The 239,212-nt window shown below is 35.7% G+C and overlaps 1 protein-coding gene across 15 annotated transcripts; it reads left to right on the forward strand.

Annotated features, from left to right (window-relative positions):
- The first annotated feature begins 23,199 nt into the window (after positions 1-23,199).
- BLTP1 (bridge-like lipid transfer protein family member 1) lies at positions 23,200-218,848 on the forward strand. Of its 15 annotated transcripts, none has more exons than XR_011501876.1 (88): positions 23,200-23,490; positions 24,982-25,070; positions 48,688-48,817; positions 51,646-51,762; positions 52,769-52,847; positions 53,956-54,020; positions 60,724-60,910; positions 63,685-63,766; positions 64,142-64,335; positions 66,342-66,421; positions 68,270-68,420; positions 72,244-72,400; positions 72,820-72,898; positions 75,008-75,099; positions 77,392-77,509; positions 83,454-83,609; positions 83,878-83,975; positions 85,542-85,720; positions 85,891-85,997; positions 86,952-87,160; positions 92,757-92,984; positions 93,797-93,934; positions 98,647-98,826; positions 100,730-100,858; positions 102,911-103,030; positions 103,765-104,045; positions 109,238-109,488; positions 112,157-112,415; positions 113,609-114,446; positions 116,650-116,720; positions 117,243-117,416; positions 117,913-118,033; positions 119,271-119,417; positions 119,806-119,933; positions 120,279-120,478; positions 122,704-122,901; positions 123,589-123,800; positions 126,790-126,941; positions 127,407-127,557; positions 127,722-127,874; positions 129,799-130,039; positions 131,144-131,286; positions 133,873-134,092; positions 134,548-134,706; positions 136,195-136,370; positions 139,059-139,234; positions 143,786-144,492; positions 144,926-145,171; positions 145,638-145,731; positions 147,660-147,710; positions 150,839-151,045; positions 152,684-152,922; positions 157,178-157,422; positions 159,915-160,020; positions 165,426-165,523; positions 166,253-166,438; positions 167,675-167,843; positions 169,370-169,581; positions 170,956-171,154; positions 174,482-174,541; positions 176,872-177,098; positions 177,854-178,054; positions 178,244-178,374; positions 179,663-179,786; positions 181,873-181,982; positions 182,647-182,737; positions 183,289-183,351; positions 185,680-185,933; positions 188,881-189,096; positions 190,575-190,755; positions 191,264-191,465; positions 193,092-193,253; positions 193,781-193,920; positions 194,845-195,046; positions 198,990-199,190; positions 199,967-200,146; positions 202,619-202,756; positions 203,488-203,745; positions 204,604-204,754; positions 205,161-205,318; positions 205,435-205,627; positions 205,843-206,060; positions 208,759-209,010; positions 209,974-210,177; positions 211,825-212,019; positions 212,429-212,579; positions 215,150-215,315; positions 218,112-218,848. XR_011501876.1 is itself a non-coding variant. In XM_070504705.1 (88 exons), exons 3-88 carry the CDS (start codon positions 48,721-48,723, stop codon positions 218,326-218,328), a joined length of 15,282 nt encoding a protein of 5,093 aa, XP_070360806.1. In that variant the 5' UTR covers positions 23,200-23,490; positions 24,982-25,070; positions 48,688-48,720; the 3' UTR covers positions 218,329-218,848. The 15 variants fall into 15 exon arrangements, 13 of the variants coding, with proteins under 13 accessions (XP_070360806.1, XP_070360811.1, XP_070360808.1 ...); XR_011501877.1 differs by having other exon boundaries at positions 191,264-191,360; XM_070504705.1 differs by having other exon boundaries at positions 212,445-212,579.
- The last annotated feature ends 20,364 nt before the right edge of the window (positions 218,849-239,212 follow it).

The following is a 239,212-nucleotide window of genomic DNA, read 5'->3' on the forward strand; positions in this document are numbered from 1 at the left end:
TATTAGTGTATAGAAATGCAACTGATTTTTGTAACTTGATTTTGTGCCCTGCAACTTTGCTGTGGTTGATTATTTCTAATAGTTTTCTGGCGGATTCTTTAGAGTTTTCTATATATAGAATCATGTTGTCTGTATACAGTGAGTTTCATTTCTTCCTTTCCAATTTGGATACATTTTATTTCTTTTTCTTGCCTAATTGTTCTGGCCAAAATCTCTAATACTATGTGGAATAGAAGTGGCAAGAGTAGGCACCCTTGTTTTGTTCCTGTTCACAGATGGATGCCTTTTAGTTTTTCACTGTTAAGTATTATGTTGGCTGTGGTTTTGTCATATATGGCCTTTATTATGTTTTTCCTTCAAAACTCATTTTATTGAGAGTTTTTATCATAAATGGAAGTTGGATCTTGTCAAAGGCTTTCTTTGCATCTATTGAGATGATCATGTGGTTTTTATTCCTCATTTTGTTAATGTGGTGTATCACATTGATTGATTTGTGAATGTTGAACCATCCCTGCATCCCTGGTATAAATCCCACTTCATCATGGTGTATGACCCTTTTAAGGTATTCCTATATTAGATTTACCAATATTTTGTTGAGGATTTCTGCATCTACGTTCATCAGCAATATTGGCCTGTAATTTTCCTTCTTTGTGTTGTCCTTGTCTGGTTTTGGTATCAGGGTAATGCAGTCTCATAGAATAAGTTAGGAAGCATTCCATCTTCTTCAATTTTTTGGAATAGTTTGAGAAGGTTAGGTATTAAATCATCTTTGAATGTTTGGCAGAATTCTCCAGAGAAGCCATCTGGTTGTGGATATTTGGTTTTTGGGAGGTTTTTTTTTTTATTACTGTTTCAATATCTTTACTTGTGATTGGTCTATTCAGATTCTCTATTTCTTCTTGATTCAGTTTGGGGAGGTTGTATGAGTCTAAGAATTTATCCATTTCTTCTAGGTTAGCCAATTTGTTGGCAGATAGTTTTTCATAGTATTCTCTTATAATCCTTTGTATTTCTGTGGTATCCGTTGTAATTTCTCCTCTTTCATTTTTAATTTTACTTATTTGAGCCTTCTCTCTTTTTTCTTAATGAGTCTGGCTAAGTGTTTGTCAATTTTGTTTGTCTTCTCAAAGAACCAACGCTTAGTTTTATTGATCCTTTCTACTGTTTTTTTCCACCTCTCTCTCATTTATTTTCTGCTCTAATTTTTATTAGTTCCATCCTTCAGCTTACTTTGGGTTTTCTTTGTTCTTCTTTTTCTAGTTCTATTCGGTGTAATTTAAGATTACTTATTTGAGATTTTTGTTTGTTCACGTGGGCCAGTATTGCTATAAATTTCACTCTTACATCTGCTTTTGCTGCATCCCATAAGAGTTGGTATGATGTATTTTCATTGTCGTTTGTCTCCAGGTATTTTTTTATTTCTCCTTTCGTTTCTTCATTGATCTAATGGCTGTTTAGTAGCATGTTGTTTAGACTCCACATATTTGTGTCTTTCCAAGCTTTTTTCTTGTAGTTGATTTCTAGTTTCATAGCTTTGAGGTTAGAAAAGATGCTTGATGCGATTTCAATCTTCTTAAATTTATTGAGGCTTGCCTTGTTTCTCAGCATATGGTCTGTCTTTGAGAATGTTCCATGTGCACTTGAGAAGAATGTGTGTTCTGCTGTTTTTGGATGGAATGGCCTATATATGTCTGTTAAGCCCATCTTGTCTAGTGTTTCATTTAAGGCCACTATTTCCTTGTTGACTTTCTGCCTGGATGATCTACCTACTGATGTAAGTGGGGTGTAGAGATCACTTGCTATTATTGTGTTGCTATCAATTTCTCCCTTAGGTATGTTAACAGTTGCTTTATATACTTTGGTGCTCCTGTGTAAGGTGCATATATATTCCTAAGTGTTATTTCCTCTTGATGGAATGTCTCTTTTATCATTATATACTGCCCTTCTTTGTGTCTATTTTCTTCGTTATCTTGAAGTCTGCTTTGTCTGATGTAAGTATGGCAACACCTGCTTTCTTTTGCTTGCCATTTGCTCAGAGTATTGTCTTCCATCCTTTCACTCTAAGCCTATGTTTGTCTTGAGAGCTGAGATGTCTTTCTTGGAGGCAGCATACTCTTGTGTCTTGTTTTTTAATTCACTCAGCCACTCTGTGTCTTCTGATTGGAGAATTCAATCCATTTACATTTAGAGTGATTATTGATATATGAGTACTTAATATTATCCTTTTATCTCATGTTTTCCAGTTAGTCTATGTTTCCATTGTTTCTTTTCCCTTGTATTTCAGTCTGTCATTTCAGTTTGGTGGTTTTCTATGATGGTTTTTTCAGTTTTCTCTTTATTTACAATCTGTGGCTCTGCTCTGATTTTTTTGTTTAGTGGTTACCATGAGGTTTGTATAAAAGATCTCATAGGTGAGATAGTCCATTTTCTGATACCCTCTTATCTCCATCAGTCTAAGTAGGTTCCCACCCTTTCCTCTTCCCCCTCTGAGTTATGGTTGTCACAAATTCTTTTATGTGTTGTGAGTTTTTGACTAAATTGAAGTACTTATAGTTATTTTTGATGCTTTCCTTCCCTTTATCTTTTACGTTATAATTAAGTGTTTGCTAACCAGTTCTGATAGACAGCTGCAATTTTCTGCTTTTGTCTGTCTATTTATCTCCTCGCTCAAAGCTTTGTAAACTTTTGCCTTTTTGTTTCAGGTATGAAAGTTTCTTTCATCATTTCTTGTAAGTGAGGTCTAGTGGTGATGAACTCCCTCAGCTTTTTTTAATCTGGGAAAGCTTTTATTTCTCTGTTGTATCTCCAGGATAGTTTCACTGGATAGAGTATTCTTGGCTGAAAGTTTTTATCTTTCAGTATTTTGAATATATCATTCCAGTCTCTCCTAGCCTGTAAGATTTCTGCTGAGAAATTCACTGAAAGCCTGGTAGGCGTTCCTTTGTAGGTTACTGTCTCCTGCCTTGCTGCCCTTAATATTTTTGCTTTGTCATTGACTTCTGCCAGTTTTAATATTATATGCCTTGGAGAAGGTCTTTTTGCACTGATTAATTAGGAGTTCTATTGAACTTATGTACTTGTAAGTCCAGTTTTTTACCCAGGTTTGGGGAGTTCTCAGCTATTATTTCTTTGAAGAAAGTCTCTGTTCTTTTCGCCCTCCCTTCTTCAGGAATACCTGTAATCCTTATGTTGCTTTTCCTAATTGAGTCAGATATTTCTTGAAGAATTTCTTCATTTTTTAAAATCTTACTTCTCTCTCCTCCTCTACCTGAAGCATTTTTATATTTCTGTCTTCTAATTCACTAATTCTGTCCTCCATTATCAGCTCTATTTTTCTTGGTTTCTAGACTATTTTTTTTCTCATTAATTGTGTTCTTCATCTCTAGAATTTCTGTTTGGTTTTTTATTAGAGTTTCAATATCTTTGGTAGAGTATTCCTTCTGCTCATTAGTTGTATTCCTGACCTCATTGAACTGTCTCTCTGAGTTTTCTTGTAACTCACTGATTTTCTTTATGACAACTATTTTGAATTCTCTGTCATTTAGATTGTTAATTTCTGTGACTTCAGGATTGGTTTCTGGAGATTTGTCATATTCCTTCTTCTCTGAAGTGTTACTGTAGTTCTTCATGTTGTTTGATGAATTGATCTTTTGCTGGCACATTTTTGGTAGTATCAGGTCACAGATTCCACCTGCTTCTGCTGGTGGGAGGAGTAGGAGCTGTGTTTTCTGATCACACCCTATCTACTGGAAGTTGTGTAGGTAGGGCTACTTTGTGTTTGCCTAGGCTGGCTGCAGCTGCTCTGCAGGTTTCACTTATGTGGGCAGTGCCTCTGTGTTGGATGAGAGGGTCAGGCACCATAGACGGGATCTCTATGCTTGTCAGGGAACTGTCTAAGCTGCTGCACACTAATTGGGAGGGACCCCTATGCTGGGGCTGAGCTGCTACTCAATGGGTCTCATGGGCTGCTGTGCTCTGCAGGCAGGATGCCTTCTGAGTATGCAGGGCACCTTCTCACCTGCACTGTGCTTAGTGGGCAGGTGCCTTCATGGGGGCAGAGCTGCCACCACTCACTTTACAGCATTCCCACTGGCAGGACTGCCATGGCATGGTGGGTGCTCCTGGGGACCAGGCTACAACTCTGAAAGCATTCGTGCAGGCTGGGCTTTCCCTGCCTCCTTTTACGGTTATGCCAGCCACTGTGTGAGGATCCAAGGCCTGACTTGCTGCCACCAGGGAGTGGGAAGTGCTCACCTAGTTCCACTGCCTCATGGGGATCCCATCTACCTACCTGCAGATGTATAACTGCATGGATCTCCCAGATGTCCTGTTGTACTGTGCAGGGAGTCCTCTGCTGGTAATGAATGTCCATTTAGTTGTAAATGAATGGGGGTTGACTAAGGAAACAACTCACTCTGCCATGATGCTGCCATAACTCTCCTTGAGTTATTCTTTTTAAATTTATTTTTCTCAGTGTAGCATATAACAATACCATGCAGGCTGAAACTCAGAGGAGCAAAAGCTAGAACATAGGATGTTAGAGTTACAATGAGCCCTGGAGACCAGAGAAATGCTTATCTGATTCATGAAACCTGTACACAATATCCTCAACTGGGTAAGAACTGGGTTTAAAATCCACCCAATAAAGATGGTACTAGAGCTACTTGTTTTTCAGAAGTCTTGAGCAGAAACTTTCAATTCTGTTTTGAAAACCATGAAACTGAGTCTGAGAAGAATCACCTAGGGTGATATTTACAAAAATAGTGCTAGAAGCCAAATTTCTTTTTTAAAACAATTTTCTTGTTTGGTTATTGTAACAGGTCTGCCAGACCTCACAAAAAAGCCTGAAAGTATTTTTATTAGATGAGTAATGCCACTCTTATGTATAAGAATGCAATATTCCTATGTCTACTTTTGCATTTTTAGTATTTATTTATTTTTCAAGTGCCTAGGGGGCAGAGAGTTGAGCTAATCTTACGCTTAAGTTCTTAGCACATTATCAGTATCTGTCCATATCCTTACTCATATTCTTCTTTTACCTTAGGCCCCAATTCCAATTAAAGACAAACACAAGGATAAATGTTCTTCACTGTAAATTCATCCTTGTAAAGTCTGTGGTACTAGATGCAGTGCTATGCATTGTGCTTAAATCTCATTCTTTCCTTAACTCTTTTTATTATTTTTGATACCTATCAAGTTGCTATACATAAATATAACTTCTATCTGACGTGTATTAGTCCATGTTATGCATCTACCACATTTTACATACCCATTCCTCTATCCTCCAGCTCCCTGCTATCACTAGGAATGCCACTATGAATATCCTCAAAAATAGCCCATCAGGGACTTGTAAAAAGATTTCTTTGGTATACACACCAGGATGGGATCACTTGTCACAGGGTGTACCCTAACCTAATTACTTTAAGCATGATCATATAGTTTCCAGAATAGGACTCCCACCAGCAGTGCACCATTACTCACCAAACTTTGGATTCATTCATCTTTATAATTTAAATAACATGATAGGTTAACATGGCATGCCATTAAAAATTTCCATTTCTCTGGTTACTAGTGAGTTTAGGAATCTATTAGTATGCTTGTTGGACATTGGGCTTCCTCTTCTGTGAATGCTTATTCATGTCCTGTGCCCATTTTTCAGTTATACTCCCACTTCAATGATACCTTCACTTTGTTTTCACATTCCTTTGTTTTGTTGTTGATATTGATGATTCATTGGTTTTAAATACTGCAAATATCTTTTTGTAGTCAGTCACATGTCTACTAGTCTTTCCTGTGGTATCTTACAGTGAACAGAAATCATTAATTTTTTAAAAATTTTGATGTAGTCAATATCTATTTTTCATCTTATTGTTTGCTGTTAGAGTCTTCTTTAGGAAGCTTGTCCCCAACCATATATCACAAATATACTCTCCTATATTTTCTTCTCCTATTGTTTACCTGTAGTCTACCTATTTATATGGATAAGGTAGGGGTGTAGTTGTATATTTCTTCATACAATGAACCAGTTATTCCAACACCCCTGGCAATAGGTGCTTTCATTTCTATATTGTTTTGGGGTGTGAATTTCACATATCAATTTCCATATGTACACAAACACACTATCTATTCCATTTCACTGGCTTATTTATTTGTTCCTGCTCCAGTATCCTATGTTTTTATTAATGAAGCCTAGATTTAGTCTTAACATCTAATAAGACATGCCCCTGCTCTTTCATCTTGTTATTAAAATTGATTTAGGCATTTGTATGCTTCTATTCATCAATATAAAATTTATAATGTTCCTCATACTGTCAGCTGCATTTATTGGAGGGATTGCATTGAATTTACAAATAAATATAATTCATACTATGCCAAACTTAAACATTATAAGCATAGCTATCTCTCCATTTACTCAGATCTTTTACATCCTTTAAAATTTTGCTCATAAAGGCTTATACATTTTTTGGTTGATTCCTAGTTTTTATTGGTTTTGTTAATGGAGTCCTATTTTCTGTTATATTTCTAGTTGAAATTGGTTAGTGAATGTATATTATAGTATTTATAAACTGTAAAAAACCAATATTGCTGCTTTTGAAAGGAACTAATTTTTATAGTAGATTCATGTTTGTAAAATGAAGACACTTTAAAACCACTATGTGTGTGTCTGTTTTCTTTCATGGGAAGTCCCATACCCAATTCTATTTTTCATTTCCTCTCTGTCAGGATTACCATTCCAGCTTTCTTTTCCCCAGTATTAAAAACATGCCCTTTAAAGAAATTAAAATGATATGAAGTCTTATACAACCTCCATATTTGCTTTTAAAATTTTTCTTTCATTCAGATTCTTCTCAAGTCTGACTCATTTCTTAACTCAAAAGAGAGGGATTTTCAAGGTATTTTTGGACATGAAAGCACACAACCTGATTTCAGTATCTACCAACATTTATGTCAACTTTGAAAGAGACGATTGGTTTATATAAACTGAGATGAATCATGTTATAATTTGCTTCTTTTTGTAAGAATTACCACTATAGTTTAGGGAAAAAGTGGCAGTGGACTGCTTATGATAGCTGTATAAATGGGGCAATATTTCAATTATATGTTATTGAAGTGGGAATTTATGGAAGACAGAATATGATTAGAGTATAATAAAAGTGTACATTAAAGAATTATATCTTTGATGCATGGTAACAAGTAAACAAAATTTTGTTCTAATGAAAATGCTGACACTTTGATTTGTGACCTTGACATTATTTAGTATGTGCCATAAAAATTACCAGTGAGAATTGTATCTATTTCCCAGAAATTTTAGTAGTGTGGAATAATATTTCAATGGTAGAATGTCCAACATTTAAACTTGATTGGAACAGAGAAAAAATTTTAATTCCAAGGGCCAGCCCCATGGCCTAGTAGTTATGTTTGTGCGCTCTGCTTCAGTGGCCCAGGGTTTCACTGGTTCGGATCCTGGGCACAGACATGGTACCGCTCATCAGGCCATGCTGAGGTGTCATCCCACATACAACAATCAGAAGGACCTGCAACTAGAATATACAACTATGTACTGGGGGGCCTTGGGGAGAAGAAGAGAAAAAAAAGATAGAGAGAACATTGGCAAGAGATGTTAGCTCAGGTGCCAATCTTAAAAAAAAAAATTAATTCCAGAATAATAAAATTAGATATATGTGCACTAACTGAAATATATTTTTCCTGTGTCATTTAAGTGAAGAAGGCTGGGCACGTTTTGCTCTTATTTATAATTTTGATTCTGGCTTTTTAAACTATCTCAATTGTTCTTTTCTGTTTGTAATTTCAAAATTTCACAAAGTGTACAAAGAATTTCATAAATTTGTTTTCAATGAACTGCTCTTTTTGCCATGGTAGATCATTAAACACAGCACTTACTCTTATAAATGAAAATTTCTGATCATCTAAAACATTGACTCATTTCAATTTGCAGTATCTTTTTTTGACTGACTATATTAATGTTCCTCTGAGTGGTATTGATAAATGGCTCAGAGAAGAAACTCAATGAAACAAAAGAGCAAGATTTAAAAAACATTTTCGATTCTCCTAAGGAGAAATAACAGGAAACTTTAGCCAAATTTAGAGGATTCATAATTTTAGTTTGCATTTATTAACTCATCAAAAATAGAATGAATTTTATAGGTGTTCTGTCTAGACAAGCTCTCTCCTAAGGTCTCTGTCTCTAAAATGTCTATCTTCCCAAAAACTTACACTTTCCTGCCAATAAATCATACTCATATTCCCCCCACCTCATTTTGTTACAGATCAAAAAGTTCATCTTTCAGTTGCCATGGCATTTTTTCACTCTATGGAATATATCTCCATTTTACAACATTAATCTCTCTTGGCTTCCTTTCCATCATCCTTTTGTGGTTTCCTTCCCACCTGCTTAGCCACTTTGTCCCATTTTGGCCAACTCTTCTTTTTCTATTCCAATGCCAGAGGGTGGGACACCTCAATCCCGAGCTACCCTTTTATCTCATGCCTCACTTCCTTCCTTCGTGATCTAATGTACTTTCTTGTCTTGAGTTGCTAATTATGTGCATATGACTACCAAACGTATATCCCTGGTTAGGTGTAGAAGGCCCCCCTAAAAACGGAAACACATCAAATAAACTAAAAAGTCATATTTTTATTTAAAGACACAAAGAAGTATGAATGAACTAAATTCAGAGAGGGACAAGCCCTTATGAGTGAGCAGAAACCCCAGGCTGCTTGCGTCCCGAGAGATGTTCGTGAGTCCTAAGGTGCAGGAGGGCAGAGCAGATTGCCATAGCCAGAACTTTGTTGAGACAGAGAGAAACCAGTCAATTCTTCATTTTATTTTTTTTAAAACTGCTTTACTGAGATATAATACACACCACTTGCCCAATCAAAATGTACAATGCATTGTTTTTTAGTGTACTCAGAAGGTTGTCACATTCTAATTTGGGGACAAACATGTTCTAAAATGTGACAACCCTCAAAAGAAACCCCATACACATCAGCAGTGACTCCCCATCCCCCGTCTCTAGCCTAAGCAGTCACAAATATACTTTCTATAGCTGTGAATTTACCTATTCTAGATATTTCACATAAAAGGAATTAGACCATATATGGCTTTTTGTGACTGGCTTCTTTCACTCAGCATAATTTTTCAAGGTGAATCCATGCCATAGCAAGTATCAGTACTTTGTCCCTTTTTACTGCTGAATAATATTCCATTGCATCGATATAGTACATTTTGTTTATCCATCCATCCAGTTGATGACATTTGCATTTCCCTTTTTGGCTACTATGAATAATGCTGCTATGAACATCCGTGTATAAGTTTGTATGTGAACGTATGTTTTCAAATTTCTTAGATATATACCGAGGAAGGAAATTACTGAGTCATATGGTAACTCTATGTTTAACTTTTTTGAGGAATTACCAAACTGTTTTCCAAAGTGGCTGTATCATTTTGCATTCCTACCAGAGATGTATGAGGGTTCCAGTTTTTCCAGATCCTCTTTAATACATTGCCTGTTGTTTTGATTATAGCCATTCTAGTGGTATCTTCTCATTGTGGTTTTTCTTCTTCTTTTTTTTTTTTTTGAGGAAGATTAGCCCTGAGCTAACATCTGCTGCCAATTCACCTCTTTTTGCTGAGGAAGACTGGCCCTGAGCTAACGACCATGCACGTCTTCCTCTATTTTATGTGGGACGCCTTCCACAGCATGGCTTGACAAGTGGTGTGTATGTCCGCACCCGGGTTCCAAACCAGGGAACCCCGGGCCACCGAAACGGAGCATGGGATCTTAACCGCTGCATCACTGGGCCAGCCCTCTCATTGTGGTTTTGACTTACGTTTTCCTAATGACTAATGACGTTGAGCATCTAATGTTTTTATTAGCTATTTGTATGTCCTTTTGGAGAAATATATGTTCAAATGGTTTGTCCATTTTTAAATTGAGATATTTGTATTTTTATTGTTGAGTAGAAATAATTCTTTTTAAATTCTGGATACAAATTCCTTATCAGATACATGATTGCAAAAATTTTCTCCCATCTGTAGGTTATCTTTTCACTTCTTGATGGTATCATTTGTAAAATAGAAGTTTTTAATTTCGATGCAATTTATCTATATTTTCTTTTGTTGCTTATGCTTTTGATGTCATATCTAAGAAACCATTGCCTAACTCAAGGTTATGAAGATTTACTCCTGTGTTTTCTTCCAGAAGTTTTATAGATTTGCATTTTACATTCTATATAAATTTGCATTCTCCATTGAATTGCCTTTGCATCATTGTCAAAGATCAGTTTCCTACTTTTGTAGAGTCTATTTTTGGGCTCTCTTTTTTGTTTTATTGATTTATGTGTCTATTCTTTCACTAATACCACACTGTCTTGATTACGGTAGCTTTATGGTAAATCTTGAAATTGGGTAGTATGGGTCTTTCAACTTCGTTCTTCTTCAATGTTGTGTTGGCTGTTCCAGATCTCTTGACTTTTCATATAAACTTTAGAATAAGTTTGTTTATATCTGCAAAATAGCTTTCTAAGATTGCATCGACAATCTATAGATGAAGTTGGGAAGAATTGACAACTTAACTATGTGGAGTTTTCCAATCCATAAATAAAGAATATCTCAGTTTATGTAGATCTTTGATTTCTTTCATCAGTGTTTTATAGTTTTCTGAGTATAGATCTCATACATATTTTGTTAGATTTATACCTAAGTATTTGATTTTTTGGGTGCTACTGCAAATGGCATTTTTTAAAATTACAAATTGCAATTATTTGGTATTAGCATATAGAAAATGCAATTGATTTTTGTATATTATTCTTGTATTCTGTTTCCCTCTATTCCTAGTTTTCTGAGAATTTTTATCATGAATGGATACTGGATTTTGGAGAATGATTTCAAGTCAGCCCTGTGTCTTGCTCTGATTGCTCCTGAGCAGGTGCAGCCTAGCATACATACACACCTTCCTGACCCCAGAGTTGTCTGTGGTCTCAAGAAGGGTCTTGTCTGCTTCTCTCCCTGGCTCTTTCCGTTAAACTTCTGGCTGCTGTGCTATTTTGCTAGTATGAGAATGACCAGCCTTCTCTTAATTGTCCTCCACCAAGATCTCAGCTGTTTTCACTCACAGCCTTAGGCATGGACTTCTCCACTTTCTAGTTCAAAGTCAGTCAGTCCCTTCAGGCAGAACTGCAGAGCTCTTTGTGGCCTGCCTTTCCCCCTGCACCACTGCAGCAAAGTTCTGGGCTTTTAATTTTTTTTTCTTTCTCCCCTAAAGCCCCGCAGTACATAGTTGTACACTCTAGTTGTAGGTCCTTCTAGTAGTGGCATGTGGGACGCCGCCTCAGCATGGCTTGATGAGTGGTGCTGGGTCTGTGCCCAGGATCGGAACCGGCGAAACCCTGGGTGGGTGAAGCAGAGTACGCTGGGCCATGGGTCCAGCCCCCAGTAGGTGCTCTTAAGCCTCCGCCTTTGGTTCTACTTTCTGGGGGACACAGGATAAAACATATGCTTTTTTTTTTTAATCATATTCCCTGCTTTACAAATAATATAGTTGTGGCTAACCATTGCCTTGCATTATTATAAGTTAAATAATGAAAACTTGCATAACATTTATTCTTTTGCTTATAGTTTATTATGAAAATGAAAAAAATTATGTTAGGTGACATGATTTTAATCGTGATTAAATAACCTTATAGCTTATTTTTCAGTGGTGTTATCCCTCAAACTGCGTATAAACACATTCACTTGAATTAAAAATTAATGTCAGACTTTTAATTTTTTTAATAGAAAGTCAATCTGGTTTGGCTAACTGGGGTAAGAATGAAACCTGACTTTGCTAATTAGGTTCAAAGTAGACACTTTCTACAAACAAGCTTAATCTGCAGCTCTAACCTTTTGAAAAACGTATTTAAAGCACGTGACATGATAAAATATTCTATCAAACATATTGTATACAAAGTTGCTCTATGTGAAAAAAAGTAGATATAGTTAATATCATTTGAGAAGTTTTGGTAAATTCTTTTTGGAATAAACAAACAAATAGGTAAGAAATCATTTTGCAACTCAAAGTTTCGAATTGGTTCCTAATTCTTAGTATTATACAGACTTAAAGAAATAGCTTCTGATAATAGACCATAATGTGATTTTTGGCACAGAATTCTGAGGGAGTTCAAAGTATTAAGTGATATTGATGTAATAAACCTCATTTCATCCCTATCTCCTAGTTTATGTGAACAAGTTTTTCAGAGCCTACAGCAATACATCTGAAAACATAGGAGTAATCAGGTCTTCTTCAAGCGATCAGTAGGCTTCGTCCACAGACACATCAACTAATTGGGAAAAAAACACATTTTTCACTATGTGAGATACATTTCCAGTACATTTTAACTTCTTGTGTAATAATTTTTATTGAAGTTTATAAAATAATTATTGTGGTTAATTGACTTTTGTTAAAAATGGTAATTACAATTCAACCTGGGGGGAAATTTAACTATGCTTTATGGTCACATGAAATTTTAGAAATTAAATTTATATTTATTTGCATGTTTTGTTGCAGATAAGAAAGACAAGTACTCAATAAAAGACCTTTAAGCATTAAATATATGTTATATTAGGTAACATTCTGTGGGGGAAGTATGATAAAAATTACAAGTTCAGCAAAAAAAGGAAATGATGAGAAATTTGCAACTATTAAAGAAAAATTTACCCCTTATTATTTTTCAGTGAATGATAGTGGGTATAAATGACTATAGTATTTAGATCCCATTGAATATATTTAAAAGAGTGATATTAAAATTTTATTTTAAACTTTCAGTGTTTATAATAGCCTGGAAAATTGTATTCTTTGCAATGAGTTAAGTTTCTGATGAATAATTTAAGATGTTAATGCGTGAAGGGATATATTGCTTCCGAAATCTTTTAGTAACACAAGAGCAAGAGAATTGGAAGACCACTGACCGGACCTAGTTCACCACCTGGAGCTGAACCCCAAAGAGAATGCATAGAAAAGTCCCAGTACCTGGAAGGTGAGCTGGAACCTTGAAACAGATGTCCTTTTCAATTTAGCATAAGTTCCAAACTCCTTCCCACAGACCATAACCTCGATACTCAAGTCTGGTGCATGGGACAGCAGCAGCAACATCACCCGGGAGTTCATTGAAAATGCAGAATCTCAGGCCCCACTCCAGACCTTGAATCAGAGTCTGTATTTTAAAAAGATCATCAGGTGATTTGTATGTATATTAATGTATGAGGGGCACTGGTATGCACGATCATAAATGAATAATTTTGACAATATAGTGATAGTCAAGGTATTTATTGTAGCTTAGAAAAAGCCACCATACGCTAGATTTGAGGCTTAAAATGAAAGAGCAAAATCCAGCCAGTACAAATTCATCAGAAACAACCAAGTGCTTTTCCGACCTCATCAACCTTATCCTACTGTCCCAAGCTCTCCCTTGGTTGCTGTGCCCCCAGCCAAATGAGTCTTCTATCAATTCCTTTCGCATGCCAACTTTTTCCTGTCTTAGGGCCTCCACACATGCTGTGGGAATTCTGCTTCGTGTGCTGCTTCTCTCCTGCGCACAACAGATTTATTCTCATCTGTCTAATCTCTGCCCAGAAGTCACCTCCACAGAGCTACCTTTCCTGATTACCCTCCATAAAGTCTCCAATTCTCTCACTGTCCCATCCTCCCTTCCTTCATAGGCTTTAGCACAATGTGTAAGTTACTTATTAATTTTAAACTTTTTATATTGAAATAATTTGACTCACAAGAAGTTGCAAAGAGAGATCCTTGTACCTCTTACCCAGCTTTCTCCACTGACAACATCTTACATGATCACATTACATTACTAAAACCAGGAAGTTGACATTGGTACAATAACCAGAGAGTTTTTGTTTGCTTACTTATTCTCTCTGATGCCCACATTTAAAGTTAAACCCAGTCATTCTCTACCACATTGCCTTTTTTTATTTCCTCCTTTGTACTCATATCTTCTACTCACTATCCAAAACTACCTAATTTATTTGTTTACTTGGATGTTGTCTATCTGCATTCCTAGGATATAAGTTCCCTGAAGGAAAGCAATTTGTTCAGCATTGTATAACCAGCACCTCCTACAGTACTATAATTGATAAGCAGAAACACAGCAATTGCTTAATAAATATTGATTCAATAATTGAATGGATGTAAGCAGAGATCCAATTCCAAATATCACAGTTGATTTGTATATTAGTAGTCAAGGAACATGTTACAGCGATTCATTGTATGCAACTAGCAGTTAAATAGGTTCTGGAGATCTAATGCACAGCATGGTGATTAAAGTCAACAATACTGTATTATATACTTCCAAATTGCTAAAATACTAGATCTTAAATGTTCTCACTGTTACTGAACCTCTTAATCTCAAGTTCTTGTGCCCGATGTGCAATAAGCCAACCACTGAGACACTTGGAAATGGAGAAAGGTTTATTTGATTTGGACAAAACAGAAAGACGGAGGACAGGTTCTCTCAACTCCACCTTAACAAGAGAAGAAAGCAGGGCGTCTTTTAGAGCTAAGGGGCTTGGGAAGTGGAGTTTCAGAAAAACAAAGGGGAAGTCTGAGTTTCTCTCACTCCAGGCAAGCTCTTGGGCAACCAGCCTGTTTGGCCAGCAGCATCTGGGGCTGGCTATCTGCTGATTGTAACTTCCTTAAAGGCATTTTTTTTCTTCTACAAATCAAGCTTATAAACCCTTGTGACCCTGAGTCACCCCTCAGGTTAAACAAGAAAACAGCAAATTAACAAGATTAACTTCTTTTCATCTGTGTCTATGTTGGGAACAAGGTTGAAGGGTAATCATGTTCTTATTGAATATTTACAGTAACCCTCAGGTACCTGGCTTCATCACCACAAAAAAATAAATAGCTATATGATATGATAGAGGAGTTAGCTCATGCTATGGTGGTAATAATGTTGTGATATATAAAAGTATCAAATCAACAAGTTGTCCACCTTAAACTTACAGAATGTTATATGTCAATTGATGATACCAAAAAAAAATTAATTCTAGATTTCAGTGCTTCAGATGGCCACATTTTATTGCTGTCATGTGTTAAGTAGTGGGAAGGAAACATATAACATCAGTTCCCTTGTCTACAAGAAGATATTCAGGAAATGCAGTAATTCAGACTTCGGAAGCTCTTTCCTCAAGTCCATAGCATGATCCTTTGTTGGCCTATTTGATTAAATATGTGCAAAATGTCTTAAGGATGAGGATAGCATATACCATACTTCTGTAAGATAATTTTTTGGGGGCAGATAATTTTCAGTTCTGTTTCTTTTTAATTGGACACAGGTAGTTACTTTTTTGAAACTATATCAGAAATTTGCTTTGTTTAGACAAGAAGGAAATGACACTGGTAGGGAATAAAAAGCATTTCAAGAAACGTAAGTGTGGTAATTAGGTTCATTTGCAGTGAAAATAGTGTCTCCTACTGGCTTTGAGTTTTATTGCTACCAGAAGATGCCATTGTCTCTGCAAAGATGGATATTTTTGCTTCCATCTTTATTTTCATAAATCTTTTTTTTAGCAGCTTTTTTAAAATTGAAGTATGGCTGTCATACAATAGTTTCAAGTGTATAACATAGAGATTTGACATTTATACACCTTATGAAGTGAACACCACGACAAGTCTAGTAACCATCTGTCACCATACAAAATTATTACAACATTATTGACTATATTCCCTATGCTGTACATTACCTCCCTGTGACTTATTTATTTTATGACTGAAAGTTTGTACCTCTTAATCCCTTTCACCTATTTTGCCTATTCTCCCAGGCTGCTCCCCTCTGGCAACTACCAGTTTGTTCTTTGTATCTCTGAGTCTGTTTCTGGTTTGTTTTGTTTGTTTGTTTGTTTTGTTTTTTTAGATTCCACATATAAGTGCAGTCATATTGTATTGTCTTTCTCTGACTTATTTCACTTAGTATAATACCTTCTAGGTCCACCTATGTTGTCACAAAAGGCATGGTTTCATTCCTTTTTTATGGCTGAATAATATTCCATTGTATATATGTACCACATCTTCTTTATCCATTCATCTATGGATGGACATTTAGGTTGCTTCCATATCTTAGCTGTTGTGAATAATGCTGCAATGAATATAGAGGTGCATATATCTTTTCAAATTACTGTCTTCATTTTCTTCAGATAAGTAACCAGAAGTGGAATTACTGGATCATATGGTAGTTCTATTTTTAATTTCTTGAGGAAACTCTATCCTGTTTCCCATAGTGGCTGCACCAATGTACATTCCCACCAACAGTGTACGTGTTCCCTTTTCTCCACATCTTCGCCAAAACTTGTCTTTCGTTTTCTTTTTGATAATAGCCTTTCTGACAGGTATGAGATGATCTCTCATTGTGGCTTTGATTTGCATTTCCCTGATGATTAGTGATGTTGAGCATCTTTTCATGTCTCTGTTGATCGTCTATATGGCTTCTTTGGAAAAATGTCTGTTCAGGTCCTCTGCCCAGTTTTTAATCTGATTGTTTGTTTTGCTATTGAGTTGTACGAATTCTGTACACATTTTGGATGTTAATCCCTTATCAGATAAATCATTTGCAAATACCTTCTCCCATTCAATAGATTGCCTTTTTGTGTTGATAGTTTCCTTTACTGGGCAAAGGCTTTTTAATTTGGTGTAGTACCATTTGTTTATTTTTGCTTTTGTTGCCTTTGCCTAAGGAGATAGATTAAAAAAAATGTTGTTAAGACTGATGTCAAAGAGCTCACTGTCTGTGCTTTCTTCCAGGAAATTTACGGTTTCAGGTCTTACATTTAAGTCTTTAATCCACTGGAGTTTATTTTTGCATGTGATGTAAAAAAGCAGTCCAGTTTCATTCTTTTGCGTGTAGCTGTCCAGTTTTCCCAACACCATTTATTGAAGAGACTGTCATTTCCCTGTTGTATATTCTTGCCTCCTTTGTTGTAGATTAATTTACCATATAAGTGTGGGTTTATTTCTGGGCTCTCTATTGATCTGTGTCTGTTTTTGTGCCAGTACCATACAGTTTTGATTACAATAGCTTTGTCATATAGTTTGAAATCAGGGAGCGTGATACCTTCACCTTCAGCTTTGTTCTTTCTTAAGATGGCTTTGGCTATTTTCATAAATTTTTCTTGATACAATGTCTGCACTTTGGATTTCATAATAATTTGACTGTACCACTGTAACATTTTCTACTTAAGCCTTCATTTGTAAACCCCTTGTTCAACAGCTAAATATCAAGGCATATTTATATATTTGTTTTGCACTGCTTTTTATATTCTATCTTTCTAGATTAGGAGAGATTTAATCTGAACCAGACGAATTAATATATATTAAAATGAAACACTGGCTCCTAGTCACATGTTTGTTTGAAAGACATCTGCTTTCAACTCTATGCTATCCTGATTTTACAGTGCCATATCTTCTTATGAGAAGCAAATGAATTGATATGTATAAAATTCTTGGGGAAAATATATTGGCACACACTAAATGCTCAATATGTATTAACTATAAAAATTTTTATGATAATATCACCTGAAAATTTGAATATGTAGTGTTAGCAGAAAGTCTAAGGTCCTTAAACACAAGAGGTGTTGAATTATTGTATCATATTTCAAATTGAGAAGTATAGTCAATAAGCAAAAGCACTAGACAGTGGTAACTTTATTTTTAAAGTATTGTTCAGTAAATGGAAATTCTGATATAAAGTATGTGGTGTTTCACGTTCAAATGAAGAGTGTGACATTTATTGATTTTTAAATACTGTTTGACATGTTTGTTTTTACACAGATTTTCTGTTTCTGAAACTAATTATTCCTTCCTTTATTTATTTAATAACATTTATTGAATGTTTACCTTATGGCAGATACATGCTAGGCCTGAATACAAAACTCTATAAGATAGTTCCTTCCCTAGAGAATTTTAAATCTAGTAGTATTTAGAAACAGAAAAATTGGAAAACATTGTGATATGTCTTTATTGATAAACTGATGGTAGGACAAAGTTGGGACTAGCTGATTCTGGGTTGTGGAGTGCATGACCAAGGCCTACACTAGTCAACATTACTGCAGTCCCCATTGCTATTATGGATGAGTATGGGACCCAAGAACAGTCAATGAGACACAAGGAGACTTTGGCTGTGAAAAGACTCTTCCTCTTTCTTGCCAAATCAAAAAATGGGGAGGGTGTAGGACCTGGAGCTCTGCCATTGTCTTGTTCCCATGGGAAACATGAGCTGGAAGCCAACGAAGTGAACGGCTTTGCCAAGAGACATAGCCAAGCCTGGTCCTGAAGATATAGATATGGCTTAGAGCCTGTTAAAGAACAAAGCTTCAACGGAATAAATTTAAAGATATAATTGGCTTCATTCAGCAATTCGTGAATGGGGCAGCATCCCATCTAGCAAACAGATAGGAGCTCTAAGGAGCTGTATGAAATGGGAGGTTTTTATAGGCAGAAAGAGGGTGAGACAAAGAAATTAAAAGAGTGATTAATTTCAGGCAAGGTCACCTTTCCTTAGGGCAAGGCAGGGGATTTCGTCAGGCAGCTTACCTCACTAGTGTCATCAGGAAATTCCAGACTGATTGGTTTGAAATTCCACTCCTGAGAGAGGCTGAAACCGCAAGGTTTAGGCTAGGCATTAAGTGTCAGTGGGGCTTAGGCTAAGTGACTTCATTGTGGGCTTGTTTCTTTTTAACAAGCCTCATGCCTGGCCTGAAGCCAATCTACTTCTGATGTTTAAAGCTTATGAGGGTCAGTAGATTACCTTTACTTACACCAATTTACGTTAGTTTTCTATCATAATCAAAAAAATTTGAACTTAATGTGGGCTAGAGGAGGAAAAAATATCATAAACAGGAATCATTAGACTGCAATGATAGATTAGAATTTAACTTTTCGTTTATTGTCTATCTTTACTACTGACTATAAGCTCCTCAAGGGCAGGAGCCATGTCTACTTTGATTATTTCTGCATATCTAGGGCCTAGGCCAGTGTCTGGCATGCCAGAGATTTGATATTTCTTGACTTAAGTAAAGAAGAAAAATAGAGACACGAAAAATCAAAATAAAGGAGACTTTGAAATAATTTTTCATGTTGTGACCTGAGGAATGGAGATACGGTGATAGATGATTAACGAATTGCAGAAAGACTAGCTACAAAGGCAAGGGAAGGAGTTTTAGAGAGAGAACATGTTGTTGCTTAGGCCAGCATATATGCTGAGAACAGACTTGACCAATACTAAGGGGTGAGGGAAAAATCTCCACCCTTCAGCCTTTTTTGGAACACACACAAGATCAAATGATAACTTATGAAAATTTTTTAAGCTTTATTTTAAAAAGAATGATAAGATAAATGAACAAGATAAAATACAAAAGTAGCAAGAATTTTAAAATAAGGTATGTGGAGTATATGTTTCAAAGAATTGTAGAAGAAGAAAAATGAGACTGGTTTTAGGAAAAGATCATATTTGTCAAGTGTCGTGGGCCGAATTGTGTCCCTTCAAAATACTTATGTTGAAGCTTTAACCCCTGGTACCTCAGAATGTGACAGTATTTAGAGACAGGGCCTATAAAGAGGTAATTAAGTTAAAATGAGGCTGTTAAACTGGGCCATAAGCCAACCTGACTGGTGTCCTTGTAAGAAGAAGAGATTAGGGTACATGAAGAGACACCAGGGTCATACTTGCACAGAGAAAGGACCATGTGAGGACACAGCCAGTAGGTGGTCACATGCAAGCCAAGGACAGAGGTCTCAGGGAAACTAAATCTTCTGGCACCTTGATTTCGGACCCCTTGTCTCCAGAACTGTTAGAAAATGAATTTGTATTGGTTAAGCCACGCAGTCTGTGGCATTTTGTTATGGCAGCCTTAGCAAACTAATACAAGGGTAAATTCATCTTAGGTTTGGAGGGAGAAAGCGTAAATTGATGGGAGACCCAAAGAAAAAGATAGTTATACTTCATTAAAACATTTTATTTTACTTTAGAAGAGGTAACACGTGCACACATTACAAACCTCAGACGTTATAAAAACAATATACAGTGAAAGGGAAATTTTTCTCCAAACTCATCCTGGGCCAGGTACACCCAGTTAGTTCCCTTCCCAATGATAGTCTGTTCCAGTTCCTTTAGCATCTTTCCATAAATAACCTATCCTAAAAGCATATATATATATATATATATACATATAAAATGAATGTGCATACACATGTTATTTTACACTATGTACCATTAACTGGAAATTTTTTTTTTAAAGATTGGCGCTTGAGCTAACATCTGTTGCCAATCTTCTTTGTTGTTTTTTTTCTTCTTCTTGTCCCAAAAGCCCCCCAGGACGTAGTTGTATATTCTAGTTGAAGGTCCTTCTAGTTGAGCTATGTGGGACGCTGCCTCAGTGTGGCCTGATGAGCAGTGCCATGTCCGTGCCCAGGATCCCAACCGGTGAAACCCTGGGCCACCGAAGTGGAGCGCTCGAACTTAACCACTTGGCCACGGGGCCAGCCCCCTAACTGGAAGTTTTAACTTTGGCCCAATTCAGTCTTTTGACCAGTATGTTTTTAAAAATCAACTTATTGGTTTTGGCCTATTTACTTATTAGTTACTTTTCACACATACACATATATTTTTTGCTCTTCAACTTTTTTATAATATAAGTTGTAGATCATCTTATATGAGTGCATTTATAGCTATCACAGTTTTTCATTGCTCTACAGATGTTCCATAATTTTTTAACTAGTCGTCCAGAACTGATCATTTTAGGTTTTAGCAATCTTTTACTTTAATGAACAATGTAGTGATACATTTTGGTCATGGTGAAGATATCTGTATGACTCATTTCTAGAAGTGGAATTGCTGAGTCAAAAGATATGAGCACTTAAAGTTTTAAAAAGATTGCTGTATTGCTTTCCACTGAAGCTAACACAATTCATGCCCATCAGCAAGGTAAGAGGGTGTCTGTTCCCCAAACCATTTTTGATACTGTTATCAATTTTTTTTTTTGAGGAAGATTAGCCCTGAGCTAACTGCTGCCAATCCTGCCAATCCTCCTCTTTTTGCTGAGGAAGACTGGCCCTGAGCTAACATCCGTGCCCATCCTCCTCTACTTTATATGTGGGACTCCTACAACAGCATGGCTTGCCAAGCGGTGCCATATCTGCACCCAAGATCCGAACCGGCAAACTCTGGGCCACTGAAGTGGAGCATGTGCGCATAACCGCTGCGCCACCAGGCTGGCCCCTATAAGTTTTTGTGTTTTGGTTTTTTTGAGGAAGATTAGCCCTGAGCTAACATCCGCCGCCAATCCTCCTCTTCTTGCTGAGGAAGATTGTCCCTGAGCTAACATCTGTGCCCACTTTCCTCTATTTTGTATGTGGGCTGCCTGCCACAGCATGACTGGATAAGCAGTGCATAGGTCTGCGACTGGGATCCAAACTGATGAACCCTGGGCCACCAAAGCGGAGCCTGCGAACTTAATCACTATGCAGCTGGGCTGGCCCCATATGTTTGTTATTTTAAAGTTCAAATCATTATTAGATAACTGGGTTTTTCTAGTATATCAAAAGATGTACAAACTTACTCACTGAAAATACAGGTTCAGCTCCTCTCACTTTTTTGTTAGCTTTAAAGTGGGTAATTGTGGCTTTCCTAAAATATATTTGACTTAAATTTCATTGGTTTATTTGTTTTAGTGTTGGGGGCTCCTGTGGCACTTGTGATATGATAGAAGCACGAATTGTGCCCTGTGTTGGCTAGGGATATGAAATGAAAGAAATAATTTCAGTTAGCAGATATATTGGGAAATAATATAGGAACCAAACAAACAAATAAATTTTTTTTGTTTCCATGGACTTATTGATGTTACTGATATTTTTGGTGTAAGAATTGACTTCAGACTTGGTATCTTGGTGTTATTAAAAGTGTATTAAAACTTGAGGAATACTCAAGTTTGCACATAAAGAAATTGTGATTTTAAGAAGTCGTGATAGTAAAATAAAACAAACTAAGCATTCAAAATAATTTTAACCTGTTGAATTTGGTGGCATTAAATTTCTTTATACATTAAAATACAGAAAATATACTGCTGTAATGTCATTGTCTTTTTGTTTTTTAAATTTTTATTTGAGGAAGATTAGCCCTGAGCTAACATCCTCCGCTCTCCAGTTTGGCAAGTTATTTAACCTTCTGTACCTTAGTTTTTAATTTGTGAAACGGAAATAAATGGGGATAGTAAGAGTATTTACCTCACAGGGTTTTGGGAGGCTTAAATGAATCAATAAATATAACGTGCTTAGAACAGTGCCTGGCCCATGCTTAACACGGTTTGTTACCGCTAGTATATTACTGTTTGCACTGCTAGTTAGTTGTCTTATGGGCATATCCCACATCTGCCCCAAGTAATCAGAAAGCTTCCACAGAGCTAAGACTGTTTCCCACTTTTCTCTGTTACGATTTGCACATAACAAGTGCAAAATACTTGTGATAAGTCTCTAATTTCAGAAAGTCGTTTGCTTGGGTTCACCTGCTAAATAATATGAAGAGCCTCTCTCTAAAAATGGTGAGCATGGGGGCAGCCCGGTTGCTGAGTGGTTAAGTTGGAGCAGAGCTCCGCTTTAGCACCCCAGGGTTTCCTTGCTCCGGATCCTAGGCGCAGACATGGCACCACTCATCAGGCCACGCTGAGGCGGCAATCCACCTGCCACAACTAGAAGGATCCACAACTAAAATATATACAACTATGTACTCGGGGGATTTGGGGACAAAAAGCAGAAAGAGAAAAAAAATGGTGAGCATCAAAGCACTTTTCACTAATATAGCAATAACACTTTGAGAGATTCAGCGCGGCAGCATTTCACACAATCAAGTCCCCTTTATTGACAGGGTCATAAAACTACTGCTCTCTATTCCGAGCAGATTCATTTCACATCATAGCACCAGTCTGATTCTCCTTTCTGTTAGTGGTCTATTCCTACCTCTGCTTATCTCTCTCTCGGCCTCCGGAAGACCATTCGTTAACATTCCTTTTGGGTGGAGAGCAAGGTGATTTCTTCAACTCCGCCCCTGACCGCCGCCTCACGGCCCAGGCTCCGCCCCCTAGCCCGGGAAGGCGGGGCGCCGACGACTCCTGGGCGGGGCTCGCGTGGCGTGCCTCGAGGCGCCGGCGCCGTGACGTGTGACGTTACCAGTTGACGCAGCCGCAGTGCAGCCCGACCCCAGCCATAGTCCTCCACTCCTCTGGGTGTCAGTGGCCGGGTCTGGGAGGTTCAGACCTCGGGCGGCGGGCCGGGGCGGCGGGGCGAGAGGGTGTGGGCCCGGGCAGAGGCCTGTAGGCAGTGTCCGGCTCGGCGCTGCTGCTGCTGCTGCCGCCGCCGCCGCCGCCGCCCAAGGCCCTCGGCATCCAGTGGAGAGAGGCGTGAGTGGTTCCGGGCAGCAGTGGTGCTCGTTCAGGTAAGCGGACGTGTCGGAGTGGGCAGCACTTTGCCCAGCATCTCTGGACCTCAGCGGGGTCGGAGTCGGGGAGGTTTGGCTTCGTCACAGGTGCCTGCTGCGCCGTCGACTCATCTCTTATCCTTTTGCCATCCTTACCTGCAGCCCGGGGACCAGTAGAGCGGGTGTCGGAGGTCAGTGGGAAGGTCTGGAAGGGCCCTGACAGATAGCTGGGGGCTCGGGTGCAGGAGCGGGCCCCGCCGTAGTGTTAAGGCCAGTGGGCGGCACCTACTTGCTAGTGTGTGGACTCCGCGGAAAGGATAGTGCACCTGCAAGCTCAGGCTTCAGCCTTGCTAGCAGCACCCGCCTGCGGGAGACCCCATACCGCTTGGCACAGGGTCGATTGACCAAGGGCGGTGGAGCCTTAGAACCCCCGTTTCCTCCCCAGGCGTGGTGTGTTTTGTATTCTGTATTGGTATTTGCTGAGTCCACACTATGGAAGTGTACATTTCAGCGGAAACATCTTTTGGCTAAAAGAAGGTGAAGGGAAGTTGATTTTCCTTCTGCAGAATTTTCGTCGTCACCCCCCTTCTCGTCGCCCTTTTGGCCTTAGTTTTGACAGTAGAAAGTTAGGGACGCTTGTTAAAGGGAAAGAGTTCTTGTAACTTTCCTCTGTAAGGAAATCAAGGTTTTGTAACTGTCCAAGCGTGTAAGTTACAACTGGTTTCATGTTGCTGCTTTCACTCTGTGCATAGCAATGAGGCTGATTTATTCTAAGTCAGCCAGATATATGAAGTGTAAAAATAGATTAATTAACCAGAATATTTGTCTTATATAACTATTGAGTGGTACAGACTTTGTGTGATTATATTATCTCATTTAATCATCGTAGCAATCCTATCATGTAAGGTCTATTATTATTTGTCATTTTATAGATGAGAACTAAAGCCCACAGTCCTAAAAAACAACTTATCCAAAGTCAGAGCTGTGATTTAAACCAGGTAATCTGACTTCAGTTTACAGTCCCTTAATCAGCATGCCTTACCATCTCCTAAGCATCCTAAGAGTTTGCAAGGTGATTTTCATTTATAAACAGTGTGCCAGGTGCTGGGAATAGAAAGGAAACTGAGGCACCATTCTTGCCAGCAAGGATCTAACAGTTTGAGAGAGCAATTTTTTAAAGGCTACCTTTCTAATATGTTTTAAAGGTGGGATTTGATCTCTAGAACTCTTTGACTACCTAAATCATGATCTTTCCATAAGTACAGTGGTTTTGAAACCTTTGGAAGGCTGTAGTTTGGAAATTGTGCTCTCAGTCTAGATTTAGGAGTATTTCTTTTTTGGAAACTTCAAAGAAGGAAATGTAATATTGGACTAACATTGAAGACTTTCTTTGTGTGTGTGTCCCTGCGTGTGAGAGCTTGTGTAATCAAATCGTTTAATCTGAAATGGTGAAACTGCTGATAAAGCCAGAATGTCTTGTATAATTGGTTAAAATGATATTCTTTTCAGGTTTGTTAAGATGAAACACTGCAGATGGGCCTTCTGAAGATAAAGAGAAGGAAAAACAGAACGTTGCAGACTCTGGGAAAAAAACTTGGGTAAATATTTTGGCTAAGTTTTTAAAAAATCTAATTTCCAGTTAAAGCTCAGATAGAGGAAATCTGACTTTTTGCTTCAGTTGTGGTTTAATCTGCTTAAATGGTGAAGGAATGGGGGTGGGGGTGGTAGTGCTTTATAATGTGACTTGCCAATCTTGCCTAACTTTTGAACTATTGATATCTGACTGACAGTTGGGTCATGTGCATAGCTTGTGTGTTGGCAGGAGAAGGCTAGTGGAGGGTTTGGTTTGATTCTCTATCAAGTGTCAACTTGTCTTTTCTCTTTTTTGCTTGCTCATTAATCTGCCTGTGTTATACAGGGTTTTGAAAGGAAATGAAGAAAATTAGTTGACTTTTGGTTTGTTCGTCATACAATACTGTGTATGATTGAACTCTATGAATGAGTATAAATGAGAACGAAAAGTATATATTTTTTACTGTGAGTTCTATGGAGAATAGAAAACATGATTAAGAAACATTTAATTCATTTCATAAATATTGATTGAGTACCATATGTCAGACATTATTTCAGGCTTCTAGTGGTAGAGTAGTGGTCATCATGTCCCTGGAAGTACTAGAGTAGTGAATTTTCTGTATAGAAGGCAATATTGTTGCGAACCCATACATTTTCTTGATTTTATATGCAAGGATATTTTTGGTTTATAAGACTAGGGAAACAGCACTACCCATAAATGAATATTAGTATTTATAATAAATTTTTCATATTATTTTAGTTAATAAAGGGAAGTACTCTTCTAGTGTTACTTTAAGATACAGTGGGAAGCTAGGATTCTTAAAGATTTCACTTTAGCACACTGCTTTTCATGTTAAAAATAGTTAATGCCAGAATTTCATGGGAATTTAAGAAAGTTGACTCTTTAATTTGAGAAAATTTCAAGGAACTTATATATGACAAATAGAAGTGACATAGTCAGATAGGCAGCAGTCTGGATGATGAATTGGAGAGAGATGATATTGGAAGCCTGGTGATCAGTTAGAGGCTATTGTAATAATCTAGGTGGCAAATGAGAACCAGACGTAAAGCAGTGCAAATGGGAATTAAGGGATGGAGATGAATTAGATAGAGGCAAAGGAGATAGAATAGATAGGATTTAGTGGGCTTGAGGGAAAGTGGAGTCAGAATAATTTCTAGCCACTATCATGTTTATGCACATAATTAATGTTTGTTAATATTGGCAGGATAAAGAAAATGAATTATCTGCTATCTGGCTTGAGAAACTGAGTGGATTCTGGGGCCATTTACTGAGAGAGTATAGGAAGAGCAGTAGATTGAGAAACGTGGTTGGAAATGAATTCAGTTTGGGGCTTTTATATACGAAGCATCTGTGACTTCTAAGAAATATTGTTAGGCTCTGGTATGTATGGATCTGAGTTAAGAAGACCCAGCTTGAGATGTACATTTTGGAGTCTCAGTTTATAGATGTTAGTTAAAAGCAACAGGAATGGATGAGATCAGTCAGGGAGAAAATGTAAGTTATAGAAGAAAAATGAGGATGGAGAGCCCTAACATTTAAGGATAAGGTGGAAGAAAAACACACATCAAAGAAGATGAAGAAGTGGGCAGGGAAGTAGGAGAAAATCAAGAGAATCACAGAAGTCGGTGGAAGAACTGAGTTTGGAGAAAAGGAATGAGTATTAAGCATCTTTGAGACATCAAATAAAATTAAGACAACAAAAGTATCCACTGGACATCAATTAAGAAATTGTTGCCCTGAGCAAGAGCAATTATAAAGGTGGATCCAGTTCACGCTGGCTAAGAGAAAAGGAAATTGAAATAGCCAATGTCATTTACTCTTTCACAAAGTTTGGTTTTAAATGAAATAGAGAAGGGATGGCTAGAGATAGGAGTTTGAGAGAGAATTTTTGGTTTTTAAAGGTGTGAGTGATATGACTGCATTTACACTCTTTATTTCTTGAAGATAAAGATGAATGAGAGAGAATAGTTGGTGAAGCAAGGTCGCTGACCAAGCTGGAAGGGATGGAATACAAGGATGCAGGTTAAGGGGACTTTAGATAGACCTCTCTTGAGACAGGAGTGAAGGAGGTGGTGATGATTATGGCTGCAGATAAATTTGTCAGAGGCAGGGTGGAGGTTGCTTCACAGAGTCCTTGCTAGACACTCCCACTTATGACAGAAAGAGGAAATGGTTCACTCATGTGATTTCTGACTCCTGAGCAGTGTGGTGTTGCTGACTTCTGATCTTTTGGAAGGGAGGAGGAGAGTGGAGCAAGGGTTTAGCTTAAGATGACAAGTGTGAACCATTAGGGTAGAGATACCTTGCAGATGTCTCACAAAATTTCCTTTCTCATACTTTGTATTAGTTATCTACTGCTGAGTCACAAATTATCCAAAAACTTAATAGCTTAAGATGTTTATTATCTCAGAGTTTCTGTGGGTCGGGTGTTTGGGAAGGACTAGACTGGTTGCTTCTGGCTTAGGGTCTCTCATGAGGTTGCAGCCAAGATCTTAGCTGGGACTTCAGTCATCTGGAGACTCAACTGGGGCCTGGGAGATTTGCTTTCATGCTGGCTCATGTACATGGCTGTTGGCTGGAGGCCTCAAATCCTTGCCACATGGACCTCTCTAGGGCTTCTAAGTGTCCTAACAAGGCAGCTGGCTTCCTCTGGATCAGATGAGCCAAATGAGAGAACAAGGAGGAAGCTGTGATGCCATTTTTGACCTAGTCACATGCCACTGTTTCTGCCATATTCATTTAGAACTGAATCACTAAGTCCAGCCCACACTTGGGAGGAGAATTAATTAAACTCCACCTCTTAAAGAGAGGAATACAAAGAAATTTTGGACCTATTTTAAAACTACCACACATCTTCTATCAATTGTCAATTTCTTTAGGGGCAAATAAACTTTTTGAAAATATGTAGACGTAGGCCTTATGACCAGGTGAGAGAGAAGTGCAAACAAGTGCAGAGGTGGTTCAGTCAGATTTAGCTCACTTTACAGTTTGGCCGTCTTTGCTGCTAATTAAGCTCAATATCTTGATCTGTTACCTCTTGTGGTTATTTAAAAAAAGTGATTACTGACCTTTGCCTTAGGGAGGATCATTTTAGGAGAAAATGCCATAGTGGGCAAAATATGAATTTTTTAATACCAAAATTCTAACATTCATATTAGCTCCTAAACTAGAATTTAGAGCTGGGAGGAAGGAACTCATTTTTTGTAGTAAGGAAACAGGACTAAGAGATAATTACTGACTGACTTCTGTCAACACAAATGCTGTGAGAGGCACTGTAACACAGACTCTAAAGCCTAGATTCAAATCCCAGGTCAGCCATGTCTTAGCGGTGTTTGTGCTCAGCTTCTCACTGCCACAGTTTTCTCATCTGTAAAATGGGGAATTGTAAATAGTTGTTATTTCTGATGATACATTTAAAGTGTTTAGAGCAGTGCCTGACACATGGCAAGCAGTGAATAAATGTTAGCCATTGTTGTGGTAGCTATGTTTTATCTTTTTAATGATACCGTTTATCATTTAATCATTTTAATGAGTTAATACCATGGAATGAACATTTCAAAAGTCAGGTAACACTGACCAAAATGTTTAGAGTCTAAACATTAGAGTATTGACCTTATTGTACTTTGTCACTTTTTATGTATACGTAAAGTTTGTTTCTATTCAGCTCCATATCCATTTAAAATATTGTGTCAGATGTCACCAGTAGTATCCTATAGGTCTTATCCCCATAAAACTCCTTGAAGTAGCCTTTTTTTGGTTACTCTTACATAAAAGTTCAATTTCTATTGTAGCAATTTTCTCAGCTCACAGGAATTGGCTATTAAATGGATCTGTTGGGCCGTCTGCATAGCAACATGCTAATAAAAAAATATTTTTTTGGACTTGATATGATGAGAATGTTGGTAAACACACGGCCAGTGTCTTTCTCCCTCTCCCCCATATCCAAAGACCCTATTTTTTTGGGTGGGTAGTTTGAATATGTATTAGGTGGTGGTTTCTGAACGAAGTGACTGAAGGCAGATGCTAGAGAGAAACTTAAGGGCTGGACAGGAAAATGGAAATAATTTTATTACAAGAAATCTTTATAATTTTACTTTGTTGATGCTAACTTTTTAGTGTTATGCCTCCTGGTGTATTTTTAATCAAAATGGAAGTGATATATTGAATTCGTGATTAAAAGAATTAAAAGAAACTTGTAGAGTATGTTCACCAACCAGTACAAAAAGCAAAAACCAAACAAACCCCACAACCAATCAATTTATGGGATGTAGAAGTGGGAAGATTAAACCTTTCACTCATGGGAATTTCTGTTGCCCTCTTTGTATTGCTGACCATATTAAGGAATATGCTGAAGATAGTAATTAGTTCTGGGGGATGATTCAAGGTGGGTAATATTTAAAAATCATGGTTTCTTCTAGATTTGAAGTTAGTTCTTTTTACCCTATTAATAGATATGTTTTCTATGGCTTTTAAGAGATTTTTTTTCCCACTTTCAATAAGTGTTTAGGTGAACCAGCATAAATTTCTGGCTATGAAAGTGAGCTTTGCTAAAGTGCAACATTTTTGTTGGATGATATGACTTCTTAGATGTTACAGATTCTTCCATTTATAACATGAAGAACCATTTTGGTAGCATAGATTATGATGTTGGAAAGTACTTTACATTGTTTAGTTTGCTGATTTATACTATTTGAATCATCAGTCCCCATATCTGAATATTCCATCAGTAATAGTTGCCTGGTGACTGTGTACGTTGGTATTTGATCTGCTTCTAAGAATCCTCCTCACTGGTGTTTGTAGAACTATGTTATTTGTATTAACTTAATACATTCTTGGTTGTTATTTATGCCAACTAATTTCTTTTCGTTATAAAATTCTGATATTTAGTTATATATATATTCTCTTATATTTGTAATGAATGAGACACATTTTAGTCATTGTTTACTGCTGTGCATTTTATTGTTTTTTAACTTTCTCCTTTTGTTGAAGTGATTTTTTTTAAAGAACGTTAATGATGATTTAGCTATCACTGTTAAAATGTGTTTCTTGTAAAGCACTGGAGGATAATTGTTTATTTTGTTTGTTTAAATGAACAGAATAGGACATTATATAATTTTGATTTACGCATGCAAAGCTGCTGACCATCGCCAAAATTGTTAAGGAAACTAAGTTTGCTTTTGTTGCTCACCATCTCCTCTTTAAGGTTTTCTCCATCTTCAGAAATCTTGGGCCTTTTGTTATATTCCTGGGTCCTGCTTGTTAATGAGAAAAGTAATCAAATGAATTAATTTACACTAATAACACATGGTAATAATTAATGGTAGCTGTTATTGAGATACTTTAAAGATATCTTTAGGGGCTGGCCCTGTGGCTGAGTAGTTAAGTTCACGCACTCTGCTTCCATGGCCCAGGGTTTCACTGGTTCGGATCCTGGGTGCGGACCTACCGCCACTCATCAAGCCATGATAAGGTGGTGTCCCACATAGCACAACTAGAAGGACCTGCAACTAGAATATATACAACTATGTACTGGGGGGCTTTGGGGAGAAGAAGAAGAAGAAAGAAAAAAAAAAAGATTGGCAACAGATGTTAGCTCAGCTGCCAATCTTTAAAAAAAAAAAAGATATCTTTACATTTTAAGAGAGAATATTGGTTAGTGCTCTATTTAAAGGAAGGGATGGTGGACTTTTAGGCCTTGTATCCTGATGGGTAAAATTTCTTAGGCAGAGAGGGCTCCTCAAATTACTATATGCTCAACAAGTAATAGCAACCTTTTTATACATTCCAATACCATCTTAAATGTAAAAGTTTATGGTTTTCCTTTATGTGAGATGTTCAGTTGCAGTAAGTACTTCTCTATTTTGTGTGTTTTATTTGAGTAGCATCATAGAGTTGGAAGGAGCATCAGAAAGTCATCTGTTTTAGGACATCTACCTTTAGATTGGTGAGTGCTCAGACTGCTTGAGCCATTGTGGAAACAGTTCAAATGAATTAAATGCTGTTGAAACTTCATTTTGGACAAAAATGTTGTTCTGATCTGTTTTGTGTTTTACTTTGTTTGGGGATGTCATTATGCCATAGGAAAGATAAGCAGTCCATCCAGGCAGTTTCTTTGTATTGATATTTACTGAGATCTTTGGATCAGTTACCTGGCATCTTAATTGTTAAGGAGGACATAAATAACTTTGGAATTGGGAACCCTACAAGCATCTCGAGATAATTTGTTACGTATGTGTAGAAACCAAACAGCTGAAAAGTTTTTGATAAGTCTCTATTCTGTAACAGTTAATGCAGATCCAAAAATTTGGGCCTATGGGTAAGCAATGCAGCACGTGCACAGGGTGCATACTTCACAGAATTTCTGTAAACAGAATGCTGCTGTGTGCTAATAGGTGTTCAGTCTTGATGATGAAGAGGATATGAATGTTAATGAAGTTCAAGGGAAAGCTATAAAGTTGATTTATTTTCCAACTCTTTAAATCCATGTAGTTTCTTTTATAGAAAAGGAACTGTGATCGAGTCCAGAGAACTTTAATATAACGATCTGAAGACATGTGAACACCTATATACAGAGCATTGTGACTTCATTGTTGCATGAGGAATTTGAGTATGATTAAACTTTGTCTCTGATTTTTGTTGCATTTGGAATTGGGTTATTAAAATGTTGAATATCCTTTCTTAAATTCAAGCAAGTGAAAATCAAATTTTCTTGAGGGTAAAGAAGATCATTTAGGAGTCTCTTTGGCCCTGAATACATTGGAAATACTTGCTTATCTTTGGCAATAGCTCATAATTATGTACTTTTTATGATGATGCATTTATTTCATTCTTTTCTGAAACAGGTGTTTATTGAGAGACTACTGTATACTAGGAACTTTGATGGATATGACACACTCAAATGAACAGGGCAAACCCATTCTTTAAGAGCAGCTGTCTAATGGGGAGACATACTTCCAAACTGACAGTCACAATATGATGTGATAACTGCTAAGATGTGGGTGGTCATTCAAACTGCGTTTATTTAGCATTATATATATATATTTTGTTTTTGTTTTTTTTAAAGATTGGCACCTGGGCTAACAGCTGTTGCCAATCATCTTCTTTTTTTTTTTCCTGCTTTTTCTCACCAAATCCCCAGTACATAGTTGCATATTTTAGTTGTGGATCCTTCTAATTGTGGCATGTGGGATGCCGCCTCAGCGTGGCCTGATGAGCGGTGCCATATCCGTGCCCAGGATCCGAACCACTGAAACCCTGAGCCGCTGAAGCGGAGCGCATGAACTTAACTACTCGGCCACAGGGCGGCCCCCTATATATATATATATATTTTTTTTTTTTTTTTTAAAGGAGGAGATTGCTCCATCCTTTTTTTTTTAAAATTATTTTTTATTGCTGTTGTATTTTAATGATAGAGGATGCTTTTTTTTTTTTGAGGAAGATTAGCCCTGAGCTAACATCTTCCACCAGTCTTCCCTCTTTTTGCTGAGGAAGACTGGCCCTGAGCTGACATCTGTGCCCATCTTCCTCTATTTTATGTGGGACGCCTGGCACAGCATGGCTTGATAAGCGGTGTGTAGGTCTGCACCTGGATCCGAACCGGCAGACCCTTGGCTGCCAAGCGGAGCATGTGAACTTAATTGCTGCTCCGCCAGGCTGGCCCCAGCATTTTCTATATTGTCAGACATTCTACTAAAGATTATTCTAAATATTCCAAATCTTACACTTAATTCTCAGAATTCCTTAGCTGTATAGTAGAATTTTTATGCTCAATACATATTTTTTGAATGAATAAACAAAAAGATAGACCTACATTATCATGAACTGTCTTACTATGTTGCTGCAAATAATCAAAATCAAATAGATACTTTCCCATGAAAGTTCAGAGTAAGCTATGGCTCTTCATAGCTAGGCCTTCCCATGTCATAGGTAATGTTATATCGACATCTTCCAGTTTCAGCCTGATATAGGCAAACCTTATTTCTGGAATTCTGTGTCCAGTTGTGGGGTGATACCTGTTTTAGAGGAGCGATGTAGCCATGGGAGAGGATTAACAGTGCAGGGAGGTTTTCTTGCGGACCTGTGGGCAGGTGCTCAGATCTCCCAGTTCCTCCCACTCCCCTTCTCTGAGGTGGGGTGGAGGGTGGTGCGCTTTGGGGTAAGCTGTGGTGATGGAGGCTCTCTCCCCATATTTCCTTTCAGCTACCACTCTAGGGCCATCCTTCTGCCAGCTGTTAGAAACACTAATTAAAAATTAAGAAAAACAGAAGAGGAAAAGGAACTGTAGAAGGTAATGATATTAGAAACAAGAAACTGTGAGGAATAAGAAAAAAAAGGAGTGAAATAGAGATTTTAAACGAATATGAACTTGACACATATTTTAAAAATATGTGGAAGCCCTGGGATTCTCTCATTTTTCCACCACCAAAGCTCCCTGTCACTAGGCCCATCCTTTCCTCTGTTCTTCCTGTTCAGGTAAAGGAAATATTCCTGTTTCTGTCAAAACCCAGTTCCCACACATGTATATGCTCTGAATTAAAGCAAGATTTAAAAAAATCTTAAATATTTTACTAAATACTTTGTGCTTTAAATTATATCATTTCACGTTCTCTTTTAAAGCACAGGATCATTTTTCTTGTGAAAGAAAACTGTCCTCAGATTCGATAGGGCTAGTAACAAATAATTGACATTACTCTCTGGCACTTCTGGCTTTCCCCGAGTACAAGCTGAGCGTGTATCCTGCAGTCAGAAAGTGGCCCTCAGTGTGGTGTTACAGGTGTTCAGAATGAGCAGTCTTCATGTGTAGAGGTGAATGCCAGCAGTAATGGGCAAAACATTGGTTGCCAGTAGTAGACATTTATACAGTATATTATCTACAGTGTGTCAGGTGCTATTCTAAATTCTTTTTTTTTCTTTTTTTTTTTTTTTATTAATGTTATGATGGATTACAAGCTTGTGAAATTTCAGTTGTACATTTTTGTTAGTCATGTTGTGGGTACACCACTTCCCCCTCCGTGCCCTCCCCCCACCCCCCCTTTTCCCTGGTAACCACCGATCAGATCTCCTTCTCAATATACTAATTTCCACCTATGAGTGGAGTCATATAGAGTTCGTCTTTCTCTGACTGACTTATTTCGCTTAACATAATGCCCTCGAGGTCCATCCACATTGTTGTGAATGGGCCAATTTCGTCTTTTTTTATGGCTGAGTAGTATTCCATTGTGTATATATACCACATCTTCTTTATCCAATCATCAGTTTCTGGGCATGTAGGCCGGTTCCACGTCTTGGCTATTGTAAATAATGCTGCGATGAACATAGGGGTGCAACGGACTCTTGAGATATCTGATATCAGGTTCTTAGGATAGATACCCAGTAATGGGATGGCTGGGTCATAGGGTATTTCTATTTTTAACTTTTTGAGAAATCTCCATACTGTTTTCCATAGTGGCTGTACCAGTTTGCATTCCCACCAACAGTGTATGAGGGTTCCTCTTTCTCCACAACCTCTCCAACATTTGTCGTTCTTGGTTTTGGATGTTTTTGCCAATCTAACGGGGGTAAGGTGATATCTTAGTGTAGTTTTGATTTGCATTTCCCTGATGATTAGCGATGATGAACATCTTTTCATGTGTCTATTGGCTATATTCATATCTTCTTTTGAGAAATGTCTGTTCATGTCCACTGCCCATTTTTTGATCGGGTTGTTTGTTTTTTTGTTGTTAAGCAGTGTGAGTTCTTTGTATATTATGGAGATTAACCCTTTGTCGGATAAGTGGCTTGTAAATATTTTTTCCCAATTAGTGAGCTGTTTTTTTGTTTCAATTCTGTTTTCCCTTGCCTTGAAGAAGCTCTTTAGTCTGATGAAGTCCCATTTGTTTATTCTTTCTATTGTTTCCCTCAACTGAGGAGTTACAGTGTCCGAAAAGATTCTTTTGAAACTGATGTCAAAGAGTGTACTGCCTATATTCTCTTCCAAAAGACTTATTGTCTCAGGCCTAATCTTTAGGTCTTTGATCCATTTTGAGTTTATTTTGGTGTGTGGTGAAAAAGAATGGTCGATTTTCAGTCTTTTGCATGTGGCTGTCCAGTTTTCCCAGCACCATTTGTTGAAGAGACTTTCTTTTCTCCATTGTAGGCCCTCTGCTCCTTTGTCGAAGATTAGCTGTCCATAGATGTGTGGTTTTATCTCTGGGCTTTCAATTCTGTTCCATTGATCTGTGGACCTGTTTTTGTACCAGTACCATGCTGTTTTGATCACTGTAGCTTTGTAGTATGTTTTGAAATCGGGGATTGTGATTCCGCCGGCTTTGTTTTTCTTGCTCAGGATTGCTTTAGCAATTCGTGGTCTTTTGTTCCCCCATATGAATTTTAGGATTGTTTGTTCAATTTCTGTGAAGAATGTTCTTGGGATTCTGATTGGGATAGCATTGAATCTGTATATTGCTTTAGGTAGTATGGACATTTTAACTATGTTTATTCTTCCAATCCATGTGCAAGGAATGTTTTTCCATCTCTTTATGTCATCGCCTATTTCTTTCAAGAAAGTCTTGTAGTTTTCATTGTATAGATCCTTCACTTCCTTGGTTAAGTTTATCCCAAGGTATTTTATTCTTTTCGTTGCGATTGTGAATGGGATAGAGTTCTTGAGTTCTTTTTCTGTTAGTTTATTGTTAGTGTATAGAAATGCTACTGATTTATGCACGTTAATTTTATACCCTGCTACTTTGCTGTAGTTGTTGATTATTTCTAATAGTTTTTCTGTGGATTCTTTGGGGTTTTCTATGTATAAGATCATGTCGTCTGCAAACAACGCGAGTTTTACTTCTTCGTTACCTATTTGGATTCCTTTTATTTTTTTTTCCTGCCGAATTGCTCTGGCCAGCACCTCCAGTACTATGTTGAATAGGAGTGGTGAAAGTGGACACCCTTGTCTTGTTCCTGTCCTCAGAGGGATGGCTTTCAGCTTTTGTCCATTGAGTATGATGTTGGCTGTGGGTCTATCATATATGGCCTTTATTATGTTGAGGTACTTTCCTTCTATACCCATTTTACTGAGGGTTTTTATCATAAATGGGTGTTGGATCTTGTCGAATGCTTTCTCTGCGTCTATTGAGATGATCATGTGGTTTTTGTTTTTCATTTTGTTGATGTAGTGTATCACGTTGATTGACTTGCGGATGTTGAACCATCCCTGTGTCCCTGGTATAAATCCCACTTGATCATGGTGTATAATCTTTTTGATGTATTGCTGTAATCGGTTTGCCAAAATTTTGTTGAGGATTTTTGCATCTATGTTCATCAGTGATATCGGCCTGTAGTTCTCCTTCTTTGTGTTGTCCTTGTCAGGTTTGGGGATCAGAGTGATGTTGGCTTCATAGAATGTGTTAGGGAGTTCTCCATCTTTCTCAATTTTCTGGAACAGTTTGAGGAGAATAGGTATTAAGTCTTCTTTAAATGTTTGGTAGAATTCTCCAGAGAAGCCGTCTGGTCCTGGACTCTTGTTTTGGGGAGGTTTTTGATTACCGTTTCTATTTCCTTACTTGTGATTGGTCTATTCAGATTCTCCATTTCTTCCTGATTCAGTTTGGGGAGATTGTAGGAGTCTAGGAATTTGTCCATTTCTTCCAAGTTGTTCAATTTGTTGGCATATAGTTTTTCATAGTATTCTCTTATGATCTCTTGTATTTCATTGGTATCTGTTGTGATTTCTCCTCTGTCATTCCTGATTTTATTAATTTGCGCTTTCTCTCTTCTTTTCTTGGTGAGTCTGGCTAGGGGTTTGTCAATTTTGTTAATTCTTTCGAAGAACCAACTCTTTGTTTCATTGATCCTTTCTATTGTCTTTTTTGTTTCAATATCGTTTATTTCTGCTCTTATTCTTATTATTTCCCTCCTTCTACTGACTCTGGGCTTTGTTTGTTCTTCTTTTTCTAGTTCCGTTAGGTGTCGTTTGAGGTTGCTTACGTGAGCTTTTTCTTGTTTAGTGAGGTGAGCCTGTATTGCGATGAATTTCCCTCTTAGGACTGCTTTTGCTGCATCCCAAATGATTTGGTATGTCGTGTTCTCATTTTCATTTGTCTCCAGATAATATTTGATTTCTTCTTTAATTTCTTCAATGATCCATTGTTTGTTGAGAAGCGTGTTGTTTAGTCTCCACATTTTTGCACCTTTCTCTGCTTTTTTCTTGTAGTTGATTTCTAGTTTAATAGCGTTATGATCAGAAAAGATGCTTGATATTATTTCAACTCTCTTGTATTTATTGATGTTTGCTTTGGTTCCCAAAATATGGTCAATCCTTGAGAATGTTCCATGTGCACTTGAGAAGAATGTGTAACCTGCTGTTTTTGGATGAAGTGTTCTATATATATCTATTAAGTCCATCTGGTCTAATTTTTCATTTAATTCTATTATTTCCTTGTTGATTTTCTGTCTGGATGTTCTGTCCATTGGTGTTAATGGTGTGTTGAGGTCCCCTACTATTATTGTATTGTTGTTGATGTCTTCTTTTAGTTCTATTAAGAGTTGCTTTACAAATTTTGGTGCTCCTGTGTTGGGTGCGTATATATTTATAAGTGTTATGTCTTCTTGGTGGAGAGTCCCTTTTATCATTATATACTGTCCCTCTTTATCTTTCTTTATCTGTTTTGCTTTGAAATCTACCTTGTCTGATATTAGTATAGCGACACCTGCTTTCTTTTGTTCATTATTAGCTTGGAGTATTGTTCTCCATCCCTTCACTCTGAGTCTGTGTTTGTCTTTGGGGCTGAGGTGTGTTTCCTGGAGGCAGCATATTGTTGGATCTTGTTCTTTGATCCATCCTGCCACTCTGTGTCTTTTGATTGGGGAGTTCAATCCATTTACATTTAGAGTGATTATTGAGACGTGGGGGCCTACCACTCCCATTTTGTGTCTTGTTTTCCGGTTTTCTTCAGTTTCCTTTGTTTCTCGTCCCATGGTTTAATCTGTTCTGATGTAGAGCTTCTACTCTCTGTTGTTGTCCTTCTACTTATCTCCTCTGCTCTTGGTTTTGTAGCCCCTTTCCTTTTTTGGATTTTTCAGGAATGAGGGTTTTCCTGAGGATTTCCTGAAGAGGAGGTTTTGTGGCAATGAACTCCCTTAATTTTTGTTTATCTGGGAAGGTTTTTATTTCTCCATCGTACTTGAAGGATATTTTCGCTGGGTAGAGAATTCTCGGCTGTAGATTTTTGTCCTTCAAATTTTTGAATATATCATTCCACTCTCTTCTAGCCTGTAAAGTTTCTGCTGAGAAATCTGCTGATAGCCTGATGGGGGTTCCTTTGTAGGTTAGTTTCTTTTGCCTGGCTGTCCTTAATATTTTCTCCTTGTCGTTGACTTTTGCTAGCTTCACTACTATATGCCGTGGAGTTGGTCTTCTTGCGTTGATAAAGTTTGGAGATCTATTGGCTTCTGTCACCTGAAGATCCATCTCCCTCACCAGATTTGGGAAGTTCTCAGCCATTATTTCTTTGAATAGGTTTTCTGCCCCTTTCTCCTTCTCTTCTCCCTCTGGTATACCTATAATCCTTACGTTGCATCTCCTAATTGTGTCTGATAATTCTCGGAGAGTTTCTTCATTTCTTTTAAGTCTTGCTTCTCTCTCCTCCTCTGCCTGCAACAATTCTATATTGCCATCTTCCAAATTGCTAATTCTTTCCTCCATATTATCGGCCCTACTGTTCAGAGCATCTAGATTTTTCTTAATCTCCTCTATTGTGTTCTTCATTTCCAATATTTCTGTTTGGTTCTTCTTTATCGTATCAAACTCTTTTGTGACATAGCTCCTGAACTCGTTGAGTTGTCGGTCAGAATTCTCTCTTAACTCATTGAGAGTCTTAATGATGGCTGTTTTGAAGTCATCGTCCATTTAGGTTATATATCTCATTTTCTTTGGGATTGTTTTCTGTGTATTTGTTGCTTTCTTTCTGTTCTGGAGATTTAATGTATTTTTTCATATTGCTTGATGTTGTTGATTTGTGCCTCCGCATGGAGATAGAGTTTAGTTGCTCCTTTCACTTGTTTCAGCTGCTGCGGTGGGAGGAGCAGCTGTTTATATTTCACCAACCAGGAACCCTGTCCGTAGTTGCTACCTGGGCCTGGGCCCCTCTTCGTAGCCACAGTGGCCCTTTGGATTCCCTCCTCTGCCGTGGGGGCCGTCACAGGGGGGCTTCAGGCTGCAGGTGCCTACTGTTGCAGCCCACCTAGATGTGCTCTCTCCTTGGGGTCTGCAACGGCGTTATGGGCTTTTCCAGCGGCCAGGGGTGGGATCACTTATATTTGTCGCTCCGTTGCTGTCGGCACCCACCAAATCTCACTTGTCCTCTATGGGTCGCAGGAGAGCTATTGGCATCTTCTACAGTCTGTGGTTGGTACACCTAGCTATGCTGCTTTTGCCCTGGGGTCTTCCAGCCTTGTGGCTGGCGGCTGGGTGCCTTCTACTGGTGCTGTGCAGAGGCTTTCCCTAAGGCTGCTGTGAGCCTGTAGGGTTTCCCCCTAGGCTACTAAGCTGGGTCTCTGGAACTCTCTCCAGCCCCAGTCCTCTCTGAGATCTCCGGCAATCCCTAGCCTCACGGGGTGGGCAACGGCAGCTGGGGGTCGCCCCGCCCTCTGGGATTCTCTCCAGGCCTCTCCCGGAGCCGTGAATGCTCAGCGTGGCCCCTCTGCTAACGGCAGACAGAGAGTTTTGTCTGCTGCCTGGCGGAGCTCCGGCGCTTCCCCTCCGGGTCGCAGAACCGGCCTTTGAAAATTCCCCCAGCCCCGGTCCTCTCCGAGATCTCTGGCAATCCCTAGTCCCACGGGGCGGGCAACGGCAGCTGGGAGATCTCCGTGTCCTCCGTGTCTCTCTCTGGGACCCTCCGGGCGCCCCGAGCACCAGGCTGGGTCTCCCCGCCAATGGCGGGGAGAGACTCTCCCCGTGGGCTCAGGTGTGCAACTCCAAAGTTTCCCTCTGCGTTTAGGAGTAATTGCAGGGGGTTTAGGTAGGGTTCTGGTCACCTGTTTCCACCGTCGCTCCTCTGTTGTGTTCTCGCTCCTGCCCTAGATGTGTGTGGATCCTCTGGGGGCGTCCGTTGGAAGAAAGCCGCTTGCGGGTACTAGGCTGCCCGTCGGGGTCGGAGAGTTTTCACCTATTTCCACATCCTCCCGGAGGAAAGTCCATCCGCCTTCTGATGTATAGTCGCGTGGGTGTCTCAGACGTCCTGAGATGCTGTCTGGATATCCTTTGTCAAGCGATAAGTGTCCAAACAATTGTAGACTCGAAGGGCGAGAGACAAAGAGGACTACTCACGGCGCCATCTTGGGAAGGGTTCAATTTTTCTATTCTAAATTCTTTATACATATGAACTCATCAACTTTCACTATACAACTCTATGAGGTGTTAGTGTCCTCATTTTACAGATGAAGAAATAGAGCACAGAGAGGATAGGTAACTTGCCCATGGTCACCCAGCTGTAACACTATAGTGTCAGAATGGGTGTTTGAACCCAGGTGATCCAGTACAAAGTCCTTGCCCTTAATCCATATAATGTTTTACTTCTGGAACAGTACAGTTGGAAGCAGGACTTTTTGATTCTACTGTTGGTTGGTTTTTTTTTTTTTTTGATAAGTGACTCCTCTTTCTCCCTTCCCCCAGTCTCTTTCCTTTTAGTGTTCTTACCTCCTTCCTTGTTTGTAGCTTACCTGCCTCCCATTTCTAGAACAGAATAGCGGTTCCTCCTTCCATTCTTACACTCAGGGCTGTCAAATAATTCTTGCCGAGATGTTAACTGATCTTTCTGATGTTGAGATGAAAGCTTTGAGTTTGATATTGCTTGGTGTTTGTATTTTAATTTTTTTTTTTTTTGGAGGAAGATTAGCCCTGAGCTAACTACTGCCAATCCTCCTCTTTTTGCTGAGGAAGACTGGCCCTGAGCTAACATCCATTCCCATCTTCCTCTACTTTATATGTGGGGCGCCTACCACACCATGACTTTTGCCAAGCGGTGCCATATGCAAACCGGCGAACCCCAGGCCGCTGAGAAGCGGAGCCTGCGAACTTAACCGCTGCGGCACCGGGCCAGCCCCTGCATTTTAATTTTTAAAAAAGACAAGCATTTAAGAATGGTAAGAAGGAAGATTTGATAGTAGAATGACAGATGACCAGGTTGGTATTTTTGGTTTGGTAAACACCTGTTCCTTGGCCATAATTATGAGAGGCCAAGAGATGTGTGCTTGGGCAAGAAAAGCTCCTTTCCCACCCGTAATATCCTGTCTTCTAGCCACCACTCCCCCTTTTTCTTTTTAAATTATGGAAGTATTAATATCACATGCCAATTGTGAAACATTTAAACAGTGCCTAAGTATCAAGAGTACAAGTGAAAGTCCCGCTTCACTGCTGCTTCTCCTTCCCCTCAAGTGTCTTCTCACTGCTCTCCCTAGAGGTGACCACTCATGGCTTTGCTGTTTTTGCAGCTTAAAAAAAGTATATACATATATACACATGCACCATATATGTACGTGTCTGTGTCTATGTCCATATATGGTGTGTGTGTATATGGTGTATATATGTAATATACATAACGGATAGTCTTTTTTAAAACATAAGTGAAATACTGTACATCTTGTTTCTCAACTTGCTTTTTCCCTGCTAACATTACATATGTCCTGGACCTTTCTCTATATCATCCCTAGAGAGCTATCTCATTCTCTTAAGAAGGCTGCATATTATTTCATAGTAAGAGTGCACCATAATTTATTTAACTATTTTCCTATTGACGTTTTTTTCCGATTTCCGAGTATGACATATAATGCTGCAGTGATTGTCCTTGAAAAAATCTCTGTGCCTGAGTATTTCTGAGAAATAGACTCCTAGAACTGAAACGTCTAAGTCAGAGCATGTGCGGTTTTATACTATCTGGTAAATTGTTCTTCTCAGAGGCACTTTACTCCCATGAACTGTGTAAGAGTGTCCATTTTTGCATACTTTTGCCAGTATAGTTGTTTGCAATCTTTCTATTTTTCACTTATGTGGCTAGTGGGTGGTAATTGGTGATTGTCCTCAATTGATAGTGATATTGATTATCTTTCTCTGTGAATTGTTGGTTTATATATTTTACTCATTTTTCTGTCAGATTATTTGTATTTTTTGTATTGATTTGTAGGGTGGCCTTCATTTTTGAAGGACCAAATAAAGATTTGGAATTCTATCTAAAAGTCTGTAGATAGAGGTATTCGATGTTAGATAGTTTTATTTCCTTTATGCCAATGGGAGAAAAATATACTAGTTTAAATGAAGTATTTGAAAAGAGTTTAGGAACAACAAAAGACCTCAGATAGCTAAAGCAATTCTGAGAAAAAAGAACAAAGCTGGAAGTGTCACACTCCCTGATTTCAAAATATACTACAAAGCTATGGTAACCAAAACAGCATGGTACTGGCACAAAAACAGACACGCAGATCAATGGAACAGAATCAAGAGCCTAGCAATAAACCCACACATCTATGGACAGCTAGTTTTTGACAAGGGAGCCAAGAACATACAATGGAGAAAGGAAAGTCACTTCAATAAATTGTGTTTGGAAAACTGGACAGCCACATGCAAAAGAATGAAAGTAGACCGTTATCTTACACCATACACAAAAATTAACTCAGAATGGATTACAGACTTGAAAGTAAGACCTGAAACCATAAAATTCCTAGAAGAAAACATAGGCGGTATGCTCTTTGACATCTGTCTTAGCAGTATCTTTTTGAATACCATGTCTCACCAGGCAAGGGAAACAAAAAATAAACAAAAGGGACTACATCAAACTAAAAAGTTACTGCACAACAAAAGAAACCATCCACAAGACAAAAAGACTACCTACCAACTGGGAGAAGATATCTGCAAACCATATATCTGATAAGGGGTTAATATTCAAAATATGTAAAGAGCTCATACAACTCAACAACAACAAAACAAACAACTCAATTAAAAAATGGGCAGAGGATCTGAACAGACATTTTTCCAAGGAAGATATACGGATAGCCAACAAGCACATGAAAAGATGTTCAACATTATTAATTATTAAGGAAATGCAAATCAAAACTGCAATGAGATATCACCTAACACCCATCAGAATGGCTATAATTAACAAGACAAAAAATAGCAAGTGTTGGAGAGGATGTGGAGGAAAGGGAAACTTATACACTGCTGTTGGGAATGTAAACTGATGCAGACACTGTGGAAAACAGTATGGAGATTCCTCAAAAAATTAAGAATAGAACTACCATATGATCCAGCTACTCCATTTCTGGGTATTTATCCAAAGAACATGAAAGCATGAATGTGAAAAGATATTTGTAGCCTTATGTTCATTGCAGCATTATTCACAATAGCCAAGACTTGGAAACAACCTAAATGCCCATCAATGGATGAATACATAAAGAGGATATATATATACACGATGGAATACTCCTCAACCATACAAGAAGATGAAATCTTGCCATTTGTGACACTATGGATGGAGCTTGAGGGTATTATGCTAAGTGAAATAAGTCAGATAGAGAAGGTCACATACCATATGATTTCACTTGTAAGTAGAAGATAAAGATAACAACAAACACACACATAGATACAGAGATTAGATTGGTGGTTACCAGAGGGAAAAGGGGAGGGAGAAGGGAGAAAGGGGTGATAGGGCACATGTGTGTGGTGATGGATGGTAGCTAGGCTTTGGGTGGTGAATGTGATGTAGTCTACGTGGAAATTGAGATATAATTATGTACATCTGAAATTTGTGTAATGTTATAAACCAGTGTTACCTCCATAAAAAAAATAAAAGATTTTACAGGTAATTCATTTTGAAAAGTAATATTTTTTGTAAAGCTGTTTCTTAAAATGGTGGTAGTGGTGATAAATTAGGAACTTTGATAAATCTCTGGTTTGTGCTGTGTTTGATTAAACTGTTTCACATTTTCATGCTTTTCTTTGTATGTCACTAAAATAATAATTGCCACAATTTCTTTTCTCATGTCGACAGTAGTTGGGAAATGAATACTAAGGATTTCAGGAAGAATGAAGAGAATATAGATGAATCACGAAAATATTGAGAGAGCATGTCTTAAAATAGTAGATCAATGTTATTTTCTTATGTAATAGATAAAAATACCATTTAAAATGATACAGTACTTGAAAACAATGTCTGTGTTCAAGGCACCATCACTGGTATTATGGATATAAAGATGAATAAAATCCCTATTGGTCATAATCCATCAGGAGAAAGAGGCAAGATAGATTAGGTTCAGGTTATGCATCTTTGGCAGGAATATCACAGAAGTGAGCTTCTCTTCTGTTAAGAGGTGCACAATTTTGATTTACCCCAGTGTTGATGGTGTTTACTTTTATCACTTATTAACTGCCAGCCTTTTGAAAGTTCCTCTTTTCCCCTTTGTCATTAATGATTATTTGGGAGGAGTTATTTTGAGATGATCTGAGCATCCTGTTGCTCATCAAAATTTAATTATTTATTTTGGTATGGACTCATAGATTCCTTTTTATTTATTTATTTATTTATTTATTTATTTACTTTTGAGGAAGATTAGCCCTGAGCTAACTACTGCCAATCCTCCTCTTTTTGCTGAGGAAGACTGGTCCTGAGCTAACATCCATGCCCATCTTCCTCTACTTTATGTGTGGGATGCCTTCCACAGCATGGCTTTTTTGCCAAGGGGTGCCATGTCCACACCCGGGATCCGAACCGGTGAAACCCGGGCCGCCAAGAAACGGAACGTCTGAACTTAACCGCTGCGCCACTGGGCCAACCCCAGATTCCTTTTTATTAAATGGATTGTAATCCGTTGCTGTTATTTATTTTGATGCTTCAGTTGTCCTAGATTTTGCCAATGGGAGCCTCTTCAAGCTGATTTTTGTGACCCTTTGACATGTTCCCATGGTTCTTTGAACACTTCTTTCCTTTCTGGAAAACAAGGCTCATCTTGACTTTCCTGCTGTAGTTGTGGAATCAGCCATTTCTTCAAGGTGCCTTGTTTCCTCTTAATAGAAAATGGTTTTTAGAAGCAAAGTTCTCTGCTCATCTTTTTAGGATGTTACTACACTCAGGACCTGTTAATGAACATAAGCGTATACATACACACACATAAATGCATTTACAGCTATATTTATTTCTACATCCTTTTATATTGAAAACCACGCCTCTGGTTCTTATCCAACACCACAGGGTTGATTCTAATTTTCTTCCTTTATATGTCCTCCAACAGTGAGAAACTTGGCTCCCATTATCCTTAATATATTTACTCACTTGATGAATCCCTCCCCCGTACCCAGCGTGGGCTGTCTCCTAGGTGTTTTCCCTCCTTATCCTGCTCCCACATCAACACACTATTCCAGATTGCCATCCTGCATGCAAGCCCTGCTTATCTCTTTGGGGTCTGATGCCTGCCTTTTCGGTTCTGATGCTCTGCACCAGGCAGTCTCCCTGGGCACATGCTCTTCTCGCTCTGCTTAGGCTCCCACACCTTGAGCTGGACTGCTGCTCCTGCCAGGGATGCCCTCTTCCTTCTACTCAGGCTCCAGCATCCTGCGCCTGACATCTTCCCTGCAAGTATGACCTCGTCGTCACGTTATAGCTTTGATACCTTGAAATACTGCTGCTCTTCCATAAGCCTCTTTACCTCACAGAAGGACACTTAATTTACCCTTATTGGGCTCTGACATCCCACTCTAGGCCACTGAGACTCCTTTTCTCTCTTCCCCTGTGCAGATGCCTGCCTTACTCTACTTCACCTTATGGCTTTTAGACTAAACTGTTCAGGCAGGGAAGAGGAAACAACGAATTCCTTTTTTATTCCATCATTTCTGCATGAATATTATACAGTAGGTTCTTATTATCAGTCTGCAGTCCTCTCCATTAAGGAATTGGCAGTGTACCACTTAAATAATGTGGCTAAGCATATAGCCCCAGTTCAGTCTGGCTTCTCTGTGTCAGCGTTGCTTTGACTCACTTCGTTCACACCAGAATGTCCACTTCTTACTTTAGGGCCTTTGTTAAGTCTTAGCCTTTATTTCTGTGCTTGCTCAAAATATGCTCTTTTAACTGTCGAGCCTTTATCTGTTGATTTCTCTTAAAGGTTTTGCATTAACTAATAATTGGAAAATGTTGGTTAAAACTGTATGATACTGCAGCTTTCTGTCTTTGCTACTTGAACACCCTCTTTTCTACATTCTTTTTGGCTATGGGTTGTTACCATGGTGGTGCTGGTGATTTTGGATGAGGACTCCCGATCCTTTGGTGGATAGATCACTTCCCCTTGGATTTAATTCAAAACAGATCCTTCCTTTATGTGGGGACCTGAATGCTGGGACACATCCCTCATGGAACACCCCCTAGGAGTCAGTGGGTGATCTCTTCATCCTCAGTGGCGTGCTGGTGATAGATCTGTAAGGTGGTAAAAATAAGTATAGTGGAATAGGTATGGGTGTTGTTGTATAATATGTAAACCATTCTATAATATGTGAATATTTGGTTTTAGATTATAGGTCTTTTCAAAGTTTCTCCTTTTTAAAAATTTTATTTTAAAAAACCAAAAAAGGAAGATAGAGAAAGCTCATATTGTAAAGTTGGCCCCCAAATTTTAAGTTGCTGGTTGACAGATTTTTCAAAGCTGAAAAATATGAGAACATTTTTTTCCACTTCTATTCAGATATAATTGACATATAACATTGTGTTAGTTTAGGGTGTACAACATAATGATTTGATATATGTATGTGTTGCAAAATGATAACCACAATAAGTTTAGATAACATTCATCACCTCATAGTTGGAATTGTTTTTCTTGTGGTGAGAACTTTTAAAATGGACTCTCTTGGCAACTTTCATATATAGGGTACAGTATTGTTAACTACAGTCACATGCTGTACATTACATCCCCAGGGCTTATTTTTCTTATAACTGGAAGCTTGTGTCTTTTGACCCCCTTCACTGGTTTTCTCCACCCCCTGCCTCCAGCTACCACCGATCTCTTCAGTGTGAGAACATTTTTTACTCTTTCTAAACCATGGAAGGCTTATTGAACATCTTTCTAAACCGTAGAAGGGTTATTGAAAAATGAAAACATGAAAACAATTTTCTTTAGCTGTTTGCCCTTAGGTTTTCATATCACTGTTAATAATACACCTTTTGTAATTGAGCTCTTCATATTTTTAGAAGAGATGTTTAATTTGTCTATAAATCATACTTAGAATTTGCTTCTAAATTATTTAGATTTCAACAGCGTGGAAATATGAAACATTGTAATCTGTTGTAGATTGTATCTGCCAGTGTTATCTCACCCAATTTTCAAACTTGTTTTTGATCTTTGAACATAGGATTTGTGGTGAGTAAACCGAAAACATTTTTAGGAATTTGACAAGTCAGTTATACTGAATTTCAACTAGAAGGTTGTCCTCACACATTCTTCCTGTTTTATAATTTGTTTTTTTAGTTTTCTGTAAAAATCACCTATACTATTTGATCTTAAAGGATTATCAACTGTGTAGCTCTCTTTGTGATTAAATCTAGCTTTCGTCCTTTTTCCTATTTATCATAAGATAATTTTGTTGTAGGTAGATTGGGTTAGTCATGTTAATATTGTATTATCAGAGGGATAATTTTCTTTTTCTTTTTGTTGGTGAAGAAGATTGGCCCTGAGCTAACATCTGTTGCCAATCTTCCTCTTTTTTGCTTGAGGAGATTGTCCCTGAGCTAACATCTTTGCCAGTCTTCCTCTGTTTTGTATATGGGATGCCATCACAGCATATCTTGATGAGTGGTGTGGAAGTCCACGCCCTGGATCCAAACTGCTGAACCCCAGGCTGCTGAAGCGGGGTGTGTGAACGTAACCATTGTGCCATGGGACTGGTCCCCAGAGGGATAATTTTCTTGATTCTTAGATTATAAAATAACTTTTATTCCTCACTTTTTACTCATTCTGAGTACATAGAATATTCATACTCATCTTGCACACGTGCACACACACACATATACATATACATGTGTTCTTCACATGTCTGGTCACAATTTGACAGTATTTTGTAACATCCTGAGCATCTGATAGCAGGAGACCTGTGTGCTGTCCAGACTCTACCCGGAGTGAATCCAGACAGGGAGGATTGTTTCTCCATGGAATAATGGGGAATACACAGCTGATGGAGGCTAAGAAGGATTAATATAGCTTAATATATAAATATAATATTAAGGGGCAGCTCTTGGGACAAGTCTAGATGAATATGTCTAGTGTAGATGATTAATACTTACTCCTCCTTATTGTGGAGATAAATATCTGTGATTAGATTTAAGAATAATCATGTCCCTCTTACTTTGAGCCGGAGCATAGTCGCTGAACCTGAGTCTCTTCTCTTACTTAGAATAGTGAAATGAGGACATTAAAAATGATGCATTCTTATATTTTATATAGAAATGTGGACAATTTGTTGTTGGGTTTATTTTTTGCATTCTTATCATTGAAGGAACCAAACTGTGATTTAATAAACTTTCACATTTATTAAATTTATCTTTTTTTCCCCTTACATGATTTCCCTTCAGTTTAATAAATCTCTGATTCTAAATTTAACCTTTGAACTCTTTTAGGCCTTTAGATGCTATTTTGGAAGAACTTCAGTAATGGATCAAAGGAAGAATGAGAGTATTGTTCCTAGTATCACTCAATTAGAAGATTTTCTTACAGAACACAATTCCAATGTTGTTTGGCTCCTCGTTGGTAAGTAGAATATATTTTCTTATACTTTATTAATAGTTTTTTTTTTTTTGAGGAGGAGGATTAGCCCTGAGCTAACTGCTGCCAATCTTCCTCTCTTTGATGAGGAAGACTGGCCCTGAGCTAACATCTCTGCCCATCTTCCTCTACTTTATACGTGGGATGCTTACCACAGCATGGCTTTTGCCAAGTGGTGCCATGTCTGCACCCGGGATCCGAACTGGTGAACCCTGGGCTGCCGAGAAGCAGAACATGTGAACTTAACCACTGCACCACCAGGCTGGCCCTTGTACTTTACTGTTTTTTATGTATGGGTTAACAACTGCCAAATTTCAAGCCAGTAGGCTTTGCCAACAGTAGTTTTTTTGTTTAATGTTTCACAAGGTTTTTAGGTATATACAAATAATACAAAACAGTGTATAATTAAATGGCAGAGAGAGAGAGATGGAATATGAGTGAATGAATGAATATAAACAAATGAGAGGGAGAAATACAAAAATAATATGAAGGAAGGGAGATATTACTGTAGGCTATTATTGCCCAGGAAGTTTTTGTGGAAGAACAGTATTTGATTTGAATTTGAGCATAGGAATTAGAAAGGTATAGGAAGGAAAATAGGGAGGGTAAGATGGGGTAAGAGAAGAAAGGAGGGTAATGATATTTATTGAGCATCTTCTGTGTGCCACATAGCACAGGCGTTTTGCATATGTTGTCTCACTTAATGCTCAGAGAAAACTTATGAAGGTAGGTGTTGTTTTCCTTGTAACATGTTGGGAAATTGAGGCCCATAAGGATGAAATAACTTTCACAGGTTTCACAGCTGTTGTTTTCTGAGTGTGTGCTTATGTTTCTTTCATGACACCACAAGATGTGTGGTAGGTGAAGTGTATTTAAAAGGAATTATGATGATTCATGATTTGTAGGTAGGATTGGATTATTATTTAAACTTTGTGTTCTGTTTTTTCTAGTGGATGAAAGTAAACTTGTAAATTACCATTAGTGAAAAGCCACCCCCAAAAGTAAAATGAGGTGCAAAACGTTAATATGAAAGAGAACTTCGTAAAAACAGCATTGAAAATTACCTTTCGTTTAATTAAGAGCAGAATTCTTCCTTATTTCCTATCTGTCCCCTCTCCTGTCACCTAGAATTTCTGACTTTTTTCCTGTTTTATACAACTCCTTTCTTTAAGGAAAACACAACAGCAACAACCAGAAAAACACTGAGCAATTGTTTACTTTACTAGTGGTCTTATGATATTGAAAGGAGTGTGCGGGGACATGATACAATGGAAAGGCCATAGCTCTTAGGTGGTTTAATACTAGAAGCATACTTTTTCAGCAAATACCTCTTCCCGTACTGAAGGGCCCACAAGAACGTGCTGCGACACAGTGATTTACAGTAAAAGTTAATAGAAAAATGACTTTAAACTTAAAACATATTGACATATCATCAAAATAACTTTCCAAAAGAATTGTTCTAGAAATAATTTTTTTGGGCAAATTATAGCATTTACTGCATAAAGATACTACCATCAATCTAAGCTGCCCTGAGAAATGTTGTAGTTTGACTCCCATGACTGCTTTGTTTTACTTATATTAAATAATTTTTTTTTTTTAGATTGCCACCTGAGCTAACAACTCTTGCCAATCTTTTTCTTTGTTTTTTTTCTGCTTCTTCTCCCCAAATCCCCCAAGTACATAGTTGTATATTTTAGTTGTGGGTCCTTCTAGTTGTGGCATGTGGGGTGCTGCCTCAGCATGTCCTGATGAGCAATGCCATGTCTGCACCCAGGATCCCAACTGGTGAAACCCTGGGCTGCCGCAGTGGAGCACGCGAACTTAACCACTCAGGCACAGGTCTGGCCCCTAAATAATTTTTTTAAAAAGTTAAGAACTTAATGTGATATTACTAAAAGGTTACACATGTTAAATTGCTTTACATTTCTTTGTCGTAATCTAGAAAAGAGTTAAAGTTTTTAAATGACCTGTTTAACATAGATATGCCTTTAAGTAGGGTGAAATTTCCACTTCTTCCCATTACTTTTTTAAAAGCAGAAGCTATCGATTTAAAAAAATAATGACTTTTCTCTAATTTAGAAAATCATCAGTTTTCTTTCTTTTTAAGTGACTGTAACCTTTAGGAAATAGCTTGGGAATGAGCTTTTAGTTTAATAAAGGTGGATGTTTCTCAGAATATTCAGAAATATGGGCTTTCTTTTTTTTTTTTTTTGAGGAAGATTAGCCCTGAGCTAACTACTGCCAATCCTCCTCTTTTTGCTGAGGAAGACTGGCCCTGAGCAAACATCCATTCCCATCTTCCTCTACATTATACGTGGGATGCCTACCACAGGAGCTTTTGCCAAGTGGTGCCATGTCCACACCTGGGATCCGAACTGGTGCACCCCGGGCCTCCGAGAAGCAGAATGTGCACACTTAACCGCTGTGCCCCCAGGCCAGCCCCAATATGGGCTTTCTTTTTCCAGAACATCTTTGTGTATGTTTAATAACTAAAATGGTACAAAGCAGTGACAAAGGAAACAGAAAAAAAGGAAACCAGATGTACTTGAAACATTGCTTTAATTGATCTAATTGGAATCTGTGTTTTTCTGGCTAATGACTGGAGAGAATGAGGAAAGTTGGACTAAGTAGAATCAACCTCTGGTTTTTAAAATTCAGGTTTTAAATTGTAAGAGGACATGTTACTATATGGAAGTAAATCCTATCATTTCTGAATGTGATAAATGATCTTTTACTAACAATTTTATTAAGATATTAAGGTGATTGAAAGGAAACATATAGTTAGATCCTTTTGCACTTTTTTCTTCCAACAGCTACCATTTTGTCCTGTGGATGGATTATTTATCTCACATACTATAATTCTCGAAATGTTGGTCTTATTTTAACACTAGTTCTTAACAGATTGTACAAGCATGGCTATATCCATATTGGTAAGTTTGAGTAACATTGAATTCTTTTCTTCTGTGTAATCTTGAGATGTATATTATTAATTTATATTTTATAAACAGATAGAAATTCCCCTTTGTTTCGTGAAGTTTAATCTAACTGGCTTCTCTCACAGCACTCTGTAACTAGAGGGAAACTACTGCCTGGTTATGTCCTTTACCTCATTCTTACTAAAGTGTTTCTATAGTAACTTTTTGACTTTTTGTGCTTATAAAAGATGCTCATTAAAATAATTTGAATACTCTAGACACATATAAAATATGGACATAGAGATTTCTCAAGAATCCACCATCCAAAGAAAATTTCTAATGCTCGATGAAGTTTTTCCTGTTTTTTTTTTTTTAAGTAACCAATACCTAAAAAGTCTATAACTGTAAGTTGAAATCATCTTGTGTATTTCATTTTTCGGCCTCTTTATTAATTTAGTTTCTGACTACTTATAAGTGGGAAGTTGCAGAGAGATAGGATGACGTCTTAGGAAGCTATGTGCTTTGGAAAGCCCTAAACCAGTGGGGAAAAGGGGTGAAGCATCCCTGAATAGAACCATTTTAACCGTCCTTAGAGTTGAGTACCTCTTAGTGGACATAAACAAAACTTCTCTCAAACATAGTAGTTTTCCATTAATGTGAGGCAGTGACTGGTTCCTGGAGTCACCCAAATTAATGGAGAAAAATGGTCATTGCTGCTTTGGGTTTATTTAATGGCTGTGCATAATTAAGGGAATTATCCACATGAAGCAGCTTTTTAAACTAATGTCCTCATATGGTTGTTTAGTAGCTTAGTCCCTAGTGATGATACTTATGGTACTTGTTGTTATATTTGAGGAAAGAATGTTAGAAAATTAGTAAGGCTGTAAGGGTATCAGGACAGGAGTAGGGAGAGAACATTTAATTATTGAAAAATTGAATGCTAAGATTATTTTAAGCTTTAAGGGCTCTACTATCTGTCTAAACGATTACATTAATCACTATTGTTTTTTTCCTACAACAGGCTCCTTTTCTTTCTCTGTTCTGTCTGGGAAAGTCATGGTTCGTGAGATCTATTACATTACAGAAGACATGTCTATTAGGTAAAAAACAAAGCAAATAAAAAAGAACCCATCTTAAACAAACTTGAAATATTGTAAAAATTTTTCTGATTATGATACTTTAATATGACTTGCTTTTTCATATAAAACTGCTTTTTCAAGTAAAATCATTAATCAAAAATTATTTTTTTCAGTAATTGTACCTGGTGAATTGATATTTTAAAATGTTTTAGTCAGTGGATTAATTTAGCTAAGGTTTAGGTTGGCAAAAAATTTATCGAATAGCACTTTATAGAAATGAATAGTCTCATTTCCTCCTTGGAAGAAAAATTGAGACATTTTTGTTGTAGAATTCATGGTGGTCATTTGTTATATAAAGCAAGGATCAGAGATGTTGATAACTCTCATCTGTTGCCTCCTTATTATAGGTAGTAAGTTTTAGATTTGTTTAGCATGTGTTAGCAACTCTAATTTTACTTTAAGTAGGAAACATCAATCTGAAGATAATACGAAATGATAATTCGTATGTTTAATATATTCTCTCTTCTTTAAGTCTTGAAAGAAAAGCTTACTCGATATTGTGATTTTTTTCCTTAAAATTTGTTACTTAGAACTTGAAAATTTTGAATTAGTTGAGAGGTGCTGGGGTTTGGCGACATTCATACATCACTTAAAATAGTAGAGGCAGCTTCATTGTGAGTCTAAAATTGTTTCCTAATTCAAAGTAAAAAGTTAAGACGCTGTAAGTTTATTCTTTTGGAGTATGAGGTGATATGTCATTACAGAAGTGGACTATCTTTAAAAGTTTCCCCTTAGAGTGATAAGACCCCCTTTTCAAGATTTGGCTTTTTGTTTATATAATTTTAACACCATTTAAAAAATATTTAAAAAAGAAAAAGTTTTTCCTGTTAGCATTTAATTTTCCTGTTAAATGTAATCTGATATTACATTTTACCTAAATAGAAGAGACTAATTTAGAGGTATCCAAATTCTCTTTTCCTTTTTTAACTGGAAGATTATGAAACATTTAGGTATGCCAGTGTTTTGAGAGTTTTCTCTATTTCCTTATTATCAGTTGCTTGCCTTTTACAATAACAAGCTAAGAAATGAGTTAAGTAAATTCTTACTGAAGTTTTCATTTCTTGCATAGAATTCAAGATGGATTTATAATTTTTCGGTGGTGGAAAATGTATAACCCAAAGCAGAAGCAACATGGTGAGTTTTCATTTTTTCATGTGTTTGAAATCTTCAGTCATATAATCAGAGTTTTCGTTTATGGATATTGAAATGTTTCAAATTGTATAATAGATAAAAAATATTTTTAAAAGCTTTGGAGTTTACAAAACTCTTATTTTGTCACTCCTTTGCTGAAAATCCTTTAGCTTTTCTCTTGCATGGCTAAATTTAGTTACTTTAGCCTATTATTGTTCAGGGTTCTCCTCATTATGACCCTTACCCACATTTCTAGCCTTCCTCCTCTAACATCAGTGGACCTAACCCCACTCTGTGGTTAAAATGGCCTTCCGAGCACTCTTTAATCATTTTACCAAGACACTTTTCTTACTTTTCAGCCTCCATGCCTTTATTCATACTTCTATCTGACAGTACTACTAATTTTCATTTATCTACTATGGTAAGGATCAGCAGAAAAGAAAAATTTCAGGCTCTAGAGTATCTTCTGTTTCTGCTTTTTATCATCAGAATTTTATCATCTCAGAATTTTTTCCTCCGGTCTTCATTTCGTGACTATAGAGTCTCCTGTCTGTGCCCCTAACTTGCCTACTCTACATTAACCCAACCGGTGTCTTCAAGGAGAATCGACCTTGTCTTTATTTCTAGAATAGTGATTCTCGAACTTTTTGGTCTCAGAACCTTTTAAATTCCTCTAAATTGCTGAGGACCCCAACGAGCCTTTCTTTTTTTTGGTGAGAAAGAGTGGCCCTGAGCTAACATCTGTTGCCAATCCTGTGCTTTTTGCTTGAGGAAGATTGGCGCTGAGCTAACATCTGTGCCAGTCTTCCTCTATTTTGTATGTGGGATGCCACCACAGCATGACTTGATGAATGGTGTGTAGGTCTGCACCCAGGATCTAAACCTGCGAACCCTGGGCAGCCAAAGTGGACTGCGCCAACATAACCACTATGCCTCTGGGCCAGCCTGGCCCCCCAAAGAGCTTTTGTTTATGTTGTTGTATTTATTTATTTACTGCATTCAAAATTAAGCCTGATAATTATAGAAACATTTATTTCACTAAAAGTTTGTATCATAGATCTATTACATATTAAAATAACATACTTTATAGAAAATAACTTTTCTAAAGCAAAAAAAATTAGAAGAGTACCGTTGTTTTATGTTTTGCAAATATTTTAAATGTCTGGCCTAATGGAAGATGATTGGATTCTCACCTCTGCTGTGTTCGGTCTATTGTAACATACATCAGGTAGCCTTAAAATAAAACTCCACTGTCCTCTCATGGGAGAAAGAGAAAAAGTCAAACATCTTAGTATAATAATACTATTAAAATAGTTTTGACCTTGTGTTCCCCCAGAGAGGGTCTTGGGATTCCCCCCAAAGGTCCCCAGACCATACTTTGACAACTACTGTTCTAGAAGATTTTTTTTTTTTTTTAAAAGATTGGCACCTGAGCTAACAACTGTTGCCACTCTTTTCTTTTTTCTTTTTTCCTGCTTTTTTCTCCCCAAAGCCCCCAAGTACATAGTTGTGTATTTTAGTTGTGGGTCCTTCTAGTTGTGGCATGTCGGACGGCACCTCAACATGGCCTGATGAGTTGTGCCATGTCCGCGCCCAGGATCCAAACCCTGGGCCGATGAAGCGGAGCGCACGAACTTAACCACTCGGCCATGGGGCCGGCCCCTCTAAAAGATTTTGGTTGGGGGCCTTTGAATGTAGAGTGGAAAGAGGATGAAGCCCTTCCACCTTTTTTTTTTTAGCCATCAGGACAATCTGTGTTTCTGGCACCCTGCGTTGAGATTCCGAAATGGTCTCTAGGTTCTGTATAACTTTGGAACTTTCTGGTTACATATTGCTCTTCTTTTTATGGGCTTACCTAGAAATCTTACCATGATTTATAACTTTGCTCTATGGGAAAATGGATTTAAAGTTCCAAAAGTTTTAAAACCTAGCACAAGTTTGCTCTAGCCTAAATTACTCTAGATTTCACTATTACTTCACTATTTAGTCTTCTTTCTTCTTACTGTCATTCCCTTCTCCCACATAGCTTTCTCCCTCTTAAATACTACTCTACCTTGAAAAGTCTGGCATAAATGGGTTAGAATTTGGCATCTGAAGAGTTAGTGAAATCAGAATGATTAGAAAGAATAATAGGCAGATTTCATGTCTGGAAAAAGTTTTCTAAAACTTGGAGTTGTTTCTTAGGTAATTTTGAAGAGAGGCTGAGTGACTTCACATAGTAAAAGTATTGTGTGGAAGTTGCGCATCGGCCCGTTGCATCTCATCTGCGATTTAGGATGGCTGTGTGTTGTTAACAGTCTCTGGTCTGAGATTTTAGAATATCAGTTGTTAAACCAGCCTTTTTACCTCTTTCCTCAGCAATTGCTATTAAGCATTCTCACAGGAAAAAAATGTTCTTTAGATAGTCAATATGTTAGTGCACTGGGAATCTTTTAAATTTTGACCTTTCATGAAATATGAATAAATTCGAAAATTTGAGTTACTTTTCGACACTTTTATCCATGTTAAATTTTGAGGAGACAATATTCTTAATAACTTTTTGTATTGTATTAGGCTAAAAGCCTTAAAGTTGGCATTTAAATAAGGTGTTTTACTTATGCTTCAGTGACACCTGAAGCTTATTCTTAAGCTCCATTCTTTTGAGTTCAGTCCCAGCTTTTGACACACTTGCTTAAATTTGAGCAGGCCCAGTGTTTCTGTCTCTGATTTAGTTTGTAAAGTCCATGTACTTTGTCCCTTAGAGACACATTTACTTTAGGACCGTGTTTTTTCCCTGAATGTCATACTTCTGGTAATCTGACAGTCTTTGTAATAGATGATTTGTTGTTTTCACTTAATCTTTTTTCCCACGTTTAGTTAACATAAGCTTTATTGTTAACAAGGCTGTAGTGGAGCTGAAACAAAAGTTCTATTTGTTTAGCTGGTTTGTAATTTTAAAAAAATGCCTTTTTGTATGTTTGTATATTTATATTAGAAATGTTATTCTAAATTTTTTTTAGTGTTTTAAGATATTCTTGCATACTGATAAAGCCGTAGGGAGATGGCAGGGTGAGGAGGCCCGTTTGACCTGTCACCACTCCCATCCTGTGCTCTTTACTCCGAGATTCCAAGGAATCAAGTTCGAACCAACCAGTTTTCTCTGTTTTTCTAAAAAATTGAAATTTCTTATCAATTTGGAAGCAACTAATGTTTTCAAAAATCCCTCATTTTGCAGCTAGAAAAACAGAAATTCCTGTGATTATAACTGAAAAAACCAGAACTAAAACCCAGGTCTGCTTATGTAATTCTAGTCCTCCTTATATTATAAAACAGGCTTGTCAAATGTGGCTGAAATGGATTCTTGGAAATTCTTATCTGTAAACATTGATCACAGCTTATGGGAGAAATGAAGACATTCGTAGTATCCAGAGGCAACTGCAAGTTTTAAAGCTCAGCCTAATGAGATTGCCCAGTTCAGAATGTTCTTAGACATGAGGAATACCATCCTAAGTTGTTTATAGCTTTTTTTTGAAGAAAATAATTATTATGAAATATCACTCTCCTTAAAGTAGATTGCTTTTCACCAAAATACGTGAATGATGAGGTCAAGAGTAACTGACCCAGGTCCTTCATGAAATAGGTAGCTTTTGATAAAAATCATTACCTTATTTAACAGGTACTTATTTTGCATTCACTTTACTGATCATTGTGTTAAACTGAAGAGGGGATTAAAAAAAAAAAGACAGAGTAAGTGGGTGTTACTTGAATCTATTTGAGGAAGTATGTGAATATAAACAATTATAATTAAAGGAGAGAGGGAGCAGTGTGTGTGTTGAGGAAAAATAGTGAGAACCATCCTCAAAATTACCAACTTTGGTATGGACTACTTGGTGTGGTCCCAGGCAGGATCGTGGTTTGATGATGTTTAAAGTTCTGCCCATTTGTCAGGAGGCAGAATGGTAGACAGGGCTGTTGTGAAAGTCCCATGTCTTAAGCAGGATGCATGATGGGGGCAGTGAGTAGGATTATGTCAGGCAGAGGTGGAGTGGAAGGGAGGGTAGCTCAGATGGAATAATACGTTTGACCAATGGCATTGAGGTGGGAAAACAGAGTGATGTTTAGAAATTAACAAATAATTCAATTTGGTGGTAATTTGAAAACAAATGATTTAATTTTGATTGAGTTGTTTATGACCTTGAAGAATTGTATAGAAGTTAATTCCTACTTGTATAGATCAACATGGGAATAGAAGAATATTCCCCTTTGAATTTATTATGCTTTCGTGTGTTGAGTTTTCAAAAAGTCTAAGATCTATTTGTTTGTGGATATTTTTGTTTTACTTAGGAGTACGATTTGTGGCAAGATGCTTTGTTATTCTTTCATATAAATGAGTCCTTCTACATACTAAGAATTGTTCTAGGCACCGGGGATGGAACAGTGAATAAAACAAGTCTCTCATCTTACAGAGCTTGCTTCATTCAAGTTGGGAAGGATTCAGATAATTAGCAAGGAAATATGTATAGCATCGAGGAGTGAGTGAGGAAAATATGGCATCGAGGAAAATAAAAGCAGGGTCAGAATAGGGAGTGCAGATTTTCAGGGAGGATGCCGTTTCACAGAGGGAAGTCAGGAAAGGCCTCATCGTTAGGGGATAGTTAGAAACATGAAGCAAGTCAGGAAATGAGTTGTGGATATCTGAGGGAAGAACATTTCCTGGTGGTTCTTTACCTGTTTCAATCCCAAAATGGAGGCTAATTTACTTGGATTAAGGATTAGGAGGAGAAAAGAGTGTGGATCCTGTAGCATTTTATAGTTCACTTAAAGGACGTTGGTATTAATCTGAATGGGAGGGGAAGCCATCAGAAAATTAGGGAGCAGAAGAGTGACGTGATTTTAGTTAACAATTTTGACAGATCTGGCCCAGGTGTAAAGCGCAGGCATAAGGAGAATAAGGGCAGAAGCAGGGAGACTAGTTAGGAGGCTCTTGTGTTGAAACAGGTACAAGTTGATGGTGGCTCAGGCCAGAGTGATGAGAAGTGGTTGGATTCTGGATATATGTTGAAAGAGAAGCTAATAAGATTTGCTGATAATATCTGGGACGTGAAAGAGAACAGTCAAATTTTTGGGCCTGAGTGATTGAAAAGTTGACTTGCTATTGATAAGAGGGGGAATATTGTGGAGTAGGTTTGGGTGGGAAAACCAGGTGTTTGGTTGGCTATGTCAAGTGTGAGATGCTTGTTAGACATCAAATTGGAGATGTTTGACTAAACTGTTGGATATTTGACCCTGACATTTTTGCGAGAGCTCAAAGGTGATTGTTGAGGTAGGGTTTAAACCTAATGAGTGATGCAGTTTGATTTACTTATTTGAAATTGGATAATGATATTTATTATCGTCGTCTTAAAATACTTCCTATGTATTAGAAAACCAGCGTGTTTCCTCTTCTTTTTATTTTAATTTTAAGAATTTGACCTGCATCAAGAAAAATGGGCAAACATTTGATATAATAGTTTAGGGAATTGTCTTAGCTTTTAGTCATGTGGTAAATGTGAAGAAATAGAGAACATAGGTCAAGAGCTATTTAAAAACACCAGAAAAGTTATGGCTTCTAAACATTAGTTTTTTGAAAGATTGAGTTTATCTTTTTTCCTCAATTGTGTTAGGAAGTAATGAGGAAAAAAACCTAGATTGGAGTAGTCTTACTGTGTGAAAAATGAATGTTGTTGATTCATTTTCCTTAGTTTGTTTTTGAGATATGAGTGGCAGTATATTTTTAATTTATTAATTTAAACTAAAATTTATATTTAGTTTTAGGGTGTTTGACATTTCATATGCTTTTTTGCTGATAAGAAGAAATAAATTTTGGTGAAATTTTGTACCTTAGTAAAGGTATATACTGCATGTTTAAATCACAGCTTAAGCTACTAAAATGAAAGTTAATAGTAATTCTCTTTACCCATTTTTAAAAATGAAGCTGTTCTAACTGGTTATATCTAACTTTAATTGCTTTTCAATTGAATTTGTTTGATAGGGATAAAAATGAATAAAGGGTAAAAAAGAAATCTCAAAAACAGACATGTATGATTCCTGACAAAAGAAAGTACTGACTAGGTACCTTTTTTCTGACCCTCTTTTGTTGACATGTGATGCACTATCTTAGATTATTTCCTAAGCAGAAGGAAGTGCATCATCTATCACTTTATAGATGGATTCATTAATTAGTATTGTTCCTTGTATTTAATGTAATTATGTCTTTATTTGAGAAGATTGTTTGAAGTCTACAGTTCATAAAATCTTTATTTTAGCGTTGTGTTTTTAAAAACAAACTAGTATTTATGAAAAATCCCAGTCTCTATGATACAAAAGCTCAAATACTAAATGATGTTTAAATGGGTCCTACTTTGAACGTTTTACTGTTTTTATTTTAGTATAAGTTTATGGTAATTATGGTAAAGTTTTATTTTGACTCTGTAAGTGGCACTTTAACTTTTGTTGTTATACAACCAGAATCTAGAAATTCGGGTTGTTTTTAGAATGCTAAATTAAAATAGTGACATCACCTTTTTTCTCTCTTTCGCTAGTGTTTTATATATTTTTTAATATAATTCTCTTTATCACATAATTCTGTTTTAAAGTAAATCCTTTGAAGAGAGACTTGAATAAAAACTTTGACTAAAATTTTTAAAAAGTTGACTAAACCTTTTTTTTTTGCACTTGGTGTCTTTAGATCCAAAAGCAGAAACCAGATTATACATCACAGTCAATGACTTTGAATTTCATGTCTATAATCGTTCGGATCTTTATGGACGTCTTCAAGAATTGTTTGGTTTGGAACCAACAATAATTCCACCTAAGAAAGATGATGATAAAACACGGGAAAATGGAAGAACAAGAACTCAGTCCAAAATTGAAAGGTTTGTTGTCATACTTGAATTTTATTAATCTCCAACATTTAAACATTTGCTTTTATTAGAATATCATTGACACTATTCACCTAAACACAGCCTAATCTTTCTTTGTAGCTTAGCTAAAACTTTTATTCACATAAATAATTATATAATTCATTAACAAATTCAAATAATACACAATTATATATATGTAATATAAAAAAAATCCTACTCTACTCCTGCTCACCAGTCCCACTTCCCTCCATATTGATAAGTACTGTTACTATCAATTTGCTTTTTATCCTTTTGAGTGCATGTACATAAATATATACATACATGTACATATTTAAGGCTGAATATACAAATACGCAATTTTGTTTTGTTTGTTTCTGGGCTCTCTATTCTGTTCCATTGACCTGTTTGTCTGTTCTTTCAACAGTACCACACAGTCTTGATTAGTGTAGTTTTCTAGTAAGTCTTGAAGTTGCGTAGTGTCAGTCCTCCAACTTTGTTCTTCTCCTTCGGTATTGTGTTAGCTATGCTGGGTCTTTTGCCTCTCCGTATAAACTTTACAATCAGTTCTTTGTCGATATCCACAAAATAACTTGCTGGAATTTTGATTGGGATTGCATTGAAACTATAAACCAAGTTGGGAAGAAGCGACATCGTGACAATTTGAGTCCTCCTGTCTGTGAACATGGAATACCTCTCCATTTATTTAGTTGTTCTTTGATATCTTTTATCAGAGTTTTGTAGTTTTCCTCATGTAGATCTTGTACATAAATTGTTAAATTTATACCTAAGTATTTCATTTTTTGTGGTTCTAATATAAATGGTATTGTGTTTTTAATTTCAAGTTCTGCTTGTTCATTACCAGTATATAGTTAAGTGATTGACTTTTGTTGTTAACCTTGCATGCTGTAACCTTGCTGTAGTCACTTGCTCTAAGTTTTTTTGTCAGTTCTTTCACATTTTCTGCATAGACGATTGCGTCATCTGCAAATAAAGAAAGTCTTATTTCTTCCTTCCCAGTCTGTATACCTTTTATTTCCTTTTCTTGTCTTACTGCAATAGCTAGAACTTCTACTTTGAAGTTGAAAAGGAGTGATGAGAGAGGACATCCTTGCTTTATACCTCATCTTAGTGGGGAAGTTTCTAGTTTCTCCCCATTTAGTGTGATGTTAACTGTAGGTTTTTTGTAGATATTCTTTATCAAGTTGAGGAAGTTCCCTCTATTCCTAGTTTATTGAGAGATGTTAATCGTAAATGAGTGTTGGATTGTATCAAATGCTTTTTATGCATCTATTGATACGATCATTTGATTTTTCATTTTTAGCCTGTTAATGTTAATTGATTTTTGAATATTGAACCAGCCTTGCATACCTAGTAGTTTTTTTTTTCTATGTAGATGATGACATTTATTCTCAATTAAATATTTAATGGATATTATGTCCCAGGCACTGAGCTAAGGTACTGGGGATACTGGGAATATGACAACTGTTCTGTCTTAAAGGAATTCATAGCCTAGTTTGGGAGTTAGAGTAGTTAATAGGCAATTTTAATGCAAGATGTATTACCAGAGGGACAAGAACAGAATTCTGTGGGCACACCTAGAAGGATCAGGGAGGGCTAGAACCTGAAGGGTAAATGAGTTAGGCAAGGAAGGAGATGAAGACTCTTGCATAGGGAAGAAACATCATATGCAATAGAGAAGTTGTTTACTAAGTCTGGAGTGGCTTACTTGAGGTGGGGATAAATTAGACTAAAATGGTTAGCAGGGTCCAGGTGTTAGAAATTTGGCTTAACTCCAGGTCAGTAATGCGGTGATATGATTGAAAGGAAATAAGATTGGGAGCAGGGAGACCAGATAGAAGGATGTTGGAACAATTTAGGGAAGAGATGATCATCAACTGGATTGGTAGCAAGGAGGGAAGGGAGAGAAGTAAATGGATTCCAGGTATACTTAGGCACATGAATCCGTAAGACAGATTAGATGTGGAGAATGAATAAAAAGAATGAGTCAACAATGAATCAAAATTTCTAATTTCAGCAGTGGTCTTGGTTAGTCAGGAAACCTTAGAGAAAGAGGAGGTTGGGGGACGTAGTAAGGTCAGTTTTGAACTTAGTTTTACGCACCAAGGGCCACCTTAGTGGATGTGGCCTCAGAAGTGTGATTTAGGATTATCAGGTTATTGAAGAGATATACCTCGAGTTTTCATCTGAAATCCTTAGTGAATTGCTGTGAAATTTTCAGTTCTTAAATTTTGTGTACTTTGTGTATGGCCAGGTGCTTTTTTCTTACTCTTATCCTATCATTTTCATTTTATTGAGAGGAAATTATTTTGGAATGAAGCGGTGGGGGTAGGGAAGGAAAAGGATCAGCTGAGTTGTCAGAAGTGCTTAAAACAGTAGAAAACATTAAAGTGACTTGTAGCTTGGTCTTTTGTTTTAATAATTTGGCGGTCTTATAAAATGTTGCAGTGTAATGGGATCAATGGTAGATGTAATGACAGCATAGCACAATTTATGCTTTTGTCCTTAAAACTTGTCATTCTAAAAATAGTTTTGTTATTATAGCTTAGCAATCTATAAATTGATGTATGATAGACTGCTTTCCAAGAGACATTTTAGGTATATTGTGTGCTGCTAGATGGTCATTGTTTTGTTTACTGGAGCAGTCATTAGATGTATTTGGAAAGGTACAGCTGGTATTAATAATGTATATTGTGAGGAGGTCACCCATATCCTCAAGTATGTAAGTTTTTCTTGTATATGTCAGTTTTTAATTTTTTTCTTCTCAGAGTTAAAGTAAAAACAGAATCTCAAGACCCCACATCTTCATGGAGATCGCTTATTCCAGTCATAAAGGTCAATGTGAGCACAGTAAGTAAATTCTGCTACAATTAATGTTTGGTGGATTATTAACAGACCCTTTTATTTTTGAAAATATAATTTTCATTTAAGAAAGTAATTTTGTAGAGTTTTTTGGTTCTAGTTTTCACACAGTGTAAAAGAATTATTTTAATACCAATACAATTTTAGCACAAATCTTTTAGACTTTAAAGGCTATCTATTCACAAATGCTTAAATTTTTTAAAATACTGATCTAAATTGATCAGTGGAGTAATTTAAATAGTATATAGTGCTAAAGTGCAATCATTTAGTTGTTGCTTGAAAATTCTTGTTATTAGATCAGCTAAGAAAAATAAAAGTGGCCTCAATAGTATGGCATAATATCTTTTTATCTATTTTTTTTAGGGGCGTTTAGCCTTTGGAAATCATTACCAACCTCAAACTCTGTGCATCAACTTTGATGATGCTTTTTTAACTTACACTACAAAACCACCGTCCAGTCATCTTGACCAATTCATGCATATTGTGAAAGGAAAGCTTGAAAATGTTCGAGTCATGCTTGTTCCTAGTCCAAGATATGTTGGCCTTCAAAATGATGAGTAAGAAAGTCTTATAAAAATAACAAATAACTTCTTTATATTTAATATAGATATCAATTAGAATCTCTTGTGTCCTTTTAATTTCTTTGCTACAAGTTGGGCAATCTGTAGATATATTTCTCTCTGTTAAATCGATTAACAGCATAGTCCTGCTTTATAAGATAAATGGATATGCTATCCATTGGTAAACTCTAATTTTAAATATTTTTCTATAAGATTATAGCTGTAATTTTTCCACCTTTTTCTCCTTCTCACTTATTTGGGAAACTTATTTTGGGGAATTAAGCCCTGATGTTTGTATGTTAGAAAATACACATTACAGGTAGGTTTTTATTTCTAGAAAGGGTAGATGAATAGTAAATTCAACAAATTCATTGTAGTGGAGTACCATTTTGAGTTAATGAAAAGTTGACAATCGAGTCAAAATCACTCTTGGAAAACTGATGAAGTTAGGATAGTACAGTTTTGGAACTCGCTTGACGTTCAAGTCCCAGTCAGTTTTCCACCTAGCTTTCCAGATTTGCTTTCCTTCAGTGAAGTAGCTGCTTGCATTTAGGAGACATGTTGTGTTAATCACACAGAGTAGACTCACCCTCATTGTGGTGGGATAGTTCCATTCGAGTGGACCGGGACCCTGAGGGAACAGCAGAAGCATAACTCCCATCTGACTCCAGGCCACTCACTCACAGGTGGGATGAAGGCTCTTGTAATCTTTATGTTATTCTCGATCTCTCTTTTTTTTTTGGTAAAGGAGGCTATATGGTTGAATATGTGTAGTTTGTGTTCATATGACGAATTTCCACTGTCTCAGCTTTTACCCTTGTGTGTAGGCGATATAAAGTTTGTGAGGTTGTGAGAAGCATGGTTATTCCTTTTTAGTTCCAACTTTTGGCTAGCTTGCTATTAGATTTTCTGGGGATGGACTACAATGATAGAGAGATTTTCCCTATTAGAGTACCAGGGAGGGCGTGGGTCTACCTGGTCTCACTCTTCAGGATCACAGTCTTTGCTAAACATCTTCCAGAATATGGGCTATGCACACAATTCTGTATTTATGAATAAAAGTTATAATACTTAATAAATAAATCTGGATTCTGTGAAAATTATACTAGAGTGTAAGATAAAGAAGTGTTCTATTAATTTGTATAAAAAGATTTAAAATTGTATTTTTCCCTCTTCAAAAGTAAGTGTGGAGATTAAATGATGAGATTAAACATTAGCCTTTGTGATTTAATACATGTTTAGAAGAAGATTGCTGAATTTGTGTATACTATATTATCTAAGGATTGAGAAGTTAATTTTGATATGGAAGGAAGATATTGTGGTGTATGACAAAGAGAAAAATTATTAAAGAAAGTAAAGATTAACAGTTTGTGAGAAATTAATTGATGCTAGAGAAACATTCATTCCAGAATTTGAATTCAAGATGTTTGCTTTGAATTTATTTCAAGTTGATCAACTAAATATTGTTGGAAATAGGTAATATAAAGTTGTTAAAAATGACAGCATTTTTCTTATTTAATGTTTCTGAAAGGTTATACTTGATTTTGCAGATATATAAAATATTTCTTATTCAGTTTTGTAGTGTTATTAACATAAAAAGATTGAATTTTAAGTTTAAATTTATTGTTGGAAATGCAGAATATGATTATTCTATTCCAACAATCATTGTTCTTCTGTTGTATTTAATTAAGCTTTGTTTTGAATTGATTTCGCTCCTTCAAAACTTAAAAGGAAAAATGTGAAAGAAATTTTTTTTCCTTCTTGAACCAATTTACTGATTAAAAAATTTTCAGTACCATTTTATTTAGTGTAATATAGAAAACAGTTGTGGAAGAATTTATTGTGTATATGAAAGCTGTTTTCTCTTTTCAAGATGCTACACTTGACTGCTTTTTAGATTTCTTTCCCTCTTCCTTTTCACCTATTACCACCATTAATTGGAATACTCAACATTTTATATTCTGGAGATGTACTTAGTCTGCCTTTCCCCCTCCTCCTTATAGACCACCAAGATTAATGGGAGAAGGTTTTGTGGTGATGCAGTCAAATGATGTTGACATCTACTACTACATGGATGAGCCAGGTATTATTCTTTGAAAGTATGTTTCATAGCCACACTCCTGTTTCTTCTATGAAATGCTGATATCTAATCATATTTAAGTCTCCTTACTTAGAATATAAATAAGCATCAATAGAGGGTAAACATGGATGTAAGAATTCCTGCCTAAAACATATCTGTGGTGTTTGTCAAAAGTTGTCATATTACTTTAGTGTTTCAGACCAAAAGAGGACAATGTAGTAATTGTTCCTTTAAATTCCATTTTCACAAATATACCTCAAACATAGTGAATACAAATGACGATGAGTGAAAACCTTTAGAGAATGTGGTGCTAGTTAAGGTAGTTCATGCTAGCTTAGAAAAAAATCACACTATGTTAGATTTGAAGTTTAAAGTTTAAGGATTGAAATCCAGCTAGTTACAGTGCTTCACAAGTGTCTTCAATTTGATAAAGGTAGTTAAACGTTGACTTTTTAGCCCTTTTTTTTTCTACTTATGATCTTTTTATATCTTTCAAGGAGTTTATGAGGTCAAAGTATTTCCAAAATAAAACTAGAATGTTATTTGCCTCTTTCACCATGTTGACCTTTGCACTAATGATGCAAAAGCAATGGTGGGTAAAACTGCTGGTGCCTTAGCATGAATCAAGGCAGTGGTTCCAAACTGTACTAGTAATCACTGTTTTTTTCACTGTCACATGTTCACAGTAAAACAACACATGCGAGTATCACTTTAAAATGTTTTTGATTAAGCAGTAAAAATTATGTTGACCTAATCTTGACCTTTGAGTAAACTTTTAATATTCAGTATGATAAAATGGCAGGTACACATAATGCACTTCTGCTGCATAGCAAAGCACATTGGTGCTTTGAGGAAAAGCACTTGTGTGATGGAGTTCCAAGCTGAACTGTTTACTCTTCTCATGAAACAGCAGTTTTACTTGAAAGAGCAACTAAAGCCAAACTATGGTTTTGAGCTTTCATGTGAAAATTAGAATTTTGGAAAATATGGGTGTGCCACTATGAGTCTGATGACTTTTTTGGTGAGACTACCAATGATATTAACAGACATGATTTTTAAAATATTTAATAATGAAATGACCAATGCATAGTGTTATAAAGTCATACCATGGGTAAAACATTTATTCAAACATTTATTCAACATTTCTCTCTCTCCTTGTAAGAGAGATCAGTAAATTTTAATGTGTCAGAGTCTGAAAAGTTAAGTGATAAGGTTTCAGATTCCACATTGCACCTAACTTTTAAGAAACCTACCACTTGTTGAATTTTGGTGTAGTGTCAAAGAAGAATATCCAAAATTATCTAAAAAGGCTATTAAAATACTCCTCCCTTTTCTATTTACCTGTTTGTGTGAGGCTAGGTTTTTTTCAAATCACTGAACTCTAGATTAAGTATAGATGTGGCAGTGAGAATTCACTTGTTTTCTATTAAGCTGAACATAAAAGAGATTTGCCAAAATAAAAACAATGTCGACACGTTGCATAAATTAATTTAATTTAGAAAATATGGTTTTTGATTAAAAAATATTTTCATTAAAAATGAAATTGATTTAATTAAATTTTCATTAAAGTATAGTTATTTTCATTAAATTTTATTAAACATTTCACTATGTCAACATGTAGAGTTTATTGTTATTTTAAAAATAAAATTTTTTAAAAATTTTGCTCAATTTAAATTTTGAATACAGTGAATTTTGATAGATATAATACAAAAAAACCCACTTTAGGGTCCTCAATTTTTAAGAGTATAAAGGGTTTCTGAGATCAAAAATTTTTTAGAACTGCTGATCTAAGGAAGCTTTTTAATGGTTATTTTAAGTAACTGCTTTTATATTGTATATTCTGCAATATAGGACTTGTTCCAGAAGAAACAGAAGAAAATATTGAAGGAGAAATGAGCAGTGAGGATTGCAAATTACAAGATTTGCCTCCATGTTGGGGACTGGATATAGTTTGCGGTAAAGGAACAGATTTCAACTATGGGCCATGGGCCGATAGGCAGAGGTATTTGAGTAAATTATATTTTTAAAAAGTATTTCAAATGTATTGAGATAATACTATAATTTTTATTAAAAATAGTTAATATTTTTAGAAGCTGTTGTGGCAGCATAAGATATCACTAAACATTTTAATCCAATTAATAACCTGTTTGTAGAGAAATTAGCATAAGCATATTTGCTCCAAAGGCAGAACAAATTCATTAGAAAAATGGTGAACGAGCAGCATATTTATTAGTTCCCTTGTTTTTCCTTTTGTACACAGCAGATATGCCAGGGATTGTTGGGGCCATGGAGATTCAGACATAAACGTCATACATAGTTCAGTTTTAGTGGGGGGAAAAGGAACAAAAGAGCTTTATGAATGCTATAAGCGAGTTAAGTAAAAAGTCTTGAAGAACTTGGAAAGGTACTGTATTAGTTTGCTAAGACCGCCATTACCAAGCATCAAAAATTTCTCGTAGTTCTGGAGGTTAGAATTCCAAAATCAAGGTGTTGGCAGAGTTGATTTCTTCTGAGGGCCATGAGGGAAGGATGTGTTTGAGGCCTCTCTCCTTGGCTTGTAGATGGCCATCTTCTCCTTGTGCCTCCCACATAGCATTTCCACTTGTGTGTCTTGTGGATCTGTGCGATCAAATTTCCTCTTAGAAGACCACGAGTCATATTGAATTAGGGCCAGCTGTAATGACCTCATTTTAACTTCATTACCTCTCTGAAGACCTCATCTCCAAATGTGACCAAATCCTGAGGTAGCGAGGGTTAGGACTTCAAGTTATGAATTTTTAGGGGGACACAATTTCGCCCACAACAGGTACATAACTCATATTAAAGATTAGAGGAGAGAAAAATTGGGGAAGGCTCTTTGGTAGAGGTAACACGTGAGTTGGATTTTGAAACATAAGAGTTAGCCAGGAAAAGGAGAGGAGGATAAACAATGGAGGCAAGGGAAGAATCCTGAAAATGCATGATACAGCGGAGAGTGGTCTTCTAAGTTCTATAGGTTCTAAGAGATTTGTAGGTAGTTAAGAAATACAGATTTTATACTGGAGGTGATGGAGAGTTTCTGAAAGGATTTTTTATTCTTTAGTCATTCTATTAATTTTGAACAATTCTTATTTTTAATATATTATGAGCATCTTTCTACTTATTGAAGAATTTTAAACAAAGGAGGGGACATTTACCACTCATGATGAGGGAACATCTAAATTTTTATGTAAATAGACATTTCTTAAAGTTAGTTTAGTTTTTGTGTTCATAAACTAGTTTGAATGGAGAAGTACAAACCAAATCATTCACCAAAGCAGATATTATTGGGCCATTAATGGACTAATGAAAGAGTGCTGATACTTATCTTTTAATACTTAATTGTTTTAAAAAGTGCTTTCTACCTGGCATTGTTAGAAGAATTATATACTTTGTCAAGTACTGTGTTCCATGAATCTTGATATCTCTAATATATAGGAATACCCGCCCCATTAAGTAGCTATTTAACAATTATATGGTAAATGAGTAAGTGTGTTATTTGTAAACTCATGCAGTATGCTAATACAGTACTTCATTAAGTTCTGGGTTAGTTTATTTATTTGACTTGAAAGTAAACAGAGCTTAAAATTTCAGGTTAGAAAGCAAATTCTTTTAAAATTACTGGATTTAAATTTTCCTTTTATGATAAAACTTTTCCTACACTAAGCCATGCTATCTTCACTGTGGAACACTTGAAAATGAGGGTTTCTACATTCCATTAAGTAACAGTTACATGTTGTTAGATTTGAAAGGAAAAAATTAAAAGAAAGCTTTAAAAAGACATATAAAATATTTTTACATTTCTAGTACTTGAATATAGTGTGATTCTTATTAAACTATATTAATTTTATTACATTAAAGAAAAGTATTAGGGTATATTTACATGAAAGTCCAAACTAAAATTCTTTTAATATACAGTCATATTCACTTCTGGGGTGATCTTTGTATTATACAGAGAAATGACACTGAAGTTAACATGCAAGAAAAATTTGCTTTACCCGACTCGCTTCAATAGGTCCTGACTCTGTCAGGAGAGAACAGCAATACCTTTCTTAACCTAGACTTAACAAAACCATTCAGGTTTATTTAAAAAAAAAAAAAGAATTTATTTTCACATAGGTTTAATTTACTAACGTGAGTCATACTTATTTCCTCATTTACATTTACAAATGGTACATTTCCTCTTTTGTAGCCATTTCCTTTTCTCCATCCCCATACTCAGTTTCTACACAAATGTGAACTGTAATCAGAAATGGATGGTAAGGTCAGTTTTCTTAGTATCCACCTGTTAATGTAAGAAGTATGGGAAGAAATCTCAGCTGTTTTCCTATTGGATAGTTCACTCAGCATTGTGAGAAGTTTTTGATCTCTGGTGTAGCATGACCTTTTAGCTTGTAGATTTTGATGTCAGTTCTGTCACCTTTATATGATTTTTCTGAATTTTAAGATATTCAGCTTTTCCTTCATTATATTTTCTTTTTAAGAGTTTTCATGGCAGAGTTGACATACAAACTTTATTAGGTTTGCCCTAAATCCTTAGGTGATAACTTCAATAATGCAAACATTCCTGGCATCGTCTGGCCTTTCATTGCTTTCATTTAAGTGTTTTCATTTATATTTTCATGCTTGGTCATCATAACCCAGTGAGATAGACGGGCAGGTGTGGTGAACTCATCCTACCTGTGAGAAATGCAGTGATAGTGTAGAAGATCTTCTACAGCATCCAGAGCTGAGAGTCAAAGCAGCCCTTCAAGTCCAGTGCTCTTCTGCCCACCGTGTAGTCCATGACCATCTGATGATCATATTGGATTCTTTGTCATTAAAAGTTTAAGAGTTTTAGTTTTATATATTTGTGTCTTAGTTAGCACATTTGCAGAACTTTGTTTTCCTTTCATGCACATTATTTAATGATGGCAAGTTATAGTCTGATGGGTTTACAAATTTTGTTGTGTTCATCTAATTTTTCCCAGTCTTATTTATTCCAAGCAGCATTTCCTGTTACTGGCGACTCCTTCCTCAACCCTTCCTGTTAAAAAGCCACAAACTGGCACCTTCTCTGAATGTCTGAGTAACATTATACTATTTTTGACCATGAATTGAAAATTGCTTCACTTCTTTCATCTTTGTCAAATGATAAGGGTAGGCAAATATATTAGGCTCTTAGCCTCCAAATACTTTTTAGAAATCAATAGCTCTTTAGACTCTTATTGATATACTATTGATTAAAAATAATGATTATGATAATAACAGCCATCTTTCCCATGTGCCATGTACTGCCACGTCTTTTCCATATGTGTTGTCATTTAATCCTCGGATCTATTCTGTGAGACCAGTTATGTTATTCTTATTTTTGAGATGAGAAAGCGGATCAGGTGTCCTCAGAAAGGTTAAGTAACTTGTCTGGAGTGAAATGATGATTCTAATTAAACCATCTTCCTTCAGTTCTTTCTTTGCCATTTGGACAAGTGAAGTACAGTTGGTATACTTGTATAAAGTCTTTAATTTCTCACAGTATGCTTGAATATTGCAGATTTGGTCTTACCTATGTCTCCTTTGATAATGGTATATTTAATAAGTGCTCAAAGCTTATGATCTTTGGAAATATAAAACATTGGAGAAATAGTTTTCAGTTTATTGAAAGGAAAATTATAGTAGGTGTTATTTTGTGACTTTTTTTTTTTCTATTTTATGTCTAATTGTTAAATGAGATAGCAGTGATAAAATAAAGTTAGAATACTGATTTTGGTCCCTTATCAGAGGTAATTTGGTTGGAATAATGTCATTATTCTTTCTACCTTCTTATATAGAGATTGTTTATGGAAATTCTTCTTCCCACCTGATTATCAAGTTCTGAAAGTTTCTGAAATTGCACAGCCTGGGAGACCAAGACAGATCCTTGCTTTTGAACTGAGAATGAATATTATTGCAGATGCTACAATTGACTTGCTGTTTACCAAAAATAGGGTAATTATTGAAATATTACAGTAGAAAATAATGTTTAAAATTTGAACGTTATTTTCCAGAGTATTTTTCTGGCGACTAGTCCTATACTTATATTCATTTCTATGAACTTTCTATAAACCCTCTCACCCCTCCCCCCCCAGTAATTGTATGTATGTTACTTTCATTAAGTGCCAAATAGTAGAAAGAAGTTAATAATAATAGTCCTTTGTACCATAGTTTGATTTATTTTCTCCTTTGTATATGACCAAATTGTCTTAGTGTATTTTTGGTATAAATTTGGACTTTTGTTCTTAGGAACTTTTAATACCTATTTAATATCATTGATGATTATATTTTGTCTGTGAAAGTAACTGAAAAGTAAAGTTGGGATTATAATTATAATAAATGTTTTATATGGATTAATTTTTTTCTTTTGGTAGGAAACAAATGCTGTACATGTAAATGTAGGAGCTGGCTCATATTTAGAAATTAATATTCCAATGACAGTTGAGGAAAATGGTAAGCTGCAATGAGTTTTTTCTGTTTTAAATGATTAGTAAACAATTAATATATAGATAATATAGTTCATTAATCCATTTAGACTAACATTAATGGGGTTTTCTTTTTCAGCGTTTTCAGTAAATGTTGCATAATTAAATTATTTGTGCACCTAGAGAGAAGGGAAAAATGTTTTAGTCAAGTTAGGTCTTATTATTTTATGCTTTCGTTATACCCTGTACTTTTCTCTTGTAAGACTGAGCACCATTTGCTTAGCATATGTTTTTCCTGTTAGTTTGTTGCTCCGTGAGAGCAGATGCTGTGTCTTTCTTTTTGCTGGTGTGTACCTGGTGCTGAATCCAGTCCCTGGTGTATGGTACCTGGGCAGTAAGTGTTTGGATGACTAACAGGCTTTGTTTTAGGTTATTTTGTAGTAGATTTTGTTGGGGAGTAAGCTGGGTACTTTGAATAGCATAACTTTAAGAAAGTGGAATATTTCATATTTAAAATATTAAATAATGCCCTGGTAGCTTTGGTTTCATTTTAGCTGAGGTAATCTAAGTTCATTATGTATTTGAAATTTGGGTTCTGATACAAGTTAATCAATAACATGATTCAATACTTTTTGTTGAATTTATCAAAATATTATTTAGCCTTCTTCATTTTTCTTTTTCCCATTCTCTTATTACATTTGTAATTGAGAGCAATTAAAATGAAATTCTGCTTTATTTATTCACTTTCTTGAGAGTATAGAGAATAGCAACTTACTCTTATTTTTAAATCACTAACCAGTAATGTTACTAAGTATAATTGGAGTAATTTTTATACAATTCTCTGTTCTCTTTTCTTATTTCTGTCATTTATTTTTTTGCTACTATAAGAAGAAAGCAGGCAGAGGGGTTGACTAGATTCATTAGCTGGCATAAAAGGGTAGCAGTCAGGTCCACCTGCTTGGATAATCAACTGAAAAAGTGACTGAGAATGGCATAGTGTATCTTTTCCCTATAACTTTGGGGCTATTTTAGTGAAGAACTAAACTTTATCATAGCTAGTTTAAAGAGAATAATTATACTAAGTCTTGAAGCAGATGCTTGAGATTCTTAGGACTGGTTGATTCAAAGTAGTCAGTTGAAAAGAACCATCTTCTAGGACAGCCTTAATTACAGATATATAATGGGAGAAAGGCGATTGGGGGTTGCACAAAATTGAGAATGGGTCAGTTGAAGGAGTGCTTCTACCATTTTTAAACTGATGATGCATGTAGGAAATAGCATTTATACAAAAAATTTTTTGTACAGTTATTGGTGTACTGGGGTGAAGGGACTGCCTGATGCCCGAGGGGATAAATGTCTCGAGCATACCAACTATGAATTCATGTGAAGTGCCATGGTACACTGGTTGTGGAACTCCGAGTGAGTTAAGGGTCTAAGGAAAGCCCTGGTAGGTTTGTGGCAAAGGTTAGGGGGCTTTTGAGATGGCGATCTGAGGGGAAAAATAGACTTAGGTCCACACAGGAGTGAATTACAACTCAAATGCATTTAGAACATTTAGAACATTTTTTCAGAGATTCAGGTGTTTTAAAAAAATTGCCCAGAGCAGGATGCATGTTGAATTAGCCATATTATAATGACCATGAGTTACTGTTTGTAGAAGGGAAGTCCATCAAGAAAGGAAGTGAAATACTCTGAACTTTCCTGCTTTTGTTCAGAATGGGGCTATATTGTTTGGTAATTGTCATTACATAAGGAATAGCTGTTGTTTAGAAACTGTCATTACATAAGGAGAGGTTGAAAATATGTATCCTTGAGTCAGTGGAAGAAGAAAAGACATGGGAGCGCTCTTAAATAGTTGAAAACTATCATTTAGAGAATACACTTGTAGTTTTGCACTGAAAAGCAAAATCAGGGTAGACACGTGAAGATGGAACTTCCTTCTTTCAGAGCTGTTTAAATGTGAAAGATCACGTCTCAGGTAGTAAGTTCCACACCGCTGAGGTGTATTTAAGTAGGGACTGATCACCATTTTTCAGCGTCCTTCTTTGGGAGGTGGTGGGAGTTGTTTCCAGTCCAAAATTTTTAATTATGTGTATATTTTTTAAGTTCTTAATTTTTACATTTTCACCTATTTTAGGTTACACCCCTGCAATTAAAGGACAACTCTTACATGTTGATGCCACTACCAGCATGCAATACCGGACTCTTTTAGAAGCAGAAATGTTAGCAGTAAGTCTAGAGTCTATGATGATATGTGCACAAGCATACAATACAAATTTGGTTTTAATTTTTTAATATAAAATTTTAATGACCAAGAAGTCATCAAAAGGTCCATCTTCTTGTTCAAGAACCACCAGGTGCCTTTGGCCCTGTATTTGGGAAGAAGAGTAGATTCCCAGTGCTGTGCACTCCCTTTGACATTTCTCTGTTGCTCTGATATATGGGTTTTTGGCCTTTAAAAATGTGAAAAATTGTTAGAATATTGTTTTTAAACTGGATTGTATGGCCAGACTAACTCTTTAGTATGTTGTAAATAGGATATTTTTTCACTTTTTATGTTTTCTGACCCCATTGGATTCTTTCTCAGGACTTAATAATTCATTGTGCTTATTTACTTAATAAGTTAAAAGAAAGAAAATCTTATTGATTTCCTGGATTGCTCCATATTAGAAACAGAAAAAATATGGAAATTCTCGTGATTCAGATTGCAGATTGAAGACTCACTAGTCAGGCAGATTTATTATTTTTTATCAGGGACAACAACAATAATGGCAAAAGCCACTATGTAGAACGGCTGATATTCAGAGAGGATTCTTTTATATGATGGTACCATTAGGTCCTTAATTGCTTGTCTAAGCAAGCATATTTATACATGATATATATGTAAATTAAAAGGAACTTTGCAATTACCAAGAATATATTGAATAACATACATATTTAGCATTTTAATGAATTCCTGAGCTCGTACAGATAAATAGTGCTATGCAATAATGCTATTCCTGGTCAGGCAGCTCTTACCTTTGCAGAATTGCCAAGCTTTGGCGGGTAGACTACACCACAAAGTACTGTTTCTGATCTATAACTATCGTGCTGTCAAATGGGAACCCAGGAGACACTAGTGACCAGACTTCTGTGGGACAGTATGCATTGTACTCCACTCTCCGTGACCCTAAGCCTCTCACTTAACAGATTAGGCTTAAGGAGGAATTAAGGATGTTGGCCGCCACTCTGTTAGTTTAGCTAGAGTGCAGCATCAAAACTGTAGCCTAATTTGTTGTTCTTGAAGTTTTTCAACCACATCATGGCTTAGTATTTTGAAGAGTTGGATGGAACAGTGGATACTGACCTTTGGCCACAGCAGTATTAAAATCTTGAAGCAACCTTGTGTTCAGCTCAGCAGTAAAATAAGTTTTAATTGCTCACCAGTGTGTGTGAGTTCATTTCTTTTTCTTTTTATTGCAGTAACATTGGTTTATAACATTGTATAAATTTCAGGTGTACATCATTCTATTTCGATTCCTGTGTAGATTACATCATGTTCACCACCCAAAGGAGTAATTACAATCCGTTGCCACACGCATGTGCCTAATCACCCCTTTTGCCCTCTTCCCTCTCCCTTCCCCTCTGATAACCACCAATCCAGTCTCTGTCTCTATGTGATTTTTGTTGTTTTTAATCTTCTACTTATGAGTGAGATCATACAATATTTTCTCCCTCTGACTTATTTCTCTTAGCATGATACCTTCAAGGTCCATCCCTGTTGTCACAAATGGCCAGATTTCATCATTTCTTATGGCTGAGTAGTATTCCATTGTGTGTGTGTATATATATATATATATATATATACACACACACCACATCTTCTTTATCCATGCGTCCCTTGATGGGCACCTAGGTTGCTTCCAAGTCTTGGCTATTGTGAATAATGCTGTGATGAACATAGGGATGCATGTGTAAACATTTGTGTTTTCATGTTCTTTGGAAAAATACCCAGCAGTGGAATAGCTGGATTGTATGGTCGTTCTATTCTTAATTTTTTGAGGCATCTCCACACTGTTTTCCATAGTGGCTGCACCAGTTTGCATTCCCACCAACAGTGTATGTGGGTTCCCTTCTCTCCACATCATCTCCAATGCTTCTTTCCTGTCTTGTTAATTATAACCATTCTGACGGAAGTGAGGTGAATCTCTCATTGTAGTTTTGATTTGCATTTCCCTGATAGTTAATGATGTTGAACATCCTTTCACGTGCCTGTTGGCCATCTGTATATCTTTGGAGAAATGTCTGTTCAGATCTTTTGCCCGTCTTTTAAATGGGTGGTTAGTTGTTTTGTTCTTGAGATGTATCAGTTCTTTATATATTTTGGATATTAACCCCTCATCTGATGTATGGACCTTCTGTTCAGCTCAGTAGGAAAACAAGTTTTAACTACTCACTAATGTGTGTGAGTTCATTTCTAATGCTGTCCACACAATGTCACATTTTAAGCTTTAATATTTTTACTTAACCTTTGGTTTGTAGTTCCACATCAATGCCAGCTACCCCCGAGTTTGGAACATGCCGCAGATGTGGCAGTGTGAGTTAGAGGTTTACAAAGCCACCTACCACTTCATCTTTGCACAGAAGAACTTTTTTACAGGTAATTTTCTAATAAATGTAAATACAGTGAGATTTATCACAGAACTTGTGTACAGTAAGTTTTGCTTTTAGATTCAACATAGTGATTTGATAACACAATTCATACTTTCTTACTTTTGCACTGCTTTTCGAGCCGAGAATATCAGAGGGAAAATTTAAATGTAGGTATTTTGTGCTCTTTTCTAACCCAAACAAGGAAAATACGAAACCAAAACTGAACTTAGAAGAAAATGGACAAACTCATCTTAGGCTAGTCCTTCGTGTCAGTCTAGTGGGGGATAAGATGGGGAAAATGAATCAGTTTCTTTCTGTTCCTGAATTAGGCATCAGCAGCCTTCATTATTTTGTTTTAATTATTGTAATCCACAAACAGTATATTCAAATAGTCAAATATGTTATTTTTTTACTTGGATCCCTACTTACTCCTTTCCGTTGGCATGGGCAATTGAGTTGATGCTATCATTAGTTGGAAAAATTCCTTTATTTCTTGCAGCATATTATGATAGCTACTCATGAGTGTGGGAACACATGGTCTTGGTCTCTGAATAACACAAATATTACTACATAAAAGTATGTAGCGTTGCTTCAGTCTTCCTGTAAAAGATTTAGCCAGATAGAGTCGGTCTGATTTGCCAGGGTCAGTGGCTACGCTAGAGCTCCTAATATTTGCTTGACTGATTGCTGCATTTATCCATCCATCCATCCATCCACCAGTCCACCAGTTGTTTACACGCATCTGGTCTGTCCTGAGTAGTTAGATATTTGTGGGTATAGTGGTGATTAAGGTATTCATAGATGGTCCAGTCTTGACATTATTTACTACCAATATGATGTTGATGAAATTACTTAATTATCTAAGCTTCAATTTCAGTTACTAGAGTTTTAGCTTTTTATAATGCCATTACTACAATATGTTCAATTGTGTCTTTTATTTTGTTTTTTGGTTTTATTGGGAGCCTTGGGGACTAGATAGAATGCTTCTACATTCTTGGAGTTATGTAATTCTTCTCCAAGGCTCAAGTCAGGGTCCCGTAGCAGAAATTTTGACACAATCCTTGGCAACATAGATGTCTGTCAGTGAAGCTAAACATTGAATCCGTACTACTCAATTCTGATTTTTGAAAAAAATTATAGCTAAAACTTCTAGTGTGTATTGTCTGTCTCTGTTCTAAGCAATTTGTACATACTAAATTGTTGAATCCTCATAATAACTCTCTGAAATCAATATTATTATCGTCATCCTTATTTTACAGATGAGGAAAGTGGGGTACAGAGTGGTCAAGCAATTTGTCCAGGCTCATACCACTAGTAAGTTGGTCAAGCTAGGATTCCAACCCAAGTAGTCTGGCTCAAGAATCTGTTATATACAGTTTCTTTGACAGTAGCCTTTTCCCTCTCACCTAAGATTTTGTAGTTTTTAACTTTGCTAATCTTTTAAAATAGGTTCCTGTTTTCTTTTTTTTTAGATTTTTTATTATAAATTATTCAATTTATTTAAACTGAAAAAAAATCAAAGCTCAGCATTTTCAAGCATTTAACCTCCAGAAATTTCCCATCCTCAGACTCTGGTAGTGTTAAGAATAGTTGGAGTAGAAGTATAAATTCCTCAGGATTTAAAATTTTTTACTTTGTAGTAGCACTTTCATTTAGACTGAGTATTGTATTAGTTACTTTTAAACAGCCAAGTACACATTTCCTAAATTACAACCATGTTTTCCCTAAATTATTTTTTTCTCTAACTCTAATCTTTACATCTCTTAAAATTGACTTTTGGTTTTTTATTTTTTCTAAAATTTATTTGGAGAAATTTAAAAAATATAGAAAGATACAAAACAACTTCTCATCTCCTGGATTTAATGGCTGTAATATTTAGTCATATTACTTCTGTTGCTTTCTAGAGTCTTAAAAACTTTATTTTTTATAAAGGATGGCTTAGAGACTGATACATTTTTAGTCTTGGAGCGAATGTCATGGTGTTTGAATTATTTTCCTCTTTCCTCAGTTTTATATTTCTCTATTGACAGAATTCTACATAAAATAAATTATCTATTTGGTGTGAGGGAATGCCTACTATTCCTCAACAGCCATTCTCATGCCCATTATTAGTGAGATAAAATTGTTCTTGAGAGATTTCAGTGTGGGACAAAGAGAGCTTCATGGTAAATATAATTAGATCCTCAGGAATGAAAGATGTAGAACAAAGGCAGAATCTGGGAATAATGAAATTGACTTTGATTTACTTTGATAAGGGGGAGAAGAAAACAATATAACAGTACTGCAAAGCTCCAGTACCAATTGATTGGCATTTTATAGGGTGTTTGCCTAGCAACTTAATTATAAAATGAGTTGTAGATGAGTTTTTTCAGACTAACATTTAGATTTCCAGCTTAATAACTTTAAAAATTTGTTTAAAAATTTATCTAAATGAGTATGACAGTTATCAAAAAAGTGCTTCCTTTTTCTAATCAAGTTATTTGATAAAACCATCTGGTAATGAGAGCAGCTTTTGATTTAAAGAGAAATACGAATTAGAAATAGTTTTTGAGGATCCTAGTAAAAATATTTTGTTACCATAACTTTTAATCTTTATCAGTAAGGATGTTGTATAAGCTGGTAGGGAAACTGTCTTGCAGAATGTGTTGAAATTTCAATTAAGATATAGAAGAAAAAACTATAAGACTTGTTAAAATAGAAATTGGCTAATAATTTTGTAAAATTACATTGGTTTCCTGAGATGATTAGTAGATTATTTGAATTTGTGTTTATTTTACTAGCAATTATACCTCAATCTTTTAACTAGTAGAAATGTAAAGTAGATAAATGGAACCAATAAAAGTTGAAAGTCTCTTATGAATAATGATTCAAACAAATATAAACCATGATCTCAACAAATATAAACCATGATCTCGGCCCACAGAGAACTTAGAGGATATCACTTGTGGGCATTTCTTGTTTTGTAGTATTTATCACTCTCAAGTGTATTGGCATGTGCTCTAGACTTAGACGAATGAAACAGTATAAAACAGTGTATATATTGAGTGTAAGCATGAATTGTGAAGCTAACAAATGCATGTTGGAAAGACATGAGTACAGAAGAAATCACTATGATCTGAAGGGAATCAGAGAAGGTAAAGAAGGACATTAAGATCTGAAATGGTCTTTGTAAATGAACTCAGTAATACTAAGATTTGTGTAGTCTGTTTCCATAGAGCATTCCAAAGCATGTTCATTTCTGTTGTCCTCACAATGACTTTAAAAACGGGTAGCTGTTATTGCTGTCCCCGAGTTAGCAGTGAGGAAATTGAAGCCCAGAAATGTTCAATGCCTTGGACAAACTGATGAAACCAGTAAGTTGAAGAGACATTTAAGAACCATTTTTTGGTTGTAGACCCTGTGCTCTCTCTCTGTAGTATCATGTTGTTGTTAAAGATGGTTAGAGTTTTCTTCAGCAGAGAGGATACCAAGGAGTGTATTTATTTTAGATAATGATAGTTTGAATAAAGGAGCAGAACTAAAAATGTTTATGAGGCAGAAAAGTGAGAAAATCAGCTTGATGAATTTGTACTGTGGAGTTGGCTAATTCCAGAGATGACTTTTGGACGTCTCCCAAGTGCTAGACACTGTGCTAAAGAACAAAGTTAGAAAGCAGGGATAGAGACAGGTTAGTTAGGTAGGGTGGCATGTAGATGTAAAACTTTAGAGGTGAGCGTAGATAGTATGAGGTATGATGAACCACTGTGATTGCTTGTTAAATGAAATAAAAATATATTTAAAGTAAATCTGATGAGTGAAATTTTCTCTATTCATAGAACAGGTTAAGAGTCAAATGCCTTTTGCTGTTGATATAGTAAAACTCTGTATCTTAATATTAATTTAAGTTATTGACATTTGATATTAAATGTACTATTTTGCCATTTTATTGAGAGGGCTTTCTTTCTAATATATGTACACAAGCTTTTGCACATCGCAGTTAAATTTCAAATGAGTTCTTGATATTACGTAAGATAAATTTGACTTCTGATTTCATTATTGAATCTAATAATTTTCACTTTAAAGATTTCCTTTAAAATTCAAAGAAAACAACTTTATGTAATTATTTGCACTTAGTATTTTCCTTAGAATATCTTTAATAATAAATGCTACCATTCGAGGAGGGCTTACCCTGTGGCAGTTACTGTCTAAAACTACATGTATTATCTCAATTCTCACAATAACTGTGAAGTTGTCCCCATTTTGTAGAAGAGAAAACTGATAGCATTTAGGTCATTTGTTCAAGATGACATGGCTAGTGAAATGATACAGCCAGAATTTAAACCCAGGACTGTCTGGTATCAAAGTTTGTGCTGTAATAATCTTGCTTCCAATTGTTGCTTTCTCTCAAATGCACAAAGTTCTAATTTTATATGCGTAGTGCTGTGTTATGTACTGTGGGATGAAAAGATGAGCGTGACACTTCTAAGAGGAGACCATTCATTGAAAGACATTATTGCTGGGAGTATACAATGCGTGTAAGTGATATGAATGCCAGAAGAAAGAGTAGAGGAAACCATGGTGATAGATCAGGGCTAACATTGCTATATAAAGATCTTTTGCCTTTTGAGGTTAAAAAAAATTAAGATATCAAATGATAAGTAGACTAAGTATATGAACACAGTTTTTAAAAGCAGTAGTTAAACCATACAAATCAGAAATACGACTAATCAGCAATCAACAAAGATGATTGACTATAATTCTAAGGCCAAGTCTATTTTGTTCACCATTGTGTTCCCAGAGTCTAGAACAGAATCTGGCACACAGTAGACAGTTTGTGAGTGTTTGTTGAATGAATAAAACAACATGAGAAAATGTTCAACCCTATTTATAATTAGGAAATTCTATTAAAGTGTGATACCATTTTTCAGTTACCACTTACCAAACTGCACCCTACCTCTCAGAGAGAGAGAGAGAGAGGTAGAAAGAAATATAATGCAGAAGAGGGTACAGTGAAATAGCTAGTAGAACACAGATTTCTGTTAGGAGTATAAATGGATTCACTTCTCTTGGAAAGCAATTCTGTAATCTATACTAGCCTTCAAAAAATTCATAAATTTTGGGGGCTGGCCCCGTGGCTGAGTGGTTAAGTTCGCGCTCTCCGGTGCAGGCAGCCCAGGGTTTCGTTGGTTCGAATCCTGGGCGCGGACATGGCACTGCTCATCAAACCACGCTGAGGCAGCGTCCCACATGCCACAACTAGAAGGACCCACAACGAAGAAGATACAACTGTGTACTGGGGGGCTTTGGGGAGAAAAAGGAAAAAATAAAATCTTAAAAAAAAAAAAATTCATAAATTTTGACCTAGTATTTTACTTCTGGAATCTGTACTGACAAAGTAATCCTGAATATGTAAAATATCTCGCATGAAAATGTATGTGGTAACATTATTATAAAGAGCACAAAAATTTGGAAAGTCTAAATATCCAAGTATAGTAAATGGTTAAGTAAATCTTGGCAAATGTCTTTAATGAACTGTGATTAAAATTTTTGTTAATGTGTTTGAAATAGCATGGAAAAATTTTAAGTTCAGTGCAAAAAAGCAACATATAAAACATATGCATCTAGGATAGTGTAAAAATCTACATAGAAGAAAATGTATTCATGATGTTGAATATTTGGGTAGTGGAATATTGAGTGATTTTTTTTCCTCTTTTGTCTTCAGAAGTTTCTTTAAAAAAATAATAGGCATATGAAATGCATAACATTTTTTAAATTTGGAACTGTGATTAGTAAGTAAACATTTTACTGTCAAATCATTTAGCTATATCTTAATGACCTTTTAATATTTCATTATAAATATTCTTTTTAGTTACAAAAGAAAAATTCATTTTTGACTGGTATTAGAATCTTTATATTTTGTTTTCTGAATTTCAATTAATTTTGCTTTCTATCTCCCACCCCGATAATTTTAGATTTAATTCAAGACTGGTCTAGTGATAGTGCTCCAGACATTTTTTCATTTGTTCCATATACATGGAATTTTAAAATCATGTTTCATCAATTTGAAATGATTTGGGCTGCTAATCAACACAATTGGATTGACTGTTCCACTAAACAACAGGAAAATGGTAAGAACTTTTAAAGAATTAGGTTAAGCGTTCTGTTCATGAAGACATACCAACAAAGAAAATTGGTATTGATTTTGTGGTTTTAATAGATACTAGAATTGATCTTGTCCATTATCTTTTGAGACCGTCAGAGAACTATTTCAGAGTTTGTATTGGACTAAGTGTATTATCTTAAATTTAATTTGATTTGTGTGTATTTAAGGCAATTTTTATTTAAAACTTTATTGGAAATAAGAGTAAATTTTCTTTTTTTCCCTTTTTTTGGTAGTGTATCTGGCAGCCTGTGGGGAAACACTGAACATTGATTTCTCTTTGCCTTTTACGGACTTTGTTCCAGCTACATGTAATACCAAGTTCTCTTTAAGAGTATGTATAATTGAATGTGTTGTTTATTCCATAAGGTTTATTAGTAAGTTTGATTTCCCAAAGCTTATCTTTACCGTCCCCTGCCCATCTCATTGCCACCCTGAGGTATTTTAGCTTTCCTGTATTGTTTACTAACTTTAGTGTCTGTTACAGAATTGTTATTTCTTTTTTGCAGTTAACTGTAATATTCTGCCATTCCCCTAAGTTTGCCAACTTCCCCTAAGAAATTGGGCAATAAAAAAAAAATTTCCTGAGCTGATTATTTTTTTAGAGCTCATTTCTAAAAATCTATATATTCTCTTAAGAACCCCTTCTAACTCTAATGTTTACTCTGTCTATGAACTAGATTTTAGTTACCTATATTTCATTCCTAATTGTAACCACAATTTCAAGGAATAACCACAAATACCTTTCTTTTATCCAAAAGCCAGCTCTTATGAGTTCAAAACGTTGCGGAACACCTAATTTTAGATTATGTGCAATCAGTAGTAGTTGTTAGTATTGGTGGAGGTTACGGTAGTAAAAAATAGCAACAATAATAATAAGAGCAGCTAAGACCTATTAAACATGTTCTATGTGTCAGACACTATTCCAAGTGCTTTGTGTGTAGTAACTCATTTAATTCTCAGATCAGCCCTCTTGAAGTAGTAGTTGTCATTATCTGCATTTATGGACTAGGACACTGAGGAGCCGAGCTCCTGTAACTTGTCGTGCAGCTAGTGAGTGGCTGAGTTGGAATTTGAACCCAGGCAATATAGATTAGGGCTCTGTTCTTTTAACCACTCTGCTATGCTGCCTGTTAAGAAACCAGGCATCATGACGAACAAAGAGGGGCTGGCCCATGGTCAAGTGGTTGAGTTTTGGTGCTCCGCTTCGGCGACCCAGGGTTTCTCGCCAGTTCGGATCCTGGGTGCGGACCTGGCACCGCTTGTGGGTCTGTGCTCGGGCAGCGTCCCACATGTCACAGCTTGAGGGACTCACAACTGAAATATACAGCTATGTGCTGAGGGGCTTTGGGGAGAAGAAGGAAAAATAAGAAAAAGTAAATCTTAAAAAAAACCCCAAAAAACAAAGATTAGGAGATAAGGAAAAAAGTGAAACTGAGTGAGGGTCCTTTGATAAACCTATTTGGAATTCTTAAAAGTCACTTGAGGAACCAAGACTTACTAGAATCGAAAGAGACAATTGTATTTTAAAAATTAATAAAAATGCACAACATATTCCACTTGAGCTCATATTAGATGATTTTTAATTTTTTTTCTGAGTTATATGTGAAATTGTGAATTCCCATGGAAGATAATCTTTTTACTCTTTTGTGGAAGGAAACTATGCCTTTTACTTTCCTGATTTTTTTCGTTGACTTTCTAACTAGGATTGTTTTAGTCAATGTAAAATCTTATTCCAGTTATTTACCTGACCATTCAGGGTAAAATCTGTGACTTGAAATTTGTGTTTTTCTTTTGAATTTATTCTCATGATTACTATAGATAGGTTTGCCTGTAATAGTAACCTAACATATTTATGTACCTATTTTACTACTTTGGGTTATTATAAATTATTTTTTAGGGAGAAGATGTTGATCTTCATTTGTTTCTACCAGATTGCCACCCTAGTAAATATTCATTATTTATGCTGGTAAAGAATTGCCACCCAAATAAAATGACTCATGATACTGGTATTCCTGCTGAGTGTCAAAGTGGTCAGAAAACAGTTAAACCAAAATGGCGGAACATTACTCAAGAAAAGTGAGTGCATAAAATTCGTGATCTAAGTATTTTATGTTTATATGTGAAGAAATTATTCTTCTGATTCTTTCAAAGAATACCAGTAAAATTTGGTTATCTGTAACTGGTGTCTGTATGCAATTAAAGGAATAAGTACCTGACTAGAAACTTTGTTTTTTTACTCTTCGAAGGGCTGGTTGGGTTGAATGCTGGACTGTCCCAAGTGTCATGCTTACAATTGATTATACGTGGCATCCAATTTATCCACAAAAAGCAGATGAACAGCTAAAACAATCATGTAAGTGTTTTTATATCGTTTGTACTTTTGAAACTTTTGCTGTTATAATTGATAATCATCAAAGATAGAAAAAAAGTAAAAAATTTGGAAATGCATCCAATTTTTTGACATAAATCTTTTAAGAATTTTGGTATAATTACAGCTAACTTTCATTGAGCATTTAATATGTATCAAGTACTAGGCCAGGCTGTTTCCTGGCTTATATTATCTCATTTAATCTTTACAACAACTCTGTGAGAGAAATATTATTATTATTGTCATTGTGGAGTTGAGGAAATATGCTCAGAGAAACTAATTTTCTCAAGGTCCGCCAAGCTAGAAGCAGTAGAGTTGGCATATGAAACAAGGTCTGTGTGAGTCTATATTTAAAGTGCTTGATTTGTGAAATGTTAGTTTCTTTAATGCATTTTGACAACTCTCATATCATCATAGTTTCCCTGAAGCTTATATGCCTTATTATCAGGATCCAAAATGGAATTAGAGTCAAATGATATTTTCCTTGTTTTTCCAGTGAGTTAAGTTTTAAAGAATAGTTTTCATAATTTTCTTTTGTGTGGAGGTTGATAATATCACAGTGTTTTTGAATAGTTCTTTATGTGAAAATAAATTTGTAGTTTAATGCCCACGTATAGTTAAAGCCTAATTGTGAGCCAAGTTTATGTTGCAGGGACTCACTGAGAGTGTTACCTATGTTAACAGGAACTTTTCATTGATTCTTTGCCGTCTGATTTATGTATTTCTATACATATTTCAGTGAAGTTTATTCTTTATTTGCTTTCTTACTTATTAGTCTTTCATGTTTGTTTTCATTATGTAGTATAGATATTATATCAGTGTTAATTGTTTTCATATTTGCAAAATAGAATTTTGTAGTGAATAGTCCTTGAAGAACTTCTAAGAGGTACTTTTCCCCCTCCCCCAAATGTTATATTTTTTCCTCTCAATTTCTTCCAGTGTCAGAAATGGAAGAAACGATGCTCTCGGTGTTAAGGCCATCCCAGAAAACATCAGACAGAGTTGTTTCTTCTCCCTCTGCTTCTTCACGCCCACCCATTGATCCCTCAGAACTTCCACCTGATAAACTTCATGTAGAAATGGAACTCTCCCCAGATTCTTGGATAACTCTCTATGGACCTCTATTAAATGCCTTTCTGTGTATAAAGGTATGATTTTTAAAAGAATTTATATTTAAACATAAGCAAAGCAGTTAATGTCTAATTGAAATTGAGACCATTTGAAATAGCCAGTTGGATGTTTTAAACATGTTGAGTTTATATTATATATGTTGACTGGACTTGCGGTGCTAGACTCAATTACAAATGTATTTATTAAAAACAATGTACTTCTCAGTTCAGCATTTTTTTTTTGAGCATTTAGTATGTTCTAGGAATTGTGCTATTTGCTAGAGATGGAAATGATATAGCATCTGTTCTCAACAAGATAAGAGGGGTATAGCAGGATAGACATATATATGGACAAATTTTAACATGTTGTAATTAATGCAGCAATAGAAATCCAAGAGAACCTTGTTATCTGAGGATAATCGTTACCAGGAAAAGTCTGCTTCGAGTGAGTCCATTAAAACCAAACAACTTTATTTCATGGTGAATATTAAGCAAAGATTTGTTTGGAGCTCTGTCTTCAAAAATGAAGCAAATATATGAAAATGAGTTTATTTCAGAGTATGACAAATTTAGTTTTTGAAGAAATATGTGCTACTTCTTTGAACAAAGACTGAATTAAGTGTTGATTCACTTTGGTATAATTCTTCCACTGAAATTTCATGATTACATAGTATGATAGCACTTTAAGGTTGATGTCTATAGCATGATTATGAAGAGATGCTATTTTAAGAAAAATATTTGAGCACCTTGTCAGTTTTCTAGACATCACTCTTATTCTTTTGATATTCAAATCATACTTTTAAAAAGTTCCCAGCAAGTCATCAATAATTCTTGCTTGATTTACCCTTCTTTATAGGTAACTGCTCTAAGGCTTGAAGATCCTCACTTATCACTGATGGCTCTACTTGTGATTTGAGCAGTTATCCAACATCACTCTTAGCAACTTCACAAAAATTTTGCATTTTTCTGGGATTTTGCAAATTCACTTGCTTTAGATTTTCATGGTACTGTCGGATGTTTACTACATTTGATAATCAAAGAGAGACTAATTGTCCAGAATTACCAATCATGAGCAGGAGCGTTACTTGTGGGATGGATGTTTGTATGAGTCTAATCTTATCAGTATTATTTGCTTCCTTTTGCAGTTTCACGACTGCGGAGGTTTGGATATTGAATGCATAGCTAAAAAGGAATCCCATAATGTACGGGAACAGGAGTAATTTATTCTGAAAAGGATCTAGGATGATCAAGGTTGGTCAGGGATAGACAAGCAAGGTTTGTTAGCAAAGGCTCTCTGGAAGAAGTGCTAACTGAATAAGTTTTGAAGATAGATAAAATCTCAATATTTGAATTACTGTATTATATTTACTAAAAACTACCATAAAGCATCAGGTGATGTAATTTAAGATAAAAGATGCAAGGCAAAATGTATTAAATACTTTTGGAAACCTACAGTTTCTGTTTGGTTTTACCTTTTCTTCCCCTGGGGTTTTAGGAGAGATTGCTGAAAGAGTGATTCTTCAGATTCAAAGGGGGGAACACACACACACACACGCACACACATCTTTTTCTTTCTTGTAACCATTGTTTGACCTAAAATATTCTTCAAATTTTTCTCCCAATACCTTATTTTCTTAGGATTCCATGTGAATAACTAAAGAATCTAAAATGCAATTTCAAACTTGAGTCTTCCTGAAGAGGCTGAATTATACTTTAATTTAAATATAAGCAATGATTTAGTTAGCAGCTAAAGCTAGTTATGTTGATATAATATCAGTTTTGAATACTACCAGAGAGGTATTAACTCTGGCTTTTGCATTACCATATGTACATCAGACCTCAATTTTTTTTATTTAAAAAAGTCCACACTCATCAAAAATAAGAGGACTATAACAAAGAAGAATACAGAGGAAGAAGTATGTGGCTTTATTTTAGACTTCATTATAATTTCAGAGATATAACCTCTGATGGTAGTTTATTATGTTTTAATGCAGACTTTTCTGTGCATTAAAGATTTTATAACAAGTTTTTAATAGTGTCAAAGTTTGTTGTGCTAAAGATTGTATTAGTATTTGCATTCATCAAATTAATTCAGGACTTGTATGAAGTGTCTACAAAAACAAATTTAAAATTTTTAAGTTTTGAGATATTTTATAAACTATGTATCCAAAACATGACAGCCAAAAAATTTTTCTAGCCTAGTGAACTCTATTCTTCCTTTTATTAGGACTATATGTAACTCTTTAAGTTTCTTTCTTTTTCCCTACCCAGAAAGCTTAGTGTCGTGCTGACATGGAGATGTTATTTTGAATATCTCTGTCTTTCCATTACCTTTTTTTCCCCCATTTGTGTTAATAATTTATGTTCTACTCAGTGTCAGTGTTAGAACTTGAAAACTTTTTGGAAGTTAGGTATGAGATATGTATAACGTATGTATGTATATGTAAAAGAAAACTGTGAAAACTCATGTAACTTGAGATTGTATTTGTTTTAGTTATCAAAAGTAAACAACAAGAAATTCTAAAGGATACACTAGAAAAAAAAAAGAATCGCTCTGTATTTGTTTGACTGTAAAACTGACCTCCAAAATCCACAAAAGAAACTAGGCCTGGCATTATCATTATAGAGAATTCTAGGAAGAGTATATACTAAACATGCGTTAAAATTTATGAGGATGTTTTATGGAAATGAGAGGTCTTCTGAAGGTGTAGACAACATAGCAACTCTCAAGTGTCAGTGCAAAGTCGTTTCAGTCATACTGGAAAAGCTTCATGTCATTTCTTATGTTGTGGATACAAGGTTGAATAACAGTACCACTTATATTACTTTTCTGAACTGACTTCTTTTAGTCTCATTACGTTTTTTCTTAATGGAAGAAGAGAAATCTGAATCTAAATAGTGATAGCATGTCAGTGGTGGCAAATAGTAACTATGGATTAAGGGTATATATGGCAAGTATGTTTTCCTTATTACAAAAATAGTGTTAGTGGCCCTGAACAGAAGCCTGGTATCAAGTTTCCATTAAAAAAATTTAATATTGGAAACAGAATACTGGTAGGGTTTTTTTCCCTGCATCTCTGATTTTATTAGCCTTCTTTTAACTATTGTTGATGATTCTTCTTTTTTCTTTTTTGAGAAATGAGTATCGTTAGGTAAGTATGAATTTTTAGCTAGGAAAAAAATGGCTGTCTCCTGTTACTTGAAGTAGGTTACTTGACACTTAATACACTATCTCTAAGAAAATAAAATTACAGAGGACTCTTAAGAAAATTGAAACTGTAGCTTATTTTAGCGTTTTAAAATCATACAGGCTAGGATATATGACAAAAGAACACATTTTCCCAGTTCTGTAAGCCAATCGGTAATTCTTTCCATGAATCCTTAAGAAATTAACCCTTCCAGATGGAATTCACATTTAACAAAACCCACAAAACTTAAATAAGACATCCAACATTAAACATTTAACTGAGACTAACTTTTTCAAGGAGTTATAATTTTAGAAGTATATTTTGTTGATAATATTCAAGAGCTGCAAATGTGTTGTCACTAAAGACTCCTAGCATTTTGTAACTCTGAAAACAGTCATTGACACATTTGGTGAAAATGTTCCCTAAAGAATTTGATATGAGTTATTTCTGTTTCAGATAATTAAGTGGAGATTGGTTTAGAAGCAAGTTGGACATTAGACCCAAGAGAATCTTTTTCTTTTAATTGTAGTAATCTTCAGGAATCTCTTTGTTTTTTTTTTTTTAAGATTAAAAATTGTAAGAGACTGTAAGTGACTACAAGGGAATATTTTAAAAATAAGAGATTTACATGGTAGGATTATTAAAAATTAGCTAAAATAAGTATATCTTATTTCTGTTGGTTTGTCGGTAACTTAGTATGTTGAATGCTAATAAACATGAATGGTATACGTTGACTCCTTAAATCAGTTGTGTGGAGAGAGGGTGGGGCAGAGATGACTGGGTCTGGAGCCTATTTGCAGATAAAATCACCGAAGGAACTTTGTCACTTTCCGCCTGCCTCTGGATTCCATATTTACTGTAAATCTACTGAACCTGTCTCCAGGACTAGATGACGGCATGTATGTTTTAAAAAGACTTCTCAAATAATCTAAGGGAGAACTGCTGCTCCGAATACCTCTAGGGTTTTAATGTTGATTTAAATTTTTCAGACATTTATTTTTAGTTTTAAAAATTTAATGTTGGAATTTAGGATAAAACTAATGCTTATTTACTTTTATTTTTGTGCTTGAATTTGTCCATGCCTCAGAGTTATATATGCACTTTTATCAAGATTTCAAGTGGCTGACCCAATGGTATAGTGGTTGGGTTTGTACACCCTGCTTTGGTAGCCTGGGTTTGCAGGTTTGGATCCCAGACACAGACCTACACACCGCTTGTCAAGCCATGCTGTGGCAGTGTCCTGCATACAAAATAGAGGAAGATGGGCACAGATGTCAGCTCAGGGACAATCTTCCTCAAGCGAAATAGGAGGATTGGCAACAGATGTTAGCTCAGGACAGATCTTCCTCACTCCCACCAAAAAAATAAAACCACCCCACAAAAATAAATAAATAAATAAAGGAAATGCTTTAAAAAAAGAGATTTCAAGAAGGTTCTAAGTCGGCCCTGTATTAGTTAGAGGCACATAACAATAGAGAATAAAGGAAAAAGCACCAGTTCAGTGAGTGAGTAGATTTGAGATTTTAATATTAGTCCTGCCACTAATTAACTGAATGACCTTAAGCCCTTCAACATCCTTTCCTATGAAAAGATATTCATTGACCTGATGTCCAGAACCCTAGCCAGAAAATAAATGTCAATAACCAAAGTGCAGAATTTACAAAAATACGAACTTGGTTCTAATATTGAACAAATATAATTAACAGTGTTAACTGGAATATTTTAAGAACTTTTGATTACTACTGGCAGATCATATAGGCAAAATTTAAATTCAGAATTAATGGGAAGGAAAAAGAATTTTAATTAAAAATAAATTTAAATTCTGATGCAAAAACTCCCAGAATAGTAATAGTTGAAACACTTCTGAAATTCTGATGCATAAGAGCAAGATGAACTGTGTGAAATGTGTTTATAACACGTTTTTGTCATCACTAACCAAAATTGGACATTTGTATTGAAGCTATTAAAATATTCCCGATAAATATCGCAACTGGGACATATGAATTGTAGTGTTTAGCTAATTGGATTTAGCCAGATGGATTTTCAGTGAATTGTTCTTCTTCTCCCAAAGGATGTCTCTGGGTTTTATTGCCTCAGAACTCTGAGAAGCACAGATTGAAAACCATTGAACCTTACAGAGCTTAAAAGGTTTCTTCTGGTACCGAAATTGAAGTTTTTGCTGTAATTGGAGGTGGCATTGTCATGAAGCTTTACTATAAACTTCTGTAACTTTTTGTTTTGGTTTTTTTTTTGCTATTTATTTGCTAAGCAGCCAAGTAAGTGTAAGTTTTTAATATGTATATCTTTTTCTCATTTTAAGGAAATAGACTTGATGCTTTTGATTAAATAAGATAGGTTAGGGAGATAGTTTACAAATTTCGGGCTCTAAGGTGAGAAGTTATTTTTACATATCTCTTTTGATAGCAGTTTTTTCTTAACATTCATAGGAAAACTACTTTGGGGAAGATGACATGTATATGGATTTTGAAGAGGTTATTTCAAGCCCTGTTCTGTCACTGTCAACATCATCCAGCTCTGGGTGGACTGCTGTTGGAATGGAAAATGACAGAAAGGAAAATGAAAGTTCAGCCAAGTCAATTCATCCGCTTACCTTGCGTCCTTGGGATATTACTGTACTTGTTAATTTGTACAAAGTTCACGGGCGTCTTCCTGTTGTAAGTGTTTGCATATTAAAATAGTCTGAAGTGTGTTATGGAATTCACCCAGCATAGGAAACTAAATATGTGTCTGCGTGCATGCACACACATCCACACACTCTCTCTTACAAAAATTCAGATTCAGAAACTTCTAAATATATCCTTTTATCTTTATAAGCTAGTTTATTATTTTCTTCATACTGTAATTACTTGATCATTGATTACTTTCTGTTTTTCTTTTACTTTAGCTCCCTCTTTGCTGTTCTGCGTAACTTTAGAACATTTTGTCATGGCATTGAGTTGAATAGTTTATAGTTAGCCTGATGGATATTCTAGGACTTAACATTTTCTTAGCCTTTATCTCAAACTCCAGATCAGTTTGGGGCCTTGTGTTGGACCCATTACAAAATCAAGATTCAGGCCTGATCCTCAATGTTGAATTGTGTCAGAGGTTTGGATTCAGCACAGAATCCTGGCTCACTCTAAGGATGGCCCTTGGGTCTGTTGAAGCTGACTTGGAATGAGATGATATTGTCCGTGGAACCCAGGGCCATTGGAGCCAGGCCAGACAGGCAGTGGGTGGCCCTAGAGCTTTGTGCTGCATGCTGGCTCCATGTCATGTGCCTAGGGTTACACAGCCGAGAAGTTACCTCTGGTGCTTAGTGAACCTAATGTCTTTACTGAGGTAGGGAATAGTGGTTTTTGTCAGCACTGTTTCTTCTTTTTAAAAGCCAAAATCTCTCAGTTAGATAAATGTAATTTTTATTTTTCCATACATCCTTGGTCTTTGTTTTTTTATATCTTGATTATGGTATTTTGTTTGACTTTAGCATGGAACTACTGATGGTCCTGAGTGCCCTACAGCTTTCTTGGAAAGACTGTGTTTTGAAATGAAAAAAGGATTTAGGGAGACCATGCTGCAACTCGTCCTCTCGCCCCTGAATGTGTTTGTCAGTGATAACTATCAGGTAATGTGAAAGTGAGTTATGGTGGAGACTTAGAGATTTTTTATTATTCTTTATGGGGTCAAACAACATGTTAGCTTTTGCGCATGCAATATAAAGCTCTTTAAATTAGAGACTTTTAATTTAACTACATTATGAAGTAGGTGTGTGATATACATATGAATTTTTCAAGAATCTGTTTTCTTCTGTTCCCTACTTATATAATCTCAATTATATTTTGTATCTGTTTTTAGAAATGGAAAGAAATACTTTATAACTTCTTCATATTTATGGAAGAGAAAAATCCATAAAATGTTAGTTTCAACTTAGATTGAAATCACAACCTAAGAATTAGTATTAACCAGTACCATAATCTTCAAAACATGCATAGCTACATGATCAGTGATTTATTCATCTAACTTACTTACAAGAGACTTTATCAGTGCCTTCAAGAATTAGCGCTGGCTCTGTTTTGGAAGAGAACCAATGATATTCATCAAATGGAAATAACTTACATTCCTGGGTAGATTATCACTTTATTATTATTTTTTAATGCCAAATGTCTTCTCTTGGCACCTACCACTGCTTTAGGGCCCTTTCCCTACTTTTAGTCAAGTTGTTTACTTTAGAAATATAAATGGATTTTAATATAAGGCAAAGTAAAATAATAAACAGGGGAGGGAATCTCACATCCCAAAATCATACTATGGATTCTATGTAGTAACTGATTATCTTATTTAACATAACATAGCCCCTTTTCATTCTTTTGCCTTAACTGACTGTATTTTTCTACATAGATTAATTTTTTCAAATTTAGTCGTGTGCTGCATAATGATGTTTCAGTCAATGATGGACTACCTATGTGACAGTAGTGACGTAAGATTAGTACCGTATCTAGGTGTGTAGTAGGATGTCCTATTTAGGTTGGTGTAAGTACACTCTGCGATGTTTGCACAAGGATGAAAACAGTAACAACGCATTTCTGAGGAGGTAGCCACGTCATTAAGTGACACTTGATTGTATATGTATTTGACGTAGGTGATATCATAGTACCTGAAACTTAACGCTTAATATTTTCTTGTTTTTGCCACAGAATGTGTTTCTCTTTTTAAACTTTTATTTCAAAATAATTATAGATTCACAGGAAGTTGCAGAGAGTACAGAGAGGTCTTGTGTACCCTTCACCTAGTTTTCTGTGTGTTGATCTTTTACGTGATTATAGTGCAGTATCAAAACCAGGAAGTTGACACTGGTACAACGTGCCATAATTCTGTGTCATTTTATCACATGTAGATTCATGTAACTGCCACTGAAATCAAGATACAACACTGTTCCGTCATTACAAAGATCTTGCATAGCACTTTTATTTTAACTTGCCACAGAAACCTTAAAAATAACTCATGTCCTCCTCTCCCTAAGTTGTAGGTCATTAGAATTGGTTGTTTTTTAATTCTGGGAGGCCACTGTGTGGAAAGGAAGCCCATCTCCTTTTTTCAATCTGTTGAGGAAATTAATAAAGGTAAAAGGGAAATATCTTCTTACGGCTGAGTTCTGAGAATCTTGGATGAGTATCTCTGGTTTCTTATGAGTACCTGGTGACCCTTTAACTTTTATTTTAATCATTGCATTCTCAAAAGACTTTACCAGATACAAAAAATATTTTGTTGAGCTCATTATGAGAGTTCACATTAACCCTGATTACTTGTACAGAGACTGAAGTCTAGAGTATGATTTATTTGGTGATTAGAAAAGGAGTTCATGGGGTGAAGATAGCAAGGCGATAGTTAGAAGTACTGGTGATACTTTGTTTCCTAGGTGGTTAGCACTTCATAATTCACCCCAAAGACAGGATGCTCTCTATATATTCTCTTGGAATTAGATTACCTTTGTAACTTGCTTACGTTTTATATTGCTGGCGTGACTATTCCTAAGAAATCTTTTCTTCCTTTATCCTATCTGATATTCCTTCACAGTGGGAGGCTTCACACTGTGACTATATCTCAGGATCAGTCCTGGGTCACTTACCTGTAGCTGCTCATTCTTGGTAGCATTAGTCTTAACGCAGGACCTCAAGGTTAATGAGCTAAGGTGATGATGGATGGCTTATTGTGTCCAACTTATGAAGCCACACGTTTTATTTTATGATCGTCTTATGATGTGTATTAGTTTCCTAGGGCTGCCATAGCAAAGAACCCCACACTGAGTGGCTTAAACCAATAGAAATTTATTCTCCCAGTTCTGGGGCCTAGAAGTCTGAAATCAAGGTGTTAGCAGGGCCATGCTCTCTCTGAAGGCTGTAGGAGAGGATCCTTCTTTGCCTCTTCCTAGCTTTTGTGGTTGCCAGCAATCCTTGGACTTCCTTGTCTTGTAGATGCATCACTCAAATCTCTGCCTCTGTCTTCACATGGCATTTTCTACTTGTGTCTGTGTGTCCCAGTTTTCCTCTTACAAGGACACCAGTCATGGGATTAGGGTCCACCCTAATCCAGTGTAACCTCATTATAACTTGATTGCATCTGCCAAGACCCTATTTCCAAATAAGATCGTAGTCACAAGGTACCCGAGCTTAGGACTTGAACATATCTTTTTAGGATACTCTTCAACCCACAATATAATGCAAGCTATGATAAAATTCAGAGTATGAGCTTTATTGGTGTATGGGGTAGGTTATAGCTTTAGGACAATCCAAGATCTGCGTGTATTTTTTTTTTTTTGAGGAAGGTTAGCCCTGAGCTAACTACTGCCAATCCTCCTCTTTTTGCTGAGGAAGACTGACCCTGAGCTAACATCCGTGCCCATCTTCCTCTGCTTTATACTTGGGACGCCTACTACAGCATGGCTTTTGCCAAGTGGTTCCATGTCCACACCCGGGATCCGATCTGGAGAACCCCAGGCCTCCAAGAAGCAGAATGTGCAAACTTAACCACTGCACCCCTGGGCCAGCCCCTACATGCATTTTTGATTTCAAAAAAGCCTCAACAATTTTATACTAAGAATTATGGAATCTCAGTGCAAGAAGAGATCTTTGTTGACCATCCTCTCCAACTCCCTCAGATAAAATATAAGATAGATAAGCTTAGATAAGATAAAATAAAAACTGTATCAGAAGAGCTTCTGGAGCTGTTATAAAGTCACAATTTGAAATTTCCTTTTAAGAATTCCTTATGACTTAGATTTAGCTCTTATCCGTAAAAATTTCTTTTTTGAGAAGGCATTTCCCAAAATGTATTGAAACAAGGAACGCTAGCCCTGTAAGATGGGCTGCGTACCCACGCTAAAAACACTACCATAGTAAAATTAGGTTGGGAAGTATCTGTGAACTGTCTCAGTGTATATTAGTATATTGAAGTCTTTGAGAAGACTTGCTGTGAAGAAAGCTATATAGTTTCCTAGTCAGCAGTATCTACCTTTTGTAATCACTCTGTTAGGTGTATTGGGATACATAATGAGCAAGACAGAAATGGTCTTTACCCTAATAAATGGTGGAGAAGATAAATATTTGAGGGAGTTAAAATTAAGATAAATAATTTCAAGTGTGAAAAGTGCTCAAGAAGAGGTGTGAGGTGCTTTGATAGCATGTAGTGATCTTGAGAGAAGAACATGATAATATTTGCCTTTTTAAAAGATCTCTGTGGTCATTTTGTAGAGTATGGAGCAGAAAGATGTAAAAATGAATGCTGGGGGCCTTGCCCCATGGCCGAGTGGTTAAAGTTTTTCACTCTCTGCTTTCATTCTTGGCCCAGGTTCATGGGTTCAGATCCTGGGTGCAGACCTACTCCACTCACCAACCACGCTGTGGAGTTGTCCCACTTCCAAAAAAAAATAGAGGAAGATTGGCACAAATGTTAGCTCAGGGCTGATCTTCCTCAAGCAAAAAAAAAGAAAAAAGAGGAGGGTTGGCAATGGATGTTAACTCAGGGCAAATCTTCCTTAGCAAAAAAAAAAAAAGTGAATGTTGGGAGGCTTTCAAAGATCCTGGCAAGAAGTCAGATTATTTGAATCAGGATGATAGCAGTGAAGATAAAGAAGGTCAATACATTTGTGAGAGATGGGAGGGTAGATTCTACAGAAATTGGTGATTAATTGGGTAGGGCATTGCCAAACATTTGATTCTGTATTCTGGGGAAACTAGTGTTCCATGGAATACCCTGTTTTAGGACATATCCTTGAGCTTTCTGAATAAGTCTTAGAAATTTTCTCTGTGAAATATTTCATGCTTTTCAGTAGTGAGTATAAAATTATTCCCTGTAAGATAAATCTATCCTTTTTATATTTACATAGTTCTCAAAATCTGTATGGAAGATGGCTGCTTTTTTTTTAACCTAGTTCTTCATTTTGTGGTCTTAATGTTCTTTGTTATTCTCTAATATTTTCGTCTTTTTAATATTTTGATCTCACATTCCTGCCTTCCTATAAAAGATTGGCCTGTTACATTCACTGTCGGTCCGAGCACTAGTTTCTTTTTATTCATCACGGCAGTGACCAATCAGAGATCTGCCTTCTTTTCAGGACTTCGCTGTCTTGCTTTGCAGTTGGGCTCTCGTGGATATTGTCAGTAAAGAAGCTTAACTCAGACTACTTTTATGGGTACAAGGTTGTGTTAGGAGCTTGTGAATCCTGAAGTCTTATTTTCCCGATAACATGTTTTTACTGTTTGTCTCTGGGGAAAAAAAGCAACCAGAAAGTATAACATGATTTTCTTGTACTTCTTACAGTCCTTTTCTTACTGTTTTCAGCAGCGACCCCCAGTGGATGAAGTACTCAGAGAAGGGCACATCAATTTGTCAGGTCTCCAGCTGAGAGCACACGCTATGTTCTCAGCAGAAGGTCTTCCTTTGGGAAGTGATTCCTTAGAGTATGCATGGCTGATTGATGTGCAGGCTGGAAGCCTTACAGCAAAGGTCACGGCACCACAGGTATGACTCTCAGAGCACTGTCTCCTGAATGACTCTCTTTTTCTTTTACTCACTCACCTCCCCAAGACGAAGTTGTCTGCCTGGTGAATGTTCATTGCATTTGCTTTTGGATAGAAGTCATTCAGAATTTTCTTAGCAATAGACAAGTCAGAGACAGGTTTCACTTTTCTGAGCCACACAGAGTTGACGGTGTATTGTTTTATAGTTCTCCATAATACCTTCAAGAATTCAAGACTTTCTTTCTGAAAAACACAGGATGAGAACTGTTCTGGAAATCACATTATATATTATTAAAATTATATTAGTTGACTCTGCACTGTTGGAACAGTGTTCTTTTCCAAGAATAGAATAATTTTCCAAGACCTTTGCTTTCTTATATATTTTTAAAGTAGGATTTGAAAATAACATTTATGATGTTATGGATTAGGTAGCATCGTTCTTTGCTTGTCATGTCCGAAAGCAAGACATCATCATTGTACCTGCTGTTAGTGATATAGATACTGGTTTTAAAAAAATAAAAACAAATTTACTGGTAAGTTAACCTGGTCTAGAGTGCTAGTTGTGATCCTTTTGGATAAATTCCCCCCCAACCCCAATCCTACTTAGTCTTTAGAAGACTCAGAGGCCTCAAAGATTATTTACTTCTGGAAATGAACCATTGAAATTTAGTTGAATAGCCATATTACTGTAACATTTCACCTATTGAGCCACATATTTATGATAATATGCATGCTTATCTTGGCATTTCAAAAGGCTGGAATTGGTAGAAATGCACATGCTCAATTTTGATAGAAAGTAACAATGGGTATGAAACATATAATTTAGAGGTAGGTAGTAGCAACAAGAAGGTGAATAAAGAATCTAGGTACCTTGTATATCTGAAAGAAGTTGTCGGAAGGCAGCAAAAATTAAGATTCTAGAAATAGTAGGAAAATGAATGGAACTGAAAAGGGATATTTTATATAAAAATGGATGAAAAGAAATATATAGCGGAGTGTATAAAAATAGATCAAAAGAAATATTCAGTGCTCACTGACCTCATAACTATCCTCTCCTTATTGTCTGCCATTTCTTGCTTTTAAATAGATAAGTAAAAACTGAAGCATATTCCTTTAAGGATTGCTAGAATCTCATATGTTTATAAGGTGTACTTATTAGGAGATGAAACATTTCTGTTTCTTCACTAGAGTCTTGGCATCACTGTTTCCTGTGAGATTCCTGAATCCATAGGTGCTTTTAATGTTTATTCCATGCTTTGTGTGTTTTAAAAGTGAAATTCATGTTTTCCAAAAGTTTAAATTATGTGCTTATTTGAGGGGATGATATCATGTATACCTGTGTCTCAGTGTGTTTATTGTTAACTTCAAGCAATTATAAAATTAAGGTTTTTTAAACTCGAGATTTGATGAAGAATTGATATATGTTTACTTAAGCTACTATTTATACAACAAAAGTGCTTTAATCTTCAAAATAACTGACTTTCCAAGATTGTAGCAGAATATGATAATTAGATACTACAAATTTCACATCAAAGCTTGGTTTATTATTAGGTAGAGAATTTTAGGTGCTTTTCTATGCAGAGAATTCCAGTTAGTCTTATGAGGAGAAAGATAAAACCTTTAAGAAAAATTCTTTCTTTAGAAGTTGCTGAAGTTGAACTTTTCAATTGAAATGAATTTTCCTTTGGCGATACTTTTCATTCAGAAATGAAAAGTAATAGCTTATAAATGACTTCAAGGTAGAAAAATCATGTTTTGGGCTAAAAAGCACATCATGTAACAGCAGGTATAAGACAGAGTTTGGGCTCTTTCAAGCTCTCTTAGTATTCTTGATAAGCTTTTGAACTCTGAACACTTGTTGAGAATGCTAACAATGTTGTCACTCGGTCACTGCTTGTTTGTAGCTGGCTTGTCTCTTGGAGTGGGGGCAGACATTTGTTTTTCATGTGGTATGTCGGGAGTATGAACTGGAAAGACCAAAATCAGTACTAATATGTCAGCATGGAATTGATCGTCGGTTCTGTGAATCCAAGGTATGTTGAGAAATATGTTAGCAGTATTATGGACATTTATGGATTTTTTAAAATGAAAGATTGGCATATCAGCTTTAAATCAAATGCACATAGCCATCAAGTAAACACTATAGTTCAGTTTTTTCAATTAATAAAATTATTTTGCAGGTTCTTAGCCAGTTGTATTTAGTTGTAAGTATCTAAAATATGAGGTAATTATTAAAACATACATCACAAATAAATGGAGATACTATAAAAGTTTTATCTCTTCCATTTTACTGTTAGCACTCATATTGCAGTACTGCACTAACTCTTTGGGATATGGTTGTATATTTATGTGGAAGATTTAGAAATTGAAGCAAGAAGGAGGTTAAATTCCTTATGTGACATTGTTTGCAGCCCCCTCTGGAACATACCTGTTCTCCTAATGTGATTAGCAGTGTTGGGCCTTTGCCAAGCTTCCGGAATCCCATTTTTATGCTCTTCCCACAACATTGCCCTACCTTGACTAAGGGTCATTTCAGTACCCTTAAAAAGTAAAAAGGGTTGTAAAAAGTAGGTGATAATCCCTAAATCCATGGGCAGTGGCAGTGAAATGCAGAGTTTTATTTTGCGGTGAATATTGTTTCTTATGAATTTGAGGGTGGGGAGCATTTTTTTTCAGGGAGAGTTTGCTCATTTCAGAAAATCTGGAAAACATGGTAGTTTGAAAAAAGAAAAATAACTTACCCTACTTCTACAACACAGAGATAACCATTGTTAACAGTTTAGTTTTTCTTCCTAGTATATGCCTTTCTTTTTCTTTTCTTTTGCTATACAAACTATATTTATTTGCTATTGTAGTACTGTATATGAACGTATATGTATGTACTATGAAATGAAAGTAATTCATCCTGCTTTTAATTTTATGTCCAAAAAAATCTGTAACCCTTGCTTATTTACCAACAATAAAGGAGACAGTATAATTGGTAATAAAATTGTTTTTTCTTGTTATAAACGCATTGCCAGAATCCAGGGAATTAGTTCCTTAGTCGTATGTCAGCCAGTTTGTTTCTTTTGAATGATTCATGCATGCTTGTAGGCATCTCCTATCCTTTTTTTTAGACTCAAAGCTTTTATATTGCATTAAAGTTTTTTTATATACAATAAATCCACCCTTTTAAAAAAGTAATACAGTTTGAGTTTTGACAACTGTTATAGAAACCAGTGTAACCATTACCACCAGCGAAGATCTAGAACATTTCTATCACCTGAGAAAAGTCCTTTGTGTCCCTTTGTGGTCAGCCACTATTCCATGCAACCACTGGTATGGTTTCTATCATTTTAGATTAGGTTTCTTTAAGTCTGTTTTTTGTGAAGGAAATATATTAGTATAGAGCACTAATTATGATGCAGGACATCAGCATCCTAGTCCTGTCTCTGCCACTCATGAGCAGTGACATGCTACTGGGCCAGTCATTTACTCAGGGCTACCATTTCCCCAAGAAGTTCATTGAAGTAGGTGTTGTGTATGTTTTCTTGCAACCTAAATATGGCCAAATCTATGTTTTAGGGGTAAAACAAAATTAAATTTGTGTGGATTGTCCTAGATATCATCATAAAATTCACAGTTGATATATTTGTGGGTTTATATATATGTGTGATATATTTATGTAAAAACTAATACATGTGTGTATGTGTATGGAATATGGAGTACTCATAAGAAAATCTTACAACTTTAAACTCCTGTATGGTTCTTATAAACCTATGACATTGTTTACTTATCAGCTTTCTTTGACTATTCTTTCTGAGTTTCAATAACAAGTTATATATATATATTCTGTCAATTTAGACTTGCTACTTTTCCCTTTGAATGCAAATGGTTTGTGGTTACTAATAATTAGTTTTCTAATTGGTAAAGACTTCATTTGCTGATGATTTCCTTTATCATCATAAGAAGTGAAATGTAACTGACTGATTTTTTAAAATATGCATATAACCAGAATTTTGTTTGTTAGCTCAAATAAGGAGATTTAAGCATCAAAATAATGACTTGATGGTGAAAATTACATGTTCAATGCTTTTCTTTTTTAGTTGAGTTGTATTCCTGGGCCTTGTCCAACTTCAGATGATTTGAAATATACTATGACTCGTTTAGCAGTTGATGGAGCTGATGTTTATATTGTGGAGCATGGCTGCGCTACAAATGTAAAGGTACACGTTTATCTGTTTCTTGGCCAATGTAGTTCTTTTTCTGTTTTACCAAACCAAACCTCAATTTCTTGAAATACAACGCACATGTATAATTTGCCATCTCACAGAATACTACAAAATTCTAGGATATAGCTTTCTATTTTTTACTCCTCCATATTCTCTCCCAGTGTTATTTTTTTAAGCACACTTTCTGTACTTTCCTACTCTAACTGAATTATTATAACATTGTTTTATGGCAGGGATATAAACTAGTAGGTTGCTTTTATGGCGGGGATGTAAGTTGGTAATGCTTTTAAAAGATTTGGTTTTGAATGCCTTTTATACATTTTGTATGTTTTATGCATACATTTTGAGTGTTTTATACATTTACATTTCCTGCCTGGCTCCTGAAACATTAGGTTGCCACCTCTGCTTTCTGGGTTACTGTTTAAAATCAGTCTTGTTAGGCTTCTGTGATTTCATTATTTACTACCCTTCCAACTTTTCTTTCCTCCTCCTCTTGTTTTCCTTTGGACTCATGTTCTCTTCCTTTTATCCTTTTTGTTTTTGTTGTTGACAGTCTGTTTTTGTTTTGTTGCATTTATCTTTCTATTTCCCTTTCCCCTTTTTTCTTTTTCCTTTCTTCTGTCTATATTTCTTGCAATTTTGAGTAATTACCTATTCTGAAGTTTATGCTAAGTTGGTTAAAAATATGGAAACTACAGTTTTGTTTCATTTTCTTCATTCAACTTTAGATGGGTGCAATTCGGATTGCAAACTGTAATCTCCACAATCAGTCGGTTGGGGAAGGAATTAGTGCTGCAATTCAAGATTTTCAAGTGAGACAGTACATTGAACAGTTAAATAATTCCAGAGTGGGACTTCAGCCTGCAGTGCTCCGGAGGGCCTATTGGCTTGAAGCTGGGTCAGCCAACTTAGGACTTATTACTGTTGATATTGCATTAGCTGCTGATCATCATTCTAAACATGAGGCACAAAGACATTTCTTAGAAACTCATGATGCCAGAACTAAGAGGTAAGTGAAATTTAAGAATAGTAATAGTCTCAAATTCAGATGAAAATTACTAGATTATTGTGGAGGAAATTCTACTCTTTGGAATGGAATAAGAACCTTTTAAATAAAGACCTAATATGATTGTGCTTGGTGCACCTCAATGACTATATCAGGGCCTGTTAGTTAAGTAAATACATTGTATATCTCATCTCTGGTGATGATGTGGTTGCTAGAAATAATGTTATTTTTTGATGGGTTTCTAAGCCCATACTATGTATGTCAACAGTGAAACAAGTTTAAATTGCTGGTCCCAAATAACATAAGGCACCACCCCCCTTCTCTCTCACCATAGCCCTCCACTTCCAATTCATCATGCCTAGAAACCACCATTGCTATCACTGTGCACTCTGCAAAACTCCTTTTGTAGGCCTTCACAACTGTAGGGAAGACTAAGACTACTTAGACCTATTTTCATTGGTCCTTAAGAAATGATTATATCTGCCTTTTAAAAAGTTGCCAGAGCCTCTTACTGAATTTTTTCTGTTTAAAATGACAGTATGGCATTTTCCATCTCCATCTTCCCCATTATAAAGTTAATACAAGCCTTTTTTAAAAATAGAAAAGACTAGGGGCTGGCCCGGTGGCACAGCGGCTAAGTGCGCACGTTCCGCTTCTGCGGCCAGGGGTTCGCCAGTTGGCATCCTGGGTGCAGACATGGCACCACTTGATGCGCCATGCTGTGGTAGGCATCCCACATATAAAGCAGAGGAAGATGATGGGTGTGGATGTTAGTTCAGGGCCAGTCTTCCTCAGCAAAAAGAGGATTGGCAGCAGTTAGCTCAGGGCTAATCTTTCTAAAAAAAAAAATAAAAAAAAAATAGAGAAGGCTATTAAGAAATAAAGGAAATAATTATCATGATCCTATAACATTGAATTCGTAGTATTTCTTTCCAGTATTTCTAATGTATTTTTCTTATACTTGAAATCATCCCAATTTATATTTTAATTCTGTTTTTGTATTAAACTTACATCCTAAGCGTCTGCCCACATGATCAAAAATTTTATCAAGTTCCTTTTAAACGAATACTAATACACTATCAGAAAAATGTATTGTGCTTTACTTAGCCATTGCCCTTCTATTAAATATGTAGATTATGTCTAAGTTTCCCATGATAAAAGAGGAAAATTTTTCCACGTAAAATCTTTTTCCACACTTTCTGGGTATTTCCTCATAGTTTCCTTAGAAGAGGGGTATGTCTGTGTTAAAAATTGAAACTTTTGATATGCATTCTCAAATCACTTCCCGGAAAGATTATTTCAGTTTATATTCCCAGTGGCTTTTTAGGAGAGTCTCTGCTCACTGCCTTTTTGCTACCCTTTGAGCATTTTATGATAACGGAAAGGTGGTATCTCTTTGTTTTATTTTGCATTTGTTTGTTTGTAAGATTAATAGTTTTTTTAAATATATTTATCAACTTTTAATTTCCTCATTTGCAAATTGCCTGTTGGTATTCTATGCACATTTATTTATTGGGATCTTGGTGTATTTCTTACAATTCTTAAGAGTTCTTTATAGATTACCACCCTTTTTATGATCCCTGTTAATATTTGCAGGTTGTTTCATCTTTTTTTTTTTTTTTTTGAGGAAGGTTAGCCCTGAACTAACATCTGCTGCCAATCCTCCTCTTTTTGCTGAGGAAGACTGGCCCTGAGCTAACATCCATGCCCATCTTCCTCTATTTTATATGTGGGACGTCTACCACAGCATGGCTTGCCACGTGGTGCCATGTCTGCACCCAGGATCCAAACTGGCAAACCCTGGGCCACCAAAGCGGAACATGTGCACTTAACTGCTGCGCACTGGGCCAGCCCCTGTTTCATCTTTTAATTTTTTTGATCTTATATACAGTCTCTAATTTTTATGTATTCAAATATGGCAGTCTTTTTCTTTGTGATTTCTTGTACTAATTTAAGAAAACATTTCTTTTGCTAGTAATCAGATGGCACCTGTATTTTCTTATTTTTTTCTATTCCTTTTTTTTTGTTAACATAAAACTCTGATCCATCTGGATTTTTTAATAATGTGTGTGTTAATCCAGCCAAGGATGTAAACAGATTTTTCTGCAAGGATCTATTCAGATACAGAGGAAAAGGTTTATAGCTAATACATATTCATTTCTCCATTTCACAAAATATTTGGGTATTTTCATCTGTTAATTTTCTCCGAAGAACTATTTTTCTAGTTAAAAAATAATTCCAATAAGATTTTTATTGAGATTACATTAATCTTTTAAATTAATTTAAGATGCTGACACCTTGTAAATCTGAATATGAAAACTCGTGTGGAGAATATTGTTTAAAAAACTTTGGTTTCTTTGTTAATTATTGCTTAGGAAGCCAGTTAGTGTGAACAAAATGCCTGTTTCTGATTAGGTCAGGTGGCCAAGCAGGGTGCTGATGAAGCTAAGGAGGTGGCCCCACGTGATTCAGGTTGTTCCAGGTGGCTCATTTAGGTGGGTTCAGTGCTCTGGTTTGTCAAGAAAGGTGAAGGGTCTGGGCTATTATCCTACTCACAAGCTAACAGGTTAGCCTGCCACAGTTTCATGGGTACTGGCAGATGACACAAGATTCCTGGTCAGAGAGAAAGGACTTTATTACAATAAAAGCAGTTGCCAGAGTCACATGTGTTCGCGTTAGTTCCCCATGCCCTCCAGGTAGGGTTGGTGGATAAAATACAGGATGCTCAGTTAAATTTGAATTTCAGATAAACTGCAAATAACTTTTTAGTCTAAGTGTGTCCCACATATTGCATAGGACAAACTTATTTTTATTTGCTAAATCTGGCAGTCCTATCCCTGGGTCCCATGGGGCTGGCACAGAAGGCCCATGATGGATGTCTGTACACAGTGGGATGCATTACAGGAGAAGAACACTGAACTTAGGGATTCTACCTTTCTAGTAAGTGGAAGCAAGCCTGCTGTTTCCCAGGGTGAGACATTACCTTATCCCTGAAGGTTGCTTACTGCCAGCAGAACCCTGAGAAATGGCCTGGTCAGAGCCTTGCATTCTTGGCATCTTCAGCAAGAACAGGTAGGGATGTTTAGGGCCCATATGAATTGCCTCTCCCTACATGGTAAGTAATTGGCCTTCAGCTTTGGCTGCCTTGTGCATATTTGATTCTCAGGAGTTTTTACAAATAAGTTTTCATTTCCGATACATCTAGAAAAGCTACTGGACTGATAGGCCATTAGTTTCATTAGATTAGTGTTTCTGAAAAGTATAGTTCCCAAACCACCAGCACCAACATCTCCTTGGAGCTTGTTGGAAATTTACTTAATCAGGTCTTCCCAGACCTCAGTTAGAAACTCTGGAGTTTGGAGCCTAGCTCTTCATATTTTAATAAGCCCTCCAGGTGATTCCAATGCAAGCTAAGGTTTGAGAACTACCGTCATGCACTGCATTATGACATTTTAGTCAATGAAGGACCGTATATATGAAGGTGGTCTCATGAGATTAGTACCATATAACCTAGATGTGTAGTAGGCTGTGCTATCTAGGTTTGCATAAGTACACTCTATGATGTTCGCATGACGACAAATCACCTAGGACACATTTCTCAGAACGTATCCCTGTCGTTAAGCAATGCATGAGTGTAGGGCGTTGGATTATATAAAGATAGGGAATGGAGGAGCTTACATGTCTTGTGCAACTTCTGTATTCCAGATTTTGCATCATGTGCTTTACATATGTTATAGCATTTAATCCTCACAACAATCTTATTAGATATATCAGACCATCATTTTACAGAGGAGGAAACTGAGGCTTGGAAATGTTAACTAACTTGTCCAAAGTCCTAGAGTTATTAAGTGGCACAGGCAGAATTTGAACCCACATCTAGATGACAGCAAAGTCATGCATTCTACTAAGCTTTTTGCTGCACAAATGAACTAAAAAAGGTCTATGGGACATATAAGGTCTTTTATTTTGATAGTTGCTTTAAAATGCTTTTGCTGAGTGACTGAATCTTAATACTTTAAAATAGAGAAGTGATATGAAATTGATAACATCTAATTGAAATGATACCTCAAATTCTCCCACATCCTAAGGATTTCTCACATATTTTTCCTTCTGTCTTCTCGAGACTGATGTTCCACTTCTAACTTGATATATTCATTCTATCTCATCTTTCACTCAAATATTACTTTTTGAAAGGTTCTCCATTTTTATTTGTGACAACACCCTGTTATTTACTTCATAACACTTATTATAATTTATGATTAGATATTCTTATTTGTGGCCTGTCTTTGCCTCTGTACTGTAAACTTCATATGTATAAGACTGTATCAGTTTTGCCTAGCACAATACTGGGCACGTAATAGATATGTTCAAGAAATATAAATGAATGAATGGAAAATGAAAGTGATAGTGCCTATTCTGTCTTCCTGTGAGGGCCCTGAAGATCGAATGAGATAATGCATGTGAAAATGCTTAGAAAAATGGACTTTTAATATTAGGTGGTTTTATTATTTAAGGTTAAAAAAAAGAATAAAGATATATCTCCCAGATTTGTATTTTATAATAGTTTTTAAGAAAGGATGGGAGTTAATAAGTACTTACGGATTTGTCTGTGGGTCACTCACAGAGCCTGAAGAATTTTGTATACATTTTCTCTTGTCTTAATTCTTAATACTTCATCTAGAATCCTTATTACAAAATTATTATGATATTTTCCTCTAAAATATAGAATGGTAGATTATTTTGGTTTTGTTGAGAAATAATTTCTTACTGGCCCCATATTTATTATAATTTGGTGTATTAAATTTGCCATGGAATAGACTTTGAAATGCTTAAGTAAATTATCTGTTAAGCATAATCTATACTAATAGTTTTGTCCACTTTTTAGATTAATGTTTAAAATTTTTAGTCCTTTTGAGAATATTTACTGCTGTTTTTAAATGTCTGATTTTTATATTTGCTTTTTCGCTGTGTGTTCTTTTTAGTGTATGCTGTATCTCTCCTATTGTTTCTACTTATTTCTCACTTACCGTGGTGAAAGTATTTGTTTGTAGAATGGCAACGTGATTAAAAACACCTTTGTGTTTGTGTTTACCTTGTCTTTTAAAAATATTAACAATTAACTTTAATTATCTGACAAAAAGCTTTCCATTTCTTACTGAGTTGTTTTTGTTTGTTTTGCTTTGGGCTCTGTTCAGGTTGTGGTTTCTGTGGCCGGACGATACCCTGAAGAGTAAGAGGTGCAGGAACAAATGTGGCTGTCTCGGTGGCTGCAGATTCTTTGGTGGCACAGTAACTGGCCTAGATTTCTTCAAACTTGAAGAGTTGACACCTTCCAGTAGCTCTGCATTTTCAAGCACGAGTGCAGAGTCTGATATGTATTATGGACAGTCTCTGCTACAGCCTGGAGAATGGATTATTACTAAAGAAATTCCCAAAATTGTAGACGGTAATAAAATGTATTATTTTGTCACTTGTGCTAATCTTTTATTATCTTTATCCCTATGCCATTCTGAGAAAAGTTCAGTGTTACTTAGTTCAACTCCATTAATTTTTGAGTAGTCCTACCGATAGGGTTCAGTATAATCTGCCTTTGTTTTTACAGGTGATTTAACTAAAGCCAGATAATACTAGTGAGTTTTTCATTGTTACACAAGGCAAAAGTGGGTCAGATCTCTTCAGATCTCCTTTTGTTGACATGGGTGATTTTCCTGGCCAAGCTTATTCTAAATATTTCCTTATATATCATTTTCCTAGAACCCAGCTTCCAGAGATATACTTAGGTATAGCTATGCTTCAAATTAACAGTTGTTTTGCCAATTTACTTTTATTAAAACTTATCAATAGTAATATTTATACTATTTGCCCCCATGTTATCAAATATTTTTGTAAAATATTCTCCTTATCACTAAAATTGAACATGTCAAGGAGAGAATTGTGATCTCTCTTTAAAGCCTAGAGGATAACTTTGCAAATACGTGAGTTTAGTGTGAGCAGTGAATGATGGCTTTAAGTGTATTTGATTTAGATTTATCTAGTGTCTTTTCTCTAAAGACTTCAGAAATGGATTTCCCTTTGGGTTTCTTAGTTGTATGTTCCTACAATTAAATTCAGTATTTACTGCTTAAGTTGTCATGCTATCAAGAAACAAAATGTAGAAAAGTCTTAATATTTCACCAATATTTAGACTTTTTCCCTTGATCCATTCAAAAACCTTAACTTAGTGCTGCCTTTTATCAGTAGACAAAGATAGGAAAGAAATACTTTAAGATTTTATTGGATTTATTTCCCATGTATCAGGAGCTCTTAGAGGAAAGAGCTGGACTACATATGCCAAATTCCTGTTTAAATGATTTTTTCACTGAATATTAATACGTGTGTGCATGTTGTGTTAAGGTTGACTTCAGCATGTTTGCTAGAATAAGAGAGGATTATCTTATAAAAATCACCAAACGCTGAAACTTCCTGACAGTTAAAGGATAAGAAAGATGCTAAATAAAATTTAACTTAGCTGTCTTCTTATATTACTTTTTTACATTTGAATGTGGTTTTTAAAGGTTTTCTCATTTTGTCCGCAAGCTACCGCTTGAGTTTTGTATTATCCCTATTTATAGTGAAGAAACCAAGGCTCATCCCTGAGACTGAGTTGCGTGAAGCCATGCAGCCAAGTAGATGGCTGAGCAGAAACTAGAATCAGGGCCATGGAAGCCCCTTGAGTGGTCTCTCCACCGTTCTGCAGCTCATGCTAGTTGTAAAGACTTGGCGTGATTTTCTAATATGCAGATCAAAATGTAACCATCACAAACACAAGGAAGAAAATCTACACAGAATTTACACATGGTGTAAAAGGGGAAAAACAACAAATTCTCTAACAGTGAGCAAGCTCATCATAATTCTTAGAATGTGTAACAGGGAATGTCTATACCTCCTAGTGATTCTCTCAAGAGCGAGTTGTACTTGGTAAATTACCATAAGTTTCTTGTCCATAGAAGATTGGGGTTAGCCCCTACGTAAGTGTCTGACTTTCTGATTGTTGAGTCTTTCAGAAGCCAAATATAGATGTATAGATGTGTCAGGATAGAATCAAGGAGGACATATTGGTAGAACTAAAGATTTCCTGGGAAGGTCAGTGAACACTGGTTTCCTATCATTTAGATGTGAATCTGTTATTTTTGACCCCAGTTTTCTTTTGACTTTTGTTCTGATTTTTACATTTACGGTAGTAGAAGCAAATAATATTACTTATATTGTAAGTTCTTAAGTCTTATCCCTTAAATTCCATCTAGGACTAGATTCTGCTTGGGGAGATGTTTTCTCCTGTTAGCAGTTTCCTCTTCTTGGGTACCACAGGGATGGCTGGAGGAGAGGGGAAGTTGAGCAAGAGTTATTTTTTGGATCTGAGCAGCTATAGAACTCTCCTTTTATCCCCCCCCCCCAATTACATAACATCACAGGGCTATTATAAAAGGCTGAGGAAATGTTCCAGGTTAAAGAAGACATGACAACCAAATGCAATAATATATAATCCTAGGTTGGATCCTCTACTGGAGGGAGGGAGAGTGTTTTAAAGGACATTATTGGGTCAACTGAGAAAATTGGAAAGCACGTGGTAGATTAGATAAGAGAGTTGTATAAATACTAAATTTATGGAGTTGATAACTATTCAGTGATTATGTATTATTCTCAGGAAATAAACATTTAAGTATCTAGGGTAAAAGGCCACAGTGTCTGCAAATTACTCTCAGATGGTTCAAAAAGTATTATGTCTATTATATATAAATAGAGCAAATGGGACAAAATGTTTCTGTGCTAAAATAGGTAATTCTGAGTAAAAGATCTATGGTTTCTTTGTAGTACTCTTGAAAGTCTTCTATAAGTTTGGAATTTTTCAAATAAAAGGTTAAAAAAACACCCAAAAAATCCACTGTCTGTGAACTCTGGATCCCTACTTAATGGGATATATTTCTATGGTGTTTAGCATATTGCTATGTGAAATTAGATATCATGCTTTTTAAAAATGATTATACTTAAAAACAGGGAATTAAGTTGTCATAGTTTTCATAAATTGCTTTTGAAATTATTATGTTCCCACAAAACCTACTTTTTTGTTTGTTTAGGTAATGTGAATGGGATGAAGAGGAAAGAATGGGAAAACAAATCAGTGGGAATAGAAGTAGAGAGAAAAACTCAGCACCTTAGTCTTCAAGTACCACTACGATCTCATAGCTCATCGTCTTCCTCAGAAGAGACTAGTAGTTCTAGTGCTGCACAGCCTTTACTGGCTGGTGAAAAGGAAAGTCCCTCTTCTATTGCCGATGACCATTTGGTTCAAAAAGAATTCTTGCGTGGTACGAAGAGAGATGATGGCCAAGCAAGGTCAGTATTCAATCAGACTTAGAAACTTGATCATAATAGGATTATGATTGCTTAACATTATGGCAAGAAAAATTTCTTTCCTCTCAACTCACCCACTGTAGAAAATTTTTTTCCTCCTGAGTGTATTTTTAAATGTCCATTTGCTGTTTTCTGATTATAAAAGTAATATACGTATATTCATTTCCAGATATTAGGAAATACAAAAACGTATAATGAAAATAAATATTTCTTATCTCACTACTCACAGTGAACCATTGTTAGCATTTGGATATTGTCCTTCCAGTCTGGTGAATATTTTTTGGTCCTCCTCTTGGCCCTTTACCAGTTGGCCACTCATTTCTTGAAACACACTTTCCTCTTGACTTGATAGCACATTTCAGATTTTCCTTCCACCTCCTTGGCTCTTCCTTCTCAGTCTCTGTTTCCATGTCCTTCATTTTTTCCTCCCTTTCTTCCTTTTCTTCCTCTTACAGCCTGCCATTTGTTAAATGTTGTTATCCCTTAGGACTCTCTTCTGTACCATTTTCTCCACTCATTCTATACTGTTTCCCTAGACAGTCTCAATAAGTATGTGCTTCAGTCATGATCTGTAGTTAATGTCTTCTAAATGTAAAACTCCAGCCAAAACCTTTGTCCCCGTCAGCCAAGCTACCTTCTTGATATTTCTACTTGGATGTTTCGTGGAGACCTCAAACGTAACGTATGAAAAATGACCTTGTGCCTATCATGCTCAACTTGTTCCCCCTCAGTAGATGGCACTACTGCATCCATTATCAAAGTCAGAAATACTAGGATTATCTATCACTTCTTCCTCTCCTTCAATCCCTCTCATTTAATCAAAGGCCCCTGGTATATTTTTTTGGATAAGCTTTTAGAGGATGTGGGAAGAAAAAAAACCTTATAAATGCATTAGTGTTCATGGATTATGGATAGAAGATTATACTGTGGGTTTCTTTAAGTTTTTATTGTGTGTTAAGCTGCTTCAATTTTTTTTTTTTGGAACTATATGGAGTCTGAATACATTGTGCTGTTTTACTACTCTATGGATGTTTTATTGTAAAATTTTAGATTTTCCTTTATTTATAAAATAAATGATTAAAATTGCTAAAAGGATTTTATAAGTACTTCTGGTTATACTTAGAGTAAATTATATGATGTACAGTAAATGGTAATAGCTCTGCTTTCTGTTTTAGTATTCCCACAGAAATTTCAGGAAACAGCCCTGTGTCTCCTAATACTCAGGATAAGTCAGTCGGCCAGTCCCCTCTGAGATCTCCTTTGAAACGACAAGCCTCTGTTTGTTCCACCCGGCTTGGAAGCACCAAGAGCCTCACTGCTGCTTTTTATGGGGACAAGCAGCCTGTCACAGTTGGAGTCCAGTTTAGTAGCGATGTCTCCCGAAGTGATGAGAATGTGCTAGACTCACCAAAGCAGAGGAGAAGCTTTGGTTCATTCCCATACACACCATCAGCAGACTCTAACTCATTTCACCAATATCGATCAATGGATTCCAGCATGTCAATGGCTGATAGCGAAGCCTACTTTTCTGCAGCTGAAGAATTTGAGCCCATTAGCAGTGATGAAGGCCCTGGAACTTATCCAGGTAGAAAAAAGAAGAAAAAACAAACCCAGCAGATTGACTACAGTAGGGGTTCCATATATCACAGTGTAGAAGGACCACTTACTGGCCATGGAGAAAGCGTTCAGGATCCCCGAACTCTGCCATTCAAAACTCATCCTTCCCAGGCTTCGTTTGTTTCTGCATTAGGTGGAGAAGATGAAGTTATAGAACATCTGTATATTGTAGAAAGTGAGAAAACGGTAGAGAGCGAACAGATTACTTCTCAACAACCTGTGATGAGTTGTTATCAGACTTACCTTACTCAGTTCCAGGTAATTAATTGGTCAGTGAAGCACCCAACCAATAAAAGAACCTCAAAGTCCTCATTGCATCGTCCCCTCGATCTGGATACACCAACCAGTGAAGAAAGTTCATCCTCATTTGAACACCTTTCTGTTCCAACTTTTAAGGTATAAATCAAATTGGTAGTTTCCACTGATATATTTACTTAGAAAAATAGATTTTTAAGATGCTGTTTTTAAAATTATTCTGTCATTTTAGCTACCTTTCTGAAAGAAGGAATTTCTGAAGTCATGGCTTCATGTATGACAGTAGGTCTCAGGGTTATTGGTGGGTATTATAAATTTAAGCATATCAAATTGAGGAATAGTTTCAGATTTGATTGTCATGATGTTAATCAGTTAACATATGATCTCTATTTACATTATACTCTATGATTAGGGTCAAGTTTCTATGAATTCATATTTTCTGTGTGTTAAAAATGAAATTTTGTAATTGTTTTTAATAGTTGGTATGCTTTCTACTAATCCATAACTGCTTCTATGCAAATCCAATTCCACTCAATTGATATTTGAGATCTTACAATTTAGTATGAATTGGTTATTGTCCATTTTCTGTAATGTATTCTATAAATAGCTTTTTGAGGGAAGCTGCAAATATGTCAAAATAAATTTAGTAATAATAGCCAATATGAAAACTATTTTTATAAAATTATAAATTTATAAGAGAATTTTTATGATTTTAAAAACCAAAACTAAGCATACAAAATCTTATCCAACTGATTAACAATGTTGAGGAATCGTATGTGGTATATACTTACCTATACATATATACTTATTTAAGGTGTCTAAATGTTAATTTATTCATTCTTAAGTCGGGTATTTATTATATACTACTATGTGCCGGGTATTTGATGTACATTGATGAGGGAAATGGGCATGGGGCTTATAGTGTAGGGGTGAGAGACAACCAGTTAGTAGATAAACAGGTAAGAATTGAGAAGAGTTTTATGAAGATAATCAAAGGATGCCAGGATAGAGAATAGGGTGGGGTGGGCTACCCTAGATTGTATTGACGTGGAAGGTATGTCTGAGGAGGTAATATTTAAACCGAAACTTTAAGAATGAGGAGGAATTGAAGAGGGGAAGACTCAGGGGCACTGCATTCCGAGCACAGACATCAGCCTTGCTAAAGCTCTAAGATGGGAAAGAAGTCAGTGTATATGAGACACAGTGAGTTTGCAGGGAGACATACTCATGATGAGGGCTAGAGACCTAAACAAGGGCCACATCAGTAAGGACTTGTAGACCAGGGTATCAGTAGTTAGAATTTTATTTTAATTTCGTTGGGAAACTTGTGAGAACTTTAAGGAAATGTGATGTGATCTCATGTACTTTGGCTACTTAAGTGGAATTGAATTGTCATTAAGCAAGAGAGGAAGTGGGATGATCACTTAGGAGGCTGTTGCAGCAGTCTGTGCAAGAGATACTGGGCTTAGACTTAAGTAATGATGGAAATATGATCAGTGGAATTGAATCTCCCTACATAGAAATATGCTTTTGAGTGATTATATACTGAAGGAAGAAGAAACATTAGTGACAGTTACTAAGTTTTGATTTTAAGGTTGTGCCCATTTCTTAATCTTGCCCAAGGTAAATTGCTCACGCTAAGATTTCAAAATATTCTCTTTATTCCAAGTGAAAATATGTTGGTGTATGAATTTTCCAGTATAAAACTATATGGTACTTGCTGTGCAAAAGTTAGAATTATTTTAGTATTTTCAATAAATCTTTCTAGTTTATCAGGCAGTCAAATGTCTGGAGAAAATAAGTCAAGGAATTCATATCTTTAGACAACTTCAGAAATAGAATATAGGAAATAAGAAAGTTATTTTCTCCATTAAATCTAAACACCTGGCTGGCATTTAAGTGTTCAGTTTGATCATTCAAGTGTATTATTTATTTTATTTGTTATGTTTCATGGATTTAAGATACAATCTAGCTTTTCCTATAGTTGATTCTTCCCCACTTAAAGTTGATTGTACTAGGAGAAATCTGTAAAATTAGCTAAGTAAAGCTCAATTTAAGGAGGAACGCTGGCGAAAAGACATTTGAAGCACATGCCTTTGAGCTTTCGGTGTGTAGTCTTTTACTCTCTTTGGTGAATTCTCATAGTGCTGCCCTGTCATTTGTCTGAATAAACAGAAACTGAAATTACCAATTGAATATTTTCTCAGTTTGTCAAGTATGTCGTATATCAAAATCATATTAACAAGGTAATCTGTATATTCACAAATATTGATTGATAGCATAAAATTAGAGAATAATTAGTATTAAAATTCTAGACTATAAGTGGTATTTTATATTATTCCAGGTTATCAAACAGGGGCTCACAGCTAATTCTTTACTAGACAGAGGAATGCAATTTTCAGGATCGACTTCAAAGTAAGTAAAAATTACATAATTTTGAAGTTTAAAGTCAGTCTTTCCTGCTTATGAGATATGTAGAATTTATTCTGAGGAATAGCAGTTCTTTACTTCACTAGAGACTTTATTTTATGAATAAATTACTCCAAATAATTCAACTATGTTGTCTGTCATGGCTTTGCCTACGTTAATAAGCAATCAGTAGCATTTCTGTTAGATATACCATACAAGCCATAACTTGGCATATCAAAATCAGAAACTAACAAGAATTCAGTATTGTAGTTTTCATATTTTGGAAAAGCCCCATCAAGTAAATATATCAAAATTTTTTTTCTCATTTGATGTATTAACCATTTTTGATGAATTTGCCTTTTAGTACCTTATTTGTCCTGTCTTGGAAAAGTATTTGAGACATAAAATATCTAGTCTAATTCCATGAAATAAATGTAGGTTTAAGTGGTCACTCATCTTAAGGAAGCTCCAACTTCTGTCCTTTTTCATAATCTTTTTAATATATTCTTTGCTTGTTAAATTGTACAGTACACCATATACTCCTCTGGAAAAGAAGGCTGTTGATAACACAGATGATGAAACATTAACAGAAGAGTGGACCCTGGATCAACCAGTCTCTCAGACCAGGACAACAGCCATAGTTGAAGTAAAAGGAACTGTTGATATTGTCCTCACTCCCCTGGTGGCTGAAGCTTTAGACAGGTATTAATTTTGTCTGAAAACTTAACGGTTATTTTATAAAATGATAAATGTATGTCATATCATTAGGGTATGTAATATCTTTCTGTAAAGAACAGTGTTGATGATGGCTATTTTGATTGAACAAAAATGAAAATACGTTTAGGTCTTTCTTTGTTTCATTTAGTTATCATTTGTTACTTTTTCAGCCTAAGTAATTTTATTGCAATATTATAATGCATTATATTTTCCACTTTTTGCTTTTGGGCTGATGACCGTAAAATGATCAAATACCCAGGAACTAATTATTAGGTTTGATATTCTTACTATTATCTAATTAATAAAGGGGTAAAGAGGAAATAATAGTTTCTCTGTCCTGCAAGGAGCTTATTGTCTATCTAGGGAGAGAAAACTAACGGGAGTAAAATCTAGAATGGAACATAATGGAACAGTTTAGATAAACTAGATCATAATATTAAGTGATGTTTAAGTTTTTTATGTACTGTTTTTCTTCCCTCAGATATATTGAAGCAATGGTTCATTGTGCTAGTACCCAACACCCAGCTGCCATTGTAGATGATCTTCATGCCAAAGTCCTCAGGGAGGCTGTCCAAAATAGCAAGACTACTTTCTCAGAAAATGTAAGAACTTTCTTTTCAAAGAGTATGGCAAACTGAGTATTCTTCATGTGTACATAATATCCAAGCTTGAAAAAAATTTGAATGTATTAGGACTTTTTTTTTCTGAGGAAGATTAGCCCTGAGCTAACATCTGTGCCAGTTTTCCTCTACTTTATATGTAGGTTGCCACCAGAGCATGGCTGGCAAGTGGTGTAGGTCTGTGCCTGGGATCCGAACCCATGAACCTGGGCTGCTGAAGTGGAACGTGCCAAACTTAATCACTATGCCACAGGGCTGGCCCCTTGAATGTATTAAAATTTTATTAGGTGTACAAGTTGGAATACATGAACACTTCTAGTCTTTATGTGTCATTGGCTCCGTAAGAGATAGCATATATCACTATACTATGGATTAAATAGTAGTAAAATATTAACTAAAATGTGGCTTTTTGTTTTATTTCAAAAGGAGCTTAATTCCAAGCCTTTCCTAAAGAGCTTTGGTCCTAAGTGAATGAGTGTTTCTTAGGACTGGTACATTCATTTTGTAAGAGAGCAAAGCTACATATTATTTTGATTTTCCTCTATGATTCGATAACTTGTCTCTTGATATTTTTGAGATTAGTTTTGTTCACCTCAGTGAATCAAGTTACTGCCTCCTGGTGTGTGATATTCCACTTATGCTGTGGTCCCAGCCACCAGGCCAGTGTCTTAGCAGTCATATGCTGCTGCTCCTCTGATGATTCTCCGTTTGACTTTCAAAGTTACCTGGGTTATGTTTGGACTAGGGACCAGAGGCAAGGTGAAAGTGAGGCTGATTATTTTTAGTGATCTAGCTATTCAGAATATATTGGCATTTCATGTGATAGATAGTTAGGGTGATGGAGTACAAATCAAAAGAAAGTTGAAAATATTCCCACACAACAGAGAACCAGTTATCAGAAACCAAATCCGTCCTCAAGTAAGTAAAACTTAGTGATCCTGAAAAAATACCTATTATTCTTATTATTACCATGTTTTCTGTCTGTTTCTCTATAGGCCGATTTCACTTTGTTATGTATCACTTCTGTCGACCCTGAAGCTGCCAGTCTGTTTCCTAGCTTTTCTAGGGTTTGGATATCAGACTGAGGGTGCTAAACTAGATGGCAGCTGGCACATAGGTGGACGTAAAAGACCATAATGAATAAGCAAGTTGCTGTTGTGGGTGATATGGAAATTATGAAAGGTCTGTGAAATAATAATTCTACCTTCATTCTTTTTAGTTATCTTCCAAACAAGATGTTAGAGGAACAAAAACTGAGCACCCTGCTATAGGAACGACTAACCAAGGACACGCACAAACAAGTCTTGTAATGAAGCAAGACAATGTAACAATTAAAGGGCTTCAGGCTAATGTTAGCATACCAAAGGTAACAATTTAGTATTTACAAATTTTTCTGAAAAAGGAGAATATTTTGGTAGTTTTTAACCTTTGTATTTACTAAACCGAACGGTGGTAGGATAGATTATAATATCAAAAATATTTTATTCCCTTGATGATCTAATGTAAGAATTAATGTAAATAGTTTACTTAAGCAGAATATTGGGTAATATTTACTAACATTTTCCACATCTATCCAGTAAGAATTTACTTGTGATTAATTATGAGAGTCTGTGTTTATGAGCTTTGTCTTCATCACTCTCAGGCATGTAGGTATGTCATTTCTAACAGTGGTTTTTCATTTTCCTGTATATCTTATGTTTAAGTCATAACTTTTCACTTTTCACCTCTGAAATTTATGACATTTTGTGTCTTAGGTAAACTTATGTTTGTTGCAAGCCTCAGTGGAAGAATCTCCAAGTATGGCTCCTGGTAGAAGTGTGACTCATGTTTCCCTGGTAGCATTGTGTTTTGACAGAATTGCTACACAAGTTCGTATGAACAGGTAAGAAAGATTTTATTAATTTGAGCCATGATTATCTTGCTGTATGTAAAAATAAGCCTTAATCATCTTTTTAATACATTTCTGAAAATTCTAATGTTAAAACTCAAAACTGGTATTGTAATTTCAAATCTCACTTTGTAGATTAGCAAAGTAGGTTTTTAAAAGTTTGTATTGTTTTTATTCATATTATTTTTCTGTAAATACTGACAAATTTATTATTAACATTGGTTTAATTAAACCAGTGGAATGGTTTTTTGTTTTTTTAAACCTGCTTATTAAATGTTTTTACTGAACTATATTATTTAAATTTTAACCATCATACCCTTTTTCTTCCCTTTTCCACAGAGGTGTGGTTGAAGAGATTTCAAATAATGCAGAAGCTGGGAGAACATCAAATTTGGATAGGTATGTCCATGCAACTAAGATGCAGCCCCAGTCATCTGGATCCCTCCGATCAAATGCTGGAGCAGAAAAAGGCAAAGAAATTGCGGCCAAGTTAAATATCCATCGAGTTCATGGGCAACTCAGGGGTCTTGATACAACAGGTAGGATTCTACAAGAAATATTTTTTTCTTTGACATGTATAAATTTAAGATGATTTTGCAAAAGGAAACATTTTTTTTCCCTTTGAATATTGCTCAATTTGAGTATAAGGAAGAGAAAAGTATTTCTGCATATATTGAACACATGGTATTTAACTTCATTACTCACGTTCTAGGCAGAATGGAAGGTAAACTTTAGTAGGAAAGTTAGTGGTATGGCCCCAAATTAGGAACTGCTTCTGTCTCCCATCTGTTTTCTTCATAGTATTTTGCTCTTTATAGAACAGAGAGGGTATGATCTTTATAGTTTTTCTTACTTTTCAAAATCTTTCTGTTGGCACAACTTTATTAAAAAGAATTAATTGTAATATCAAAAGCAGATAGTCAAGTCTGTAAAATATAGCATGAATAAGAGTGATAGATCATGGCTACCTCATGAGGTAAAAGAGAAAACCAGAGACATTATATACCATTTCAGTATTTTTGACTCAATTCAGTACATATGCTCATTTTGAGGATTAAATGATCTCAGATTGTCAGAGAGTCAATCCAGGAAAAATTGAGTTTGTTATATGATTGCTGTGCTAAAGTACCCTCATGGGACAGGTGACCAATCGTGAATGAACAAATGATTTGCTTGAATTTGCTCACTGTATTCTGTGGGCTCTGAAGCTTCCATGATTTCTGTCTGTATTCTGGGTCTGTGTAAATGCTGTGGCTTTCTCAAGGCTAATTTTCACCATCCTTGTGTTTGAGGCGAAAGCTTTTGACCTGAGGATTCCAGATAAAGAGACTTTTCATGACAGCCTGAATCTGTAGTCCTAAAGCCTGGGACAAAATACAGTAGCTTGAGTATAAAAAGACTTTTTTCAGCTCTGTAATTTGCACTGGTAACCAATTTGCGCTTGGATGTCTACAGACCAGTAGTAGTAACTAAATATAATTTCGAAAGGTGCGTTATCCAGAAAAAACTCATCAATAAAAAAACTCCCATTGAAAGTCCAAGGTGGACGTTGTGTAAAAATGCAGGAAAAAAAGGGAAACGTAAATGTCTTTGCTTCTATGTACATAAGATATCTGTGAAAGGATACTCAATAATCTAACGGCATTTGTTACATATGGGAGGGGAATGGACGTATGGGTGTGATGCTGGAGGTTTTTCATTGTATACCCTTTCATACTTTTTAGAACTTTGATCTGTGTCCTACCTAATAAAAAAGCTTAAGTAAAATTCCAGTTAAATCTTCACCGTAAATCATACATCAGAATAAGTTCATGGAGTTAAAGACAAATAGAAAAATATTAAATAATGAGAAAATTATAGAAAAATGTAAGTGAATATTTACTCTCTGATCAGGGAAGACTTTCTAATCATAAATGCAAAGTATAGTGTCTTCATATGATGGCATATTATATCGCTATTAAAATAGTATCCTTGAAGAATTTTTATTGACCTGAGGAAATTATCATGGTTTGCTGTTACGTAGAAAGTGGGAATCAAAGCTGGGTTTGTAAAATGACCTCTGAAAAGCCAGAAGGAAACTTACTTCAAATCTAAACAAATTACTTCTGGGTGGTAAATTTGTATATATTTTTTAAATCTTCATTTTGCTTTTCTGTATTCATTAGCTGTAATCAGAAAAAAGTGAAAAAAAGTAAGATGAAATAAAAACCTCTGTCAGACACTCAGGATGTTAGTTTCCATATTGCATATTGTAAGCAGTGGAATGAGGCAATAACTATGATGAATTGTACTTATATAAAATATGTTAGCATCAAGCAACCTTTAGTAAAAGTAGTAATTTTCCTAGAAAATGTTTTTCCTAAGGCTGAATAATTAATTAAAATAATTTTTCATTTTGTAAAATGATGAGACAGTGTTTAAAAATAGTTTACTATGAAGCTGAATTATTAAGGAGCTTCTTAATTTTAGAGTACCCTATAATCTTTCAGAAATGAGTTCATTCAGCCTCTGAGCAATTATTTGTTAATTATGGCATCATCTTTTTTCCCTCTTATTTTAACATGAGTCTAGCGCATTTTAAGTAGTATGACATTAGGCAGCATTATTTTAGAAATTGGTTAGCTCATTTGCTTATTTTTCTCTTTGGCAGAATACTAAGATATCTTTTCAAGACAACCAGTGTGCCAAATGTTTACATTGTTTAAAAAAATAAATACAAACCTCTGTGTTTAGAAATGGCCATTTTGTTCTCTGTTGATAATAGACATTGGTACCTGTGCCATCACTGCTATTCCCTTTGAGAAATCCAAAGTTTTATTTACTCTTGAAGAATTGGATGAGTTTACTTTTGTGGATGAAACCGATCAGCAAGCTGTTCCAGATGTAACTCGAATAGGTCCCAGCCAAGAAAAATGGGGTTGGATAATGTTTGAATGTGGACTTGAGAATTTAACCATAAAAGGTAAGCTTTTTCTTTTTTCTTTTTTTTTGAATTCTGCTTAAGTGGGGAACATGTTGGCCCCATATTACTGAAATGTTTTGAACAGTCATGACTTTCAATAACCTGAATCTGCATATTCAATCAAAAAGTGTGGTACCTAGGGTTACTTATCAGAGGTGCTCCATCCTAAGTGCATAAGTGGAACTTTCCTTCCATTGTGTGATTCAAAACTAGCAGAGCATCTAGGTGTATAAAACCTCAATGTCTGAACAAAACAATCTGTGGTTCGGAAAAAATTCCCAAATAAAATACAAAGCTACCCAGATTTTGAAAGTTTGCACCTTTGGAAACTGGATCTTTGATTAGTAGAGCATTGTCGTATAAGATGAAAATACTGTGAATCCTTTCTTCAGTGACACAGACCGACTTACAGTTATATTTGTTTTCTTTTACATTATTGAGTAATATATTAACAGGAAGCCTGAATTGTGTATAAGATTTTTGGTTTAGTCCTATATAATAGTAGTTGTATATAATTCCTTACCTGATAATCCAGTCTTAATCACTTCTATAGATAAGGACAAAGTTTTGGTAAGGAAAAAAAATCTTCATGAAATTTTTCTTTTTTTTTTTGTCTTTATGGATATTGTAGAGTACAGCATTGAGACACCCACTATTTTTAATAAATAAATTCCTTCATTTTTATAGGAGGAAGACAGTCTGGTGCTGTTTTATATAATACTTTTGGAATTATGGGTAAAGCTAATGTCACAGAAAGGGGTGGAGTGCTGACATCCAATAATTCTTCTGATTCTCCAACCGGCAGTGGCTATAATACTGATGTCTCTGATGATAATCTTCCTTGTGACCGAACAAGCCCTTCTTCAGACTTGAATGGAAATTCTGTTTCAGATGAACAAGTTGGTGAATTTCTAATAATAATGTTTTGGAAAAATAACATAGAAAACTGTGTACCAAATTCAAAATTAATTTTTGGAGTACATTTGCCCATCTTTCCATATTTTGGATTTTGCTTAAATGGTAGTCAAGGCAATTTGGTGATTATACTGATACTAGTGTATAATTTCTGAAATGAACATTTATATCTGTCATAGTACCTAGTGTAATACCTAGTTCATATTAGACACTTAATAATATTTGTTGAATTAATAAATTAATGGAATTTCACAAAAGCAGACTTTGTTTTTATGTTTGAAAGATTTTAGCAGATTTCATTTTTTAAATAATTAGTTTCAATACTGATAGTATTTCATGTAAGTTCTAAATATTTTTGTCTACATCTGTCTATTTCAGTTAGAATCCTGAAGAACACCTCATATGCAACTCATTTATTATTTTTATCATGATAGAATTTCATCATGATGAGTACAGTAACAGCAATAATGAAAATATTCAAAATCCTAGGTTACAGAAGACTTGTACCACTAACTGGTGACTTTGGGCAAATTATTTACCCTCTCCTAAGTTTCTTCATCTATAGCAGGAGTATTGTAATGATACTGACCTTTTAGAATTTGAAGATTAAATGGATAATATATATGAAAGTTTTAACTCAGTGTCTAGCACACAGTAAGAACTTGGTAAATACCTTTCTTAAATACACACACTTCTGATTGTTTGAAAATTAGATCAGTTGAAGAGGAAAGAAACCACTTTTTAATTAAGAAATCTGTCATGAGTATCCAGTATTTATTAGCATAATCACTTCTAAATCCCAGGTTTCTTGGAATTTATTTTTGAAACATTTGATTTGATGCTAGTTCAAGAATTTAATCACAGTTTTCTTGTGAGGTCTTTGGAAGTACTTGAAGGGTGGGTGTGGATTAGCACTTTAATTAAGGAAATTAAAAAATACAGTAGCTGCTCACTAGACTAAAGAACTGGGAAGGGTCTAGCTTTTCTTTCCCTCTCCTTCACCTCCTAAAATACTTCACAGAAACTCGAGTGTCTTCCTTGATCTCTCTTATTCTACTCTCCTTGTTGCAAGTCCTAGAATTTTGTAACATTGTTTTCTTTGGGTTCTCAGATTTTTCTTGGTCCATTTCTTTATGGAGTTCTTCATCGTCCTTAAATGTGGGTGTTCTCCCCATGTTCTGTTCTTGGCTACTCTTTTCTTCTTGCTGTTTGTCCACTCCCTGACATTTCATTTCCTAGTCCACCTCCATAATTTGATGACACTGCTCTTTCCCATTGGTTATGCTGTTAGCACCAGCGCTTCTCCTGAGTTCCAGAATTGAATCCATCGGCTTTTTGGATATCATCGTTCACACATGCTATAGACACCAAAAATTCAATCTAAAACCAAGTTTGTTATTACTTTGCTTCACATGGTATTATAATTAATTCTTATTATTTACAAGTGCCCCCTCCCTTTTTAAAATTTTAAGTTCCTCAAGACTTCTGTCTTCTATATAGTTGTATCCCCAGTGCCTGACTCACACTGTGTCTGAAACCCGCAAGCCAGGTGTATTTGAAAATTCAGATTTCTTCTTTTAAGAGGAAGGTCATATGGTGTGTGTCCTATATGTTACATAAACTCCTAGTGGAATCTGAGACTGCACTTCATCTTGAAATATTTAAATATTTCTGCAGCACATTACTGAAAACACCAAGTGGGATAAACAGCCACCTCATCAGTTCAGATCAGATTTTGATGCCACATTTACAGAAAAAGATTTAGATTTTCAGAACATCGTAGATTTTAGAATTGCAGATAAGAGAATGTAGACTTATATTTAGTGTCTGCTGACTTTTAAATTACTATTACTGCTGACACATTGTCTTATAACACTTAGGATTCAAAGCTGTTTTGTGGATCCTCTTCATTCATTAATCCTCCCACAAGAAAATGCTAATCTTTTCTTTATCTTGACCAGTAATATCAAAAAAAGTGAATTAGAGACTGTAAGTAGATGTAACAGATAGTAGACTTTTTTGTTTCTTTAGTATTATGCTTCTTACCTCCTTGCATTCTAAAGAGTGGTGATTACACATTTAAAAATTATTATTCTATTTCTCAATACAGGTTCAGATTACTAGTGTATGAGATAACTAAGAATTTTTTGTTGTAGAGTGTTATTTGAACATGGGCCACAATAGTGTTTTTTATGACACTTTATTCAGAAGTTTAAAATATTCTCTTAAAATGGAGTGGAAAATAGATTGCAGTAGGAAGCAGAAGAACTTAATTCTATTACTCATTCTCCTACATAATAGTTGTATGACCCCTGGCAAATCATAAAACATCTTTCTCTCCCTTTTTTCATCTGGGAAAAAAAAAGGCACTGAACAAATGTGATTAAATGACGTGATCAAGAAAAACCCTCTAGGTATTATGCTGAGTGAAATAAGTCAGAAGGAGAAAGTCAGATACCATATGATCTCAATCATAAGTAGAAGATAAAAACAACGACAAACAAACACATAGCATTGGAGATTGGGTTGGTGGTTACCATTGGGGAAGTGGGGAGGCGGGAGGGCAAAAGGGGTGATTAGGCTCACATGTGAGGGGATGGACTATAATTAGTTTTCGGGTGGTGAACATGATGTAATGTACACAGAATTCGAAATATGATGTACATCCGAAAATAATAATTAAAAAAAAGAAAAAAAAAGAAAAACCCTCTAGTTCTAAGATCTCTGATTTGTGGTTTGTTATAATGCAGTGATTTTTCAGAGTATGCTCCTTTGAGCTTCAAGGATCCATATGTATTTCTTAGAATCAGGAGGGGGTTAGCTGAGCAAGATGTATGTCACATGTTCTGTTGCTGTTTTCTGTAGAATTTGATTTGATGGAAAGGTTTTGAGCATAGAACATCAGTTAACTTCTGCGCTAGTGGTTCTAAGGGGCTGTGTGTTACTGAGATTTTTGTATTTTATTTTATCTAGGATGAAGGAGTGGAATCTGATGATTTGAAGAAAGATCTACCTCTAATGCCTCCACCTCCAGATTCATGTAGCATGAAGCTGACTATCAAGGAAATTTGGTTTAGTTTTGCAGCTCCCACCAATGTGAGATCTCATACACATGCGTTTTCTAGGTAAAAAGTTTTTAAAAATGTAATACTATCCCTTGATGTTTCTTTGCTTTAAATAACATACAATTCTATTTCATATATTTTTTGAATTATTTTTCTAGTATATCTAGTCTTAAGGTTGCCACTTTTTTCCATCTTCCCTACTTCATACTTTCTGTAGACATTATTCTCAGCTTGTTTGACCCTTTTTCTTCCCTAGGGCTTTAGTTTTATTTTCACATATTACTCTGCTATGAACTTCTTACTCTTTTCACCTCTAATAGGCTTTTATATTTTTCTTTCTTTTCTGTTAATCTGTTTTTGCATTTCCTGGTTATATGTTCATAATTTATCTGATGATATCATTTGATGTCAAAGGAACAGTAATTTTGTCTAAATAAAATGGCCACTAAGTATAGTAGGTATGGGAGATTGTTTGAGATACAAATCTTGACAGTTGTTTTTATAATTGTTTTTTAATACTAAAAGGCAGCTAAACCTTTTAAGTACTGCGACTCCAGCTGTTGGTGCGTGGCTTGTTCCCATTGACCAACTCAAGTCATCCTTAAACAAATTGGAAACCGAGGGAACCTTGAGAATTTGTGCTGTTATGGGATGCATAATGACGGAAGCGTTAGAGGTATGTCTTCCAACAGTGCAAGGTATCATACAAAGTTTATTATTGAAAATGATCGTTTTTTGTTCCTCATAGTTAGAAAACTTAGTTGCTTAATTACTGGATATCTTTTATTTGTGCTATCTTTGATATATCATTCTAAATCTGTTGTTTTTGCTTTGTTTCAGAATAAAAGTGTACATTTTCCCCTAAGAAGTAAATACAACAGACTTACAAAAGTTGCCCGCTTTCTCCAAGAAAACCCTTCATGTTTACTGTGTAATATACTACACCACTACCTGCACCAGGCGAATTACTCCATCATTGATGATGCTACAATGGTGAGTTACTGAAACTATAGGTACCTCTAAAGAATCCTCTATTCTCTTGAGGAGCCATTGAGCCACAGGGCTTGAGATGCATATGGGAAGTCCAAAGGAGAATTATGGTTAGAAATACAGGCCTATAGACAGCAGCCAGCTCAGATTAATGATTTGCGAGTTGACAGCATGAAGGTGTTAGAAGCTGTGGACATGGATGAACTTCTAGGGATGATGTGTTGATTGAGCAACTGGTCAAGGATGTATCCCTGAAAAATACCAAAGTAAAAGGGGGGTGAGGAGGGTGGTTAGAGGTACACAAAGTGCTGAGGAGGGAAAGGAAGAGGTTGGAGCACCAGGAAAGAATGTCTCAGAAGCCAAAGGTATAAAGAGTTTTAAGTAAAAGAGTAATCACCAGTCACATTTCACAAAAATGTTTGATAAAATAAGGACTAATTAATGATTGAAGGGAGAATATATAATTTTACAAAATATATACAGTATATTTCTGCCCCTAGAAATGCACTACAGAAGATAACACTTCATGATTAGGGTTTAGAGCTTGAGGATCTCCCTTCTCCTCTCCACACTTCTGGTCAGTAGAAAATACACAAGACTCTTCAGCTAAATTAGGGATCAATGTATCAGTATTATTAAGGGCCAATCTGGCTCCTGATAACCTCCAATGAAAGACTCCCTAGCGAATGGTGGATTTGAGAAAGGTACTTGGATCTGAGGCTGGTGTAGTGCTTTCTACTTTTACCCTGTGAATTGAAGACTGAGAGGTCCACAGTGCAAGGCGAACTTGCCCGTCTAATCATAGGCAGAGAAACTACAACAGACAGAATGACAGGCATTTCCCGTGGATGGATGCTCTGCCAAGATATGCTTTCCATGTAAGAGGAAGAATCCCAAGGTGGCCCTGCTTACTTGAGTCTAGGAATGAAAGGGTAGGCTAAGGGACTTGATATTCCTCAGAAAGAAAATGAGGTGATTCCTGCTTTTTAGTAAATAGTTGTCTTCAGTCAAAGCCATTTCTCCTAACACAAGGGATTATAGGAAAGCGGGTGGAGAGTAGGTGGATATTTTCTCCTTAAGCTAAGGCACTAATAGGAATAATAGCCAAATTTTCTTTCTTACAGTCTTCACTATGTGAGATAAAATATATTCTAAATTATGTAGTTGTTATTGGTAATACATTTAACTTTCAAAGCAGTTACAAATTCATCTATGTCCAGCATTTAACTATAGCAGTTTATTTCTTTCTTTATTTTTTGGTGAGGACAATTTGCTCTGAGCTAACATCTGTTGCCAATCTTCCTCTTTTTTTATTTTTTGCTTGAAGAAGGTTAACCCTGAGCTAACATCTGTGGCAGTCTTCCTCCATTTTGTATGTGGGTCACTGTCACAACATGGCTTGACAAGTGGTATTTGTCCTCACCCGGGATCTGAATCTGTGAACCCAGGCTGCCAACGATGGACTGAACCACTATGCCACAGGACCCGCCCCAGTAATTTATTTTTTTAAATGTTAAAATAGTAGTGCTTACCTAATCTTTGGAGGGAATAATTTCATTTTGTCTTTGCTTAATGAATATTCCAGGTAGCTCAAAATACATTTAATTCTTCAGCTGGGCTAAAAAAGGTAAAGTGGATTGAATGTTTCTTAAGTTGAATCCCAATTTTGCATCCCAAGTTTAGCCTCTTGTTCACCTGGTACTGCTGTATTTAAGACAAAAAGATGCAATGTTGTGTTTAGGGATTGAATTCTTTAGTCAGCTTGAAGTACTGACTCTTGTGTAACCTTGGACAAATTACTTATGAATTCTAGTTTCCTCATCTGTAGATGAGGCTGGAGATTTAAATGAATAAATATATGCAAAGCACTTAAATAGTAACTATGATTAAAGTAAGGTTACTTCTGTCCATCTCATTGCTGTTACAGAGTGATGGACTTCCTGCTTTGGTAACTTTGAAGAAAGGTTTAGTTGCATTGGCAAGGCAGTGGATGAAGTTCATTGTGGTGACGCCAGCCTTTAAAGGAGTTAGCTTACATCGGCCAGCTCAGCCCCTGAAACCTCAATCAGCTGTGGACCACGAACATGAAGACGGACTGGGGCTGGACAATGGCGGTGGTCTTCAAAGTGATACCAGTGCTGATGGAGCAGAATTTGAATTTGATGCAGGTAATTTTGTAAATATTTTAGTTAGATATTATGCAATTGGTAACCTAGTACATGAGATAGTTTTGATAATTTGTGTCCCAAATTTGAAAATGTCATTGCTTAATTATACAAGTATGATTTGTATTTGCCCAAATAAATGGTAATAGTGTTGGCATCTTTATCCTGACTTGATTTTTAAGTTTAATCTTGTGAAATACAGTAGACTTCTTCTTATCCAGTACAAACAACAGACATCTTTGTATACCTAGAATGTTTTGAGTGAAACACGTTAACCTCCTTTTAAAGTTTACATTTGTATTTGTCTGTTTATTGTCCTCCCTATGCCACAGTCTTTTGAGTCTTTGAATTTTACCTGGTGCTTGTTTGACCCTGAAGTTATGTAATATGTGGAGGCCTGCAGCCAGCCTATAATTCTTTCAGCATAATGGCTGTGCCAGAACACAGACAGTAGATATACATTTCAGAAATATATATGCATACTTTAATACTTTTTCAAAGGTTAATTTTTATTTTCATGACATGAAATATTCAACAAAAATTTATCTTACTATATTTTGAAAAAAATATAGAAGTACTATGGGAAAGGACAGTAGTCTTTAGAGCTTTAAGAACATTGATATATAATACTTTACCTAGCTTTTTTTGTCTTTTAAAAAACCTTATAATTATATTTAATAACTGACTTGTTATGAAGACTAGACTAGATTGTATTTATTTTGAAAAATTTCAAGTCTGCACAAAGGTAGAAAGAATGGTGCAGTAAACAGCCCATTTAATTAATTATCTGCAATGCGTATGTTAATCCGTGAAAATTCTGTAGTTTCTTGAGCTTAGTTGAATTGGTTTTTTATCTCTGTACCATTTGGGTGGCATATGTGAAACATGGAATAGAAACTATTTGTTCCTCTCTTGAGACTGAGTGAGAAGATTGGGGTTGGAAGAGTTAAAGAAAGGAAAGAGCAAGTATTATAGCAGATTCAACAATTAATTTGTCAAGGAGTATGGAAAGTTGAGTGTAGTTACACCACCAGGAACACTGGAGTTGAGGTTTCAAGAAAATGTCTGATAATCTATAGCCCACTTATTCTTTTGAACCGTTTTCAGCCACGGTCAGTGAACACACAATGCTACTAGAAGGAACAGCCAACCGGCCTCCACCGGGCAGCTCTGGACCTGTCACTGGAGCTGAGATAATGAGGAAACTTTCTAAGACTCATACACATAGTGACTCTGCATTAAAAATAAAGGTACGTTATTACTATTTTTGGTTAGAGTTATTTAGACTTGCAGAGAAGACCTAAACTTTTGTTATCTCAAATTTAAATATTGCTCCTACACTCCAAATGTTCAAATAGTATTTTTATGTTGAAATTAACATGATTAGTAACTTTTAGTGCACACGTTTCTTTGAAAATTATATCATCAGTCAGTAATTAATATTGAATAAGAACTACTTTAACTACCAAGCCTTAGGGCTTTCTTTTCTATTTATTTGAATGTTGTGTTCCATAAAATTCGATGTTGAAAATGTTGATCATCTTGTAATTTTTCTGGTCAATATACAGTTTGAGTTAGGGTATTTTATGATTTTAATTACATTGTGTTTTAAGAAATTTAACCAGTAGTGCACTGTGTGTAAGTTTCGTCGTCTGTAAGATGGAGATTACCATAGTTACATGAAATAATGCTTGAAAAATGCTTAGAAAAATACCTGGTACACAGTAAACACTTAAGTTATTTGTTGTTGTGGGTTACTTTTTTTTTTATAGTTTGCTTTTCTGAGCACAGAAAACAACAAACAGTTAATATTTTAACTTTCTTTGAAAGTCTGGGTATAGACTTATGTTAATACCCAGAATACATAAGGTAAATGATTGATAATTTTGACCATATTAAAATGTAAAATTTCTACGCAGAAAAAATAATGTATTGTAAACAAAATAGACATATGACAAAGAGCTAGTTTCCTAATATATAAAGATCTCTTCCTGATCACTAAGAAAAAGAGGACAACTAAATAGAAAGGTGGTTAAAGGCTCTTCACAGAGAAATATGTATACTTATGTGAAAATGTATTCTAATTCAACAAATACCACATGATTTCACTCATATGTGGAAGATAAAAATAATAACAAAAAAACCACGTAGATACAGATGATCAATTGGTGGTTAACAGAAGGGAAGGGGGGATAGGGAGAAGGCATAAGGGCAAAGGGGCACATGTGTACAGTGACAGATAGAAACTAGACTTTTGGTGGTAAACACAGTGCAGGCTGTACAGCAGTCGAAATATGATGATATACACCTGAGATTTAAATGTTATAAATCAATGTTAACTCAATAAAAGAATGTAAATTAAAATGAGATTTCCATTTCCACCTATCGGACTGAAAAACTAAAAAGTTTGATAGTGTATGTTGTTGGTGAAGATGTGAGAAAACAGACACTCTCATACAGTACTGGTGGGAGTGTAAATTGGTGCAGCCTCTTTGAAGAACAATTTTTGAAGAGCAGTTGGCAATTTGTATCAAAATTTAAATTGTATTGCCCTTTCACCAGTATAACGATGTCCAGGAATTCATTCTAAAGACATGAATGCTCATAAATGCTCAAAGACACATGTAAAGAACACACATTCTTTACAACACTATAGCGGGAAAATGATTGAAACAACATAAATGACTAAGCACTGAGGACTAATAACTAATATACCCTGAAGCAGATGCATACTATGAAGACTCAAAAAAGATGAAATAGATCTCTAAGTGGATATGGAATGATCACCAAGTGCATTGATTAAAGTAAAAACAATGTATAGGGCAGTATGTATTTGTATGTTAAAAAAGGGTAAATAGATGTGCTTATAGTCATAAGTTACTTACAAAAGGATAGATAAGAAAGTTAAGAGGACCTTGGGGTGAAGGGCCCTAGTAGACTAGAGCTCAGGGAATGCTTACTTTTCATTAAATAGTCTTTTTGTGCTTTTAAATTTTTAATTATGTGTAAGTGTTGCTGTTAAAGCCTTTGGTGATAGTTTGATACGTAGTTTTTCAGTTTGAACTATGAAACTTACTCGGTTTCTGCAGTATATTCAGAAAGCTGGGATACTTTAAATTCTCAGCTCCTTAATCTGTCTCAGATTTTCTTCCTGGTTGATGGTTTTTCCTAACCCTCTGATCAAATTTAGGTGTTTTGCTGTTAATGCTGTTCTCTTTCAGAAATTTTTTGAACCTTCCTTTGTTTGTGGATTATAAAAACCCTTCAAAGAATTGAAATTACAAATGCTTTGTTGCAGATCTTGGCTTTTCAGGATCTTTCTGTCTGTGTAGTCATTTTTTTGTACTATGCTTTAAACTGATCTGAAATTCTATCTTAAATGTGACAACAGATAGAAATTGGACAGTTCTGTAACTTGATTTTTTTGTTTTTCCTCAGAGAATTGCTGGAAATTCTTTCTGGTATGTTAGAGCTCTGTAGAGAATCAAGTCTTAACACAGATATTCACTGTGAAGGCTACCAAGAAGGGTGGTATAGTATTAAGAATTTCAGAATAGACATCTTGCCACCAGGCTCTCTCTTCAGCTTTCAAAGGGAGTTAATAAGCCAGTGTTAAAATAAGTGAATGATAGTAAAGGCTGCCGTTTGCATTGTACTGTAGAGTTATGAAACATTTTTACTTACATTCGAGATTCACTGCAGTCCTAGCACACCCCGTCTGTTTTGGTATTGATGTGAACAATTACTAGCAGTAATAGCAACAGTAATAGTAGCTGTAGCCGTCAGCAGTCATTTTTATGTGCATAAGAAAGAGCCCTGCATTGTTGCTTCTGTAGGGCATTCACCCGTATCATTCTCTGAGCTATACCAGTGGAGACACTGCCACTGATTCTCCAGTGCATGTTGGACGTGCTGGCATGCCAGTTAAGGAGAGTCCGAGGAAGGAGAGCCTACTCAGCTACCTGACTGGAAGCTTCCCAAGCTTGCACAACCTCCTGGAAGGGACTCCTCAAAGAAGTAGTACAGCTGTGAAGAGTAGCTCCCTAACGAGAACAGGTATGTCCCTAGTTTTGACAATTATAAGTTTACTTCTGTGGGAGAATTAAAAAAAACAGTAGCAAGACTTAAATTTATTTAGATCTGTACTTTGGATGCATAACTAATCTTTTGTATTACACATTATGTTTGAGAAAATATTTTGGGAAACTGTTCTCCCTTATTGGTGTCTTCATGCCCTTAGTTTGTGTTTTTAAATTGCAGCATTTGACACTACTATAAACCTCGATGTCATGTGGGGTGCTGTCTCGACCAGCCAACAATGAATTTCCCTCTGTTATAATAAAAATAAGTTATGTATTCATGCTTTAATATCTGAATACCAACATCATGTAGTGAATTTGAAAACATCTGCAGAGACATTTTAACCTGACTTTTCAAAAATAAATACATAAACAACAATTTCTACTCTGTAGTACTTAAGTAATATATATTCAGTAAAACTTTATTTTCAGGAAATACGATGGCCACTGATATGTTGTCTGAACACCCCTTGTTGTCTGAACCATCCTCTGTGAGTTTCTATAACTGGATGTCAAATGCTGTGGGTAATCGGGGAAGTGTGGTGCAAGAATCTCCTGCTACCAAGTCAGGACACAATAGTCTTCCAACAGGTACTTAGTTATCACGTTATTTTGCTTAACTATCTGAGGGGCACATGTAAAGTTATAGCAAAATCCTATTTTTCAGAGGATGATTAAAAAATCTCAAATGTTTAAGTACTGTTTAGTTGAAATCAGCCCATTTTTTGGAATGCCTTTAATAAAATTGCAATTGAGGGAGTCGTACGCAGTCAGTAGGGTTCTTGTGGAAAGGCAAATGTGTCAAATGTTAGATTGTGTATGACTTAAAGAGTTTAAAGCTTCCATTTAATGTGGCTTGTTTAATTTTCAAATCACCAAAAGGAGATAAATAAAAAATGCACAGTATAATTACATCACCGTGTACCTACAATAAAGAAAATATTTTTGGTTTATCCAGATTCCTCTGGGACATAACTAGCTGTCTTCCACTCTTTATGGTTACTTAAATATTTAATTAAATCTAAGGGAGTACAAAGAGGAATAAAGCAAGATTCTTGCCCTCAAGGAGGAAAGCAAATGAGGGCAATTTATTAATTTGAAAAGAATATGTATAAGTAGCAAGAAGACTGTCATGGAATTCACAAAGAAGTATTGGTGGTTATCGCCAGAAATGGAAGTGGAGCCACCTTTCCTTTTCTATTTTTCTAAATTTTTTATTGTTTTTCCAAATTTACTAGTTGTATGTATTATTTTTTTTGGAAAAAATATATTTAAAAAAATAATATGTGAAGTAGCTTTGATTCTAGTTGCTGAAGGCAGCTAACATTAACTTGTGTAACAGCTATTTAGATTGCTAGTAAATTCTCTTCAGACAGAAAATAGGAAATTATGAAAAGTAGTTGATATGTAACTACTTACTCGGTCCTTTTCCTTCCTGGTGTGTGGACCGCTTTTGAATCTGGAACTGATCCTAATTCTGGCTGCATGTTGGTTCTTAGCTTTGGCCCTTGGTTGATGGAAGGCTGGTGCTTCCACCAGCTCTCAGCACTTCTCTGGTGCTAGCTGCACTACTGCACAGAGTTTAAGTTTCAAGAGAACCAGAAAAGAACATTTCCTCTCTATCATCAGTCCTTTGCCTGGTGGGGAATGAAAAGAGATAGGGGGCACAGATGAAACAAATAGCACCGTTTCATTTATGCTCCGCCTCAGGAAAGCACAGCTGGGAAGGAATTTCTGAGTGAGACTGCGAACCCGTGTCTGTCGCCCTGCTGCTGTCTGTAACTCTGTTCCTCAGCGCCAGGCTGATGGGATATCACATGCTTTTCACAGATCTTCCAGCCATAAAATTCTCTGCTTTGGACTGACTGTCTTTAATATAGCCTTCATATATGAGGATTTTCTAAATTTATTAATAAGTCGTGTCTGTAAAATAACCTAAAAGTGCTATTTTGTTTTCTCTTTCAATTTAAGCGGTCTGGTCTACTACAACACAGGCTTCATAAGTTTACTTTGCTGTGCCTCTTTATGTTTTTTATTCCCAATAATTTAGATTTTGTTCTTGAACATTTACTCTGCTAGGTGTTGCACCTAATCTTCCTACAATTCCCTCAGCCTCCGATTTCAACACCGTCTTGTCTAGTGACCAGAATACCTTAGATGGGACGCATTCTCAGCATAGCACTAGCCAGGATGATGTGGCAGGTGTAGAAGAAGCCAACCAAGGATTTCCTGCTGTTCAGTTGGCTGATGCACAGGTGAGCCAGTCTGTTTTTTCCCTAATTATTGTAACCCCTCATCAGACAGTACTTAGCAGCTGGAACCATCAAGTAATGGGCACTTCAGGATTTTATGCCTGTATGCCTGAAGCCTTCAAGCAAAAAAGGAGGAGCCTTTGAAAAGTACATAGGGTAATTATAAATGCAAATTAAGCATCTGTAGATACTCATTAAAAAGAAGAGCGGCATATAGTTGTCTCATATAGTAACATTTTTGTTATTTGGAGATACAGATTGTCTAAATAATGACTACAAAGATAAATTTAATCACATCCTGTAGTCTTAGTGCTATGTTAAGACTTTATTGAGTGAGCACTGGGGGGGTCATTGACGATTTTAGAGCAAAGGAATAAAGTGACTGGAACTGTACATGTAGAAATATTATATGAGTAGCAGTGTGTTAAATATTGAAGTAGAGAAACCAGAGGTGAAAAAATGAGTTATTGAAATAGTTCACACAAGTGGTTATCAGGCCCTTAGCTTAGATGGTTGTGGCTTTGATGAGGTAAAGGAGAAATATTGTGGAGATCTTATTTAATTGATTAAATGCGGAGAGTGGAGAGTGAAATCCTTTGACACGTTCTTTTTAATTTGAAGGATCAGAAGGCAAGTGGGAGAGTGGGGCATGGGTATCAAGAGGTGATATTTTCTCAGGATGAAAGAGACTTGAGCATGTTTACAACTTATGAGGAATTAGGGAGGTCCCAATCAAAAAAAATGAAAGAAGGGTAAACTGATAGAGCAAGATTCAGAGAAGGAGGAGAAGTGTTAGAATTTAGAGTCGTTTATAGAGAGATGCTTTGGACATGAAAGATACTTTTTCCTCTGAGAATTTTTGGGAAGACTTTAAGGTCAGTGGTAAGTTTGCAAATTGGTAGCTTCAATGTTTTCTTACAATAGGAGGTAATTTATGTTAAGTTTGTCAGGCACTTTTAAATTTTCTTGATTTACTCCTCCAATACATTGGAGTAGTTTTTAGAGACTTGTTCACTTGTTTTTAAAAGGGAGAATGTGGAAAAATTTTTGTCATTGTTTTGGCCTATATAATACATTCATTATTCATTGTATTTATTAGCGTTCAATACACATTTTTAGAGATAACTATACTATTTTACATGTAAGACTCTAAAATCCACCAGAAACATGAATGTTAATACAATAAAAAACAGTGAGGTGATTTAGATATGTGTAAAAATTGGAATGACTGTGAAAGAGAGCTCACCACAGACCCCCAGAAGGATTGCCAAATAGTGCTGAGGAGTCTAGTTAAGAGTTTGTTAGTGTTGCAATACCAGTGAATGCAATTAGATCGTTTCCTCTCATGGTCCTTAGCAGCTCAGCTGTAGAAGTAGAATAGGATTGATCCAAAGCAGATATAGCAGGAAAAATGAGATGATGAGATGTAGTATACAATTTAGGAAGTTACTGAAATGGAGTTCAAGCCAAGGTTGTGGGGAGTTAAAGGAAGTCAATAACTTTGGAACTGAAGGGTTGGTTGAGTTATCTTCATGGCCAAAGAAGTCCTTCAGGAAGATAAATTGGGATGGAAAAGAAAAAGAAGACAGTCAGTCAGGAACCAAAGTCCCTGGTGGGTATGGAAGATTAACCAAGGGCATAAATAGATGACAAAGATTAGGAAAGATGGAGGATGGCTTGAACCTTGAAGAGGGAAGAGTTTTTCCATTAGGATGACAGAGCACATCTACGAAAGAGTAAACCCAAGAAAGAGTATGCCAAGCAAGTATACAAGGAAGAGGAAATTTCTCCCTAAGTTTCCAGTCTAGAGTGAAATTGTTTGAATTCTCTCATTCTAGGCCTTCACAAGAGTATCCTATCTTCCCAAGCACAAACAAATGACCTAGAGACAACTGAAAATGTGGACATGGGTCTCATTACCCAAATGGCACTCGTCCATTTTTATAGAACTTTTTAAGCTTCAGGAAAAGATCACTAAGGGAGAATGTGTAGTGAAAGAGTTAGAAGGGGGCCAAGGAAAGCGTTGGATAGCACTTATATTTAGGATGTTGAAGGAGGAAAAGAATCCATACAGCAGAGAATGAGTTGTCAGTGATTATAGTGGTCTATTAAACACATATAGTTGCTTCTGTTTGGGTTAGCTCTTAGTGACTATGAAATTCAGTTAACTAGAGATTTAACCAGAGTGATGTATTTCCATAAACATGTATAATACTTAAAATGTAAAGGAAGTTCTTTGTCAGAAAATAAATGTTAAGTGACTGTTACAACCAAGTGATACCATTTAAAAATAGGTCAGATATTCATAAGATACCATGTGAAATGTTTTTATGTTAACACAGGAAGTTGATAAACTGTTTTGTGACCCTAATGTACTAGATTTTTATGGAAGCACAGCTATTCATGCCTTTTTTAAAAGCAAGAAGTAGAATGATTTAAACTAATTCATAATTTTATTTTCCTTGTATTTTCAGACACTCAGACAGGATCAAGGGATCTGTGCCCTTATGATTAATTTGAAGATGAGTGGCACATAAATAGGTGTTCAGAAATACTAAGTTTTAAGTAAAATTAGAGTTTTTTTTTTTTTCTTTACACTATAGTGATATCTACTAAAGTAGAATAGGAAAAAAGCCACAGTAAATGATGAATTATCAATTGAGCTAATATGGATTGTGTTATGTCTTTTAGGTTGTTTTCAAACCTCTTTTGAGTCATACAGGGATCCAGTCACAGGATGCAATGCCGCTCTGCTACCGAATGTACTTTGGAGAGCACCTCTCATTTTCAGGGACTTTGGACTGCCTCAGAGCAGACATCGTGGATTCAGACACAGCCAAAGAGAGAAAAGGCAAAAGAGCAAGAAGGTGTCTGGTGCTATTGTTGTTTTTATGTCAAATTTTGTACAAAGGTTATCATACTCATTTGTTATTTAACTTTCCTTTCTTCTAATGCTGAGAAAGTAATTTTAATCTTATGAGAGGATAATTTCCATTTAACAAAAATAGTAACCACATTTTATTAATAAAATCAACAGGTCATAAGGCCTATTTTTAGGTATATTTTTGTACCGTGTTAGCACATATGTGAGGGTCAGCCAAAGTATGTATGTTGACATATACAATATATACACTTAGAATTTATTTACTCTTGCAGTCGTTGAATTTTTATGATCTTATGGATTGTAATTTTATATATTTTACTTAGAATTTATTTCTAACCTCCTTTCTGAGTTGACTTGACTTGTAGCAGATAGTGTTTTCTATGAAGAACACAGTGGAAGTCAGACCGAGAGTATAGCCATCAGAAACACACAGGAATGCTAAATGTAGCATGGTGAAAGTTAAGAACTGTCATTCACTGTCACTCTTTATTGTCATGGATAGTTCTTCAGTTTCTTTACTGCTTGCATAGGAAATAATATGCCCACTAATAAGATTTGACTAATCTTTTGTGAACTTGCAATTTTACTTTGGATAGGTCTTGCTAAAGTGTGTAGGAATAATAGAATGCAGATGTAGAGGGCATTTATGACAAGAGGTTTTTGCAACATTCTTGGTTTCATCCAATTTGTGCTTTTGCAAGCTGGTAAAATTAAAAGTAAAATGTACATGTATCTGACATATAGCTAAGTGAAATATATTTTTTATTTGAAATATTCTATTTCAGATTTTAAACAATTTAACAAAATCAGTAAAAAATTCATGGCAATTATGTATAGAAGAATGCAGCTTTTTAAAATTTTGTTTCAGGGCATTAAATATCTGAGGATTTTCTAATAACACAGGAACATGAAAATTTCAGTGTCTTTTCTATTAAATATAAGACAGTCTTTGCTTTTCACAGTTATGTGTTCCCCTAACAATGACGGTGCAAACTGAAACACTGCAAAGTGACCTTGATGATTATTAAGATTAGTGGGGAAAATTACTTTTGTTTTGTGACCTTGAAAAATGTTTATCAAAATATTAAAAACTGTCTATTTATTATAAATGTTTAGGGAAATGAAAAATATACTAAAACTAGTATTTTAGTACATTGTAATTTCAAACGTTAGAAACATTCAGAATTAAAGTGCTTTATTTCTTTCTAAAAAAACTTGTCAAAAGGTAGTTTTAATAGCGCTTGGCTTCTTATCATGTAACTTACGATACATGATCTTTTCTGTGCCTTGGTAAAGTGTCATACCCCATTCTAAGTGTTGATCAGTTTCCAACATTTTATTTCCATTTTCAGTGTCATGAAATATCTTCACGAGTTCCTTTTGCTGTGAAGTTTTTGCCTGTATCACTTCCTGGGAATATCTTCCTTTTTGCCACAACCACTTTGCTCTTTATGCTTTCGCTGAGTTCCTCTGGCTGCATATCTAGAGTTTCTAGAACAGCGGAAGTATCAACATTTCCATGGTCAGCTATTTCTTCTGTAACTCCTTTTATGTTTAATTAAATTTCACTGCCAGCATTATAATTTTTTGTTTGATTGCTGCATTTTCATCTTTGCTGTCCATTTCCCTCTTGATTTTCCATTTTTGTAAAATATCATGCAGATTTCTCAGGAGGAGGCAGCACATCTACGTGCTTTACTGTCTGTGTGTGAAATGAGTAACAAATGTGCTTTGACCAATGACTAACATATTTTGACAGAGGTGACGTGACTGGTCAGTGATCATGATGTACATCTGTTATTTACATAGTAATTTGTGGACTGAAGAGCTAGCAGCAAGTTTGTACTTTCTGCAGTTATTCACAGTAAATTTTAGTTAAAAATTTGAACCATGTTGTTGGGAGCTGTGTTATTTAACCATGGTAACTGAAATCCATTCACATTGGAATCATCAAATCCAGACAGCAAAACATTAATACCTACTTAGACTCCCTGATTAGAGTTAGCAGCCCTGAGTTAAACGTGCATTTCTGTTTGCAGTAGCCAACTTTCATATAAGTATACATAAAAAATACTTATATAATGTGTGTATATATACCTGCACACACATAGTGTGCATGTATATATACACTGTATGCACATGGTATGTATCATATATGACTAACTTATACACAGATTATATGCATATGTGTATGTATGTGTGTATCTGTGTATGATCATATTTAACACCTACTTATTGCCCTACTAAAAGCCATACAACACTGCCACAGACTAGACCTTCGTCTGACCATATTTCCCTTCTTCTGTTCCAGGAGATCTTCTTTGAATGACTTTGAACTTACTGCCTCTAGCAAAACTTAACATTCTTTTTAATTTTTCTACCATCATGCCAGCTCTGAATGCTCTACTTTCCTGTTACTAGCCCATGGTTAGCTTTTATTTCTCAGATCTCCTGTAATTCCACCTTAACGCTTATTTATTTGGAGACCTTTGTCACAGTACACTTTTCCTGGTCAAATTTCAGTCCTGTTTGGGCTTTTTTTTTGTAGTATATTGTTCATTACTATTGGGTTATAGTTTCTTGTATAACATGTATAACTCTCCTAGACTGTAAAGCCAGGACAGTTATTAAATCATTCAGCATGGGTTCTCATAAATATTAGTTTCCTTATATCTTTGCTATCTGCAATCAAGATAGTTGAACTTATTAGAGATTTAATAAATAATTTTAAATTTTAGTTTTAACTTTAGCTCTAGAGTGCTCATTCCAGTTCTTTACCTTTCTGGCTGCTATTGCTTAAATGACTCCTTCATTATATACCCAGAGTTTTTTCCCCTTTTACTTGAATCTTCTCTTGAAGACTTTCTTGCCTCCCTGACATGTTCTCAATTCTTGTTTTTACAATTGTGGATTATTTTAATCTCTTTTGAGTATTCTCTCTCCTATCTGTTCTAATTCTCAAAATTCAGTTTTTCCTTCTCTGACCACATGCTTAGCACTGATAGCAGGCTTCCCGTGAGGTTGGACATTTTCATGACTTAGACTACAAAGGAGGTTTTCTTATTAAATAAGAAATGCTAGTATTCATTAAGGAATTATTGTCTCTAATCATCAATTTTTTAAGTTAAATTGGGAACATCAAAGCAGCTTCAGTTTTTTTTTTCTGATAGAGAAAAATCCTATGTTTGATTTGACCTATATGGCTACGCATTCATATTGTACATGGAAGAAGGGAGACCAAAATACCTTTTTACAGTTTTCATGCTTGAGGTTTATTGTTATTAGTGATTGGTTTATGGAAATCTGAGACATTTTTGGCTTTTTAATATTAAAATTGACTTTTTGTAATTAAACATAATATTCCTACCTGAAAATTTTTGGATAAGCAGGAGGTTTTGCCAAAATAATTTTTATAAAGATTTTAAGTTTTTGTATGTATTTCTCATTTTTGTTTCAGTTGCTTTCCTCACCACTGTTTCTTTTTGTTTTGTTTTGTTTGGTTTGGTTTTTTGTTTTTGTTTTTGCTTTTTTTTTGGAGGAAGATTAGCCCTCAGCTAACTACTGCCAGTCCTCCTCTTTTTGCTGAGGAAGCCTGGCTCTGAGCTAACATCCGTGCCCATCTTCCTCTAGTTTATACGTGGGACGCCTACCACAGCATGGCTGCCAAGCAGTGCCATGTCCGCACCCGGGATCCGAACCAGCGAACCCTGGGCCTCCGAGAAGCGGAACGTGCGAACTTAACCGCTGCGCCACCGGGCCGGCCCCACCACTGTTTCTTTTTCAGGATTGACACCTGAGCTAACAACTGTTGCCAATCTTTTTTGTTGTTGTTCTTCTTTTCTCCCCAAAGACCCCCCAGTACATAGTTGTATATTATGGTTGTGGGTCCTTCTAGCTGTGGCATGTGGGATGCCACCTCAGCATGGCCTGATGAGCAGTGCCATATCTGCACCCAGGATCTGAACCAGCGAAACCCTGGGCTGCCGAAGCGGAGTGTGCAAACTTAACCGCTCGGAGTGTGCAAACTTAACCGCTCGGCCACGGGGCTGGCCCCTCCTCACCACTTTCAAATTTGCAAAGTATACCAGCAGTGTTTCATTTCAAATAGCAAATCAAATTGTATAAAATATAATGAAATTAAATTTATAAACCATATATTTGACAGAGAGGGAAAGAATGGTTAAGGGAGGTGTCTTAATTGAATAATTGACTTTAGATTCCAATACGATTGGGGTATACCATTGGATGGCAAGGAAAATTGTTTTATCACTTCACTGAAATCGTTAACATAAGTCTCATTTTGACTAGGCAGTTCTAGAGTAAGATCAAGGAGGGAGACTTAAGGCCCAGCTTCCCACTTAGAAAAGGCTGGTTTAGTGAAAAAACATTCTACTTGATCTCTTGCTTAAAATAATTTAAACGACTTATAACATATTTCACCTTGGAGAGTCTTTTGCTAATTCATAAAGATTGTGCTGTTCTGAAAGGAAGGAAATAAAACTTTGTCATTTTCTTTTTTTCCCCACATTTTTAGGCAAGGTCATGTGAATCTTCCTCCACTTGAGTTCAAACCAGCATTGATGTTGGAAACCTTTAGCATCAGTGCTGTTGTAATGGAAAAGTCAGTGTGCACCCCTCAGAACTCTACCAGTGCTCTTTCTTTTCATGATCTCAACAAGCGTTATTACAATACCTTTCACTGCAACTTTACTATTTCTTGTCAGTCAATAAGCCAGCATGTAGATATGGCTTTAGTTCGTCTTATTCATCAATTTAGTACAATGATAGATGACATCAAAGCCACTCAGACTGACATTAAACTGAGCAGGTATACAGCTGGATCAGCTTCCCCAACACCTACCTTCAAAACCAGAAAACATCGGGATTTTCGCTCATCTGACTTCAGCCGCAGTTCTAGAGGAAGTCTTAATGGCGGCAATAGAGTAAATAATGCAAAGAACAAACGGACCAACAATGAGAATAACAAAAAGGAATCTCGGAACAAAAATTCGTTAGGAAGATCTGAAAGAAGAACTTCAAAAGTGTCTAGAAAAGGTTCCAAGGATGTGGTGGATCATATGACCATTCACATGGATGACTCTGATTCAATTACAGTGTCGGAACAAAGTGAGCCCTCAGCGGAGTGCTGGCAGAATATGTATAAATTGCTTAACTTCTATTCACTTATCTCTGATCCAACAGGAATATTGGAAAAATCTTCGGAAACATTTGGACCAGCAGGTAATGGATATTTTTATATTTTTAAAATTTCTGTTTAGAAAATCACTAATACTAAAAAAGAAAGCAGATTGTTCATCATGTTTTCTTAATGTTTTAAGTGGAAAGTTGAGACTCAAAGAAATTGTTAATCACCCAAGGAGAGAAAACAGTAACGGCAGTCAGATACTCTGCTGTCTGATTTCCCATCCTTCCTAACTAACCCTTACACAGTATGCCCCTAAAGAATTCAGACAGACCTGCTTTCAGATATCTGAATCTGCTATTTACTTTCAATATGACGATGGGAAAAGGTTGAAAAATTTAAAAAATCTTTTTGGTGGGGAAGAGGAGGAAGAATGCTGGTTTGGAATGTGAAGAAAGGTAAGATGATGTTTGGAGTGTCCGTTTCACGGTTTTCATATCTAAACGCTTTTATTTCCATTTACTTATAAAGGAGTTCGGAGCCCTACAGAGCCAACATGTAAAGTTGTGTTTGAGAATGAACAAGACAGTAACAGTTTGACTAAGACACAGAGGAAACGTAGCTTGGTAACTTCTGAACCTCAGCATGTGACCCTAATAGTGTTTGGCATTGGCATGGTGAACCGCACGCACCTGGAGGCAGACATTGGCGGGCTGACGATGGAATCAGAACTGAAGAGGATCCATGGCAGTTTCACACTGAAGGAAAAAATGAAGGGTAGGACCATGTTCTAATACTGTAGTGCCATTCTGAAGAAAGCCAATGTCATGTCTCCAGAATTCCTATTTGGAAATTTTTCTTCAGAAAGTGAAACTTCCCATTTACATTGATCAAGAGTGCTAGTTTATGTAGTTTCTTTTTCTTGTTCTTTTTGATTTTTAAAATTTTCCAAGTTTTCTGCACTATTACTTCTGAGAATTAAAATGTCATCAGGCTATCTCCAATGCCGTTAGGCTCTTTAATGCATGGATGACATGTTAAACTGCATATTTAGCATTCTCCCAATTTTGACATATATAGTATATATGAATACATAGAAATAAAAAACTTCAAGTTTGAATTTTATCATAGCTTTAAAATTATCTTTTGTCACTGATTGTATTAAGAATAAAACGCAATTTTAATATGAAGTTCAATTATGTTATTTCCATAATTCATGTAATTATTTTTTCTCACATTTAAGATGTTTTACATCAAAAGATGACTGAGACGTGTGCCACTGCTCATATTGGTGGGGTTAATATTGTCCTGCTTGAAGGGATTACACCAAATATACAGTAAGTGTGTTGATTTTTATTATTTTCTTGAACTTGTTTGTTATAGTTTTATAGGAAACTTAAAATTCTTTGGATGAATCTCATACCTTCTAAGTTTTGAGATTTATATACATAATGTTGCCAGATACTGTGCTTCTGACTGTCATTAAGAATAAAACCATATGGAATGTTTTCAGAAGAGTGACTTTTTTCCTTTCTAAAATTGGTTTCCTACCTCCCCTGCCCCCCTAAAAACTGACTCCCCGTGCATTTGTAAGATTGTCTAACAAGAAAAATGGTTACCGTGCAAATGTCAGTTAAACATATAACATGCAAAAGCTCACACAATTCAAATTAGTTAAGTAAAACAAAATGTAGTCAAATAATATAGACTCTTGATTTTATATTAAGTAATCACTCATATTCATTCTGGGTTTCAAAACTTTCTTTTGCCTTTTTTACTTAAAGAATTTAACAATAAAGCCTATGAGACTCCTTCCAATAGTATAGGTCAACTTTTTATAGTGGGTATACCGTACCATATCTCTTTTCTTTTGACTCTTTGCTGTTACTTTTTCTTTATAAGAATTGCTTTGATGATGATTACCTTTATGCATGCTGTTCAGATCACTAGTCTCTTATCAGTGCATTTCACCACTGACTGTGTTCGCACACTTGGAACTGCATACCTTCATTCCTAACTTCCTTTCAGTGGAGCAGTTTTGTGTAGGAACTACAAAATGTGTTTCAGTCAGATTTTGAGAATTTGCTATTTCTTAATATTCTAACTAGTTAATATTGTTGTATTATCGTCCTATAAAGCATCCATCCTGCTAAATACTGATTAAATGCTAAACTAATTGGTTTAGCATTATAAAAATTAAATATTAGTGATAGATTGATTAGTTACAGGTCTCTTCATAATATTTTAAACATGGGTAATGTCGTAGCTGTCTTGGGGAACATTTCCTGAAATAGATGTTTAAGTCTTACTGGGGTGTTTGGACCTGTAAGTCTAGAACCAAAGAGAGTGTATTTTATTATAGCTGCCTGATGGTCCAGATGCATTTCATAATCAGTCTTTTGAAAGACCAAAAAATTCCAGTAGTTGTAAGAGACACGATCTTTTATGATTATTCATTATGCCATAGGGAGTATTATGTAATAACTACAACTTAAGTACCTACTGTGGGCCAGGAGCCTCACATAGATTATTTTATTTAATCTTCACCACAATCCTGTGAACTGGGGTGATTTTATCCCCACTTTCTAGAACAATAAATTGAGATTCAGAAAGATCAAAGTATTGCCCTAAAATGCTTGAAATTGTACAGCCAGGAAGAAGAGATACCTGAACCCATACTCCTTCCCCCTCGCCACAATGCTCCTGCAGAAAGTCGTCATTCTCCTTGGGTTCCAAGATTCTTTGATTGACTCTAAATTTAAAAGTACTATGGTTATTTGAACCTGTTCAGAAAGTAAAACAAATTTCTTTAGATATGCTTTGTGTTTGGTTTACTCTATCCTTTTAGACCTATTCTCTCCATTATTTATTATCTCTTAAGAGAAGGGCTTCAAATAGTCTCTAAACTTGCAGAAAATAATATTTTTTAAAAAGTATTGTACAGTTGATATTTCTTGCCCTTTTTTAAAAAAAAACAAGCAAAGATCTCTTAAATTTTTCTTTGAAAAATACAAGTTGTTTATTACTCACTGCCAGATTCTAGTAGTGTGAAGCCTTTCTGGATTTATTTGGCTTTTCATTTCCAATTTCAATTAAAAGGAAATGGAGCTAAAAATTAGTTGAGACGGTTCTTTGAGGGCAAATTTTAAAAGTGAGATGTAAGAAAAGCTTTCCAGATGATTGGTCTTATTGTAACTAATTTATGCATAAATGTTTATTTGCTTCCTTTTGTTTTCTTGCTTTCCTCTTGAATCTTCATCTGTAGACTGGAGGACTTTCCCACATCTCCTACAAGCACAGCCAAACAAGAGTTTCTGTATGTCGTATTATTCTTTTTCATGGACTTTGTGATTAACATAGTATTGAATAGTTTTAAAGATAAATATTTAGATTATCTGCATGGCTGTGAATGTATGTAGTTAGTTATTATTTTGTAGCTTTAATGTAGACCCTTTTATAGATTAAAGCTACTGCTATTCAAGGAAAACACACAGGTAAGGCCTGCCTTTTTTGTAATTTATACCTTGTTTTGTTGTTAAGAGATTGTAACACTATAGTTGTATGTTGCTTGTGCTTTTTTTAGACATGTTACTATTAAAATTTATATTATCATAGATCCTTAATGTTTGGTGTGATAATAGAAACTATTATTTTGCAAAGTTTTACTTTGCAAAAGAGTTTTCACTAATTGCAAAAATAATTATTAAAACACTAATATATGAAAATATCTACACATCCCAACCTTATAATTCTGTTTTCAAAATAGGGAGAATTTACTGCTCTGTTGACAGATTTTACTATATGTACATTTTATATTTTGAGTGGCTTAATTTGACCCAAGTATATCTGATATTTTGTGGTAGTGAGCTGTACTGAGGGCCATATTTAAATATTCATCATGTCTTCTCACCATGACAAATTAATATGTTACTTAACACTGGTTATTTCTTTGGACATTTTCTGTAAAATTTGAATATGCTGAATAAATAGATAAATCTGTATATTATGTTCCATGCTGGTAAGGTTATCATACTTCGTGAGATTTGTTTCACTGTATATTGCTAATAGGCCATAGACAAAATATCATCAATTAACAGCCCTTTCTTGGGATTATCTGTAATCAGCCAACTAGAGGTACTAGAAAAGAATAAATGCACTAATATTAAGAAAAGGAAATGATTATTTTCTGGAAACCACTCTTACCTATTAGTGTCGCTTAACAGGTATAGAAAAAATATCTAATTCCATTTTAGTAGTGATAGTAGCTGGAGAAGATTTATTGTTTCTTTCCTTTTTATCACTGAGATCTTTGGATGTATAACCAAAAGAATCAATACTGTATGACTTTTGAGGGGATGCTTTTTAATGGCTAAAGATCTCATTTTCATCCATTCAACAATTATTAGGTTACATAGTTTGGCCTGAGCACTGTGTTAGGCTTCAGAGATGTGACACTAAGCAAATGAGATGTGGTCCCTGTCATGGTACCCCTTATAGGCCACCCCTCTCCTCTTATAGGATTTCTGGCTGAGAGAGTTAACATGTAAGGTACAGTTGCCAAATGAGAAAGAAAATTCCAGTGATTTTTAATAGTTAACTAAATAGCATGTGATCACAGTACTTTCCACCCCCGTTGCAGCCATTTTTCAGGCAAAACTGAATTGAGACAGGCAGCGTAAGTCAGGGTGCATAAATCATCTTCTTCTCCCTGCCTCTAAAGTTTGGACCCACATGCTCAAGTAGGTGGAGTAGGGGTAGAGATAGAGACAATCAGGCCCCAAAGCAAATCCTTAAGTCATTCACTCATCATGTTGCATGGACAAGGATGACTAGCGTACCTTTAAGGCCCTGTTGCCTGGATACAGGAAGTAAAAGAAGGTGGGAAAAAGTCTTGCCTGATTAGACACTGTGGTCATTGTAATTGAGGCTCACAGCGGATCTAGTGCAACCTTGTGAAGTAGACTACCACTGTCAATGAATTCTTTAACAAGACTTCTTGGTCATTTGCTGTGAACTTTTCACGTATATGAGGCATTCCTGATGTGCTACAAGTTTTCACAATCTTCTCTTTAGAGAGATTTTGACCACTTCTTTCTTGTGGAAAAGTTTTATGTATACTATGTGTTGTATGACCTAGATTGACAACTCTCTTCGAGAATTAAAATAAAATTACGAATAGATAACTCATAGTGGCAGCTTGTAAACTGTTTGATTTCTCATTCTGGGTCTCTTCATGTCTTTTTTTTGATGAGGAAGATTGGCCCTGAGCCAACATCTATTGCTAACCTTTCTCTTTTTGCTTGAAGAAGATTGTCACTGAGCTAACACCTGTGCCAACCTTCCTCTGTTTTTTTTGTATGTGGGATGCCACCACAGTGTGGCCTGATGGGCGGTGTGTAGGTCCATGCCAGGGATCTGAACCCATGAACCCCAGGCCACTGAAGCAGAGCGTGTGAACTAACCACTATGCAACCGGGCCAGCCCCTCCTTACATCTTTAACATGTGCAGTTTGACAAGAGTTAATCAGATGTCTCTCTAGTTTCTGGCTCAGTTTGATCAGTGTAGGACCATCATGTTGTCCAACTCCAAGGAACGCCGCTCATGTTGTGGTGGGAGTCATTTATCTAGACTATAGTGTGAACGGGGCCCTCTGGAGTTGGGCAACACAGATGTCCGGAAGTCCTAAACATCAGAATTGCCACTGGAAATAACACAGTAGCGTCTACAATAGGAGAGCACTCAGACACATCAGGTTTCCATTCTGACTTTTGGTATATAATTGAAAATGCAGTATTGCATACATGCTTATATAATCAAAAGTGATATTTAAGGAGACTTCTGTGTATTATAAAGGTAAAACAGTGAGACATGTAGAATTTCTTGACGGACATGTTAACAAGACAGATGTCTTTGTGAATGGATGTTTAGTTTCATTCAGTAGATGGATGCTGTTTACAATTAGGAAGCCTTTTGCATTTTAGCACCATCTACGTGTTCTGGCTCATGTTGAAATTGAATTTAGAATGAAATCTCATTGGTGATAAACAGCTTTATTTGTTATAATATTTAAGAAAAGATTCAAAATTCAATCACTAGTCAGCATCCCAGAATCTACCCTCATACTGGCTAGACCAATTCCATAGAATACTTTTTAATTTTTCTAATCAGCGATAGTCTTCTGGGAAATAGTTGCTTTTACTTTTATATAAGCACATACATATTTTCTTCTGTAAACTCTGTATCAAAGAATAATAGTGCAAACAGTGTAAAATATATTTCAATATTTTTAGAAAACATGATTTCTTCAGTATATGATTTAAACACAAAAAATCCTAAGTCATGTAGTTCATTCAATGATTTAAAAGCATTTTTCTTGCTCTCAAAAGACTTTTTCAAAATTTCTCTTTATTGGCTGTGTTTTAATGGTCCTCTTCTCTTAATAGAACTGTAGTGAAATGTAGTATCGCCAAGTCCCAAGCCCTCTACAGTGCCCAGAGAGGGCTGAAGACCAACAACGCGGCCGTGTTCAAAGTCGGAGCTATCAGCATCAACATTCCCCAGCATCCTGCCACCTTACATAGCATGATGGTTCGAAGTTCTCACCAACTGTCTAAGCAAATCTCAGACCTCATCAGACAGCCTTCTACTGTGTAAGTTGTTCCTTCAAATTCTGTGATTCTGTATAATAGTTCAGGTCATTCTTTGCTGTGTTAACAATAGTTTGAAGGACTACAGAGGGTTACATCTAAGTATTGACCATTGTGGACAGTGGGGCAGGTGGAAAGTAGCCAAACATGATCGTGGGAGAATCATATTGGATATTATTAAAGTACAATGCAATTGTCAGTGTTGCATGTTACATCAGTGGAGCTTAAGAGATCATAAGAGGTACTAATAAAAAGCAAATTCTAGGACTGTATCAGTCAATCTTTATTTACTTTGAACTCATCGAAATTTTTGACTGCATAGCTTTAAAAAATTGCAGTGGCTGTGTCACATGCATAGATTTGTGCTGTCCTCTGTATGAAATTATTGGACCTTGGCACATCATCCTTGATTCCCTGTCTATAGCCCTTGTTCATGGGTCTGCATTGCTGAGTTTTATTCCTGGTCTCCAAAACTGTAACTATACAAATATGATAAGTAAAAGGTAAAAAATTTATCTTACTGTGTTTCTTTTTTCCTATCCTATATGGTAGAAAAAACAGTGTGTCTTTTGACAGTATCCTAAAACAGTGATTTTTCCAATTGTTCTATCTAATTGTTCTGATGTAATATTAATTCATGTCTGAAGTTGCCCAAATAGTAATAATTTAAATATATCTGTCACCAATGGATTGTGGAATCCAGAATGTATACATGAGCCTTAGTTTTAAAATACTCTAAGGAATTTTTCCTTACTATAATATGTTGGCAGTGAAACGTAGTAGTTAAAAAATCAGACTCTCGGGGGCTAGTCTGGTGGCTGAGTGGTTAAAGTTTGTGCAGTCTACTTTGGCGGCCCGGTTTCATGTGTTCAGATCCCGGGTGCAGACCTACTCCACTCATCAGCCATGCTGTGGAGGCATCCCACATCCAAAGTAGAGGAAGATTGGCGCAGATATTAGTCTTCCTCAAGCAAAAAAAGAGGAAGATTGACAATGGATGTTAGCTCAGGGCCAATCTTCCTCACAAAAAAACCCACGAAAAAACAAAACAAAAAAATCAGACTCTGGAATCAGACTATGACTGGGTTTAAATCCTGCTTTCACCACTTTTTAGCTATGCTTACTCACTTGCAAAGTGGAGCTAATAGTATCTACTCAAAGGGTTTTGTGAGATAAACGAATAGATGATGTAAAACACACAAAGCACTAAGAATAGTACCTGGCACGTAGTAAGCACTCAGATAATTATGTGATTGCTGGTGGTGTTATTAATAGTGGTGGTAATAGTATTGGCAATAGTAGTAATTGTATTACAATCAATAGTGGAGTGCATAACGGTTAAAGTCATGGAATTTGCAGTCAGACAAACCTGAGTTTAAACTCCAGTTTCCCATCAATGATAGGAATGGCCTTGGCATATAACATTCCAGTTTATATTGTTATTACCTTTTCTGGTTTACTTTTCTAGATCACCAGTTTTCCATGGTTGTTTTTAGGATGTCATAATATGATCTGGTGTTGGAAAGCAAACATCTGTCAGCAGTATAGTTTTGCTATTTTTCCTTGAGAACTCCAATAATTTTATACAATAAAATGATAGCTGTTCTAATTGTCTTTTAAATTATTTTTTTTGCTTAATAGTCCACAGTCTGTAAAAGAAGATATTGCAACCCCTCTACCTTCTGAAAAAACCCCAACAAGTGTTAATCAAACTCCTATTGAAACAAATGAGTTTCCTCAGCTACCGGAAGGCTTAGAAAAGAAGCCAATCGTTCTTAAATTCAGTGCCATGTTGGATGGTATAGCCATTGGAGCAGCGCTTTTACCATCGCTGAAAGCGGAATATAAGATGGGAAGAATGAGAAGTCATGGGATGACAGGTAACGTTGCATTTTTGTTCAGTTTCTTAAAATGTATTATTGGTTTGAGAGATTAGTAATATTGTGATGAAAAGGTAAATTTAGTTTTAGGGATACTTTATGAAAATTTAAATAATTTCAATAGTAAGACTTTTAAATTTCATTAATGATGTTCTTTTGTCAAGTAAAAAATACCAATAAACCTCCCTGAGTGACCACCATGGACTCCGGTTTCATTTGAACTCTTTAGAGGTATTCAACTGTTGGGGTCATTTCTCCAATTTAAACTCAGATTGAAATTTCTACATCTGTTAGTTTCTTTTAGCCTGAATAATTTGGTTTATTTTCACATTGGGTGCACTTAGCTCAAATCAGAGGTGATTTGACTTCTTCAGAATAGCTACTTGTGTGAGGTTTTATGATCCTTATACATCCTATCCAAAAGTTCTTTGCTGTTGTATTTTTATTCTGAAATGTATCATATGTACAAAAGTGTGTAATAAAGAACTGTGACCTCAGCGACCCATCACACAACTTAAGAATAGAACGTTACTAGTACTTTGAAGGCTCCTTCAGGGATTATCGTCACTCCCAGTTAACATCCCCCATGACTGCTGGGGAAGAACCACTCGCATGACTCTTTTGTTACCCATTCCTTTGCTTTTCTTTATAATCTTACCACATCTTTGTATGCTCATAAATGACTTAGTTTGTTCTTGCCTGTTTCTAACTTTACTTATATGGAATCCCACCAATATTTTTAATTTGGAGGGTTTTTTGCAGTACATTTTGTTTGAAATTCATCTGTGTTCATTCTTGTATCTGTGGTTCATTAATTTTTCACTGACCTATAGCAGCCCCTTAGGTGATTATGTCACCATTTATTTATCCATTCTACCCTTCTCTTGATGGGCCTTTGGCTCATTTTACTTTTTTGCCTTTACAGTCATTCTCATACACATCTCCTGGTGTACCTGTGCAAGAGTTTCTCAAGGGTATTTACTTAGGGGTGGCACGGCTAGACTGTAGGGTTAAGGCATCTTCACCTTTGCTAAGAAATGTAAAACTGTTTTCCAAAGTGCTTGTGCCCACCAGAATTCACTCTCCCACCAGGATTAGATGAGAATTCCCTTTGTTCCACATCCTTGTCAACACTTGGTATTCCTGACTTTAAAATTTTTGCTTGATGGTACATGTGGAATGGTATCTCATTGTGGTTTTAATTTATATTTCTATAATTACTAATGAAACTGAATTTTTTTATATAATTAAGAGGTATTTTTATGTCTTGAAATCTTTCTCTTCCGAGAATCATGAAGATATTCTCTTATATTTTCTGTTAAATGTTTTGAAGTTTTGCTTTTCATATTGAAGTTCTAAATCTATATGGAATTTATTATTATTATCTTTTAGTTTGGTATGGAGTAGTGTGCATAACCAGTTATCTCAGCATCATTTATTGACTAATCTGTCCCTTTTTTCAGTGATACATAATCCAGTTTTGTCATCTATTAAATGTTTATGTGTGATAAATAACAGTTTTAGTATTAATATGTAATTGTTTTAATATAAAATTATTGCTTTATTTTAAAATATGTAATTATATAAAATTTATATAAAATATAAAAATTATTTTAATATAAAATAATAACATAAAATATGTTACCTATTTCAGAGTTCTCTGTTATGCTTCATTGGTCTATTTGTACCAGTGTCATATTACTACCTGACTTTTCCTTTTTTTAGGAGTTGTCCTGGTTATTTTTGGTTCTTTGCTCTTTCATATATATTTTAGAATCAGTTTGTCAAGTTCCTTGGAAAAGCCTATTTGGATTTTTATAGAAATTTAATGAAATCTGTAGATTTACTTGGGGAAAATTGACAATATTGATTGATATTGAGAATTGATACAATATTTAACCTTCCTATTCCTGAATATGTTTGTTTCTCTGTCTCTTTAAGTCATCTTTAATGTTTTTCTACAAAGTTTAAAATTTTTCTACTTTTTCTTAAGTAGGAAAAGTAGAAAAAGTGTGCATCTTTTGCAAGATATATTTATTCATTTCGCTACCTAGGTGCCTTGTGTTCTGGTGGTGGTGATTACAAATGGTATATTTTGTAAGATAGCTTTTACTGAACTGTTTGGTGGTGATGTGGACAAATACTCTTGATCCTCTTATGTTAATCTTATACTCAGCAACCATATTAAACTATTTTCTTATTGTTAATAAGATTCTTTGGAGTTTCCTAAGTAGATATTCATACCATATGCAAATAATACTTTTGTTTCTTCTTTTCTAGTCTTTGTTTTTTTAATTTCTTTTTATTGCTTTATTGTACTTCTACTACAGTGTTCAATAAAAGGGGTATTGTAGGCATCCTTTTCTCACTCCCATTTTTTAAAGGAATCAGTATTTCACTAATGAATATATTTGCTCTAGGTTTTTGCTAGGTTCCCTTTATTACGTTAAGAAAATTTGCTTCTATTCCTAGTGTGCTAAGAATTTATATAAAGAATAATTGGCAAATATCATGATACTTTTTTCTGCATCTATTGAAATTAAAATTTTTTCTCCTTTATTGTGTTAACATGATAAATTATATTAGTAATTTTAAAAACACACATATATATACATATGAATACATACATACATATATGTATTTGTATACATATGTGTGTATGTTTATTCCTACCCCTAGAGTTTTAGGTTTTCTTAATTGAGAGGGATTATTCTGAACATCTATATTTTTTGTTGCTGGAAATAGAAGTATTCTGTTTTTTTATTCAGGTCATCCATGAAATCCAAGAGTCAACAGAAACAGCAAGTAAAAAGCCAAATAGGCAGTTTAGAACTAGGAAAATGACTGTTTAGGAGCAAAGTAAGCATAGTGTCAAATAAGTGTGTCCAGACAAGTAAAAACACAGAGTTCTTCCTGCAATGAAGGAAAAGGACAAAAATAGTAAAAGAATGATCGCACTAGTGACATGGAAGACCTGAGACCTAGGATGTCCTCAATCTTGGTGTTTTCATCTGGTGATGCTGGTGGTAGTAATAGTAGTGGTAGCTACTGTGATGGACAGTCCCCACCTGTTGCAGCCTGCAAGCCACAATCATTGGGTTGACCTGGTTGGAGTAGTGAGTAAGAGGAGATAGAGCTGTCATGACCTATCTGGCCATTCACGGTTGTACCAGTTGGTGACAGAACATTTATCTGTTTATGACTAACTCATTCCAAGTACAAACATTATTGTATAGTGAGTGAGTATACTGAATGTGATATATAGGAGGTGATCTTTAATTAATATTTTGAAAAAAGAGAATTATTTCTGGCACAATTGAGAACACTAGGAATATATAATAAATTATTATATATATATTTAGGTAGGCAAAATAGGCTACTTAATGATGTTTGAGTGGCAAGAATTGGTACTGTACAGAGCAATATTGGTAGATTTTGTTGATTGGAGAGGAACATGCATATACATTACACAGTAAATGTAATAGGCAATAATAGATCTTGATTTTAATAAGGTTTCTGCTACTCCTTAATGCCCTAATAAATAATTGAAGAAAGATGACCTGAACAGTAGTATAGGTTGTATATTTATAATTGTTTGAACAACTGCAACTACATGCCAAATTGTTGATTTACGTGTTTAGGGCCAATAGTAAACTAAAACTCATACCATATCCTTATTTGGTTTATGCTCCTATTAATAATTATTGTCAAGGCCAAAGATCCATGTATTTATATAATTTTATGGTGAATGTTTTCAGCAAGTATAATTTAATTGATTTGACAGTTTCACTATTTCCTTCCATTCTGAACCGGGATCAGGAGGCAAGTTATTAACTGCTAACTGTTCTCTATAAAAAAGTACTGTATGGATTGGGGATATATATATATTTTTTTCGCTTGACCAATTTCTCTTGTTTTAACTCTTCTGTAATAAGGGCAGTTTCTTTCTGTTCTACCTTCTATGAAATAAAGAACATTTGTAGGTGTTTCTCTAGCATCTAACACAATGTGGGCACTTCGTAGGCTTAATAAATAATACTTTCTGGCTTAATAATACTTACTGACTGACTCTTTACAGTAACCATACATATATTTTAAGATAGGAAATGTAAGCAAATTTAAAATATGCTTTCCATATCTTTCAACATAGGTTTTGGAATATGTGTACATTTTTCTTAGACACCATTGTTTGAACAAAATAAGGAATGAGTGAGCACCTGAACAGGCAATAAATAACTTTTCTTGTTTCTTACAGGTGCACAGACTAGATTTACATTTGAGCTGCCAAATCACAGATTGCGTTTTACTTCAAAAGTTTCTGCCACAGATATGTCAACCATTCCTCCTTCTGCCAGTCTTAACCTTCCTCCTGTTACTATGTCAGGGAAATATATAATGGAAGAGCATGATAGTTATTCAGATCAGGTGTGGAGTATAGATGAACTGCCCTCTAAACAAGGCTACTATTTGCAGGGAAATTATCTACGCTGTGTGGCGGAAGTAAGTTTACTTTCTGATTTTCTTACTCTTTGTGATTAGAAGTCTTCAAGCTTTAGGTGTACCAAAATATGTAGTGATCCAAACTTCTAAGGCAAATCATTAAATCGTTTATTCCTACAGAATTTTAGACCGAATGTTGTGTGTGCATGCACGAGGACATGTATGTGTCTGTCTCTCTTCCTATGGTTTCATTTAAACGTGCTTTTCTGTGTGTTAGTCCTCTTTGAATTCATATTTCTTACACTGGTTTCACATCCATCTCTGCAATATTGTCATGGTTCACTTCCTTATAAAAAGCTGATAGCATCTAACGTTTGTCCAGTGCTTTATAAGCATGACTCGTACAGTCCTTAAATCAATCTGATGAGGTAGATTTATTTGTCCTCATTTTATAATGAAGAAATGAGCCTCTAGAGAGGTTACATGATTCATCCAGGTATATATAATTGTTAATAACAATCTAAAGGTCATGCTGGAAGATAAAGTAATTACAGTCAGATTCAGACTAATTTCTTGACTAAGGGAAGTTGAAAGCCAGCATACGTGACCCCGTCATTATTTTTCACTTTATACCTGTACACCTGTCTCAAGTTTAAAAAGCACTGACTTAAGGACTGTTTGAGTCAATGCTCGTAAACATTTGGAGACAAGTTTTTCATTTGATTTGTGGTAAGCAGGTCATCTCTTGTTATCCTACTTTTATACAGTAGAAAATTGAAGCTGAGAGAGATTAAATAATTTTCCCTAAATCTCCTAACTATCAAGTGAGAGATGCAGGCGTCACACACTGTGCTGTTTCTCAGCTTATTTGTCAGTTTGTCAGGAACAATTGCAACCTTATCCAAAAGCTATTTGCTAACTATGTATTTTATAAATTTTGTTCTCTAGAATCGGAAGCATCTATAAGAACGCTTTTTGGGTTCTTTGCTAGAAGTTTTACAGCTATGGGGGACGTACTTCTGTCGGATTTACTTTCTTTAGAACCTGTTTGCCCTAGCACCTCTCTAAGAGTTGGGATTTCTCTATGTGAAAAAGGAGTGTACAAAAAAATAGTGTCCAAGATTCTAGATACAAATTTTATTTAAAAAGTAGATTATAAAGCATATTTCATTTGTGCTTTCTACTCTGAAATATAAGTGCCCCAGACTCTAGTTTAGCAATACTGTTAATAACGTTTCATTTGACAGAAAATAAAATAAATCTAATATAGTATATTGCATAATTCCTTACTAATAGTAGCTATTACAAACGTATAAAGTTTGTAATTGGGGCAGAACACAATCCCAAATTTACTAAGAGTGCAGTTAATTATAGACATTTGGAAGAATCTAAAGTTGCATCACTCTGAGAGTTGCCTATTTTACTATGGCATCAAATAGACACATGTGAAAATCATCTTTGCCCATTTTGTACTATATACAAAATAAAAGTGTCTAGTGCAACTTAGACTTTATGTGACTTTTCATTTAAGAAAAGACTGCCAAGGGGCTGGCTCTGTGGCCGAGTGGTTAAGTTTGTGCGCTCTGCTTCAGCGGCCCAGGGTTTCGCCGGTTTGAATCCTGGGTGCGGACATGGCACCGCTCATCAAGCCATGCTGAGGCGGCGTCCCACATGCCACAACTGGAAGGACCCACAACTAAAAATGCATAACTATGGACTGGGGGGCTTTGGGAGAAAAAGGAAAAATAAAATCTTTAAAAAATAAAATAAATTAAATTAAAAAAAGACTGCCAGATCTATTTTGTTCTCTTAATTTTTGATCAAAATATAAATGCTATCAAAGTGGCAAATGTTGAGGCATTTGCCTTACTCATAAGGATGTTTCACTCTATCTTTCTGTAATACTCCACTTCAGTTAGGGCCTGCTTTCTATTTAATCTGTTTATTGACTAATTCTTAGAAATTTTATGCCTTATACTAATCATAGGTTTTATCTAATCATATATTTAATATAATCATATACTAAAACTGATTGAGTATATCTGATTTGCTAATTCACCTAAATGTAAGCCTGATGAGAGCCATAATTTTGTTGTGTTTATTCACAGCTGTAGCATTAGCACCTAATGCAGTATACAGAGTAGATGGTCCATAAATATTTGAATGAGTAAATAAATTTACTTTCACTGATAATGATACTTGTTCTAACACTACAACAGTGGTCATTAAAAATAAATATTACTCTAGACAAAATGTCAATTTTGAAATTAGCAGGTTACATAGTTAAATTTGTTTTCAAAAGATTTCTCAAACCTTATTGGCTGCTGTTATTTAAAAAAAAAAAAAAAAAACACTTGGGGAATGGTCCCTAATGGTCCAATAAAGTATTGGAGAATCTGAATATTTTTAACCCTTCTTCAGTATATTGATTTCAAATAGTATATAGATAATTGTTTTTTGTCAAAGTTTGGGATTACTTAGGTGAGCAAAAGATGTATTTAAAACTAATATACTCAGTAGTGTTAATGTAATTCTCTGATTTGGTTTGGCAGGTTGGTTCTTTTGAACATAATCTCACAACTGATCTTCTGAACCACTTGGTGTTTGTACAGAAAGTATTCATGAAAGAAGTTAATGAAGTAATACAAAAAGTTTCTGGTAAGATGATCTGGTCCCTTATAGTATAGAATATATAGCAGGTTTTTATTCTCATTGGCTACGTGATGTTCCATGTATCCATGGTGTGAGTATTGATCCTGTCATTTAGATATCATTGTTGAGTAACTCCCTAAAAATGTGTGCTCCTTTTCTGGCTTTCTCACCTACAGATTCTTTTGCTTATTACTTTTTTCATGTGTGAGATATACATTTACAATCCATAAACTTCACAAAGCTCTTTTATAACTCCCTTCCAAAAAAAAAAAGTTTAGTGTATGTCTGTTAACCAAACCAGTCTTATTGATTTTGGAACAAAATTTAGATCAATATTAAGAGTTCCACCTTAACCTATACCAGATGGTACTGTATGCTGGCTATGTGGTAAATTGTCTACAGCAACCCTTATTATATTTGTGCCGTGCCTCAAGAGTAGATTATGGTTGAGCTTCTTAATCAGCTTTACATTTCAACAGGAAATACATTTGATTTAAAAAATGTTGGGTCTGGGGCCGGCCTGGTGGCATAGTGGTTAAGTTTGCATGCTCTGCTTTGGTGGCCTGGGCTTCGTACATTCGGATCCTGGGTGCGGACATAGAATCATTCATCAAGCCACACTGTGGCCACATCTCACATAAAATAGAGGAAGATTGGCACAGATTCAGCTTGGTGACAATCTTTCTCAAGCAAAAAGAGGAAGATTGGCAACAGATATTGGCTCAGGGCCAAACTTCTTCACACACACACACACACAAAAAATTGTTAGGGCCACCTCTGTGGCCCAGTGGTTAAGTCTGGCATGCTCTGTCTCGGTGGCCCAGGTTTGGTTCCCAGGCATGTACCAACACCACTCATCAGCGGCCATGCTGTGGTGGTGACCCATGTACAAAATGGAGAAAGACTGGCAACAGATCTTAGCTCAGGGTGAGTCTTCCTCAGAAAGAAAAAAAAGAAAAAGTTTAACTGAGTTTTAATTCACAAGATAAAGTATTAAGAGGAATTAGGGTGGAAAACAAGTATAATAATTCTCTGTAAAATAATTCTTGAGGCTGAATATTTCCAGTGTGAATATAATCATGTTAAAATAATAGTAAGCCACATCTATAAACTGGCATCAAGAAGATTTCCTCTATGATAGATCATTAATTTAACAAATTTATTGAGTAAGTATCTAAGTATTCAGTTACAATTTTGATGAGTTCTGTGGATAACAAGAACAGGGTGCTATGTCTGTGTTGAAGGAGAAACTAGTCTAAGGAATGAGAAGAGGCTTTGCAGAGAAGTCATATCCAAAAACCTTATAAACGAACTCTGGTTCAGTAAGAAAGGTGAGGTAGAAAAGATGCAAGCGAGCTTATGAACCAGTGTTTGATGAAGCCCTGAAGGGGGGCAGAGCTCATTTAGGGAATTCAGTTATGTAGCAGCTGTGTGAGCAGCAGATTTTCCTCGTTCCCTTGGGCTGGTTTTGGTTGCTTTCAAGGTTACGTAGCTACTTAATGATCATATTGAAGAGGACCAGCAGAGCTATGGAATTTCACAAGGTAAGTCAAAAAATCAGATCAGTTGGTTACCTTGGAATTTTTCTGAGAATGGTTGAATACAAACCATTAAGAAAGAGATAAAAACCCTTTCTGCCACTGAAAGTGCCTCTACTTGGGGAACATACACAAATTGTGATGTGGCCCATTTATCTGGTTAAATCACATTAGAACATTGCCTGTGGTATGAAAATTGTTAAGAATATTTCAAGCTGGCAAATTTTTGTGAGTTCTAAAGAGTATTTTCAAGACTGTTATTGCTGAATATATAATTAAAGAAATAAACTCTTACAGTAACTAATCTTGTATCTCTCATGGTAAAAAGCTAGCATTGTAGAGTTCCTAGTATCAGACTGGCATTGTAAGTGCCCTTAAGGTTGTTTTGAGGAAAGAGAAAGGCTTTTTTTTTAACCTTTGAATGGCAGTCAGTTAGAAGTTACAAGTATATTCCTAAGTCTATGAAGAATGAACTGGAAATTAATATTCTAACCATGAAGACTTTTTAATCACTGTGAAGACTAGAGATCAGATTATGATGCCAGAGTAATTTAGTGGCTGCGTCTGCTCCCTGAACCATTCTTTCCTGACTGTAGAGAGAGCCACGAACCCTAGGAAAATAGCTGAAATGTAAGTCATGTATCACCTGGCTGGCCCCAGGGCCTCATGGAGCACAGACGTTCATCCTGTCGAAACCAGGGACCATAACAGATTATTGAGAGGGAATCTTTTGAACCCTTGTGGCCAGGTTTCTTAGTATTCTAATCTCTGTATTGCTTCCTTATTATCCCATAATCTTCATAGTTATCCTCCTCATTTCTTTATTTGTTACACTTTTTTCCTCATGCTTTTCTTTCATGTTACATTTAGCTTTAGGACATTTTCTGTTATCTGGGAATACTCATTTTCACAACAATCATCAAGTTTGTTAGGAAGATTCTTTTTCAAGGAATCAATTCTTATAATCTTATTGCCCGTGAACTGCCTGGGTTTCAGAAGGATGTAGGTAAACACAGACCTAATAAACAGAAGAGATCTATTTTTGAGTGTGTACAGTCATTTTAGAGAGAAATGTATAAGGAGGTACGTTCTTAGAATTAATTCAAAACAAGGTAAAAGACTGTGGAGTTCATGTGACTAATATAATAGTGTCCCTCATATTTCCGTAAACTAAAGTAATTGTGTAATACATTTTGTAAGAGGTGAAGCTTTTGCTTTTAAATTTTAAGAATTTTTTTTGAAACTAGATAAAAGATATTCAAATTAGTGATAGAACAACACAAAACAAATAGGCTTTTTAAAGAAATAGCCTTTATTTTTTACAACAGTTTTAGGTTCACAGCAAAATTGAGGAGAAGGTACAGAGATTTCCCAAATAATCCCTGCCCCCAGTCAGGCATACCTTCCCCATTATCAACGTCCCCCACAAGAGTGGTACATTTGTTACAAGTTTTGGACTTCCATTGACATACTATTATCTGTTTTCTGAGATGAGATAGGAATTGTGGGGTATGAGGAAAATCATGAAGACTTGCAGTAGTTGTTGTGAGGAGTGTGGTGGAGAAATGATAGAAGATGAAGAAGTGCATCACCAAACAGCATAGGTCTGATTGCCTTCAGCTTAACACTGAGGGTCTGCTAAAGTACTGCTTGCTGGAATCTGAGGATATGTTGTTCCTGCCCTTATGAATGTGGTCTAATTGGGGAGATAGATATGTAGATTCATAAATAATAGAACAGAGATGTGTATTTTATGGCACATGTCATAGAGGAAGAAATGAGTAAATTCTGATAGTGGTACATCAGGGAGGAATTTAAATAAATGAACATGTGATAAAGGACCTAGAAGAGCATTTAGCACCTAGTAAGCACTCAAATATTAACTCACTATCATTTGGTATTAGGATCAGTGCGGAGGTCTGCTTGGTTGAGAAGGTACAAAATGAATAAGAATGGAACATGAGTGAGGGTCCAAAGGCATTTTAGGAAAATGAGTTCAGGGATGTGGTTTAGAATTCAAATGGTGAAAGATTGAAAGAATAATGGTTTAATGTTTTAGAAATGGCACTGAAAAGTAAGTTAATTACCATTCACTAGGTCAAAGAAGTGAGTGAATGGGAGACTTCCAAATGATGGGACAACGAAAAAGGCATATTTGAATGAGGTTAGAGAATCGGAGAAATAAAAAGACATTTTAAGACCATGGAAGGTTTGTTAGTAGTAGATGGAAGATAGAGACAATGGGGTGGGTAAGTGATAGCTAGGGGGAAAAATATGTATATATATGTGTGTGTATATATATAGGGTTGTAGTGTCATTAGTGATGAGGTTTGGGTAAGAGATGACTGTGGACTTGAAAAAGAAGATGGAGAGTAGAAGTACTTAATTATAAGTTGGAAGAACAGGTAACCAGTGTACTGTGCTGTAAATTTTTGAGTAGAATAATTCAGAGAGGGAAGATGCAAGCATAAGGGCAAGCATTGAGCATGCACAGACACATAGTGTACATCTTCTTCCAAAATACAAATATATTGTAAATAATATGTTCTGGTATTATTGATCCACAAATCTTGAATACTTAGGTCCCTGTCTGTCCATCCATATCATTCTTTCTCTTTGCTGTGTATTTATTCATACACAGATATATCTTGTTTTTTCCCTTTGGGTCAACTTGTGTGCCCTTGTCTACCTTTTCTGTCTTACCTTGGATGTACCTTCCATCCATCTCTGCCTATTGCTAAACCATTCTTATTTTTTCTTTTTCTGTTCAAGTAGAAAACTATGTTTTTATCATAGTAGTACTAAAGTAGATTTTGACCCCTACTTTAAATTTTGAAAGCCCATAAAAGATTAATTTCTCTCTCAAACAAACAAAACCTGCTTTTTATCTGTTGGGTTCTTAGTTTTTTTGATACATCTTTGGTCCCTAATAGGAAAAAACTTCCCATCCTTACCTATACATGCTCCCTGGATGATGCTAAACTCAACATACATACAAAAAGATGAATCCTTTTAAGACAGAATATTTAAAGAATAAACATGCAGAAAAGTTTTTTCATCAAGGGAAAAAGAAGTGAAAATGGAAGTTATATATTAAAATATTAGAACATTATTTCCTGAGCAGCACATTGCCTTGGCAACAAATGGTCTGTTAATAAGAACTTTACCCCCAGGGTCCCCTCCCCCCATTTTTTTTTTAATTTATAGGACAAACTTTTACTATCATACTCTTTATTATTAGCATGTATTATTTTTCATTTCTCCACCTTTATTTTTTCTTTCATTCTTTTTTGTTTGCAGCACATCTAAACAACAAAGTTCACATTTTTGATTGAAGAAATTAGTTCAGTTTACTTTTATCCCTCAAATATGTTTCCTGAGATGTACAGTCACATTCGGTTTAATTATACGTATAGTGTTTTAATTTAGTCCTTATAAAATGTTCTTAGTAAATGTCTATGTATGCAGTATTATCTGTATCTTATATATGTATGCCTCCCTGAAATGTGACTCGGCTAAACTTTCCTGTTAAAGATTGAGTTAATGATCAGTAAAAAGAAAATAACTGTTTTATGGGTGGTTTTTTTTAATGCACAAGTCATTATTTTCCTTTTTTTTTTCTTCTTCTCCCCCCCAAAGACCCCCAGTACATAGTTGTATATTCTAGTTGTAGGTCCTTCTAGTTGTGCTGTGTGGGACGTTGCCTCAGCATGGCCTGATGAGAGCTGCTAGGTCCGCGCCCAACCAAACCGGCAAAACCCTGGGCTGCCGAAGCAGAGCACATGGACTTAACCACTTGGCAATGGGGCTGGACCCTGTTATTTTCCTTTTAAAGAAATTGCTCCAAACCCTCAATTATTTAACTTCATTTAGGTGGGGAGCAGCCTATTCCTCTTTGGAATGAACATGATGGAACAGCTGATGGAGATAAGCCTAAAATTCTACTCTATTCCCTGAACTTGCAGTTTAAGGTAACATATAAATAATAATGGTACTTTTAGAAGTATTTTTCTAATTAATTAATGTTATGTTTGTTATAGAAATTTCATGATACATAAATATGCCAAATAGAAAACAAAAATGAACTATAACCCCACCCACTCAGAGAAAAAGCTTTAGCAATTGTTTGAATATCCTTTAGGACTTTTTTCTATTTGTATTGTTATATATGCATATATTTATGCATTTTAAAAAACCATGGATACCTTTCCATGTTAGAACATTTAGATCAACTTTATCTTCTTAACAGTTGTACTCTATATGATACAGTTGTAACAATTTTACTCCCTACTGATGAACATTTTGCTTTTTTCTAATTATTATAAATTGCCCTACAAGAAATATTTTGTACACTTGTCCAATTAACAATAATACCTTAATAGAAACCTTAATGTTTCCAGTATTTAAGATATTAGTGCTCTTAAAAATAAAAATCATTCTTATCAAATACTTATTTAATTGTAATTAATGTATTTAACCCTGAACAGTCTAAATTTTAAATACGAAATACTGAAATGAAATAGCTAAAACAGTCCCTACTAACATGAGAAATTAAAGAATGTTGACAGTTTTATCAGCTCATTAGACATCCTATTTGTGTTTTAAAACATCATTCTTCTATCGTATATTGAGAGTTCATTTGAGTGTGTGGATGTTGTTGATAGATGCTTCTTTTTTCCTCTTAACATATAATCTGCTAGGGTATTCAAGTAACGGCCACAACTCCGTCAATGAGAGCTGTGAGATTTGAAACTGGATTAATTGAACTGGAGCTTTCGAACCGTCTTCAAACCAAAGCTTCGCCAGGAAGTAGCAGCTATCTGAAACTGTTTGGTAAATGCCAGGTGGACTTAAATCTGGCATTAGGACAAATTGTCAAACACCAGGTGAGTGCAGAATATGTTGATATTAGTTTTGCACATCAATTTGAACTACTTTAAGTATTACTGTACTTAGAAAAGTATATTTAGTTTAAGTTCCTAAAATTTCTGATTGTACATTCTAATGAACACTCACTGAAGAAGGCCTTTAGGGGGCCAGCCTGGTGGTGCAGCAGTTAAGTTTGCACGTTCCACTTTGGTGGCCTGGGGTTCGCCGGTTCAGATCCCAGGTGCCGACCTACGCACTGCTTGTCAAGCCATGCTGTGGCAGGAGTCCAACATATAAAAACAGTAGAAGAAGATGTGCACAGATGTTAGTTCAGGGCCAGTCTTCCTCAGCAAAAAGAGGAGGATTGGTGGCAGATGTAAGCTCAGGGCTAATCTTCCCCCCAAAAAAAGAAGGCCTTTAGAATTTTACCTTGGCATTTCATTGAGTATTTTGGTGGTATATTATTATAGTTTAGTGCAAATGCAATCACATGAAACTTAATCCAGTATCTTCATAAATATTTGCTTATAATTTTTCTTTATTTTGTCAAACATTTTTTATTTCAATGCTTTGTGCTAACATTGGTCAGATAAAGTGTTACTAAGTTTCTTAGCTGCCCTGTTTAATATTGGCAAGTTTTACATACCATAATGTTAAACATACAAAGTTAAAATAAATATATATATATATATATATATATATATATATAGACACACACATGCACAGCCGTTAATCAGTAACTTTCCCAGCTCATTGTGGATTTTTGTTATTGTTTTTGTTTTGCTAAAAATTATCATGTAGATTTTAACCTTTTTTTCCTTCTTTGAATAGAAAAACTGATATTTTCAACATTGAATGACTATATTAAAGATTATGTGGGGGAATAAATGAACAAAAATTTCTTATCATCTCTAGAAAAATTAATTTTTTCAAATGAAAACATTTTGAGAGGAGAAAGGAGCTAATTATCTTGAAACATTTAATACACTGCCATTCAGAATATGGGCCTCATCCTAGCTTTCATGTGAACTTTGTGACTTCATGTCTACTTCTTATGTATCCATTCATATTGTATCTTTCAGGTGCTTATGGTATGGGGTATAAGGTATATATCATTGACAAGTGAAATTGAGAAAAATGTACTATAGTTCTTTTGGTGCACAGTACCTTTAATGGTGTTAAAACTTTTAGGGTTTTTTTAATTAAAATGTTTTCCATTATTTGATTGTATTGAGCTTTTAATTTTGTTTTAGGTTTATGAGGAAGCTGGTTCTGATTTTCATCAAGTTGCCTATTTTAAAACCCGAATTGGATTGAGAAATGCCCTCCGAGAAGAAATCAGTGGTTCTTCGGATAGGGAAGCTGTGCTTATTACCTTGAATAGACCAATTGTTTATGCACAGCCTGTGGCCTTTGATAGAGGTAAGATAAAGTCCATCATTCTTATGTTGTTGGATTTAGAAATGTTTGGTAATCCTAGATAAAAGGCATCTATAGTTTATCAGTATAAATACTTGACAGCTAAATGTCTCCTAAATATGAAATCTGAGCATCCACAAAGTTTCTTGCTTATTCCTTTCAGTTTTTAAAGTTATTTTACTTTTTAAACTTATTTGCTTTCTACTTGGATATGTAGGAATGTCATTCAGAATTTTAATTCTAGAGCTAAGTTTTTTGGGTTGGATAATTAATGTGCTCATTGTTTTGGCACTGTCTTTATTCTACAAACATTTACTGTGTAATGTCTAGAAGTGGAATACAAATATGGAAAACAGGATCCCTGCCCTCGAGGAATTCTTAGTTCACTGGGAAAAAGAGCAAAGTAGGCTACAGAGTGGAGTTAGAGACACGTCCTAGGATCTGAGGGTCTCTAACTTTACCTGTGCTTCCTAGAGGAGAAACTCATTCTTCAGATTCAATTTGCAGTTAGGAGTTTACCAGGGAGACAGGGAAATGAAAGCTTGTTTTATTTGTCTTTGCATCCAAAGTCCTAGAACAGTCCCTGGCATACAGTAAGAACTAAATAAATATTTGCAAAATGAGAGAGAATATGAATGAATATATATGTGTACAGAGGTCTAAGAAAATATAGCAGCAGCTTTCATAAAAGAAAATAATGGGAAATAAGACTGAACAGATAGATAGGGTTTAAGGTATATTGGGCAAATATGCTGGAATTGTATTTTAGAGGTAATGAAGAACCATTTATGAAGCCATTTAAGATTTGAATTGGGGTAGGCATTGGCTGGTGATAAGATCAGTTTGCTAGAAAACTCCCCTTTTGGCAGTGTTGTGCACATTTTGTTTTGCTAAATCGGTGTACAGTTTTTTCATTTCTCATCTCACTGACTTCTCATCAGCTTTCAAAACCTCCTTAAAGTACTTTCCACTCTGTGTCCATGACGTAACGCTTGCTCTCCCTTCTACTTCTCTGGCCTCTCCATCTGTATTTCCTCTTTAGGTTCCTCCTTCTATACACTGCATTAAATGAAGGTTTTCCTTAAGGTTTCATTTTTGTTACAAACTCTGTCTTTGACCTCTCTCTCTAAATCACATTTTTTAAATGTATACTCCTAGTATTATGTACCTCTCCTTCAAAAATTTTTAACATTAGTAACAGTAAGCTCTGCAAGGTCAGAGACCATGTCTGTTTTTGTTTGTTATTCTATCCTAGTGCCTAGAATGTAATAGGCATTTCACAAATAATTTGTTGAATGAATGAATGGATCTGGATTTTCTTCTCCCTTCTGCCTTATGCAATTGCTTGTTTTCTGCTGCTTTTTTCCATTTGTCAAGTTGACTATGTCCTCTTAGATCCCTTCTATTTCTAATGCTACAGTTTTCTAGGAGTAATTTCCATTAATCAACCAGATTTTGCAGCTGTTGAGGTTTACTTGCTATATAGCTTCACAGTTTTGATTTTAATTTTCTGTCTTAATTATCAAAAGCTGTGCTGTTTTGGCTGAATTATAAGGCTGCCTATGACAACTGGAATGAACAACGAATGGCTTTACATAAGGATATTCATATGGCTACAAAGGAAGTAGTAGATATGCTACCTGGGATCCAGCAAACATCAGCCCAGGCCTTTGGGACTCTCTTCCTCCAGCTCACTGTGAATGATCTGGGAATCTGTCTGCCTATCACAAATACTGCCCAGGTACAAAAAATTGAATCATAATCCAACATTAAGAGCCAGACATTTCTACTAACAATTTCTATGTATATGGAATATAACAATACATTTTTCAGGAGAACAGTTTATAACTTAAGTTTAGTAAATAGCAAGTAAGATTGAACTCCTTCACCCACGATTTGTCTACAGTGTATTAAATATGAGTCTTGTGGGACTTTTCTCTGAAGCACTCTGATGTAACTCAGAATAGTGATGAGATGACACTCATCTGATCACTTCATTTTTACCTTGCCAAATAAGCACCTTAGTTTTCAGAATCTTTTTATTGTTTTGTTTTTTTTACCAAAGAAACCTTTGGTATACATTTGTTAATAAAATAGAAGCAAAAGGACATTTAAGAATACTAATTAGGGGCCAGCCCGGTGGCGCAGCGGTTAAGTGCACACGTTCCGCTTCGGCGGCCCGGGTTTTGCTGGCTCAGATCCCGGCTGCGGACATGGTACCGCCTGGCACACCATGCTGTGGTAGGCGTCCCACATATAAAGTAGGGTAAGATAGGCATGGATGTTAGCTCAGGGCCAGTCTTCCTCAGCAAAAAGAGGAGGATTGGCAGCAGTTAGCTCAGGGCTAGTTTTCCTCAAAAAAAAAAAAAAAGAATACTAATTAATAGTGTTTAATAACCTCATCTAAAATAGGGTAGGGAATTTCAAAATGCTTTTAAACTAATAATTAATGGTATTGAAACTTCCAAGTTATGTGTACACCTACATAAAGCAAGAATTTTCTCTTTGTCATTTAGGATGAGTTCTCAAGAATATATAACTGCATGCACATGTGTATAAGTAAAGGCTGTAAACCCCTGTGAAGCCAAGAACTTAGAATTATAACAGATACAGAGGTCTATATTTTACTGTCATAATTTACCTTATATAACCTGTAACCTGTTGTTGAATGTCTTTATCTTTTAGTAAATTCATTTAACAAGCCAGTGTTAAGAAAAATTCTGGGTTGAGGGTTGGCAACATATGTGGTATGTTTGTGTCTCAGGAGTTGAAAAATGGTAATTTTTTAATGGCATGATGGACAGAACTCAAGAAGGCTCTACACACCAGGGCTGGTTGTCATAATGAGAACACTCCCGACAACTAAAACAGAAGCTTGAGATGGAAAAGTAGATAATTAGCCTTTTGCAAGTTTAGTTTAAAAAAAAAAATGCACATGGAAATTGTATTTCACTTGAGCAATTTAATTTTTAAAAGTAGGCATCTTTCTAAGCTGCTTTTTAATTAAGCTTTGTAGGCTTGACGCTAGATTTTTGATTCTATGAATCCTATGAGGATTTCCATGTTTAATAATTCGTCTACTTTTGTTTCCTATCTTCTTTAATATATTTTGCAGTCTAATCACACTGGAGACCTTGACACTGGCTCTGCGTTAGTACTGACCATTGAAAGCACTCTCATCACTGCTTGTTCTTCAGAATCTCTGGTTAGTAAAGGGCATTTCAAAAACTTTTGTATCCGTTTTGCTGATGGCTTTGAGACGTCGTGGGATGACTGGAAACCAGAAATTCGTGGGGATCTAGTGATGAATGCCTGTGAGTGTCTTTTACTTTCTGTATGAGGTTTAGAATTTTTAAAAATTAAAAAAACCAGTGTCTTCATTTGTAAAACTAAAGGATGTTCAGATATAGGAATGTTATTGGATGTTGTGAAATAAGGGCTATTTCTAGTTAAAGTTATCAGAACATATTTGCGAAACTGTAGCTTTCAGTAGTTTTGGTAAGTAAACCAGCTAGGCATTCTTTTTGATGGTATAACATTTGAACAGTGAGCATTATATAACATTATAACATTGAAGGTTTGCTCACTCACTGATTTTTCTTGTAATTGATTCATGAATGCCCAGATACAGCACTTTGTTCTGTGGGGATCTTGAAAGAAAGTGATAAATGTGTAAAATACAGTTCATCATATAACATAGAACAGTTGTAGATAACCAGGAGTGGAAACTCCAGCCTTAATTAACATTGACATGAATGAACCCACATGTCCACATTTGTAGGGTACAAAGTGTAACTTGTATAAATTCCTCCAATTTGATAATACTCAAGCTTGGGAATAACTAAAGCTATGTTTATATGCTATTTTGATGGCAAAGGGGTTTATTTTTATCTGTATTAATATTTTAAATATTATAGCAGAGTTGATAAAGCTTCACTAATCTTAATAATGAAGAAAAATTATATGTGAGGAATCAAAGGTTGTGAAGTAAAATTCCTCAATCTTGTAAGCCAAAATTAATACTTAATTACTTTTTGGAAGGTGGTATGCCATTGTTTATGCAAATTTTTCCCTTCTTCACTGGAAGAAAATCTTCTTTCCATTCTGGATTTTCTTTGAGGGATGAGAAAACTTTCCATTATTTTTATATCAAAAATTAAAGTTTTGGCATTCAGTGTTGACTTAAAACTTAGGTAAAATTATAGGTGTAATTCTTGTTTTTGAATGCTTTGCATTTAGACAATTCATAGGTAAAATACTAGGATTTCATTGAAATATTTCAGGTTACTAAGCAGACTTGATACAGAAGTACGCACCCCTAATCTCCAAAAGACCGAAAATAGCCTTCATCAGAAATCTTGATGAATAACCATTTTTCACAGTTGTTATATATATTTTTAAAAGTCACTATAACTGTCTTTGTGTTTTTTCTTAAAACAAAATAAATTTAACCCTACTGATTTTTATTAAGATGACATCTGGGCCATCATTATAGTCATTTATACAGAGAGAATATATTTGGAGCAAAGGAAGGATATCATTTCCTTATAACAGTTTATCTTAAACAAATGGAAAATGCATAAGAAATATGCCTCTAACTCAAAATCAAAAATACATCTTAAAAAATATAAATAATTAATAACTCAGCACCTCAGTGTATATTATACAACAAAGTAGAGTGTGGACATGCTGATAATTGTGATAATCATAATTGATTTGGAGTTTTGGAGGGTATTAAATGACTTGTTTTTGTAATGTGCTTATTGTTTGGTGTCTTGGGAGGGAGGCAGAGGACGTGAGTACAGCAGTTGTTTTATTGGCATAATTATAAAAAAAAATTCTAAATTATAAAGTAGGCAAATTAGTTTACTACTTTGTAGTTTTTATTTAGTAAGTATTCTTGGATATAACTGACATTTAATATTCTTGAAAAAAAGAGTTGGGTATAGGGCAGAGAAATAAGGAACAGTAGGATTATGCCTTAGGATTTTTTTTACAGATCGTTTTAAAATCATGCTCTAGAAAACACATGGCCCAGAGAAATTTCCTCTCTAGGTGATAATGTTTTTTGGGAAATGCAGTAAAAATTAAAAAGGACAGTCTGTAGGAAGTGTTCAAAGGACCATGTAAGTATATAGTACCCTTTAGACCCTTTACATTACCATGTATTTTAAAAAAATATATAAACCATTAGAAGTTTGAAAGACTCCAAGCTCTCTGTTAATACCCAGGGAGCATCAGGTCATGAGAACAGGAGATTGTTGTCCTGTATTCAGACTAATGGTTGGTCCAGCTCAGCATTCCGTCTCTGATGCAGAGAGCATGGGTACTATGGGGAAGCTTGGCTGGTTTCCTGCTCCTCACTTTCAGGATTCCATTCTGCTCCTAAAAATCTTAATATTCCTTATTAATTCATCATGGCTCCGTGTTCTATGAATCTATATAATCTTTTCTAAAACTTAATTTTTAAAATTTCTCTGACACTTCTTGAAAGTCCCAAAAGTTTTCTACCCTTTTTTTTATTTACTAGTTCTTCCTTTCACTAGGCCTTACTTATGTTACTCAAATTTCAAAGGGTCTTTTTTTCATTCTAGCGTTCCTAGATTTGAAAGGGTAATCCAGGTTTCTTTTGCTCTGATTTATAACCATGACTATAAAAGGTGAATTGGGCAATCTTTTACCCCAAAACAAGATCTAGTTCTTTCTTATTTTATAATTTGTATGTGAGGCACAGGTAGCATATGGCTCAAAAATATAATTTAGATTTTAAAGTTATTGGCACTATCTTATATATATATACACTAGAAACTGTCAATAAATAGCCCTGTTCTCGCAAAATAAGTTGTAATATTTCTGCAACTCAAGTTGAAGTAATACTTGAATACCAATTTAGGATACCGAGTGAATTGCAAAAAGACATTTCATTTAAGATGTATGTACTGTCAGGTTTAGATTGAAATTTGTTTTCCATTAAAGATTACTGAGAAAAGGTCTTAATCCTATCATTAGACTTTACTTTGATTAAAAGTTATTTCAAGGATTGTATGCCCTTCACTGTTTAAAGTTGTTGATTTAATAAACTTCTTTTTTTTGAAGCTGCAGTTATCTGATTAAAGCTAAGTGTTAGTAAAAGTTTCAAAGTTAGTGCCAGATACGTTCTGGAGATAGGTCCATAACCTTATGAGACTGACATCATGAGCCAATCATTTTTTTCTCATAAAATGTTTCTTGTCAAAGGAAATGACAAGGGTGATGAATCATGTCTGTGACCTAATGTGGCAGTTCTTAGTTATCAAAAAATCATTTTTATGTCATTTGCATTCTCAAAGTGCCATTCACTCATGATGGCACAAATTGTTGGAGCATCCAGAAACCAGAGATCAGAGATAAGAAAATCACATGCAGAATGTGAAGATAAAACTGCAGTTAATTCTTAAAATCATAGAATAAAATACTGTGAGATATGAAATAGATATTATGAGTCATCATCTAAGGTAGCCCTTCCATTCTGCAGATTAGAAACTGAAAGAGAGGCTAATGATACTATTTAGATAATAATCTTTAGGTGAAAAATTGCAGTAAAATATTTAACCACAAGCATAATTTTATTTAAAACTATTTTTGGGGTGATTTTTGTGCAGGTGTAGTTCCCGATGGCACCTATGAGGTATGCTCCAGGACTACAGGACAAGCAGCAGCTGGTAAGTTCACATTTGCTATTACTTTTGCTATATATGTCCATTAGAATTCTGCCTTTATATATGTAGTTTTTGCTTTTGTATTAATATAGTGAGAGGGTCTTTAAACTAATTCTGGTGTATCCTAATTTTAAAAACTATTTTGCAATAATATTAGCATATTTATTTAACAATTATTAATTAGATACCTGCTGTGTACAAGATACACTGCAAAATGTTTTGGGAAAGACTAAGATGAATAAGATATACTTTCTACTCTATAAATTTAAATTCTAATAATATAATTAAGCCTCTGCAGCATAATTAAACTATAATAAGTGATAAGTACAATAAAATATAAAATTTCAATTGCTGTTGAAATTTACAGGAGGGAGAGAAAATTTCCAAATTTGGAAGGATACTAGGATCAGAGAAAGCTCCATGGAAGAACAAGCATTTAAACAGGGACTTGAAAGACAGATAAAATTGTTTCTTTAAGCAAAAACTAGGAGGTACAGGTCAGAGAAAATTCAGGCAGAGAGACTAGTATCAAGCATGATGTCAAAACAGTGTCTAGTTAGAATTGTCCAAATTGGCTGGAAGAAGGTTATATGAAAAGTAAGATGGGGAAAGTCTTACATCCCAAAATAAAGAGTTTGAACTTGATTTGGTGGACAGTAGGAAGCCACTGAGTTTTTTTAGGAAGAAAGAAGATGGTGACAGTATTAAAGGGACACTTTCAAGTATTAGAAAAAACCTGGGGGGCTGGCCCCATGGCCAAGTGGTTAAGTTCACGCACTCCGCTGCAGGTGGCCCAGTGTTTCGTCAGTTTGAATCCTGGGCGCGGACATGGCACTGCTCATCAAGCCACACTGAGGTGGCGTCCCACATGCCACAACTAGAAAGACCCACAACTAAGAATATACAACTATGTACTGGGGGGCTTTGGGGAGAAAAAAGGAAAAAAATAAAATCTTTAAAAAAAAAACAAACAAAAAAAACCCTAGGAAAGTGGTTAGGAGATAACTATAGAAGTAATAGCCTGTCTTGACTAAGATGATAGCATGATGTAAATTTTTATTATTTTGCTTGGTCTAAAATTAGGTATTATTTAAGGGCTCTTAAAATGTTGAGGGGGTGGAAGCTGATTAAAGTTGGTAGATTGCTGGGGCCGCCCCGGTGGCACAGCTGTTAAGTGCACACATTCCGCTTCTTGGCGGCCCAGGGTTTGCTAGTTCGTATCCCTGGTGCAGACATGGCACCACTTGGCAAAAGCCATGCTGTGGTAGGCATCCCACGTATAAAATAGAGGAAGATGGGCACAGATGTTAGCTCAGGACCAGTCTTCCTCAGCAAAAAGAGGAAGATTGGCAGTAGTTAGCTCAGGGCTAATCGTCCTCAAAAAAACCCAAAAAACAAAAAGTTGGTAGATTTCCTTTCTTTCCTTACTGTTCCCTCTTTTCCTCCCCAAGCCTAGTAGCCTCAGTGCTCATCCTATATACCTTGTCGCAGAAAGCAGCAAGGCTGACAGTCCCCACTGACAGAGAACTGAAGAGGCAGGAAATTTCCAGCAGTAGTGTTAGAAGGATAGGGTGGTGACTGAGATAAACATACATATTGGAGAAAGGTCACGTAAAAGTCTTTGTCAGGACTCTGTTTATAAGTGACAAGAAACCACTCACACTAACTTAACCAAAAAGCGGACCTTAATAAAAGGAGATTTGCAGATCACAAGTAAACTTAGGAGTGACTCTCTCAGTGAGAGAAGGAAGCAGGTCTAGTCAGGGGCCCTCAGGAACTACTGGAACCAAGATCCCAGCTGTCACCAGGACTCTCTCCAGCTCTTGTCTTTGCTCCTCTTTGACTGCTTCATTTTTTACTTACTGCTGACCTCCTCCTTACATATGGCAGGAAACATGGCTACCAACAGCTCTCGAGCCACATTTCTTCAACCTTAATCACAGGAGAGGGACCAATCTTTTCTCGAGTCCAGGGAAGGATTCTTAGTTTTCTAACTTTGACCCTCACCTGGACTAATTATCTAATTAATTATGGCTAAGGAGTGAGTGTCATGGCAGTTCCTCCTATAGCCATGGGAAGGTAGATCAGCTTGGAGGTGGCGGGGAGGGAATGCATAGTTCATAGGAGGAAGAGGGATGCTGCACAGAGGAGACAGCAGATGCTCACTATACAACAGGGGAACCAACCTCTGAGTCTAAGGTTTCTGAACAACCTAGCTGTGAGAGACAAGGGTCATTACACAGGGCCATGATCCATTCTATTCCTTACATGTCAAATTACTTAAATTTCTGTTCCCAAGACTTACCAAAAATGGCACTTCTTTATTTAAACAGAGAGTAGTAGTGCTGGAACCTGGACACTCAATGTATTGTGGAAAATGTGTGGGATTGATGTCCACATGGATCCTAACATTGGCAAAAGACTTAATGCTCTGGGCAATACCCTGACAACACTGACAGGAGAGGAGGACATAGATGATATTGCTGATCTAAATTCAGTGAACATAGCCGACCTATCAGATGAGGATGAAGTTGATACTATGTCTCCCACTATCCATACTGTAAGTAAACTCACTGTTAGACATTTTGAGGACTGGCTTGCATCCTGAGACAGGGATATTATTAACTAGGTGTTATTTATTATCTTGTAGTTGCTAATTGTGGAGGAAGGAAGGGAGTAGTGGTTCTCTCTGTCTACATGTCATAATATTGTTTTTTAATTTCATAATATTGTCTTTTAATTGGGTTCTTTGTTTTATAATCACTGTCAGCCAACTTGTGCCTTAACCTATAGGTAACATACTAACATTAAGCAAAGTGCAAGGCAACCTGTAGAGACAGAAAGTAGATTGGGGTTGCTTAGGGCTAGGAGAGTTGAGGAGGTTGCGAGGGGGAATGGGAAGAAACTGCTAACAGTTAGGAGGTTTCCGTTGGAGGGTGGTGGAGATGTTTTAAACAGGTTGTGATGATGGTTGCATAACTTTGTCAGTATACTAGAAACCACTTAATTGTACATTTTCAATGGGTGGACTGTATGGCATGTGAACTATATCTCAATAAAGATGTTAAAAAATGAAACTTAAAAGCAAAGTGCACGCACACAAAATGAAGTATACGTTTTTAAAATAAGTATTTCCATCTATACTGTACATTCTATAGCATCACGTTATTTGGTAGTTAGAAAGTTACTCTCTGCTTTCATTCTGGTATTGATTTTTTAAAAGTTTTTAAACATCTTTTAACTATTGTATCATGAAATAGTTTTGTTCTTGGAAAGAAATTTTTTAAAAAATTTATGTTACCATTTATCATTTAGAGTTCAGATGGAAGTTCAGTAAGTGGAGATGGCCACAAGCTCACCTTTGGGCAGCGACTTGTAAATCACCTCCTAGGCCTGACGCCCCCACATCAGCGCTATTCTGTTCCTGCAGAGTATCTGCGTGACCCCGAGATGTGGGGCTCCCCTCAGTCTAGCCAGTCCCACTTGAAAGCATGCAGAGCTCACTCATGGGGAAACGTAGGTAGCAACTAAATAGATTCCTTATGAAAATGAAGGGATTTGAATCACTGGAGAACTCCAATCATCTTTCTTAATATAGATGGCTTTGATTCTTGCATGCTTTCTTTGATTTAAGGTGTGACTTTTGTGATAGATTTGCTCTATGACTTGAGGGTGGTATTGACAGACATGCTTTTGATTTCTCAGGAAGCTGTAGATTATCGAAGACAAGGAGCATCTTCTAGCCAGCCAGGAGAACTGAGAGGAAGAAAAATTATGAAGCGTATCGTGGATATCAGAGAACTGAATGAACAGGCCAAAGTAATAGATGATCTTAAGTACGTATAAATGATTTTAAATTTAGCACAGTATTCCCTAATAATAGAAGCATAGGATTTTAAATGTAGGGGAAACTGGATTTGGGCCAGTACAACCCCTTTAAGTTCATAAATGAGATCACCAAAGTTCAGAGAAGTTTGGTAATTTGCCTGAGATCATACATTTATTAGTGATAAAGTTAGGCCTGAAATCCTAGTCTGGTGCTCATCACAACTCCCCATTTCTGAGCAGTTTATGACTGACTTTATATCACATATACATGTCTCTACATGTGTGTATACACTTACATGTATCTTTATATGCGTATATAAATATATGTATTAGTCTTTTGCTAACATCAGTATTTCTAGAATGCAAATTTTTAAGAGGGAAAACAAATTTAGCATCTATTAAGTACTGTGAATTTGACGTGTTACCTCAGTTTAATCCTCACAACGTTTCTGAGATTAGATGGCATTATCCAAACTTTAGAGATGAGAAAACTGGCTCAGAGAGGTTAAAAAATTAGAATTTGAACTTGTGTTTGAATTCAAAGTTCATGTTTTTTTTGTTTCTTTTTTTGCCTGCCTGTATTAGCAGTTCTCTAGACCTGAGATGGGGGTAGCGTGAGGTGAGATGGGGGAGTAGATGGTAGTAGCTTTTTTTTTCCTCTGTTGCCTGCTGGGTAGTACTGACAAAGTAATACTTCCTCTATAAGGCTAAATATTCTTTTTGCAAACTTTGAAATTTTTGTTTTCCCAAAAGGTGACAGTCATGCCTTATCTTTTCTAATCTTCATACACCTGTGCCTGTGTTTTTTTGCATTCAAGGGCTTTACACAAATATATGCATTTTGTGCAATAAAAAGTATTAACTAAAAACTTGTCTGTAAATTAACTATGATACAGTGATTCACATTTTCCTGTTGACTTACATTATAATTTGAGTTTTGTTCTCAGGGAAAAAAATGACCTGAAGCAAAATATACTTCCTCCCATAAAATCTTACCTGAGGCTTAAGTTATAATGTAGAATGTTATATAGAGACATTCTTCCTCAGAGTGGGTCCACAGTTTTCATAAGATGGTCAGAGAGACTCTTGACACAGAAATGGGTAAGAACCATTTCCTAAAATGTTAGAGCTTCTTCATAGTTTTCCAGATATGAGTGTTAACCTTATGGAGGATTTTGGCCTGTCCATACTTAATCTTTGATATTCTGCCCAGAGAAAAAATTAAAAAGAAGCAAGTAAAAATCAATCTTACTTTGTTAATTCTTTACACAATTGCAATATTTGTTTTGCATCCAGAAAATTAGGTGCAAGTGAAGGAACCATAAACCAGGAAATTCAACGTTACCAACAGTTAGAATCGGTTGCTGTGAATGACATTCGAAGAGATGTTCGTAAAAAATTACGGAGGTCCAGTATGCGAGTGAGTAAACATTTAACAAGAATTTTATTAAAGCAGACTATTTTTTTTTATTTTTTACTTTATGGAACTTTATGATGATACTTACATTGTTCTCTTTCTTCCTCTGTTGCTGGTGATAATACCAGCTGATTTGCATGTCTCCTGTCTACTATGTACCAGGCACTGTTTAAAGCACTTTATGTTTAACAATCCATTAAGTAGATTCTTCAACAACCCTTTCCCCATTTTAAAGATAAGATAACAGACATAAAGAGGTCAAGTAACTTGACCAAGGTCATACAGCTAAGTAATCTCAGTGGAGCCAAGATTCAAATCCACACAGTAGGACTCTGCAGTCTGTGCCCTTAGCCACTGTGTTGTGTCTGCCTTTCATGAAGCTGTACTTTCTTTTTAGCCTCTACGTCAAATGTGAGCTCTTTTGAGACGTCCACTCTACCCCTACCCCATTCTCCACAACTGACTTTACCTCCCAGCCACCGGGGATTCTCAGCACTTTACTCCTGTCTTTGTTTGCATCTTTAGCGGCCCTTACTAGAGTTTGAGTTTCTTAAAGAACAAGTTATTTACCTTTGACTGCACTACATACCACATTTTTGGGGATTTAGTCCAATTGCTGAACAGTTGAAATAAATATAGAGATATACTATAAACACATAGAAAATAATTCTAAAACTTAGTCAAATAGAAGTAGGTTGCTTTGGGTCAAAGTGGTCTTATTAGTGGAAAAACTACTTGTAAAGGTTCTTAACTTTTTAAAAAAAATCAGAATCCTTCATTTTTTACCAGAATAAGGTTTTTGGGTGGCACTCCAGTCCATAGAAAACATTATATCAGAGCTGCTGGGGTCAGAAGAAGGGAGAAAGGTGTGGGGATCCAGGGCTCATCAGCTTTTGACCTTTCTTTCCTTGCTCACACCTAAACTCCCAGACAGCCTCGTTTGAATACTGTTCAAAATTAGTTATTTAAAGATAAAATCCAACTTGAGTTATTTATCTCTGGCTTCTGATAGTAACAAGTAGATAGTGATGATCCATAAAGCATAGTTCTATATTTAATATTTTTGTCACTATGTACCCAACAATCATACAATATAATTAGACTATTGCTTGTGTACTGTTTACAAGGTAGTTTATACTTGGTAATTGACTGTTAAGAATAAAACTAGGTAGAGAGGATTAGGGAAATTATTGAAACTACATCTGTGTTCTTAGTATTTGTCTCCTTTGGCTTTTCCTCTCAATTCTCTTTCAGTACTCCGGCATTTCAAATCTCCGTTGTATTAGAATCTTTTTAATATCTAGCCCTAGCCACAAATTTGGAGAAGAGGGATGGGAGTCAGAGTGTTCACATGGCCACTCCATTGACTTTGCTGTAGTCGAGTTCTGTGGCGGGGGTGCTCTTGGGTATCCCTCAGATGACTGGCGGTCATTCCCCTCTCCCCCTTCCCCTTCTTTCCCTTTTTCCTTTCAAGTTTCATTTTCTTTTTCTTTCCTTTTTAATCATTTCTTTCTTCTTACTTTATGTCTGAACCTCTCATTCCCACTACCAATCTTTTTATTTTCTCTTTTCTCTCAGGCCAGCTGATGGCTTATATTTTCAGTGTACAGCCCTTCTTACTAATTGACACTAGGACTAAAGAGTAGCAAGGGGCCGGCCCCATGGCCAAGTGGTTGGGTTCGCGTGCTGCACTTTGGTGGCCCAGGGTTTCGCTGGGTCGGATCCTGGGCGCGGACATGGCACCGCTCATCAAGCCATGCTGAGGCGGTGTCCCACATAGCAGAACCAGAAGGACCTACCAATAGAATATGCAACTATGTACTGGGGGGCAGTGGGGAGAAGAAAAAAAAAAAAGTGGCAACAGATGTCAGCTCAGGGCCGATCTTAAAAAAAAAACAATTAGCTGATTCCTGCTTTACTTTGATCCATCTGTATTGTTAAGTGACATTTAAAGTCATAATTTAAAGTAACTTGTTATTGACCTAGGGAAAATAGGCTAACTTGTTTAATAGTAGAATATTTTATCTGAAGTCAGATATTACAACAAACAACTGCCTAAAGTCACCTTTTTTCTTTACCATTTCATTAGGCTGCTTCCCTGAAGGATAAGTGGGGTTTGGGTTATAAACCAAGTTACAGCCGATCAAAAAGCATTTCTGCTTCTGGAAGACCACCTCTTAAGCGAATGGAAAGGGCCAGGTAATTTACATTTCAACCAATGAAATAAGTAATAAAATTACTGAGTCCCTTACCAAGGTGTACGACTTATTTATTGTGTTCTAATTGGGGAAATTACAAAATTAAGATGCAGAAATGGACCTTATTAGTCAAATAACAGTCATAGTAGATACTGTCAAACTAAGAAATTTATTTGAGGAATACCTCTATCACATTTATACCAGATTCACTGAGTGCATTTAGGTAATGAAGTGCATTGCTTTTAACAAGTTTATGTGTAAACTTATAGACTATCCAAAGATGTGAAAATGTGCATATTAGTAGCTGCTCTAAGTTTGTCGTTTTAGAAAAGGTTGATTACACACACATTTAGCATATTTTTTGAAAAAATGGAAATTTTACATATCATTGAAGAAAAATAGTTTTACTACTAAATGAGCACGACAAGGTAGGAGGTATAAATTCTTTTTTATATGGTTTAGTTTTAGACAATCATGAGTTAATCAAAACATTGAATTTTTTTATGGGATGCTAAGGGTTAAGAAATGGAATACCAAAAGCTCGATCCTTGGATAAGGTAAATATTTAGAAAGAGAATGCTAATGCCATTAATCAGACTTTTATAAGGTTAGGGATTTTTTTAAACACAAATATTAATATTTTATAACTTTAAATTTCCTTACAGTTCTCGAGTAGGAGAAACTGAGGAGCTCCCCGAAATCCGTGTGGATGCAGCATCTCCTGGACCCAGAGTGACTTTCAATATCCAAGATACAGTAAGAGAGAGATTATTTGTTGGAGATAAACAGTGCTAAATAATTTTTAGTAATTACAAAATTATAGTAGTTATACAATTTCAAAATACTAATTCCCACCTACAGTGAAAGTGTGGATTGTGACGGCTGAAGTGTGTGCACATGACCAAATAGCAGGGCAGGGCCCACGTGCAGTCATTGGAGAGCCATGCTGCAGGTGTTAGTGTTTTACATGTAGAGTAAAGACCCAGTGCTGCTTGTTCTTAGGTAAAAATGTTTTGTTGAATAATTTTTATTTCAGGTGCAAATCCACATTAAACTAGGTCTTTTACACAAATGAAAATGTGGAATGTTTATACTTTATGTATTTTATGTATTTTATTATTTATATATTTTAATTCAGAATATATAGAGATAATAGCAGAAACCAGAAGTAAAAAGGTCAGCTTCAAAGTTGTATTTTAATTTTATAGCATGTTAAAATGTTTGTTTTATTTCTTGTGTATTTGTTTTAAACTATTGTTTTTTATTTTTCATGAGTTTTTATAAATATTCTTATTATTTTAATTAAGTTGAAAAAACCAGTATGGGGAAGTACATCACAATCCAGCTGTCCTGGGGAAGGGTATTTTCAGGTATTTATTGAAAAAAACAAATTTTGCTTTAAAACTATCTACCTTAAAACTCTGCTTTCATAAAGTCTTCCTCTCATTTCCTACTAAACTCAGACCTCAAAACTATTATACATAAAGGTTTAAGATGGTTTGAATTCTTTTTCATCATATATTTCATAAGCTCTTGCATGAATAGATTTTAGTTCTAAATTTCTTTATAGTATTATTTAATCTCCAAAATTCAAAAAAGACTAAGTCAGCTTACCAAATTAACTCAACCAAATCATAAACCAAAACATGCAACTTATTACTGTTACTTGCTAATCCTCAAGTGAATCTTTTTCCCTACATTCTACTGCAAAGTTAATCTTTTCTTTAAAAAAGAAGTTAATTAGTTCAAACTAGAATCAAACCCATCTTAGAACAACAAATTAATCATTGAATGTTATTTCTTTTGAGTCACTGGTATAAAAAACATATGTATAAAAGCAATTCATTAAAAAAATTATTCTCATGTTCAAAATTGTGGAAAATGTGCTACATAACCATTTATAAGTTGAATTAACATTTTTATGAGCCAAATATTTTCCCTAAATATGTCATAAAAGTAAAATTGAATTTTAAAAATCTATCTGTATACTACATATATAAATCTGTGTCTAGAAGTTTTCTGTCAAGTTACATTTAAAAACTGGCACTTATTCCACATATATTTTGTTTCTCTTCCCCCACTCTTTTAAGCTAGAGTTTAATATATATCCCATAGCTACACTGAATTTAAACTGAATTTTGTTTTAGAAGTATTAGATTGTTATATAATGAGCCTGAAAAAAATCTCCTTTTTTCTAAAAACAAACTTGGAAATAAATAATTTACAGTGAATTGAATGGATTCTACTAATTAAGTAATTTTTTTTCCTGTCCCACTTTTTTTTATTATTATAAGACATACAATATTATATTAGTTTCACATATATAACAAAATGATTAGATATTTGTATATATTGCAAAATAATTGATTTTTAAATGCATTAATATTTGAATTGATTCAAGTCCTATTTTTAAATAGCAGTGTATGCTGTTTATAAAAAATAGTATATAAAAATCATAAATTTCAAAATAGATCAAGTCATGGTTAAATATAATATAAATAGAGCCAGCCCTGATGGCCTAGTGGTTAAAGTTTGGTGCACTCGGCTCTGGCGGCCTGGGTTTGGTTCCCAGGCATGGACCCACACCACCTGTCTGTCAGTAGCCATGCTGTGGTAGCAGCTCCCATAGAAGAACTAGGACTTACAACCAGAATATACAACTATGTGCTGGGGCTTTGGGCAGGGAAAAATAAAAGAGGAAGACTGGCAACAGATGTTAGCTCAGGGCAATCTTTCCCAGGAAAAAAAAATCCATTAAAAAAAATAATAAATATAAAACAAAGGGATATTTATCTACATCAATTCTTAACCACAGTTTTAAAAATTGAAGATATTCTGATAAATAAAATCTAATTTAGTTATTTACTAAGTAACATGTATATTATAAAAAGTGAAGAAAAGCTGGATTCTGCAAATATTTGTAATTTTGATCATAGGATTTCATTATGTATCTCAGAGTAACATCAATAAATTGCACTACTTTGCACATGACGCTTTACAGAGGCTTATCACATTCTCAAAGAATATTCAAGCAACTCTCAAAATTGGGAATCAAAATTAGGTCATAGGAAATTTTGTTGTTTTTTTGACCTGCTTAAATACAATGGCCTCCTGGTGCAATCCTCAGTTAGTGACATGGCATTTATGCAAACTATTCACCTTATAGCATTCTTAAGTTTGATTGATTAATATGTTTAATTACATAACTATTTGTACATCTTTCTTCAACCCGTTAGGGGCTCATTTTTAAAAGAGATATCCACAGAAATCTTCTACAAGCATGACATATATTCTGTACTGACATTGCATGCTCTTCCATCGCTAGCTGCTCTCTTCTGATTTAACTGCCCTTCTGATTTACAGTTGATCACATTGTTTCCAGAGCATGTTTAACCTATGCTTTAAAGAATTACAATATGTACTAATCAATATGATGATATATGCTTATGTAGAATAAAATTTCACTCTAATTTTTTAGTATGTCAGTGGTGTGACTTTCTCTCGTTGACCTTCTGCTTCCATCCTTGGTGTGCCATTTCATATGTTCATAAATCTGACCTTTCTTTCAGTTCACAGTGAGGAAATTCAACTCTGAGAGAATTATTAAACCTTTAAATATATTTTTTCTTTTTCGTTTTTTTAGTTGAGAAGAGATTTATAATATGAACCTTATTCACATTTTCTCTTTTTACAATCAGTTTCCAGAGGAGACAGAACTGGACCTTTTGTCAGTAACCATTGAAGGGCCATCCCATTACTCATCAAATAGTGAAGGATCATATTCCATGTTCAGTTCTCCTAAAGCTCCAGGAGGCTTTTCACCGGGCATTCCTTTCCAGTCTGAAGAGGGCCGACGGGATGACAGCTTGTCTTCTACTAGTGAAGATTCCGAGAAGGATGAAAAGGATGAAGACCATGAGAGGGAAAGGTTTTATATTTACAGAAAACCTTCGTGAGTAGCCTTTTTCTTTTAGGATCCTTAGGTAGTATTTCAGAATCTAGAACCGAGTTTGAAGCATTATATATATAACTGCTAATTTTCACAGAAAAAATCTCAATGTGCCTAGCTAGAGTGAGACTAAGAGACATATCTATCATTTATTAATGTAATGTAGCTCCATGAGGCATTATATTTTTCTTTTTCGGTTCTTCTGTCTTTTAGTAAAATCTGGGAAGTAGCATTTTAAATTTTAAGGTTTGCAAAAATGAAATCTTCAAACTGTAGAATGTTTTAGGCATACTTTTGAGATATTGTGGGTTTGATTCCCAACCACCACAATAAAACGAATACAGTATTGCAATAAAGCAAGTCACACATATTTTTTTATTTCCCAGTGCACATAAAAGTTAGCTTAAACTATACTGTAGTCTGTTAAGTGTGCAATAGCATTATGTCTAAAAACACAATATACATACCTTAATTTTTAAAAATACTTGATTGCTTAAAAATGCTAACCATCATTTGAGCCTTCAGCAAGTTTTAATCTTTTTGCTGGTGGAGGGTGTTGCCTCGATGTTGATGGCTGCTGACTGATCAAAGTGGTGGTTGTTGAAGGCTGAGGTGGCTGTGGCAATTTCTCAAAGTAAGGCAACAGTGAAAAGCTGCCACATTAATTGACTCTTCCTTTCCCAGATGATTTCTCTGTAGCAGGCAATGCTGTTTGACAGCGTTTTACCCACAGAACATCTTTCAAAACTGGAGTCAGTTTTCTCAAACTGTGCTGCTACTTTATCAACTAAGTTTATGTAAGATTCTAAATCCTTTGTTGTCATTTCAGTGATCTTCACAAAGAGTAGATTCTGTTTCAAGAAACCATTTTGCTCATCCATAAGAAGCAACTCCTCATCTTTTAAAAGTTTTATCATGAGATTGCAGCAATTCAGTCACATCTTCAGGCTCCATTTCTAATTCTAGTTGCCTTGCTGTTTCCACCACATCTGCATTTACTTCCTCCACTGAAATCTTGGACCCTTCAACATCATCCATGAGAGTGGGAATCAACTCCTTCCAAACTCCTGTTAATGTTGATATTTTCACCTCTTCCTATGAATCACAAATGTTCTTAATGGCACCTAGAATGGTTAATCCTTTCCAGAAGGTTTTCAATTTACTTTGCCTAGATTCATCAAAGGAATCACTATCTATGGCAGCTATAGCCTCACAAAATGTATTTTTTAAATAATAGGACTTGAAAGTTGAAATTACTCCGTGATCCATGGGCTGCAGGATGGATGTTGTGTTAGCAGCATGAAAACATTAATCTCATTGTACATCTCCATCAGAACTCTTGAGTAACCGGGTACATTGTCAATGAGCAGTAATATTTTGAAAGATATCTTTTTTTTCTGAGCAGTAGATCTTAACAGTGGGCTTAAAATATTCAGTAAACCATGTTGCAAACAGATGTGCTATCATCCAGGCTTTGTTCCATTTATGGAGCACAGGTGGAATAGATTTAACATAATTCTTAAGGGCCCTAGGATTTTCGGAATGGTAAATGAACACTGGCTTCAACTTAAAGTCACCAGCTGCATTAGCCCCTAACAACAGAGTCAGCGTGTCCTTTGAAGCTCTGAAGCCAGGCATTGACTTCTCTCCAGCTATGCAAAGTCCAGGATGGCATCTTCCAATAGAAGGCTGTTTTGTCTCTATTGAAAATCTCTTGTTGAGTGTAGCCACCTTCGTTAATGATCTCAGCTAGATCTTCTGGATAACTTGCTGCAGCTTCTACATCAGCTCATGCTGCTTCACCTTGTACTTTTATGTTATAGAAATGACTTCTTTCCTTAAGTCTCATGAACCAACCTCTGCTAGCTTCAAACTTTCTTCTGCAGCTTCCTCCCCTCTCTCAGCCTTCACGGAATTGAAGAGAGTGAGGGCCTTGCTCTGGATGAGCTTTGGCTTACAGGAATGTTGTGGCTGGTTTGATCGTCTATCCAGACCACTAAAACTTTCTCCCTGTCAGCAACAGACTGTTTGACTTTCTTATCATTCATGTGCTCACTGAAGTAGCACTTTTAATTTCCTTCAAGAACTTTTCTTTTGCATTCACAACTTAGCTAATTGGTGCAAGAGGCCTAGCTTTCAGCCTGTCTCAGCTTTCAATTTGGCTTCCTCACGAAGCTTAATCATTTCTAGCTTTTGATTTAAAGTGAGAGACGTGCAACTCTTCCTTTCACTTAAACACTTAGAGGCCATTGTAGGGTTATTATTGGCCTAATTTCAATATTGTTGTGTCTCAGGGAATAGGGAGGCCTGAGGAGAGGGAAAGAGACAGGGGAATGGCCAGTTGGTGGAGCAGTCAGAACAGACACAACATTTATCGATTAAGTTTGCTGTCTTCTATGGACATGGTTCATGGTGCCCCAAAATAATTATAACAGTAACATCAAAAATCACTAATCATAGATCACCATAACAAATGTGATGATAATGAAAAAGTCTGAAATATTGTGAGAATTATCAAAATGTGACACAGAGACATGAAGTGAGCAAATACTGTTGGAAAAATGTTGCCAATAGACTTGCTCTATGCAGGGGTGCCACACACCTTCAATTTGTAAAAAACACAGTATCTGTGAAGTGCAATGAACTGAGGCAGCCTGTAGTTCATATGCTGATATTCAGACTTCTTAGGAGCAGCAGTTGTGCTTGTGTCCTCAGCACCAACACACTGTCTGGCACATAAGTTACTCAGTACATAGTCGTTGAGTAAAATATGACTCCATTAAAGTCAGGAAAAACTTCAGTTAGTATGAGCTAGTTGAGTAACTTGTGTGAATTTATAAAATAGTAAAACTTATTTACAGACTATTGCTCACATAACATGTTAGAAAACATTTTGTTAAAAACTCTTCCCATTTTACTGCAATGTAATGACCAGTTGTTCTTTCTGTAGACATACATCTCGTAAAAAAGCAACAGGCTTTGCTGCTGTCCATCAGCTGTTTACAGAACGCTGGCCAACAGCCCCAGTCAACCGAAGTCTTAGTGGCACAGCTACAGAGAGAAATATTGACTTTGAACTTGATATACGGGTTGAAATTGACAGTGGAAAATGTGTGCTCCACCCAACCACCCTTCTACAAGAACATGATGATATAAGCTTTAGAAGGTAAGAAATTGGTCAGAAAAGGGTAAATGTAACGTCATTTGTTAGAAACACTATTTTTATATCACTAAATTACTGCATACTAGTCCCCTCCATGTCCCAAAATGCAGATTTAAAGTGTAGATTTAATCATAGTTGTAATGTTTGAGTGGTTATTTGTATGACATACTATTTCTTTAGACAAGTGTATAATATTTTCTGGAAACTAGAAATGGATGTCTGATTTAGGTTCTAGGAAGTGTGTTAATTAAAATATGTATCTTTGGAATTCTCCTTTAAACCAGCATGAATTTCTCAATTAGTATCTATCCTTGTATTGTGCACATTTCTATTTTAAAGAACAGTGCAATATTCAGAGATATCTTCGTTATTGAGAGTTTTGATGACTTCATGAAGGAATAAGAAAGACTAGGAAACGATTGCATGAAGAGGCCTTGTTATACTGGAATGTTGTTCAGGATATAACTGCAGCTTTACCGTTTGTTTCTATCATTAAATAAACAGTGGTATAAACAGGCTTAACATTACACTATTTTTTTCTTTGAGTTTTTGTTTTGCTTTTCTTTCCTAATCTAAAAGAGAATTATAAGAAAATAATATTAATAATCTAGTGGGAGGGTGGGGAGTGGGTGGAAATGTAGATAAAACAAGTAGGGCAGAATGCTGACCGTTATTGGAGCTGGGAGGTGGATCCATGGGGGTTCATTATACCATTCTGTTTACTTTTTATATGTTTGAAGTGTTCCATAATAAAAGATTTTTAAATTATCTATTTGTGTAGTGAGGCTTTTATAAAAGGAGAAGATAAAAAGGTACTCTTAACAGTTAAATTCTTACAAATGTAGTAGTAATGATAAAAAGAATGACTGTTGATTTATTTTTGGCTGAACCATAATAATCTAGCCAACAAATTGCTGATATTCAGCTATTTTTATCTACATAAAGGGCAATTTCATTTGGTTTCAACCTGATACATTTATGTGAACCAGTCCTGACCACAGGAAGGAATAAAGGGAACTGCCCTGTGTAGTTGTGGACCATACTACATAAACTTCGTCCCTGCAAGGCATTCACCAGTTTAGCTGAGACACTGATGAGCTTTACTTTTTCAACTATGTTAATCAAGGACTATATTCCATTTACTGTATTTAAAAAGTTGATTTTAGGGGCTGGCCCGGTGGCGCAGCGGTTAAGTTTGCACATTCCGCTTCTCGGCGGCCCGGGGTTCGCTGGTTCGGATCCCGGGTGCAGACATGGCACTGCTTGGCAGCCATGCTGTGGTAGGCGTCCCACGTATAAACTAGAGGAAGATGGGCACGGATGTTAGCTCAGAGCCAGGCTTCCTCAGCAAAAAGAGGAGGACTGGCAGTAGTTAGCTGAGGGCTAATCTTCCTCCAAAAAAAAAAAAAAAGTTGATTTTAAACAAAAGAAAAGGAGATAAATGTCCTATTTTAAAAGATAAAACATTTTTTTCTTTATAGAAGTTATGATAGAAGTTCCAGGAGTTTAGATCAAGATTCTCCTTCAAAAAAGAAGAAGTTTCAAACTAATTATGCTTCTACCACCCATTTAATGACTGGCAAGAAAGTACCATCATCTCTACAGACAAAGCCTAGTGACTCAGAAACAACAGTATTTTACATTCCTGGAGTTGATGTAAAGGTAAAAACCTAAATGTCTAGGATAAGGGATTAGATTACTAGCAGCAATGTTTATTTTCTATCATACGTGTTCTTCCTTTGCCAATTATATTAAAATGAGACTTTCCGATGTCTTTTTCTAATGTAGCCATATTCTGAACATAGAATGTGTAAATTACATGTTGCCACTTTTGAACAGCTTTTTCCACAAAATTTTGACAGAAGTTAACATTGATATTCATAACGTATTTGCTAACCCTTGCCTAGTGCAAAATATTAAACAACTATTTTTAGATTCTAGAATTATAGAATCCTACAATATAAAGCTACAAAGAATTTTAAATAATATCTGGGATGACCTTTCTAATTTTAAAAATGGAAAAAAGCTAAGAAATGTGCTAGGATCAGAAAGCTAACTTGTAGAAACTGGAACTGGGTCTTCTGACTCCTGGACCAGTGTCCTTTCTACCACATTGTTGTACCTTTCTTGGTTTTCCTCATCTGCATAAACTGTACTTGTTTCAATACAGCTGCATTACAATTCCAAGACTCTAAAGACTGAATCACCTAATGCCTCCAGAGGATCTTCCTTGCCGAGAACACTCTCTAAAGAGTCCAAGCTGTATGGTATGAAAGATACTGCAACATCTCCTCCTTCTCCTCCTTTACCTTGCACTGTCCAGAGCAAGACTAACACCTTACTTCCTCCCCAACCCCCACCTATTCCCTCAGGTATTTCAGGAAAATATACTTTATTTTTTTTTATAACTTAATTTTTAGTCATCACCTACTTGCTCCGTTGAGACTTTTTTTCAAATTCACATAAAGGACATAGACTTGTCTATAATGACTGTAGAAAATTCATATATGGAAGTGTGGGCCAACCACTTTTGGCTATTGTTCAAATTAATATTACCTTAGACTATCAATTGCTAAAATAAATATAATAAAATAGTTTGCTTAATTTTTTAGATCTGTGTCTACTTAGAAAAGTTTTAGGTAGTTCAAATTTTGGAGCTTACGATTTAGATGGAAACATTAAATTTATACATTTAAGACAGAGTATATTGGGCTTAACCACATTTATTATCTATTACTGCATAACAAATTACTGAAAACTTTGTGGCTTATAACCTCAGACACAGTTTATGTGGACCAGAAATTCAAGAGTGGTTCGGCTGGGTGAATCGAACTTAACAGTCTTTTATGAAGTCACAGTGGAGATGCTGGCTAGGACTGCAGTCATCTGAATGTTTGAATGGATCTGGAAAATCTGCTTCCATCACATCCCATTCACATGGCTGGCAAGCTGGTGCTTTAGTTCCTCCCCACATGGCCTCTCCACTGGGCTGCTTGAGTGTTCCCATGACATGGCAGCTGACTTCCCTTAAAAGGAATCATCCAAAAGAGCACGTAGCTGAAGCTGCAATATCTTTACAGCTTATCCTCAGAAGTCACATATCATCACTTCTACAATAACTTACTGATCATATGGGTCAGCCCTATTCAGTGCGGGAAGGCACTACACAAGGGCGTGAATACCAGGGGCAAGGATCATTAGAAGCTATTTTGCAGTCTGGCTACCACACAATAAGACTTTACATCTATGGTAGAATTTCCAAAAAAAGGTATATCAGACTGGACAAGAATTATTTGAAAAAATTTCATCTGAGAGATGGAACTTGATATATAAATCTTTTAAAATAGCCAGTAACCATGATAATGCCTAATATTTTTATATCACTTTTCAATTGACAAGGTCTATCTATGTCCACTAAGTGCAGGACAGATATTATTATCCCCATTTTTAAGTGAGGAAAGTTTAAGCTCATAGAAGTTGAATTTTTTTCCTTTGTTTACAAAACTAGTATCTACTGGAGTTGGAAACCTAAGCCAAAGTTAGCTAAGTCTTAGTTAGCTATTAGACTCATTATACTGGTGCAGACATACTTAGTTAGAAGGAAAGAGAGATGACGTTTTTCCTCACTTGCCACAAAATATTGTTAATCAGAAGTTCTCTATATCTTACTTTTTAAGTGGAGAAAATAATGCTAAATGAGAGACTAAATGCTAAAATAATGCTAATGAGAGACTTGGCAAAGTATAAACTTGAAAAATTGAACCAAAATTTGTGACCTAGAGCAAGTAGGAGTAACTGTTGTATTATACATCATTAATCATCTTTGTATTCTAACATTAATATATCATTTCTATCAACCTACTATTTTTATTGCATTCTTGTATGGTTTTAAGTATAAGGTGCTTCACCTGATTAAACTGTCATATAATTCTAATTTCTCACAAATTGTTTTATGGGAAATATTTACTAAATTCATCTCACATTTGTAACTATTCTAGCCAAAGGAAAAGGAAGTGGAGGAGTAAAAACAGCCAAATTATATGCTTGGGTAGCTCTTCAGTCATTGCCAGAAGAAATGGTTATTAGCCCCTGCCTGTTAGACTTTTTGGAAAAGGCTCTGGAAACTATCCCAATTACACCAATTGAGAGGAATTATACAAGTGAGTATCCTCCTCATAGACTTACTTCCCCATCTTAGATATTTTTGGGGTCATATTAGAAGGATTTCTTAATGCTAGTATATATTATTATATAATATATTCAGTGATAAATATAAACAATTGTAGAACTGAAAAAGAACTTGAGAGATCATCTAGTCCTTATTTACAAATAAAGAAACTAAGTCCTGGTGAGGTAATAGATTTTCCCATGGCCACGGCTAGGTAATGACAAAATTAACATCCTTAGGTCCTACATTAGTGTGTCTCTTGGACTGGAAATTCCTTAAGAGCAAAGGCATAATTACTCTTTTCTTGGTACAGTGTTTGGTATAACCGAAGGGGAATCAAAATCTGGAGGAATGAGCAAGAGGTCTGAATAGGGAAAGATGTGCAGAATGATGGGCCAGAGAAGTAAATGTTTGTGTGTTCATACCCCTGATCTTAGTACTAGCATAACAGAAAAGGATCTTATAATAAATAATTTGCACTTGCCCTAATAATAAAATTTAAAACTAATATTTTTACAGCTGTCAGCTCACAAGATGAAGATATGGGACATTTTGAAATACCAGATCCCATGGAAGAATCAACGACATCATTAGTATCATCTTCAACATCTGCTTACTCTTCCTTCCCTGTAGATGTTGTGGTTTACGTACGAGTACAGGTGATGTACTTCATTTATTCCTTTTTGTTTTAAGGAAGAATGTTTTTCTTAAGGTCGCTGGAACATTTCCCTTTAAATTTTCTTAAGTTTGGGTTTATGGACCTTTAGTATGTCTCTGATGGCTTAAAGGTTGCGTGAAACCTCTGGGAAGTATATGTATAATTTTGTGTGTTTATTTACTTTTCTCCTGAGGAGGTTCATATATCTTTGGTTTTTCAAAATTTAGATCTCATACTTTTGTGGCAAAAATAAAAATAAGTAAAAACCCTCTTAGCATTTTATGCCTTTTTTATTATGGCAGCTGTATTTCTTGTCATTATGGTCCTTTTTGAGCAGGGTTTAGTTTACTCTCAATTAAAATCTAATAATCAATCTCAAGAATAAAAGAAACACTAATGGTCATCTTGTTCAAGCTATTTTCTACAATAGCAATTTGGCCAAGAGAGCTTCAGTCTGATCTTTTGGAATTTTGCACCTACCATTTTTGAAGATCTGATGAAAACATGTAATGGGTGATGGCTTGGGAATTTATAAAACTTTTGTTATTAATGCAACAGCCTTTTTAAATTTTAGTAAAAGGGAAATTACTTGCTTCAAAAGACTTGATTATGAACAAGTATAATATGAACATAAACATGTTTAACATTCTGAATTACCTAAACATCTAAATATTTCTCACTCAGAGATAGCTCCTCAAATATTTAGATTTTTTAAAATTATACCATTTTGTTAATACATTTTGGTTAATGTATCATGTGTCTGAAAAAGCTAGGACATTAAAGACAAAACCCTTTTAAGTATCAAATAATAAATTAGGTATATGTGGACTGAAATGGAAATTAAATGTAAGTTTTGGAACCCAGTGTGAAATTTTTTAACCATCTGGTCCTTAGAAACCTTTTGTTGGCTTTCTGCACTTTGTAGCCCTCACAGATCAAGTTTAGCTGTTTACCAGTGTCAAGAGTGGAATGTATGCTGAAGCTGCCGTCCCTGGACTTGGTGTTTTCCTCAAACCGAGGAGAACTGGAGACTCTAGGGACTGCATACCCTGCAGAGGCTTTATCCCCTGGAGGGAACACTCCTCAGAGTGGAACAAAGACCTCTGCAAGCAAAACTGGAATTCCAGGTATAGAAACATCCTTTTATTCCACTGGTATAAAGTCAAATACTATTTTCAAATAAAATTTTTAATAGTAACTAATATACATTTCTAAATAAATTTGGAAGAGGAGAATATTTGAGAATTTGAATATTTATTTAAAAAATCTATAGAAGATCAAGTTCTGAGTATATTTTGTTACAAGTGAATGGGAGTTGGATAGCATTTTGTTGGCTTGAATGTACACATTACAAGCACTATGAAGTAACTGTCATATAATAATACATTCAAGTACTTTTGAATGTTTTATTTTATGCTATGTCTTTACATTTAAGGGTAATCACTGTGGGAAATAGAAAATAAGAGATGTAGTGTTGTGTTGCAAGGATTTCTTATCACACTGAATTAAAATTGTATCAAGTAGTATATACAGTCATGTGCTGCATAATGACGTTTTGGTCAACAAGGAACCACATATGTGTCGGTGGTTCCATAAGATCAGTACTGTATAGCTTAGGTGTGTGGTAGGCTATACCATCTAGGTTTGTGTAAGTGCACTCTATGATGCTGACACAACTATGGAATCGCCTAATGGCGCTTTTCTCAGAGTGTATTCCCCACTGTTAAGCGACACATGACTGTATATATTTTTAATGGTAAATTTGTAATGCAACTCAGATGTCTGTTTCATGAAAGGTTTTGTTTTTAAAATAGAACTGATGATTTCCTGATGAGACAGTCAGTCTTCACTGTTAAACCTCAGTGTCATTTCTGCCCTAAAAATCGTATAAAGATCACAAATGCAAATGGTAAATATTTTTTTGGACATTTTTAAAGAAAGAGACTAGAATGAATGAAAATTGATAAGAGAATTGATAAGAGAACTATCACTAAAACACTGGTTCTTGGGGCCGGCCCAGTGGCCGAGTGGTTAAGTTCGTGCACTGCACTTCAGCGGCCCAGGGTTTTGCCAGTTCAAATCCTGGGCGCAGACATGGCACTGCTCATCAAGCTATACTGAGGCAGCATCCCACATGCCACAACTGGAAGGACCCACAACTAAAAATACACAACTACGTACCCGGGGGCTTTGGGGAGAAAAATGAAAAAACAAAACAAAAACAAAAAAAACACTGGTTCTTAACCAGGGGCAATTTTGTCCCCAGGGGACATTTGGCAGTGTCAGGAGACACTGGAGGAATGGTTAAAGCAAAACATTTGCTTTGCTGTGTGAATCTATGAAAGTTTTCACAGCAAAATAGGCAAACAAGAAGTTAATATTTTAGAACTAAAGTTTTTGCTAATGCAGTTGCCCACTGCCTCGCACTTAGCTCCAAAATATTGCTGCTGGAATTGTGTTGTAGTCAACATAATATTGGAGTGGTAGTGTTGGTTTTTGAAAATGTATTTTTCTGATTGTCAAATTAACTCATTGTTCATTATAGAAAATATAGGAAACAGAAAAGTACTAAAAATGAAAATAATAAATAGTATTCCTTTATCACAGATAACCAGCATTTTTATAGATAGTCTTTTTCCCAGGCAAAATTGAAGTATGGTCTCTTCTGCTATGTAACTTTTTTTTTCCTCATGAGGAAGATTGGTCCTGAGCTAACATCTATTGTCAATCTTCATCTTTTTGCTTGAAGAAGATTGTTGCTGAGCTAACATCCGTGCCAGTCTTCCTCTATTTTTTATGTAGGATGCCGCCATAGTGTAGAACTTGATGAGCAGTGCTAGGTCCAGGATCCGAACCTGTGAACCGCAGGCCACTGATGCAGAGCACACGAACTTAACCACTATGCCACCGGGCTGGCCCCTGCAACTTTTTAAAATTTAAAATATAGGTTTTCCCAAATTATTAAATATTCGTCTCTAAAATAATGAATGACTGCATGATGTTCCATCAGTTTGGTGATACATTTGAGACTCCCTTAGCTTTTTATTTTGTAATAATATTGAGATGAATATCTTTATATATAAATATTTATAAACATCCTTGGGACAAATTTTTAAAATCATGAACATTTTTAAAGGATTGGATACGTGTTACTTTCTACTAAGACTATAAGATTTCTGCATCCTCATCACGGTGTGTGTAGACACGAAGTTCACTGTATTCTTCCCAATACTATGCTTTAAATTTATTTTTAATCATTGTCAATGTGATGGACAAAAATGGGATTTTATTATTTTAATTTATATTGCATTATTTTATTAGCTCTTTGAGCAAGGGGGATAAATATACCCTTGCCCATTTCTCTGTTGGGACATTCACTTTTTTAATGACAAAATGTCACAAATTAACATTTAAATATTATAGTAGTATATATGTACTATGCTAGGAACATGTAGTGAAAGGAATATGAAGTGAGCCACTGTTTTTTGTGCCCACATTTTATGATTCTTTAGAAAATAAAAAAAAGAACACTACTAATTTTATCATCATAAAACATGCAAGAAAGAATGATGAGAATATATAAGTACAGGTTATGACAATATCCATTCTTTCAAAGAATCTTTACTGAACTTCACTGAGGTCTGGGTCAGTGCTAGGGGTTGGTATACAGTAGTAGCTAACAGATATGGTCCCTGCTAATGTTGAACTTAAACTGAATTTGGAGAAACAGATAATAAGCAAACCAGTATATGTTAAATGGAATGTGAAGTAGGTGAGTATGAGTTAGCCAGGCATAGAGTTGGGGGAATGAACATTCTGGGTACAGAATACAAAATCCATGAAGCAGGAAGGAGTCTGGCAAAAAGGAAAAAAACAAAAGACAAAAAAGACAAAAAGAAAAAAGAAACAAACTAGTATAAGTGGAGCATGGTAAACAAAGGGTAGACTGGCGTGACAAAGACTGAGAGAAAAGGAAAGAACCAGATGGTGTGGAGAAGCCACTGAGAGGTTAAGCAGGGGAGTGGATTTGATTCTGATTTACACTTTTCGAACACTGGGCCAGCTGCAGTGTGGCAGCTGATTGGAGAACAAGAGTGGAAGGAAGCGGTGAGAGCGTTGGCCATTTCAGCAGTCCAGAATCAATAATTGCTTAGATTAGAACAGCAATAGCAAGATGGAGAGAAATAGACAGACTTGATGTATGTTGTTAGACACAGAAATGATATGGTGATAAATTGCATCATAGGGAGTTAGAAGTGGGAAGGATGACAAAAAACTCCCAGGTTTCTGGTTGAGCTGCTTGCATGGAAGTGTCTCTTACTGGAGATAGGAAACATTGGAAGAAAAGCAGATGGGGGGAAGAGATGAAGAGTTCAGTTTTGGACCTGGTAAGCTTTAGATGCCTGTGACTCGTTCTAGCAAGATGTCAGGCAACCAGCTGCAATATATGAATTCAAAGGAGGTCTGGTCTGGAGATAGATGTTTTGGAGTCATCAGCAAAATCATCTAATGTTCTATTCAGATGGTCTCATATTTTTTAAGTTTAAAGCATATTTGGAGTTAGCTGTCCACCCATGGTAAATGTTGCCAGTGAGAACACTTGGTTCTCTAGGACAAACACATCTTTAACTTGCTGCATTTGTGTACCTTTTGCTCTCTTTCTACTGTTTCCTAATGAAATGTGGACTCCAGCTGTATGATTTGGATTTTTTACAGTTTGTTCTCCTCCTCCTTGCTTAAACCCCAACTATTTTCTGCCTTTCCACTGCCTGCTTCCAGTGGAGCAAAGGAGAAAAGAAACAGGAACCACACAGTTGGCCAATCATATATATAACGAATTGTTTCAAAGATGAACAGAGTATTCAACCCTGGTTTACAGAAGTAAATTACTAATTGGAAAGTACATCTTAAGTCCTTATTTTGATTTCAAGGATTTAAATCTATTGATCAGTTAATATTTGAATATTTCCATTTTAAAGTCATGTTTGCTTCTTGAGAATATATTAGTAACAGGCTTTAAAAATTTTCTGTAGCTTATAAATATCTTGGATTTCTTGTGTTCACTGGTAGGTTCGTCAGGATTAGGCAGCCCTCTTGGCAGAAGTCGACATAGCAGTAGCCAGTCAGATCTGACCAGTTCCAGCAGCAGTTCATCTGGTTTGAGCTTCACTGCGTGCATGTCTGACTTTTCCCTTTACGTGTTTCATCCCTATGGAGCAGGGAAACAAAAAACTGCTGTGTCTGGCCTCACATCTGGATCAGGAGGATTAGGTATACTTAGGATATTTGTGTCTTTTGCAAATTTATAGCATCTTTTCAAGCTTTGATCTTTTCAGAAATCATGATACCTTTAATAATGGATATAAAATAAGATCAGAAACATTTAATTTTTCCTTTTGATAATATCTGTGTCTACATAGTAAGTAGAAATATGAAATAAGTAATTCAGGTAAATTAATTATACAAGAATTTAAAAACTCAGAATATTTTATAAGTGATATATGTAGCACAGTAATCTCTTTGGATATAAGAGGTTACTTATGTTACTTAAATGTTTAAATATTTTACCAAATCCATCTATTTGTATAAGAAATTATATTCTATAAATAGTAACTTATTAAAGTGTGTGTCATGTTTGTTAATTTAAAATGAGACTATCATTATTGTTAGTTATTTAGCAGACAAGTTTGACTGGCATTTTAAAGTGCAGATTTACCACTAAAAATGCATACGATGTTGATATTAGTGAATTGTATCTTGACTTATTCAGACAAATAAGGAAGGCATTAACCATGTTAATTCTGGTTTTTGTGGAGAAGGGTTGTAAAAATCATCAATTATGGTTATGGGCTTGAACCTATTAAAACTATTGTTAGGAATGCTAATGCTCATTAGATCATTCTGCTTAAATTTTTACCTCACTTAAGTGATTTTAATTGATGGCATTTTCCAGTATATTGGATAATTTCATGTAACTAGATAGTTATGTATGTGTGTATATGTAATGTATACGTGTATATTTATATATGTGTGTGTCTTTTTTAAAGGGAATGTGGATGAAGAACCCACTTCAGTCACTGGTCGAAAAGACTCACTCAGTATAAACCTTGAGTTTGTAAAAGTGAGTTTGTCTCGAATAAGGCGTTCAGGAGGTGCCTCATTTTTTGAAAGTCAGTCCATAAGCAAGTCTACAAGCAAAATGGACACTACACTAATAAATATATCTGGTATTCAACTTTATAGTTTTTTAATTAAAATATTATTATCCAGAATTACATAAGGGCCTTCTTCTTAACATTGTTTCAGTATTCAATACATTTAATAAAATTAAGCTTTTAGTGGTAAATTGATCTAAAGAGGAGGAATAAACAGTCCAGCCTACTGTACTGTCTCAGTCCAAGTAATCAATGTTAGAAATAATTCTAGATAAACACATAGAAATATCACCTAAGGACTAAAACATGCCTAATTAAATCACTGAAAACTTTTCTTCACTGCTCTACTATGAATTGGTAAAATTTCAGACTTTTTGATTTTCTAATTGTAAATTCTTAAAACACTAAATAGGGATAAGTTTTAAACATTTTTTACTTAGTGTCATAAGATCTTGAGTTGTGTGCATGTATATTGCTAGCTTTATAACCAGCTGTATAACTACGGGCAAATCTCTTGTTCATTTTCTTTATATTGTGATTTGAGTATTTAAATTTTAAATTTAAATGAGTAAGTTAAATTCATGTGAGACATTTTGAAGAATTCAGAGTACTATATGAGAGAAAACTTTTAAAATTATTAATCGAACAAATACAGTAAGTACACCTAACCCAGTATTTATTCAGCAAACATACATTGAGGCTGTATTTTATGATGAATTTGTGCCAAGCACCTTGCTAGGTGATTGAGGGTAGAGGCATGAATAAGGCAAAGTCTTATGAGTAGACAAATAAATGACAGTGCAAGGTGATAAATGCTATAATGAAGGTTTATATAAAGAAGAGGAAACAAATTCTGTTTTATATGAGAGATCAGAGAAGGCTTCACAAAAGAAATGATACTTGGGCCAGATCTTCAAAATCATGTAGGAATATTCTTGGCTATAGCAACATGGTATTTAATGGCACAGAAGCATCAAAGTGTGCTTTTGGTTCATACTTTAGTTTACTGAGGCTGAAGCATAGGGATAACTGAACATTTAATTGGTTGTACACAGCAGTTGGGGCCAGAGGGAGAGAGGAGTTGTCTAGAGGTAAAGCTGATAAAATAGATCAGGACCAGATTGTGGGGAGACTTGTATGCCAAGCTAAAGAGGCTTCTGATCCTTTGGGCAGTGAGAAGCTGTTAGAGGTTTTTAAGAAATGAGATGAGAACACTGTTCCTAAAGATGACAATAATGTATTGTACACTTAAAAGTCTGTTAAAGATGGTAGGCCTCATGTTAACCGTTCTTACCACACACAAAAAATTGTATATGGATTATTAAGTAAACATCTGTTTACGTTAGAAAAAAGGGGGGGTGATGTTTCAGATTTGTGTTTTAGAGAGTTGAGGGTAGCATGAAAGATGGGAGAGGAAAGATGCTTGAGGAGGCTGTTGAAAAAGACTTAGCAATAGGGGATGAAGGCCTGAACTGTGACAGTGAAAAAGGAGAAGAGGAAATGGTTTCAAGAGAAATAGAAGAGAAGCCACAAGCTTGAGGACAAGTTCTGTGAGGAGCAGTAGAGGAGACAAGGATGCCTTAAACTTTTAGGATATACAACTGACAGGACAGTGAAATCATTAACTTAGAAAATGAAGAAAGAAGTGACTAGAGGACATTTAGGTGGAGGGTCTGGTAGGCAATTGCGTGGATATGGGCTCAAGCTGAACCAGAAACTTTAGATTTGGGAGACATGGGTGTGTAAGTCACACAGAAGCTGTGGTAGAGGAACAGAAGAGCACATAAAGCAGGAGCCAGCCGCGTGCCCAGGAGGCGTTTTAGAAAGCAGAAGCCCAGGAGGCAGCCATCAGAATACTTTCAGAATGACATGTCACTGTCTAAAAGGAGAATAGTAGTTCTTGCCACACAGTTGCTTTTGAGGAAGTTTGTATCCCAGCTCATCCTGATAATTCATTTGCCATCTCTGAAAAGAGCCCTGTGTTAAAGTTGAAAGCTATCTGTAAGACCGATCTTTAGGGGCCGGCCCCGTGGCCCAGTGGTGAAGTTTGCACGCTCGGCTTCGGCAGCCCAGGTTTCGGCTGGGTCAGATCCTGGGTGCAGACATGGCACCACTCATCAGGCCACGTTGAGGCAGCGTCCCACATGCTACAGCTAGAAGGACTCACAACTAAAATGTACAACTATGTACTGGGGGCGAGGTTGGGGAAGAAAAAAGCAGAGAAAAAAAAAGATTGGCAACAGTTGTTAGGTGCCAATCTTTAAAAAAAAAAAAAGAATGACCAATCTTTAGGACCTCTGAGAATTTCACAATAAAGTGATAATAAAATTCCAGCTTGCCATCACCTCAAAAAAGGAAATGGAAGTATAGTGTTAGAATGTGGTATTTTTATAATTTGTAGAAGGAATATATTATCACTTACTAATCATACTGTGTAACTTATTTTGATATTTTGTGAATTATAACAGTTGTATAATATCATGTACCTACCATATGAATTAAGGTTTTCGAAATCTGTTCTAACAAATTTTATTTATGTATCAGCTGTTTGTGATATAGGGTCTGCCTCCTTTAAATATGATATGCGCCGACTCAGTGAAATTCTGGCTTTTCCAAGAGCCTGGTATAGGAGAAGTATTGCAAGACGCCTATTCCTTGGAGACCAAACCATAAATTTGCCAAGTAAGCTTATTATGTAATTATAATTATACTTAAGCATATACTTAATTATGCTTTTAATTTTGGTTACAACAGTAACAGGATCCATGATTGATAACACTAACTGTCTTACTTGGTAAGTTGTACCCTGCAGTTCATTCACTCATTCAACAAATGTCCTCGAGCCCCTCTAACGTGCTAACCAGTGGGGACATTGGCACTGGAGATGTATCACAGAAACAGACAGACAGAATCTTGCTCTCTCAGAGATTACATTCCGCTGACTTTTATTCAGTAATGATTACTCTGTAATCTTTGTAAAATCTGGAAATGCAGAAATATATTTAACCATCCAAATTAATCATGGTTAGTTAAACATGGAAAACAGAAAATGTTGGGGACATGCTACCATATTGCCTGCATTTTTTCTCTTGGGCTCAGATATTGTTGTAGTATTATACTGTGTAAGTGAAAGAGTTAGCATGATACAGTAGAAAATACTAGAAATCCGGATCTGGATGAAAATGGGAATAGAGTACCTGTCCTGCCCTTCTCATGGACTTTCTGTGAGAACTAAATAAAATAAACAAGCTGGCATGTACTTTGCAAACTATAAATTGCTGTAGAGTTGTCAAATAGAGAACTAGAAGGAATATAAGAGGTGATTAGAAATGATGGAGTGGTGAAATTTAATATTTTATAACATGGTGATTTTACTCTGTTAATTTTGCTTTTGTTTTCTACTTTTCTGTTAGCATCTGGCCCAGGGACACCTGATTCCATTGAAGGGGTGAGCCAACACCTTTCCCCCGAGTCCTCAAGAAAAGCTTACTGCAGGACCTGGGAGCAGCCTAGTCAGTCAGCTTCCTTCACCCACATGCCTCAGTCACCTAATGTGTTCAATGAGCATATGACAAACAGCACTATGTCCCCAGGGACAGCAGCACAGAGCCTAAAATCTCCAGCTTCCATAAGATCAAGGAGTGTGTCTGATTCTTCAGTTCCCCGAAGAGGTAACACTGCTCTCTTTATTATCAGTAGCCCTCCAATGCCCCTCAGGATAAAAATCTTAATTAGTTACTCCCAAATTTCTGCCCTAACTGCAGGGAGATATAGTCTTGCAGGTTTTTATGGGACGGGGGCGGCCGGCAAAGCCAAACAACAAACACATCAAAGAATTGCCAGCAGAAGAGACAGCTCGATGACTAGTATCTTTGAAAACAGATAGGGAGAAAGTTAGTGTACTACATATGGTACAGTTGTTTTTAGAAATAAACCTACAGTGTTGTAAAAGATATTTGATATTGAAAACATTAATCTTTGTATTCAGTCATTCTTTTATTCAGCCAGTATTTTTTGAACTCTTTTATGTGCTCAGCACTCTGCTTGTGTCTAAACATATAAAGATGAATGATGTAGTTCATGTACAAGGTGAGATTAGAGTATAGTGATCAAATGCAGGATTCAAGATATACACACAGAAGACAAGCACCCCAGATGGCCTCTGCATTTCAGAATGGTCTTTGCCTTTAAGGCCTCTCTTTGGCAGCATCAACTTATATCTTCTCCTCTGTTAAGAAAATCCCAGCGTGATGATCTGTGTTGCTGTATCCCATGTACACCAGAATTTCCTCAAATAAAATGGAGGCAATACAAAACTTAATGAGCTTTCAAGAAGTAAGGCTGCCAGGACTTACTAAACCAGTGAATGGTAACTTATTTTAGGGCAGTATGACAACTATTAAATGTTAGGTTTTAATGTAAGAATATCATATTTTACTTTTTGGAATATAGTGATAAGAATGGTTTTTGCTTTGTAATTGGCTGAGCATCTGTGTGAATGAATGCGCTTTTGATTTTTCTATTTTTAGATTCACTTTCAAAAACATCAACTCCTTTTAACAAGTCAAACAAAGCAGCAAGCCAACAAGGGACTCCATGGGAAACACTTGTCGTGTTTGCTATAAACTTGAAACAATTAAACGTTCAAATGAATATGAGTAATGTAATGGGAAATACAACGTAAGCTATTCAAAGAAAATATATTTAATCATTAGTTGTAATTTTTCTTATATTGTAGTAAATCAATTCAAAACTTTTTTTAATGCTGAAATGTCTGAGAGAGCAAAGACCATAGATAAAATGTAGAAGTTGCTTTATCCTGAAAATGGCTTAATCCTAAAGATACTGTCATATAAAACTGCATGAAATGTGTTCTAAATGGAGAGAAAATTATAAGGAAAATAGGATAATTTTCTAGCTAAGAAGAAAGTTTCATCATCAATGTTAATATTCAAACATTTACCACAGTTTTTATAGAAATGTATTGGTTCATTGTCAAACTTTTTTGAAATCGTCTGACTTAACTCCTGTTTTAATTCATAGCATTGGAAGCCATATGTCTAAGAATCCTTTTTCTTTTTTTTAGTTGGACAACTAGTGGTTTGAAGAGCCAGGGCCGTCTGTCAGTAGGAAGTAATCGAGATCGAGAGATAAGCATGTCTGTCGGTCTGGGAAGGTCACAGTTAGATTCTAAAGGAGGAGTAGTTGGAGGGACCATAGATGTCAATGCTTTGGAGATGGTTGGTATGTTGAAATTTTACAACTGAAAAATATATTGAAAAAAAGGTTTTTAAAATTGATTTTGATGAGTTTTTCCCATTAGGCACTTCCATGAAAGGTAATTATTGTTTCTATTTTAGCTCATATTTCTGAACATCCAAACCAGCAACCTAGTCACAAGATTCAGATTACTATGGGTTCTACTGAAGCTCGTGTTGATTACATGGGCTCAAGTATCCTCATGGGTATCTTCAGTAATGCCGATCTCAAGCTTCAGGATGAATGGAAAGTAAATCTGTATAATACAGTGGATTCAAGCATCACTGATAAAAGGTATTTAGTAAAATATTACTTTTTGAACACTTTATGTGACTGCTCTTAATGTATTTTCCATCATCCAGTGAGAAAACACAATTCATTTTTCTTGCAAATGATTTTATATTAGCAGTTAGTATGAATGAAAAAGATGGGTGGGCAAGGGAATTTTTCTTGTACTTTTTAACTATCCTCTCTAAGATATATGATAAAGACTCTGTTTTATGCTCTAGTGAAATTTTTGTCCATGGAGATTTGAAGTGGGATATTTTCCAAGTAATGATATCAAGATCAACCACACCAGACCTGATAAAAATAGGAATGAAGCTCCAGGAATTTTTCACACAACAGTTTGACACCAGCAAACGAGCTCTGTCTACCTGGGGACCAGTTCCTTATCTTCCACCTAAGACAATGACTAATAACCTAGAGAAAAGTTCACAAGAACAATGTAAGAATTAGAACTAAGCCTTTATATATGCTTCATCTTTCACTAAATATGTGTCACTATCTTAATTTAAAATAATAACAATATCTAGACCATACATAGAAAGTGGTCCATATGCTCTTTATCCTCTTCACTCATCAAAGTATCTAATTTCCAACCCAACAAGGGAATTAAAGGCCATCATTTGGAAAGTCATCATTTATTTTCTCTCTCTGCTACAACTCATCTGCAAGCATGTTCATTCCATGCTCTTGAATACTAATTATGACAATATCATGTTCTGGTTTAGAGCATGAGTTATGGAGTCAGAAGGTTGTCCGCCAAGTGGTTCTGGTGTAGCGGGCAGGTGATTTTGGCGTGTCCGGCAGGTGGGACCGGTGAGTCAAGCAGGTGGTTCCGACGAGTGTTTCCTGTGTTTCCGGTCTGTCTGGGAGATGGTTCCGGCATGTCCGGCACGTGCTTCTGGCACTTCTGAGAGGTTGTGCTGGCATGCCCGGCAGGTGATTCTGGAGTGTCCGCCAAGTGGTTCTGGCGTAGCCGGCAGGTGATTCTGGCGTGTCTGGCAGGTGGTTCTGTGGAGTGTATCAGGAACTTCCGGCATTCTCGGCAGGTGCTTCCGCCGAGAGGTTTGGATTTATTAGCTGTGTCATATTAGGCAGATTATTATTTTCACTCAGTAATTCAATCAGCAAATATTAAGCATCAACCATGTTCTTAAGCACTACAGGAGATAGAGGAGATCTCCTAGTGCACAAAGTTCCTACCCTCATGAAGCTTACATTCTAATGGGAGAGATAGGCCATAATTAATTTACTAACTAATTATGTAAGAATTTCAGGTAGAAGTGCTGGAAAAAAGAACAAAGCAGGGGAAGGATAGAGAATGACAGTGTGTGAAGATAGCTGTTTTAGAAAAGGTGGTTAGGGAAGCCTAGTGAAGTGAAAGATCCAGGCTGAGATCTGGGGAGAGAGAGTTCTGGGCATTGAGGGTTATTGAAGAGTACAAAGCTCCTACAGTAGGAGGAAACTTGGCTTGTTTGAGTATCATTAAGGTGGTCACTGTGGTGGAACAGAGTGAGCAAACAGGAAAATCTTGGGTGTGAATTCAGAGGATAGACCACAGACAAGATTTTTAATAAGATGGGTAACTATTGGAGACTTTTGAGTAGATTTGGTATTATTTGATTTTTTCCTTAAAATACTCCTTTTTAAAGCATCACTCTGGCTGCTGTGTGGAGAACAGACTACAGGTGGTTAAGCATGGAATTAAGGAGACCATTGCAGTAACTACCATTATCATTGTTACACAGTCATATTACCATTGTAAGGAGGCCATTGCAAGCGTCCAGGCAACAGATGACGGTGGCTTTAACTAGAATGACAGAAGTAAAAGTAGTAAGTAGTAGTCAGAATCAGGATAATTTTTAGTAACTTTTTATTATCACAGAAGTAGGACGTGCATTGTATCACAGTGAATACTTTAGAGAATATAGCTTCAGATACTTTTATATATGTACTTTTTACCAAAATATTGTTCATATTGTTTTGTAACCTTTTCCAGTCAACAATCTCCAACTTCCCATTTTGCTCATTATTTATCTCCTCTAGACTTCTGATCACATTCCACAGTTGACCTAAAATTATCCTTACAACTGGTTTGTCCAAACCAATATATCCAAGATCACGAGTTAAATCTGATTATGTTCCTTTACACTCTTTTAATCCAGCATAGTCCTTTCTTTAATGATATAACTTGAAGAGACTTGGCCAGTTGTCCTGAAGAATGTCTTACCTTCTAGATTTTTTCAGTTGCTTCCTTGTGGTTTCCTTTATCTTGTTCCTGTAGTCCTTCTGTTTCCTTAAACTAGAATTTGTATCAGGCATATACAAATAGAGGGATGTTCCTCAAAATACCTGGCCCAGATTCTTCAAAAAAGTCTTGTCACAGAAAACAAATAGGCTTAGGGAATTGTTTTAGATTAAAGGAAACTAGAGAGACATGTTAACTAAATACAATGCATGATCCTTGGTTGGCTCTGGAATGAGAGTTGTGGAAAACAGCCAAAAAGGGCATTATTGGAATAAATGGGAAGTACAAATATGAATTGTATACCTGATTAGTGCTTCTCAAACTTTAATGTGCATCTGAACCGCCTGGAGATTATATTAAAATGCAGATTCTGATCCAGTAGGTGTGGGGTAGACAGGAGTCTGCATTTCTAACAAGCTCCCGGGTGACGCTGATGCTGCCGGTCCTCAGACCTCACTTTTGAGTAGCCAGAGTATAAGAGTAAAACCAGTACTTAAAATCAGGGATCTGCATGTGATTCCTAGGTCTTCTAGTCACTGGTCACTTAACCCCTCTTCTCCTTCACTTGAAAGAGTCTAGATGAAATATGTAGTTTACAGAGTTATTGTGAGAACTGTGTAAAATTTCATGCAAGCATTTTGTAAATCATTAATCATTACCCAAGTGTTCGTTGTAATTATTTATTAAGTTACTACTTTCCTTAGTTCTATCCGTCCTGCTTGCAGCACCTTTTCCCAGACTTTATCTTCTTAATGTTAACCAGGTGTTGGGTTGTTTTCATCCGTTACCTGAGTCACTTCAGCTATCGAAAGTAGCCACCTGCTGCCTTCTACCTGACATTCTAGATGTTCACAACGCACTTCAGGATAATTGGTTTTTGGTTTTCTTGCAGTGCTTGATGCAGCTCATCATCGACATTGGCCTGGAGTATTGAAGGTGGTATCAGGATGCCACATATCCTTATTTCAGATTCCGTTACCAGAAGATGGAATGCAGTTTGGAGGATCAATGAGCTTACATGGAAATCATATGACACTGGCTTGTTTTCATGGTCCAAATTTCCGTTCAAAATCCTGGGCACTGTTTCATTTAGAAGAACCAAATATTGCTTTTTGGACTGAAGCTCAGAAAATCTGGGAAGATGGTAAACTGACACATTTCCAGCTTTTACTTTTTCCTGTGTTCTGATATGATTATAAATGACAAAATAATTTTCCTTTCCAATATTTTTGCCTTTTTCTTATTATATTTCTGAAGTCCATCTCTATTTGTTATCATGTACCAGACATGTTAAGGAGTTCACTGCCAATGAGTCAGTATCTATAAAGTCTGGGACAAGTTAAAGGACTTATTTCTGAACTTGCCATCTTATTCCATTTCTTACTTAAAGAAATGGCAGTTAGGCAATTGAAACTTCTGCTGCTGTGGCTGGCCACAGTCATAATAATAGTTATTGTAAATATTTCTTTAAAAACATGGAGAAGACACATAGTAGTAGTGTAAGGAAATTATTGCAAGTCAAGATTATATTATAAAACTTTTATGGGCAAGGCTGTGCTTTTACTTCTATTTACAGTGATAAACCCAGTTCCTTTTAGCTTTAATTTCCTACTCAGTGGTTTCTTAATGATGAAGGGAAAAATGGTTGATGCTCCTTATCTTACTGGGGACAAATCCAGTTATAACTAGAAGAAAGAAAAATTATTTGTGATCTTGTGTGTGTGAGGAAGACTGGCCCTGAGCTAACATCTGTTGCCAATCTTCCTCTTTTTGCTTGAGGAAGATTGTTGCTGAGCTAACATCTGTGCCAGTCTTGCTCTATTTTATGTGGGATGCCTCCACAGCGTGACTTGAGAGCAGTGCTAGGTCTATGCTCGGGATCCAAACCTGCGAACCCTGGGCCACCGAAGAAGAGCACGCTAACTTAACCACCATGCCACCGAGCCAGCCCCCAAATTATTTGTGATTTTTTTCCCCTCACTTATTTACTCCTCAGTTTTACAACTTTATCTGTGCGTGACTTAGCTAAATCTATTGCTCTAGGGCCACAACTATTTTCTTGCATCTAAATATAGTTTGTTACATTAACAAACTTTTTTTCCTCTAGGCTCTAGTGATCATTCTACATACATTGTACAAACACTGGATTTTCATCTGGGCCATAATACCATGGTTACCAAACCATGTGGTGCTTTGGAAAGTCCTATGGCAACAATAACCAAAATAACAAGGCGTCGCCATGAAAATCCACCCCATGGAGTAGCAAGTGTGAAAGAATGGTTCAATTATGTTACAGCCACAAGGAATGAAGGTTAAAAGTTTGATTCTTTGAAGAGATTTATTTTGTTTTCTCTATTTTGGGCTCTGTTGACCGTGTTTAGAATTTAAGTGGAAGGAGAATTTTCATTTCTTTAATTAAATAAGTTTCATTTTATCCCTGCTGACATAAGTAACAATATTAGTACAGTCATGCATCACTTAACAATGGGGCTGTGTTCTAAGAAATGCATTGTTAGGTGATTTTGTTGTGCGAATATCACAGAGTGTACTTACACAAACCTGGATGGTATGGCTTCTACACACCGAGGCTATATGGGACCATGGTCCATTTCTGACAAACATCATTATGCAGCACATGACTGTACATGATTCACCACCCTGGTAGTGCCACATCTTATAGACTAAAATTATTCTAGAGGTAACTGAAAACATTCAAAATAAAAGTGGTTTAAATAAGTGAAATTAAGTTTTTTATAATTGGAAGAATATTTTTGTAGTAATATTAAACATGGGAGGTTTGGAAAAGTTAGTACCCGACTAACTAAAGCTGTTACACAACTAACTAAAGCTATTGCACAACATGGACTGCCACAAACTTAAGGTTCGGTTTAGCTGGAATAAAATGAAACTAAATAATATTATTGCTACCAAGTCATAAGTTTAAAGAGAGTGCTTTGGATAAGTTTTTTTATTTGACTAGATTCACCAGTCTTAATATGGTCATGACAATTCTTATTTTGTGGTTGTTTTTGTGTTCGAGTTTACAGTACTGCTTTTACCAATCATTTCACCTGTACTGAAAAGCTGACTAGATTGAGACATGTTAATATTTGAATGTTTTACTTAAAAATGACCTTCTTTCAAAATGGAAAAGATGATGAATTGGCCCCCATAGAAAACAGTTACTATGGTATAGGCACCCAGGGATTAGAGACTGTTAAAAATGTTCTGAGAACAAAGGAGGATAAGAAAGTAAATTAGAATATGCATGTATTGGCTATTCTACCTTCCAAATAGAGATTTTGGGGGAGGGAGTTCTTTTTGGCTGGGATACTAGGGAGGGGCTATTACCATATTGGACTGTGACCTGTAGACCTAGAAAAATGATGATTTTTATCATAACGCATATGTTGGGGAAAATCAGGAGTCCTACCTGATTTCAAAGTCAGGATCATATTTAATTGCAAATTCTATAATAGTCAATTATAGTCAAGTATTCAATCTATGGACTTTGAGCTTAATGAAACTGTTAAATTCAGACATGAATTCAGTTGAGAATAATATTCATTTTAAAGTTTGAGAAACAAAAACCAAACTGTATTGGATTTATCCAAAATCAGGTCATAAAGCTTTTTGGTCTTAAGAATAGTGATGTATATCACTATATAGATAGATAGATAGATAAAGGTCACTATAACACTATATATATAAATATGTCGCTATAACACTACATATATAAATATATCACTATATTTTTATATATATAACTATATCCATATCTATATATAGATATATCACTATTCTCAAGACCAAAGCTTTACATGGCTCTATTTTTAAAAATGTGAGTCTTTCCAACTTTTGAAATAATAAAACTGTGTATCGTAGTGTTCTGAAAGCTATAGGCTTATCAGTGCCTACTGGTTTAACCTGATTCTTACTGTCTCTATTACGCATGTAGAGCTAAACCTACTTCGTAATGTGGATGCTAATAACACTGAGAATAGCACTACTGTGAAGAATTCTAGTTTGTTGAGTGGATTCAGAGGAGGTTCTAGCTACAATCATGAAACAGAGACTATCTTTGCATTACCAAGGATGCAGCTTGACTTTAAATCCATTCATGTTCAAGAACCACAAGAACCTTCATTACAGGGTATGTGAAAAAACAATCTTTAGTTTCTAAAGTTACTACGAAAATTCTAAAGGAACTTCAAACTACCGCTATTTTCTCACAGGTTATTTTTGTAATGCTAATATAAGCTAATGAAGTTGATTTTCTGGGTCAAATTGGTTGATTCTCTTACCGGCTGTATGGACTCTGACAAATAATCCATTTTTGTCTCTTTTTGCTCAGTAAAATGGGGGTTAATAACAGGACTTCATTCATAGGGCTTTTATGAGGAATAAATGGCATATACTCGGAAAGTGCTTAGTAAACTATCATCATTCTGCAAACCACAAACTACTCATTTCTCTATAGTTGCATTGAAGTGAATACATTTACATAGACTCATTATTAACAGGAAGAGAAAGGAACTTATTTCATAAAACCTTTTTAAAAGAACTTTGCCATTGCAGATGCAAACCTGAAGCCAAAGGTAGAATGTAGTGTGGTGACAGAGTTCACCGACCACATTTGTGTGACTATGGATGCTGAGCTCATCATGTTTCTTCATGATTTAGTGTCGGCTTATCTTAAAGAAAAAGAAAAAGGTGCGTAGCATTTTCTTGTTTGGGGTTTGTTTTTTGGTGTTTTTTTTTTTCCTTAAAAGCTTCAGGAAAGGTGGTAGAATGAGTCTCCTTCCTCCATTAGCTGCAAATATCAATAAATACATAGATATAAATAATATATTAGTAAGACGATGTGATAGACTTTTGAATATCTGCTAGGTACATGGCACTCTTTTTCTAACCATACCTCACACTGAATGATGTTTTATCTTTGACAGAATGTTTCCATAAATGTTATGTACATTATCAGGCATTGTAGGAGATTTTCGCAAAGTAGGAAAAGAAAACCTCTTTGAGGAAATACTGATAATCAAAGTGAAATGACTAAAGAAACAACTACATACTAAAGTAGCACGAGTTATACAAGTAATTGGGAAAACAGTTAAATAAGATAAATCTGTGTGCAATGCAGACAGAGAGGGGAAGCCACTTGCCCAGGGCCACACAGCATGTCAGAGGCAGGCTGTTTTCTTTTTATAAATTATTTAGACCTCAGTGGTGGTAGTTTGTTTTTATGCACTAGCCAACAACATTGGTAAACTTAAATGTCTGCCTATTAAGAAATATATGGTGACCCTAATATCGATATGGAATTGGTTATATATATTATGGTGTGTGCATACAATGGAATGGAATACTCTGTAGCTATCTAAAAGAATGAAGTAGTTAGAAATGTAATGATATGGAATATTCTCCAAATATATGGTCTTTATTCATTCAATAAATATTTATTGCACAACTATGTGAATATACAATTGTAAAACAACAGATGTGATTTTAAAGAATTTACTTGGAATAGATACGTAATTTGTTCAGGTCACACTAGAATATTGCTTCATTTTTTTCATGAAGAAAGAAATGTAAAATTTGCCTTACAGATATTTCAAAATAGCCTCATGATAAATGTTTGAGTGAAGAAAACAAAGATTATCAAAAGACAATGTTGAAAGAGTGCAAAGTAGCATAGCATAGACTGGCAATCTAGAATGTGCTAAAAATTCAGTGAGAGTAAAGTCAATAATGATGGCTGGAAGAAATCTAGGAGACATTAGTTGAAACTTCAAGTAAAATAATTGAAACCATATAATAGGAAATATTATATATATTATAAGTAGATCCAGTCTTCACATATAGCACCAACATGTATCAGTCACTAGTAATCCTCTTGTTTTTCTCTCTGCCTTAATATTTAAACTTAATGTGGAGAAAAACAGATTCTAGATAAACCTGTGAAGTTCAGAATTCTTTTCTAGTCTACCGAGATATGAAATCCTGCCAGATTTCTTTCTCTCAGGTATTATGTGAAGCCTTTGTCATTTTATGAAATATTGTGTTGGTCTTGGTCTGCCATGAACTGTGTATATTTCTAAAAAAAAAAAAAGAAACCCTACCTATTTTTATATAAACTGTTGTAAAACATTATTTTCAATGGGAAGAGAGGAAATAGGGACTTGAGTTTCAGATTTACAATAACAGTGTTATTCTATGGAGATTTCAATTATAAATAAAAATATTTTAATACCTTAAGTATATTTTGTTATTAAAAACTAAAAACAATTAGTTTTGGCCAAAATAAAAATAAACATACCTGAAAAATTCTTAAGAGCATGTAAGACTAGACCAGAATCAACACAGTTCTAGGACATCAAGATAAATTTTAAGACTGTATCCACCACCAATAATAAACAAAGGCAGAGCAACTGAGCAGGCAGTAACTGAAGACATCTGTATTCTTAGGTAGTGTGATGGTACAGCATCATTCCTAGGCTCATTCCCAATCAACGATTCATCCCTACTACTAATTCCCAATAAAGTTATAACTAGAGCTACATAATGCATATCATATTACACAATCAATTATCTTATGCCCAATTTGTATCTTTAAAACTTGTGTCCTAAGAGAAATACTGTATTTATTTAGGAAAATCATATGAAGGCTACCTTTGTCTCAGATTCGATTTTATATATATTATTTATGATTGCCAATTTAAAAAGACTTTCTTTCATAAAACATTTACTTGAGTATTCACTATAAACAGTGAAAAAGGTTGCTTCACATAAAAAGCTCCTAAATTAATAGTACCACTGTTCAAATATATATAGCCATTGTACACTTCAAATGAGTGAATTTTATCTCAATAAAGCTGTCAAGGAAAATCATCTACCTACTGCCATTCTTTAGAAAACCTACACCTGTCAATTTCACTACCCTATGCCTGCTATCAAATAAATCTCAGCATTCTTTACCATTAGTTTTAGGCACACAAATACATGTAAAACATATGCTATTGCTCAAAAATAAATGATGACATGTTATTTCTAATTGTTGTAAGGAAATAACTTTGACACTCTCTTTCTCCAAGAAATACCAATAATTGGTACTTATTTTGGCTTATTCTAAAATATTACTTTTTAAGAAATGTAACTAAATGAAGCTTTGGCCAGTTCATAAATAAAATGATAAATGGAGCCAATTATTCTGTTCGTATAGTGATTTAAAATAAGTTTATAAGATGTATATTTGCAATATTAATCTATTATTTTCCTTATAGCCATTTTTCCTCCTCGGATTTTATCTACCCGACCAGGACAGAAAAGTCCAATTATTATACATGATGACAATTCCTCTGACAAAGATAGAGAAGACAGCATCACTTATACAACCGTTGACTGGAGAGATTTTATGTGCAATACATGGCATCTAGAACCCACCCTTAGGTAAGTGGTGGTTATATATATTTTACCTATATCCTATGGATTATGAGAAAAAGGTTATAAATAATGTAGCAAGTTAAATATGGTTTGCCAAAAAATATTTGTAGAAGTTAGCCACTTGTAACCTCTACAACTTCTGCTATTTTTGCTTCTCCTTTCTGCTTTTGTAAGTGCTTCTAGGTGAGGCAAAAGAAGCACAAAGACTGATTAGTGCTGATTAGCTGTCTACTGTGTGGCATTTTGTCAGTTAATCACTAAAATATGAGAATAACTCCACTTCGACAATTGCTCTTATGTTTTCACCGCCTCACCAGGGATTTTGTTTTCAGGTGTTTGAGGTAGCTACAGTAAACTGTTCTGTTACTTAGTTTGGGAAGATGCAGTAGAAGTCATACATCATCATTAAGGAACTGTTACAATTTCTTACATATTTCATGACAATGTAATAAAACCTACAATGTCACAGTGTCCTTCGTCTGCATATTAAGCAATATAAATCTATCCCTGAAATGTCAAATTTAATGCTGTCAGATTTAGGTTCCTTTACCAAGTCATGTTCTATGACAATCATGATCCAAATTATATCAACTTGTTTTCAGATCAAAATTTCAGAAGTATTTTCAACTTCTAATATTATAATTGCTGCTAGAACTAGTGGTACTTGCCTTGTTTGCCTCTGTTTATGATTCACACTCACGACCTTCCTATTATTTTTCCCTTTCCTCTCATCTGCTTTGTTAATCAAATTATAACTGTCCAAATAATGGAATAACAGTATCAAATAAAGTCCACCACACTCCAGCACAACAATCTGCAGAATATAGATTTCATTTAGATAAGGTCATTATTCAGACATATTTATGGCACAAAATAATCTAAGCTAACAAAATCTCCATTATACAATGGATTCCTGTATAAGCAGAAAGTAGTAACTTTGTGTTAGTAATCTATACTCAGTAAAATTTGTTGTAACCAACAAATCATTTTGGTATCAATATTTCTCATGAGTATATGGATATTAACAATGTCAGTACTCAGGAACAATATTAAAATATTGCAAAAGTCTTGATGCAGAAAACTAGAAAATCTGTTTTGCATATGTAAATCTAAATAAACATAATGAAACTGACTACCTTTTAGAGTGACTATACTTAAGTTGAATATAAAATGAGTTTAATTTAAAATGAGCATAAAAAGTTAAATTTGCCATAAATATATTACTTTTTTTAGCAAACTGTCAAGAGACTAGTGAAGTAATACGGTGTAGTGATGGAGAGCACAGCTGATAGCTCTGGCTCTAAGCCCAGCTTCATAGCATAGTAGCTCAGTGACCAAAGGACTGAACCTGTCTCTGCCTCAGTTGCCTCATATGAAAAATTTGGAAAATGGTATTACCTATCTTGTAGGGTTGTTACAATGGTATGAGTTAAAGAGTTTTAGCAGATCAATGCTTAATTATGCCCCTTTTCCCTGCCCAATTTCAGGACCAATTGAAATAGTGGGAGAGAGGCAGCTGGAAATCAAAATGACAGTTTAATACTGATAAAGTTAATGACAGAGAATGTGGTTTGGATGTCTGGCAACAATTGCTTTCTACTACAAAGTCCAGGTTTGGGCTTACCTGCAGGGTCTCAGTGATGCAGAACTCAAGGATGAGGAGCTGGAGTTGTACAGTCAGCAGTCCTATATACTCACCTAGTCACAGGCAGCCAGGAGCACTCTTGACTAACCTAATCAGGGGCCTGTCCTTGAAAAACCTAAGGCATGAAGGAACAGACCAAAATGAGTGGCTCCTAAGAGAAGGTAGGGAGGAGGGTAGTGTACTGAACTACACTACTCAGTTCCTCCGTTGATTTCCAATCAGATAAATCATCAGTAAGGAGATGGAGAAAGACTGTGTTTCACTAATGGCAGTTCTGCTATATCGAAGGAAGTAACAGGAATAGGGAGAAAATAGTTCTCCCTTCAAACATGTTTAGCACATTTTAGCCTTTCCCTCACCGCCCCTCCATTATGCCACATGCTCATTGCTTTCTTTTATCTTTTTCCAATTTGCTGAGGTGGTATAGACAAAACAGTAAGATATTTTAAGTGTACAAGGTCAGCATTTGATATATGTAGAGTCATCCCTCAGTACCCATGGGGGATTGATTTCAGGACCCCCGCGGATACCAAAATCCACAGATACTCAAGTCCCTTATATAAAATGGCAAAGTATTTGCATATAACTTACATACATCCTCTCACATACTTTAGATCATCTCTCGATTACTTATAATATCTACTACAATGTAAATGCTCTGCAAATAGTTGTTATACTGCATTAGTGGTTTAGGGAATGACAAAAAAAGAAAAGTTTGTACATGTTCAGTACAGACACAACCATCTTAGGCCTTTCAGTCCACGGTTGGTTGAATCCACAGGAGGCAGAACCCACGGATACAGAGGGCCAACTGTATATATTGTGAGAGGATTCCCCCCATCAAGTTAATTTTAGAATTAACCAGATGTCCTTTAAATATTTAAGATGGCCATGTAATGTAATAGTTCTAAAATAATCAGAATGAAATTCAGTAAACGCCATTGCTGTGTGTAGCTTCTCAAGGATATTTATAATCACACATTTCTGAATGCTATGGTAGTGAATCCAGGAATTGTAGGTTAGATTATTCCAGTGCACCTATTGACAATATTTTGTCTTGAGCATATTATGGCGGCTTAGTGATGTTTTTGAACCTACTTTCAGGACTGTGCAAGGGCACTGTACTCCTTAATAACTATTATTTATAATTATTTTAGATTAATTTCTTGGACTGGAAGAAAGATTGATCCAGTAGGTGTTGATTATATTCTTCAAAAATTGGGCTTTCATCATGCCAGGACTACTATTCCTAAATGGCTTCAAAGAGGAGTCATGGACCCACTGGACAAGGTCCTGTCAGTTCTTATCAAAAAGCTCGGGACTGCACTACAGGACGAAAAGGAAAAGAAAGGGAAAGACAAAGAAGAACACTAAAAAAGTAGCTTGATTTGTGAACAAATTATGATTGTGTCCGTTATGTTTTATTACACTGGAGTGGTTTTTTTTGTATAGTAAAATTATTTTAAATATAACTTAAAAAATAATTCTGATTTTGTGGCCATTATGTCAAAAGTTTGTAAGTTAACCAGTTTATCCTAGTTATACCATTCTGTATACAGTGAAGTATTGCATGATAATGTAAATTTTGTGAAAAACTAGATTAAAATATATAAATTTGCTCAGTAGGATTTATAATTGTATTATGTGCAATATGATTCCTGCATCTTTACAATATTTCCAGAATTAACTGTGAATTCCTTTGTTATTGGCCATAACTTTTAGAAAAAAATCTTAATAATGTGATTTTTTTGGTTATTAATTGCTTTTTCCTTTTTATTTAAATGTAGACTTGTACAAATACCTATTTGTATATAGTTTGAGTAATTGTGATATGATTAAATACCACTAAAATATTATTTGTAACTATTGTAATAAAGTCACAATAATGGTCTCAGTCTGTAGTGTTCTTGAGTCTTTTCTTCCTATGATAGCTTATTTTTATAATTAGTAGATGCTTATTATTATTGAATGTTTTCATAAAGGTAATTAATACTTATAAAAATAAAATCGTTATTAAAAATTAGCTTACAGAAGATGCAATCAGAGAAAGGCACAGCAGAGGCTTCAGAAATATTAGGTATTTTATTTCTTATTCTTATATATAAGTATAATAAGATTCTAAAAGTATAGCAAAATCTAAAATAATATTCAAAGATAGCTATAATACTATTAATAACAACTGAATTTTGAAATCTAGCCAAGTCAGTACAATCAGTTTAAAGACAAGATAAACAGTAGAACTGAAGAACCTATAGCCAGAAAACACCTTAAGAAAGCCTCTGGTGCAGACCCTCGTGTTTAGGTAGATACGGCAGTATTACTGTCTCTGACAGATTAAAGAAAACAAAACTCCAAAAGAGCTAACACACAGATCCAAGGGGTGTGTGTAGTAAGTGTTGGTAGGGATTAAGAATTGCTATCTCATGTCACACAGCAACTCAGTAACACAGCTAAAATTAAAACCCTAGTGTCTAGAGTCATAATTTTGTATTCTTTCTGCTAGACCATCTTATCATCATCTTCTGATCTCTGTATCCCCCCCATTCACTCCTACAGTTGGGGGCTATAGGTACCTTATTTCTGCTGATCAAGCTTACCAGAGAAGTAAATTCTATGGCTACTTTGGATCTAGTGTCTAAATATTGCCAGAAAGTTACTTGATAAAACAAAGTAAATAAAAATGAAAGAAATTAGTTCCTTACTTGAGTCCTACCTCAAGTATTAATCCTCTGCTTCAAAGAAACAGTATGCCAGTAAGTTCTAAATGTTAAAAATTTCCCATGGTTTTAAATATTATTGATACATGAGATTACAAAAAAAGACCTAAGTAACCCTATTTCTGGCACTTACTATGATAATGCTATAAAAAGAAAAGGGCAATTTAAAGAAAATCTGTAACTATTCAAAATTGTGGGAAGCATTCCCCCAATCTAGCTGCCATTGTATTGTGACAAGGTCTGGCAATAGAAGGAGAATCGTGCAAGGCGCTTCTCCAGGGAACATAATTCTTTAAGCAGAATCCTTTGTCCTCCTTTCTAAAGCCTGTTACTGATTAACGTCTTCCCTCTGTCCTGGAAGCCTTGTAAAAACAGGCAGAACTAGCAATAAACATACCTCAAAGAACAAACAGCAGCCCCCAAGGATGAGGGGGTCTATATTCCGTTAATTATATACTCGCTGTCCTCCTAACTTCTTTAAAGACCCTGAAACTATGTAACCTCTTCCTAAACAATCGATATGTATGCTGCACATCTGATACGTAGATAACCACCTTCGATTATTACCTTTAGTCACGCACTGCCCCTCACCTATTGTTCCCATGACGACAATAGTTAGACCACCTCGTGGGATTTTTTCCTATATAAGTGCACCCTGTCCCTGAAATAAATTGGACTTGCTTGCAACTGCTTCCAGTCTCACTTCTAGCACTTACACTTTCGCAGACGCCGTCTCTCCCGCGGGAACCTGGACTCTGCCGAGGCTGGACCCCGGCACAAAATGTCTGTGACTCTCGAACAAAGTTATGAGAAAACCCTATTTGTGCATTGCTGGTGGGAATGTAAATTGGTACAACCTCCATGGAGGACAGTTAGGCAAGAGCTATTAAAATTACAAAGGCATATAATCTTAACAGTCTCACTACTGGATATACCTGCATATGTGTGAAATAATTATGTAGGAATATTTGTTGCAGTATTCTTTGTAAGAAATGGTTGGAAACAATTCAAAACAGTAGAAGGTAGGTTAAATAAAATATGACAGATCCATTTAGTGGAATAATATGCAACTGTAAAAAAAAAAAACAAGGATGATCTCTAATATTTATTCTTAAATGAAAAAAGCAAGATACAGCCAGTTGTCTAGATTACAAAGTTTCCAGGTGATCTATCAAAATTATTTTATGAGTACAGTCAGCCCTCCCCATCTACAGGTTCCACATCTGAGGATACAGAGGACCTACAAAGGGACTTCAGATTTTGGTATCCACAGGCTGTCCGAGAACTAATCCCCTTGGGATACCAAGGGACCACTATATCACGTACCTTGTTCTATTCCACTAAATCAGAATATATCCAGATTTTCTGTAAAATTCAATAATGTATAACAAAATCTAAAGGATTTTGTCCTGTAAAGATGTAATCTAGGGCCCATTTTAGAGCCATCATTCAAAAACTATCTGTAGTGAAGAACCATTTTTTTTAAATTACCAATCTGAAGCACCAAATCTAAATCTGAAGTACCAATCTAAACTATCAAAGCAATACTTGTACAATACAGTAAGAATCAATTATTCAAAATGAAAAGACAGTACTCAAGGACATACAAAATACAAGCTCAAGTGTTTAATTATTAGACTCAATCTTATTAGATTCAAGTGTTGCCTTCTATCAATTGCTATAAGAATTTCTAAATACGTCCTCTCAATTTTTGTACTTCTCACAGAAGAGTAACAATTCATGGAGTGGCCTCAGTCCATGGACCACACTAAACAAAAATGCTTTAGAGTCTTCTCCATCCTCACTGTGGTATGGTGTCTTCTAAAGTTCAATGGAATAAAACTGATTACCTGTGTGGACTGATCTTTTTCTATGACAATTGATAGTGCCATACCCAGAATGCTTGTGCCCTCTACACAGTGACAGCTAAATACCCATCTCCCTGTGTCACTAGCACATATTCTAAAGTCAGTTAAGGAGAATCTCTAGTTTTTTTTCATCTGGGACCTCAAGCATAGAGTAGCCTTAGCCAAAAGTATTATCTTGACAGATGGCTGGATTCTAATCCTCAACTGAGCAATACTCAATATGTTCTGGTTTTGTGAATTTTGTCTGCTTTACCTGTGTAGATCAGAGAGCCAAGCGACTCAAGGCCAGGAAAGGCTCTGAACTCAAGTTCAAATAGCTGGTTCAGACAATGATAAGTGACAAACCATTAGGGAAGCTCTCAGAACTATCAGATGTTGAGAGGCATTTTTGGAGTAAGGTGCTCTTAAAAAGTACCAAAAAATGCTGTCAAGAGTGATGGCAGGTAGACCTTGGTTGTTAGGTGTATACCCAGTGGTCTAGATATGGGGAGTGGTATTGGGAGATAACAACAAAACTTGGGCTCTCAGAATGAATACAGGTTGACTGGTCAGGTCATCAAGTCACCTGCCAAGTGAAATGGTACAGGATAGACAAAAAAGTTGCTAAATTAATTCTCTTTAATAAGTTCCTTTCCCCTGGCTTCATGTTTCCATGATGAGGAACTTCCCATCAGAATAATAACCCAGGTTCTCGCCCAATCTGTTGTTCACTCCTCCCCAAAAGTGACTTAATCTGATGACCTGGAGACAAGAAAATGAGCTCAGCCTCTTCCTCTTTTCACCTTTTGAAGCCATCCTGCCTGCAAGGAGGATGCATTTCTGATTTCCTCCCTTGTGCATGCTGTAAGGGGCAAGCTGGATTTGTCCAACCTGCATTGAGAGAATGAGTAAGTTTGTGTATTTAGAGAGCATCAGCAATCCCATTTGGCCACACATCTGAGCCACATTTTCCAGTTTAGATTCTTTAAGCAATAAAGCTGACCTTTTTTTTCTTTTAACCTGTGTATCTATGATATCTGTGTCTCTAAATGAACTGAAACTTTCGAGAGGAGGAAGCAGATATTTATTGACTTTAAGCATCGAACATGAATAATAATAGTTTTCTGTTTACTTTTCTTTACTATTATGGTTTCCTGTTAACAGGTTGATTCATTATTTAACACAATGAAAATTTACCTACTCTACAGTGAAAGAAAGTTGATGCCCATGGGTTTCACTAGTTTTATCATTACCCGATGCAGCTGGACTTACAATAGTGGAATAGCCTACTGAAAATTCAGTGATTCCTCAGTCTGGAAAAGATATATAGCTGAGGTGCTGCCCTAAAGGACACAGTAGATGTTCTAAAGTAGTGATCAACATCTCATACTACATTTCCCATAAACAAAATACATGGATCTAATAACTGAGGGTTGAAAGAGAAAATGTCACCTCTCACTTTTATGCCTAACAATCTGATTTAAAAATGTAAACTTTTGTCTAATTCTGCTGAAAAGGGCTCTCAGTATCCAAAGGTGGAATGTTTCCACTAGGAACATGACAATGATCTCATTAAATTAGAATCTGAGGCTGCCACCTAGTTATTTGGGTTTCCAGATGCCAAGAGGTTGAACTAGTAAAAAGATATTGGCTACAGTGACTGACTTTCTAATCATTGAGGGAAATGGAGTTGCTGCTATACAATGGAGACAAGCAGGCATGTAGACAGCTACAAGGTGAACTCTGAAGAAGTCTCTTAGTGCCCCTAAATCAGTGACAAAGTAAAAAAAACCATATGCACGTCCATTAGTTTTCAGATCTCTCAGAAACAAAGATTAGATTATGTTGGAAGATATTCTCGATGAGTCTCCCACATTTCTGCACATCTTGCAAGCAAGACACTAACTGCCCTTTATTCAGAACTATATTTTCAAGGATATTTGTATAGCGAACAACCTCGGAAAATACAGAGTATCTGCCCCCAGAGCAAAGGGTAGATTTGCCTACAGCCTTGGAAAATATAATGTCTCCCTCTGCATTATAAAAAGATTAGAGTTGGGGCTGGCCCCGTGGCCGAGTGGTTAAGTTCGCGCGCTCCGCTGCAGGCGGCCCGGACATGGCACTGCTCATCAAGCCATGCTGAGGCAGCATCCCATGTATCACAACTAGAAGAATCCACAACGAAGAATATACAACTATGTACTGGGGGCTTTGGGGAGAAAAAGGAAAAAATAAAATCTTTTAAAAAAAAAAAAAAAAAAAAAAAAAGATTAGAGTTCCCTAAGCTCAGAGTTCTTCTCCTGTAATACAACGCCACTGTGTGTGTAGCATTGGTCTGGACCCATACATGCTGCCTCTATGGGATTTGAGGACATGTAGAACCATACAGACATGCTCATGCCCACAGTGTGAATAATAAAGTCCTTAGTCTCTGACCCAGGAGTCTCATGTTCTTCTGCCAGCACTCATGAAACTGGTTAGGCTAACTTTAAAGCTTTCAAGTATAGCAAAATCTCAAACCCTTCACAATTCTTGACCTTATTCCAGTGAATGAGGCGGCCAAATCATCCGAGACACTGACTGAAGGCAACTGACACAGAATGGGTGGTGCAAAAGGTAAATGACAAATTCTAATAACAACCTTAGACCAGTTGCAGAAATGAGGATTCTACCACCTATTTAACGTCTGTCATGGAAGTTGTGTGTTAAATTCTGTGACAAACATTTAAAAGTTATCTTTAAAACTTTACCACTTATTCATACATGAAATAAAATAACAATACCAAGCATTTTCTGGGTAACAGGTACTGTGAGAAGCTGTTTCTATCTATCAATTAATAGATTCTTCCCAACGACTCTATGAAGTGGATAATATTCCTATTTTGTAGATGAAGAAACTGAGACTCAGAGGCCGAGGTAACTTGACCAAGGTTAACTTTTTTTCAGGTGTTTAGCAGTAGACTTCTCAGTGAGGTATTCTTTAAGTATCCTATCTGAAATTTTAACCCCCTTCTCTAGAAATATTATATATCTCCCTTCTCTGCTTTATCATTTCTTTTTAGCGCTTATCACTAACATACTGTATAATTTTACTTACTAATGTTTATCATTGTATCTCATACTAGAATGTAATCTCCTTGAAAGTTGGGTTTTCTGATTTGTTCATTGTTGTATCCCCAGTGCCTAGAAGAGTGGCACATGGTAAGACACTCAATATATTTGTTGGGAGAAACTAGTGAATGGATGAATAAATGAATGAATGGCAAAGCCTGAATAAAAACACTGTGCTAACTCCAAAATCCCAAGTACTGAACCATTATCTAACACTGCCTCTCACAAACACTTTTATCTTCACCCACTTCTTTCTTAGACCTAAATAATGTATTTTTTGTTTTTAAAAGAGTCTTCTGAAATAAATAGGGAAAATGGTTTACTGGTGGGTTAAAGGGGCAAGAGTGGGAAGCAGGAAGACCTCTTAGTAGGCTACTGCAGAGTCCCAGCAAGAGGTAACAGTTGCTTGGACTAGGGTGGTAGCAGTGGAAGTGGTAAGAAATGAACTCATTCAAGGCATGTTGTGGAGACAAAGCCAATAGAACTAGCTTTGGGGAAAGAAAGGAGTAAATGATAATTCCTGGGCATGGCCAAGGAAATTATATTAGTTAGATGAGAAATTAGAACATTCATTCTTCAGGCCAAAGAAGCCCCACACCAAGGCACATGGCTTGTTTAGCAGCAAAGTGAAGGGGACGTCAGCCCCACTTGCCCTTTTGGCTTCATGTCCTTGCTGACAAGCTTACACAATGGCCTTGCTCTTGGGTTTCTGGCTTGAGTAACTGGGTTAATGACTGGTGTCATGGATGACATGGGGAATTCACTATCATGCCCAATTTTCCATGGTTTTCCTTGCCAAATAATTAGGAAAAGTCATGTCAAGTATGAAGGATCAGAGTTGTCAAAACGTCCTTTAAGTCATACAGCATAGTTTGGGCTATTTGATGTTAGTTAAATTTACATCAATATGTCGGATATGCGGAAGAAAGTATTTAAAACTTGGTGTATTTTCATGTATTTACTAGACAATCAACCATTTGTTAATAGTGATATATGATATCAAATCTAAGGCAGTTTACTAAAATCAATACATAAACAACATTCATATAGTTTTGAAATATGAGATCATTTAAATTACACTAAAATGCCTTAAACAGTAAATTACTAAATTTTTTTACTGTATAACTTTTTGGGAATTGTTATGCAAATTATGTGGATGCTCTATCCCAGAGCCTAAATCAGAAAAATCTCAACTAAAATTTATCAGGCTATGACTATTAAAATTTTAAAAATATTTAAAAAAATATGGCCCAAAACATCATATTGTATCTCTGCATTCTTCACATGCTAAACTTAATATGCTAATTGTAGCTGAAACAAAATAGAAAAGGCCAATAGATATTTGGTAAACTGGGGGGAAAGAATGTATAAATGTTTTGGCCCAATCAAAAGGCTGGCTATTTTCCAACCATAGTATTTATTCTTCACTATACTGTAAAATCCAAGATTTGGGCTATATTTTAACAACTCTTCTATTTCCCAGATTCCAGCCTAGTGACTGACAATATGTAGGAATTCAATTAATATTTAAAACTGTGGAATGAATGAATGTTGATTATGTTCATGCTTTTTTCCCTCAACTTATTTTTATGGGAAGAGAAAGATACACAAAACAAACCAAGATTTTACAGAGAGCTGTATGGGCTAGACAGACAATAAATAAAGAAACCTGAACATAAAGTCCGATGGTAATAAGGGATATGGAGCAAAAAGTAAACCAGAGACAAGATATAAAGAATGATACATAAGGTGGTGTACTTGTGTATGTGTGTTTATATGTGTGCCAGATAGGGAAGGCCTCCCCTGGTAAGTCACATTTGAGCAGAGAAGAGATCTGAAGGAGTGAAAGAATAAATTAAGCACAACATTTTGCCTATCCTCCCAAGCAGAAGGTCAATAGGGCTGAGGTAGGAGCCAGCCTGACATGTTTGACTAACAACAAAAAACGCCACCCTGCCAACCCTGTGGCTAAGTGGTTAAGTTCACTCACTCCGCTTTGGCGGCCTGGGGTTTCAATGGTTTGGATTCTGGGCATGGACATGGTACCGCTCGTCAGGTCATGTTGAGGCAGTGTCCTACATGCCACAACTAGAAGGACCCACAACTGAAATATACAACTATGTACTGGGGGAATTTGGGGAGAAAAAGCAGAAAAAAAAAAAGATGATTGGCAACAGTTGTTAGCTCAGGTGCCAATCTTTAAAAAAAAAAAAAAAAGAGGAATAAAGTAAAAAAAAAAAAGAAGCCACTCTGGCTGGAACAGGTAAACAAGGGGGTGAGGGCAGTGGTAGAAGATGAAATCAAAGAGGACAGGAGCAGATCACGTAGGGACCCATGGGCCATTGCGAAGATACCGGTTTATATTCCCACAGGAGATGGGAAGCCACAGGAGGGGTTTCACCCATCCATGGAGGTCGGTGAAAAGAATCCCCTTGGCTAGTGTAAGGAAAAGAGAGTATGAGGGAAGGATGGGAGCAAACAATGAAACAGGAAACCAGTTAGGAGGCTACTGCAGTAATACATGCAAGAGATGGTTATTTACACTAGAGCGGTAACATTCAAGGCAATATGAAGTCAGACTGTAAATATAGAGTATTTTGAAGGTTTTCCTCTAAAGGATTTTCTCTCCACCCTCAAAGATTTATTCTTGTCACCATACCAAAAAAACTCATTTCCGACATGTGTACTTTATCATAAATTTTTCTTTCTGCCATATTCTTTATGTGACTTTTGTTATTAGCATCATCCAACATTATAAGTTACTTGATTACAGCCACCATATCTATTTGTATATATCTATTTAGTGCCTAGCAAAGCAGCATAGGTAACTACCTTTACTTAAAATGTTTGGTGATATTGAAGATACTTTATCTTCTAGGAGTTTCTTTGCACCATAAGGGCTTATTTCCTTCTTCACATTTGCTTTGATGAAAGGGTTTTGGCTTTGGTGGTAGAAGTGAATTTGAATATCTGCCCTAGCATTTGCTGAACAAGCGTCTTGCAAGACTTCACCAATAAAAGGATTAAACTGTACTTCACAAAGCAGATGTGTTGTTTCCATGAAACTGTACCTAAAAAACAGTAGTTCCCTTTCCTCATCTTAACTTGCAGCAGGGCCAGAATTAGGGTGAGGAGGTTGGGATGTTTTATCACTCTTTTTAAATGTATCCAAGGAACATATTCTCAGGATTTAAGGCTCACCATCATTCATTTAAAAATATCTATTCAGAGAACTTAAAGTTTCAGCTTGGAGAGGTAGAGAGGTGGAAAAAGCGTTATGTTCACCCTTAGAACCCTTAGAGTAAAAATGTTTGATACACTGCAAATTAACAATGTTTCTCGAATCCATCAGAAAACTGAGGTCATATTGCAAACAACTAACCCCAAATCTGGAGACACAGACATAAGGACAAACAGGATCTGAGCTTTTGCTCAGTTGGGCCAAATGCTCACAAATGGCCATACAAGGCACTAAGATTCAGCTGGCAACTTTTAACTAATTGTGACAAGCTGAGCACAGGCTAGCATAAGACTGTGATGCTCTTGGGGGTCAGATATAGGGGATTTTGTGCCTTCCTGCAGGCTTTCTCTCCAGGAATCCCACAAGGTGCTCACAGGGTAGATCAAGGTGAATCCTGAAAAAGCTTCCCCCATTGTGCTGGCTGGAGACAGAGGAGAATAGCCACCACTGAAACTCTGCCCAGACCCATGTCTTCTACATCTTCTAAGGAATAAGTCTCATTCTGCAAAAGGAAGGACAAAATAACTACTGCCTCAGACAATTGATGGAAAGCCACCACAGCTGGAGAAGAGTAAAAAGAAAAAAAAAAGTTCTGCCCCTAGGAGAACTAGCCCCAACATTACATCTGGAAAAGGGGCAGAAACACCTGTGAACGAATATGATATAGTTGGGAACGAGTCTTTATGCAGACATGTAGAATGCTGAAAGGGAATAAATGAGGATAACAAACATTTTTATTTCTTCTTTTTAATTGTTGTAAAAGATAATTAACTGGATAAAGAAAAATTCTAACAATGTATTGTGTGTATAGTATATGAAGGAGAAATTGGGAATGTACTGTTATATGATTAATATACACACATTAAGTGGTTATAATGTTATTTGAAAGTAGACTCATTATTTCAAAATATTACTTTAAATTCCAGCACAATCACTAAAAAGTTTCTAAAAAGATGTCTAAATATTAAGTCAATAGAGGAGATAAAATGGAATCATAAAAAAATGTACAATTACACCCAAAGAAGTCAGGAATAAAAGGAACGAACAGAAAACAGCTAGCCTTAAGATGGAGGGTTTTAATCTAACCACATTAATAATCACTTTAAACGTGAACTGCCTAACATACCAGTGGCAAAAAAAGAGATTACTGGATTGGATAAAAAAGCAAGACACAACCATATGCTATCTACAATAAATTTACTTCATGTAAAAAGACATAGATAGGTTGAAAATGAGAGGATGGAGAAAGGCATACCATCAAAACTCTAACTAAAATAAAGCTGGAGTAGCTATATTAATTTCAGGCAAAGTAGACTTCACAATAAGGAATATTATCAGGACAAAGACAGACATGACATAAAGTGGTCAATTCTCCAAGATGATGTAATAATCCTAAATGTGTACACACTAATGACAGAACTTTAAAATAGATGAGGCAAAAACTGACAGATATGAAAAGACAGACATATCCACAATTATAGCTGGGGATATCAACATGTCTCTCTGACTAAGTGATAGAACAAGTAGGCAAAAAATCATTACGAATATAGATGACCTGAACAACACTAAAACCCAACTTGACCTAGTTGATATTTATAGAACACTGCACCCAACAATAGCAGAATACCGATTCTTCCCAAGTTCAAATGGAACATTCACCCCGGGCTGAGTACTCTGCCCTAAGACAAATCGCAACAAATCTAAAAGAAGAGAAACCATACAAGAGAAGAAAGGAACAAAGGAATTACCGAACAGCCAGAAAACAATTAACAAAATGGCAGTAAGTTCATACCTATCAATAATTACTTTAAATGTAAATGAACTAAATTCTCCAAAGACATAGAGTGGCTGAATGGATTAAAAAACAAGACCCAGGTGTAAGGACACACACACTGAAAGGGAAGGGATGGAAAAAGATAGTCCATACAAAAGGAACCAAGAAGAAAGCTGGGGTTTCTACACAAAACAAAACAGACTTGAAGACAAAGGCTGTAAGAGACAAAGAAAGTCATTATATAATGATAAATGGGCCAATCCAACAAGAGGATATAACATTTGTAAATATTTATACACCCACCATAGAAGCACCTAAACATATAAAGCAAATATTAACAGACATAAAGGGGAAAATGGACAGGTACGCAATTATAGTAGGGAATTTAATACCCTACTTTCATCAAGAGATAGATTGTCCAGACAGAAAATCAATGAGGAAACACTGGCCTTAATGAAACATTAGACCAGATGAACTTAATAGACATTTACAAGATGTTCCATCCAAAAGCAACAGAATACATATGCTTCTCAAGCACACATGAACGTTCTCCAGGATAGATTGTATGTTAGGCCACAAAATAAGCCTTTATAAATTTTAAAAGACTGGCATCATATCAAGCGTCTTTGCAGACCACAATGGTATAAAACTAGAAATCAATTACAAGAAGAAAACTAGAAAATTCACAAATATGTGGAGATAAACAATATGCTACTAAACAACCAATGGGTCAAAGAAAAAATGAGAAGAAACAAAAAAATATCAAGACAAATGAAAATGGAAATACAATATACCAAAATTTACGGGATGCAGCAAAAGCAGTTCTAAGAAAGAAGTTCATGTGATAAATACCTACAATAAGAAACAAGAAAGATTGCAAATAAACCACCTAATTTTACACCTCAATGAACTAGAAAAAGAAGAACAAACTAAACCCAAGGTGAGTAGAAGGAAGGAAATAAAAAAGATGAGTCAAAATAAGTGAAATAGAGACTAAAAAGACAAAAGTAAAGATGAATGAAACTAAGAGCTGGTTTTTTGAAAAGATAAACAAAATAGACAAACCTTTAGCTAGACTCACCAAGAAAAAAAGAGAGGACTCATATAAATAAAATCAGAAATGAAAGAGATGTTACAACTGATACCACAGAAATAAAAAGGATCACAAGAGACTTCTATGAACAATTATACACCAACAAATTGGACAACCCAGAAAAAATGGATAAATTCTTAGAAACATACAACCTACCAAGACTGAATCACAAAGAAACAAAAAATCTGAATAGGCCAATTTCTAGAAAGGAGATTATCAGTAATCAAAAACCTCAAGGTAAACAAAAGTCCAGGACCAGATGGCTTCACTGGCAACTCTATCAAACATTTAAAGAGGAATTAAAGCCAATTCCTCTCAAATTCTTCCAAAAAACAGAAGAGGAGGAAATACTTCCACACTCACTTATGAGGCCAGCATTACCCTGACACCAAAATCAGACAAATATGTCACAAGATAAGAAAATAACAGGCCAATAGCCCCGATGAACATAGATGCAAAAATCCTCAACAAAATATTAGTAAACTGACTTCACAATACATTAAAGGGATCATCCATGATGATCAAGTGTGATTTATTCCAAGGATGCAAGGATGGTTCAACATCTGCAAATCAATCAGTGTGATACACCACATTAACAAAACGAAGGATAAACATCATATGGTCATCTCAATAGATGCAGAAAAAGCATTTGACAAAACTCAACATCCATTTAAGATACAAACTCTCAACAAATTAGGTACAGACATCAGGTACCCCAACAATAATAAAGGCCATAGATGACAAGCTCACAACTAACATCATACTGAGTGGTAAAAAGCTGAAAGCCTTCTCTCTAAGATCAAGAACAAGACAAGGATGCCCATTCTCGCCAGTTTTCTTTAACAAAGAATTGGAAATCTTAGCCAGAGCAACTGGGGGATAAAAAGAAATAAAGTCATGGACTGCATAATGATGTTTCAGTCAACGATGGACTGCACATATGATGGTGGTTCCATGAGATTATAATGGAGCTGAAAATTTCCTATTGCCTAATGACAGGTGTAGCCAACATGACACAGTGCAATACATAACTCAGGTTTTTGTGGTGATGCTGGTGTAAACAAACTTACTGCGCTGCCAGTCATACAAAACTATAGCACATGCAACTATGTACAGTAAATAATACTTGATAATGATAGTGACTATGCTACTGGTTTATGTGTTTACTGTACTATACTTCTTACTGGTGTTTTAGTGTACTCTTTCTACTTATAAAAAAAAGTTTACGGTAAAACATTATGCTGTGTTATGCTGGCAGCAGCCTCATACATCCTGTGTTTACTGCATCTCTTGATTGCGTCATTTTCTCTTGTGCTTGATTTAATCTCATGTTGTTTTGTTCATCATGGTCCCTAGGCATACAAAATACACTGCTAATGCTGCCAGTAAGAGGCCACATCAAGTGATTGAGCAGGAAACAAAATTAAAAGTGATTAAGGCCTATGAAGGTGGAAAAATCAGTGAAGGTTATTGCTCATCAATCAGGCATGTCCCATGCCATCACAGCTACGATCTTGAAGAACAAGAACAAAGCGACGGAAGCTGTTAAAGGATCTGCTTCATTGAAGGCAACGAGACCAATAAAAATTCGAGACGGGCCTATATCAGACAAGGAGAAACTTCTAATGACCTGGATGGAAGACCAGACACAGAAGCGTATCCCTCTCAGCGTCATGACAATCACAGCCAAAGTAAAAGTTTGTTTGTGATGCTGAAAGAAAAGGCTGGATCCAACTATAGTGCTAACTCTGGGTGGGTTAAATAATTTAAAAGTTATTATCCATTACGTTATGTGAAAGTGAGTGGTGAGTCTGAGTACTGACGTGAAGGCAGCTGAACAATTTTTGGATACTCTAGATAAGCTGAGGAAAATTACTTGCCAGAGCAAATACTCAATGTGGAGCCTCCCTATTCTGGAAATGAATTCCTGAAAAGACTTTGCCAGGTTTCAAGGCTTTTAAGGACAGGATAACAGTTTCGTTTGAGGGCAATGTTGCAGGCTACAAATTGAAACCCCTTGTGATCAGACACAGTGAGAGCCCCAGGGCCTTCAAGCATATTGACAAGTACACATTGCTAGTGTACTAAAAGAGCAATAAAAAGTCATGGATGACCCAGCTCCTTTTCCAAGATGCCCTGCTGAACTGCTATGCCAGCAAAATGGAGAAGTACTGTTTGGAGAATAACACACCTTTCAAGATTTTGCTTACTGTTGATAACGCTCCCTGACATCCTCCTTTTATTGGTGATCTTCATCCCAAAGTCAAATCAGTGTTTCTCCCTCCTTGAACTTGAACTTGAACCAATCGATCAAGAAGTTATAGCAGCTTATGAGACCTACCACCTGAAAAACCACTTTGCTCAGGCTATTGCTGCAACTGAGGAAGTAACTGATGCAATTTTGGAAGAATTACACCTATGACTGCATCAAGAACCCTTCTTAGGCTTGGGGTGATGTCACCAAGGAGCGTATGAATGGCATCTGGAAGAAGAAACTCAAGAGGTTTGTCCATGACTTCAAAGGATTTGCCACGGATGAGGAGGTTGCAAAAATCTACAAGGCTGTGGTTGAGACGGCAAATAATTTTAACCTGGATGTGGATGAGGATGACATTGAGGAGCTCCTAGATGTGGTTCCTGAGAAACTGACTAATGAAGAGTTGCTGGAACTGGAACAGAAACGCATAGCTGAAGAAGAGGCAAGAGAAAAGGAAACTGCAGGGGAAGAAAAAGTACAACCCCCAAGAAAATTCACAGTGAAGGGTTTAGTAGAAGCTTTGCAAACCTCAACAAGCTCTTCAAAAAGTTCATAGACATGGACCCCAAGACGAAAGGTTTTCATTAATAGAGAACCTTAATTAATGTTCATAGTGCATTATCTGTTTACAAGCAAATTCAAGATGAAAAAAACAAACCATGCAAATCACCATGGACATATTTCTGAAAAGAGTGACACCTTCTCAAGAAAAGCCTCAGGTAGGTCCTTCAGGCGGTATTCAGAAGAAGGCATTGCTATCATAGGAGAGGACAACTCCAAGCATGCTATAAGCCCCTTTAACCTTCCCGTAAGACAAGATTTGGAGGTGGAAGACAGTACTACAGATGATCCTGACCCAGCATAGGCCTCGGCTAATGTGTGTGTTTGTGTCTTGGTTTTTAATGAGCAAGTTTAAAAAGCAAAGAAGAACAAAAAATTTTAAAAATAGAAAAAAGCTTATAGAATTAAGGATCTAAAGAAAGAAAATATTTTTGTACAGCTGTACAATGTGTTTGTGTTTTATGCTGTTACTACAAAAGAGTCAAAAAGTTAAAAAGCTTATAAAATAAAAAAGTTACAATAAGCTAAAGTTAACTTATTATTGAAAAAAGAAAATTTTTTTTTTATAAATTTAGTGTAGCCTAAGAGTACTGGGTTGATAAAGTCTCCAGTAGTGTACAAAATGTCCGAGGCCTTCACATTTACTCACCACTCTCTCACTGACTCACCCAGAACAACTTCCAGTCCTGCAAGCTCCGTTCATGGTAACTGCCCTATACAGATGTAACACTTTTTATCTTTTATGCTGTATTTCTACTGTACCCTTTCTATGTTTTAGATATGTTTAGTACACAAATACTTACAAGTACACAAAACACAAATAGTGTTACAATTGCCTATAGTATTCAGTACATAACATGCTGTACAGATTGATAGCCTAGCAGCAAGAGGCCCAACCATACAGGCTAGTTATGTAGTAGGCTATACCATCTAGGTTTGTGTAAGTACACTCTATGATGTTTCTACAATGACAAAATTGCCTAACGATGTGTTTCTCAGAACACATCCCTGTCATTAAGCGACACATGACTGTAAAAGGCACCCAAATTGGAATGGAAGAAGTAAAACTGTTTCTATTTGTAGATGACATAGATATTGAAAATCCTAAAGACTCCACCAAAAAACTGTTAGAACTAACGAATTCAGTAAAGCTGCAGGATACAAAATCAATATACAAAAAAATATATATGGTTGCAATTTCTATACACTAATAAAGAATTATCAGAAAGAGAAATTAAGAAAACAATTCCATTTACAATTGTATTAAAAAGGATAAAATACCTAGGAATAAATTTAACCAAGGAGGTAAAAGACCTCTACACTGAAAACTATAAGACACTGATGAAAGAAACTGACGATGACACAAATAAATGCAAATATATTTCATGCTCATGAACTGCAAAAATTAATATTATTAAAATTCCCACACTACCCAAAGCAATTTACAGATTCAATGCAATCCCTATCAAAACACCAATGGCATTTTTCAAAGAAATAGAGCAAACCTAAAATTTGTATGGAACTACGAAAGACCCCAAAAAGCCAAAGCAATGTCGAGAAAGAAGAATAAAGCTGGAGGCATCAAGCTTCCTGATTTCAAACTATACTACACAGCTATAGTAATTAAAACTTGTATGATACTGGCATACAAACAGATGCATAGATCAGTGGAACTGAACAGAGAGCCCAGAAACAAACCCACGGACTTATGGTCAATTAATTTATGACAAAGGAGTCAAGAATATACAATGAGGAAAAGATAGTCTCTTCCATAAACGGTGTTGGGAAAACTGGACAGCCACATGTAAAAGAATGAAACTCGATCTCTATGTTACACAACACAGAAAAATCAACTCAAAATGGATTAAAAAATTCAATATAAGACCTGAAACCATAAAACTCCTAGAAGGAAACATAGGTGGTAAGTTTCTTGACATATGTCTTACAATGATTTTTGGATTTGACACCAAAAGCAAACGTAACAAAAGCAAAAACAAACCAGTTAGACTACATCAAACTGAAAAGCTTCTTCACAGTAAAGGAAGCTATCAAAAAAATGAAAAGGCAACCAATGGAGTGGAGAAAATATTTGCAAATTATATATCTGATAAGGGGTTACTATCCAAAATATATAAAGAACTCACATATCTGAACAGCAAAAAAAACCAAACAACCTGATTAAAAAATAGGCAAAGGATATGGATAGATATTTTTCCAAAGAAGACATACAGACGGCCAACAGATACATGAAAAGGTGCTAAACATCACTAATGACCAGGGAAATGCAAATCAAAACCACAATGAGATATCATCTCACATCTGTTAGAATGACTATTACCAAAAAGATAAGAAATAACGTTTGGTGAGGACGTGGAGAAAACAGAACTCTTGTGCTGTTGGTGGGAATGTAAATTGGTGCAGCCACTATAGAACACCGTATGGAGGTTCCTCAAAAAACTAAAAATAGAACTACCATACGATCCAGCAATTCCATTTCTGGGTATTTATCCTAAGGAAATGATAACACTAATTTGAAAAGATATCTGAAGCCCCAAGTTCTTTGAAGCATATTTACAGTAGCCAAGACACTGAACAACCTAAATATCCAATGAATTAATGAAGATGATGTATACACACACACACCCATATCCACCCCCACCCCCACAATGGAATATCATTCAGCCCTAACAAAGAAGGAAATCTTGCCATTTGCAACAATATGGATGGACCTTGAGGACATTACTTTAAGTGACGTAAGTCAGACAGAGAAATACAAATACCATATGATCTCACTTATATGTGGAATAAAAAAACCCCTGAACTCATAGATACAGAGAAAAGATTGACGGTTGCCAGGAGCAAGGCGTAAGGGGGTTCAAAAGGTACAAACTTCCAGTTATAAAATAAATTAAGTCCTGGGGATGTAATGTACAGCTGACTGTAGTTAATAATATTGTATTGTGTATTTGAAAGTTGTTAAGATTGTAGATCTTAAAAGTTCTTATCACAAGAAGGAAAATTTGTAACTGTGTGGTGATGGATGTTAATTATACTTATTGTGGTGATCAAATCAAATCATTGTGTTGTACACCTAATACTAACATAATGTTATATGTCAATTACATCTTAATTTAAAAAAAATTAGCAGAGAAAACATATTAAAACAAAACAAAACACCACAGTAATAACTGCTTCAGGAAAGATCCAAAGATGAATGAAAATTAGTGGGTGAAACTCCAGAGTGAAACAGGATATTTGCAAAGCCTCCAATTATCTCCCTCAAAATGTTTATTAATATGGTGGTTTTAACATATGTCCACAAATTCTGTGATACTCCACTCTTCAGAAGGTACACCTTGGTTTCCTTCTCCTTCTGTGTATGCTGGGCTTCCTTCTAACAGACAGTAAAGATAAAGGAAAACAGTAACTTTATAGTGGAGAAACCTGACAGACACAACTTTAACCAAGTCATCAAGGTTAACACCACCAGCAATAGTTGTTATCATGTACTCCCTGATATGCCATGAGAAGTGCATTTCACCGCTGTAAGTCTTCCCAAATATCCTTAACTCCTACATAACCATGAGAAAACATCAGACAAACGCAAATTGAGGGCCATTCTATGAAATATCCAATCAGTACTCTTCAAAGGTATCAACTATTCACAATAGCCAAGACTTGGACGCAACCTAGGTGCCCATTGAGGAATGAACAGATAAAGAAGATGTGGTCTATATACACTAGAATACTACTCAGCCATAACAAATGATGAAATTTGGCCATTTGTGACAACATGGATAGACCTTGAGGGTATTATGCGAAGTGAAATAAGTCAGAGGGAGAAAGTCAAACACTGTATGATCTCACTCTACGTAGAAGATAAAAACAACGACAAACAAACACACAGCAGCAGAGATTGCATTGGTAGTTACCATAAGGCAAGGGGGGGTGGGGGAGGACAAAAGGGGGCATTAGGCTCACATGTGTCGTGATGCACTATAATTAGTTTTTGGGTGGTGAACATGACGTAATCTACACAGAATTCGAAATATATTACTAGGTACATCTGAAAGCTATATAATGTTATAATCCAATGTTACTGCAATACAAAAAAAAGATACTTCATAATGATAAAATATTTAATTTATCAATAAAGTATAAGAATTCTAAAAAAACCAAAAACCAAAAAACCCCCAACGGGTAAAAGCAACCTACTTTGCCCTAATAGGAACCCTAAATGTTATTATTAAATACAGAAAGTCCACAAGCTAAAAAAAAAAAAGGTATCAAGGTCATGAAAAACAAGAGAAGACTGAAAAACTATCAAAGAACACAGAAGATTAAGACGACGTGACCACTAAGTGCAATGTGGTAGCCTGGATTGAATCCTGGAATACAAAATGGACGTGAGTTGAAAAACTGGTGAAATCCGAATAACGCATGTAGTATACTTAGTAGTGTGGCAGCAACGTTAATTTCTTAGTTTTAATAAATGCGCTATGGTTATGCAGGATGTTATCATTACAGGAAACTGGATGGAAGCGTATAGAGGAAGTCTGTACTATCTTTACAGTTCTGTAAATCTAAAACTATTTCAAAATAAAACAGTATATACATATACTTCAAAAGTAATTTTTCACCATTCCTTTTACTTCTTGAGCTTCTATTTCCATGTCCCTCCTCAAATCTGATCCTGATACAATTATCTATTTTTGTCCTTATGAGTTTTATTCATCCTCCTTATCATACTTCTAGGCAACAACATTTGAATTTTTTAATATCCTGTAAGCCAAAGCCTCTAAATGTTAAGAAAGAAAAATTCTGGATTCAGTTATCGTTACAATTATTAAGGGGTACTTGATCAAAGCAACATAATCTACACATTTTGATAATTACTAAGGAAAAATACATTTTATTGAAAATGCATCTGCTTAATGAGAGGAATGAGGCTTTTTCTCCCAATTAAGCCCATGTATTTGTGGATGGATATTACTTTTTGCTATAAGGAAGTACAATACCATCAAATTCTACTACTATTTTTTTATTTAAAAAAAACAGATTTAACTCTCGAGAAACCTTGTCTGTATAAAAAAGTAGAGAGGCATTTAAATCTTGTTATAACAATGTCACTCAATTCCTTGAATTGCTTTTGGATTACGTGCCAAAACCTGTCTAGTAATTTACTATCAAAACTACTTTCAAAGATCAGCTGACACTTCCAATTAGGGCCTCCTCCAACTTTTACTAGAGAATTGAAAAAGAACCCACATCGGGTCTGTCACTCAGATATAGAGCCATTAGCTCTCAACGCCCCGATCTGTTTTCACGATTGTGACATTGTTCCCCTATTGGGCTCCGCCAGTGGAGCCGCCACAAGAGTCCAACGCTGTTTCTTCCCATAAACAGGAAAGACACAGTCGAGACCCAGCCTGGTCCACTGGCATCTTCTCACAGTAAATACGCAAGTGGGGATAAAGCGAAGGGTTTCCTTGAAACCACCCACACACAGGTAACCCTGGGACAGCCCCTAAGCCCCCTGGGTAAGGAGGCCCCAATGCAACGGCCTCTGAGGACGGCAAGGGGTGGGGCGGTGAAGGGCGTGAAGAGGCAGAACTGCGCAACTCTACCTCACTTCTCCAGCAGTCAGGGCACCAGTG

Source organism: Equus asinus, chromosome 3, assembly GCF_041296235.1.
Source record: "Equus asinus isolate D_3611 breed Donkey chromosome 3, EquAss-T2T_v2, whole genome shotgun sequence".
NCBI classification, from domain to species: domain Eukaryota; kingdom Metazoa; phylum Chordata; class Mammalia; order Perissodactyla; family Equidae; genus Equus; species Equus asinus.

Coding starts and splice junctions, on each gene's coding strand:
- BLTP1 (XM_070504705.1), top strand. CDS start 48,721: ATGGATCAAAGGAAGAATGAGAGTATTGTTCCTAGTATCACTCAATTA. Junction 63,767..64,141: donor TAAAGGTCAATGTGAGCACA/GTAAGTAAATTC, acceptor TATTTTTTTTAG/GGGCGTTTAGCCTTTGGAAA. Junction 83,610..83,877: donor CACTAAACAACAGGAAAATG/GTAAGAACTTTT, acceptor TTTTTTTGGTAG/TGTATCTGGCAGCCTGTGGG.